The sequence below is a fragment of the Schistocerca nitens genome, chromosome 1, assembly GCF_023898315.1.
Source record: "Schistocerca nitens isolate TAMUIC-IGC-003100 chromosome 1, iqSchNite1.1, whole genome shotgun sequence".
Lineage (NCBI taxonomy): Eukaryota > Metazoa > Arthropoda > Insecta > Orthoptera > Acrididae > Schistocerca > Schistocerca nitens.
Genome location: NC_064614.1, coordinates 409,679,433 through 409,956,875, shown reverse-complemented (window position 1 = coordinate 409,956,875; position 277,443 = coordinate 409,679,433). Strand labels below are relative to the sequence as shown.

Here is a 277,443-nt window from a genome sequence, read left to right as displayed (position 1 = left end):
CATGTCGTCAGACCGGCTTGTGCGAACCCGAGGTTGTTTCGGTTTGTTGTCACACTTTGTTCTGCCTTCATTAAACTGTCGCACCCACGAACGCACTTTCGACACATCCACAACTCCGTCACCACATGTCTCCTTCAACTGTCGATGAATTTCAATTGGTTTCACACCACGCAAATTCAGAAAACGAATGATTGCACGCTGTTCAAGTAAGGAAAACGTCGCCATTTTGAGTATTTAAAACAGTTCTCATTCTCGCCGCTGGCGGTAAAATTCCATCTGCCGTATGGTGCTGCCTTCTCTGGGACGTATTGACAATGAACGCGGCCTCATTTTAAAACAATGTGCATGTTTCTATCTCTTTTCAGTCCGGAGAAAAAAAATCAGAGGCCTTAGAACTTGAATGCACCTCGTACTGTGTCCCAGTGCAAAGATCTTTAACAAGATGTCTGCAAACTTAAACCAAGAAATTGGAAATTTCTGTGAATTTGAAAGAAAATTACTAACATCTCTTACTATCAAATCGTCTTGCAGATTATTTGAATTGCTACATTTGACTAAAATTAATTACCCAGCTTACTAACTTAAACAGTTGTAAATAGGCCTCTAAGCTTACAGTATATGCAATAACAGCAGCAATGCTAAGCATGCAGAAGTAGATAAATAGCAGTTACTGAGCATAACTGTGAGAGCAGCTTTTGCTTTCAGAATTGCAATTTCTCTGGTAATTATCATGTTCATTTATACCTTTTATAAGCACAAATGGAATAATTTAATGATAGTTAATTGTTAATACAGTCTACAACGGTTATACCTGGCAGCTACTTCTCCCCCTGAATAGTAATAATAATTCCACGCCCGTCAAGGTCCTCTCTTCAGAAAACAATATTTAAATAAATGAATTCGTGTGCCACATGGTCATGAGATTAAACTACTATTTTAAACTAATCATAGGACATTGACATGCCAATACAGAATTCAGATATGGAAACAAAAATTACTATGCTAAGAGTATAATAACAATAATGCACACTACTTGATCAATAAGTATCTGGACACTCCACTATATTGTAGAACTGACCACTAGGTGTCATGAAAGGCAGACATGCCAGTATAAAAGAAGTTGGAAGTATTGTGTTGTTAGTAGAGAAGCAGTAACAACCAAAGAGTTGGTCAGGAGAGCTCAGTGACTTCAAACTGTATGAGTAACAAATCCATCAGGGACATTTCAACCCTTCTAAATTTCCCTGTGTTGACTGTTGGTGATGTGAATGTGAAGTGCAAATGAGAAGGAACAACCACAGTTAAACCAAGATCAGGCAGATCTCATGTAATTACAGACAGGGATTGTTGAACATTGCGGAGGGAGGCTGTAAAAAACCACATGAACTCAGCAGAAGGAAACACTTGTGAGTTCCAAATTGCTACCAGCAGTCCAGCTAGCATAATGGCTGTATGTAGGGAGTTAAAAAAGAGTGGGTACAATGGTCAAGAAGCTCCTTGTAAGCCACGAATTTCAGTACTCTGTGCTAAAAGATGCTTGAGGTGCTGTGGAGAGTGATGACATTGGATAGTAGAGGACTGGTGATTTGGAGTGATGAATCACACTGCACACTGTAACAATGTGATGGAAGGGTGTAGATTTGGTGAATGTGTGGAGAACATTACCTAACATCATGTATAGTGCTAACAGTGAAGTATGGAGGAGGTGGTGCTAAAGTGTGGGGGTATTTTTGTGTGAGTGTCGTTTCATAGTTAGGATGTGGTCCTCTTATCTCACTTATTGAAATGCTAAATGCAAAAGTGTATGAACACATTTTACAACATCGTGTGCTGTGTATAGTATAGGAACGGTTTGGAGATGATTGTATCAGCATGACATTGCAACCTGTCACAAAACATCACCTGTGAGGCAATGATATGTGGACAATAAGATTCCTGAAGGGGACTGGCCTGCCCCAAGTCCTGACTTGAACCCAATAGAACACCAACCTTTGGGGTGAGTTAGAACATCAACTTCACTCTAGAACCCAGCATCCGATATCAGTACCTTCCATGACGTTTGTCCACATATGTTCAGACACCTCACTGGAAGTGTTCCCAGTAGAGTTCTAGCTGTGATAAAGGTGAAGTGTGAATACACCCCATATTAATGCCCACTAATAAGTGTCTGGATACTTTTGATTAGATAGTGAACCTGTATAGATAGTAGTTTAGCTATTTTCATATTCCATGAACCTATGCTCCATATGTTTTCGCATTACTCGAACAAACCTGTGACCATTTGTGCTGCCCTTTGTATGCATTCAGTATCCCCTGTTTAATCATATTTATTGTAATATTGTTTGTTGTCTACAATCCCAGATCAAAAACGACAGTAAGATTCATAAATATAATAGGAGAATAAGAAATGGCTCTCACTGTCCATCATTCAGTCTATATGTTGCACAGAAAGGAGTACTGTATTCTGACAAAGTCTAGTGATATAAACAATGTAACAGATAATAATATTAACTTCACTTACTAACAGAAATCATATCTACTTGGCCATGCCTACTCCAGAAAAGAATTTCTGAACTGGTAATAATATGGCATTTGGCAGAGACACTGAACACAGTTAAGTACAAATCACTGTGTAGTGAGAGGCTGCAGTTATTGATCCATGGAACATGCAAATAACTAAATGAATCGAAAATGGAACTCTCAAAGTGATTTATAAACTGACTGCATTTTCCCAGCAAACTGCCAATGAACTGACATTTGCCACCTGCTTTAAATAAGCCTATGGAATATTTCATTTTGTACCATTTCATGTCCATACAAATTGTAACCCTTTGAGTTTTAGCTGTAGGATGTTACAGTTCTACATTTTGTGAAGTGTGCAGCTTTATATTTCTGAACATTTAAATCAAGTAGACAATTTTGGCACTGTGTTGAAATATTTTCAAGATATGAATGGATATTTGTGCAGTTTATTTCAGATAGTACTTCATTATAGATAACTACGTTATCTGCAAGAAGTCTGAGGTTACTATTAACACTCTATGAGGTTATTAATATCCAACATGAATAGTAGGGGTCCCAGTACACTTCGAGGGGGCATGCCTGAAGTTTCTTTTACTTCTGTCAATGACTCTATATCCAAAACAAAATAATGTATTCTCCATACCAAGATATCATTAATCCAGTCTCAAATTTTGTTTGATATTCCATGTGATCATTCTTTTAATAATAGATGTTGGTATGGTACTGAGTCAAATGCTATTTTAGAAGTCTGGAAGTACTGCATCCACCAGGTCGACTTGATCCAAGGTTTTCAGTGTACCATGTGAGAAAAGCATGAATTTGGTTTTCACATTAATGATGTTTGCAGAATCTATGCTGTTTGGTATGGAGGAGATCTCATTGTGTCGAGCTCAGAATATGTTTTAAGATTCTACAACACAATTACTTAAATTAGATTGGACAGTAGATGCAAATCACTTCTGGCACTCTCCTTGTAACCAGATGACACGTACTTTCGCCCAACCGCTAGACATTGTTCTTTGTTTAAGGGATATGCAGTATTTTGTGCTTTAAATGGGAGTTAGTTCAGCTGCAAGTTCTATATAGAATCTGACAGGGGTTCCTTTGAACCATGGAGCCTCATTCAATTTTTTGTAATTTCAGCAATTTCCCAATGCCACTGACACTGCTATCTTTATCATTTAAGTTAGTAGTGATGTAGGAATTAAACTGCGGACTACTCATGTCTCTTCTTTCGTAAAGGAGAATTTGAAACTGGAGCTAAATATGTCTGCTTCTGATCTGCTACCCTCTATCTAGTTCTTCTGTTATACATGAGAGCCTGGACACTTAACTTTATTGTGACCAGCAGCCGTTGTATATGACCAAAATTTCTTCGGATTTTGAGAGAGAACATTTGATAATATTCTGTTACAGTTGTTGCTGAAGGTGTCGTGCATTTTCTTTTGACAGCCAAACACTGTCAATACAGCATCTCTCTATCTGTAAACATATATTTTGCTTTTCACCTGTCATGCAGTAAGTTTCCGTAGAGATTCCTTTACAGTTACTGTATACCTAGGAGGGTGCCTAAAATCATGAAATGTTTTAATAAGCACATATCTATCCATTGCATGATCAACTATTCAGATTCCATTACACTTGATGCATAGTTTCTCCATATGCTCTGCACAGAGCTAAATGTTTTTGAGTTCCTCTTAGAGATGTGACATAACTGCCTTATCATCTCCCTTACTGAACATGTAAATATTTCTATTTTATTTTAGTGGTGGATTTGAATTTCTTGTCTAGTGTGACAAATCATCTTCATCCAATTCTCATTAGCCTATCCTTCTGATATACACTTAGATTTTTCCCATAACCCTCATTGCTGTCAGTTTTGGGGTTCAGCGAGCTTTCTGCAACTGACTGATATTATGTGAGCTCCACTGCTTTTTAACAGTACTTCAAATCTTGTTGGCACCTTATTGTGAATGTTTCAACAATTATCGCTAGAATTTTAATCATCTCATTTGTGTGTATTGTGGAAGGGGTTACGCGAATACTCTGAAGTCTTGTGCAGTACCATTATCTGAATTACATTGAGAGTCACCTAAACTAAAAAGAATCCATTTGTGAGGGTGCACTCCTCACACAGTTGGTCATCTAAGCCTCTAATGTGTTATGTGCCCCTGAACAATGACAGTGTTGGAAGACCCCCAGTTTTCAGCCAAATCCAAGAAGACGCAACCTAGCTTGTCAAAGAACCTTGTCCATCCAGTTGTCTCAGGACAGAGTGGCCACAATCAATTCTGCAGACATTACTATTCTCAGAGACTGCAGTCCTACAAATATTTCAGCACTTCTGAAATTCTGTATGCTGAGGCCCACAACAAAAGTCATCCTTGATGGATTTATTGAAGATCTGCCAGGTCCCTACAACAGGAACCCTGATGTTTCATGCAATTTCGTGTTATCTTGGATGGAGAGTCATCATCAGATGTAGAAGTAACTTCAGGTGTGCCCCAGGGAAGTGTACTGCGATCCTTGTTCATGTTATGTATTAATGATCTTGCAGACAATATTAATAGTAAAATGAGGCTTTTTTCAGATAATACAGTTATCTACAATGAAGTACTGTCTGAAAGAAGCTGCATAAATATTTAGTCAGATAATGATAAGATTTCGATGTGGTGCAGAGATTGGCAATTTTCTCTAAATGTTCATAAATGTAAAATTTTGCACTTCACAAAACAAAACAAAAAGTACTAAAAACATACTATGTCATAACTATATCAATAAGTCACTATTAGAACCAGCCAAAGCCAACTCATACAAATACCTGGGTGTATCACTTTATTGGGATATGAAATGGGATGATCACATAGGTACAGTTGTGTGTAAAGCAGGTGGTACATGCCGGTTTATTGGTAGAACACTGAGGAAGTCCAATCAGTCTCCAAAGGGGATTGCTCACAAATCACTCGTACGACTGGTTCTAGATTGTTGCTCAAGTGTATGGGACCAATATCAGGAGATATTGAACATATATAGAGAATGGGAGGACGAATGATTGCAGGTTTGTTTAATCCATGGGAAAGTGTCACAGAAATACTGAAGAAATTGAATTGGAAGACTCCTGAAGATAGATGTAAACTATACCGAGAAAGTGTATTAACAAAGTTTCAAGAACCAGCTTTACATGATGACTCTAGGAATATACCACAACCCCCTATGTATCATCACTCACACAGAGATTCTGAGGATAAGATTAGAATAATTACTGCACACACAGTGGCATTTAAACAGCCAATCTTCCTGCACTCTATATGTGAATGGAACAGGAAGAAGCTCTAATAACTGGTACAATGGGATGTACCCTCTACTATGCACCTCAGGGTGGCTTGCTGATTGCAGGTGTAGATTCATATTTTATTTTTTATTTCATTTAACAGTAAAGAACAAACATTGGAGAGGAACTGGTGTTAAGTTACGGCAAAGAATTCAATTGTCACAACCAGCAGGCAACATGTAATGGTTACCACAATCACAAAAAGCTAAGAAGCATTGGAACATCACTGGGAGTCAGCATGAGGACTTGTTGGGGCTTAGTGGGAACATGTATATTTACACAATTTTTCAGTTGTTAATCAAGAAGGAATCAAATGTATAAATGCAACGTAAAGGAAGTCAAGATTAAACAATATTGTGTATTAGGAATGGTTTCTTGAACTAAAGTAAGGTGCCACCACACCTTCAGTTCACAGCACATATAATGTTGTACCATGTTTGCCCTGAAATGAAATGTGCCAACAAGTATTTTGAGTGCTCAACTTGTCGTAACTGTGCTTCAAGGCGTCACCAAATTCGTCTGTGAGTGAAATCTGCCACAATCCATTCACCTAGTCCCATTCAATGGAAAATGTATGTAGTACATAGATTTGTTACATTATGCAAGAATCTTTTAAGGTGTATGTGGCTAGGATGAAAAGTAAACTGAGATTAGAGTTGGTTTGTGGGATTTTTTTGTAGAGTAGAGTAGAATTCTTGGTACAAACCGCTGAAGTACAAGTTTTCGTGTATGACTGGTACTCTTAGTAGTTAGCTAACTATGTAGGAACTATATCAGTATCTGTCAGCAGGGATGGGGTCTTGCAGCTTCTTTGGCACCTACTCAACTGACCAGAATTATCCCAAAGTGAACACTGAATCCTGCCTCAGTTTTTATCTCCAGCTACACACAATCCTTTTCCACTCACATCTAACTATCCACAAATGTCAATCCAGAAATTTCTGCCGCCACTTTATACTCATAAATTGCTATCTTTATGTTTAACAACTCCAAGTGACAAGCACTCTTGACAACCACTCTTTTGTTCCCAAGGCCATTACAGACTGACACTGTACTCTCCATATTATCCAGAAACAGATCTCTCTTACCATTACCTCTTGCACTGCGGTTGCCAGTTTACACCATTTAATCACACAATAACACAAAGGACTTGTAAAACTTAACCATGTTCTCTGCTGTGGCTTTGGTTATCCCTTGATATGCGCTTAAGTATGAAATATCCCTCCCACTATCCTTCTATCCCTCCAAAAGCAACATTTCATTGTCAGCATGACCTCTGTAACATGCTTAGCTGTCTTTGTGCCTTACTCCATAGTTCTTATTTCTATAGAAAACCCCAGTTACAAGGACTATTCCATATATCTGCACACCATTTCTTAATTGTCTCTGTCACTGGGATTTCTCAGACAACCAGAGGCCCCTGTGAAAGCAGCCTCTTCATTTTGATGAATGGCCACCACCAACTTGTGGTCAGTGGCCAACTACACAACCTATCTGTCTAGAATCCTGCTCAGCATACTGCTGTTGCTATGGTGACTGCTGTACAAAAAGGAAGAAAAGAAAGAAGATTATTGTTTAATGTTCCTTCACTGACAAGGTAATTAGAGATGGAATGCAAACTTAGTCTCTACAAGGATGGAGAAGGTAGTCTTAAGGGGAATAGGATGTCACATATTTACAAAAAAATTAAATTTTTCAAAAATATGCCTATTTTGTAGGGCACATCTTTCTGAATAGTTTGATGCATAAAACACATATATTTGAGAGATTATAAGACACATTATTTGGTCTTAAGTGTACCAAGATGCAGTGCCACATCCCTTTGCACAGAATTCTTCTCTCATACGCAAGAGAAGAATATCTTCACAGGAACTCCCTACCAACAGCTGTAATGCAAGCCATCAAACTTATATTCAAGGACCATGCAACTGAAAACATATTGAAGAAATGTCTCCATGGCAGTACCCAAAACCCAGATGAAAGTTTTAACCAATGTGTATGGGAAAGATTGCCAAAAGCCTTTTTTTGCGGAAAGAAATGCACTTGCTATTGGTGTTTTTGAGGCAGTTACATGTTTTAATGATGGTGTGCAAAGCAGGAAATTTGTTTTAGAGAAAATAGGAATTAAACCTGGAGTGAACTGCATCAAAGCTTTGTATGCGATAGACAAAGAACGTGTAGTGAAAGCAGACAAATTATTTTTGGAGGTGATAAAATCAAGAAGAGTGCATCATAGGAATGTGAAAAGGAAGAAAACTGATTTAGGAAATGAAAAAGAACCTGCTTATCGTGCTCGACAATTCTAAAAGAATGCCAAATACAAGCAGAAATTTTAACGGCCATTTTCTGCAAATCACAAATTTGTTACTTAGGTACATGTAACATCCAAAATAAATATCCTATTACTTTCAAACATGCTATGCTCATTAAACACAAACTCCTAAATGGAAAACTGTAGAATTTTCCAAATCTATTAAAAACTGTGGTAAAAACTGAGATAAATTAACTATAAAATTTGAGTTTTTTCTAAACATGAAGTTTAAAATGTAACAACTCATTCATTTTATCAAAAATAAAATAAATTCTAGGCTTCCATACAGCTGTAAGTATGGTTTGTGCACTGTGCAAAATTCATCGAAGAATCTCTCTTACTTACGAAGAAAAGTGTACTTATAGCAACAAAGGCCTCACCCCCCCCCTCCACCCTCCCACCCCCTCTCCCCATGAGCTGTGGTCCTTGCTGTTGGTGGGGAGGCTTGTGTGCCTCAGTGATACAGATAGCCGTGCCACAGGTGCAACCACAATGGTGGGGTATCTGTTGAGAGGACAGACAAACGTGTGGTTCCTGAAGAGGGGCAGCAGCCTTTTCAGTGGTTGCAGGGGCAACAGTCTGGACGATTGAAAGAAATTATTTAGATACTGAAGGGAGATGAAAATGTAATAGTCATGGGTGACTGGAATTTGATTGTAGGAAAAGGAAGAGAAGGAAAAGTAGTGGGTGAATATGAAATGGGGGTAAGGAATGAAAGAGGAAGCCGCCAGGTAGAATTTTGCACAGAGCATAACGTAATCATAGCTAACACTTGGTTTAAGAACCATAAAAGAAGGTTATATACATGGAAGAGGCCTGGGTACACTGGAAGGTTTCATATAGATTAAACAATAGTAAGACAGGGATTTAGGAACCAGGTTTGAAATTGTAAGACATTTCCAGGGGCAGATGTGGACTCTGACCACTACCTGTTGGTCATGAGCTGTAGATTAAAACTGAAGAAACTGCAAAAGGTGGGAATTTAAGGAGATGGGACCTGGATAAACCGAAAGAACCAGAGGTTGTAGAGAGTGTCAGAGAGAGTGTTACGAATAATTGACAAATATGGTGGGAAGAAAATACAGTAGAAGAAGAATGGGTAGCTCTGGGAGATGAAATAGTAAAGGCAGAAGAGGATCAAGTAGGTAAAAAGACGAAAGCTAGCAGAAATCCATGGGTAACAGAAGAGATATTGAATTTAATTGATGAAAGGAGAAAATGCAGTAAATGAAACAGGCAAAAGGAGAACAAACGTCTCAGAAATGAGATTGACAGGAAGTGCAAAATGGCTAAGCAGGCATGGCTAGAGGACAAATGTAAGGATGTAGAGGCGCATATCACTAGGGGTAAGATAGATACTGCCTACAGGAAAATTAAAGAGACCTTTGGAGATAAGAGAACCACTTGCATGAACATCAAGAGCTCAGATGGAAACCCAGTTTTAAGCAAAGAAGGGAAAGCAGAAAGGTGGAAGGAGTATATAGAAGGCCTATACAAGGGCGATGTACTTGAGGACAATATTATGGAAATGGAAGAGGATGTAGATGAAGATGAAATGGGACATACTATACTGCGTGAAGAGTTTGACAGAGCACTGAAAGACCTAAGTCGAAACAAGGCCCCTGGAGTAGACAACATTCCATTAGAGCTACTGATAGCCTTGGGAGAGCCAGCCATGACAAAACTCTTCCATCTGGTGAGGAAGATGTGTGAGACAGGTCAAATACCTTTAGACTTCAAGAAGAATATAATAATTCCAACCCCAAAGAAAGCAGGTGTTGACGGATGTGAAAATTACCGAACTATTAGTTTAATAAATTACGGCTGCAAAATACTAACACGAATTCTATACAGACAAATGGAAAACCAGGTAGAAGCCGATCTTGTGGAAGATCAGTTTTTTTTTTTTTTTCCGTAGAAATGTTGGAACATGTGAGGCATTACCGACCCTACAACTTATCTTAGAAGATAGATTAAGGGAAGGCAAACCTACGTTTCCAGCATTTGTAGACTTAGAGAAAACTTTTGACAATGTTGACTGGAATACTCTCTTTCAAATTCTGAAGGTGGCAGGGGTGAAATACAGGGAGCTAAAGGGTATTTACAATTTGTACAGAAACCAGATGCCGGTTATAAGAGTCGAGGGTCATGAAAGAGAAGCAGTGGTTGGGAAGGGAGTGAGACAGGGTTGTAGCCTATCCCCAATGTTACTCAATCTGTATATTGAGCAAACAGTAAAGGAAACAAAAGAAAAATTTGGAGTAGGAATTGAAATCCATGGTGAAGAAATGAAAACTTTGAGGAGTTGACTGGAATGGACAGTGTCTTGAAAGGAGGATATAAGATGAACATCAACAAAAGCAAAATGACGATAATGGAATGTAATCGAATTAAATTAGGCGATGCTGTGGGAATTAGATTAGGAAATGAAACACTTAAAGTAGTAGATGAGTTTTGCTATTTGGGGAGCAAAATAGCTGATTATGGTCAAAGTAGAGAGGATATAAAATGTAGACTGGCAATGGCAAGGAATGTGTTTCTGAAGAAGAGAAATTTGTTGACATCAAGTGTAGATTTAAGTGTCAGGAAGTCCTTTCTGAAAGTATTTGTATGGAGTGTAGCCCTGTATGGAAGTGAAACATGGACAGTAAATAGTTTAGACAAGTAGAGAATAGAAGCTTTCAAAATGTGGTGCTATAGAAGAATGCTGAAGATTAAATGGGTAGATCACATAACTAATGAGGAGGTATTGAATAGAATTGGGGAGAAGAGAAGTTTGTGGCACAACTCGACTAGAAGAAGGGATCGGTTGGTAGGACATGTTCTGAGACATCGAGGGATCACCAATTTAGTATTGGAGGGCAGCGTGGAAGGTAAAAATCGTAGAGGGAGACCAAGAGATGAATACACTAAGCAGATTCAAAAGGATGTAGGTTGCAGTAGGTACTGGGAGATGAAGAACCTTGCACAGGCTAGAGTAACACGGAGAGCTGCATCAAACCAGTCTCTGGACTGAAGACCACAACAACAATGGCATCAAATGCAACCAATAGTAAGTGAAAAAATTGATGAAATTTCACATGTAAAAAAAAAATTAGTTTGTTATGTATTTGAACTTCCATTGCTATGAGTGTGGATCCTGAATCCTTCCTGGTCATGCTGACAAAGTTTTATGAATTTATATGTAAAAGTATAGACAGTGGAAATCAAAATGTCCTGTGTTACCTGTCTCATTCCAAGTCAGCTCGTTTGACATCCTACCACCCTTTAACAATTTAGGGAAACCAAAAAAACCTAAAAATAGTTGGATGGGTGAGAGTTTGAACCCTCCTCCACATAGATGTGAGACTAGTGTCTCAATCACTGTGCCACCTCATTTTTTGACTTATGCACATCCATGGCTTTTGTGCCATAATGGGTTCCCCTTCAGTTAGCAGTTTTTGTGTATTACACAGGTTAGAACAATTCCTCACTCTCCAGTATTCTTCATCCTCCACATATCTCTTGTGCCTTTTGTTACTCTGGATCTCCTCCCTGTGGGTCCGGGGATTAGAATAGGCTCAAGGTATTCCTGCCTGTTGTAAGAGGCGACTAAAAGGAGTCTCTCACTTTTCAGTCCTATGAGTTCAGGTCCCATTCTATGGTTTGACCTGGCACTTTCAAAATTCTACAGAAGTGGAGGCCATATGGGGAATGACACCTTAAGTGGTGCACAAGTGCCCTTAGATTCATTCTCCTGAATTTCTTGTCATGGCTTTGCATCTCCACCTGCAATTAAACTATTTGGGCAATGACACTTTCTGGGGTATGTCATCTTCTTCCATTGTCTCCTGTCCTCTTTCACCCCCATGACAATATTGGATTTCTCTGCACCCAATATCCAGCACGGTAGCCAGTTCGTTGTGGTGTGGCCATCATGTACCCATTTGGTAGTAGCCCCCTGACAATACAGGGATCGCACTGCTGATGCCTGAGCTGTAAACTCCCCACGTATGCCAAGGAGTAGATGCCTGTCTTCTTGGGGCATCAGGACTCCCGGCAATGGCCATCATGCCAGTTGTCTTTTGCTGTGGCTGGGTGGCGCCCCTGGGGAGAGCCCCTGATCGGAGCAGGTGGCATCAGGGCAGATGACCCGCAATGAAGCGGACTAAGTCATCTTTTTGCTGGTGACTGTATGGCACCAATAGTCTCTAAGAAGGGCATGATACAATACAATGCTGACAGGTATGACCCTAAATCGTTTCCCTCCCTCGCTACACCATGGGAGGAACGTAGAGCTACAGAATGGAGAGAGCCATATTCACCTCAGTTTTTAGTCTGTAGCAGAACCGAAGGGGACTCTTTTCTACCTATGAAGCCTCAATTTTTCGTTGAGGATAAGTTTGAAGAGGTTAAGTTCGGAGAGTGACAGTGCTGTCCATGGTGCGAAGTGGCGTAGTGTTGATTCAGACAGCAGCCCCTTCCCAATCCCGAGCGTTACTCGCCTGTGACAAGCTGGGTGATATTCCTGTTTCCATCACTCCCCATAAAAGCCTCAACATGGTCCAGGGGATTATTTTCAATTGTGAACTCCTCTTACAGTCTGACAACGAGCTCTGCATCAATTTAAAATGGTGGGGTGTTCATTTCATCCAGCGCATTTACAGGGGACCCAAAGACAACAAGGTTGCTAGCAGTGCCTTCATCTTGGCCTTTGAGTGTGATTCATTGCCTGAAAAGGTTAACGTGATGGTTTACCACTGTGACGTTAAACCATATGTCCCTCCCCAGTGCTTTGAGTGCTCGAAGTTTGGACACAAGTCTTCCCGCTGCAGTTTCAGTGCCACGTGTTGAGACTGCAGACGTCCACTGCACTCAGATACTCCATGTGAACCACCTCCCACTTGAATCAACTCCCCTTGCTCGCCAGACTGCCCAGTACTCCAAAAGGAGTGGAAAATCATGGAGTACAAGACCCTGGACCGGTTGACTTACACAGAGGCTAAACGTAAATTCGAAAGATTGCACCCCATTCAGTTGACATCAACATACGCTGCAGCTACATCACCATCCCAAGTGCCAGTGGTTCCTCACTCTGTGCCACGAACTGTGGGCCCTCCGGGCCACCAGAATACATCCACCCCCTTGGTGGTAGGTGGCAAATCTTCGTCTGTTTCTCCCAAAGCACCTACTTTGGGAGCAAGCCCCCCACCCCCTCCAAATGCAGGGGACATTGGTCTCCTTCCAGAGAAGCAACAGCTTCCTCCGGCTCCTCTCATGCGGAAGGGATCCCTTGGGGCCCTCTCTCCCAAGGTCTCCACTAATGCCACGGCAGACACTCGCCAGTGGCTCAAGGAGCCAAAAGCTGCTGGACGAAGAGCTTCACAGTCTTTGGTCTTCCTCTGTGCCTGAAGCTGCTTCAATGAAATCTTCCCAGCAAGCCCCTAAAGAGAAGTGAGAGAGCAAGCAAACTAAGAAAAAGTCTGCTAAGAAACAGGACCCTCTCGTGATCCCAATGCCACCATTCCCTATCAATTCTGCATCTGAGGATGCAGTGGAGATCTTAGCATCCCCTGTGGACCTGGATCTCACTGATACCTCATTCACCATAGAAATGGCTACAAATACTGTCAGAGACAGCGGGTGACCCTGAGGCATAACCTGCCTCCTTGTGTGCTTCATGCCTTCCCAGCCTCACGATGTCACCCTCCAGTGGAATTGTGGCAGTTTTTCCACCACCAGGCTGAGCTACAGCAACTGTTAAGCTTTACACCTGCTTTCTGCGTTGTCCTCCAGGAAAACTGGTTCCCCTGCCCTCCTCGGCTATAAGGGATATTAAGGAACCATAGCAACTATAATAGATTGTCAGGTGGAGTTTGCGTCAATGTCCTGAACTCAATTTGCATTGAACCTGTGCCCCTCCAAACCCCTCTTGAAGCTGTGGCTGTCAGGATAAGGACAACACAGGAAATAACTGTCTGCAATGTATATCTTCCTCCAGATGGTGCAGTACCCCTGAACGCATTGGCGGCACTGATTGATCAACTCCCTAAACCTTTCCTACTTTTGGGAGATTTTAACACTCTTAACCTCTTGTGGGGTGGCACAGTTCTTACTGGCCGAGGCAGAGATGTCAAAAATTTACTGTCACAACTCGACCTCTGCCTCTTAAATACTGGGGCCGCCACATTTAAATGTGGCACATGGCACATATTCAGCCACTGATCTATCAGTTTGCAGTCCTGGCCTTCTCCCATCTATCCACTGGAGAGCACATGACGACCTGTGTTGTAGTGACCCCTTCCCCATCTTCCTGTCACTGCCCTGGCATCTGGCCCACGGACACCTACCCAGATGGGCTTTAAACAAGGCAGACTGGGAAGCCTTCACCTCTGCTGTCGCCATTGCATCTCCGCCACATGGTAACATCGATGTGGTGGTTGAGCAGGTAACAACAACAATCATTTTTGCGGTGGAAAACGAGATCCCTCGTTCTTTAGGGTGTCCTTGGTGAAAGACAGTTCCTTTGTGGTTGCAGGAAGTTGTTGAGGCAATTAAAGAGCATCGGCGAGATCTACAGTGGCATAAGCGGCACCCTTCCCTGGAGCACCTCATAGCCTTTAAATGGCTCCGTGCTCATGTTTGCCAGCTTATCAAAAGGTGGAAGCTGAAGTTGGGAGAGGTGTGTCGACCAGTGGGTGCCATACGTCATCTTCCCAAATCTGGGCAAAGATCAAATGAGTTTTTCGGTACCAGACGCCAACAGGTGTTCCCACAGTTAACATAAATGGTGTGTTATCTACCGACGCAAACACGATTGCCGGGCACTTTGCTGAGCTCTATGCTCGAGCCTCTGCATCGGAGAATTACCCCCCCCCCCCCCCCCCCAGCCTTTCGCACTCTCAAACGGCAGATGGAAGGCAAAGTCCTCTCATTCACTACACGCCACAGTGAACCCTATAACGCCACATTTACAGAGTGGGAGCTACTCAGTGCCCTTGCACATTGCCCTGACACAGCTCCTGGGCCCGATCGGATCCATAGTCAGATGCTTAAACATCTCTGGTCTGACTACAAGCGAGATCGCCTCATCACTTTCAACCGGATCTGGTGTGATGGCGTTTCTCTATCACACTGGTGGGAGAGCACCATCATACCAGTGCTCAAACCTGGCAAAATCCCACTTGATGTAGATAGCTATTGACCCATCAGGCTCACCAACGTTCTTTGTAAGCTGTTGTTGGGTTGTGACCTAGAGTCACGTGGCCTCTGACTCCATGTCAGGGCAGCTTCTGCCAGGGTCACTCTACCATTGATAATCTAGTGTCCCTAGAGTCTGCCGTCCAAACAGCCTTTTCCAACACCTGGTTTCCATCTTTTTTGATTTACGAAAAGCATATGACACGAGCTGGCAACGTCATATCCTTGCCACATTATACAAGTGGGATCTCCAAGGCCCACTCCCCATTTTTATCCAGAATTTTCTGTCACTTCATACTTTCCATGTCCAAGTTGGTGCCCCCATATCCAGGAGAATGGGGTCCCACAGGGCTCTGTATTGAGTGTATCTCTATTTTTAGCGGCCATTAACGATCTAGCAGCAGCTGTAGCACCATCCGTCTCACCCTCTCTGGATGCAGACGACTTCTGCATTTCATACTGCTCCACCAGTACTGGAGTTGCTGAGCGGCGCTTACAGGGAGCCATCCACAAGGCACAGTCATAGGCTCTAGCCCACGACTTTCAGTTTTCGGCCACAAAGTTGTGTGTTATGCACTTCTGTCAGCGTTGTACCATTCACCCGGAACCATAACTTCACCTTACTGGTGATTCCCTCACTGTATTAGAGACGTATAGATTTTTAGGACTGGTTTTTGACACCCGATTGACTTGGCTTACTCACCTTCGTCAGCTTAAGTGGAAGTGCTGGCAGCACCTCAATGTCCTCCATTGACCACACTTGGGCAACCCACAGCTACCTATATCTACATCTACATGGTTACTCGGCAATTCACACTTAAGTGCCTGGCAGAGGGTTCATCGAAAAACTCATACTACTTCTCTGCCGTTCCACTCTCAAATGGCACATGGGAAAAAGGAACACCTAAATCTTTCCATTCGAGCTCTGATTTCAATTATTTTGTTATGATGATCATTTCTCCATACATAGGTGGGTGTCAACAGAATATTTTCACATTCAGAAGAGAAAGTTGGCAACTGAAATTTCATAAATAGATCTCGCCACAAAGAAAACTGTCTTTGTTTCAGTGACTGCCACCCCAACTCGTGTATCATTCAGTGACACTCTCACCACTTTTGCATGATAACACAAAATGAGCTGCCCTTCATTGCACTTTTCTGATGTCTTCTGTCAATCCTATTTGGTAAGGATCTCACACCACACTGCAATATTCCAGCAGAGGACGGACAAGTGTAATGTAGGCTGTCTCTTTAGTGGGTTTGTCGCATCTTCTAAGTGTTCTGCCAACAAAGCACAGTCTTTATTTTGGCTTTCCCACTATATTATCTATGTGGTCTTTCCAATTTAAGTTGCTTGTAATTGTAATTCCTAGGTACTTAGTCAAATTGACATCCTTTAGATTTGTGCGATTTATCATATACCCAAAATTTATCAGATTTCTTGTAGTACCCATGTGTTTAGTGCCAATTGCCACTTTTTGCACCATACAGAAATTCTCTCTAGATCATTTTGTAATTGGAATTGATCATCTGATAATTTTACTAGATGGTAAATTACAGCATCATCTGCAAACAATCTAAGGGGGCTGCTCAGATTATCACCTAGGTCATTTATGTAAATCAGGAACAGCAGAGGGCCTATGACACTACCTTGCGGAATGCCAGATATCACTTCTGTTCTACTTGATGGTTTACCATCTATCACTACAAACTGTGACCTCCCTGAGAGGAAATCATGAATCCAGTTACACACATATGCACGCAATTTTATTAATAGTCGCTTGTGAGGAATGGTATCAAAAGCCTTCTGGAAATCTAGGAATATGGAATTGATCTGAGATCCATTGTTGACATCACTCATTACTTCGTGGGAATAAAGAGCTAGTTGTGTTGCACAAGAATGATATTTTCTGAATCCGTGTTGGTTATGTATCAATAAGTCATTTTCTTCAAGGTGATTCATAATGTTCGAGTACAGTATATGCTCCAAAATCCTACTGCAAATTGAGGTCAATGATATGGGTCTGCAATTCAGTGGGTTACTCGTATTTCCTTTCTTGAATATTGGTGTGACCTGAGCTACTTTCCAGACTTTAGGAACAGACCTCTCGTCAAGTGAGTGGTTGTATATGGTTGCTAAGAAAGGCGCTATTGTGTCTGCATACTATGAAAGGAACCTGACTGGTATACCATCTCAACTGGGAGACTTGCCTTTCTTAAGTGATTTGTTTCACAACACCTAAGATATCTACTTTTATGTCACTCATGCTAACAGCTGTTCTGGTTTCGAATTCTGGAATATTTACTTTGTCTTCTTTCATGAAGGAATTACGAAAAACTGTATTTAGTAACTCTGCTTTAGTAACACCATCATCAGTAACATTTCCATCACTATCACACAGTGACGGTATTTACTGCTTTTTGCCACTGGTGTACTTTACATACGACCAGAATCTCTTTGTGTTTTCTACCAGATTTTGAAACAATGTTTCATTGTGGAAACTATTAAAAGCTTCTCGCATTGACATCCGCACTAAATTTCGAGCTTCCGTGAAACTTAGCCAGTCTTGGGGATTTTGCATTCTTCTGAATTTGGCATGCTTTTTCTGTTGCTTCTGCAACAGTGTTCTGACATGTTTTGTGTACCAAGGTGGATCAGTTCCATCTCTTATTAACTTATGCAGTATGAATCTCTCTATTGCTGTCGATACTGTATCTTTGAATTTGAGCCATATCTGGTCTACACTTACATAATTAGCTTGGAAGGAATAGAGACTCTCTCTTAGGAAGGCATCAAGTGAATTTTTATCTGCTGTTTTAAATAGATGTTTTTGCGTTTATTTTTAGTGCTTTTGGTTGATATGGTTTTGAACCTTGCTACAATGACCTTATGTTCACTAATACCTGTATCCATCATGATGCTCTGTATTAGATCAGGATTATTTGTGGCTAAGAGGTCAAGTGTGTCTTTGCAACCATTTAAAATTAGTGTGGACTCATGAACTAATTGTTCAAATTAATTCTCAGAGAAAGCATTTAGTACAATTTTGAAAGATGTTTTCTGTCTACCACTGGCTTTGAACATGTATTTTTGCCAACAAGTTGAGGGTAGATTGAAGTCTCCACCAATTATAACTGTATGAGTGGGGTACTTATTTGTAATGCCATGAAGACCTGCCTCAGTATCAATGCGGTACCCAGTTAACAGTGGCCCATATTCTGGTGCACTGTCCCACTTTGACTGCCCTGTGACGAAATATTCAGTTACCGGACTTGTTGCCGCTAATTTTATCTGACAATGCCTCATCGGCTGATTTAGTTTTACATTTTATTTGTGAGGGTGGGTTTTATCATTTGATCTAAATTTTAGCGCATGTCCTTTGTCACTCTGTGTCCACTGCCCTAGTGCTTTTAGGGTGCAGGTTTTAATGTGTTGCAGAGTGGCTAGCTTCTCCTTTTTATTCTCATGGTCAACCAGCCACAGTAATCTGTTTTGTCATTTTAATCTATTCTACCTGTTTCTTGCGTTTCTATGGTTTTCTTCTCCCCTTTTTTCCATTTAAGTGTTTGTTGCCCTTTTGTCATTCTTGTGGTTTTTCCTTTCTCTCTATTTTGTGTTGACAGTCTTGCTTGTTTTATTCTCACCCTTTTGGCATTGTTTTATTCGGAACAAGAGACCGATGACCTAGCAGTTAGGTCCCTTCCCCCCTCTTTTAAACCAACCAACCAACTACTCTGGATCACTCAGCCTGCCCCTGCACTATTTTCTCATCGTTTGTCATAGTGACACAGCCTCCTTTGTATAAAAGTCAGCTACTTCTTCCATATGCATGCACATTTTCCATACAGTTACAATCTTTACAAGCATGGAGAGCTGCATCAAACCACTCTCAGGCCTGAAGACCACAACAACAACAACAATCTTTCCCAAACACCCTCTCCTGCTGTTCATTTCTTTCCCAAACCTATGCAGACAATCATTACTTTCATTGCTACAAAACAGTGATTTCAGCTGTCACCAGTCCATATCACCTAATTACAAGGACACTTTTAGACTCAGACATCAGCAACACTTGATGCAAGAGTGAACCCACTATCAAGTAACTTCAGTTGATGGTAGGGAGTGGTGTCTGTCACATGCTACTGTAGAAAAATCTGTAACTACTATCCAGACAGCCGATGCCAAAATAATTAGTGTATGAGCCAAGGCAAAATGGCTGCAGGAAAGATGTGAAGACATCGAAAAATATATGATTGTCGGAAGGACAGACACAGCATACAGGAAAGTCAAAACAACCTTTGGTGACATTAAAAGCAACGGTGGTAACATTAAGAGTGCAACGGGAATTCCACTGTTAAATGCAGAGGAGAGAGCAGATAGGTGGAAAGAATACATTGAAAGCCTCTATGAGGGTGAAGATTTGTCTGATGTGATAGAAGAAGAAACAGGGGTCAATTTAGAAGAGATAGGGGATCCAGTATTAGAATCGGAATTTAAAAGAGCTTTGGAGGACTTACGGTCAAATAAGGCAGAAGGGATAGATAACATTCCATCAGAATTTCTAAAATCATTGGGGGAAGTGGCAACAAAACGACTATTCACGTTGGTGTGTAGAATATATGAGTCTGGCGACATACCATCTGACTTTCGGAAAAGCATCATCCACACAATTCCGAAGACAGCAAGAGCTGACAAGTGCGAGAATTATCGCACAATCAGCTTAACAGCTCATGCATCGAAGCTGCTTGCAAGAATAATATACAGAAGAATGGAAAAGAAAATTGAGAATGCGCTAGGTGACGATCAGTTTGGATTTAGGAAAAGTAAAGGGACGAGAGAGGCAATTCTGACGTTACGGCTAATAATGGAAGCAAGGCTAAAGAAAAATCAAGACACTTTCATAGGATTTGTCGACCTGGAAAAAGCGTTCGACAATATAAAATGGTGCAAGCTGTTCGAGATTCTGAACAAAGTAGGGGTAAGCTATAGGGAGAGACGGGTCATATACAATATGTACAACAACCAAGAGGGAATAATAAGAGTGGACAATCAAGAACGAAGTGCTCGTATTAAGAAGGGTGTAAGACAAGGCTGTAGCCTTTCGCCCCTACTCTTCAATCTGTACATCGAGGAAGCAATGATGGAAATAAAAGAAAGGTTCAGGAGTGGAATTAAAATACAAGGTGAAAGGATATCAATGATACGATTCGCTGATGACATTGCTATAGTGAGTGAAAGTGAAGAAGAGGTAAATGATATGCTGAACGGAATGAACAGTCTAATGAGTACACAGTATGGTTTGAGAGTAAATCAGAGAAAGACGAAGGTAATGAGAAGTAGTAGAAATGAGAACAGCGAGAAACTTAACATCAGGATTGATGGTCACGAAGTCAATGAAGTTAAGGAATTCTGCTATCTAGGCAGTAAAATAACCAATGACGGGCAGAGCAAGGAGGACATCAAAAGCAGACTCGCTATGGCAAAAAAGGCATTTCTGGCCAAGAGAAGTCTACTAATATCAAATACCGGCCTTAATTTGAGGAAGAAATTTCTGAGGATGTACATCTGGAGTACAGCATTGTATGGTAGTGAAACATGGACTGTGGGAAAACCAGAACAGAAGAGAATCGAAACATTTGAGATGTGGTGCTATAGACGAATGTTGAAAATTAGGTGGACTGATAAGGTAAGGAATGAGGAGGTTCTACGCAGAATCAGAGAGGAAAGGAATATGTGGAAAACACTGATAAGGAGAAGGGACAGGATGATAGGATATCTGCTAAGACATGAGGGAATGACTTCCATGGTACTAGAGGGAGCTGTAGAGGGTAAAAACTGTAGAGGAAGACGGAGATTGGAATACGTCAAGCAAATAATTGAGGACGTAGGTTGCAAGTGCTACTCTGAGATGAAGAGGTTAGCACAGGAAAGGAATTTGTGGCAGGCCGCATCAAAACAGTCAGTACACTGATGACCAAAAAGAAAAATGAGCCAAGCATAATAACATTTCATGACACTGAACACTGTTTTGCATAATGTTATATCTTAGAAGAGGCTGCCTTATTTTCAATGAGATATTAAACACTGATCTCCTCGTCCTTATCCTCTCCCTCTTTGAAGATAGTGACATTTATGCACATTCTGATCTATCTGGCATCATAATCATAATCTTACTGACCTATTACAGTCTCCTTCCATCTCCAATATAGCTGACCAGCTGATCTCTTACCTCTGGGTGTACTTTAGAATTAAGTGTGACAGTATGAAAAACAATATTGTTCTAACATGCAGAAACTAATTTTGTAAGTATACATGGAGATAATCTGTTATCAATATCTTCAGCTATTATTTCATTGCATTTTTAGTCTAGAAGAATATGTTACATACTTTTCTTAGGAAATTTTATTGCAATGTTTGTTAGCAACTTCCCTTCTTGGTTTCGAATGATCCACAAAATCTCATCAGTTCTTTTCCTTCACCCTTCTTCCTTCACCATCTACCCCTCTGCCAGAAGAAGGAGCTACTGGCTCCAAAAGCTTGTGAACTGAAATACCTTTTATATGCATGTTCTCCTGCGGCCACTTGTTGAGTAGACCTCTTATCTATCCAATTACATTATATTCACACACACACACATATCCATCCACACATATACAGACACAAGCAGACATATTTAAATGTGTCTGTATATGTGTGGATGGATATGTGTGTGTGTGCGAGTGTATACCCGTCCTTTTTTCCCCCTAAGGTAAGTCTTTCTGCTCCCGCAATTACATTATATTTGTGAAAGAGAGTTGGTAATGCTAAAACTTTATAAGCTGTTAATATTTCTTGTTTAAGGAGTTTTGTGGTTTTAAAAGCTTGATTGACTGTCCTAAGTGGTCTATTCTACTGTTGTGTTTTGTACTGTATATCTGACTCACATGGTGTTAAGCCTAAGTATTTAAAAGAAGTGATTTGCTCTTTTATTAAATTATTCTTATAAATTCCCCTTGAAGGCAATGATTTTTTTTGTCATTGTTGAGACTCTCATATTATGTCTTTGCTACAACATTTGGATGGTGAATACAGTATCACAATTCATTTTCAGTATTGATGAACAAGTTAAATGGGAGTTATTATGTCTTTTTCACTGTCCAAAGTCTTATCTGGACCAGACAATTTAATTTTATTCAAAAAATGTTCAGTAGTCAGTTTTTTTGGCTCATACAGTGTTTCCATGTACACAGGTGTTCAGTTACAAGTGCACTGCACTGCACTGACACAGTGTTTGCTCATAGGTATTATTTTACATATCCTCATTCACCTCCTGTACTTTATTTTGATCATGCAGAAAAAAAAGTGTACTAGATGAGTGCACATATATAAAAAGATGCAAACAAGAAAATATTGTGTACAGCACCGTGTGCCAAATATCGAACACCTGTGGATAGATGAATGGATGGATTTAATGTAGGACCAAAAAGACTGACCACTGAAGACATTTTAAAGAAAACAAAATGTGTGTGGTCAAAAATGCTTCAAACAGTGGAAAATCCAGGATGGAATGTAACAATATTATGAAAAGGATAGTTGCTACTCACCATATAGTGGAGATGCTGAGTTGCATATAGGCATAACAAAAGCACTGTCAGAAAGTGAGCTTTCACTCAACTATTGTTCATTCCATCCTGGATTTTCCACTGTTTGAGTTTGCCTGGTGGTGTTCTTCCATCCTGTAACCCAGTGCTATTTTCCTTTGTTACTGTATTTCTTTAGTGTTCATCTTTCTTTCTCTTCTTTCCTGTGTTTCTCTTGAGACAAAGGCCTTGTTGGCAGGTCTTACTGACATTCCTCTTGTTATGCCTATCTGCGGTTCAGCATTTCCACTATATGGTGATTGGCAACTATCGTTTCCAAATAGTATTAAGTACGGTCACAAAAGGCACAGCAACTTCCATATTACTTGTGAAACTCTTGACTGCAGAGGAAGCCTCAAAAACTAAAACACAACATGTATAGAACCCAATCACCTGTATATATTGTGGTATTACCTTCAAGTTAAATGTTGCAGTGGATTACTTATCTCTATTGTCTTAAACTTTAAATTTAAATAGAAGTGGTGATGTAGGACACAAATGTGTACTCCACAGTTTATCCATTTCCCATCAGAAAATTTTTATCCTAATTTGACTGATATCAGTTTGCAAATTGACTGTGTAATTTGATTAGATGTTTCATTGGCTATTAAAATTTCAGTAACTCTTTTCTGGAGTGCACAGTGAACTGCTCTTTTACAAATAGTGACTGCAAAATGTTCCTTTATTAAGTTCTTTATGGTATTCACTCTATAGTTGAACAGCAAAATAGTCATAATCATACAACCTTGCTTTTTGAAAGCTGTTTTTATTCTTGAGATCACAGTTTTTCACGTTTAGTTGTAAGTTCCTTGTGTATTAGCATGGTAAAAATTTTGTATTGTCTGTTTTGAATACATACCTCTGTAATTTTCAGTATTTTGTAAGCTTTTTCATTTTAGAAAATTGGCAATTTGTATCATTTTGCCAGAATATTGGTGAATGTTTTTCCTGCCCTCATTTTATTTAGAAATTTTAATTTTAGGCTGTTGTCAGAATGTTTAAAGAATTCACCTTCATCTGTGTTTTATTATTTTGAAATGTGCTGTTTTAAACTCAGATATATTTTGGAGAGAATCTGATTTTGAATTTGGAATTTAATAGTGCTTTTGATATATTGTGCATAAATTTTGGAAATAATTTATACATATTTTTTATTAATACTGAGTAAAGTAATGCAAGCATAAGACATTGGATTTTTAGTTGGAAGAATGATAGTTCAGATTCCCCTCCAGCCATCCAGATATAAGTTTTCTGTGATTTTCCAAAATCACTTGCAATTGAATGGGAAAGACTAAGTTTCTTCTCTTCCCTTCCCAAATTGGTGCTTGTACTGTGCTTTTAATGATCTAGTCATTCATGGACTGTTAAACTCTAATTGTTCCCCTTCATTAGCCACATCAATCATTACATAACATTTAAAAGCTTGGCTTGAGTGTTTTGCTGTTTTACAAGTATTTGGGTTAGACATCATCAGATCTCTTTGTAAGCTATAAACAAAGTCATGCAAACTTTCTATATGTATTCTTCTAGCATCCATTTTCATTGTAGCTATCCATTGTTTGTAATTTATTTTGGCTTCAGGAGACCCTGTCCCTATGTAATTTTTAAAAGCTTTTTCTTCTTTGCATTTTATTACTGCTGCTTGTTTTAGAATTTTACAGGTGGTGTGCCATTCATCTTCTATGTGGCATAAAGTTTCAGAATTCTGGTTTAAAGATTTTATCCTGTCTTTATATAGTCATCTAAAGTTGTCTAGTCTTAACAGGTTAAATTTGAGCATTTATTCTTCTTTATCAGTTTTGGTTCTGAATTTCTGCAGTTTTAACCATCTTGGGAGGATGGTGTTCAATATTGTATGATGAAGTTCAATATTTCATGATTGTTGTTGTTTGTTGTTGTGGTTTTCAGTCCTGAGACTGGTTTGATACAGCTCTCCATGCTACTCTATCCTGTGCAAGGTTCATCATCTCCCAGTACCTACTGCAACCTACATCCTTTTGAATCTGCTTAGTGTATTCATCACTTGGTCTCCCTCTACGATTTTTACCTTCCACGCTGCCCTCCAATACTAAATTGGTGATCCCTTGATGCCTCAGAACATGTCCTACCAACCTATCCCTTCTTCTAGTCAAGTTGTGCCACAAACTTCTCTTCTCCCCAATCCTATTCAACACCTCCTCATTAGTTATGTGATCTACCCATCTAATCTTCGGCATTCTTCTGTAGCTCCACATTTCAAAAGCTTCTATTCTCTTCTTGTCCAAACTATTTATCGTCCATGTTTCACTTCCATACATGGCCACACTCCATACAAATACTTTCAAAAATGACTTCCTGACACTTAAATCTATATTCGATGTTAACAAATTTCTCTTCTTCAGAAACGCTTTCCTTGCCATTGCCAGTCTACATTTCATATCCTCTCTACTTCGACCATCATCATTTATTTTGTTCCCCAAATAGCAAAACTCCTTTACTACTTTAAGTGTGTCATTTCTTAATCTAATTCCCTCAGCATCACCCGACTTAATTCGACTACATTCCATTATCCTCGTTTTGCTTCTGTTGATGTTCATCTTATATCCTCCTTTCGAAACACTATCCATTCCGTTCAACTGTTCTTCCAAGTCCTTTGCTGTCTCTGACAGAATTACAATGTCATCGGCAAACCTCAAAGTTTTTATTACTTCTCCATGGATTTTAATACCTACTCCAAATTTTTCTTTTGTTTCTTTCACTGCTCACTCAATATAAAGATTGAATAACATCGGGGAGAGGCTACAACACTGTCTCACTCCATTCCCAACCACTACTTCCCTTTCATGTCCCTCGACTCTTATAACTGCCATCTGGTTTCTGTACAAATTGTAAATAGCCTTTCACTCCCTGTATTTTACCCCTGCCAACTTCAGAATTTGAAAGAGCATATTCTAGTCAACATTGTCAAACGCTTTCTCTAAGTCTACAAATGCTAGAAACGTAGGTTTGCCTTTCCTTAATCTAGCTTCTACAATAAGTCGTAGGGTCAGTATTGCCTCATGTGTTCCAATATTTCTACGGAATCCAAACTGATCTTCCCCGAGGTTGGCTTCTACTAGTTTTTCCATTCATCTGTAAAGAATTCGCATTAATATTTTGCAGCTGTGGCTTATTAAACTGATTGTTCGGTAATTTTCACATCTGTCAACACCTGCTTTCTTTGGGATTGGAATTATTATATTCTTCTTGACGTCTGAGGGTATTTTGCCTGTCTCATACATCTTGCTCACCAGATGGTAGAGTTTTGTCAGGACTGGCTCTCCCAAGGCCGTCAGTAGTTCCAATGGAATGTTATCTAGTCCCGAGCCCTTGTTTCGACTCAGATCTTTCAGTGCTCTGTCAAACTCTTCACGCAGTATGATATCTCCCATTTCATCTTCATCTACATCCTCTTCCATTTCCATAATAGTGTCCTCAAGTACATCACCCTTGTATAGACCCTCTATATACTCCTTCCACCTTTCTGCTTTCCCTTCTTTGCTTAAAACTGGGTTTCCATCTGAGCTGTTGATATTCATACAAGTGGTTCTCTTTTCTCCAAAGGTCTCTTTAATTTTCCTGTAGGCAGTACCCCTAGTGAGATAAGCCTCTACAATCTTACATTTGTCCTCCAGCCATCCCTGCTTAGCCATTTTGCACTTCCTGTCGATCTCATTTTTGAGACGTTTGTTTTCCTTTTTGCCTGCTTCATTTACTGCATTTTTATATTTTCTCCTTTCATCAATTAAATTCAATATTTCTTCTGTTACCCAAGGAGTTCTACTAGCCCTTGCTTTTTTACCTACTTGATCCTCTGCTGCCTTCACTGCTTCATCCCTCAAAGCTACCCATTCTTCTTCTACTGTATTTCTTTCCCCCATTCCTGTCAATTGTTCCATTATGCTCTCCCTGAAACTCTTTATAACCTCTGGTTTAGTCAGTTTATCCAGGTCCCATCTCCTTAAATTCCCACCTTTTTGCAGTTTCTTCAGTTTTAATCTACATTTCATAACCAATAGATTGTGGTCAGAGTCCACATCTGCCCCTGGAAATGTCTTACAATTTAAAACCTGGTTCCTAAATCTCTGTCTTACCATTATATAATCTATCTGATACCTTTTAGTATCTCCAGGGTTCTTCCATGTATGCAACCTTCTTTCATGATTCTTAAACCAAGTGTTAGCTATGATTAAGTTGTGCTCTGTGCAAAATTCTACCAAGTGGCTTCCTCTTTCATTTCTTAAGCCCCAATCCATATTCACCTACTACGTTTCCTTCTCTCCCTTTTTCTACTACCGAATTCCAGTCACCCATCACTATTAAATTTTCATCTCCCTTCACTATCTGAATAATTTCTTTGACTTCATCATACATTTCTTCAATTTCTTCGTCATCTGCAGAGCTAGTTGGCATATAAACTTGTACTACTGTAGCAGGTGTGGGCTTCGTGTCTATCATGGCCACAATAATGCATTCACTATGCTGTTTGTAGTAGCTTACCCGCACTCCTATTTTGCTATTCATTATTAAACCTACTCCTGCATTACCCCTATTTGATTTTGTATTTATGATCCTGTATTCGCCTGACCAAAAGTCTTGTTCCTCCTGCCACTGAACTTCACTAATTCTCACTATATCTAACTTTAACCTGTCCATTTCCCTTTTCAAATTTTCTAACCTACCTGCCCAATTAAGGGATCTGAGATTCCACGCTCCGATCCGTAGAACACCAGTTTTATTTCTCCTGATAACGACATCCTCTTGAGTAGTCCCTGCCCGGAGATCCAAATGGGGGACTATTTTATCTCCGGAATATTTTACCCAAGATGACACCACCATCATTTAACCATACAGTAAATCTGCATGCCCTTGGGAAAAATTACAGCTGTAGTTTCCCCTTGCTTTCAGTCGTTCGCAGTACCAGCACAGCAAGGCCATTTTGGTTAGTGTTACAAGGCCAGATCAGTCAATCATCCAGACTGTTGCCCCTGCAACTACAGAAAAGGCTGCTGCCCCTCTTCAGGAACTACGCGTTTGTCTGGCCTCTCAACAGATACCCCCCCCCCCCGCCACCCCTCCCCCGTTGTGGTTGCACCTACAGTACGGCTACATGTATCGCTGAGGCACGCAAGCCTCCCCACCAACTGCAAGGTCCATGGTTCACGGGGGGAGGATTTCGTGATTACTATTATATAATCTATTATTAAGTGAGAATTCTAACTGACTGAGAGTATTCATGGCATTCTTTGTGGCAATTAAATTATATGTGACTTTTAGATTATTATGAAGTACAAATCTGTTAATTCTTTCCATTTTATTCTAGCAGGAGGCTATGTAATTGTATTGCCATCACCAGGCTTAAGGTCATCTAATAAAAGTAAGTAATCTGTTTGACACTGTTTCTTAACAATTTCCTGTAGCATAAAGTACAAGCTTTCACTTTCTTCTTAACTTTTGTCAGTGAATGCACTTCCATGACTGTCAAATACACACTATCACTTTTTAATCTGATTTCAAACATTTTCATTCAAAAAGAGTAAAAATATACATTATATTCTAGTGGTTTATATATCATAAACAGTAGCCCATTTTTTGCTCTTCTATTATCCCATATTGTCACTAAAATGGTATCTCTTCTTTCCTTTTGTCACAGTTAAGGCATTATTTGTTGGTCACTCCTGAGTAAGAAGTTGCTCTAGATTTATGTCATTATGGTTTAAACCTTGAACATTTGATGTGTCAACATCAAAAATATTTTCCTTTTTCCATATTGTGCCTTCATGGACTGCTGATAAACTTTTTGGTCTGTTCATTTTTTTTCTGCCTGGAGACTTAGGAGGAGTAAAAATATCGTACTTATTGGCTGCTTGTTGAAGACCAGTAAGCTAACAATGCTATCCCTCTCAAACAATTACATGTGTAACAATCAGGTGTCTGATGTGTCTGGGAGTCTTTCACAGCATTGTATGTAATGATCAGTGTTAGGGCAATGACAAATTCTCATCTGTATGCCACCTCTCCAATACCAGCTTCTCTGAATTACATAGATGGAAAAGAAGGAATATTGCAGTCCAGTTGACAGCACTGTCATTAGAGATGAAGCACAAGCTTGGATTATGAATGAATGAGGAAGGAGCAGTTTAGGGAAATCACAGAAAGCCTAAATCTGGAGGCCAAATAGGGATTCAGACCATCACGCCCCAGGGTGCTAACCATTGTGCCACCTAACTCGGTACCAAATAGATGGAAATTGTCCTTACAAAACATGTTTTGATTCTATAATCTCCCCGGCATCAATCTTCACTAACCCCTGTACCACACTCACCTCCATCCCTGCGCCCATGTCTCCTAGTTACACTTACAACCTCATGTCTACAGTGTGTCTGTTGTGTGTTCTATTCCCAATAGACTCCTGTGTGCCAAATGCAGTTCCCGTGCCTGCACATGAGTGAGCTCACTGATGCCTCATTCCTATGTTGTGCACTTATTGCACCTCCCTCCAACCTGTCAGTCACCCTTCCCTCCAACACTCCCTCTATTTCCACATTCTTTGTGCATTTACATAACTGCTCTGCAGTTTACAGTTAAGTGCCTGGCAGACAGTTTATTGAACCACATTCAAGCTAACTCTTTACTGCTCCACTCTCAAACATTGCACTGAATGAATGAACACTTAAATATTTCTGTGCAAGCTCTCATTTTTCTTATTTTATTTTGACATCATTTCACCTTTTTGAGTAGTTGCCAACAAAATACTTTCACATTCAGAGGAGAAAGGTGGTGACTGAAATTTCAAGAAATGCTGCAACAAGAAATGCCTTTTTTTTAATGATTGCCACCCCAACTCGCATATCACATCCATAACAGTCCCTGCCCTATTTTGCAATAATAGAAAATGAGTTGCTCCTCTTTAAACTTTTTCAGTATCGTTCATGAATCTTATCTGATGTATATCCCATACCACATAGCAATACTCTAGAAGAGGATGGACAAGTGTAGTGTAGGCAGTCACTTTAATGCATTTGTTGTATCTTACATGTCTTCTGCTAATAAATGGTCTTTGGTTAGCTTTAATTTTCTGATGACTTTGCTGGAAATTAAATGACAGTATCATCTGCAAAGAAACTAAGAAAGAAGATTGTCTCCTAAATCATTTGTATAGATTAGGAACAGCAGAAAGCCTGTAACATTTCCTTGAGGAACACCAGATGTTACCTCTGTTATACTTGATGACTTTCCATCAGTTACTAATAATTGTGACCCTTTAGTGCCTCGAGAATTTCGGGGTAAATTCTAGAGATCCTCATATTTCCACTGTCTCAAACACGTGCTATTTTAGAGATGAGTGTGGTAAAGTAGAACTGTGTCTACTGCACCACAATTGTGTGTATGCAGGACAGATGTGTATCTGATGGATGATCGGCATGGGTAGGTAGTCGCTGAGCCTGCCTAAGATGTTACACGTCCAGCTCAAGGAATAAACACGCCGTACTCTATGTGACGTCAAACATTATTGTGTGAACATTTGAATCTTGTAGAAAGAAGAGAAGAGACAATTACTGATTCATTCATTCTCTTACTTTCGTAAGGTCTAGACAGTTGTCTTGTTAAACTGGAGATAATTTTGAAACTGTATTTATTGAAAGTGTTCATAATAGTTTCCATCGTTAAGAAGATGTATGGGAACTTACTAAATGTCAATATTCATGTGTCAAAGGCTCAAGAGAATCTCAGTGTGTATAGTTGCTTTGTCCACTTGATGTGTACAATAGGTGTTGCATAATTGATCGATTAACTGCTAAAGTAAATTGTCACGTTAAAACCACCAGAACATGGTGACCAAAGTGAGTAGGACACGAAAAGGAGGAATTTTTTGAAGAAGATTGAGATGAGAAAAAGTTGAGAGCTGCCATAGCAACATATAATAATGAGACAAAAAAATTGGTCTGCAAGATTCAATTAGGAAGATTTGGTTGTGGGGAGGAAGCAAGCCTCACACATGCAGTAACCAGCCAACACCAACGCAGTAACCGGCCAATGCTGCTGACGCAGTAACCAGCCAACACAGTTGTAGTAACCCACCATCTTTGCTGGTTGCTGCTTGGGTTGCTGACTTGGCACCCGCCGTCGCCGACGCCAACACCGCGACCAACATTTGACACTGCCAGTGCCCATGCGGTTCACCAGTGGCGTTTCAACACCTCACCAACGCAGCCTACAATCCTATGGTGGGTCATATCAAGATAATAACTATTTGATTGTAAACTAGGGTGGTCATTATCTACAGGGGTGATTTTTTTTAATGATCACAAGATCAATAAAAAATTAGGACTATGGAGAAGGAACAACAACCTCCTGAAACTGTAGGTTGTTGATTATTTGGTAAGTTTGAATTCTCATTTCCACTTGCATTGTTATGTTTGTGTGAAGTTACATGTGTTGGAAAGAATACCTTTATTTATCCAGAGTTCCTCCAGATTGTAAAAGGTATTGAATAAATCCATACTTAGAAAAAGTAGTACGCAAAGTAAGAGCAAACAACAGCATATGCTTGGGTAATGCACACTTGGAATTTATGATTGGAAAGGGAACAGAAAGATTCTTGTCCTTACAAAGTTTACATTGATCAAAAGGACCATGATTATAATGGTATTAACACAGAAAAGGAAAGAGAGCTATGTATGAAGTACCCAATGGCTAGAAAAATGTTATAAAAATGCATCTGCATTAAATTTTGCCTGAAACTCGAGAAAACCTTCACACAGACACATCAAATGATGCAGGAAGCCTATGGTGATGGGTTCTTAAGCCATAATCGGTGTTACAAATAGTTGACATGGTTTAGGAATTGCCAGATGAAAGTTAAAGATGACCCTCATTCAGGACGCCCTTTGATGTCTACCGACAATGCTCATGTGAGGAATGTCAGTGAAATTGTGTGTGCCAACTGAAGACTGACTTCTGAGAGACTGCGGAAGAATGTAACATTTCAGGTGGATCATGTGAGAAGGAAGCAGCTTGAAATGTGGCATGATAATTCATGGCTCTTGCATCATGACAACACACTCGCACATTCATCCCCGTTGGTGGGTGACTATTGCACAAAAAATGAAATCACTGTGCTATCTCATTCTCTCTACTCTCCAGACCTGGCCCCTGTGAACTTCTTTTTATTTCCAAAGTTAAAAACCCCATTGAAAGGATGAAGATTTGCAATGACAGACAAAATAAAATAAAATTCGCAAATAGTGCTTCACATAATCGAGCAAGATGCGTACCAAGACTGCTTCTGGAAGTGGAAATAGCTTTGGGAGTGACGAATCAGTTGTGGAGGAGAATATTTCAAAGGAGACAGTGCGTAATAAGTAAAAGGTAAGTTCAAAAAATTTTGTGGACAAGGTTCTGGAATTTTTTGAACAGACCACATATGTAGATGTTGATGTAGATGTAGATGTAGATGTAGATGTAGACATCTGTAATACTCATGTGTTGATCAAACCTACCAATAACAAATCTGGCAAGGTGCCTCTGAATTGTTCTGATGTCTTCCTTTAATCCAACTTTGCAGGGAATCCCAAACTCATTAGAGCTCAAGAATGGGTTGTGCCAGAATTGGATACCTAATCTCCTTTGTAGATAAGAATATTTTCCTAGAATTCTCCCAATAAACTGAAGTCAACCATTTGGCTTCCTTGCCACCGACCTCACATGCTCATTCTGTTTCATATTGCATTTCAGTGTTACACCTAGATATTTAATCAATGTGGCTGTGTCAAGAAGCACACCACTAATACTGTATTTGAACACTAAAGGATTGTTTTTCCCACTCATCCACATTAACTTTAATTTTTCTACATTTAGATCAAGCTGTCATTCCTCACACTAAAAAGGTATACTGTATAAGTCATCCTGTATCTTCCTGCAATCATTAAATGACAGAACTTTCCCACATACTAAGGCATAATCAGCAAACAGTTGCACATTGCTGCTCACATTATCTATCAGACTGTTTATGTATATAGAGACCAAGAGCAGTCTATCATACTTCCATGGGGCACTCTGACAATATCTTTGTCTTTCATGAACACTCACCATTCAGAACAACACACTGGATTCTATTACTTAAGAAATCTTCAAGCCACTAATGTCCTCAATTGCATAGAATTTACATGATAAATTAGTGATATTGTCACTGTGTGTCATGACTTGTTGAAAACTGCTTCATTATTAATTAGCTATTTCTGTAGGATATAAGCTGATCATTAACAAATTAATTCACCAAGAGAAATAGCTTTGTATGAACATTTGGAGCAGAGTTGCATGTGAGAGAAACTTGCTTATTCCAACACCCGAGTTTGCTGAGTCACAGAGAGGAAGAAACAACAATAGTGGACTGTTGATTATTCAAAATATGTTATCTGGTTAGATGAATCACAGTTCTGCGTGCTGCAAGCTGTAAAATGACCTTTAATGTTCTGGGATGTTTCAAGTACAAATGGATCCTCTAGTTGAGACAACAAGTACCTTGCAGAACTTAGGCAGTCACCTAGGCTACCAAAATTGGGGGGGGGGGGGGGGGGTGTCAGGTTTTGTCAAATTTCTGGACTTCCACAAAAATTTGGAACCTCCTCAATTTTAGATGCAAGTAAAGAAACAAAAAATTCAACAACTTAGGTTTCCTGTCTTTTTATGATTATAGCAGTTTTGATTTCTGGTTAGTATGCTATAAAAGTGTTACTTTTACAGACAAGCAAGCACCAGCCTATTCTTCAAAAATGCATATGATATAGCGTTTCCCTAATGGCGTCTGATACAGCTGTACTGGCTCACCATCCTGCAGCGGATAAACTTCTTTTCTATTCCTTACAAAGAATTATGCAAAATTTTGAGAAGAAGAAGAAGAAGAAGAAGAAGAAGAAAACAAAGGGACAACCCAAATGTGAGAAGAATCATTACTCTGATGTACTGCTTCCCATCCCATTCCTTCATGTCATATCTAACACACTATACATTGTTCTTCTTCTGACATATTTAAAATATGCCAATGATTTTTATGCAGTTTTGTTTGCATATATGAAGAAAGACATGTATGGTACTGATGTACATAAATTTTTGAGGTAGAAAGTATGTAATCATTTTGTCTCATTTATTTACTTAAAAATCTTAAATGTCATCACTTAAACATTTTCAGTATGTTATTGACTGCCTGCTTAGCCAAGTGGTAACATGCTTGCCTTCTATGTAAGTAGGCCCGGGTTCGATTCCTGGCCAGGTTGGAGATTTTCTCGTGGACTGGGTGTTGTGTTGTGCTCATCATCATTTCATCCTCATCACCAGTGCACAAGTCACCCAATGTGGCACTGAATGGAATAAGACTTGCACCTGGCGGCCAAACCTCCCCGAATGGGGATGCCATACGCTCATTTCATTTCATTTCCAGTACGTTATTAATAGGTAGTTGCGTAATTTTGTTCCCAGACTTTTGTGTAAGACTTTTACAGAGGTCTACCATGCACACTTCAGACATTTGCAAAAAAGTTCACAATTATTTGTGGAAAGGTAGGAAGGTTATTGTTTAACATTGTGTTAATAACAAGGTCATTAGAGGCAGCTTTTTGTGGATAAAGGCTCAATGGTACAGTGCAAGGCTATGGATACAAAGGTCTTGGGTTCAATCACTGGACTGAGTGAGGTGGCAGAATGGTTAGCACACTGGACTTGCATTCTGAAGGACAACAGTTCAAACCTGCATCTGGTCATCCTGATTTAGGTTTTCTGAGATTTCCCTAAATCAGTCTAGAGAAATGCTGGGATGATTCCTTTGCAAGGACATAGCTGAATTCAATACCTAATCTGATGGGACAGATGACCTTCTCCAAATCGACCGCCCGTCAATCCCTGGTCAATCCTAGAATTTTTATCTGTCACTTAACCACTTTTTTTGCCTTTGGCAACATTTGTTGATGTGAAAAATGCCTAGTTGCACTGTGGCTCAGAGTCCACGTTCAACTGTATATCACCCTATAACTTACTGGGTAAGTTAGTTCAAAGTTCAAGGAAACAGTGTACCATATCTACAGAACCATGCCTAGTAAAGCACTGTGATACTCGAACCAGTCTTCAAATTCATGACTGGTTTACTTTTTACTTCAAAGCTGAAGTAATTTTGGGAGTAAGGGGGATGCAAGACTGTAATCCAAATGTGCCAAAAAACTGCTTGTAAGATAAAAATTTGCCTTTGTTGTTTGTGTTACATAACATCATACATAGTACAATGAAAAATTCAAGTTGGGCAAATCCTAATAATGACGTCTTGAACTACATTTTATCAAAAATGCAATTGAATCATTTCTGGAGGTTCACATAACTTGTCAAAGAAAACAGCAATTTGGACCAAGCTTTCAAACAGCTTTTCACATTGTAACCTACCCAACTGACCTACATACATGTCCTCAGTAGCTGACACCTCCATTGAAAACTGGCTGCAAAGTTGGTGATGAAACTAGGCATTTGTTAGTGACGTAGTCCACTCTTAAACTTGAAGTTAAAACATTGTAATAGCACTTTGATGTTGTCTGAACTCTTGTTTATGGCCATTTCTGCTCTCACTTTAATTCAGCAGAGATAAGTAGGTAGCTGCATACTACACTTGATTGATGTCCTACAATATAGTTCAAGCGCATTGACATTATCATTCACAATTGTTCAGTTGTGGCAAATAAACAATCCGTATAGCCACTAGCAAAATCACTCAATAAACTGTCCTTCCAATTGTGTAGGACAATTAATATTAGTTAGTTGTACGCAACAATAATTTGTTCTTGTTTATCAACACTGTAATTATAAATCATTGTTAAAGATCAACATTTTCATTGGCAGCACATATGTGGTCATCTTAAAAGTAATTATCTACAACTGTCACTGAAGTATTAATCAGTAAGTGACAGGACATGAAACACATTGTGAACATGGTACACATGGTGGTGATGATACATTTTTGATTTAATGTATCCACCTGACAGACTGTATTACATTTTCCATATAGTCAGACAGGTGTTACTCCATTACAAACTCACTGCAGACTGACTCTTTTGCGGTAGGGGGTCTTACAAGGGTGGCACAAGACTAAACTATTATTTTGGAAGCTACATAATGCTTTAAAATTTGGCTGGGTTGCACTTACTTTTTGTGATGAACTACAAGAGCCAACTAAATTTTTGACTAAAAAAATCTTGCTGGGTACAATTTATAAATTTATTTATTTTTATTTATAATTTTTATCCAATTACAATTTATAAAAATACATGAAAACTATTTTTCTTGTGCAATGTGATTCCCCTGTCATATGAATAAACACCATATTGCTAATTAGAGCACATTAAATGAAGTTATTAATTAGTGAGTTACTCAATCAATTCTGTATGTCATTTTGTATAAAAAATTAAGGTAACAAAAGTATGTAGTTGAAGTCTGGAATCTAATAGCAGTTATGACAGATTTTACAATGAAAACTGGCAGCTTCTCTGAACTTCATATTCAGTTAACACAGAAAATAATTAATTTCAGGAAAAATGTGTTACTGTAAAGTTGGATTATTGCAATATTGGATATTGTTCCTAATATTGAAATATGTCTCACCGCAAATCTGCAGAGTCATATTATATGAATATTTTCAATTTGTGATACTTTCTAATTGACATGCTCTCTAACCAAACTAGTTTTACCAACGGATTCAGAATAATCATATGAATGATTTGAGTAGTAAATTGCATTGATCCAGGCTTGACTATGAAGTTGAAGTTTTCATATGTCTAGTATACATTACGAAAGTACCTACTTTAGAAATCTAACAAATTTTGTAAAAGATTTGCTAATCATTGGGGGAGAGAAACTAACAGTTTTTTTTTTTTTTGGGGGGGGGGGGGGGGGGGAGCTACTCAGCTTGCTGTGTCCAACATCAAAACTGCATGGAAGTACATGATCCTTTGTCTCTACTGAAAAGATGATTAGACCTGCACTCTTTCCATGCCTAAAAATCCACAGCATGACATATTACATGAAGACAGTCTGTGAAAGACTTGGAGAAGCTGCAGTGTACAGTCACCAGATTAAAACCTTCAGATTTAGTATTCATATTTTGATGTACAGTGACACAGAGATGAAAAATAATTATAGGACTTTCACATAGTAGGTGACAGTCAGGAACAGTTGTTACTTCTTCTACTACTACTACTACTACTACTAGTTGACCTGTGTGAATAATTCGCACTCGATCCTGATCAATCAATGATAGGTAATATAGTAATGGGGAAACAAGTAAATGCAAGTGTTTGTTAATAAAAGATATTATACTTTGAACAGTAGTAACAAATATTAGTCTCACTGTAAAAAAATTGATATCATTTATATAAAATGGATAACTGTAAAACATAAAAAGCAGATATTGTCTTTGTTAGATTAATTTTATTTCTTAAAACTTCTTTATTTTACCAAACTTCTTTAAAAACAATGTTAGTAGTTACAGTGTAATCATCATTTGCATTTTGGCTCTATGTGTCTTTAGCACAAACAAAAATATCACAGAATGTGCAAACTCAGGAAAAAGGCACATATAACTATCCACATGAAAAAATAGATTCTGTATTTTGAGGCATCTAGTCTTGTGCTTTATTCATGGTCATAGTGAAGACTACTTTTTTTGAGAATTGTTTCTTATCATTTGGAAATGCGTGGTTTGATCAGAAGGTGTGAAGCTAATGTAGGGTATGAGCATATTTTTATAGGAGTTAATGAATTTAAAAGTGATAATGTACTCATCTAAGTGAGTTAGCACACTAGAATTATTTTTTTAAAAGCAATTGATGAGGTGGTAAACCAGAGTGGCTTAAAGATTTAGCAGGGTGCACCTGAATATTATTTATTTCCTCAACTTAGACAGAATCAGAACTGAGATAAACCTTTCCTCTCCTGGAAACAAATCGTAAATGACATACCGATATTCATTAATTGTTATACAATCATCATGTTTTGGAATCAGAACTACCATTGAATAGAACTGCAAAACATTTTGTTCATTGATTCCTGTGGCATTGAGTGTGGTGTTATTAGAACTATTGTAATTAAAATAACAATGTTTAGGGATTTTGATTATTCAAGTCATCTGTTCGATTTTCTAAATCTCCATTACCCAATTTAAGGAAGATGGAATCACCATTTGCCCTCGTATTTTCAGTCAACTTATGTATTTTAACATGAGACCATGAGTCAGGGTGATCACTTAACTGTAGTTTCATCAATGGCTGTTCTGTTTTTATCTCTAACAATGGGTAACACTTGACAGAAATCTCCACAAACAGAATTATTTTGCCTCCATAAGGGAGATTACTGTTCATGATGTCCCTTAAAAGTCAAGTGACAGCACTTAGCACGCCTTTGGGAACACTGAAATCTTATCCCAAACTATGAAATCAAAGTCACAGAGAAGTTGTGCATCCTTGGTGTGAATGCGAATTGGTGAGACAGATATGTTCAAGATTGGTACAGGTAGTTTCAAAATCAAATGTGATATTTATCCTCCTGGTCAGAGATTGACATCAATACCTGTCCTTCTAACTGTTAAAACAACCTTGTTTTCACCTCAGAAAATGTGACACAAAGTTTTCAGGGAAAATGTTTTATTGGAGCCTCCCATTCTGTCAGTGAAGTAACAATTGGGAATCTTATTTCATATTGAACTTAAAACTTCATCAGCTATCACATTCTGATCATCGTTTAGCTTTTTGTAAGCTGTCTGACCGTTCATACATTCTTCTTCTGCATTGTAGGCTTCTGTTATGTGTTGTGTGACAATCACAACAGGGGCTGGTTGGTTGAATTTATGGCAAAATTTGCTGTGATATGTAAAAACATTTTCCAATTTTAGCAGTGTGTGCTGTCTCTGAAAATCTTCTGAAAGTGTATCCTGAAATGTTGTCCACAACTCAGGTATATTGGCAGGAGAACAGAATATGCAGGTGATGGTGAAAAGCCATCTGTTGCATTGACATTTGGTGTCTGGCAAACTTGTGCAAGCATTATTTCCATTTGGTATCATTAATGACTAAATGTAATTTTTCTGCAGCTTGGAGGAATGAGTTCCACACTATTCCATCAACGGTCCTTTGATGTACAGAAGTAGCATCCTGCAACAAAGTGCCATAGTTCAAAGTGGTCCTAAAACAACTGAAGCTCACATTATATTAAGCACAGAAAGATGTTTAAAACTTGATGCTGATAATATTGAGATATCTGGGGAAAAATTAAGCTTAAACCAAAAGGAGAGGGAAATGGCAAAGGGAGGTGATATATTTGTTGCTGTAGACAAGAAAATTAAACCCACCAAGATAGAAGTTGAAGTTGCATGTGATACTGTTCGGGATAGACACAGTATCAAGGATGGGCAAAAAATTATTATAGGGTCCTTCTATGAACCACTAAATTCTTCTCCTGATGTAACTGAAAACTTTAGAGGAAACCTCAGTTTGCTTGTACATAAGTTCCCTAATCATACTGCAATCATTGGAGGAGACTTTAACCATTCAACAGTCAATTGGGACAATTATAGTTTAGTTAGTGGTGGTGTGATGAGGCATCTTGTGAAACTGTACTGATTGCCTTCTCTGAAAACTACATAGAACAGATAGTTCAGAACCCCAACCATGATGAAAATATATTAGATCTAATGGTAATAAACAGACGTAACCTCTTCGGGGATGTCCACATTAAAACTGGTATCAGTAACTATGAGGCAGTTACAGCAACAATTAATACCAAAACACAAAGGGCAGCTAAAACAAGGAGAAAGATTTACATGTTCAATGAACTAGACAGAGGAACAATAGTTTCATATCACAATGAGGAACTTGAAACTTTTAGCTTGGGCAGGAGCATGTAGAGGAACTATGGTTCAAGTTTAAAGGAACAGTTGATCTGTCACTGGATAGTTATGTATCCAGTAGGACAGTTCATAATGGAAGAGATCCCCTATGGTATACTGTCACTGTAAACTTCTAATAAAACAGAGACTATTGCATAATAGGTATTGTATAAAACAAAGCACAGGGCTATAGATAGAGAGATTCTAAATGAACCATGTCTTTCAGCAAAAAAGAGCTATGTATGAAGCCTTTAGTCACTACCGTAGCAGAATATTGTCACAACAAAACTCAAAAAATTCTGGTCATATGTAAAGGCTGTTACTGGCATGAAAGTTAGTGTCCAGTCATTCATGGACTAACCTGGAACTGGAGTAGCGAAGAAAAATCAGAAATGGTTAACCCCATCTTCAAATGTTTCTTTATGAAGGAAAATGCTGAAGTATTACCCCAATTTAATTCACTTACCACTGAAAAGATGAGTGAAATAGATATTAGTGTCAGTGGCATTGAGAAACACCTGAAATAATTAAAACTGAATAAAGCTCCAGGGCCCAATGGAATTCATATCAGATTCTATGCCAAATATTGCAGCTGAGTTAGCCCCTCTGTTAACTATAATTTATCCTAGATCCTTGAACAAAAAGCTATGCCCAATTGTTTCAAGAAATCACAGGTCATTTAAAGACATCACAGGTCACACATGTCTACAAGAAGGGTAGCAGAAGTGATCCACAAAACTGTCATTCAGTATCCTTGATGTCCATTTGTTGTAGACTCTTACAACATTTTCTGAGCTGAAACATAATGAGGTTCCTCAACCAGAAAGGCTTCCATCATGTCCACCAACATGGATTTCAAAAACATATATCATGTGAAACCCAACTTGCACTTTTCTCACATAATGTCCTGAAAACCACGGATCAAGGCAGTCAGGTAGATGCAGTATTTCTCAGTTTCTGAAAGGCATTTGACTCAGTACCACACCTCTCCTTATTATCTAAAGTATGGCCTTATGGGGTACCAGACAAAATATGTGATTGGACTGAGGATTTCTTGATAGAGAGGACACAACATGTTATCTTGGGTGGAGTGTCATTGACAGATCTAGAAGTAAAGTGAACCCCAAGGAAGTGTATTGCATTCCTTGCTGTTCATATTGTATGTTAATGACCTTTCTTTCTGACATTTCACAGGTGATGCAGTTATCTACAACAAAACACTTTGTGAATGAAGCTGTACAAATATTCCGACCTTGGTAAAATTTCAGAGTGGTGCAATGATCAGCAGCTTGCTTTAAATGTTCAAAAATGTAATATTTTGCACTTCACAAAACAAAACAAAAGTTGTATCCTATGAATATAATATTAGTGAGTCACAGCTGGAACTGTAAACTTGTACAAATACTTGAGTGTAACACTTAGTAGACACATGAAGTGGACGATCACATAGGCTCAGTTGTGGTTAAAGCAGGCAGCAGACTTTGGTTTGTTGGTGCAATACTAGGGAAATGCAGTCAGTCTACAAAGGAGATTGCTTACAAATCACTCATATTACCCATCCTAGAATATGGCTCAAGTGGGTGGGACTCATACCACACAGGGCTAGCAGGGGATATTGAAGGTATACAAAGTACAAATGGTCACATGTTTGTTTGGCCCATGGCAGAGCATCATTGAGATGTTGAAAGAACTGAGCTGGCAGACTCTTGAAGATAGACAAAAACTACCTCGAGATTGTCTACTAACAAAAATTTCAAGAACCGGCTTTAACTGATGACTGGGAACACCTACATACCGCTTCCATAGGGGTCACGAGGATAAGATTAGATTAATTACAGGATGCACTGAGGCATTTAAATGATTATTTTTCTCAAGCTCCATAAGTCAATGGAACACAGAAAAGCCCTAATAAGCAGTGCAGTAGGCTGTACCCTCTGTCATGCACTTCACAGTGGTCTGCAGAGTATAGATGCAGATGTAGAAAGTACACTATGTGTTGTTCTAGCAAGTGGCCAGGCAGTTGCTAGTCACATAAGACTGGTGGCAATGTTGGCATTCATATAAGTACTCTATAGTCCCTGGTTGACTCAAATAACACATAATAGTAAAATTAGATTGTCTGTAGATCGTGCCTTATAAATTCTCTACATTTATGTGTTTGGCCGACATCATGTGATAGACTAGGCTTGTGGAAGGAACAACAGCTGTTGTGCATGTAGTTAAACAGATTGTCAATATATGGCATCTTCTTCATTGTTTTTTATAAATGTTTTCAAAAAACAATAACTCTAACTATTTGCGTATTTTTTGTCATTAGTGGTACGTGAAATCTTGAAACTGATGTCTCAGTCATTAATTTTGATTAAGTAATACAGGAGACGTGGTGTGTTGACAAAAAAATGCCCTTGGGAAATAACATCTACATCTACATCTATGCTCTGCAAACCACCATGAGGTGCATGGCAGAGGGTAAGTCCAATTGTACTAGTTATAGGATTTCTTCCTATTCCATTCACATATGGAGTGCAGGAAGAATGATTGTCTGAATGCCTCTGTGGGTTCAGTAATTATCCTAATCTTATGCTCACGATCCCTGTGATAGGAAAACATAGGGGGTTGTAGTATATCCCGAGAGTAATCGTTTAAAGCCGGTTCTTGAAACTTTGTTAATAGACTTCCTTGGGACAGTTTACATCTGTGTTCAAGAGCCTGCCATTTCATTTCCTTCAGTATCCCTCGCACACTCTCCTGTAGATTAAACAAACCTGGGACCATTCATGTTACCCTTCTCTGTATAAGTTCAACATCCCCTGTTACACCTATCTGGTACAGATCCCACACACTTGAGCAATATTCTAGGCTGGGTCGCATGAGTGATTTGTAAGCAATCTCTTGCAGACTGATTGAATTTTCCCAGTATTCTACCCATAAACTGAAGTCTACCACCTGCTTTACCAATGATTGAACCAATGTAATTATTCCATTTCATATCCCTAGAAATTGTTACATCCATGTGTTTGTATGAGCTGGCCAATTCCAATGGTGAGTCACATTTTTTGTTTTATAATTCAAAACTTTACATTTTTGAACATTTAGAGCAAGTTGTCAATCTCTGTACCACATTGAAATCTTATCAAGATCTTACTGAATATTTATGCAGCTTCTTTTAGATGGCAACGGCATGGCCACAGTGGATACACCGGTTCCCGTGAGATCACCGAAGTTAAATGCTGTCGGGCATGGCCGGCACTTGGATGGGTGACCATCCAGCCACCATGCGCTGTTGCCATTTTTCGGGGTGCACTCAGCCTCATGATGCCAATTGAGGAGCTACTCGACCTAATAGTAGCGGCTCCGGTCAAAGAAAACCATCATAACGACCGGGAGAGCGGTGTGCTGGCCACACGTCCCTCCTATCCGCATCCTCAGATGAGGATGATACGGCGGTCGGATGGTCCCGATGGGCCACTTGTGGCCTGAAGATGGAGTGCTTCTTTTTCCTTTCAGATAGTACTTCATTACAGATAACTGCATCATCTGCAAAAAGCCTGATTTTTTAATATTAATTTTGTCTAAGAGGTCATTAATATACAACATGAACAGCAAGGGTCCCAACACACTTCCCTGGGGCACACCCGAAGTTACTTCTACATCTCCATCCAAGATAACATGGTGTGTTCTCCCTGCCAAAAAGTCTGCAAACCAGTTACAAATTTCTCTTGATACTCCATATGATTGTATTTTTGACAATAAGCATAGGTGCAGTACTGAGTCAAATGCTTTTTTGGAAATAAAGAAACACTGCAGCTACCTGGTTGCCTTGATCCAAAGCTTTCTGTATGTCATGTCAGAAAAGTGCGAGTTGGGTTTCACATGATCAATGTTTGCGAAAACCATGCTGGTTGGCATTCAGGAGGTCATTCTGTTCAAGATATCTCATTAAATTTGAGAACAGAATATGTTCTAAGATTCTACAACAAATCAGTGTCAAGAATATTGAACTGTAGTTTTGAGGATCACTTCTACTACCCTTCTTGTAGACAGGTGTGACCTGCACCTTTTTTGAAGAACTGGGCATGGTTATTTGTTCTAGGGATCTATGATGGATTATAGTGAGAAGAGGAACTAACTCACCCACAAATCCAGTATAGGATCTGATAGGGATTCCATCAGGCCTGGAGCCTTGTTCAGTTTTAACAGCTTCAGCTGTTTCTCAACATCACTGACACTAATACTTGTTTCATTCATCTTTCAGTGGCATGAGGATTAAATTGGGGCAATTCTCCTGGGTTTTCCTTTATAAAGGAACATTTGAAAACAGAGTTAATCATTACGGGTTTTGCTTTGCTACCCTCAGTTTCAATTCCTGCCTCATTTGCTAGGGGCTGCACACTAACTTTCATGCCACTCACAATCTTTGCATACGACCAGAATTTCTTTGGATTTTGTGAAATCTCATTTGACAATATTCTGCTATGGTAGTCATAGAAGACATCATGCATTGCTCTCTTGACAGCCAAAACAGTTTCATTCAGCATCTCTCTATCTATAGCACTACTCTTTGTTTTACACCTGTTATGTAGTAATCTCTGTTTCTTTAGAAGTTTCTTTACAGTGAATATATACTAAGGAGGTTCCCTGTCATTATGAACTGTTCTACTGGGTACATATCTATCCACTGCATGGTGAAATATTCTTTTGAACTTGAGCCATAGTTCCTCTACATGCTCCTGACCTCTGCTGAAAGTTTCAAGTTCCTCATTGAGATTTGACTCTGCTGATTTTTGATCTAGTTCATTGAACATATATACCTCTCTGCTTGTTTTAGTTGTCCTTTGTACTTTGGTAATCACTGTTGCCACAACCATGTCATGGTTACAGATACTAGTTTTGATGCGAACATCCTCAAAGAGGTCAGGACTATTTGTTGCCATTAACCCAATATATTTCCATCATGAGTGAGGTTCCTAGCTATCTGTTGTAGGTAATTTTCAGAGAAGACATTTAATAAAGTTTCGCAGGATATCTTAACATGCACACCACTAGCAAAATTGTAATTTTCCCAATTATTTGTTGGGAGATTAAAGTCTCCACTGATGATTACATTGTGATTGGGAATACATGTACAACTGAACTGAGGTCTTCTCTGACATCAGAAGATGAGTCTGGTGGGCAATAGAAGTGTCCAATTATCATTTTATGCCCACCCCTGATACTGAGTCTTGCCCAAACAATCACACATGCAGCTTCTATTTCTATCTCGGTGGATTTGAGTTTTCTGTCTACTGCAACAAATACACCACCTCCATGTCCCATTTGACTATCCTTTCAATAAGCACTTAAATTTTCCCCAAAAATCTCACTACTATCAACTTTGGGTTTCATATATGATGATTGTTACTTCTTCATTTCCCATAATCATCACACTCTGTTAATTTACTGTTGTTCTGCTGTTCCCTTTTTTTATAATTAAATATGGTACAGTATCTCAAATTATTACTTAATTTCCTTTTAATCTATTGCAATTCTTGTATCATCATCTAAACAGCTTATTATTAAAGGAGTTATCCTCAATGTATGCATAGCATCTGATAAACAACATGTGAGCCCCCAGGAAGCTCAACCTCCATTGGCTGGATAGGGGTTTGGCAATTCCAGGATTGTTGAACTCCTCTGTATCTGTAAGCTCTGGGTGAATCCAGAGGCCAGACAAACCATTTCCACATCAACTGCAACGTTTGAACTACACTGTGCAGTTCACAATAGACATGAAACATAATAATTGCAAGTGGCATGTGCCAATGGATGCCGTCTGTTGCATCATTGAGATTATAACACAGTTCTTTAATGAAGCCTTCACACTAACACAGGAACAGGATAATTAGCTAAAGGCATAGATCACCAACCCAGCAGCTGCAATTTTCTGACGCTTTCAAATATTAAAGTCAGATATAAACCTGCCCTGTGAGTTTTCAATGCTGTAACTACGTACAACACTGTGTCACTCCACAATTTATCACATGCCATAGTCACTGGATTGCATTTTTAGTTAAAGAAACATATCTCTAAACAAATAAAAACATAGACTGTAAGAATTTTCTTCGTCATTGTATTGCCTACCAACATAGTAAAGCAGCATACTGTCTCCTTATGCAGTTGGAATGTTTGTTCCTCCAAACCAATTGTCTCAACATGTCCTTATCAATATAGGTGATCTGTTACTGCCATCAGAAGGACAGGTGTATTTCCAGACAATAACTGATCATTTCTCATGATAGTCTGACACTTTCCTCAAGGAAAATGTATCAGCCACCACTATTGCCAAGACCTTCTTCCATGGGTGAATTATTATTATTATTTTTTTAAACAACCAATTAAGGGAAGTAATTTTAACTGTGTATACTCAAAGTGCTTGTCAATGTACATGGCATAAGTTGAATATACACAGGTGACACCAAAGAAGAAGAAGAAGAAGAAGAAGAAGAATGCATTGTAACATACTGTTGATGATAATGGCATTAGAGGCAGCGCCCTTGCTCAGTTTGGGGAAGGAAATCAGCTGTGTCCTTTTAAAAGGAACCTTCTGGACATACACCTGGCCCAATTTAGTAAAATCATGCAAAAACTATATAATTCTATATTTCCAGATGAGAATTTGGACCACTGTTCTTCCCAATATGAGTTCAGTGTTTTACCACTGTGTTCATCTTGCATTTTGTTCCTACACCAACAACTGCAAGTTTCACTTTATACATTTCTGTATGCAGTCACACACAGAGTGCACACCAGCAGTCTGTGTTGCCAGCTTGTTAATGATCAATTGCTCATTTGTGCGCCAAGTGTCAGCAGGTGCCAAATCCTTCCCTACCCATAATATGAGTCATGTTCACTTTATCAATGCTGCTACATCTGAGTAAAGATGAGGAAGGATAGATTTGATCTGTCATGTACAGGATTGATATCTGTACCCTTACATCCTCCTTCTAAATGTTTCCAAAATCTGAGAGAATTAACAATTTTTGAAATAAAAAAGAAAAATCCCAATAATTAATTAATAATTCTGAATATATTGAAAATCAAGGTAAAAAGCCCCATAATAGTAAAAGAAATACCCCAAAAATATTGTTACATAGGAGGTGTAATTAGATGAATGATGAACACTAACTTCACTTAATGAAGATTTATTCAGCCCTTGCACATACAAGAGCCTGGACTGAACTGCCTCTGGTCAGAACACATACGGTACATGTATAGTTACAGAACATTCCAGTACAATGATTCTTGACCATTTGTGAATACTTCTAGAATGAACTCAAACTGAATATAGAAATTAAAATTTTACAGTCCAAGTGAGTTTTGAACTCACAACAGTGTAGTATCATAACCACTACACCATGGTGACTGTGCTACTCAGCTTCTTCTGCAACATCGCTCCCTCCTTAAGAGAACAACGTCTCGGTCTTGCATCCTCCAAGTCTAGAAATGAGTCATCGGTCCTGCATACTCCGACTCCCAATGACTGATGTTTGCCTTGGCAGTAATCTTCTTAGAACTTCCTTTTCCACCGAGCGAGGTGGCGCAGTGGTTAGCACACTGGACTCGCATTCGGGAGGACGACGGTTCAATCCCGTCTCCAGCCATCCTGATTTAGGTTTTCCGTGATTTCCCTAAATCATTTCAGGCAAATGCCGGGATGGTTCCTTTGAAAGGGCACGGCCGATTTCCTTCCCAATCCTTCCCTAACCCGAGCTTGCGCTCCATCTCTAATGACCTCGTTGTCGACGGGACGTTAAACACTAACCACCACCACCACCACCACCACTTCCTTTTCCGCTATGCCCTTCACCACCTTTCCGCTTGTTGCCTATTGCTGGAGTTTCAAATTTACCCTGAGTTGCAGGATTCTTATAGGGCTTCATTCAAAGGATGTGGACCGTATCTCTGATCTTTCATTGTCTTGTGTCGGGGTTGAAATCTTCAACTTCATAAGTAACATCAGACAACTGTTTTACAACCTTATAAGGTCCAAAGTAGCACCTGAGGAGCTTCTCAGAGAGACCAACCTTTCAAACAGGAGTGACAATCCAGACGAGGTCACCAGTCTGATAGACAACATGGCATTGGCTCACATCACACCTTTGGCAATTGTTTTCTTGAGCCTGCAGAGTGCAGAGTCGAGCTAACTGCCGAGCGTCCTCAGCTCTGGTTAACACCTGGCTGATGTAGTCATTGTCCACGTCATCAGGATGTAACAGAAACACAGTGTCCATCGTCATAGTTGCCTCACGCCCATGCACCAGGAAAAATGGCATAAATCCTGTAGTATCTTGTTTGGCGGTGTTGTAGGCAAATGTCACGAAAAGTAGCACCTTATTCCAGTTGCTCTGCTCAACATTGATGAATATTGATAGCATGTCAGCCAAGGTCTTATTAAAACGTTCAGTAAGCCATGGGGCACCGTGTTTTAATACAATGTCTTCTTCAATGAATTTGGCTACCTCAAATGCTTCGGCTGTTTTGACGGCTTTTGTAATGGCATAGCATGTCAGATAAACAGTGCAAACAATAATCCATCTATTGCCACTAGCAGACGTTGGAAATCGTCCGAGGAGATCAATCCCAACACACTGGAAAGGTGTTTTGACTGGTGGAATTGGTATGAGTTGGCCAGCTGGTTTCTGAGGAACTGCCTTTCTCCTCTGGCACTCTCGACAGTGCGACACATAGTGATGGACACTCCTAAATAAGCCTGGGCAGAAAAATCTCTTGTGGGTCCTATTGTGTCATGGAATTTCTGTAGAACATCTAAGCACATGTGTTTAGGAATCACTGGTAGCCACCCCTTTCCAAATGGATCAAAGTTTTTCTTGCAAAGTAATCCATTAAATACCTTAAATTGTCCTTTCACATCCTCTTACCGATTTAAGGCAAGCATAATTTGAGATATCTTGGCGTTCTTCTTCTGCTTAGCAGTTAGATCCTGGAGTGCAGCAAGACAGTCACTATCTTCATCAAAGTCTTGATGGTCTTGCACAGGGTTTCTTGAGAAACAGTCACCATCTTAGTGTTTTCTTCCACTTTTGTACACTATGGTAATGTCATACTCCTGAAGACATAGTGCCCACCTCACAAGTCATCCTGTTGGATCCTTAAGACCTGTCAACCAACAAAGTGAATGATGGTCAGAAACAACTGTGAATGGCCTTCCATAGAGATACTGTTGAAATTTGCACATGGCCCAGAGCACAGCAAGACATTCTCTTTCTGTAGTTGAGCAGTTTCTCTTGGCTTTTGTAAGTATCCTAGAAGCATAGGCTATGACCTTCTATTTTCCATCTGAAATTTGCACCAGAACAGCACCAATCCCATACCCACTGGCATTTGTGTGTAGTTCTGTATATGCTCTCTCATCATACAGACCAAGAACAAGGTCAGTCATCAGAGATTTTTGCATCACATCGAAAGAATCTTGTTGAGCACCACCCCAGATAAATTTAGCATCAGCTTTTAACAACTCTTGGAGTGGCCTGGCTTTGATACAAAAGTCTATGATAAAATGATGGTAATAAGAACATAATCCGAGGAAGCTTCTCACATCTCTAATACTTTTAAGAATAGGAAATTCTGTTATAGATCTCACCTTTTCTGGGTCTGGTTGCACACCTTTGTTTGACACAAGGTGTCCAAGTACTTTGATTTCTTTTGCTCCAAAGAGATACTTTCTTGGATTAAGTTTCAGCCCACTTTGTTGGAGACACTTAAGAATGGCCCTCAGTCTTTTTATGTGTTCATCAAATGTCTCTGAGAACACTATAATGTCATCTAAATAACAAAGACACATCATCCACTTCAGGTGCCTTAGAAGATTATCCATCATCAGTTCAAAAGTTGCTGGTGCATTACACAAACCAAACAGCATTACCTTAAACTCATACAGGCCTTCAGGGATAGCGATGCAGCTTTCTCACGATGAGCCTCATCTACTTCGATTTGCCAGTATCCTGAGTACATGTCCGTGGCTGAGAAAAATTTAGCCCCCTTCAGACAATCTAGTATATCTTCAATTCATGGAAGGGGGTAAACGTCCTTTTTAGTTATCTTCTTAAGCTTCCTGTACTCAATACACAAGCACCAACTGCCATCCTTCTTCCTGACGTGAACCACTGGTGATGACCACGGGCTCTGTGAAGGCTGAATGATGTTATTCTTCATCATTTTCTCTACCTCGTTGCAAATTATTCGACATTCCATGGTATGCTCTCTGGTGCAACAATTTCTACTACCTAGCAAAGAATTCATCTTGTCTGCATGACAAAGTAAGATATAAAGAATGCAAATATCAGTACAGAATGGGTATTAAGAAAGCTAAATTAGAATATAATTGCAAATTGTTTGCACAAGCTATTAATAAACCAAAAGAAGATATACTAGATTGTCTGAAGGGGGCTAAGTTTTTCTCAACCATGGACATGTACTCAGGATGCTGGCAAATCGAAGTAGATGAGGCTCACTGTGAGAAAGCTGCATCCCTACCCCTGAAGGCCTGTATGAGTTTAAGGTAATGCTGTTTGGTTTGTGTAATGCACCAGCAAAGAATTTGTATCTAGATCCAAATTAGTGCTGATAGTTTTAATAATTATTTTGTAAAAAGAGTAGATAGTGTAGTTGCTAAGATACCTGATAGTAAACATGAACCTAGCTACTATTTGGATTTTGCCTACAAAAACCAAAATGCTATGGAAAATGTGTTTTATTTTGAACACATTTGTGTAGAAGATGTACACTCTGTCATTCTTTCTCTTAGCAATAGTGATTCACTGGATATTTACGATATCAGCTCTAAAATACTGAAATTTAGTAGTCATAACATAGCAGAGGTTCTCTGTCACATCATAAACTACTGATTTGATGAAAGTTGTTTCCCTGAAAAATTAAAAGTATCTAAAGTAATCCCAATCCACAAAAAAAGTGACAATAATTTGCCTAGCAATTATAGGCCAGTTTCTCTTGTACCACTTTTATCCAAGGTCATTGAGAAACTAATGAGTATTCAAATAATCAATTTTCTAGATTCTCATCAATTACTTTCAAATAGCCATTTTGGGTTTAGGAAAATCTATCAACATGTGATGCTGTTATGAGCTACATATGTAACTGTCTTGAAGCAAAAGAACAAAAAATTATTGTAAGTACAAAGTTTTTTGATTTATCAAAAGTATTTGACGCTGTGTGCCACAACACTCTGCTGCTGAAATTAAAAACTGTAGATTTCTCAGTCTCTGCTGTTAAAATTATTCAGTCATACTTATCTAAAAGATCTCAAACTGTTTACTTCTATAACCAATATTCTAGTTTCTTACCCGTAAACCATGGTGTCCTCCAAGGGTCAATATTGGCCCCTCTTTTGTTCATATTACATATGAATGACCTACCTAGCAATGTAATAGATGATACTACAAACTGTTACTTGTATGCAGATGATATCAGTTTAAGTGTTACAGTGCCTATGAACAATAACATAAGTAACTCTACCTCACTCAAGGTAGATATACTTTCCAACTGGTGCAATGCCAATAGCCTGTCTATGAACATAAATAAAACACAGGAATTAAACATTTCTTATAACAATAGAATCACCTTAGAGACAGTTCCTGTAAAGTTTCTTGGCATTGTTTTGCAAAATAATTTAGGCTGGCAGGCACATGTGAATTATTTAACACCAAAAATTTCTAAAGGAATGTTTATGTTCAGAAAATTACAAGCAACAGTAGATGAGAAAATTTTGCTTTCTGTCTATTATAGTTATATTCACTCTCATTTGACGTATGGGACAAAATGCCCAGAAAAAAGCTGTCAGACTGATATGTAAAGTACCACCTAGAACTCACTGTAGAGAATTATTTATTAAACTTGGTATTATGACCTTGCCATGTATATACATATTTCAATGTCTCTTGTACATTAAAAAGAGCTTGTCTAGTTTTGATCTGAATTCTGATGTACATAGTTATAACACACGACACTGTAATGATGTAAGAAAAGACTACTACTCATTTACCAAAACTCTAAACAGCTTCAAACACACATCTGTAAAGCTATTTAATAAACTACCAGAGTCAGTTAAGAGTCTGGAGCTGAAAAAATTTAAGATATTTGTAAGAACTTTATTAATTCAAAATTGTTTTTATACAATGGAAGATTTCTGTGAGCATAATTTCTAACATAGATAAATTATTTGTGTATTTATTGTCATTGTTTTTTGTACATTTATTGACATTGCTTATATAAGCTTTACATCCCTGTAAATGTTTTGTTTTTGGGCAATAAAAATCAATCTGTCAATCAATCAATCTTGTCTTGTAGTGGTAGCGCTAATTTCACCCACAGACTCGGCATGGGAAGTTTCTATGATGCTCAGCTGTTCGGCAATTAACAGCTCAGCTTTGCTATGCACATGCATCTTGGAAGGATGTGCGGTTCTCGGTGACAGTTAACTATCCACAATTCACTGAATCCGTTCTTAAAGGAGGTGACAGAGATTGGGATGACCAAGTTATTCTTCTTACATTCCACTACAAGATCCATGGGTTGATGCATGGCATGACACATGACAGTTACCTTTCTAGCGCTGGCTGCAGAAATGATCACTTCATCCAGCACACAGTCTCCACACACTCAGATGTGCATCTTCCTGTCCACAGTATCTCATCTTGTCTGGCATAATCTTCGAGCGTCCACAATATATAATTGCCCGAGAAGCTATCAAAAAGTCCCATCCGAGAATGACATCATGACTACGCTCTTGTAAGGCAATGAACTCTAAGAGCTGTGTATGGCCACTTCTAACCACACCCAATGACACATCTTCCTGTAGGTTTTACGTATTTCCCCTTAGCCACCTTCAGCAGAGATATTTTGTTGCTGACGAATACGGTTTTCTGCAACTGGTGACAGTACTCCTCCAAAATGACTGAATATGATGCTCCAGAGTCCACAAGAGCTTGGGCTGGTGAGCTGTCCATGAGGATATGGACATAGTTTCCCATCATTTTTGTAGTGTTTGACAATGGAGGATTTTTCTCTTCGGTGGCCTCATCTCCAAGGAAGGTTGCACCCTTTATTTTTTCAGGTTGCAGTGGCTAGGTGATTGGCTGGAGCTTCTAAACAGCGATGGAGACCTTGATTGGCGTGTTGGGGAGCGTCCTCTCCAGCAGCTAGCTTGCAGCAATGGTGACCTACGTTGTCCTGCACCCATGTCTTCTTGTTCACCTTTGTCGTCCCAGGGTTGGCATCGGCTAAGATCAGTCTGCTGTTTTCTGGCATGGGCATCATCAAATCTACATCTACATCTACATGATTACTCTGCAATTCACATTTAAGTGCCTGACAGAGGGTTCATCGAACCACAATCATACTTTCTCCCTACCATTCCACTCCCGAACAGCGCGTGGGAAAAACGAACACCTAAACCTTTCTGTTCGAGCTCTGATTTCTCTTATTTTATTTTGATGATCATTCCTACCTATGTAGGTTGGGCTCAACAAAATACTTTCACATTCGGAAGAGAAAGTTGGTGACTGAAATTTCGTAAATAGATCTCACCACGACGAAAAACGTCTTTGCTTTAATTACTTCCATCCCAACTCGCGTATCATATCTGCCACACTCTCTCCCCTATTATGTGATAATACAAAATGAGCTGCCCTTTTTTGCACCCTTTTGATGTCCGCCGTCGATCCCACCTGGTAAGGACCCCACACCGCGCAGCAATATTCTAACAGAGGACGAACGAGTGTAGTGTAAGCTGTCTCTTTAGTGGACTTGTTGCATCTTCTAAGTGTCCTGCCAATGAAACGCAACCTTTGGCTCTCCTTCCCCACAATATTATCTACGTGGTCTTTCCAACTGAAGTTGTTCGTAATTTTAACACCCAGATACTTAGTTGAATTGACAGCCTTGAGAATTGTACTATTTATCGAGTAATCGAATTCCAACGGATTTCTTTTGGAACTCATGTGGATTACCTCACACTTTTCATTATTTAGCGTCAACTGCCACCTGCCACACCATACAGCAATCTTTTCTAAATCGCTTTGCAACTGATACTGGTCTTCGGATGACCTTAGTAGATGGTAAATTACAGCATCATCTGTGAACAACCTAAGAGAACTGCTCAGATTGTCACCCAGGTCATTTACATAGATCAGGAACAGCAGAGGTCCCAGGACGCTTCCCTGTGGAACACCTGATATTCAGTTTTACTCGATGATTTGCCGTCTATTACTACGAACTGCGGCCTTCCTGACAGGAAATCACAAATCCAGTCACACAACTGAGACGATACCCCATAGGCCTGCAGCTTGATTAGAAGTCACTTGTGAGGAACGGTGTCAAAAGCTTTCCGGAAATCTAGAATTACGGAATCAACTTGAGATCACCTGTCGATAGCGGCCATTACTTCATGCGAATAAAGAGCTAGCTGCGTTGCACAAGAACGATGTTTTCTGAAACCATGCTGATTATGTATCAATAGATTGTTCCCTTCAAGGTGATTCATAATGTTTGAATACAGTATATGCTCCAAAACCCTACTGCAAACCGACGTCAATGATATAGGTCTGTAGTTCGATGGATTACTCCTACTACCCTTCCTAAGCACTGGTGCGACCTGTGCAATTTTCCAATCTGTAGGTACGGATCTATCGGTGAGCGAGCAATTGTATATGATTGCTAAGTAGGGAGCTATTGTATCAGCGTAATATGAAAGGAACCTAATCGGTATACAATCTGCACCTGAAAACTTGCCCGTATCAAGCGATTTGAGTTGCTTCGCAACCCCTAAGGTATCTACTTCTAAGAAACTCATGCTAGCAGCTGTTTGTGTTTCAAATTCTGGAATATTCCATTCGTCTTCCCTGGTGAAGGAATTTCGGAAAACTGTGTTCAATAACTCTGCTTTAGTGGCACAGTCGTCGGTAACAGTACCATCGGCACTGCGCAGTGAAGTTATTGACTGTGTCTTGCCGCTTGTGCACTTTACATACAACAGAATTTCTTCGGATTTTCTACCAAATTTCAAGACAATGTTTCGTTGTGGAACCTTTTAAAGGCATCTCACACTGAAGTCCGTGTCACATTTCGTGCGTCTGTAAATTTTAGCCAATATTTGGGATTTCACATTTTTCTGAACTTCGCATGCTTTTTCTGTTGCCTCTGCAACAGTGTTCGGACCTGTTTTGTGTACCATGGGGGATCAGTTCCATCTCTTTCCAATTTATGAGGTATGAATCTCTCAATTGCTGTTGCTACTATATCTTTGAATTTGAGCCACATCTCGTCTACATTTGCATAGTCAGTTCGGAAGGAATGGAGGAATGGAGACGTGGGTGCAGGACAACGTAGGTCACCATTGCTGCAAGCTAGCTGCTGGAGAGGACACTCCCCAACATGCCAATCAAGGTCTCCATCGCTGTTTAGAGAGATATCTGCCACCTTTTTCGACAATAGCGCACCACATGTCCCGTTCGTCTGCAGTGGAAACATACTGCTTGGTTATCCTGGATCCTCCAGATGTCTGTCTTCCTTGGTGCCCAAACAGGTTCCTCATGCGTCATTGTAAAAATGTAACTTCGCCTGGGTCTTGTCTTTTTCAACGTTTTAAAGGGAAATGAAGGATAAGAGATTGGGTTCAATGTCTGTTCCATTTCCTCCCTTATGACCTCTTGAAGCGTCTTGGTTTCTTGCTCATCGTGCAATCCATGTGCCTTCTGAGCTTCCTCTCTCACTATCTGATTAAGAACACTTGTGAAATCAGTTCCTTCCTCCATCACAGACATAGATACAATGTTTGGAAGCCGTTCAAACTTCTTGCATGTAATTCATTTTTGATGCATTGTCTTGATATGTTGTTGTTGTTGTGGTCTTCAGTCCTGAGACTGGTTTGATGCAGCTCTCCATGCTACTCTATCCTGCGCAAGCTTCTTCATCTCCCAGTACCTACTGCAACCTACATCCTTCTGAATCTGCTTAGTGTATTCATCTCTTGGTCTCCCCCTACGATTTTTACCCTCCACGATGCCTTCCAATACTAAATTGGTGATCCCTTGATGCCTCAGAACATATCCTACCAACCGATCCCTTCTTCTGGTCAAGTTGTGCCACAAACTTCTCTTCTCCCCAATCCTATTCAACACCTCCTCATTAGTTATGTGATCTACTCATCTAATCTTCAGCATTCTTCTGTAGCACCACATTTTGAAAGCTTCTATTCTCTTCTTGTCTAAACTATTTATCGTCCATGCTTCACTTCCATACATTTCTACACTCCATACAAATACTTTCAGAAACCACTTCTTGACACTTAAATCTATACTCGATGTTAACAAATTTCTCTTCTTCAGAAACTATTTCCTTCCCATTGCCAGTCTACATTTTATATCCTCTCTACTTCGACCATCATCAGTTATTTTGCTCCCCAAATAGCAAAACTCCTTTACTACTTTAAGTGTCTTATTTCCTAACCTAATACCCTAAACATCACCTGACTTAATTTGACTACATTCCATTATCCTCATTTTGCTTTTGTTGATGTTCATCTTATATCCTCCCTTCAAGACACTATCCATTCCATTCAACTGCTCTTCCAAGTCCTTTGGTGTCTCTGACAGAATTACAATGTCATCGGCAAACCTCAAAGTTTTTATTTCTTCTCCATGGATTTTAATACCTACTCCGAATTTTTCTTTTGTTTCCTTCACTGCTTGCTCAATATACAGATTGAATAACATCGGGGAGAGGCTACATCCCTGTCTCACTCCCTTCCCAACCACTGCTTCCCTTTCATGCCCCTCAACTCTTATAACTGCCATTTGGTTTCTATACAAATTGTGAATAGCCTTTCGCTCCCTGTATTTTACCCCTGCCACCTTCAGAATTTGAAAGAGAGTATTCCAGTCAACATTGTCCAAAGCTTTCTCTAAGTCTACAAATGCTACAAACTTAGGTTTGCCTTTCCTTAATCTAGCTTCTAAGATAAGCCGTAGGGTCAGTATTGCCTCACATGTTCCAATTTTCTACAGAATCCAAACTGATCGTCTCCAAGGTCAGCTTCTACTAGTTTTTCCATTCGTCTGTAAAGAATTCGCGTTAGTATTTTGCTGCCGTGACTTATTAAACTGATAGTTCGGTAATTTTCACATCTGTCAACACCTGCTTTCTTTGGGATTGGAATTATTATATTCTTCCTGAAGTCTGAGGGTATTTCGCCTGTCTCATACATCTTGCTCACCAGATGGTAGAGTTTTGTCAGGACTGGCTCTCCCAAGGCCGCGAGTAGTTCTAATGGAATGTTGTCTACTCCCGTGGCCTTGTTTCGACTCAGGTCTTTCAGTGCTCTGTCAAACTCTTCACGCAGTATCGTACCTCCCATTTCATCTTCATCTACATCCTCTTCCATTTCCATAATATTGTCCTCAAGTACATTGCCCTTGTATAGACCCCTCTGTATACTCCTTCCACCTTCTGCTTTCCCTTCTTTGCTTAGAACTGGGTTTCCATCTGAGCTCTTGATATTTATATAAGTGGTTCTCTTTTCTCCAAAGGTCTCTTTAATTTTCCTGTAGGCAGTATCTATCTTACCCCTAGTGAGATAAGCCTCTACATTCTTACATTTATCCTCTAGGCATTTTGCACTTCCTGTCGATCTCATTTTTGAGACGTTTGTATTCCTTTTTGCCTGCTTCATTTACTGCATTTTTATATTTTCTCCTTTCATCAATTAAATTCAATATTTCTTCTGTTACCCAAGGATTTCTACTAGCCCTCGTCTTTTTACCTACTTGATCCTCTGCTGCCTTCACTACTTCATCCCTCAAAGCTACCCATTCTTCTTCTACTGCATTTCTTTCCCCCATTCATATCAATTGTTCCCTTATGCTCCCCCTGAAACTCTGTACAACCTCTGGTTTAGTCAGTTTATCCAGGTCCCATCTCCTTAAATTCCCACCTTTTTTGCAATTTCTTGATATACTGGCACCATTTTATGAAGTCGTCTGCTGTCGAAACCTCCTTCAGGAGTAGGGCTTGATACATGTCCTCAGCAATACCCTTCATGAGATGTGCAACCTTATCTTCCTCCTTCATTCTAGGATCCACTATTTTACACAGCTCCAAGACATCTTGAATGTATGATGCTGTAGTTTCTCCTGGATGCTGTGCCCTGCACTTTAATTTATCTTCAGCCTTGCTCTTCTGTTGTTGTGTGTCACCGAAATACTTGTGCAGTTCCACCTGCAGTATTTCCCAGCTTGTGAACTTCTCCTCGTTCTTTCATACCATTGCTTGGCAGTGCCCTCCAAGTAGAAAAATACGTTAGCCAAACACATGGTGTCATCCCATTTGTTAAATTTGCTATGTGCTCATATACCTTCAGCCACTTGTTTGAATCTTGGCCGTCATCACCAGAGAACCTGGAAGGATGTCTCATGTGGTGGCACACAGTTGCTGTCATTTTACTGTCCTCTACTTCTTCTGTCTTCAATAGATTGCAATTGTTGAATATGGCCCAAACTTGGGTTTCTCGCCATGTAAACGACGGCTCTGCCATGGCCTGATAGGAGCCACTGTGTCGTCGATAATGTGCGCTATCACAAGATCCAATGCCCAGCGTCTCCACCAGAATAATGTCATGTAGAAGAAGGTGTAATTAGATGCATTACAAACACTAACTTCTCTTAACAAAGGTTTATTCAGCACTTGCATATACAAGATCACAGAGCAAAATGCCTCAGGCCAGAACACGAATGGTATATATACAGTTACAGAACATTCCAGTACAATGATTCTTGACATTTGTGGATACTTCTAGAATGTACTTGAACTGAATAAAGAAATTAAAATTTTACAGTTCAGGTGAGTTCTTAAGCCATGACCCTCCATGCAACAGTGTAGTATCGTAACCACTACACCACGGTGACTGTGCTACTCAACTTCTTCTGCGACAATATTTAATAATCAGTAAGCTGAAACTGCAGTGGCATGGTCATATTTTGGATTAATATTCATAATTAAGTTGGAAGAATATGGACATTCCAAAGCATACTAATGTCCACTCATCCATCCCTAATGATAAAAAAATTTTGTTACAAAGATGTTATTACTGCAGCTGTGGCATTATGTAATATGAATTGTTTAAGAAAGATAATGAATTTTTGAAATTTCCCAATAGTATTTCATTTCAGCCCAATTAAGCAAGCCTTGTAACATTTAGTACAGAACTGAAAGCAAAGGTAAACATTAAAACCATGGATCAAAAGCTCACAAAATTTTAACATTAATATAATTTTATATGATGTTAACTTTAGTTACACAGTGTTGCATGGAACTGAATATTTATTGTATGCTAAGACATTAGTCTGTTGCTTCAAAGGTAGCCTTATGTAATGTTACAGGCTGTAAATTGATTAAACATGTGTGAGATAAACAAAGATCTAAATATCAGACAATCAGTCTGCTGAAAATGAAAAAGGGAAAAGAAAAAAACACAATAATATTGTGCATTCTATAGATCACGTTCCCTGCACTGGGAAGATTTATTGCGACAAGGATATAGCACTGTTTAGTATAGGGGTCCATGTACACATAACATTTAACAGATGTGAGACACCACTAGTTCACTCTCCTTGCACTTTGCATTGGAACAGCATTGTATTACTTAGAAAAAAAATGTAATGACTGAACAGCTGTCAGTGTCTGGCCTGCACCTGCTGATGGACGTTGTTTACCATGCTTCCGAAGATGTCAGGATGCTTGCTGAACTCTGTCCTTTCATCGGTTGCCTTCAGCCATTATGTGAATTCTCAATTGTTGGACAGCAGCCTGTTCTGCTGCACACTGCTCGGCTGTCCTGCTGCATCAGTCAAATGCCACTATCTTCTCTTGTCTGTTCGTACATGAAACAGAAGCAACATGTTGCGGATGCTATCAGTTCTTGCTGGCAGTTCCATTAAATCTGCTAACACCTGCCGCATGACCTATATATGTATCACAAATGCTGATGAATGTCCTCATTCCCACTAAATCTTTGTGCTGTGATGCAATGGTTCATACAGCTCACTGCACAATAATATACATCTGTAGCAAAATGTTTTCAAGCACAACCACTTACACGTATATCTTGCACTCTCTAATGCTGTTAATAGTGATGATAGTCAACAATAAACTCAAAACATATTTTATTCCCATCTACTGATCCTAAATTCACTGTGCTTTTACTTGACAGTTCACATACAATAGACTGCTGCCTAATACTGTGTCTTCCCATGAAAATGTCTGTAACATAAATGTATATAACCAAGCACATGTTACACTAATTGTTCCTAACAGTCACATACAATATTTTACAAATAAGCATAACATTTTATTCAGAATCATTATTTTTCTGTTGTCCTATCTGGGTGTATCTTCTTTTGCTATAAATTTTACAATGTATTCCACATCTTGTTATTCCCCTCCTGCACCTAGTGCTCATCATTGTTTCTTCTTGTTTTCATCTTTAATTGCTTTTGATACATATCTGCAAGATAAGCTTTTGATATGTAGCTGCAAAATGAGCTTACAATGTTTTATTCTTCTTTCTTTATGGCAGCTCTTTTATAACTTCTGGTTCAGCAAGCGTTTTCCATATTTCTTCACATAATTACGCCCGTCTTCTCCCTTCCCTCCGTTACACTATCCTGATAGAATTTATTTCACTGCAAGTATCATCTCAGAGAAGTTCAGGTTCTAATTCTGCATTCATCTGAATTTCATTGATTCATTTAGTGTTTATAAATGACTATACAGCTAATGGTTATCTATGAGAAAAACATGGTACTCCTTCTCCAGGGTTATCTTCAATAAAATTTATTTGCTTTTTATCTCCTTTTATTCACCTCATTTCTTCATAATTTGTCTTAAAAGTAATTTCATTTTATATCTCCACAATATTTTCTCATGATTCATCTTAACATTACTTCAATACATCCATTATTTCTTTATAAAGATACAGCATGATGGTTCGTCCATGCAGTACATTTATCCATTCACAACTGCAAACATGGTAAGTGGCCATGTGCCACATTTTGCATTTAAATCCCTGTGACATGAAATGCATATCTACTCTCCCACATCTCTCTCTCTCTCATCTTTTTTTTTAACTGATAAACTAGATTTTTTTTTTCTGTTCCCTCCTATAGCACTTCACCGTAAACATTATTTCCAATTGCACACTGCTGACTTCCAAATCAATTAATGATTTTGTTACTGTTTGCCCATATAGTTTTAAACTTAACAGCTGAGTTAATTATTGCTTTCTTCTTTTGTACATTTAATTCCATTAATAAACTTTCTTCGATTCATTTAAAATCCTGTTCTTATAACTTCCACACACCCAGATAGCCGTGCACACTCAAGTGCCTGCTTCTCAGATGAGGAGGCATGCTGGTCCCAGTTTAAATTTGCTCAGGGTATTAATGACAATGGCCAGTGTGTTGGCCAGACTGGATGTGGTTTTAAGTGATTTCCCACATCCACTTGATGAATACTCGGCTGGCATCCACATCCTGCTTTGGGTATGCTCTATGCAAACATTTAGAAAACTTTCTCACACTTGCACATAGAATTTACTCTAGATGTATACATGTGGGGTACATAGATTCTGTCTGGGGGGAGGGGGGTAATGATTACCTTAGGTGTTTAGTCTTCTTAAACCAATAATCAGCAGCAGCAGCAGCTTATGACTTGCATGTTTTTGTGCTACTAGCTATGTGTGTCCTATAGATTTTGCATCTCTGAACTAGCAGGAGTTTCGTGTGCTCTTATTGGCTGAATGATTCATGCCAATTTGTGGTAACTCCACTTCATATTCTTTTTTGCTTGTACTGCACCCTTCTTTTTGTCTGTCTGTCATCTTTGTTTCACTGCATGTGAACTGATATCCATCCCATTTATGGTTCTTTCTACTTTGCAGCAGATTCTTTTCTTCTATCCACCTTTAACAAATACCTTGTTTTGTGTGTTCAGCATTCCTTATTATGGACCAGTACTATGTTACCATTAGCCTCATATGTTCCACTGTTCTTACATCCTTGGCTATTAAGTGGCTGTATATTTCAGGTTCGATCATTGCGCATATTACACATTCCTTTTTCACTGTTTACTGTTCCTGTTTAACAACTGCATACTTTGCATGAGTGTCCTTGCACTGTCCAGTGCAATGTGTTTCATTCATTATCCTGCATGTCAACACACTGGTTTCTTTTGATTTCTCTTTCCAGTAGCAAGCTCTCTTTCAGTTGGAACTTTTTAATTATGCAGATATGAACAAATTCTACAGGTGGGTCATCTCTAGCAATTGATGCCATTCATCACCCAGCAAAAGCTGGTTTCAGACTAATTTATGATTTACTTTCTCTACGTTTTCTTGCATTGTCTTTCACACTTCCTACATTACTTGGTTCCTGGTGCCCAATTTTTGTTCTTCAAGGGCTACTTCCTCCACTACCAATTTGGGCTGTTGTTCTTGGTTTTCTTTAACTTCTTTTCCCCTCCGTAAATATTTTCTCCATTCTTATTGTTTGTGCTTCAGTATCATTCTGCTCTTAGTTTTGATACCAAATACATGTATCAATTTTCTTTTCTAACCTGTTGAATATTTTTACCATTTGCTTCTCATACCTAGCAATAGCAAATCATTTTCCACATTTTGTATGACAATTTTAACTCTTCCATTGGCAGATTAAGTTCTATTGTCATTTTTATAATTTAATTTATTTCATCTCCTTTAATTCAGCATCCTTAACCTTGCTGTCATTATTTTCTTTCCTCTGTGTTTTCCTGCCTTAGCATTTAGCGTGTGGTTATATTTCCCACACTTTTCTCCATTGTGCTATCAGCTACAAATATCTCTCGCTTGAATTTCTTATTCATTAATTTATCCAAAATATAACACAATTTTGAACAGCATTGTGGTAGGTATTATTGAGTACCATTGTAGAGACAGTGAAATACAGCATACAGTGCTATCATCATATGGATGTGCAAGTCACTACTGCAGAACTACCTTAAAGGGTGATGAATCATGTGTTTATATCAGAGGTGGCACACATTTTAAACCTAGAGAAGATTTAATCACAATTAGTGTAATTAAAATTTTTGAATTTGCAGCTGTTGAAATTACAGAGCTAGACATCCATAAGAAGTTAATAATTCTATGCATGTTCACTCACCTAGTGGTAATATGGTCACTTTCTTCAACAAATTAACTAAATCCCTGAAAAAGAGTCTCAGTCCCCCCCACCCCCAAATAATGTAATAATATATGTAGACATGAATATTTAACACAAAGGTTGAGGATGAAATATGTGATTACTTCCTAACAATGGGAAGTCCAGGCTGGAATATCAACAACATTATGAAAAGGATAGTCACTACTCACCATAGAGATGACACACTGAGTTGCAGACAGGCACAATGAAAGGACTGTTACATATTAGCGTACAGCCACAGCATTTATAAGAAATGAGAAACACACACATTCACACAAGCAAGCATACCTCATACACATATGATTGCTGCCTCTGGCTACTCCAGCAAGGCTGCAACAGAAACACATAGAACACGGGCAACTGTCTGGAGGGGGAGGGATAGCAGGGAGCCGGTGGGAGAAGAGGAACTGACACTGCCTCATGAAGCATGCAGGGACTAGAGGTGGCAGGAAAGGACTGACAGTTGCAGCATCAGGAGGCTGTGGGTGGGGGCGAAGAGGGGGGAAACAGGGTGTAGAAAGGAGAGGAGCAGAGAAGGGGAAAATACTGGTGGATGCACCAGCAGAGAGCAGCACACAATGACGGCAAGGCATATGAATTGTGAGGAGGTGACAGGATGGGGAAGGGGGCCGGAAGCAGTTTGGTATAGGGTGTGGGACCTAGGTTATGGAGGATCCAAGAGCCTGGGTTGTGCAGCAGCCATTAAAATCAAGTATATTATGTACAGATGCCTGTTGTGGCACAGGATGGTCTACTTTGATCTTGACCACAGTTTGGTAGTGGCCATTCCTTCTCATGGGTGGCTGGTTGGTAGTCATACCAATATGAAAAGCTGAACAATGATTGCAGCAGAGCTGACAAATAACATGACTGCTTTCACAGATGGCCCCGCCTGTGATGTGATAGGGTAAGACAGTGACAGTACTGGAATAGGAAGTGCAGGGTTGGTGGATTTGGCAGGTCTTGCACCTGAGTCTTCCACACGGCAAGGGGCTAGAATTGAGAGTGCATAGGGACAAATTAGGATGTTGTGGAGGTTGGGTGGGTGACACGTCACCAGTTTAGAAGGGGTGGGAAGGATCTTGGGTAGGATGTCCTAATTTCTGTGCATGATGTCTGATAATCAAAGTGCTGACAGAGGATGTGGTTCAGTGATTCAAGTCTGGGGTGATACTGAGTGATGAAGCAGGCACTCCTTTGCAGCTGGTTCTTGAGGGTGGTGGGAGGGTGGGAGGATTGGGGGTGTGTGGAGATACGGCTTGGGCAATCTGTTTGCAGACTTGGTCTAGGGAATAGCATTTGTATGTGCCTGCTTGTGTGAATGTGCATGCATTTCTCTTTTCTAAAGAAGGAATTGGCCGAAAGTTAATATGTAACAGTCTTTTTATTGTGCCTGTCTGTAACTCAATGTGTCATCTTTATGGTGAGTAGGAGTCTGTCCCTTTCATAATATTGGTAATGACTACCTAGCCATTTTGAGCACCTCTATCAGTGCACAAATGTAAACATTGATCCTAGAGTATCAAAAAGTTCATTATCAGCTTTTGATGAAATTATTTAATTGGATAGATAAAAAAATCTCACCAAGTGTGTGTTCTTCTGTTGCTTGATGAGTAGAATTTTTTGTCTATCCAGTTAAATAATTTTACCATTACCAGTTTGGATCATGTATTACAGATTTTGACAGGGAAAGTTATAAAACATATATAAGAGATTGAGGCCTTTGTAATCTTTACTGTCAGATAATAAACCTAAAGACAGGCTTGCTGAAACCCCCAAAACGGCTGGCCTACAAAGTTATCTAGTCAGAACATAACAGTACATGCTTTTTTTAGGGCACTGCCAAATCAAACCTGGGCTGAAATATATGTGGAAAACAATGTAGACACTTTCTCTAAATTCTGTACATTATTTAAATTAATTTTTGAGGAGACATTTCCAGAAGTAGGTACTTTAACAGCAGTAGCCAAGGAAGAAATATGGATAATTGCAGGTATCAAACAGCCCTTCCAGACGCTAAAATTTATGATCTTTACTAAAGCAATGCACTAATCCACAGTTCCTGGATTCATGGGCACCAACAGAAATATTTCCAAGTGGTGTAAGATTCTAAAATTGCCATCTTTCTACGTAACTGATTTGAATAGGTTGGGAAGCATGTCCGGCCCTAAAAACTACTATAGAGAGAATGTGTACAAAACTTATTTCATCTGTAATGTTTGGTTGTTACCCAGTTAGTAGCTTTAAGGCAGATTACACTGATGCCCAAATGATCAGCATATTTCAGCAGCATATGCAAAACAGACCTTTTATATTATTAATATGAATGTGAATGCCACAGTTTTGATTCGACTCATGTTGAACCCACAATGACACACAACAAGCACAGTGATGATGTTTCCCATAAAACTACCAGAAGCCAGAAAGGCAACACAGAAATGAAAAAATAAGTAGTCAGCAGACATAGGGGAGGTTCAATTCTCTGTCCCATAGGCACACAAGACAGCAAACAACTCTCATTAACATACTTTATAAATGACTCATTTAGTTAAGGTACATATTTTTCCAGAGTACCCAAAGCATGCACAAGTTGTGCTCTTACTGAAGAAAAGTAATGCAATGAGTTTTGAACACTACAAGCCAGTTTTGCTGCTGTCTGCATTCTCAAGAATAACTGAATCAATCAAGAAAAGCAGACTAATGAGTTACATGAATAAATACACCCCTCTTAATGAAACACAGTTTGGTTTCTGAAGTGGGAGAAGTAAAATATTGGCTGTTACAGATTTCACGAAAGTGGTACTTGAAGCTCTTGACAAGGCTGATTGGGTTACAGGCATATTCGGCATATTGTGCAAGGCTTTTGATGCTGTTGACTATAAAATACTACTGTACTAAACAAGCTACAAGCACCAAGTCTAAGAGGAATAGTAAACAAGTGGTTCCAATCATACCTGAAAAACAGGATGCAAAAGGTAGAGATAGTTCACACATCTACTGATGATAAATTTTTGGTAAAGCAACTGTCAGCCAAAAAACATATAAACATAAGAGTTCCTCGGGGTAGTGTCTTGGGTACAATTCTGTTCCTAATATGTATCAGTGATGTTCCATACAGTACATGGAGAAAAAGTTCTCTTCACTGATGACATCAACATCATAGTCACTGATAAAAGACGGGAACTCCTTTTGGAGGAAGTAAATGAAATGCTAAGAGATGTTTACTATTGGACAGTATGTAATAACTGAACACTGATATAAAGAAAACAAACAGTATGCTCTTCAGCATAAAGATGGAAAACAACTCTGTCACATTAAGCACATATGATGTATTGATTGTGTAACAAACACAAAGTTTTTTGGTATGAATATTGTTTGTCAATTAACATGAAATGAACACGAAAAGAATGTTATCAGCAAGCTTGCTCTTTGGCTTTTATCATCAGTTTGTAACAGTCAATACCTCGTAGTGACATACTGTTCCCAAATACACTCAATTCATGACTATAGGACTCTTTTTCTGGAGATTGAAGGCATAAAACATGGACTCAGTTTTTAAACTGCAGAAAAAGCATCATAAGAATAATAACTAGAAGTAGGAGTCAGGCTCATTGTAAAGAACTGTTTAAAAAAGTGAGGACATCTATCAATCTGTTGTGCGTATCACGGAAAAAATTACTTAGTTTGGACTTACATTTACGAAGGAAAAACCAACAAGAAACTTAAGACAGAATTTTCTACCACAGAATAAAAGTGTATAGTATGCCATGCAATGAAATGAAAAAGATTAAGAAATACATCTGTTTAAATTGACAGCTACAACATTCTTCACGTGTAATGCATACTAGACAATTAAAGATTAGAGGACTAAGAATAATGGTTAATACTGAAAGGGGATAGCTACAGCACCCCATTAAATTACAATATATGATCACAATCTAATGCTTTTACGAGTAAAGCTTGTGCTAAAATCTAAAGTGCATAATAATAATATCTTGTCATCTCCTGAGTTCGACACCTCACTCATGGGAAGATGCTGACGCAGTTTTTCAGGCGGACTGAGGGGAGAACTTGATGATGTGCATGGGTCACAGTTGCATGTTTATGAACCTGGAGTCAGTTTTCCGAAAGGACTGGAGTTAATGCAAGGGGAATCATAGTATTTTCACAGATCAGTAGCCACCAGTAGATAGACATCTTTAATGTTTGCAGTGATGAAGAGCAAAACTCTGCTTTATATTTTAAGTTATGTGGAGCAAATTGTGTGTAAATCAAAGAAAATTGAACAATAGGGACCAGTCAAATGAGGCAATGCAGTTGTTAACACATTGACTTCATATTCAGGAAGAAGTAGTTTGCTCTGTCCAGCCATCCTGATTTAGGTTTTCCTAAATCATTTCAGGCAAATGCCGGGATGGTTCGTTCATCAAAGCCACAGCCGGTCACCTGCCCTATACTTATAAAAGTTTACTGCTGACTTGTACATTCTTTCTGTCTCTCTCTCTGTGTTTTCATTGTATTACCATGACAAATCCTATATCATGTATGCCTCACTGTTTTGCATAAATAATCTCACACCAAAACTGTGCACTGTGGACTAAACGAAGCTTGCAGGCTAGTTGCAGAGTATTTAAAACCTAACTGTAGTATATGCAGGGCTGGGTCCCTGCATATTAAGCCACCACAATCACAGATATACTTTTCTGGCCAGGTATGGCCCCTGCCTTACCTCAGAAGAGTCAGAACTGTTTACTGCCAAGCCTCCTGTAGCAGCCACATCGCTTGGGGATACAAGCCACACTAATACATGATGTGCAGGCCATGGTAAACAGTGTTGCAGTCACAGCTACCTATTTGTGTCTGCACGGTCACATGTCTACTTGACACTGCCCCTGTATTCCTCCACTGACGTGTACTTACATTGCTGCTTAGCCTCTCAATGGCCAGTTCAGCTCTGGGCTCCAGACTGATCCCAAGCTGCCCTCAATGTTACGCTTCAGACCACAATGCCTGCACTGCTGCTGCCCATCAAACAGAGCCTCCTTACACCTATCAGAGCTGCCGGATGCCTGTCATCTGCTCAAGAAGATACTGTTTTGCCTCACCAGGACTATCTATCCATCAGCCACTCCGGAATTCCCCACTTCACTGTACCTGTTCCTTGACTGCCCATCAGCTCACAGCCTTGTGGGACCATGTTGCAACATACCCACAGTATCTCACTGGTTATTGCCACTACTGATTGTGGATTTTGTTGTAGTGGGTAATTGCTAAGCATAATCACAAAGGGACATTTTAGTTGCACTCATATGTAGATGTTCATCCTCTAAAACTGTACACATTTATTTCATGGCTAATAAACAAACATGCATTATTCCAGCATGTGCATATCAAGCACTACCTTGGTGCACCACTTTGCCAAGGATATGTCAACTGGCCATGAGGGTATTGGTTTTGTGCTACAGTGCTCATCCCTTGTCCACCATAGACTTCAGTGCCAATGAGGATATTGGTTTTATGATGTGTATGACACTCACAGTTTGTGTGGATTCTCAGATTTGCCCACTCCAGTGCCTGCTCATGGTTTACTGTCTGCTGCACCAGCTCCTGGTCTCATCCATCACCATGCCAACTCTTCTCCACCACACCAAGCCAGGTGCTGACATGCCATGTCACATTCCAACCAGGCAATGCAACCGTGGCCAGCCTCCTTCCCGAGGGTGGCAGCACCTGACAGGACAAGAAGGATGAGGCTGCTTCTTTGTGTGTGTTTCAGTGCTTCCTGATGTGTCTTTGTTCATTTTTTCTGGAGCAAGAATTTTTTCTTTTTCCACTGTTTGATTTGGCTTGTGTGTTCATTTGTCCTAAAGGGGCAGCATATTCGTGTTACTGAACTGAATCAGTCTGTCTTCCAGTCCTGCTACAGAGTGAATGTCTCCAACAGGACTGTTCATGTTTTACGACAGTACAAGTGTCCACATGTGTAGTGGACATGGATTGTCCAGCTCTTGGATTGAGTACCCGTGTTCAGTTGTTTGGCTGTCTTGATTCTGGTAGATAGTCCTTTGCAATTCATGCTCACATTTATCAGCAGACCTAAGTTCTTGGCAATGCTATCTCTACTGTGGAGTTCACGGGGGAGGAGGGGGGGGGGGCGGGGGCAGGTCCATTAATGTGTTGTTCCAATGTGCATTCTCTTGCTTGCTGTTGCTGGTCTGAAAATTCCTCAAGCTCATGTATTTGTTCAGTCTGTAGTTCCCTTATAGTGTATTCTGTCACTGGAGCTATCGTTGCCTCCAGCCCTCCAATTCAGGCCTTCAGTAATTTATCTTTACCTCCAGCCCTTCCAGTCAGGCGTCGGGCAATTTAGGACCTACTGCAGAGCATCATTCGGCTCCCTCACGTTCTCTAGTTTTTCTCCCTTCCAGTTAGGTGTTGGGCAATTCAGGACCTGGTGCAGAGCACCATTCGGCTCCCTCACGTTCTCTAGTTTTTCTCCCTTCCAGTTAGGTGTTGGCCAATTCAGGACCTGTTGCAGAGCACCATTCGGCTCACTCACATTCTCCAGTTTTTCTTTTGCAGCATTAGGAGGTGGTATGCAGCAGTTTTATGTGTGGAAAGCTGAGCCTCCTGCCATCAAGCTTGTTTAACATGTTGTCATGCCACGTGGCACTCCACTCTTGTTCACAAAATTCAACGCCAGACATCCCTCTGGCATTGATCCAGACCCTGCCCAAGACATCATTGCACTCCATCTCATTCATTGTCGGCCACTCGGCCACACAGGCATCTGTCTGGCCATCGCCAGCAGTCACAGCCCATCTACTATCTGCTCTCTTGCGCCAGCCCTTCAGTCATTGTTGGCCCTGTTGCAGCTAGCTCTCTTGATGCTGTTCCTGGCCATTGCCACTTCTGTCACCAAAGTCACAGCTGCCTTTGTGGCCATCCGTGCAGTCTCCTGCACAGTCATCACCAGCCACTATTACAGTCGGACCTCTTCATGCCATTTCTGGCAGTCACCACCACTGCTACCTCCTCCCTGGCCATCCCAGTGTCATGTCAGCCGTCCCCACTGGCGCCTCGGATCCCGTCATTTATTCTTCTGAGGCTGGATTGTGCCTTCTTTGACACTTCACCACCAATCCTGCATACACCATGCCTTCTTGCCACCTACAGTGGCTAGTTGCCTTCTGCTGCATGGACATGTTGTATTTCTTTCGTTGGGATCATTTTTTTTTTGTATTAATTGACTGTCATGTTGTTTTGTTCCAGTCAGTTCTGGTGGGTGCTCAGGACTTTCTCCCCTGGGTGCTATGTTTCTCTGAGATGGTTGTGCACTCTCCATTAAGAGGGCAGGAGTGTAGTACACACCGAGCTGGGCCCCTGCCTATTCGGCCACCATACTCACTGTTATGCTTCACGGGCCATATATGGCCGCTGTTTTGCCTTGGGAGGTCGTTTGTCAACAAAAGAGTTGCTGAGCTATTTACCACCTAGTATCCTGCATCTGGGGACACAAGCAGTGCCAATATATGACGTGCAGTCTGTGGTACACAGTGCTGTAGTGGCAGGCACCTATTTTCATCTGTACGAATATTTGTCCACATAAAATTGCAACTGTATTCCTCCACTGATGGGTACTTACGTCGCTGCTCAGCTCCTCAATAGCCAGTTCAGCTGCAGACCGATTGCCAGCTGCCCTTTAGCCTTTGCTTTAATCACAATGCATGCCACTGCTGCTACTTATCAGAGAGCACTTCCTCATGCCTTTGCCGGAATCACAGTCGCTGGACGCCTACAGAGGCTCCTGAAGGCCCTGCTTTGCCTTTGCCTGGATCACTACCACCGTCCATCTGTCAGCCACTCTGGAAGGTCCCACTTCACGGAACTTGCACCTTGAGTGCCCACGAGCTCACAGCCTTATTGTAGGACCTTGTTGCTACACACCCACAGCATCTCCCTGCTCATCGCCAGAACCAACGATCGTGGACTTCATCATAGTGGGCACTAACTATGCATCGTCACAAACGACCATTTTGGAAAAATGTTGTCTATTTTTGTTTGATGATATTTTGGAGTTTTTCCATTAAATATGTATACACTGTTTACTCTTAAGTCAGGCTTCTGAAACAGGCAAATAAAAATAGTGAGAGGATCTCTGGACAAATAAATAGATGGACTATCTATAACTATACAATAGCCAACGAAAATACAACATGTTACCTGTAAATTGCTTTGGCACATCAACTTGACCTAATCAGTAGTTCTGTGTTAGCTTGCACTTAAAAAGTTCACATCCTATCAGGGAATGGGTGAACGACTATCCAGTAAACTTTTGTCGATTGTAGTTGGCAACTACCTCAAGCTACAAAACAGCGCAAGAATACTCAGCTCAATTTGTCACTTATCACAAGCTATATTGCATCTAATGCTGTATGAATGACACTTCCAGATCTATCTGTGCATTATGACCTTAAGCTACAAGCAAGCACAAGCACAAGCTACAAGCAAGTATCTATGTTTTAATGGTGTATTGTACTATACTCTTAACCACAGTCCATAATGTTGTCTTTTTTCGCCTTTGAATAAGCCAATGAAGTTCCTTGGCCTGTGTATCATCCACTCGCGAAGCTTAATACCCTCTCCGCCATATCATTTTCCAATTACGTCTTCCGTTTTAGTTTGTTCCTTATCTATTTGTTTGTTTTCCTGTTTCTCCTAGTCATTTTGTGTAGCCTGTACATATCTAATTTTTCATGAGCGAGCTAGATGGCGCAGTGGTCAGCATACTGGACAGTGGACTCGCGTTCGGTGGGACGACGGTTCAAATCCCTGTCTGAATATAAAAATTTCTGTTCCCGTCATTTTCCTAACTCGGTCAAAGCAAATTACATGATGGTTCATTGAAAGGACACGGACGATTTTCCTCCCCTTCTTTCCTAATCTGAACTTTTGCTCTGTCTCTGATGACCTCGTTCTCGACAATATGTTAAAACTGAAGTCGTCCATCCTCATTGCTCGCTGATTCACCCATCAACTTTGAATGGTTTTGTGTTGGATGTCCACGTCTCCCTGCCACAAGTCAAAACTGTAATATACACTGGCGGTAAACTTTCCATTTCCGAAACATTCGGAAAGTTAAGTTTGAAAACCCGATGCACCACAGTCATTTTTATTCTTATTTTTTCTTTCCTTGTCGTTCATCCAGCGTGCTATTCATCTCCCTTAGATGAAAAACCCTCATCTCATTATGTTACTTCATTGTTTACGCTGCTCATCTGGGGGGTAATGTATAACTTGTGTACTCTTCGCATTTATGGAAACTCCTTCACCCTCATTTATAATCAGTCTTTTGATAAGAAAAACTTCGCCTCGTAGTACTAGACCATTATTTTGTACATATTTGCACGTGCTGCTGTAATGTTCCTCCTGTGAACATTAGCAGTCGTAAAAGCAGGAAACAAATTGTTAATATTTCTACGAAACAACAAAAGGCACTAGGCGTACGTGAACGTCAAATTACTACACGTTTGTCTGTTAACTCTCGATGTAACTCCACATTGACCACAGAGTTAACTTTGACAAATCACAGTGGATCATCTTTCATTTCAAGTCCTTAGAGTTGTGGGCGTGTTGCGGATTATCTTTGCAAACTTTTATTTGCTCATGTTTATAAATAGCAAGAGAAAGTTTACATTGATGTAGAGGCGTCAGCAAAGAGCGTCGCGTCTGTTGAAAGTTACGCACAGTGAGATGGTACGATCGGTTGAAATAATTTTTATAATGGAATTAATTATTTGTTAATGACATCACGACATCGTCACGCATTGAAAGTGAGCAGCTATATTACCGTGAGGGCGCACTATTTATTTCCGAAAGAGACATGGGCTCGACGTTTGCAAAATTGTTGAGAGACAATTGCCGCCCCGACATTTTAGCAGATAATGTACGGCAGCTTGTTGGAAAGAAAAGAAAACGAAGCGAAGAACCCGAACCTGAACTGAACGACCGAATGCGGGCGCCCAAAAAGTAAGTTTCAATAACTCTTTCAGCACGAATCGTATATGCGACGGAGTTTATTTCGTAATTCTTCCCATCTACTTAAAATTCAACTTTCTTCTTACCAGTATAATACCGTTGTGTGAGTTGTAAATACTTATATATGTATATTAATTTTTCCGTGATTTTTCTTTTGCATCTGGAACCAGAAGCCAATCGGTAATGGCAACTGTCATCTCTTACACCCCCCCCCCCCCCATTTCCTGAATGTGAATCTTTTTTTATTTCATGACAAAATTACGGCCACGACGTGGAAAATTATTGTGTAGTTTTCCGATAAATGCTCGCAGCAGTGCGTCACCGGGGGCATGTTATGAGACAATACAAAGTAACATAGCAAAAACAGAGCAGTTATATTAATGATGAATTTAGAAAACTTAATGATTAGGAACGTACTTGGAGGTGATTCAACAGTTTTATGAGTGTAATAGCAGACTTTTCAATATTGGACGGTAACTTTAACTATGTTTAAACTTTAAATCGGCTGCAACTGAGTTAACACGATTTCTCTATATTCTGTAATTTTTCTGTGTATATTAGCACTGTTCCTTTCAGAAAGGCGGCCAATTTAAATGTAAGAGAAGAAATCCACCAGATCCACGATGTATCTTGTGTTCCTACTTTAGTTATGAACAGGGTGCAGTTTCTCGATTAACTTTGCAACATAATGCCGAAAAATGCCACCTACCCAATATTTTTGAGAATAGACTGTTGGAATATTGCGAAGTTTGTCAGATTGGAACCACTATCCCTGTTTCATTGAATGTTTATTTAGTATAGTTTATTTTTGTACGTAGATTATATTTCACTGTGTTATATGGAATAAACCAAAATTGCTTACAAATTTATGTTTGATGCAAAAAATTAAGTAACAATAGGTCAAGGGAAGTGACTGATTCCAGAGGATAAGCCCAACAGCAACTGTCGATACCACATTATAAAACCCCAAAACATTCACCACAATTATTCCCATTAAAAAAAAAAAAAAAAAAAAAAAAAAAAAAAAAAAAAAAAAAAAAAAACAACCACCACCAAGAGAAACCAAACTGGAATCTTGACCTATATAGGTCAGCAGCAGCTCGCGATACCAAACCACCCGTAGCTACAACCACACATTGGAATCAAACACTTCCCTTGACCTATATAGGTCAACAGCAACTCACAATACCAAATCACCAATAACAACAACCAAACAACTCACTCTAGGTGAGACACCACAATCTCTCTCTCTCTCTCTCCCCCCCTCCCCTCACACACACACACACACACACACACACACACACACACACACACACACACACACACACACACATAGAAAAACCACAACCCACCCTGCCCTCCCCTCAAAATCAAAGACCCATAAACAAATAAAAACCAAAAAAATCTCAATCACACACTACAAATCAACAAAAACTGCAACAAATGATATCCTCCACAACAAAATCATAAAACAAACACCACCACCCACCCACCTCCAAAAAACCTTCCCAACAACTAACCCCCCCCCCCCCCCCACCAGCTGCAGCCACACATCCCCCCTCCACCCCACATGACACCTCCCTAGCCAACAACCTTCGGCCTATACATTGTACTAACTGCCCTTAAAAAACCCTAAAAATACCATAGCCCTCAGGGACACTCTTCCGCCAACAGTACTCATCTAAATGAGACTGAAGTTTAGAGGAGCACCTCATCCCCCTCCCAATAACTTACTTAACGGCCCCCCAAAATCCCTCTTATGGTATGCGTACCGGCCCCGGTCTCATAATTTTTAAACTCTAACACTATGATTAACTACTAAATCATTGTACTCCCGCACACCCAACCCCCTATAAGATGAAAATGCATCTGAAACTATGGTACTCCCCTCTTCTATGAAATCCTCAATTAATCCCACTAATTCCCTTTTCGTCTGCCCTTCCAAAACCATAATTACACATTCTGAACCCCCCCTCCGACACAACACCCACCCACACCCATACACCAACCAAAGACTTACCCCTCCCATACTTCTTCCTCCCAAACTGCAACTCGTCAACCTCCACCACTACCCCAGGCCCACCCAACTTACCCCTGTACTTAATATACTCTGGACACACTTCACGACAAAATGAAAACCAATCCAGCACAGTCCTCTCACTCACACCAGTCTCGTGCACAGAAACTGTGAGAAGATCTATAACAAAAATGATAAGTCATTAACACAATTTCTCGCATGCCAACTTAGACTTCTCGAACCAGGAACCTTGCCTTATGGAGTGCCATAGGTTATCCCTACGGCAGCTCCACATATAGCCGTCCCTGGTCCGAGACGCCAGAACTTTCGTCAATCGCATTTCCTCCCAACAGACAGCACTTCACCCCTTCGGGCAACAGCCCAAAAAGCTGAAGAAACTTGATGAAGGACAATGCACTGTCCCCCATCTGCGCACACAAATGCATACTGTTCAATGTGTCATTCATATCCATACCTAACAAAGGCATAAACAAAGTAATTTAAAAAAAAATTCACACACAACGAACAGCAAACAACACTACAATAACTTGAGACACAACAAAAATCTAAATCATTAACTCACTGAAAACTATTCCTGTAAATGCACAGTCAACAGCGAAACCAAATGTGTTGAGGGCTGGTACGCAACTGAACCCAATACACCACATAACACGCAACCCATAAACACACCACCAGAGAGCACCAATGACCACATCGAAATGACACCTATAAACATGCCACACTCACAAACTAAACTCCGCGTTGTCGTGACCTCACACACTACAACAGGATTACGTCACTTTCTGAATCTGTGTATTGCATTTGTCTCTTGTCTCCATCTACAATTCCCACCCCCACCCCACCCCATTTCCCTCTGATACCAAATTAGCGATTCCTTGATGTCTGAGAATGTGTCCTATCAACTGATCCCTTCTTTTAGACAGATTGTGCCATAACTTTGATTTCTCCCCAATTATGATGATGTATGGTTTGTGGGGCGCTCAACTGCACAGTTATCAGTGCTCATACAGATTCATAATCTTTGCACAGTCCAGTCTTGTGACTTTCTCGAATGATGAAGTGATGAGGACAACATAAAGACCCAGTCCCCAGAAATCGAACCTGGGAACCCATGATCCAGAGGCAGTAATGCGAGCACTAGACCCCAAGCTGTGGACTCCCCAATTCTATTCAGTACCTCCACATTAGTTACAAGATCTACCCATCCAATCTGCAGCATTCTTCTCTAGCACCACATTTCAAGAGCTCCTAGTCTCTTCTTGTCTAAATTGTTTGTTGCCCATGCTCCACTTCCATACATATACTCCATGCAAATACTTTCAGAAAAGACTTCCTAACACTTAAATCTGCATTTGATCTTAACAATTTTTTTTTCTTCAGAAATGCTTTTCTTGCCATTGCCATTCTACATTTTATATCCTCTCTACTTTGGCCATCATCAGTTATTTTGCTTCCCAAGTAACAAAACTCTTCTTCTACTTTGTGTCTCATTTCTTAATCTGATTCCATCAGCATCATCCGATTTAATTCGCCAACATTCTGTTAGTCTTGTTTTGCTGATGTTGATGTTAATCTTATATCCTCCTTTCAAGACACAGTCCATTCCGGTCAACTGCTCTTCCAAGTCCATTATTGTCTCTGACAGAATTACAATTTCATTGGCAAACCTCAGAGTTTTTATTTCTTCTCCCTGAACTTTAATTTCTGCTCCTAATGTTTCTTTTATTTCGTTTATTGCTTCCGCAAGGTACAGATTGAATATTAGCAATAGGCTACAGTCCTGTCTCTCTCCCTTCTCAGCCAATTCTTCCCTTTCATGCCCCTCAACTCTTATAACAGCCATCTGGTTTCTGTACAAATTGTAAATAGCCCTTTGCTTCCTATATATTACCCCTGCTGCCTTCAGAATTTCAAAGAGAGTATTACAGTCAGCAATGTCTAAAGCTTTCTCTAAGTGTAAATGCTATATGTTTACATTTCTTTAACCTATCTGCTAATTTTAGTCATGCCATTAGTATTGCTTCATGTGTTCCTACATTTCTCTTAAATCCAAACTGATCTTCCTCAAGGTCAGATTCTACCAGTTTTTCTGTTGTTCTGTAAAGAATTTGTCTCAGTACTTCGCAGCCATGACTTATTAAGCTGATAGATCAGTATTATTAACACCTGTCAGCATCTGCTATCTTTTGAATTGGAATTATTATATTGTTCTTGAAGTCTGAGGGTATATCATCTGTCTCCTACATCTTGCACACCAGAGAGGAGAGTTTTGTCATGGCTGGCTCTCCCAAGGCTATCAGTAGGTCTGATGGAATGCCATCTGCTCCTGAGGCCTTGTTTTGACTTAGGGCTTTTACTGGTGTGTCAAATTCTGCTCCCAGTATCATGTTTCCCATCTTATCTTCAACTAAGTCCTATTCCATTTCTACAATGTTGCATGCAAGTTCGTCTCCCTTGTATAGACCCTCTATATACCATTCAGCTCATACACAACCTCAGGCTCCTTCAATTTATCCAGGCCCCATACCGTAAATTTCCAACCTTTTTTGCAATTTCTTCAGTATTATTCGGCAGGTCATAACCAATAAACTATGGTCAGAGTCCACAGGCTCCTAGAAACATCTTAAAGTTTAAAGTCTGGTTCTGAAATCTCTGTCTTAAAAATATATAATAAATTACCTCTATTTGAATTTGTATTTTTAACCCTGTATTCACCTCATCAGAAGTCCTATTTCTCCTGAACCAAACTTCATTAATTCCCAGTATATCTAACTTCAACTTATCTATTTCCCTTTTCAAATTTTCTAACCTACCTCCCCGATTAAGGGATATAAGATTCTGCTCTGATCCCTAGGATGGCGGTTCTGGTTCTTCTGATGATGACATCCTCTTTTATTTTTATATTTATATAAACTAAAAAACATTTTTTAAACTGGATTTGCACTAATACACAGAATTAGAAACACGATTTTCCACTTCTTCTGTATTTTCGGCACTATGCCGGACTTTTCTTTTCTCTGTCTTCAGGAAGTTGGTTTCCACTTGATGAAGAAGTGTTTTGCACTGTTTCCAGCTTTGAATTTACTTTTTTTCTTAGAATTTGCCTTTGCTTTATACCAACATCCACAGATAAGATGTTCCTTCAGTTTTCGTTTGGAAGTGCGCAGTCCATTTATGCCAATTGGCAGTCAGTTATAAATCAAGCTTCCTGCATTTCCGGGGTTCCTATCTGTTACTTTCAGCCCTCTGCTGCAGATATGATAAGTTTCTCTAGCTCTTGTGTTGTCAAGAAAACCTCTGTTTAGAGGTGGTGTTCCGTTTACCATTAGAAGAAGTATTTACAGGTGTTTGTACCATTTATGGTTAAAAGAAGTACTGTCTCATATATGCTCATAATTGGTACAGTTTGTTTTTCAGATTCCGTATATTGATTTTGCATGATTCCCATGGTGTTAGTTTTGCTATGAATCTGTGGTTTTCTTTTCAAGTACTAAAGTTCTCTGAATATATGTACATATCTGTTGCTACTCTCCATATTAGTCTAGCCTCATTCCCAAAACCCACTTCTTCTAGGTCTTTGTCTGCATTGCTCAGCATAAAATCATCTTAAGCTGAAATTTCTGTTTGTTTGAAATTTTGTGTGTAGGGCCTATATATTTTGGAATAGATTATTTGCTCGAAAGTACCTGACTCACTACACACTAGTAAAACTGCGTTGTTGGCGTACATAACTAGTTTCTCATTTATATACAAAATAAAGAGTAGAAGTCTTATTACTTAACCCTGTGCTACTTTGTATTTCACTTCCAGAAAATCAAAGTAAACATTTTTCTCTGTGTTTCTGGATTTATGTTTTATTGTAGTGCACTCTGTTTTCAGTGAAGGTTTCTATAATATCTGCAGCTTTTCAGCTAATGCCATAGCAGTGTAGTTTCTCTAAAAGGATTCTGTGACAGACACAGTCAGAAGAGGTGGAAACTTCTAAGCACACAGAGATACTGTCTTCATATCATCCAGCACCTCAACTGTGCATGTTACGAACTTTGCCACTGCATTTTTTGTAGATCTTTCCTTTGTGGACCCATCTTGTGCTTCAAGGAAGATATGTTGCTTCTATATGAAGTTTACCATTCTATCTTTAATCACTGTTCGTACTATTTTAGATAGAATAGTTGTTATAGTTACGGCTCTATAATTTCCTGTATCTCCTTTACACCTGCTTCAAACACTGGCACTACCTTATGGCTCTCCTTTATCAGTGACTTTAATTAGTGGCACTACCTTCCTAATTTTTATGCTTTTTGGAAAAACTACTTTGATATTTAGCACAACATTTTCCCATATTTGCTGATATGCCATCCAGACCCTTTGTATTTTTATGTTTTAGTGCTCTAATTGTTTTTGAAACTTCCAATTAATCTGTAAGGAATAGGTATATACTCTTCAGTAACCTCTTTGCTGCTTTCTATGCTTTTTATTACTGCTATGTTTTGTTTTAAAAGTTGTTGATTGAAACTATTGCACACTTGTTGTGGATCTGTCAATTCTTTCCACCCCCATGTCAATGTTGTATTTGTATCTTTTCTGTTCTCCTTAAATAGGTCCAAAATGTTTTACAGGTGTTAGAGGAAGTTTGTATTTTTAGTTTTTGATGACTAACTTATACATCTGTTGTCATTCTACGGTGTGCTTTCTTCTTGTTCCTGTAAACTTTCAGGTCACTTCTTGTTTTTTTAACTTCTATGATGATGATCCATTTCTTGTTTGGTTTGCCGCTAATGGTTCTGCATACTTTAGTACAAGCTACATTTATGTGACATCCTTAATATATCACAGAAGATTTCCCAGCTATTTTCTACACTGCCTTCTTTATAAACATGATCTGTTATAAGATTACCAATTTTAGTTTATTTAAATTCAGCCGCTATGCTATCCTAGTCTTTTATACTGTCTTGCAGTTGAGTTGTTTGTCCAAAATGGTCTGCAACAACAGTATATACAACCTGAATTGTATGTCTGTCAGAAGGTATATTTGAAAGATATGCTCTCATAATGTGCAAGATGTTTCTATCCATTGTGTCTGATTTTTTACATGACACTGGAGATACAGTATATAACCTATTTTCCCATCATCCAAGAAAGTGAAAAGATGCTGTGTCAAATTAATGACAGTCTTGGCATCTGGATCCATATAATTTATAAAATACCTTTTCAGTGGAAGATCACCTATACCAGTCAATCCATATAGTTTCTGACCACTTAACAGAATACAAATGGCATGTTAAAAATCAAGCTTTGGAAAAATCCAGCTCAAAAAGTTATGTTAAATGAAGTAGACATCTTGTCTCATGCATCGACTTACTGAGACCCTGTCATCAAAGAGACTGTAGAAATTAGAATTTGCAGTAGCAATGTTAACTGGAACAGTGGCTATAATCTTAGTCATCCATGGAAGAGGGCTCGTGATGTCGAGAGACTATAGAGAAGTTCGCTGAGTTTATGTTCCAAAGGAAGTGGTGGTACTGCTAGTGTCCCCCAATCGCCAACATTGGCATAATTTATGGCAGTGTGATGTCACAAAGATGTGGGTCAACCAATCACATTCTGTTTACTCATTACTAAAAGGCCATCACAGAAGCAATTAAAACCATTAGTTGTCCTACTGAAGGTAATAAAGGTAATCGTTGGAACCAATAGTTTTTATTTTAGTTTGACATAGAAAGAGAAATGGAATGGCACATTTCATACATATTAGTTACATTCCATTAATGACATTCGCTTATGATCGCAACCTACTCCCCATGTGATAAAATCTTGCTTCACAGTGTCACTAATTCAGTCATGAGACTCTTGTAACTGGCTTTTAATTTAAGCCGTTTTTTATAAAAAGACTCAAGTTTTAATAAAGTTGACTGCCAGGTAGAGCACTAGGACGTTTGAGGAACCAAAATGTGCGTTTTTGTTGTTAGTTCAAAGACACTGAGGTAAAACAAAAGAGGAAGTGTAGTTCCTGATAACTGTGACAGTACTCCCATTTATTACATCATGGAAATTTTTCTTTTTTGTCTCCTGCTCCATGACCCGTCGAGAGCTGCTCAGACTTTCATTACCAACTATAGCAGCTGTGACTATCATTTGAATTAACGGTAACATCTTTTACATTTCCAGGAAAAAGCTGATGTGTACCCCAAAATACATTCACAAGGCCTTGTTCACTGAGGGAAAGGGGAGTGATGTGACTGTGAATGCATTGGACAAACAGTGGAAACTGCACAAAATATATCTTTCTCAAGTAAGTATATCGTGACATGTTGTTTATAGTTTTTCGACACCTGCCAAAAATTAAATCAAAGAGTACCTTGAACCAAGGTTTAAATTCAAGTATGCTTTTAGGTAATTACTTACTCTATTAAAAACTGTTGTGTGCAGAAGAATACATTTCTTACACTCTAATGGGCTAAAGACAATAGCAACACAGAAACGGAAAATTCATATCAGGTGCTATAACTGTACAGCATAGCCACAGCTTTTGGTCAGGATCCATGCAAACAGTACTGAGCTCACAAATCAGATGCTAAGTCTGAAATCCATGAAAACTTCCTGGGAAACTTAAAACTCTTGTGAATGCAATTAAAAAAGAAATGTTTGTCATCAAATGTGGTTTTCCTTAAAAAGATAGTAGAACACCTACTCATCAGTATCCATTACGTGTATAAGTGGACATGTAAAAGGCCAAAATTGTGTAAGCTTGAATTTTTTACTTGATGAAGAGCATGCGAAGTAAACCATGGACAAGCGAGACAAATGGGGGGGGGGGGGAGAGAGTAGGGATTTATACTTAGTCTTAGGAAGGACTAGTAAGGTTCATGTTGCTTGAGGCAGATTGTCAACATGGGGGCTGGCCGCCTAGCCTTGCCTATTCACCCTGTGAATGGGCAAGTGGCCACTCCTTCAGCAGGATCTGAGCAGGCTCATTGGGGCAAGGGATTTACTAGTTATCAGGAGCTCCAGTATTAGGTGTGTTATGAAGTCCCTTAGGAAAATGGCATCTAGTGCTGGAAAGAACGCCAGTGTTTGCTTGATACATATAACAGGGGCCTCAACCAAGATGTAGAGGAGGTCTCGCATGTGGCTATCGAGGGTGCAGGATGCAGTCATTTGCAAATTGTGTCTCTTGTCTGCAACAAGATGCCTGTCTCTTGGGTTGTGAGACCATTGTCCATTCATACGAGTGGCTGGTGGAAGTGGTGAAGACTGCTGGCCCTGCCTATGTGGTGCAAGCAGAGCTTGCAAATTATTTGCAGAATCCAGTTCTGAGTGGAGCAGGAAAGGGAATATTTAGTAGTGGTATGAGGTATCCTCCATCATACACCATCCTATGTCTTGCATAGCATATTTAGCAGAATTTAATTGGATAGATAAGAATTCTATTCACCATGTGGCGGGAGAACACATGCATAAAAGAAGGTTGTAATTAGGCAAGCTTTTGGAGCCAGTGGCTCCTTCTGGCAGAAGGGTTGAAGGGGAAGGAAGAAGGGTGAAGAAAGAGGACTGGAGAGGTCTAGGAAAAGGGGTAGATTTTGGGAAAGTCACCCAGAATGGCGAGTCAGGGGAGGCTTACTGCACGGGACAAGAAGGAAAGACTGATTGTTGGGGACTGCATCAGATGGGATTTGAAGACCTGAGAGGTTATAGGTGGAAGACAGTGTAATATGCAAGACAGAGATTACTGCTTCAACATCATGCATGAGTTAATAAGAGTGAAAAGCTACGTGCATGATATGTAACAGAGGTGGGAGGTGCTGGTTAAAATTAAACGCATAAGACAATGAAAGATGTAGAAAATGAAAACGGAATGAAGGAAAGAGTAGTTACTGTGAAGAAATGCTGAGATGCAAGAAATAACATAAATTAAGACCAGGTGGGTGGCAAGAACCAAGCACATGTTGTAGCGCTAGTTCCATCTGCAGAGTTGTGAGAAACTGGTGACTGGGGGAACAATCCAGATGGCGTGTGTGGTGAACCTGGCGCCGAGGTCACGAATGTCATGTTGTGGAGCATGTTCTGCAGCGGGATATTGCATGTTGCCAGTATACACCCTCTGCCTTTACCTATTCACCCTAATTGATAATTTGACAGTAGTCATGCCAATGTAAAAGGCTGAACAGTGTTTACATGACAGTTGGTACATGACATGTTTCACAGGTGGCTCTTCCTTTGATAGTATATGTTTTGCCAGCTACAGGGCTGCTATAGGTAGTGGTAGGAGGGTGCATATGACAGGTCTTGCAGTGGGGCAGTTACAGGGGTTCTCATTTCAGGGCATGATTTTAGGAAGTCATGGCCATGTCGAATTAGCTGATTAATACATTCCAGACCAGGTTAATACTGAGTGACTAGTGGTGTGCTCCAAAGTTGTTTTTTGGAGGAATCAGCAGTACCAGGATTGGATGTGATGGTCCGGGAAATCTGCTTTTGAATGAGGTTGGTGGGGTAAGTCTTACCAACAACTTCACCTTGAGGGGCAGACATACCCTTATATCAGGGGTATGACTCTGGGAGCCAGGATGGTTCCTTCCTATGCCAACTTTTTCATGGGTCGCTTGGAGGGTCTTTTGTGGGATCCATAAGTCTTCAGCCCCTGGTTCGGTTTAGGTACATTGATGACCCATGGTGAGGCCAACCTTTTAAAATTCCTGTCATCTCTGAATACCTTCTCCCAATTAAGTTTCACATGGTCCTATTCTGAATCCCATGCCACTTTCCTCGGATGTTGATCTCATCCTCACTAAAGGCCAGCTACACACTTCTGTCCACATTAAACCTACCAACAAACAACAGTAATTACATTTTGACAGTTGCCTTGGCATTTGAGACAAACATATTTGTTTGGTTGCAGACTCTTTACAGTATTACACCACCTTCTCAACTCAGCCTTCACTGTGCATACTTACCCCACCAGGTTACTTCAAAAGCAGATTTCCTGGGCCATCACATCCAATCCTGGTACTGTTGATCCCTCCAAAAACCAACTTCAGAGCACACCACTAGTCACTCAGTATTATCCTGGTCTGGAATGTATTAATCAGCTACTTCGACATGGCCATGACTTCCTAAAATCGTGCTCTGGTGAGATTTTGCCACACTACCCCAAGAATAGCTTTTCATTGCCCTCCCAATCTCCATAATATTCTTGTCAGACCCTATGTGCTTTCTGCACCCATCTCCCTGCCTTATGGCTCCTACCCCTGTAACCATCCCCACTGCAAGTCTTGCCCTACCACCACATATAACAGACATGTAAATGGCAAAATGTATAGTATCAAAGGGAGAGCCACCTGTGAAATGACACGACATGTACCAGCCTTTTACATTGACATGACTACCACCAAATTATCAATTGGGGTGAATAGGTAAAGGCAGGGGGTGTACACTGGCAACATGCAATATCCTGTTGCAGAGCATGCTCTACAACATGACATTCGTGGCCTTGGCTCCATGTTCACCATACACGCCATCTGGATTCGTCCCCCAGACCCCAGTTTCTCACAACTCTGCAAGTGGTAACTAGTGCTACAACGTGTGCTTGGTTCTTGCCATCTGCATGGCCTGCGTCTCAGCATTTCTTCATAGTAACTACTCTTTTCTTCACTCTGTTTTCATTTTCTACATCTTTCATTGTCTTACCCATCTGTTTTTAACTGCCCCTCCCATCTCTGCTACATATAATGCACATAGCTTTTCACTCTTATTAACTCATGGCAGTAATCTCTGTCTTCATATTACACTGTATACCACCTATAAGCTCTCAGGTCTTCAAATTCCATCTATGCCGTCCCCAACAATCAGTCTTTCCTTTTCATCCCGTGCATTAAGTCTCCTCTGACCAACAGTTCAAGATGAGTTTCCTGAAATCTACCCTTTTTCCTAGACCTCTCCAGCCCTTTTACTTCACCCCCCTTCCTTCCCCATCAACCCTTCTGCCTGAAGAAGGAGCCACTGGCTTTGAAAGCTTGCCCAATTCCAACCTTCTTTTATGTGTGTGTTCTGCTGCAGCTTGGAGAGTAGATTTGTTATCTATCCAATTAAATTATTTTGTTAAAAACAGAGAGTATAAATGTAGGTGTAATACACCTTGTGGACATAGAGATTACTAGAATTACAGCTCACTCTGAGTGGACAACTAAAGTGCAGAAAGTTGGATTTGTCAGTTTCAAAGTAACCAACCTATTATTCACCTTAAGTGATTAAGGGAAACCATTAGAGAGTCCTGATAGGGATTTAATCTTCCTCCTCCTCCTCCTCCTCCTCCTCTTCCTCTTCTTGCTCCCCCGGCTGCCCCCATTCACATTTGCCTCCCAACTATGAGTTCTGTGTTTTAACCATTGTACATCCTTTTTTGGCAATTGCCTTTTGTAACAGCTTTCAGTGAAGAAAAATACAGAGCACAATTATTTTACTACCCATTCAGTAAGTCAGCCAAAAGAGCCAAGCAACTTGTCTTAGGAATATAGGCAGGGAAAGTAGAAACTAAACAGAAGCATAAAATGAAAGGAAAGGAGGAAGGGGTTAATTCTAGCTAAATAATGTCATTTGATAGGGGACAGATGGTAGCAGCAGATTTGATGCCTCAATTTGAATTCCAACGTGCATTACTTCACTGAAGTGGGCTTGTAATCTGGGGACTTCGCAGTTTTTTTAGGTTTGATGGTCTAGGGAAACTACAGAAGGGTGCAAGGCTAACACAGAACAAGGGTAGACCTAACAACAATCAGTGTTGTAGTTGTATATTGTTGTAACTGTATAACTGTCTCGGGGAAGAACCAGAGTTCCAAGTGTTAAAAGAAAGCACTGAAGCTCAAATTGTTATAGGTGCTGTAAGGTGGCTAAAGCCAGAGATAAGTTCATCTGAAATTTTTACAAAAGGCCTTACAGTGTTCAGAAAGCACACATTCTATACAGTTGGTAGTGGGAGTTTTTATTGCTGTTGGAATTAGTTTACTTAAATGTAGTGAAACTGAAGTAGATGGTTCCTATGAGTTAGTATGAGTAGAGGTTATAATTCATAACTGGAATAAATTATTAGTTGGTTCATTTTACCCTCACCCTTCCCCCACTCATACGATACAGTTGCTGAACACTAAACGGTTCAAAGAAAATTTGAGTCTCATCACAAATAGGTACCCCACTAATACAATTATAGTTGGTGGTGACTTCAGTCTATCCTCGATATGTTGACAAAAATACATGTTTTAAGTCCATGGTAGGCATAGCAACGAACGATCCCGAGCAGATGGGAGCATCATGACGGATATAGGGATTAGTGACCACAAGGCTGTTGTAGCAAAACTGAATACCATAATATCCAAATCCACCAAAAATTACACAAAACAGATCTACTAAAAAAAAGAAAGACCCTTATAAGAGATGTCTCCACGCCTTCAAATCTGTGTAAGCATAGACCAGTTGTGGTTTAAATTCAAAGAAATAGTATTAATGACAATTGAGAGAGATATATGGAATACATTAATAAAATGTGCTAATGGTCTCTTATGGCACACAAAACAGGTCAGAACACTGTTGCAGAAGCAATGAAAGAAGTATGCCAAATTTTAAAGAATGAAAAATCCCAAGATTGGTGAAGTTTTACTGAAGCTTGAAACTTAGCATGAACTTCAATGTGAGTAGCTTTTAACAGTTTCCATAATGAAACTCTTTCTCAGACACTGGCAGAAAATCTGACGGGGTTCTGGTAGTATGGAGAGTACACCAGTGCCAACACGTAATCAATACCATCACTGTAGGATAGCAATTGTAATGTCACTGATGACAGTGTCACTAAGCAGAGTTACTAAACAAGGTTTTCCAAAATTCCTTCACTAAAGAAGGCAAAGCAATATTCCAAAATTCGGATCAAGAACAACTGCTAACATGAGCAACTTGGAAGTAGATATCATTGGTGTAGCGCAGCAGGCTAAATCATTTAATGAAGGCAAGCCCTCCAGTCCAGAAAGTACACCAGTCAGGGTCTTTTCATAACATGCTGAAACAGTAGTTCCATAGCTATCAATATTTACAAACTGCTCTTCCTTCCCCTTCAACCCTTCTGCCTGAAGGAGGAGCCACTGGCTCGGAAAGCTTGCCCAATTGCAAGGCTGGAAAGTTGCACAGATCACACCAGTACCGTAGAAAGGAAACAGGAGTAATCCACTGAGTTACAGAGCCATATCACTAATGTCTGTGTGCAATAGGATTTTGGAACATATAATGTTTTTGAACCTTATGAATTACCTCAAAGATAATGATTTATTGACAGATATCCAATGCAGGTTCAGAAAATATCATTCTTGCCAAACACAACTACTCTTTATTTACTTGAAGTAATGAGTGCCATCAACAGGGGATTTCAGATTGATTCCATACTACTAAATTTCCAGTTGTGCAACTGGATTCATAATTGTGTGTCAGAAAGGTCACAGTTTGTAGTAACTGACAGAAAGTCATTGAGTAAAATAAAATTGATATCCGGTGTTCCTCAAGGAAGTGTTATAGGGCCTCTGCTGTTCCTGATCTACATAAATGATCTAAGAGATAGTCTGAGCAGCCCTCTTAGATTGTTTGCAGATGATACTGTCATTTACTGTCACATAAAGTCTCAAATGTTCAAAACCAGTGGCAAAATCATTTATACAAGATATCTGTGTGGTGTGAAAGGTGGCAATTGACTCTAAATAATGAAAAGTGTTAAGTTAGCCATATAAGTACTAAAAGGAATCTGCTAAATTTCGGTTACACGATAAATCACGCATATCTGAAGGCCTTGAATTCAACTAAATTCTTAGGGATTACAATTATGAATAACTTAAATTAGAATGATCACATAGATAATGTGAGAAAGGTGGGCCAAAGACTACATTTTATTGGCAGAACACTTAGAAGGTGTGACAGGTCTATTAAAGAGACTTCTTTCTCTATGCTTGACCATCCTTTTCTAGAGTATTACTATATAGTGTGGGAGTCACATCAGATAAGGAGGACATAGAAAAAGTTCAGAGACGGGCTGCTCATTGTGTATTGTCATGAAACAGGGAAGAGGGTGCTATGGATATGATAGTTGAATTGGGGTGGCAGCCATTGAAGCAGAGGCAGGCAGGATCTTGTCATGCAAGTCCAGTCACAAATTTTCTGCTCTGAGTGTGAAAATATTTTGTTGTCACCCATCTACATAGGGAGAGATGATCATTGTAATAAAATAAGGGAAATTGGAGCTCACACAGAAAGATTTAAGTGTTTGTTTTTTCTGCACACTTTTTGAGAGTGGAACTGTACAGTAATAGTGTGAAGGTAGTTTGAAGAGCCCCTGGCAGGCATGGAATTGTGAATTGCAGAGTAGTGATGCAGATGATGGTGAATGCCTACTCCTTATATGGATATATACCTGCAAAGTGCTCTTCAGGAAGTGAGTTTGATCAGATGGTAATTTCATTGTATCCATGGTGGGCCGTGTGAACTCCACGGCCATTAATGATAGTTGGTGAATAAAGTAACCGGCCACAAATATTTTTAACACGTTTTATTTCATTGGCATAATTAGTTTTGTGCTACCGTGCTCATCTTCAGATGGCTAATATTTCCATTTACATTGATGTTTTGGTCAGCAGCACTTCGTCTGCTCATACAGTATGTTCCAGTGTTCATAATATTCTTAATGTTTGTGTGAGCTTTGCAGATGTGATTTCCAATTAAAACTGGTTATGGCTTTGAAATGAGGCATTTTAAAAGTCTTTGTGACTAGTTGCATTATTCACCAACAAATGGTAATTATTGAATGTCTGATTACATTTACCAGTTTAGCCTCTGGGTATAATTTACAGGTGTCCATGGCTATTGTCAGCTTGAATAAAGTCTTTTAGGGCCAGAAGCCATATCATAATGTAAAATGAAATAAATTAAGAATTGGCATCATGATAGTCATTCAGAGATTCTTTATAGCACTGAAATTGCTTGTTAAGGAAGTTGGGATCATCTTTTTTCTATAATTCTCCAATTTTATTGTCATATGGCAGCCAAAGTCACAGTTTTAAATGGAGAGGTTTGTTATATAAAGAATGCTTATACTGGAAGTCTTTTCATGATAATAAGCCACTGACTTATTGTTGCCTGCTGAACTTCTGCATGCATAGTACAGCTAGTAAATTTCCATATAGCTGTTCCTTCCTCCTCCAGGCTGGTGATATTTTAGAATTAATTTGAAAAGCCTCTTCTTTACTTTTTTATGGTATAATGCTGTCATACCAAAACTCCGATAAAGTCCAAACCCTAAAGCAGAGTCAAAAAGCATGTTTATTGTGGACATCAGCCTACTGTCAGATCAGAATTGAACTTATGGATGGAACGTGCAGTTATTTACACAGAGATTGAATATTTCAGAATATAGAACAGTAGCAAAACTGACAATGCTTCCCAACTACTAAATATGTATGGGAATTGTATGTTCATCCTAACCTCCTGCATCCTAAAAGCATCCAAAAATTTATGCAGAATGGTTCTTGATCACTGTTATTGTTCCTTGGTCAGGTGAGATCCTGTTGGCAGTTCCATAGTAGCTCCTTCCCCAGTGTTGGCTTAGTGGTGGTAGAGAATGATTTTTCATTGATGTCACTAAACTGCGTTTTCCGGACAGGTTCTGCTCTCGCATACCTTTAGGACCAGTCATGTCTGCTCGTTACAGTTAGTGAACCAAAACTCTCCTTGACCACTTAACAATGCTGATGGTCACCTCTGGTATGTAGATTTCTTTTGTGAACCTGAGTAGCTTTCATTTGATGAAAGCTTCACAGTGTAACATTGCTTCTCGGATGTCAACTGGAGCATGTCTTGTTGATGAAGACGCGATAACAGTTTCTTCAATGGCAAACAACTGCCTAGAGCAGTCTCTGTTAAGCAAGCTTGTTGAAATAGCTTCATTAGCCTGGAGCACTGATCTTCCACAGTCTATGACTGCTTGTGACTTCTTTCACCCAACAGTTTTCTGTTGTATTTCTTCCATGCGCTGGCAGCTCTTCATAATTTCCTTGGTTGTTGTGAGAGTCTTGGCCAGTCTTACATACTCAAATGGAGAATATTCAGAATTACAGACATTAGAAGCATAAGAAATTTAGAGAACCTTCACTTCACATGTAATGCAGAGAGAAAGAGAAGAGTTAAAAAAATCATTTGACGATGCTGTAGTAAAAGACTCAAAACTACCACGAGTAGTTCCAAAATTTTGAGGACTGGTGCTGCCATCTGGAAAGTAGTAGTAGTAGATCTTTGCACAGCTAGGTGGCGAGAGCTGCATATCTGCTGAGTCAGTGTGCGGAGTGGCATTCAGTTGGGAGGACATGTTGCGTGTCCACAGTGATTCCCGTCATACTATGTGTTAGGTGTATGGCGATTTTACAATGGCTCCACGAACAGATCGGTGCGTGTGTATCAAATTCGTCAGACCGCATCTGATGATCGAACCTTCATGTCACGGGTTATCACCGGTGACAAGAGCTGGATATATGGTTTTGACCCATAGACAAAGCAACAATTGTCCCAGTGGAAGAGCCCGGGCTCTCAAAGACCCAAAAAAGCGAGACGGATGAAGAGCAAAGTGTAGAGCATGTTCATCGTTTTCTTTGATACCAGGGAATTGTGCACAAAGAATTCGTCCCACCCAACCAAACAAACAGTGAATTCCGCGTACTACTGTGATGTTTTGCGATGGCTCCGTGAAAACGTGCGGTGACAATGGCCCGAACCTTGGCATCAAGGGAACTGGCTGCTGCATTGTGACAATGCGCCCTGTCACACGTCCTTGATCACCAGGACCTTTTTGGCAAAAAACAACACGGCAGCTGTACCCCATCTGCCGTACTTGCCAGATTTGGCACCTTGTGACTTCGCACTGTTCCCAAAACTGAAACTCAAGTTGGAAGGCCGTTGGTTCAACACTCTAGAGAGGGTTCAAGAAGCATCGCTGGTGGTGATAAACACCCTCAAAGAACAGGACTTGTTGGAAGGCCGTTGGTTCAACACTCTAGAGAGGGTTCAAGAAGCATCGCTGGTGGTGATAAACACCCTCAAAGAACAGGACTTCCAGAAAACGTGTGACCAGTGGCAGAAGCGCTGGGACCGGTGTGTACAGGCGGATGGTAACTACTTCGAGGGTGATGGTGACCATTAGTCCAAAGGTAAGGTTTTCAACAGATGGCAGCACCAGTCCTGAAAATTTTGGATAGCGCCTCGTAGGATTCTTAACCACTCCTTATGTTCAAAATTAAAGATTTGTTATGTGGATACATTTTCATGTCCAAGATGACATTGCTACCACCTTGTAGCTGAAGGGCTGGGATTTGTTTGTGATGAAGCAGGTTGATCCATTTTATTCATTTCAACTGAATGTATGTGATAGCTACTTTAGAGCAATAATAATGTGACTGAGGATATGTTTTCAAGTATCCAGCCAAGTCGATGATTCCATTTGTACACAAAAAATGGAATGATCCAACTAGGTTCGAAATCCAAAATTATACTGTTTGTTGGCTTTGCTGAGGAAAATTAAAAGTTAAAACAGTCTTGATCACAATCTTGTTAAAATATTTTTTTATTGGAGTGAGTGACCGGTTTCGACTCTATGAAAGAGTCATCTTCAGACTCTGTAAAGATATATTGCCAGGCACCAAAGATTGTCGTTGCCTCAGCATTTATGTGGATAATTAAGGGTTACCGTGGAATTGGCATCCTGTTCTGCTGTGGATGTTAGTGGTGCTGAAAAAGATTGTACTAGGTGGAGATACGTCGTATGTTACGGTTATGTGATGCCATAGAAATACGGTTAATTTTACTCTCTTATGATGTCAGTGCCATGGAAAATAACTGTCCTATGGCGGAATCACACCAACATTTTTGTAATAACAGTGTTACTAAAGTGCATCGATAGTTGCTGTGGAAACAGCGTCCTAGCCCGGTTAGGCAGGCATCAGATGATCAGAGATTATTGTGTAGTGCGAAAGATATCTCGAGGGTTGACAATTCGAACATGAAAACAGTGTTTGTGTAGATATGTCGGCGGTTGCAAGGGAAAAGCGTCTCGGTAACTATGTTGAAGTGTACCATTCTTTTTTATTGAGGAATAAACTGGAACAAAAGTAAATGTGATTTATGGTTTGCTACTATAATTAACGATTCGTGTTATGAATGCTTAACTTGTCACACATTATTTCTCTTGGTTTGTTAAATTTTAATGCTTGTTACTGTGTGATGTATTTTCCCTGAAAAATTAGGTTTTTGTTATCTTAGCAAACATTTAATCATTTCTTCTTCAATGCAAAACTTATTTATGAGAATCAGATATATAATAAGGCTAAATAAAATGTGCTATAATTACAGCTTGGTGTTAATGAAGCAATAGTTATCTGTCCTGTAGATAATACATTAATGTCATGTTATTCTGGATTGATTATCATTAATGAAATGCAACAGCCATCAGTGGCATCTTGACTGAGTTGTTTTTCCAAATGTACACCAAATAGAATGTAATGCCACACTCTGCATGGTACAGTGCGTTCATGCCTACACCTGCATATTGTGTGCGTGCGGGTGGGTGCGCGCAAGCGCAAGAGAAATAAAAATGATCTTGAGGAGTATATAGTAACAGAAATAATTAGTGTAATATTGGGATGAGGTAGAAACACAGTGCATAGTGGAGAGAGAGAGAGAGAGAGAGAGAGTCAAGATCACCTCCCTGGTGCAGAAATAGTTGTTGTGTTCCAGAACTTGTTCCATAATAGTGTCTTGTGTGCCCTTAATATAGTATCTCGTGTGTCCTTAAAATAGCCTCTATTAGTTTTCATTGCTGTGTGGAGTGGTCATGCAGTTAGAGGTGCCATGTCATTAATTGCGCGGCCCATCCCTCCATAGGTTCGAGTCCTCCCTTGGGCATGGGTGTGTGTGCTGTCTTTAGCATAAGTTAGTTTAAGTTGTGTGTAAGTCTAGGAACTGATGACCTTTCCAGTTTGGTCCCTTACAAATTCACAAACATTTGAACATTTGATTTAGTTTTCATTCATCCCCACCGCCAACTTGATGGGTGCCATGCTGATGCGGAAAGGACAGGGGCTGCATTAGCCAATATGTCATCACTCATGTCTCATATGACTCTTTCGTGGGATAGTTGGTTAGTATTGATAGTAGGACGGTGGGTACCTGCATGACTTCTCTATTTAGTCTTTGAGTAATCTGATTTACTTCATCACTTCTTTCTTAGATCCAAGAGCTAGCTTGTTAGATGTCTTTCATATATGCCTCTGTCTGATTGTTGTTTTCCTTTTGCAAACCATTTTTTGTATAGAAATAAGTGCTTTACAGAACTCAGTGTTTGCCTCATTCTTAAGTTCATAAATGGCTATCAAATCAGGATTAAAAGCCTCTTTTTAAATTAATGATGTTTGTGGACTTTCTGTTTTCATCAATTTTTATTAAAGTCTTCGTTGGACTAACTGCTTGGGGTTAGCATTATTTGCTTTCCAGCATTTTGGGATTGTGTGTTTTCAAACTGTGATAAACAGAATGAGATTAAAAGAAACATAACTAAAAGCCCTGTCACATTACCCACAATCAATCAGTAAGAAAACTGAGACCAGTTTGAGATAGCTTAGTAGAAGTAACACCATGTTGCAGCTTATCTCCTCTTGCTAATTGTCTTTTCTGTAAATTTGAAACCTTCTACGTGTACTTTTTTAAACTAAATTTTAGAAGTCAGTTAAATTAACACAAGGAAAAACTTTCAGGAATTTCTATGTTGGTGTCATTAATTTGAGGGGTTTGCACTCCTCAGAACGAGCTTCAATCTTAACACACATAGTTGTGCATGTATGACTGCAGATTCTATAGATTTTCACCTACTGATGGCGGCATTTGATTAGATCATATCAAATCTTGCCTTTTTGTGTAGGAGCTGTGGCTGGTCTGTAGGAATCAGTGGTGGTGCAGGTAAGTCCGCACCTTTTTAAGGCTGTAGTCAGTTAAAATAAAATATCTTTGGACAGTCTGGTAATTGAGTGTATACATTTGCTTCTAAACTGAGCCATAAATTAGAGAAGACTTATCTGAGCATGGAGTGCTAGTTTTTAGTTTTTCTGTACTTTTCTTGACATTTCTGAAGTAAAAGGCCATGTGTACTGGCTTACAAGTAATTACTGTGGTCTCATTCCTTCACTACTTTCACTGTATTAGTTGTGGAACAAATCTCCAACCATTTTATGGCATTAATCTGGTTGTTCCATTGCCTAGAAATCAATATTGTTTGGCTGCTGACTTTACTCAAACTGTAACTATTTCCTAAATGTATGTTGGCTGTGAATTGTCATAAAATGAAGCTAGGCATAGAAAAAAAATTATCCTGAGCTAATGTTATATATGTTGTACCCAATGAGTTTATGAACAAGAAGGAAATATTGTATATACTACAAACTTTATGTAGGTGTTAAGATAAAATCGCATTTGTAGAATCCATTCTGAGAAACAATGATGCAATTCTACTGTGTATGCATGAATATTAATGTGTTCAAAATCATTGCAGGGTGATATTTGGATATTGAAAGCAGGTCAAAGATCATTTGAAATAAAATGGTCCATTTTTAATCTTTCAGTGTTCGTTGTGCTGTACCAATGGTCTTGTTCATTGCAAAAATCCTTTTGGAATTTCATTGGGGCTTAAGAGACCATTGAAGCCTCATACATTCACTTGAATCTTCGCAGACTAGTAGTAGGCCATACCAGACCAGTTTCATTTGGAAACCTTTATCTTAATGTTTCATTCACATAAATATTTGAAGAGGCATGGGTGCATGAAGTATAGACAACTGAACATTTATTTAAGTAATACATGTTCAGAACATTTATGTAAGTAATACGTGTTCAGTGGTCTATACTTCATGCATCATGGAGGTAGGTTTACAGTGAGCTAGAAAACACCTGAGCAGTAAAATTGATTGTGTTTGCAAATGAGTCTCCATTTTCTCTAGAAAATGCTTCTTGATGTGTACCAATTGTGTGAAAATTAAAGACATATTATTATCTATCTAATGTTGTTTGTAAGGATGGAAGAGGTGCCAATGTGATCATTGGGATGCATTCTGTTTTGAAGAAAGCACAGAGATCTGTGTGCTCCCGGATGAAGTCATGATCGTTTGGAAATATAGGGGTGATATTTAAGATCATTGTCGTAAGAGATTCTTGTATGACTAATGAGTATAACTCATTCTCAGTCAGAGAAAGGGGAGTGCATATAGTAGCATAGTACACGAATACTAGTGAAAGAACGGAATCAGTGCTCCCACCTGACTGCCATGGTCCACATCTACATAAAAATATAAAAAGTTCTGGGAAAATAAGTATCAAATTAATTGTTTAAATCCTCTAAAACAGATAACTGTATTATTGTGGCACCTGTATTAGTGTTTGGAGTAATAATCTTCAATATTAAACCTGCAATAAGTAATTTTACTGTCTGTCTTTGTATGTGTTTTGTTCAATGTTATTTATTGAAGAGCTCATCAAAGGATCATGTACCCGTAACATTCTTTACATTGTAGGTACACAGTATCCTGTAGACACTTATTACATGGTTCCCCATGGTTTGTTTTTAAATTCATAATGTGTTCCTTTTTGTTGTGTGCAAATTGTTTTTATTAAGTAATATTTAAAAGCCTACAGCATGGTTTCATAACACCAGATAAAATTATTTTGTATTAGACTTAAATTGCTTCCGATTGTCTAGAGGTCAAAATCCAGCATCCGATGAAAGCTTAGAAACATCACTACCACATGTCTGGTAAATAATTTATGAGTAAAGGAGACCACACGGGAATCATAGTTCGGCAGGTGGATTGGGGTGAGCGGTTGTACTGAATAGAGTGGGCAGAGGGAAAAAGGAGCAGGGAGTGGGAGGAGGGGTTGGGTAGAGGTAGCTAGTGGCTCCGAAGAAGGTAGCTGGTTTGCAGGATAGGAATGCGGCAGTGAGAGGCTGCAGATGTATGGAATAGAAGTGCAGTCAGTGCAGGGGCACTGGATGAGGTGAGTTGCGTGGTGCACGGTGATGGTGACATAAAGGCGTTGGTAGGAAAGGGGTGAAAGGACAGAAGAGGGGAAGGCTATTTGATAGAATGTGTGGGTGCAGTGGCTTACTGGAGATTGAGGCCAGGAGGATTATAGGAGCGAAGGATGTGTTACAATGATAACTCCCATCTGTGTAGTTCAGAAAACCGGTTATACAAAGACCAAATTTTTCCATTTAGAGGAAATGATCAGTAATGTCCAGCTGAAAGACTGGATAAGTACTGTGGCTTTCCATAAACCTAACTTGGCGATATACAGTATGTGCCCAATTGGATATATTATGCATTTGTTGCACTTATAGACCTTATTTCCAAACCACTTTGGTTGTGGTCCAATAGAACTCTTCTATGGGACAGTACTTAAGGGACTATAAAATACTGATTCCGATATTTAATGGCTCCCTCATTTTTTGTTATTTTTATTAGTTTTTACGAGCATGTACAAACTGTATTATTGATTTGAAACATTTATTCATGTAATTTCTAGTGTTACAATTTATTCCTTCACTGTGGCTGTTTCTTTCCAAGCTAGTGAAATACTGACGTTTTGTTTTGTTGTATCTGTCAAGATATCAGACACATCGAACTTCCTTAATCTGGAACCAGTTATTTGAAATGTGGTATAAAGGGTTGTTGCTTCATGAAAATGTGGGCAAACGGTTCTCTGCTGGAGATAGGTGGAGGAGCTGACGATGTAACCAGACAATTTGTTGTTGAAACTCTTTATTTACTATCATAATTGAATGTAGATCTGGAGTAGGCAGACAGTAGACAGCAGACAGCAATGAGCCAGGTAGTAGCCGTGTCTCGGCAGGTGAGCGTAGCAGGATTATCTGCATGATGAATGCATAACTGCAGGCTGGAGAGTGGTGACAGGCAGCAGGCAGCACTTTTGACTGTGTGGAACTTACAGCTCAGCCTATACCATTAGGTGGTAGCAGGTGCTGGTGGCCCCAGGCTCAGGCAGCCAGACAGCAGTCACTGTTTCATGGCCTGGAGTTGGCAAACGTTGCTGCGTCATAAATATGGCGATGACTGCCACAGGCTGTACAGCGTAGCAGGACCCACCTGTGCTGATGACGACATGCTGGATCTGGGGTTTAAATACCGCAGCCGTACTGAGTTTGCAGAAGAGTCATGTTTCTGTATCATCTGGAAACTTGTGGAACAGTGGACTGTGACCATAGTCTTTACTATTGTTGATGGGGGAGCCAGTCAAACTGCTGGAGCTTTCTGAAAGCTGTTCCACTCCCACATCATTGGCACGCTCGTGCAGCTCTGTGGAAGTGTCGGCGTCTGCCGGATTGCAGTATAGGCAGGGTTCTGAGCTGCTTGAGCTTTAGGCCATTACATTTGCTCCCTCCAGAGGTTAATCCGGTCCACAAGATTATTGCTTAAGACTCTGTCTGTGACAGAGACCCTGATTTTTCACTGTTTCTATACTTCACGTTCAGCTGCAGGAAGTCAGAGTGAAACACTTTTCTACAAATTTTCTCCTTTGCATTTCCTCCTTACCTTTTCATATTACATAATGTACACTGTCTCACTCCTAAATAGAGTGTAGATACTGAGATGAGATGTTGCATTGTGTACTATTTAACAACAACCCTTCCCCTTCCAGTTCTGTTCGCTACGCACCGCTGAAATTACCGTGTTCGTAGCAGGTGTAAATGATGACAACCACTTGTGGTACTGAGAATAGCCAGTGTGGCCCTATCTTTTGGAAGAATGTGGTATCTGTTGTAATACACTCCCTAGTGCACTTGGTTGTAGGCTTCTCAGAGTGAAACTCTGTGTCCTCACATGACTCGGGAACTGTGTGTATTTGATTTTTGGAACAGACAGTGATTTGCCCATTTATGTATTGCAGTAATTCTGTGTTGGAGAGTAGGACTTCCTCAAATCCCTCATCTTAAATTACTGAATTGACCTAGAAAACATATGTTTTTAAATAAACTTCAACCTTAAAGTTTAATGTCAAAGTGTGTCTCACATACTCACACACGATCATTCCCATTTACTGTCAACATACTTCATGAGAAAAGTCCGCACAAGTACTACCACACAGACCACATTCTTAAAAAGCAATAAATGTACTGTGTCCTGCAGCATCTCTGTTTTCCTTCTAGACTAAATCAGGTATGCTAATGTTTCACTAACACTGCAAATAAAATTTCACCTTGACATTCTTTTAACTTGTTATCTAAACAAGACTGCTTCACTTGATTATCTCTCATAAAAGCAACACAAACATGGATATAACCATACTATATGCTCAAAGATATCCTTAATAGCTAATAAGAAAACCCAAAAATTAGCTTGCAAAGCCATCTCATGGTCTTAAGGCATATGGACGCATTGGAACAATAGTAGATATATCCTACTTTGCTCGCCTAGCTGTACCTTTCTTCTTCAGTTTTCTCTAATCACCTCCCTTCCCTTTTTAGAAGGGGCTGCTAGTAATGTAGGTAGTGCTTCACGTTCACTCTGAAATGGACAAATTCTTCCTACATTCACAACTGTGCTTTGGATTGGAAATTATCTTGAAAACCTGGTATGTTGTTGTTGTTGTTGTTGTTGTCTTCAGTCCTGAGACTGGTTTGATGCAGCTCTCCATGCTACTCTATCCTGTGCAAGCTTCTTCATCTCCCAGTACCTACTGCAGCTTACATCCTTCTGAATCTGCTTAGTGTATTCATCTCTTGGTCTCCCTCTACGATTTTTACCCTCCACGCTGCCCTCCAATACTAAATTGGTGATCCCTCGATGTCTCAGAACATGTCCTACCAACCGATCCCTTCTTCTAGTCAAGTTGTGCCACAAACTCCTCTTCTCCCCAATTCTATTCAATACATCCTCATTAGTTATGTGATCTACCCATCTAATCTTCAGCATTCTTCTGTAGCACCACATTTCGAAAGCTTCTATTCTCTTCCTGTCCAAACTAGTTATCCTTTATGTTTCACTTCCATACATGGGTACACTCCATACAAATACTTTCAGAAATGACTTCCTGACACTTAAATCTATACTCGATGTTAACAAATTTCTCTTCTTCAGAAACGCTTTCCTTGCCATTGCGAGTCTACATTTTATATCCCCTCTGCTTCGACCATCATCAGTTATTTTGCTCCCCAAATAGCAAAACTCCTTTACTACTTTAAGTGTCTCATTTCCTAATCTAATTCCCTCAGCATCACCCGACTTAATTAGACTACATTCCATTATCCTAGTTTTGCTTTTGTTGATGTTCATCTTAATACCCTCCTTTCAAGACACTGTCCATTCCGTTCAACTGCTCCTCCAAGTCATTTGCTGTCTCTGACAGAATTACAATGTCATCGGCGAACCTCAAAGTTTTTATTTCTTCTCCATGGATTTTAATTCCTACTCCGAACTTTTCATTTGTTTCCTTTATTGCTTGCTCAATATACAGATTGAATAACATCGGGGATAGGCTACAACCCTGTCTCACTCCCTTCCCAACCACTGCTTCCCTTTCATACCCCTCGACTCTTATAACTGCCATCTGGTTTCTGTACTAATTGTAAATAGCCTTTCGCTCTCTGTATTTTACCCCTGCCACCTTTAGAATTTGAAAGAGAGTATTCCAATCAGCATTGTCAAAAGCTTTCTCTAAGTCTACAAATGCTACAAACATAGGTTTGCCTTTCCTTAATCTAGCTTCTAAGATAAGTCGTAGGGTCAGTATTGCCTCACGAGTTCCAACATTTCTACGGAATCCAAACTGATCTTCCCCGAGGTCGGCTTCTTTCAGTTTTTCCATTCGTCTGTAAAGAATTCGCGTTAGTATTTTGCAGCTGTGACTTATTAAACTGATAGTTTGGTAATTTTCACATCTGTCAACACCTGCTTTCTTTGGGATTGGAATTATTATATTCATCTTGAAGTCTGAAGGTATTTCGCCTATCTTGCTCACCAGATGGTAGAGTTTTGTCAGGACTGGCTCTCCCAAGGCTGTCAATAGTTCTAATGGAATGTTGTCTACTCTGGGGGCCTTGTTTCGACTTGGGTCTTTGAGTGCTCTGTCAAACTCTTCATGCTGTATTGTATCTCCCATTTCATCTTCATCTACATCCTCTTCCATTTCCATAACATTGTCCTCAAGTACATCGCCCTTGTATAGGCCCTCTATATACTCCTTCCACCTTTCTGCTTTCCCTTCTTTGCTTAGAACTGGGTTTCCATCTGAGCTCTTGATATTCATACAAGACGTTCTCTTTTCTCCAAAGGTCTCTTTAATTTTCCTATACGCAGTATCTATCTTACCCCTAGTGAGATAAGCCTCTACATCCTTACATTTGTCCTCCAGCCATGCCTGCTTAGCCATTTTGCACTTCCTGTCGATCTCATTTTTGAGACGTTTGTATTCCTGTTTGCCTGCTTCATTTACTGCATTTTTATATTTTCTCCTTTCATCAGTTAAATTCAATATTTCTTCTGTTACCCAAGGAGTTCTACTAGCCCTTGCCTTTTTACCTACTTGATCCTCTGCTGCCTTCACTGCTTCATCCCTCAAAGCTACCCATTCTTCTTCTACTGTATTTCTTTCCCCCATTCCTGTCAATTGTTCCATTATGCTCTCCCTGAAACTCTGTGTAACCTCTGGTTTAGTCAGTTTATCCAGGTCCCATCTCCTTAAATTCCCACCTTTTTGCAGTTTCTTCAGTTTTAATGTACATTTCATAACCAATAGATTGTGGTCAGAGTCCACATCTGCCCCTGGAAATGTCTTACAATTTAAAACCTGGTTCCTAAATCTCTGTCTTACCATTATATAATCGATCTGATACCTTTTAGTATCTCCAGGGTTCTTCCATGTATACAACCTTCTTTCATGATTCTTAAACCAAGTGTTAGCTATGATTAAGTTATGCTCTGCACAAAATTCTACCAGACGGCTTCCTCTTTCATTTCTTAGCCCCAATCCATTGTTGTTGTTGTTGTGGTCTTCAGTCCTGAGACTGGTTTGATGCAGCTCTCCATGCTGCTCTATCCTGTGCAAGCTTCTTCATCTCCCAGTACCTACTGCAACCTACATCCTTCTGAATCTGCTTAGTGTATTCATCTCTTGGTCTCCCCTACGATTATTACCCTCCACGCTGCCCTCCAATACTAAATTGGTGATCCCTTGATGCCTCAGAACATGTCCTACCAACCGATCCCTTCTTCTGGTCAAGTTGTGCCACAAACTCCTCTTCTCCCCAATCCTATTCAGTACCGCCTCATTAGTTATGTGATCTACCCATGTAATCTTCAGCATTCTTCTGTAGCACCACATTTCGAAAGCTTCTATTCTCTTCCTGTCCAAACTAGTTATCCTTTATGTTTCACTTCCATACATGGGTACACTCCATACAAATACTTTCAGAAATGACTTCCTGACACTTAAATCTATACTCGATGTTAACAAATTTCTCTTCTTCAGAAACGCTTTCCTTGCCATTGCGAGTCTACATTTTATATCCCCTCTGCTTCAACCATCATCAGTTATTTTGCTCCCCAAATAGCAAAACTCCTTTACTACTTTAAGTGTCTCATTTCCTAATCTAATACCCTCAACATCACCCGACTTAATTCGACCACATTCCATTATCCTCGTTTTGCTTTTGTTGATGTTCATCTTATATCCTCCTTTCAAGACACTGTCCATTCCGTTCAACAGCTCTTCCAAGTCCTTTGCTGTCTCTGACAGAATTACAATGTCATCGGCGAACCTCAAAGTTTTTATTTCTTCTCCATGGATTTTAATACCTACTCCGAATTTTTCTTTTGTTTCCTTTACTGCTTGCTCAATATACAGATTGAATAACATCGGGGAGAGGCTACAACCCTGTCTTACTCCCTTCCCAACCACTGCTTCCCTTTCATGCCCCTCAACTCTTATAACTGCCATTTGGTTTCTATACAAATTGTGAATAGCCTTTCGCTCCCTGTATTTTACCCCTGCCACCTTCAGAATTTGAAAGAGAGTATTCCAGTCAACATTGTCAAAAGCTTTCTCTACGTCTACAAATGCTAGAAACATAGGTTTGCCTTTCCTTAATCTTTCTTCTAAGATAAGTCGTAAGGTCGGTATTGCCTCACGTGTTCCAGTATTTCTACGGAATCCAAACTGATCTTCCCCGAGGTCAGCTTCTACTAGTTTTTCCATTCGTCTGTAAAGAATTCGCGTTAGTATTTTGCAGCTGTGGCTTATTAAACTGATTGTTCGGTAATTCTCACATCTGTCAACACCTGCTTTCTTTGGGATTGGAATTATTATATTCTTCCTGAAGTCTGAGGGTATTTCGCCTGTTTCGTACATCTTGCTCACCAGATGGTAGAGTTTTGTCAGGACTGGCTCTCCCAAGGCCGTCAGTAGTTCCAATGGAATGTTGTCTACTCTGGGGGCCTTGTTTCGACTCAGGTCTTTCAGTGCTCTGTCAAACTCTTCACGCAGTATCGTATCTCCCATTTCATCTTCATCTACATCCTCTTCCATTTCCATAATATTGTCCTCAAGTACATCGCCCTTGTATAGGCCCTCTATATACTCCATCCACCTTTCTGCTTTCCCTTCTTTGCTTAGAATTGGGTTTCCATCTGAGCTCTTGATGTTCATACAAGTGGTTCTCTTATCTCCAAAGGTCTCTTTAATTTTCCTGTAGGCAGTATCTATCTTACCCCTAGTGAGATAAGCCTCTACATCCTTACATTTGTCCTCTAGCCATCCCTGCTTAGCCATTTTGCACTTCCTGTCGATCTCATTTTTGAGACGTTTGTATTCCTTTTTGCTTGCTTCATTTACTGCATTTTTATATTTTCTCCTTTCATCAATTAAATTCAATATTTCTTCTGTTACCCAAGGATTTCTACTAGCCCTCGTCTTTTTACCTACTTGATCCTATGCTGCCTTCACTACTTCATCCCTCAAAGCTACCCATTCTTCTTCTACTGTATTTCTTTCCCCCATTCCTGTCAATTGTTCCCTTATGCTCTCCCTGAAACTCTGTACAACCTCTGGTTCTTTCAGTTTATCCAGGTCCCATCTCCTTAAATTCCCACCTTTTCACAGTTTCTTCACTTTTAATCTACAGGTCATAACCAACAGATTGTGGTCAGAGTCCACATCTGCCCCTGGAAATGTCTTACAATTTAAAACCTGGTTCCTAAATCTCTGTCTTACCATTATATAATCGATCTGATACCTTTTAGTATCTCCAGGGTTCTTCCATGTATACAACCTTCTATCATGATTCTTAATCCATATTCACCTACTATGTTTCCTTCTCTTCCTTTTCCTACGCTTGAATTCCAGTCACCCATGACTATTAAATTTTCGTCTCCCTTCACTACCTGAATAATTTCTTTAATCTCGTCATACATTTCTTCAATTTCTTCATCATCTGCAGAGCTAGTTGGCATATAAACTTGTACTACTGTAGTAGGCATGGGCTTTGTGTCTATCTTGGCCACAATAATGCGTTCACTATGCTGTTTGTAGTAGCTAACCCGCACTCCTATATTTTTTATTCATTATTAATCCTACTCCTGCATTACCCCTATTTGATTTTGTATTTATAACCCTGTATTCACCTGACCAAAAGTCTTATTCCTCCTGCCACCGAACTTCACTAATTCCCACTATATCTAACTTTAACCTATCCATTTCCGTTTTTAAATTTTCTAACCTACCTGCCTGATTAAGGGATCTGAGATTCCACGCTCCAGTCCGTAGAACACCAGTTTTCTTTCTCCTGATAACAACGTCCTCCTGAGTAGTCCCCACCCAGAGATCCGAATGGGGGACTATTTTACCTCCGGAATATTTTACCCAAGAGGACGCCATCATCAGTTAATCATACAGTAAAGCTGCATGCCCTCGGGAAAAATTACGGCTGTAGTTTCCCTTTGCTTTCAGCTGTTCGCAGTACCAGAACAGCAAGGCCGTTTTGGTTAGTTTTAAAAGGCGAGATCAGTCAATCATCCAGACTGTTGCCCCTGCAACTACTGAAAAGGCTGCTGCCCCTCTTCAGGAGCCACACATTTGTCTGGCCTCTCAACAGATACCCCTCCATTGTGGTTGTACCTACGGTACGGCTATCTGCATCGATGAGGCGCGCAAGCCTCCCCACCAACGCTAAGGTCCGTGGTTCATGGTTCCTGGTAAGGTCCTTGATAATGAGAAAACCTGGTAAGGTCCTTGATAATGCATGTAAGGGTTAGATAACATTACCCACTGCCCGACGTGATACTGAGACAGTGTTGCCTTTTTGTAGTGGGTGCCTTCTTGTCTTTCTAGAGCCTTTGTATTCATCTTTGTAACCTGGCACCAGATATGTTTTAACTTTTAGCAAAGCCTCAAATGGAAGGTCTATCTCCTCCTGGGGTAGGCGACATAATGTGAAAGGGACGGTATTTTTTTTTTTTTTTAAGGCAACCTCGTAGGAAGATAGATCCATGTTTTCGTGGATTTTTGTGTCGTTCAAGGCCATAACGAATGCTAGGAGGCTGTCCCAATTATGATGGCTACGATTTATACTATTTACATAATGACTTATCTTTTCTGTACTGTCTTGTTAACTGTTTCAGTTCACTTGTGGATGTAGTGCACTAATTCGTACCCTCTTTATGTGTAATTGTCAGAATAATTGTATCAATAACTCAGACATAAAGTTATTGGCTTGGTCAATTTTCGTTGTCTCTGGTGTGCTGAATTTTGACAACCATTGATTAACTATAGTTCATGCCACCATCTCTGCTGTTGATTTGGCCAGCAAATAGGAAACACCATGACAGATATTGGTATTAATGAGCACAAGATTGATGTAGTGAGATAAAGTACCATAACACCCAAACCAGAAGGCTTTTGATGCTATTCCTCACAAGCGACTTCTAAGCAAATTGCATGTTTGTGGAGTGCCATCTCAATTGGGCGATTGGATATGTGGTTTCTGGTCAGACAGGTCACAGTTTGAGGTAATTGATGGAAACTCATTGAGTAAAACAGAAGTGAAATCAGATGTTCCCCAAGGAAGTGTTACAGGCCCGCTGCTGTTCCTTATCTACATAATGGTTTAAATGACAATTTGAGCAGCCCTCTTAGATTTTATGCAGATGGTGTTGTTATTTATATCTTGTAAAGTCATGAGATGATCAAAACCAGTTGCAAAATGATTTAGACATGATATCTATATTGTGTGAAAAGTGGCAGTTGTGGCTCAAAATAATGAAAAGTGTGAAATTATCCATATGAATACTAAAAGGAATCTGCTAAATTTTGGTTACACAATAAATCACACAAATCTAGAAGCTATGAACTCAACTAAATACCCAGGGATTACAATTAAAAATAAATTAAATTTGAATGCTGACAAAGATAATGTTGTTGGGAAAGCAGAATGCTTAGAAAATCCAACAGGTGTACTAAAGAGATTGTTTACACTACACTTGCCTGCCCTGTTCTGGAGTATTGCTGTGTGGTGTGGGATCCACATCAGAAAGGCTTGACAGAGGATATAGAAAAACTATAAAAAGGGGCAGCTCATTTTGTATTATCACAAAATGGGGAGAATGTGCCAGGGAAATGACATGCAAATTCGGGTGGCAATCATTAAAACAAAGGCATTTTTCGTTGTGGAAGAATCTTCTCATCAAATTTTAATCGCCGGCTTTCTCGTCAGTGTGAAAATATGTTGTTGGTGCCCACCAACATAGGGAGAAATGATCATCATAAAAAAAGAGAAATCAGAGCTTGTGCAGAAAGATTTGAGTGTTAATTTTTTTCTGTGCACTGTTTGAGAGTGGAACACTAGAGAAATAACTTGAAGCTGATTAGATGAACTCTCGCTGGGCACTTAACCGTGAATTGCAGAGTAATCATGTAGATGTAGATGTATAGCTTTCATGCACAAATAATGTGAGAAATGATCAATTATAGTTAAGACATGCTGGTGTTTGTGCAAAGGGGCCGTAGACGTCCAGTCCCCGAGCATCTTTGATGCAAGAAATGTAGTTCTTTATGTAACACTCTACATCTTGTTTCCTTTTTGACTACCAGAAATTTTCCACAATTCAGCACTCTGTGGGCTGTTTCCAATATGTCGTGCTAATATGGAATGGTGAGCCTGCCTCAATACATCACTTTGCCAGCTTGCAGACATGACTGTGTTGACCTTAGTGAGTCTGCTTGTAAAGAACACTGTCATCAGAGCTGAATTGTGTTTGCCTCACAAACTGCTGTCAAGACTGGATCAGTGGCCTCCCTGTACTACTCATCCAAATTTACTCCAACACATTCTATGACTCGTACTTTGCAACTCAGTCCATGTACAATCCCTTGAGATTTTCCTGGTTGACGTACAACCTCAGCATCAAATTTGATCAGCCATAAAGCCCAGCGGGTCAAGCAGATAGTTGGATCTCTTAGGCCCAAAAGCCATTTTAGCACTGGTGTTCTGTTATGACCCTATACCACCACTCATCCAGATAAGTATAGAAATAAGTGTTGGTAAAGATTAGCGTGATCATTTCTTTTCAGTAGTTTAATAGTTCTCTGCTATATTGTGCTTTATAGAAGTGTATGTTATTTGGTATTCTTCGCAATCCATCTTTTGACTTGAAACACAGCCTAGAGCACGGCTGCTTGAGTCATACAACAATATACACTGTTTTTTGATAGTCAGGAAAAGCAAATTTTGGAATGCATCTTCTATAAAAATTAGCAACCCTGAGATGTAACTGTAACTTTTTTACTGTGCTTGGTGTCGGGAAATCCTTTATGGCTTGTACCTGTCTTGGCTCGGTTTGTAAACCATCTTGCTCCTTAATATGGCCTAAAGAGTTGATGTCCCATAATAGAAAGTGGCACTTTTCTAAACTTTGGGTCAGTCGTTCCGCATATCACTTGTACCTTGATGTCTTTGGAGAAAACAGTGATATCGTCCAGGTAGACTATGCATTGGTTTGGTTTCAGCCCCCACAGCAGCCCATCTAACAAGTGTTGGAAAGCCACCAGTGCGTTTTTCAAACCATATGGCATTCGGCGATACTGCTACTAACTAAATGGAACTGAAAGCACTGTTTGAGGTTGATCTTTTGGTGCTACTTCTAATAGTTCCCGCTTCATAAATCAGTGGTGGTAAAATAACGGCAATGCCCCAGAGTGTCTAAGGTCTCCGTAATGTTCAGCACGCTATATGCATCAGTTGTGTCTGCTAGTTCAAATACCTACAATCGTAGCAGAATAAGCCATCTTACCATCTGAAGTGACCAGGTATTGGTGCTTTCTTCACAATTCCATCCTGGAGCTCCTCCATCGTTTGTAGACGATGGGAAACTGATACTTATTTTTACAGATAACTTGTTCTAGTGAGAAATGTGTGCTGCAGTAGGTGGCAATGATCAAGATGGATTAAATAATTCCATGTATTCCTCCAATAATCTCTCCCTGTCCAATTCATCATGTCCATATGGAAGCGACACCTTTCTCGTTAGTATGGTTAAATCGTCAGGCTGTCCTGGAGTGTTGTGTATTATACACTGAAATCCCTATTCAGTTCATCTTCCTCCAACATATTTCAGGTGAGACGGCTGATGATCTCTTCAGTGAAGATACACACAAGGCTCGAACTCTTACAAGGATCAGAGAAATATCATGAGTCACGAGGATAATGGGCAAGGGGCACTAAAGAGAAAGTATTAATCAGATCAGCTCCTATGCTCATCCATAACAGTCTTCCTGCACCTTTTGGTATTGTATCCCGTGAGTCAAATCTAAGAGACTGTATGCAGTTTAGTTGGCTTACCTGACACATCAGGTGTTTCTTGTGACAGTTCAGTTCTTTCAGCAGTAACATCCAGCTCCACTATGCACTGTTGGATATAGACTTTGGAATGATGTTTAACTATGAAAAGTAGCCAAAGAATGACACCTAGCTTATGCCTGTGCTAGGAAGAACTTCCACACACACCTGGAAGTCTGTCCTCCCAACTCAGAAACCCATCAAGCCAAACCAGGTGAGTGAACACTTATTACCATCGACACCACTTTGTCTGCAGTGTAGTAGGTTCAGATTCATGGCACCAAATACAACTGGATATCCATGGATAACTGTGATCCTGTATCCAACAACAAATGATACAGTCAGTTCTTTACATTGCCAGATAGACAAACATCTGATTTTGCACAGAGATGTCCTGTGGTCACACTTACTGGAAGTGCTGTGCGCTGGTCACACTGCCCTGTCCTTTTTAACAGAGGTGTGAGAGTGTTACCTTGATTCCATTTTCCAAGTGACTGTGGACATTTTTGAATGGAGTGTCCCACCTGTTTGCACCTTTGACATTGTGGCTTCTACAAAACATCTGAATTCGGCCCAGAGAGCCACGTCTATAACATATGACCTCTGTATTAAAAAACTACTCACTGCTCCCTCGACCTAGATGCTCAGTTAATTTTAGACAAAGTTGCTGCACCTGCTGATGCTTTGTACAAGGTTTTTGAAAGTTGCGTGCACAGTTTTCACAACATCTCAGACAGTAGATGGCATAGAAATGTATGAAGCACCTGTTGTTCTGCTTTCTGTAAAATAGCCTTATTGGTATGATCGTCATCTGTCGATTCGTATGTTTTAATGTTGACTTTTTCTGATATAGTCTCCAAAGCTCTCTGTCAATTCTCCTTGTTTTTGCACTGTACCATTAAATTCTTCACAATAATGAATGGAAATACACTCCTGGAAATGGAAAAAAGAACACATTGACACCGGTGTGTCAGACCCACCATACTTGCTCCGGACACTGCGAGAGGGCTGTACAAGCAATGATCACACGCACGGCACAGCGGACACACCAGGAACCGCGGTGTTGGCCGTCGAATGGCGCTAGCTGCGCAGCATTTGTGCACTGCCGCCGTCAGTGTAGCCAGTTTGCCGTGGCATACGGAGCTCCATCGCAGTCTTTAACACTGGTAGCATGCCGCGACAGCATGGACGTGAACCGTATGTGCAGTTGACGGACTTTGAGCGAGGGCGTATAGTGGGCATGCGGGAGGCCGGGTGGACGTACCGCCGAATTGCTCAACACGTGGGGCGTGAGGTCTCCACAGTACATCGATGTTGTCGCCAGTGGTCGGCGGAAGGTGCACGTGCCCGTCGACCTGGGACCGGACCGCAGCGACGCACGGATGCACGCCAAGACCGTAGGATCCTACGCAGTGCCGTAGGGGACCGCACCGCCACTTCCCAGCAACTTAGGGACACTGTTGCTCCTGGGGTATCGGCGAGGACCATTCGCAACCGTCTCCATGAAGCTGGGCTACGGTCCCGCACACCGTTAGGCCGTCTTCCGCTCACGCCCCAACATCGTGCAGCCCGCCTCCAGTGGTGTCGCGACAGGCGTGAATGGAGGGACGAATGGAGACGTGTCGTCTTCAGCGATGAGAGTCGCTTCTGCCTTGGTGCCAATGATGGTCGTATGCGTGTTTGGCGCCGTGCAGGTGAGCGCCACAATCAGGATTGCATACGACAGAGGCACACAGGGCCAACACCCGGCATCATGGTGTGGGGAGCGATCTCCTACACTGGCCGTACACCACTGGTGATCGTCGAGGGGACACTGAATAGTGCACGGTACATCCAAACCGTCATCGAACCCATCGTTCTACCATTCCTAGACCGGCAAGGGAACTTGCTGTTCCAACAGGACAATGCACGTCCGCATGTATCCCGTGCCACCCAACGTGCTCTAGAAGGTGTAAGTCAACTACCCTGGCCAGCAAGATCTCCGGATCTGTCCCCCATTGAGCATGTTTGGGACTGGATGAAGCGTCGTCTCACGCGGTCTGCACGTCCAGCACGAACGCTGGTCCAACTGAGGCGCCAGGTGGAAATGGCATGGCAAGCCGTTCCACAGGACTACATCCAGCATCTCTACGATCGTCTCCATGGGAGAATAGCAGCCTGCATTGCTGCGAAAGGTGGATATACACTGTACTAGTGCTGAAATTGTGTATGCTCTGTTGCCTGTGTCTATGTGCCTGTGGTTCTGTCAGTGTGATCATGTGATGTATCTGACCCCAGGAATGTGTCAATAAAGTTTCCCCTTCCTGGGACAATGAATTCACGGTGTTCTTATTTCAATTTCCAGGAGTGTATTTTTTCTTCTGTGACACTCTTTGAACCCTTCCTGAAAGTTCGCAAAAGACTGAACATCCCTCAACTTCTCATTGGACATTACATTTGTTGTAGTATCTCCTACAAATTTTAAATCAACCAAACTTAACCAACTACTCCTCCAATGCCCTCACCTCTTGGCTGTATATAAACTGTCAAAAAATACAAAAACATCTTCTCCAGACTTAACCAAAAATGGAGCTACCAATGAAGCAGTATGTGCATCAAGAATTGGTGAAGACATGCTAGAAGTTGACCATTCCCTTCTTTCACCCTTTAAATGATCTTTTTCCTTAAGCAAAGTCTTATTATTAGCTCAAACTTTAGGTACCTCAACAAGCAAATAATGAGTCACCTCTTGGGCTGCTACTTTCTCACCAATAGACATTTTTGCTTACCACTACTACCATTACAGTTGTACAACAAACCCAGACTGAAAAGGAATGAAAGGAAAGGAAAAAAAAATACAACCTGACATGAGGAAAAAAAAACCTTAGCCAGCTCTTGTTGTTACCACTGCTGGCTGCATCCTCTTCGATTCTGCCCTCCGTTGGTCTATCATTACACCTTCCGACAGTTGTTCTGACACAAAGTTAATGGGGTGTTGTTTTGGGAAGGTGTGGGCAAGCATTTCTCTGCTGGAGGTGTGGATAAATAGGCTGCCAAACTGTTGTCAAAACTCTTTATTAACGGTTATACACGGTTGTAGATCAGTACATCTGCAATAGGCAGTCAGTAGATGGTGGGGAGTGACTAGCCAAGTGGTAGCCAGGGCTAAGCAGGTGAGTCTAATGGAACTACCAACATGATGGAACTCAGAACTGCCAGCTGGAGAGCAGCAGTGAGCAGTGGCCAGCACTGGGCTGTCCAGAATGCACAGTTCAGTCAGGATCATGGAGACAACTGCAGCAGGTAGTGGCAACCCTGGGCCCAGTCAGTCAGGTGGCGGTCACTGCGTCATGGCCTGGAGATGGCAAACATAGTTGTGTCATAATTATGGCAAAGACTGGCATAGGCTGCACATTGTAGTAGGACCCAGATGTGTTGATGACAATGGGCTGGCTATAGGGTTTTTAATTCTGTAGCCCAGAGCTGTGTTTGCAGACGTGACATGTTCCTGTCTCACCTGGAAACCGCTGAAGCAGGGGACAATGGCCAGAACCCGGATGCTCTTAATGTGCCACTCAGTTAAACTGCTGAAGTTTGCTGAAGACTGTTTTGCTTCCAGATCATTGGCACACAGGTATGACAGTACGGAAGTTTCAGTGTCTGTTGAATTGCAGTATTGGCATGGCCGTTGTCCTTGGTAGACAGTCTGTGTCTGCGACCTGATTATGGTTCTGGGCTGCTTTCCATGCTGCTAGAGCTTTAGGCCACTACAGTAGTATCTTAGTATCTCATCTCTGGAAAATATTATGTATAGAGTTTTCTCCAAACACAAAATCTCTCTTTGAAGTTGCAACTTTGTCCTGATTTGAAACAAATTATGTATATATTAAACTAAATGTCTGTGGTGATGTAAACTTTGTCTGACTCAGCTATGCAAAACAGCGCTCTTGCTTTTTGTCTGAGTTTTAAAACCTTCTCAGGTTTTCGCTTCTGAGGAACTACATTGGAATACTTTAATGTAAAATGTTGATGTTTACCATTTTTCACTCTGTGATGTGTGGATGTGATTATCTGAGGAATTTGAAAGCATAAAATATTCGACAAAATTGTAAATTGTTTGTGTTTGATGAATTATTCCATGCTTTTGACTTTTAATAGACAGACTGCATAGAATATTTCCTTTTCTATAACATCCCAACGTAAATATCGGTGCTTGCTAACAGAAATGAAAGTCGCTACATACTTAAATTTGTACGTTGAGTGCAAAAATCCACAATTTGAATGATAACTGCTTTAACATATGAAGCACATGTAATGTTGTCATAGACAGAGAGAAATTGATGCAAAGAGTAACTAATTGTCTTCATTGTAGTTTTTAAATTGTTATTTTTTTAGGAAGAACATTATTATTTTATTATTGTTGTTGTTGTTATTAAGTAATATTAATCTGTATGTATTGTTGTGGCAAAGGAATTTATGTGTCATTATGCCCTCTGCGTGTAATAAAAAAATTGGACTACAGTCAGCAAAACTTGGAGTGCCACTAATGTGAAGGTACTGTCACCACATGGGCACATCAATCATGCACTGAACATGAGAGACAGCAATCCCAATTGGAACAGTTATATTAAATATAATAGCGTTGATGGTCTGTTCCATTGGCTCTTGGTAGAATATTTTATACACTATAAATGAAACATACAAAACACTTGTGTAATATTCTACACTGTCATGAAGAGAAGTATCTTTGTACCTGATGATGGTGTAGCAGCTGAAAACTGGTTCATGTAACATATAATAAATATTATAAAATATTATGCCACTGTTGTGTTCGTTTCATTCATAATTAAGTATAAAACATCATTAATAAAATTTATTTGTGTGCTTTGTAGTTAATTTCTAGTAACATCTGATTAACATTTTACCTGTTGTTGCTCAGGTGGAAGCCTGGTGCAGTTATTTGTCTCGCTACAAAAGCTCTTGTTATGTCAGTGACTTTTGTGTATACTTTCATTATTTTTAAAACAGTTTTCCAGACAACATAACAAATTTCCAAATTTTGTTTGATTTTTATATGCACTCTTTCAGTTGCCAAGGCTCATTATGTGAGAGGATTCCTGGAATCTTGAACCCCCCCTAAACATTTAAAGCATAGTCTTATGAAAATGGAAGTTTTTTCATATAGATAATTCTAGAAATAGGGTCTCTTTTTACTGCAGATTTTGACTCAGTTGCTTATGGTCTGAGAAACTACAACAAATCAGAATGAGATTTTCACTCTGCAGCGAAAGGCAAAGGTACCGAGTTCAAGTCTCGGTCCGGCACACAGTTTTAATCTGCCAGGAAGTTTTACAACAAATCAGTTTGCTCAGCGCACATTACATCTTGAATCACCACATGTATTGGTTATAACAATAAAAGATGTAATTGAAGGTTATTGGAAATCTGAACAGCTCCAAAATTGTTAAGCTTACATCAGTTTTAGAGGTTTAGTTTATATTCTGGCATCATAAGTTGCTTCATAATGCAAGGATTATTTCTACAAACTCAAAGTAGAAATTTTCTAATTCTCTGTAATTGTTCAGCCCAAAATACTGTTAAGATTCGAACTATTTCACAGGTCCTATAAGTCGAGAAACAGATCAGAGATAATTGGAAGTATTATACTAAGTTCAGTGTAAAATTCACAGTATAAACTGTAGATCTGCATTTGCTTCTAGCCTTATAATGAAATTCACACTTTTCATACACGGTGTTTTATAGTCGTTTTTACGGGCTTTTAGCTGTTGTGGGGCAGAGTTGATAGATAAACTTTTGATAAGTAAGCCATTTCCAGAAATGTACTGTTTGGATGTAAAGTAAGTTTGAAAAATGGGTTCACTTCCAATTCTCCTGCTTCAGGGTACACACATAAACCGAGAAGAGGGCACCATCATCAGTCTGTTGTGTAATCGTGACATAACATGCCATTTTCATCCAACCACTACAACAGCTGCAAGAAACTGCTACATTTACAGTTACAAGGGTTGACTGTGGTGCTCCACAGACACCTCTCACTCTCAAACTTTGAAAGGGATGTCTTTCATCACGTAGAAGAGAGCCTGATGAAGAGTACTTGTGTAGAGCACACGGGTCAGAACTCATTGTCTCCACTTTGTGTGTACTGTGAGCTGAGAGATTTGCAAGACATCTGATCTTGAAACCTATTTTACATCCAAACGGTACTTTCTGGGCATGGGACCATTGTGAAAACTTATGGTGGGAGTCATGTTACAGGTAACTTTCTTGTCCTCAGCAGATATTAAGTATCTTCTTTCATGAGCAATACGGAGGCCGTAAGTAGTTCAAATGATAGAGTTTCATATTTATAGTAACCATTAGCATGAGTTAATGTGGGAAAGATTTGAGGTCCATTGTTATGTGTAGATACAGTGTTATTGTTATGTGGCTGCTGGATGAGTAGTCAGCCTTAGTTACTGGTTCTGGCTGTGACAAACAGCAGTCCTGTGGTCTGACTCACGGCAACTGTAATGTACTGCATTATAGTAATTCCAGTAATTGTGATAATGGGTCATGAAACACTGTGCGCATGATGCATACTGTTGGTATTGTCGGATGCTGTATTTCTGTGTTTAGATTGTGGGGATGCTGTTGATAAGACATATGTTCAGTCTACTGATGCTAGCGTTTTGCTACTTGAGTACATGCTATAAAGTCAATCTAAGGACTGAAATGATAAAGGTGTTAACATACTATTACTTGATTTGTTCTTGCGCGTCTGTGCAGCGTAGTGGTTCATGCATTTTAGCCACATCCATTTCTCTGATAATTTTACTCTGTTCTGTTGTAGAAGTTCTATATACTTGATCCATTGAAAGGATTTCATCTATTACGAGATAAAGAAGTTTTTATACCTGGGTAATAACCATTGCTCAGGCTTTTTTAAGATAACAGTTCAAATGACATAGGATTAGGAATCTTTTATTATAACATTACATAAATTTCTTACAAGTGGCTACTACAAGCAAGTGTATATTAAATGATTCTACTTTATTTGAAATTAAGACTTAGTTAATACTGGTATGTTTCATAGTTATTTTTAGCTTCCTTGAAAATCAGAAATAGTGCCAACACTGGGTTGTGATTAGCTAGCTGTAGTTGTTGTCATTGCTGCTGTTGTAACTGTATTGTGGCCTGCTGTTGCTCTTGACTCTACTGAGGCTGTTGCAAAACAGTCACATGTTCATTTTGGTATTGTTGCTGATGATGGGGACATTTTTGTTCTGAAACCATGCTACTTGCTTCTGTTGGTTATTGATTGATTCCAGGGATGCTTACTTTATTTTCCTAACAATTTTGAGGTAATCATAATTGTTTTCAGATGGTCACTACACACATGCAGAACACCTCATCACAATAATTTGTGTCAAATGTGACATAAACTTTATTCTTGAGCTATCAAAAACAGGCTTTAGACATCTATTGACTAAACCTGAATGGAAACATGAATTCTGAATGCATCATATATTGATATGCTGTTTTTCTGTCATGAGATCTAGTCTAATCTGTATCTATAACCAATTATGGTGTGTATAAGGCACTCAACAGCAAGGGTACCAGTGCCCATGTAACCAAATGTCACTGCCAAGCTAACCACAAACACTGGAAACTCCAGGCTGGAGTATCAACAATATTATGAAAAGGATAGATTGCTGTTCACAATAAAGATGATGCCTTGAGTTGCAGAGAGCCACAGCAAAAAGACTATTACACATAAAAAAAATGTTGTTTCATATGTGCATGTATTGTGCACTTGACATGTTCCACATCATAATGGCTACCATACCGTGTGATTGATCAATGGAACATGCCACTAACTAACTAACTAACTAACTAACTGAGCTATCAGCCAAAGCAATTTTCAGGAAGGAAAAAAAGTCCATACACACTCATTCACACAAACAGGCACACCTCAGGCACACATGACCACTCCAGCTGATCCGGGTAGAATGCGAACAGCTCTGGCCATTCTGACCAGAATGCAACTCTCTTATTGAATGAAATCAAGGATTCCTGCTTTCGTTCAACACGAAAGCTGCATTCTGGTCACAGCAGCCAGAGATAGTGGTTGTGTATGTGTGAGGGGTGCCTGGTTATGTGAATGTGTGTGTTTTCTTTTGTGAAGAAGGCTTTAGCCAAAAATTCAATGCGTAACAATCTTTCTATTGTGACTGCCTGCAACTTTGTCTGCAACTCATCATGTCATCCTTATGATGCGTAATAATCCATCCTGTTCATAATTTTGTTATCCATTAACACTGGTAGACAAGTATTAAATTCATAGCTGCAGTCAAACTGAGTGCCCAGAATTGGATTTTCTGTGATTATTTCTTTGAAAAAGGAAACTGCCAGTTTCCTTCCTCATTCTTGTCCTTGACCTTATGCTCCTTGTTCGAATGATGCCACACTGATAGGACATTAAACCATAATTTCTCTTTCTTTCTTTTCCAACAGTGAACCAAAATTTGTCCCTGTTTCCGTTCCTGTCAGTTACCAATACAACATATCTGTTTCGTAAAAAAACTGTAACTGCTCTAATAATTATTGATTCTTCATGCTTTCATTGCCTTTTGGGTAAAGTTAAAGCTGTTATCAATTTGAAGGATGGTTTGAACTATACAGTGCTTTCCTGGGCATGGTGTCATTGGAGTTAGCTCTTGCCTTCTTCTGACCTTCGAACAGACTTACCCAGCCAGTTTTAGGGCAATGTGTCATTTGCTAGAAGTAAGTGACAGAAAATTTCTAGAACTGACTGAGAATCATACTGGAAGTTTGGACTAATAGTTAGACATTTACCCACTTCACCAACAAATATGTAATACTGTATACAAAACAGTATATGCATTGACTGGATTACCTTGGAGCAAACTACTGTATGTTTATTTTGTATTCAAACATGATTTGACATAATTTACAAACAATTGTTGAGGGAGAACAAGGCTTGGCTACAGTAAGTGGGTTCAAGTGTCTGGAAGCTGCAGTAGTTACACAGAGATGAAAAGACCTGCACAAGATAGGCAAGAGTGGAGAGCTGCATGGAACCAGTCTGTGGACTGAGGACGTCTACTACAATGATGATGATGACAACAATGCAGTGGTATAGGTGTCATCAACAGGAGTGATTTTGTTCTGTTTAATGGTTTTCCAACATAGGTTGCTAGGCATTGCGTCGGATGGTACCACTTTTTAAGTTGACATCTTGGGTTGTCGGGTGTTCTGCCGGATATCAGCGTTGTACTTGCACGATATTTCGGTCACGTGGCTCGTAACCTTCATCAGGTGAGACCTGAGACTGCTCCTCGGATGCACCTGGTCCAGTATTTATGCCTATGGCCTTCCCCCTCCACCAATGGCTGCAGGCGCTTCCTCTGTGGTCCGCGCCCATTCCCTGCGACCTGCTGGAGCGTTGCTGCTCCGTTTTCCGTCCGCTGCGGTTCTAGGTGTTCCCTCTGCGGTCTGCACCCACCAAACCCGCTCCTGGGGGTTTCACCTACGGTCTGGGGTACCAAGCGTTCCCCCTGCGGTCCGCACCCGCTCACCACGACCTGTTGGAGCGTTGCCGCTCCGTTTTTAGTCCACTGCGGCTCTGGATGTTCCCTCTGCGGTCCGCGCCCACCAGTCCCACTTCTGGTTGTTCCATCTTCGGTCTGGTGCGCCTGGCAGTCTGTCAAGGGCTCGTTTTCCATCTCCATGTCTGTGGTTCTTCTGTTTGTGTTGTGTTGCAGCTGGCCCCGTTGCTCCTTTAACAATTCCAGAGCCGGATCCCAGGCTCTGCTTAGCTGGTACCCTGTGTCACGGTTCATAAGATCGTCAGCCATTTTAATTTCTATCGATAGATGCTGATATCCGGCAGAACACCCGACAACCCAAGATGTCATTAGATCGCCGGGAAAGCCTGAAGAGTTACACTTTTTAAGTTAGTGATATTTCAATGAAGCAGCTGCTTGTAACCTTAGGTTAAGATGTTTACTTTAAATTACTACTGATTAGAGATTTTCTACAGGATGCTTTTTTTAAACACAAAATATTGCTTTTGTTTTAAGGTGCTAAGTAGATGAATACCAACAATTAATCCATAGAGAACATCTGTTTCCAAAATAGGTCACACAACCAGTCACATTCAAATAACAATAGTTGAAAACTTTTTTCCATTTATGAAAAAAACATGGAGAAAGAATTCATGAACTTTACATTGTGTAATATTTTGGGGCGTGGTGATAGGTTGTCGAAACCCTGGTGGAGAAGGTGAGCCATTTACTCCAATTGAGGGTAATGCTGAGTCACGACGAGGGTGCTCCTTTGTGCCCAGACAGTGGGTATCTAGGGCAATCCCTAAATGACAGGGGTGGCAAGGTGTGAGAAATCAGTTTCTGGATAACGTGCTATCTCTCCCCCTCCACATCCTTCATCACTTCTGTACTTCCACTGCCCGCGTCAACAAAGATTGCTACTTACTTTAAACACAGTTGCAGTCAGGCCTTAGCACCCAGAGATGGCAGTGGCCATGTATGTGTAGGTTGTGCTGGGGTGTATGTTTTTGAGTGTTATCTTTTGTCTGATAAGGGCTTTGTCCAGTAGCCAATTATATCTAGCTTTCTTATTCATTATGCCTGTAAGCAACTCGATATCTCCTCTGTGTTGTGAATGGTTATCTATCCTTTGCATATTGTTGTAATTCCATCTTTTACTTTCCACTGTTTAAAACAATACATTTGTCTGTAGTCACCTTGGTTCTCCATGCATTTCTTGAGCAGAAGGGTGACCTCTGTCAAAAAAAAGTCTACTTTCACCTGTTTGGCACATTGTTTGACAATCCTCTTAATCTTATCATCAGCAGTAAACCTTCTTACATCTATAAACAATGACAGAGGGGTGAAAAGATGAAAATCTGTAGGTGCCACATGAGGACTGTGAGCTTGATGGTTGAAGATGGACCAACCTAATGAATCCAGGAGTTTCCTTTTGCTATCGGCTGTGCAATGACTCGGATTATCCTGCGACAAGCACACTCCTTTGATTAACATTCCCATTTTTTTGTTCTGTACCACCCTCTGTAGTCTTTGTTAGTTTCACAGTACCATGCAGGATTACTTCTAAAAAGTCAACGAGGAGAATTTCTTTAGTGTCCCGAAAGAAAGAGGCCACAATTTTTCAGGTCGAAAGAACAGTTTTGAAGTTTTTCGCTGATGGTGAGGATGGTGTCACGACTGCATTGGTTGTTTTTTCCTCTCAAGGATGTAATGGGTCCCACATGTTTTGTTACAAATCACAGTACAGTCAAATAATTGTTCATTTTCCAGTTTGAAGTGCTTGAGAAATTCTCATTAAGATACAATACCATTGACTGTATTGAAATATGAGCTGTTTTGGTATCCACATCAAACACAGTTTTTGAAAACAGTGTTTCAGCAATGATTTCATGCAGAAGAGATTTGGAGGTGTATGGAAACATTTTATTCATCTCGTCCAAAGTCAATTGATGGGCACAACAAATCATTCTTCAGTCTTGTTCACCATCTCATCAGTCATGATTGAGGGATGCCCACTCCTTTGTTCATCGTGAACATTCATTCTGTCAGCTTTAACCTCATAAAAGCACTTGTACACATTATCTGTGTGGTGTCACCGCCAGACACCACACTTGCTAGGTGGTAGCTTAAATCGGCCGCGGTCCATTAGTACATGTCGGACCCGCGTGTCGCCACTGTCAGGATCGCAGACCGAGCGCCACCACAAGGCAGGTCTCGAGAGACTGACTAGCACTCGCCCCAGTTGTACGGATGACATTGCTAGCGACTACACGTACGAAGCCTTTCTCTCAATTGCCGAGAGACAGTTAGAATAGCCTTCAGCTAAGTCCATGGCTACGACCTAGCAGGGCGCCATTTGTACCATTGCATGTATCTCAAGATAGTCTCACTTGTATCATCAAGAATGCTGTATACCAAAGGACGATATAAAAGTTAAGTGTTCTAGTAGCTACGTTCTTTTCTTTATCACATTCATTACGAATCCTGTTTCAGACCTCACTCCATCCTTCGTGAGTTAGCGCGTGCATCTTGGCCGCCTCTTTCAATTAGTGTGCGTAGTGTTGGCAAGTCTGCCGACACTACAATCTGATTCATTACAGTTTTGATTTCACTAAAAATCTAAAACCGCACATTTTACTTTGCAAGAAGATGGTGATGCTGATGATGATTGGTTTGTGGGACACTCAACTGTGCGGTTATCCACACTCGTACAAATTCCCAACCTTTGCTCAGTCCAATCTTGCCACTTACATGAATGATGATGAAATGGTGAGCACAACGCAAACACCCAGTCATCTCAGGGCAGGTGAAAATCCCTGACCCTGCCGGTAATCGAACCCAGGACCCCGTGCTCGGGAAGCGAGAATGCGGCCATGATACCACAAGCTGTGAACTTTGCAAGAAGAAACCAAATTACACTCCACACCTCACAGCTCAGAATAGAGGCACTTATTTCAGCATGATACTGCAAGGGTTTTCAGCTAATTAAGGCAAACAAGAATCCATTCTACTGCCAATACTTTGCCCTTGAATGCAGTGCTGTGAACTTTGTTGAAAAATGATCCTTTTGAGTACCAGAGACTCAATACTCTTTACATTCTATACATCATATTAATGAGATTAAAGAGCTTTTACTAGGTGATGTATACAGTATAAACAAATATTTTCTAGTTAATGATATGGTTATGATAGAGGGAAACATTCCACGTAGGAAAAATATATCTAAAAACCAAGATGATGTGACTTACCAAATGAAAGTGCTGGCAGGTCGACAGACACACAAACAAACACAAACATACACACAAAATTCAAGCTTTCGCAACAAACTGTTGCCTCATCAGGAAAGAAGGAAGGAGAGGGAAAGACGAAAGGATGTGAGTTTTAAGGGAGAGGGTAAGGAGTCATTCCAATCCCGGGAGCGGAAAGACTTACCTTAGGGGGGAAAAAAGGACGGGTATACACTCGCGCACACACACACATATCCATCCACACATATGCAGACACAAGCAGACTTTAATGTCTGCTTGTGTCTGTATATGTGTGGATGGATATGTGTGTGTGTGCGCGAGTGTATACCCGTCCTTTTTTCCCCCTAAGGTAAGTCTTTCCGCTCCCGGGATTGGAATGACTCCTTACCCTCTCCCTTAAAACCCACATCCTTTCGTCTTTCCCTCTCCTTCCTTCTTTCCTGATGAGGCAACGGTTTGTTGCGAAAGCTTGAATTTTGTGTGTATGTTTGTGTTTGTTTGTGTGTCTGTCGACCTGCCAGCACTTTCATTTGGTAAGTCACGTCATCTTTGTTTTTAGATATACAAATATTTTCTAGCATTTATATATTTACTTATTTATTGTAATATGTATCCCGTAGATCCATTTTTGCATGGATATGGAACGAGTCAAAACATTTAAGTCATTATTACACTTGTTTCCATCAGGACAATAAACAAAGATAGTACACAAATTGAAAATAATAATAATAATAAAGTAACACAATCTGTAAGTTCTAATTACACTCACAAACAGAGGTTAAAATACAGTTTTCACATTTTATCTAAACAATTATTTTACAGGGTAAATGTGACCAACTTGTTGACTTACAGATTACCAATTAATCTAATTAAAGCAACAAGATATATTGAATCAGGAATACACTATAATACATGATAAATAACCTTAGCTATCTCTGCTGTAGAATACTTCTAGAGAATAGAAACTTTTTTCAAGCAAGAACTCCTGTCTCTTACTTTTAAATAGTACATTATTACCTCATAGACACTTAATATTATTTGAAAGTGCATTGAAGATTTTTGTACTTGTGTATGTCACATTTCCTTCTTGTGTTCCAATGATGGTATTTTCATTCTTTCCATACTGAGAAGGATTGTGAAGCATGAATGCCATGATTGAAAAGTGATATTGTGAAGTAGTGGTTAGTATTCCTATTTGCTTAAAAAGGTTAAGACATGAGGTTGATGGAGGCACTCCACACAAAACTTGGACAACATTTTTCAGACTGGTAAAGACTTTTTTTGACAATGGTGAATTGCCCCAGAAGGTAATTCCACAACACGCAAGTGAATGGAAGTAACCAGAGTAAGCAGATTTTAAGACATTGATGTCTCCAATTTTGGCGATTGTCCGGATATCAAATGTTGCTGAACTAAGCCTTTGTAGGGTTTGGTGGATGTTTTCCCAGTTTAGCCTGTTATCTATATTTTAGTGTTGTTCATGCCTGAGGTACCAAATGTGTAACATAGCATGTATAGCCATTTTTGCTAATACTACCAGGTATGCTTTCCACTAAGTGTCACTACAAGTGACTTCATGTCTTCACTCTTCTTGTCACAAAATTCTGAGCAGCAGCACAACCATGAAAACGGAGTCCTTTCACTTCTTGATGGATCATACTGTCCTGACCAGGTTTCTGGTCTATGACAGAAGTAGTCTACAGAAGCTGACAAAAATGTGTGGTGCTTGTTTCAGATAGAAGGCTTTACTTTTCAGCAGTCCCTATCAGTTCATTTTTAGGGCATATTGATACAGTGATTGGTGTTTGTGCCATTTAACCTTTCAGTTTCACGATAACATCACCGTAATGTAGTGGACTTGAGTATATGTAACTCGTAAGGTACTCAAACTTTTGGGCTGCTACAGTCATGCACTTTCTGGTCATAATTCTCGTGCCTGTAATGGCACAGGGTCCCTGCATTTGTGTATCCACAGATACATGGCGTAGTATTGGCATGACATTGCATACATTCAGTGGAGGGGAGACATTTGGTCCCATAGTGTTTGGCAGCACTATTAATTTGGTCATAATTATGAAAAAGCAGCAATGTTACCTCCACATACACACACTGTAACATTCAGTTCTGACTTTTCTGCATAAGCTTCTGTATAATATTCTTATCTTAAGATACTATGTATTAACTATAATCCAAACATTGGAATCAAATTCATACTGGGTGCAGCAGGCTTGCTTATAGTTATTATTTTGTTAATAGTTACTCATTGATGAAAACTTGTGTGAGATTGTACATATCTAGTAAAAGAAAAATGTGGGATACGGGTGCAGCAAAATAAGCACTCTCACATAAAGCTGGAATAGTAATCCATGTTGGATAATTATGTGACTTTTTGCTAATGAAGTACCTCAGACAAGGCCCCCATGTAATTTACTAAATTATATTTTTTTGCAGTAACTGTTATTACAGTGTTGTGAAATAGTTATTGGGAGAACAGTAGGTAGAACCCTCACTTGTGCTGCCATTTTCTCCATGTACTTCTGTAAAAGTTTGACATGCTAAGTGAATTACCTACATTACGCATGATCAGATAATCCAAACGCCATTTTGAGGATAGACTTCAAGCTGATGTGATATAAGCTCACCAAACAAAATATTAGTCACCCCATTAAAAGGGTAGTTTAGGGACCTAACAATTTTATGGCCATGAAAATAAAAGAAATTTATATTACCCTTTTTTTCTGTGTTTTCATGATGAATACGCTGTGGTTATTCCCATTTTCCAAAATGACAACATCCACATTCATAGGGCTGCACACACATTGTCCTGGTTTGAAGAACACTCGGGCACCCTGTCACAACTCTACTATCCCTCTAAATAATCCAATCTTAATCCCATAGGAAATGTCGGAGACCATTTGGGACAGCAGGTAAAACATAGCAGTCAAGATTCCCTCAGTTTGGTATTTCTATGCAATGTAATCATCAACGAGTGGCTTCAGGTGGATACAACACAGCTGAAGGAACTTGTGGACTCTTACTTGCTGAACAGATTCCATTATAAAGATCAGAGGCAGTGTTACACAGTATTAATTGATGTCCTCTGGCTGTCGCTAATTTTTTATCTAGTGTGTGTATATTGTCTGCTGCTAAAGAAAATTAGAAAATAGCTATTTCTTTCAAGAAGTCTCAAATTTCTCATTTTTCTTTGGGGTTTTTCTATTTATTGTTGAAGGGTGAGTGCCAATTTGTCTCAAAATATACTCCAATTTTCAGTGACATTTATAGAGTTACCGCCTCAGCACATATTTAACCTGATAGGCAACAGTGTTCGTTACTGGTTCTCTATATTTCCTTAATAGGCATAATAGTGGTATTGTTACTCAGTATTACTGTAGACTTTTGTTTCATAGTAATTTTCATTTCAACAAGTGGTCTCATAGCTGCTGCTGCATATATACAGCAGAAAGTATGTGGAGAATTTTTTTTACACATCTATATATACTCCAATATTTGCAAATTTTGTATGAAATTTTGCCTCATCCATTTCTCACTATTAATGTTACCATTCTCAAAGCTGAGCTTATCTTCACCGGAGACTTCAAAATCACCATCATTTAAATTGGTCACAAAATTTTTTTATGTAGTTTCTGATTAAAAATATATATATATATATATTTTTTTTTTCAGAGTCCGTACTTTGCAAGTATGTTTTCGGGTGCATGGAGAGAAGCTGATGAAGATACTGTGAACATAAAAATTGTTGATCCAAAAATAACAGTCAGTGGTTTGTATTATCTCCTTTTTCCATGAAAAATGAGATCTTCTAACCTTATGTGTCATCCAAATAGAACACAGTTCTACTACTCTTGATCTTCAGCTTTACAGACAGTATTTGGATCTTTGTATATGGATGAAACTACTTTGGAGCCTTCTGACATTGTTTCCGTAGTAGCGGCAGCAACACTTTTCCAGTTAGAGGGCATTATTGAGAAGTGTGGTGAAGTTATGCTGGAAACCATGTGTGCTCAGGTAAGATAATGAGGTTTTTTCTTAGTTCATTTGTTTCACATGACAAAGTACATTATGTTGCAGTATTATTTGTAGAGAAATTTAATTTAAATGTGATATAACTAGTTCTTTGATTTTTATACCGTTTTGTTTAAGGGCACACTATGTTTTGATTGTGATTATAAAACCTTTTCATCTCTGTCTATACTAAAGCTGGCATTGAAATAGTTTATTAAAGGAGGAATCATACTTTTTATTCACTTCTTATTTAACATATCTGTTCTGTATGTATCTTTCCTTCTTGGAAATTCTGTCAACAACAGTCAATTTTTGACTGAATAATTTAATTGGATAGATAAAAAAGTCTACTTATCAAGCAGCGGCAGAACACATACATAAAAGTAGGTTGTAATTAGGCAAGCTTTCCAAGTCATTGGCTCTTCCTTCAGGCAGAAGGGTTGAAGGGGAAAGAAGAGGGATGAAGGAAAAGGACTGGAGAGATATAGGAATAGGTGTACATTTTGGGAAAGTCGCGCAGAACCATGGGTCAGAGGAGACTTACAACATGGGATGAGAAGGAAACACTGATTGTTGGGGACTACATCAGACAAGATTTGAAAACCTGAGTGCATAAAGGTGGAAGACAGTGTAATATGTGGGACAGAGATTACTGCTTAAACATCATGCATGAGTTAGTAGGACTCAAAAGCTATGTGCATTGTACATAACAGAGGTGGGAGGGGGCGGTGAAAAATTGACAGGTAAAAACAATGAAAAATGTAGAAAACTAAAACGGACTGAAGAAAGGAGTAGTTACTGTGAAGAAATGCTGAGATGCAAGAAATTAACATAAATTAATACCAGGTGGGTGGTGAGAACCAAGGACATGTTGTAGTGCTAGTTCTAACCTATGGAGTCCTGAGAAACTGGTGTCTAGGGGAAGAATCTAGATGGCGCATGTGGTGAAACAGGCACTGAGATCATGATTGTCATGTTGTAGAGCATGCTTTGCAACAAGATATATGTGTTGTCAGTATACACCTGCCTATGCCCATTCACCCTAATTGATAATTTGGTGGCAGTCATGCCAATGTAAAAGGCTGAACAGTGTGTAAGTAACATCCGGTACATGACATGGGTCATTTCAGAGTTGTTGCTTTGATAGTATATGTTTTGCCAGATACAGGGTTGGTATAGTTGGTAGTAGGAGGGCAAGTCTTACAGTGGAGTTGGTGATAGGGGTAGAAGCCATAGGGTAGAGAAGTGGGTGCAGAAGGAGTATAGGATCTGACAAGGATGTTGCAGAGATTGGGAGGGCAATAAAAAACTATTCTAGATATGCTGGGCAAAATGCCAGACAGAATAGGCCTCAAAGGGTATGATTTTAGGAGGTCATAGCCTTGTCAAAGTAGCTGATTAATACATTCAAGACCAGAATAATATCGAGTGACAAGAGTTGAACACCTAAGCTGTTTTTTGGAGGGATCAGCAGTACAATGATTGGATGGGATGTGTTGGGAAATCTGCTTTTGAACTAGACTGGTGGAGTAATTACATCCAGTGAAGGCTGGGGTGAGAATGGTGGTGTATTACTGTAAAGAATGTACATCTGAACAAATACATTTGTGTTGAATGTATGGGAGGGAACATCTGAATGGAAAGGATAGCATATGTTGAATGTAGGTACTGTTGTTTGTTAGTAGGTATAAAGTGAATGGAAGTATATAGCTGACCCATGGTGAGGATGAGGTCAACAGCAAGGAAAGTGGTATGGGTTTCAGAATAGAACCATGTGAAATTTAATTGGGAGAATGTATTTAGAGAATCTAAAAACTGCCATTACGACATGTCTTTAGTCCTCACCATCACCTGGCCTTATTTTACATTAACTTCTTCAGACTCAGTATTTCTTCTCAGTAACTACTCCTTCCTTCACCTTGTTTAAATTTTCTACAGCTTTCATTTTCTGACCTGTCTATTTTTCACCACCCCCCTCCCACCTGTATTACATACTATGCATTTAGCTTTTAACTTTTAGTAGCACATGCTAGCTGTTTCAGCAGTAATCTCTGTCTTGTATATTACCCTGGCCCCGAACTTTTAGCTCTGAAATTTTCAAATCTCGTCTGGTGCAGACCCCAACAATAAGTCTTTCCTTCTCGTACTGTCTGGTAAGTCTCCCCTGGCCTGGGGTTCTGGGCATCTTTTCCAAACTCTTCCCATTTCTTAAACCTTATCAGTTCTTTTCCTTCACTCCTCTTCTTTCCCCTTCAATGCTTCTGACAAAGGAGGGGCCAGTGGCTCCTAAAGCTTGCAAGTTTACATATCTTTTATGTGTGTTGCTCTCTCACCACTTTGTGAGTAGATTTCATTTCTGTCCAATGACATTATATGTAAATGTTCTGGATGAAGTCACAATTTATGATTCTTTCATACAACATTTCTTCCTTGTTGGATAAGCTTTTTGGTATCGCTGAACAATCATATCAAACAATCTGCTTCTTATAGATTCAGTACCTGAATCAATGAAGACGATTTGACTTAGTAGTAATTAAATTAGTGTTATTGTCAGAGCTTCCTCTTTTGGTCAACTATTGAACAGAACACACAGAAAGAATATAGTAGAAAATCATGTTTATAGAGTTGAAATTATATTTGCTTTTGATAATTTTGAGAATGAAGATCTTTGATACCTTAAGTTACACTTACACTCCTTCCCACAGCTCATTTGTATTAAATGTCTATTCAGTTTGCAAAGTTATGTTTGTATAGCTGAAAGGGCTAATTCATTTCTCATCACATAGGTGACTCTCTCAAAAATATTTTATAAGACGTTTTGCTTCTTTTTATTTAGCAGTCATCTATAGAGTTTTAAAGCCATATGAAGCTCAGCATTGTGTATTTACTCAATAAACTCTCTTTCAGGTGTCTTTTGTCCTCCCTCTCCTTTCTGCCTATTCCTTTTATCATTTATTTCCCCACACCCATGGTCTTTCACCACTTTCTCCATCTCTCTCAGTTCAGTTCTCCTTCCCAAACCATCTTCGTACAGTATCTCTCTCACTGTTACATATCACTTCTTCTGTAGCATCTTTCCACTCTGTTTTGACTTCCTTGTCATCCATGGCCCCCTTCCTTTTTCCCCTCTCCTCTCCTCTCCTCTCCTCTCCTCTTCTCTCCTGTCCTTTCTTCTCCTCTCTGTCACTAATCTCCTCCATCACCTATATCTCTCCTGTTACTTTCTCTGCCTCTCCTTGATCACTCTATTCTCCCTGCCACTTAAGAAAATGAGCTTACAAGGTAAGGGTAAAATGTTCTGATTGACTTGTATAGCAGAGAGAAATGATGAAAGAGGGAGGAAATGGTGTTAAGAGACAGAGAAAATGAATTTGATAGAGCCTAGAGAAAGTAGAAAAACAGGCAATAAGGTATAAATAATAGTTAATTTGACTTTGTATTAGCAGTTTTTAAATTTAGAATTTCATCTATGTGTGCTCAATATTTCAGTAGTTAATGTGTTCATTTATCTTGTATATTGTCAGACTTATAGTTTTGTTATCTTTTAGACGGCTGTTGTTTACTATGAGGCTGCTTGTGAGTATGGCCTCAATGTAGTGAAGGAGAATGCATTTAAATTCATTCTAATTAGCCTCCTGTCACGTCTCAATGAGTTCCCTGTTCAGATAAAGGCAATCAGGTAATACTCTCTTCATCAAACATTTTGTTATTCCTTAGTTTAGGATGCCATGTAAATGAAAGTGCTATGTGACACTCATTATCCAGCTGTTACCTGCAACTGGTGCAGAAACACTTTATTTCGTCTTACTCAAAAGCCTTGAAAAGTATTAAGTGTTGAGTCAAACCAACATAACTAATATCTTTAAAGTTCAATGCTGCATGTCAGAAATAAAACTATATTATTTTGACACATTCTAGCTCCATACAATCTCATGCAAAACGCTTCAAAAGAATTTTTTAAATATTATCCAGCTGTTACCTGCAACTGGTGCAGAAACACAGATGGACTGTTTATGTAACTCTTTGAATGTCCAATGTAAACCAAAACAAAAACAAAATAACTTTCTTTGCTTAAAATATATAAAAACATCTCTGCCCAAACTCTTAGTCTTTAAAAATGTCTGCTTGTGTCTGTATGTGTGTGGATGTGTGTGTGTGTGTGTGTGTGTGTGTGTGTGTGTGTGTGTGTGTGTGTGTGTGTGTGTGCGTGCGCGCGAGCGCGCGCGCGCGAGTGTATACCCGTCCTTTTTTCCCCCTAAGGTAAGTCTTTCCGCTCCCGGGATTGGAATGACTCCTTACCCTCTCCCTTAAAACCCACATCCTTTCGTCTTTCCCTCTCCTTCCCTCTTTCCTGATGAGGCAACGGTTTGTTGCGAAAGCTTGAATTTTGTGTGTATGTTTGTGTTTGTGTGTCTATCGACCTGCCAGCGCTTTCATTTGGTAAGTCACACCATCTTTGTTTTTAGATATATTTTTCCCACGTGGAATGTTTCCCTCTATATATACAGGGTGTTTCAAAAATGACCGGTATATTTGAAACGGCAATAAAAACTAAACGAGCAGCGATAGAAATACGCCGTTTGTTGCAATATGCTTGGGACAACAGTACAGTTTCAGGCAGACAAACTTTCGAAATTACAGTAGTTACAATTTTCAACAACAGATGGCGCTGCGGTCTGGGAAGCTCTATAGTACGATATTTTCCACATATCCACCATGTGTAGCAATAATATAGTGTAGTCTCTGAATGAAATTACCCGAAACCTTTGACAACGTGTCTGGCGGAATGGCTTCACATGCAGATGAGATGTACTGCTTCAGCTGTTCAATTGTTTCTGGATTCTGGCGGTACATCTGGTCTTTCAAGTGTCCCCACAGAAAGAAGTCACAGGGGTTCATGTCTGGCGAATAGGGAGGCCAATCCACGCCGCCTCCTGTATGTTTCGGATAGCCCAAAGCAATCACACGATCATCGAAATATTCATTCAGGAAATTAAAGACGTCGGCCGTGCGATGTGGCCGGGCATCATCTTACATAAACCACGAGGTGTTCGCAGTGTCGTCTAAGGCAGTTTGTACCGCCACAAATTCACGAAGAATGTCCAGATAGCGTGATGTAGTAATCGTTTCAGATCTGAAAAATGGGCCAATGATTCCTTTGGAAGAAATGGCGGCCCAGACCAGTACTTTTTGAGGATGCAGGGACGATGGGACTGCAACATGGGGCTTTTCGGTTCCCCATATGCGCCAGTTCTGTTTATTGACGAAGCCATCCAGGTAAAAATAAGCTTCGTCAGTAAACCAAATGCTGTCCACATGCATATCGCCGTCATCAATCCTGTGCACTATATCGTTAGTGAATGTCTCTCATGCAGCAATGGTAGCGACGCTGAGGGGTTGCCGCGTTTGAATTTTGTATGGATAGAGGTGTAAACTCTGGCGCATGAGACGATACGTGGACGTTGGCGTCATTTGGACTGCAGCTGCAACACGGCGAACGGAAACCCGAGGCCGCTGTTGGATCACCTGCTGCACTAGCTGCGCGTTGCCCTCTGTGGTTGCCGTACGCGGTCGCCCTACCTTTCCAGCACGTTCATCCGTCACGTTCCCAGTCCGTTGAAATTTTTCAAACAGATCCTTTATTGTATCGCTTTTCGGTCCTTTGGTTACATTAAACCTCCGTTGAAAACTTCGTCTTGTTGCAACAACACTGTGTTCTAGGCGGTGGAATTCCAACACCAGAAAAATCCTCTGTTCTAAGGAATAAACCATGTTGTCTACAGCACACTTGCACGTTGTGAACAGCACACGCTTACAGCAGAAAGACGACGTACAGAATGGCGCACCCACAGACTGCGTTGTCTTCTATATCTTTCACATCACTTGCAGCGCCATCTGTTGTTGAAAATTGTAACTACTGTAATTTCGAAAGTTTGGCCGCCTGAAAATGTACTGTTGTCCCAAGCATATTGCAACAAACGGTGTATTTCTATCGCTGCTCGTTTAGTTTTTATTGCCGTTTCCAATATACCGATCATTTTTGAAACACCATATATATATATATATATATATATATATATATATATATATATATATATATATATATATATGATTGAATATAATAGAGGGAAACATTCCACGTGGGAAAAATATATCTAAAAACACAGATGGTGTGACTTACCGAACGAAAGTGCTGGCAGGTCGATAGACACACAAACAAACACAAACATACACACAAAATTCAAGCTTTCGCAACAAACTGTTGCCTCATCAGGAAAGAGGGAAGGAGAGGGAAAGACGAAAGGATGTGGGTTTTAAGGGAGAGGGTAAGGAGTCATTCCAATCCCAGGAGCGGAAAGACTTACCTTAGGGAGAAAAAAGGAAAAAAAGGACAGGTATACACTCGCGCGTGCACACACACACACACACACACACACACACACACACACACACACACACACACACATATATCCATCTGCACATACACAGACACAAGCAGACATTTGTAAAGGCAAAATGTCTGCTTGTGTCTGTGTATGTGCGGATGGATATGTGTGTGTGTGTATGTGTGTGTGTGTGTGCGCGCGAGTGTATACCTGTCCTTTTTTTCTCCCTAAGGTAAGTCTTTCCGCTCCTGGGATTGGAATGACTCCTTACCCTCTCCCTTAAAACCCACATCCTTTCGTCTTTCCCTCTCCTTCCCTCTTTCCTGATGGGGCGGCAGTTTGTTGCGAGGACTTGAATTTTGTGTGTGTGTTTGTGTTTGTTTGTGTGTCTGTCGACCTGCCAGCACTTTCGTTCGGTAAGTCACATCATCTGTGTTTTTATATATACCGAACAAGGGGGCTGGCACGTCAATGGACACACAGACGGGCACAGGCATGCTCACGGGATTCTGGCTTTCGCGGCCAACGGTTGCCTCGTCGGGGGGGGACGGGGGGATTTGGGTTTTGGGGGAGAGGGTGGGGAGTCGTTCCGGTCCCGGGAGCGGGGGGACTTGCCTTGGGGGGAGAGGAGGATGGGTGTGCACTCGCGCACACGCACACATATCCATCCGCACGTGTACAGACACAAGCGTATATGTCTGCTTGTGTCTGTATATGTGTGGATGGATATATGTGTGTGTGTGTGTGCGTGTGCGTGCGTGTGTGCGCGCGAGTGTATACCTGTCCTTTTTTCCCCCTAAGGTAAGTCTTTCCACTCCCGGGATTGGAATGACTCCTTACCCTCTCCCTTAAAACCCAAATCCTTTCATCTTTCCCTCTCCTTCCCTCTTTCCTGACGAGGCAACCGTTGGTTGCGAAAGCTAGAATTTTGTGTGTGTGTTTGTGTTTGTTTGTGTGTCTATCGACCTGCCAGCGCTTTCGTTCGGTAAGTCACATCATCTTTGTGAAACATTCCACGTGGGAAAAATATATCTAAAAACAAAGATGATGTGACTTACCAAACGAAGCGCTGGCACGTCGATAGACACACAAACTAACACAAACAAACACACAAAATTTAAGCTTTCGCAACAAACTGTTGCCTCATCATGAAAGAGGAAAGAGAGAAGGAGAGGGAAAGACGAAAGGATGTGGGTTTTAAAAAATGTCAAATGTCTGCTTGTGTCTGTGTATGTGCGGATGGATGTGTGTGTGTGTGTGTGTGTGTGTGTGTGTGTGTGTGTGTGTTTTTCATGAAGTTCAGAACACTTCAGTTAAACCAGAAGTACTTCGAAATAAACAATGTTATGGCATCATTACCAGAATAGTAGACAAGCAAAATGAAGGGGTACAAATAAAGAGAGAAGCAGCTCTCTGCATGATTCATTATGCTGAGGAGCAGGTGATGGAGATGCTGAGTTTTGTTATTGAGATTTTTTTCCCCAAGAAAACTAGATAAACCATCAGCATTCTTAAGAAGAAATCATGTAAATGTATATTTTTGTTAACATATCTGTGGTGCTTTACTTGGGAATCACTTGAAATCAGTTTTATTAACCGTGACACATCCAGCAGTCATAGGGTATATCACAAAACAAAGTAAATATTTTATAAATTTTCACTATGCAGCAGAGCATATAATGTTGTTGCAGTTCTTTAAGACTGTTTGCCGTACTGTGTCTTGAATTGTGTCCCTTGCCTTTGAAAAACTCTGCATTTGAGTACCAATATATCACACAGTTTTAATATATCAGGGACTTTGAAGGGAAATATTCTAATTCAGTGGTAAAAAATAGAGTTTGAGCAGAAAGAAAGAATGAAAAGAACACCCTAACGTTCACTTTAGAATCTGTTGATATAATGAATGGCAGTATGGAAAGTATATCATGAATGCAAACGAAGCTCAAGTTATAGGATTGTAATGATTTCTTCTAGATAAGCAAAAAGAAAGCAGGGGGAGGAGGGATGGGCAAAAATACAGGGTTTAATGTCCTGTTGATGATGAAGTTGGTAGAGATGAAGCATATGCACAGGTAGGTCAAAGATGAGGAAGGAAATTGACCAGTTGCTTTCCAGAGGCATCATCTTGGCATTCACAATAATCATTGTGGGGAAACCATGCAAAATCTAGATCAAGCTGCTTTGAGGGATGCGAACCACTCCTGAATATCAATCTCTTGCATTAAACACTGTGACACAGCACTTGGTAGGATCAAAGAAAGGTAATGTGAAAGATATGGATGAAAATAGTATTTAGTTTGGAAAAAAGGAGGAAATCATCAAGAGATGATGGGTAAACTGGCAGTTACAAGAAGAAAGAGGTTATGATGGAAGATGGAATAATTTGTACAAGTTTGATATGGTCAGGTACAGTATTTACTAGAGAATGAGTACTCATGTACAGGTGATGGAACACTCATCTTGGAAGATGGAATTCAAGTAACTTGAAAACATGCGACATGTTTTTATTTGGCTCACATGATGCAGGTTATCTTAAATAATTAAGTGACATTGTGCTGTGTGTTACAGGTAATATTTCTCTCTCTTCTGTCACTGATGTTTGCTGAAAATTTTATGGTGACAGTTCCAGTGCAAAGTGTTTGCAAATGAGCAAGTAATGTATGATTTCGGTATCAGTTCTGTATAACATAACACTGAGTAACTCTTATTATATGGGTAGATGTATCATTAAAAAAACACACAAATTTTCTGGACATTCCAGATGGAGCCACGATTGTGTGTCTCTATAGAGATGGTATTCTTTGGACTTATGTATGCCTATATACCAATGCAACAAGTGATGTGACTATTCTACAAGGTGACAATGCTTAACAGTACCAAGTCTCCCTCATGGATGAATATTTCGGCAGGAAACAATTTGGTGCATGGAGTAACCTACTCAAATATCCTGATGTGAATCCTATGTAGAGTATATAATATCGGGGGTCTCTCAGCTGTGCTGCTACATGCAATCCTTTTCTGCAGATCCTTACCTCAGATAGAATGACTTAATTAAGAATGGTATTAATCTCTTATGGGACATCATTAATGGCATCATATGTCACTATTTGTGTCTTATTGCTTTTCTGGATAGTTATACTTTATATTGGAATCACTTTTGTCACTGCCAAATTGACGCTTCAGATTTGTACATTTTTAATGTGTTCTAAGGCCAAACATAATCTCTAGTTCTGTAATTAATTTCTGATTGTAATCTGTGTCATATCTAGTCTCAGCTTATTACAAAAATCTGTAACCAAATACTAAAGTGCCGCTCTGTTTGGCAAGAATATACAGGGTGTCCCAAAATAATGTATACACTCTTTGAAACTGAACATCTCTGTAGTGAATGGGGGTTATAAATAAAATTTTAGTGGTGTTGGGTGCCTCATGATCTAAATTTAGGTGGTGATTGTTCCAACTGGTGTCCGTCCATCGCAATACACAATCGTCATGACTTATGACTGAGTGACATGACAACTTTATTGTTTCCAACAGAACAGCATCACGGGCTTGCTCAATTTGCTTTCTAAGATCATCCAGTGTGTGTGGTCTCGCAACATAAACTGTGTTCTTGAGAGTACCCCACAGAAAGAAGAGTTAAATCTGGAGATTGAGTAGGATACTCCACACTCCCTCTTCATCCTAGCCATCTTGCAGGGAATGTACAATTGAGAAATGCACTCACATCCAGGTGAAAGTGAGGTGGTGCCCCATCCTGTTGAAAGTAATAATCTTCATTTCTAAACACAACACTAAGACCAGGAGTTATTTCCAACATTTCGAAGTACGAGTCTCCTTTAATTAAAGAGAAATTCTGTTTCAAAGAGTGTATACATTATTTTGGGACAGCCTGTGTATGACTTAGTTGTGGTTGTCCAGCTGGAAAAAAAACCAAAAAAACTTAAATTTCAAAACTGGCCAAGACCAGCGATCTTGAAAATATCGTTTACCGCCTGTGACATAATGAATACCCTTTCAGTGGCTGGTGCCTTACCAGGCTGTCCAATAGATACATGATTATGGACGTAAAATTATAATGTATATGATATCACAATTCTCAGCCACACATTGATCTCACAATTTAATTTCAATAAATTATAGTATTTGGGAAATGTTGAGAGAAGAAGGAAATAGAAGTTTTGTTCAGAATTAGGAAGAAGGCTTCTCTGTGGTTTACCGTGTACAAGTATGAAATGCGGATTTCAGACACCGGATGTCGCATCAATGCAGTTTGTGCTCTAAAGATTTGATGCTGTGCTATTTTGTTGTGTCATCAACAAGTGACAGATGTGCACGAGTGATAAATAAGTGTAATAAATAAGAATGATAAATAAATGTGTGCTTATTGTTGTGTTGTTGTTGTTGTTGTTGTTCAGCATGTCAAAATTTATACCAAACAAAGAGCATTTATGGACAGCATTAATTTTTTGTTTTCATTTGAGGAAAACTGCTGCTGGATAATACCGATGACTTCACCAAGCTTTATGGTGAACATTCTCAGGCATTTCAAAAATGGTGACTTTGATGTTGCAAACTAGGAACCACCAAAAACTGAAGATGTGGAATCGGAAGCACCGTTGAATGAAGATGATTTGAAAACATAAAAACAACTCACCGAGCAATTGGGCGTTAATCAACAAGCTCGTTTGCAATCAGCTATGAGAGATGGGAAAGATCCAGAAGACTGGTAGCTGGTTATCATACGAGTTGAATGACAGGCAAATGGAAAAGCTCATAAGAGGTTTTGCTCTCTCAGTACAAAAGGAAGTCATTTTTGCATCATATAGCTATAGGGGGGTGAAAAGTGGATTTATTTTGAGAATCCCAAGTGCAAAAAATCATGGATAGACCCAGGCATACCATCCAATCGACCGCAAGACCAAATCGCTTTGGCAGAAAGACGATGCTTCTTTATTTGGTGGGACCAGAGGGGTGTGGTCTATTATGAGCTGCTAATACCTAGGGAAATGGTTAATACTAAAGGTTACCAACAACAATTGACCGACTTAAACCATTCACTGCTTGGAAAAAGGCCACAATACTGAAAGAGGCAACACAAAGTTAATTTTCTTCATGACAGTGCTCCTTCACGTACGGCAAGACCAGTGTGCGACACATTGGAAGCACTCGGTTGGGAACTTCTACTCCATGTGGCTTACTCACCAGATTTGGAACCTTCTGATTACCAAGTGTTTGCGTCGATGGGTCAAGCACTTGCTGACCAGCACTTTGATTCGTACAGAGATGTGAAAAAATGGTCCAATGAATGGTTCGCAACAAAAGAGGAAAATTTTTACTGCCATGGTATTCACAAATTGCCTGAAAGATGGGAAAAACGTATAACAAATGCTGGAGCACTCTGTGAATAAAGCAGTATTTATCATTCTTCTGAATTTAACATGGAGTTGGTTTTTTTTTTTTTTTTTAAGACAAAAAAATCCCCAATTTATATTGGACACCTGGTAGTGACACAAGAGTGCAAGAACTATGTGCTTTGTCATAATTGCTTTCAACAGAATCCCACCACTGCCCCTATTCCCTCCCTGTACAGCTGTTTGTTCAGGTAATGGCCAAGTTACATTGTGTGCATTCTGCAACATGTACCTCGGTATTCCATGTTTAGAGCAACCAACAGCATTGTTCCTGCTAGCTATGTATTTCTCTGCCAACTGAAACATGTGTCACTAGAATCATAGTTGTAACCATCTAACAATAATAGCTATGTAGGATAAGATAGATTACTATTTACTATAAGGAAGGTACATTAAGTTGCAGACAGGCGCAGTTAAGAGACACTTACATAAAGCTTTCAGCCACAGCCTTCATCAGTAAAAGAGAAACACACACCAGTAAAAGGGAAACACATACCATTCATACACACAAGCAAGCACAACTCGTGCACACATAACCGCCAACTCAGGCAGCTCAGGCCGGAATGTCCAAGTTGCCGGAGCTGGTGGTCATGCTTACTTGTGTGTATGAATGGCGTGTGTTTCTCTTTTGCTGATGAAGACTGTGGCTGAAAGCTTTGTGTAAGTGACTTTTAATTGTGACTGTCTGCAACTTAACGTTCCTTCTTTATGGTAAGTAGCAACCTATCTTTTCCTACATTGTTGATATTCCTACCTGGAGTTTCCATTGTTTAACAGTAACAACTTGCAGATAAAAACTATGTAGTGGACCAGGACTTGAACCTGAAACTTTTTCCCTTTCATGGGCAAGTGCTATACTGATTGAGCTATCCAAGCATGACTCTCAACCCATCCAGAAAGCTTTCGTTTCGCTATTACTTCTCGTCTGCATTTCAGACTTTACAGTTCTCTCGCATGCATTGCTGGACTAGTACTCCTGGAAGGAATGATATTGTGGATGGTGTGTAACTGCAACATTGAGGATAAAGGAATGTTGTCCCAAAAACAAAATAAACAGAAGATTAATTGTCTATTGGTAGCATTAGTGGTAGCTGTAAATAAAGTTTTTGTAATTTGGTGGGTGTAACTCAGCATCTTTAGAATAATGATTAATGTCATCAACTTACCTTGCACTTGAGGCTTTGCTGCAGATCATGTTTCCTGGAAATTTCTTAAGTGAAAATGTGCCGGAGAAGTGCGTGGTTCTCAATAATCATGTAAAGACATTTGTTTCAGCTGTACTACTTATTATGTCACAGAATCTTACCTCATACTGCTCACCTCTACTCCTCCTCTTACACTCTTTGTATACCTTTTACAACAATCAATGCATCGTTACATACAGCAAACTCGCCAATAACAAGTACAAAAGTTATCAGCGGTTACAAAAAGTAACATCATTCAATAATTACAAACAAAATGCATAGACTGTGATACAAAGTCAACCACACTTCTTCTGTTTTTGAGGAAATATTGTGGAAATGCTTTAAATAAGCAATGCTGACTATATTTTTGTTAATTACATAGAAGCTTCTCCATCTCAAATCTTCCTAACATGTTTCTGGTTTCTTATACAGTACATTACTTTCTGATGTGAATAGAATTTCAATACATATTACAGTAATCCAAGTGGTCACTTTGTTTACATGGTCAGTAAAATTTTGTTTTATGAGTTTCAGTAGTAACTAAGTGATTAAGTGTTGTTATGATTACCAACTGCATAACAAGCTGATGGTATGTTAATCCGAGCTGTTACAGGTTTCAGACGTTATAAAAACAGTATTTTTGGTGTCCCTTTAATTATTTGATTGTTCGTAACTGAATGGTTCTAATTGTAACAAAACAAATTGTTACACATTTTCCTAGCCATGAATGGATGTAATATTGATGAATACCTTGACATGACTGTATTCAAAATTACATTTCAGTGTTCAGAAGGTAAAATTACCTACATGGATCCTACCTAATGATAAAGGGTGGGGCAAATAATAGTGGCCCAGACAACAGAATTCCTTGGTACAAAGAAACACAGCAGAGGAAAGGGAATACAGTGCTAACCTTACTATAGCAGCTGTTGAAAGTGACCTCCATTCATCTTCTGACACTTTTGGGCCCTGGTCAGCAAGTTGCTGAAGGGGGATTGAAGCTGGACTGTTGGATCTGATGCAATCTCACCCGAAATGTTCTGCTGCAGTTCTTGGAGACTATGAGGATTGTTGTGATACATTTTAGATTTGAGGGTTCCCCATATGAAATAACTGCATACTGACTGACCTGGGTAGTCAGCTAGGGTTGTCACCAGACTGACCTCTGCACTTCTCCTCTCACACTGACACAGCCCTCGCTACACTCAGTACTGGTGTGGATCACGTGGCAAATGTACACATGGTGTGCAAGTCATGGGGCATGGTTATAAGCATACATTCACACCAAATCATATCCACTCATCTGGGCCGCTTTCATTTGATCCACCCTGTATAACAGATAATTAAGCAACCTGAATTGGCTTTAGTGTCAGGTGAAAGATAAGCTAAAGTAATTCTTGTAAATGGATAGATATCTATATGTTACAGTCAAAACCTGTTTTTAGTTAGAACACGTACTTACTAGTTAAAACTAGTTTTTACTGAGCCACTTCATCAAAACGCATTTTGCCCAGTTAAAACTAGTTTTAACTGACTTTCGCTTTTGACCAGCAGTAAATTGTAGTTGTAACTAAGGCTATCAGTATCAACTAGTTTCAACTAGTAGGAACATGTTCTAACTAAGCTAGACAGAACTAGTTTTCACTAAATTTATTTAGGGGCAAATATTAAAATTAAGAGTAACACTACATCTAAGTCATTAATATTAACTACAGCAATACAAAAATAACTATACACTGAAAAAACATTTTAAGGAACATTACAGAGTCATATTAGCAGTATTAGTTACGAAAGCAGAAACAAAATAATCATACAGTAAAAAGTATATTAATTACTCATACATTTGACAAAAGTTGCTACAGTCTTAATAAAAGAGAAATGTACCAAAAAAATTTATCAATTAAATTTTGATTATTTGTTATTGCAAGGCAAACTGTCATGACATTTTGAGTTACAAAGGTTTCCTTTTTTCCTACAAAAGCACCTTTTTGAAGTACCTGCCTTCTTACAAACACAGCGAACAAATCCTTATCCTGATCCTAAGGCTGCCACCTTGGGAGCAGTTCTTAATGATACCTTTGTCTCTGACACGTCGTCCAGCAGCATGAAGTTCTCTTTGGACACACCGAATTTGGATCTGGACGAGAACTTTTAATTAGCTTGTTTGAAAGGTGATTAGGTACTTAATACATATTATAAAATATATTACAATGGAAGTATTAAGACTTAAAATATTAATTAATTACTTGAATAGTTAGCAACATTTTCAGAGCATTAAATGAATGAAGTAATGAATATGTCTGAAATTTGCCCTTAATTATTGAAATCAATTCAGGAACACACAGCTGCAATACAATTTGTCAAGTATCCCAATAATATTGGGGAGATCTGCTTTTGCTCTGTCAATAACAGGAGTCCGTATAATTATATTGTCACTGATTTCTACAGTGGCTTGTATTGAATCTGAAGCCATCTTCATTCTTTTGGCCTGTTTCGTCAGGTTTTCATGAGCGTTTTCTTTAGCTGTTCGTATTTGAGATTGTCGTTTCGTAATAGCTTCAGCTTCTGGATCCTCGTGACAAGCTGGAGTTATTTGAGGCTTTACACTCTTACTAGCTACAGCTTCTGGATCCTCTTGATTGGCTGCTGCTGTTGTTGGAAACTGTATACTTGTACTGGGCAAAGCTTCTGCATCTTCTTGTCTGGCTGCAGCTGTAATCTGTTCATTGCTACTAGTCTTAACTGCTATCTCCTCTGAGTCGTGTGATATTTCCAGTTCTCATTTACTGTGTCTACCACATTAATTTTATTTAAAGCCTCTTTAAGATCATTGTCATCTTGTATCTCCTTAATAACATCAAGAGGCAAACTCGAAGTCATAAGCCCTACTCATGGTTCTGTGCCAAACATAGCTTTGTAAGGTGTTTGCTTGATACCAGAATGATATGCCCAATTTTTCATAAACTGTACAAAGCGAAGACCGTTTGACTAGTTGGTGGTAATGTTGTCTTGCATCCATGAAGCCAATATTTTTTCAGCGTCTTGGTTGGCGCATTCAACAGAACCTTGGCTTTGGCTGTGCCTCGGTTTTCCGTGAACCAGTTTACACTCAGGCCAAAAAACAGCCAGCTCATTTATGACAGAATTAACAAATTCTCTGCCGTTGTCAGAGTGTAAAACACAAGGAGCACCAAATGTCAAAAATATATCTGCTAAATGATGTGCCAATTGCTCTGCCCTCTTGCTTTGCAGTTCACGTAACAAAACAAATTTTGTCAAGTGGTCCTGATACACTATTATATACTTAAATCCACGATCTTCTTGAGTTTGCATGTCGATCAGATCAACTTGGCAATGACTGTTCGTTTCTGAATGAAGTATAGGTTTCGAAACATGCTCCCTTTTCTTAATGCTCCTTTTGCCCTGACAAGTTTCACATATAGACAGATAAATGTTTATTGTCTCACTGTTATGTTTGCACATTTTCTTGAAGTTTCAACCTTTAATCTGTCTCGACCTCCTTGACCGATGGCCTGATGAGCTGCTTCAATAATGTCGAAAATTTCTTTGACACATAAGTAGTACTTCACAGGCTCTTTTCTTGTCACTAACTTCCTGGTCCCACAAATATTAATAACCTTGAATCTATTTAACCTTTTGTACTGCTTCTGTATCTTTTTCTCAGCTGATTGTACTTCTTCAATTTCGTCCACTAATTTATCATAAGATTATTTTGTCATAACATTGTAGTGGTTTTCTCGTTTGTCGTGCTCTTCAATCTGTAACATCCTTCTCACAAATTCTTCTTTCCATCGCCTTCCTTGATTTAGACCTGCCATAATAAATACGTACAAGCTGATCTGCACATGCTTAATGCCTCTACCATGTTGTTTGTTGTGGCGAAAAGTGCCCAGTGGCGGGCTATTGTCAACCGCTGCAGCGCTGCTCAGGCGGGGGATTTTGGCACCTAGAACTCTTCCCGCGTGTGTACGAGTGGTGTTTGAAAAGCCCATGCAAAGTTTGAGAGATGGCACCATAGGTGATTATCAAGGTTATGTTTAGTTAGTAGCATCTTTGGAAAGAACTCACACCAAGTTTCAGCCATATTGGTGTATTTCTTTGTGTTTGTCATTCGTGTGAATCAAAGAAGTCGAGTGATTGTCAAAAAAAGGACGAAAAAGAGATTTGAGTGGTGATTAAGCATTACTTTATGAAAGGCAAAATGCCTCAGGAGACTAAAGAGAAGCTTGAAAAACATTACGGTGACTCTGCATCTTCGCTTAGAACAGTTTATAAGTGGTTTCAAAATTTTCGGAGAGGCCATATGGGTAAAAGTGATGCTGAACATTCTGGGCGCCCTGTGGAGGTTAACACTCCAGAAATTATTGATAAAATCCGTGATATGGTGATGGATGACAGAAGATATAAGGTGCGTGAGATTGCTAGTGCTGTGGGCATCTCGAATGAACAGGTACATAATATTTTGCATAAACATTTGTACATGAGAAAGCTATCCGCAAGATGGGTTCCGCGATTGCTCATGCTTGACCAAAAACGGAATCGTGTGAAATGTTGCAAGGATGGTTTGCAGATGTTCAGGAAGAATCCGCAGGACTTTGAGCGTTGTTCTGTCACTGTGGATGGAACATGGATACACTACTATACTCTTGACACCAAACAATATTCTAAACAATGGGTTGCCAAGGGAGAATCTGCACCAAAAAAGGCGAAGACCATTCCTACTGCTGGAAAGGTTATGGCGACTGTCTTTTGGGATGCACAAGGGATAATCCTCATCAGCTATCTGAAAAGGGTAAAACTATTACAGGTGCATATTATTAATCATTATTGAACTGTTTGTAAACTGAGCTGCAAGAAAAACGCTGGCGATAGGACCACAAAAAAGTCCTTTTCCATCACGACAATGCACCATCACACACCTCAGCAGTTGGGGTCACAAAATTAATGGAAATAGGATTCCAACTCATTTCACATCCCCTCCTCCTCCCCCCCCCCCTCCCCCACCTATTCTCCATACTTGGCTCCCTCTGACTACTATTTGTTCCCCAATTTGAAGAAGTGGCTGCCGGGACAAAGATTTTATTCAAATGAGTAGGTGATTGCAGCATCTAATAGCTATTTTGCAGATTTGGACAATTCCTATTATTCAGAAGGGATCAACAAATTAGAACAGTGTTGGACAAAGTGTATAAGTCTAAGAGGAGACTATGTTGAAAAATAAAAAAGGTTTACCCAACACACGTAAGTAGTTTTTATTTTTGCACGAATTTCCAATGCCCCTCGTAATTCTTTCCGCGCCTCTAGCGCTTATTGTAGCGGCGCGTATTTGACATGCGTATGTGCAATTGTTGTGGGGGCAAGTGATTATCTAAAAACTGAATACCTAACATTTCAAAGTTTTTCACAGTAGTAAAACTGTTGCAGAATTAAAAATTAATTATTATTAATTTTTATATAATGAGGAACACAGTTTCTTGAAGAATATTTATTAGAAATGACTCTTTGTATTGTATAGCTCAAAGCATGGTATTGCATACAATTCAACATCCCACTCTTTACAATACATACGCATTTCTCTTCTTACATTTTTCCCATTGTAATCCAGTTTGCAGCACTCGTCATTTTCGCATCGGCGCCTTCTTATTTTCACTATCTGGAATGTGTTTGGATCTATGATCAGTATTCCAATAAATATTGAATCACACAATACAAAAATGCTGTTTTTTATTTCAATCAACACGTAGTTGCTCTTAATTTTAATATTTGCCCCTAAATAAATTTAGTGAAAACTAGTTCTGTCTAGTTTAGTTAGAATGTGTTCTTACTAGTTGATACTGATAGCCTTAGTTACAACTAGAATTTACTGCTGGTCAAAAGCGAAAGTCAGTTAAAACTAGTTTTAACTAGGCAAAACGCGTTTTGACCAAGTGTCTCAGTAAAAACTAGTTTTAACTAGCAAGAACATGTTCTAACTAAAAATGGGTTTTGACTGTAACATATACATTTACATTATATTATCAGTATTTGATTATTTTCATTGTTAAAGTAATTCTTAGAATCATAGGAAGAATAAGCTGTTAAGTTTCATGGAAAAATGCTCCAGGCTTATCGACAGCCTGGTACATTGTTCCCAGAATGCATTTTCACTCTGCAGTGTAGTGTGAACCAGTTTGAAACTTCCTGGCAGATTAAAACTGTTTACCGGACCAGGACCCAAACCTGGGAAGTTTGCTGTAAGGGTCTGTCACCAATCATGTTAGGATAGCTCAGTTGGTAGTGCACTAGCTTGTGAAAGGCAGAGGCTCCAGGTTTGAATATGGGTGCAGCACACAGTTTTAATCTTTTTAGGAAGAAAAAATTGTGATTTCTCAACTGGTCACCTCCTGCACCAGACTTCAACCCCATTGAAAAAATTCGGGCAAAGAAGAAATGTACCATATGAGAAAACTGGCCTGACCCTGTGCCAAGAAGCTATAATGACCTTTGTAATGTGGTTCTTGCTGCCTGGGAGGAGGTGGCAAAAAATGAAATATTTATTTTTCACCTTGTAGAATGGTTCCCTTGCAGAGTGCAGAAAGTCACTGAAGTGGAGGGTTAGGTTAGGTTAGGTTAGGTTAGGTTAGGTTAGGTTAGGTTGGCCTTTGGTCTGGGCATTAAGTAGTGAAGAAACTATATGCTGCGCCCTTTTGAGGGTCAAAAAATTGTTATTAAGAACCATGAAACCATGAACTATTCATTGTGTTAATTTCATGTTTCTGTAGGGGTCAAGCCAGCCAGGCCATGTCACCGACCATCTCAAGTTTGGATGAAACTTGGCTCATTTGACTTCCCTGTGGAGTTAAGTAACAGTGCCAAATTTTAGCATTTTGTCTCTCACTTTCATTTTATGACACTTTGGCATTTGGAAGTTTTGTTGTATTTATCATTGTAATGACACAAGATAGTTCCTAACATTTTGAAAATAAATTAACAATTTTTTGTTTATCTTACAATCTGTGTGGAATTGAATAGTTAAATACTCGTTGTGGTGCCAAGGGTGGTGGCTTGCGTTGCCTGGGGCTTAAGTTGGCCTTTAGTATAAGGATTGTAAAAGTAATTATCTCATACTTTTAAGTAAAACCATAAAGACAGGAAAAATGTATACTTAAATTTTTGTATTTTTATTTTGTAAAAACAAGGTCCACCATAATGTCAAATATTAAGAATTTTTGCAAAATAATCATCAAGGCATGAATTATTAATTAAGAAATTAAAATTAATCAGTTTTTATTTTTTGTTCCATTTTCTTTTTTTTGTAACAGACTCATCAAATACAGTGGAATGTCAGGTCTTAAATGGCTACACAGGATAATTGAATTGGCCTGGGAGTCGGGACAGGTTCCCTCAGAATGGACAAAAGCAGTAATCACACCAATCTTTAAACATGGAAACAGAAAAGATTGTAACAACTACAGAGGTATCTCTTTAATCAGCGGTGTGGGTAAAATCTTCTCAGGTATTGTTGAAAGGAAAGTGCGAGTATTAGTTGAGGACCAATTGGATGAAAATCAGTGTGGGTTTAGGCCTCTTAGAGGTTGTCAGGACCAGATCTTTAGCTTACGGCAAATAATGGAGAAGTGTTATGAGTGGAACAGTGAATTGTATCTATGCTTTATAGATCTAGAAAAGGCATATGACCGGGTTCCTAGGAGGAAGTTATTGTCTGTTCTACGAGATTATGGAATAGGAGGCAAACTTTTGCAAGCAATTAAAGGTCTTTACATGGATAGTCAGGCAGCAGTTACAGTTGACGGTAAATTGAGTTCATGGTTCAGAGTAGTTTCAGGGGTAAGACAAGGCTGCAGCCTGTCTCCACTGTTGTTCATATTATTTATGGATCATATGTTGAAAACAATAGACTGTCTGGGTGAGATTAATATATGTGAACACAAAATAAGCAGTCTTGCATATGCGGATGACTTAGTTGTGATGGCAGATTCGATTGAAAGTTTGCAAAGTAATATTTCAGAGCTAGATCAGAAATGTAAGGACTATGGTATGAAGATTAGCATATCCAAAACGAAAGTAATGTCAGTGGGAAATAAATATAAACGGATTGAGTGCCAAATAGGAGGAATAAAGTTAGAACAGGTGGATGGTTTCAAGTACTTACAAGGGAACCTCCCCATCGCACCTCCCTCAGATTTAGTTATAAGTTGGCACAGGGATAGGCCTTGAAAAACTGAACACAGATCAATCGAGAAAAGAGGAAGAAGTTGTGTGGAACTATGAAAAAATAAACAAAATATACAAACTGAGTAGTCCATGCGCAAGATAGGCAACATCAAGGAGAGTGTGAGCTAACGAGCTCCGTGGTCCCGTGGTTAGCGTGAGCATCTGCGGAATGAGGGGTCCTTGGTTCAAGTCTTCTCTCGAGTGAAAAGTTTAATTTTTTTTATTTTCAGACAATTATCAAAGTTCAGGCACTCACACATAATCAACTTCGCTCTCCAAAATTCCTGGACATGTTCAGATTTGCTTGGACATATGCAGGATTTGACGGTCTACACATGGAAATATTTGAAAACGTAAAAAACATATGTTTTGACAGAGCACAGGGAAAACTGTGCGACTGTGAAACTGTTGCATTCATTTGTTGCAGTTTATGTGACAAACTCTTATGTTTTCATCACTTTTTTGGGAGTGATTATCACATCCACAAGAAAACCTAAATCGGACATGGTAGAAGAATCTTTTTACGCATTCGCCAAGTGTGCAATTGAGGTGGGTCGACAACATATTCCTGTCATGTGACGCACATGCCGTCACCAGTGTCGTATAGAATATATCAGACGGGTTTTCCTGTGGAGGAATCGGTTGACCTATGACCTTGCGATCAAATGTTTTCGGTTCCTATTGGAGAGGCACGTCCTTTCGTCTACTAATCGCACGGTTTTGCGGTGCGGTCGCAAAACACAGACACTAAACTTATTACAGTGAACAGAGACGTCAATGAAAGAACGACAGATCATAACTTTGCGAAAAGAAAGAAAGTAAAATTTACACTCAAGGGAAGACTCGAACCAAGGACCTCTCGTCCCGCAGCTGCTCACGCTAACCATGGGACCACGGCGCTCCTCGGCTCACAGTGTCCTTGATGTTGTCTATCTTCCTCATGGACTACTCAGTTTGTATATTTTGCTCATTTTTTCATAGTTCCACACAACTTCTTCCTGTTTTCTCGATTGATATGTGTTCAGCTTTTCAAGGCCTATCCACTGTGTCAATTTATAACTAAATCTGAGGGGGGTGCGTTGGGGAGGTTCCCTTGTTAGTATGCATATTCTCACAGGATGGCAACATAGTGAAAGAACTGGAAGCGAGGTGTAGCAAAGCTAATGCAGTGAGCGCTCAGCTACGATCTACTCTCTTCTGCAAGAAGGAAGTCAGTACCAAGACTAAGTTATCTGTGCACCGTTCAGTCTTTCAACCGACTTTGTTGTATGGGAGCGAAAGCTGGATGGATTCAGGTTACCTTATCAACAAGGTTGAGGTTACGGATATGAAAGTAGCTAGGATGATTGCAGGTACTAGTAGATGGAAACAATGGCAGGAGGGTGTCCACAATGAGGAAATCAAAGAAAAACTGGGAATGAACTCTATAGATGTAGCAGTCAGGGCGAACAGGCTAAGATGGTGGGGTCATGTTACACGCATGGGAGAAGCAAGGTTACCCAAGAGACTCATGGGTTCAGCAGTAGAGGGTAGGAGGAGTCGGGACAGACCAAGGAGAAGGTACCTGGATTCGGTTAAGAATGATTTTGAAGTAGTAGGTTTTTTAACATCAGAAGAGGCACCAATGTTAGCACATGAATAGGGGATCATCGAGGAATTTTATAAGGGGGGCTATGCTCCAGACTGAATGCTGAAAGGCATAATCAGTCTTAAATGATGATGATGATGATGATGATGATGATGATGATGATGATGATGGTTGTAACAGACATTATTATTTTTATATTTCTTGACATCTTAAAATAAACCACTGAAATTTCAAAGGCTCTGGATAAAATGCTTTTGACTTAACTGAAATTTTAAGTGACTAAACTTGCAGAAGAAGAATGAAAAGTTAATTAAACATTTTTAAGCACGACTACTACATACAGCAGACATGATTTACAACAGTAACTTTTTTTTTTTAATAGAATGCAAACACTCCTCTGAAAAGTGGCAAGCTTTGTCAGTTGATGTTTTATGTTATGAAGAACATGAGTAATGAGAACTGGAAAAATATCATTTGGATTGGGCCAATGGAGTGATGGTGAAGCTCTTGAAGGATGCATAAATTGTACAATAACACCATGCTCTTTTCTATTATATTCAATGAGTATTCCACAGGATCACGTATGGTAATATTTACAAGCTGCAAATCTTGATGGGATATGGACTTGCTGGTTGGTAAGATAAGGAACAGTTTACGCCGAGGTACAATGTTCAGTTGCTGACTATCGCAGCATTGTAGAACTGGTCTTGGGAAAAAATTCAAAATAGTTTCTAAGATATGGCAAGCACAAAATCATTTTCAGTGAAAGGGTTTCTCAGTGGAATCGAGCATGAAAAGAGGACCAAAACCAAAATCTGAAGTAACTGATTTAGTTATAATTTTTAGCAAAGTGATGAACTGTCTAGAGATTTACCAGCAATAAAAGATGTTGGAAGTACAGAGAAAAGGCAGTGTAAAAGAAAATGATTGATATTGGGCAGTATACTCTAAATTTATTCAAATTTTTAATGCAAAAATCTAGCAATTGCTGTAGGCTTTTTCTACACTGAGTTCTCTTTACCCCAAATTGTGTGTTTTAGAAGGTAATAATGGTACCCTCTCACTCTGCACCATTCACCAGACCATAATTTTACTAATGACCACAATGCCATTTGAAAAATGCTATAAACATCCCACAAAAATTGTAGAATATGAAATCCTGATCTCTACGTGTATGGTATAGTACTGTAACAAATGTGCATCGAAAGAAACACTGCCTTGTTCCCTTGGAGAAAGGGAGGGGACACCACACAAATGGTCACATGTACTGCAAACATTGTTGATTTTGTTGAGGATATTTCATCTGAATTTGTAAAACTTGCTCAGTTTTCTTACATTGCCCAGTTTCAATCAAAATATTGCAATTAAAGAATCATCTGAAGTAAATGCTGCCACAGTATCAATGAACATTAGTGAAAATTACTCTGTTTACTATCTAGGATGACACCCATTGATACTTTTGGATGTCTGGATTTTTCACTAAACGTCCTATGACTCTTGCACTATACATCCTGTTATAGCTACTATAAAAAATTACAAAGATGAAAGGTTAGTGTCTTTATGTTATATCAGATAACATGGAACTTGATGTCTGTATTGTCTGCAAAACTCAAGAAACTGTGACTGAATTCGTCAAAGAAAGACATTAAAGTGCTAAAAACAATCCACTATCCTAGTGATGGCTTTGCAGGTCAATAAAAAATAAATTTGATTTTATAAACCTATGTCTTCAACAAAGTGCCAATGGCCTTGCCACAGTGGCAACACCGGTTCCTGTCAAATCAATGAAGTTAAGTACTGTCAGGTTGAGCTAGCACTTGGATGGGTGACGATCTGGTCTGCCAAGTACTGTTGGCAAGCGGAGTGCACTCAGCCTTTGTGAGGCAAACTGAAGAGCTACTTGATTGAGAAGTACCAGCTCTGGTGTCATAAACTGACATACACCCGGGAGAGCGGTGTGTGACCACATGTCTGACACAGTGGCCAGTTGGTACCATTGGGCTTTCCAAGGCCTGTTTGGATGGAGTTTAGTTCATCAAAGGGATTTGAATATTAGTGCTGAGTGGTCTTTCTTCACAGTTATTTGCTGAAAAACTGACTGTGTAGACTGTTTGTGTTAAAATTTCAGTTATATCAAAAGCATATTATTCAGGGCCCATGAAATTTAAATGTTTTTTTTTAGATACTCAATTAAAAAATTAAAAAATATCATTTGTAAAAAAATAATAAACAAAAAAACCATTAATTTGATTTTTTCAAGTGATTGCCCATTCCTTTAGGATTTATTTGGAAAAACGTATTACGGATTATCCCTTTTCCTTTATGTGATGTTCGATGTAATAGTGAACCATGTTTTTTCATAAAATAAAATTCAGAAATGTAGGTATAAATTTATTTCTTCTTTTGATGGTTTTACTTAAAGGTTCTGTGACATGTTGAAGACATTCCATCTACAAGTAAATGATGTATTGCGCACATCCTTGGTGCTAGATGTAGCCTTGTACGGAATGTCAAACGGCGGAGAATCCAGGATGGAATGTAACAATATTATGAAAAGGAGAGTTGCCACTCACCATATTGCGGAGGTGGAGAGTTGCAGATAGGCACAACAAAAAGACTTGTCACAAATAAAGCTTTTGACCCGTAAGGCCTTCATCAAAAATAGACTACACAACCTCCCTCCCCCCCCCCCCCACCCACACACACACACACACACAACACAACACAACACACGCGTGTGCGCGCACGCGCGCGCTCATGTTTTTTTTTTTATGAAGGCCTTACAGGCCTAAAGTTTTATTTAATGACAAGTCTTTTTGTTGTGCCTATGCATGACTCAGCTGTATGAGGAGTGTCAACATTCCTTGCGTGGAATGTGTTACATGACCGGCAGCTTTGTCCTTTCTGTCCACATGGTGTCACTAGCGCCTTAAGGTTTTTCCAAGTGCACGGAGTTCGCACAGTGGTTTTTACAACAGACTGCCCTGCACCCTTTATTTCTGCCCGAGGTCTTGTACACCATTGAGGCTCTGTTTATTTGTGAATACTGCTTCAACATCCATAGTTCGCTTGTTTGGGCACATTTGGGTTGACGAGGTACATTACCTCGTGCTCATTAACAGCAATTCGGTGTTAATGTGTGGGCTGGCATTCTTGGTGATAACTTGATTGGACCATATATTCTTCCATTCTGCCTCAACAGATGGAAATATCGCATCTTTGTGGAATACATTTTGCCAGAACTGATGAAGGATGTACCTTTGAATGTTAGAGAAGGGATGTACCTCCAGCATTATGGGGCGCCAGCCTGTTCTCGTTTTGCTGTAAGGAATCATCTGAGAGCCACCTTTGGGAATAGATGGATTGGCCAAGGTGGCCTGTGGCGTGGCCACCCAAGTCACCTAACCTCATGTGTCAGGGTTTCTTTCCCTGGGGGCATATGAAGCTGCTGGTGTATGAAACAGTTGTGGAAACAGGAGAATACCTCATCACTACAATTACAATCACTACTGGTACCATTGCAGACATGCCAGGAATCTTTGAATTGACAGTCAATGGTCTGACGATGCACTGCATGCATAAATGTCAGTGGCCACGCATTCGAGCACTTACTGTGAATGTCACTGCTGTAATTAGCACAGTAAACAGTCTTCTGGGTAAATCATCGCTAGCATCAGAAATTGCCATAAGGGCCCATACATACCATAACTAAATATGGGACAAGTCAAAAACGATTTTACAACTTTGGAATGATGTAGAAATTTATTGAGATAATTTACAGAATCAGTAAATGTTCATTTTGTAGAAACTACCTCAAGTTTGCTTGACGTAGTACATCAGCACCCCATTCCACCACCAGGAATGCCATAGTAGAGCAAGTTAAAATGTCTACATTCGTTGGTACAGAGCGTGCTCGCTATGTCTCTTGGTTTCGTGAAACAAACTCTGCAACGACTGTTCGGCATAAATTTCGCACTGAATACACTAGAGAATCTCCAAGCAGGCCTACAATTTACTCTTGCCACAAGAATTTTGTTGAAATGGGATGTTCACTGCAACAGGAATAAATGACCAGGTCGCCACGTATTGATGTTTGGCAAACAGGTCAGGGTGAGCTTTGCCCACAGTTCACAAAAATCAATGCAACGTGTGTCTTGTGAAACTGACATTTCACAAAAGACCATTTGGTGAGTGCTGCATAGTTGTTTACACTTGAAAGCATGCAATTTACTATAGCACAGTACATTAGTGAAGCAGATACGGTTGCTCTTGGGAAATTGTGTGTGCAAATGTTGCATTGGTAGAGGACAATGAGACAATTCCTGAACATAATGATCTTCAGTGACAAATCAACGTTTCTTATCAGTAGCATCGTGAACACCCACAACTGCAGAATATAGGGCAGCGAAAATCCTCATGCGATGCTGGAACATCTTCATGACAGGCGCAAAGTTAAAGTGTTTTGTGCTTGTAGCAAATTGAAAGTGTATGGCTCTTTCCCCTTCATGGAGAAAACTGTCACTGGTATTATGTATCTGCATACACTTGAAAACAGTTTAATCCCAGAGATCGATGAAGATGACAGTGGTGGGATGGTTTACTAACGGTAAGATGGCGCACCACCTCATTTCCACATGGAAGTTTGAAGTTTCCTTGATAATTGCTTCCCAAGTCAGTGGATTGGCCATGAAGGACCAGTCGCATAGCCACCTTGCTCCCTCAATTTGACACCAGTGGATTTCCTTCTCTGGGGTTTCATTAAAGACTCTGTGTATGTTTCTTCCCAACCAAATAATTTAACCAAACTGAAAAATCAAATATGTGCTGCTGTTGCACTAGTTACACCTGATTTGCTGCAATAATCGTGGGAAGAAATTTATTACCAGTAGGATGTTCGCCACATCACAAATGGTATTCGCATTGAACTAAAATGACACTTGATATTTTTATGTGAAATGTGAGGTTACTTGCTACAAAATGACACATCTGCTGATTTTGTAAGTTATCTCAATAAATTTTGATATCTTTCCAAAGTTGTAAAGTCCTTTTTGACTCACCCTGTATAGTTGTTTTGATGTTCTCTACCTCATGTATTAATTTGAATGAATAGTTTTGGAACACCCTGTGTAACTTCCACTGATGGTAGGACTCATAACTGGCCACAGGAAATTTAAGAAACAACTACACACTATGGGTACAAAGGAAGAAGGCCCTAAGTGTAGACGTGTGTTGGGGAGGATGAAACCACACAACATTTAGTCTCCCAATGGAAAGCCTTGGGGGGGGGGCAAAAGATACAGAATATTTTGGTTGTTAAAGCCTGAAGAAATTATTTCGTAATAAGTAATGAATAAATGGTTCCTTCTATTCTTCAAAGATATTGTTGGCTTTACTAGAATAACAGAAAATGAAACCGCACAATAACTCAGTTTCAGTGTGGGCAACACTGTGTTAAGAACTCTGTTGTTTTTGTCTTCCTGCATAAATCAAATAAAATAAAATCATATCGATCAATGTAACTTCCATATTTCACATTGTTTAGATCAGAGATAAATTATCATTTTTTTTATTTTACAAATATTAGCAAGTGCCATAAAATGGAAGCGGAGAGGGATAAGATGCTAAAATTTGATCTCTCCCTAGGAAGAACAAAAATGTAGAGCTTCATTCAAATCTGAGATGGTAGGTGAGAAAATGCTTTTTTACTGGTTGGACTGACTGAGAATAATCTATGTATTGAACAAATTAATGCAGCAAAACAAAAAAAATTACTGTTGGAAGTAGGATTCAGTCTGAATATTGCTGTCATGCAGTTGCTTATCAGCTTGTTGACTGTGCCACCAAACTATGAAGTCGCTGTACTAAGTCCCTCAATATTCAGGTATTTCTTAGTTTTGTTCCTCCTTCACTTCACCTCATGTTTTCAAATATTATTTTGTTGCATGAAATCATCGGACTGACACAGAGCAGATTTTTTTGTGCAGTTTTAGACAGTGCAGTACAGTATTTTTATGAGGAATGACTCCCTTAATTACACTCACAGTTACAAGCATTCATTACTTTTATGAACAGTTCTGTGTAGTCTGTAACGTGCTTGACTCTTTTATAATGTTACGAGCTATTCAAATTTTAGCCATCGTCATGTTCTTTGCATCAACTGTACATTTTCTGGGTGGTTGCAGACATGAACAGAAGTTGACATAAACAGTTGTTCTGGAACCAGGTGTTGTGAACAGTGAAAGTAAATAACTGTGAAACGCATCTGTGCAACTGTCGGCTACATCATTTAAAGTTGTCATTGTTATACTTACACACACACACACACACACACACACACACACACACACACACACACACACACCCTTTTTCAGCCATTATAGCAATGCAGTACGTTGGCACCGAGGACAATCAACGAGATAATAAAGCAGGCGAACGTCACAGGTTTCCAGTAAAACTGGCCACCCTCCAGAATTCTAAGTCTGGCTATATGCATGACTTGGCAACATTGTAGAATGCAGAAATGTCTGGTGGAAGCGTTGCCTTGTACTTTTAGAGTGCGGACTTTTGATCAGTGGTAAACATCAGGGAATGTCGACACTGAGTCATGAGTTCAAGACCACAAACTCCCCAGTTTTTTAAAACTGCATTTCAGGTGTGTGCAAAGGTTCCATGTCTGATGGAACCTCAGAGATAATTCATTTCAGTTTCTAACCCACCAGTAATAGCAAAAACTTCTGGGTCAGTTCCACAAAACAGCTACTGGCTGTGTCAAGGACAGAACAGTACATGTTTGAGTATTTTCTCACCCTGCCATGGTCACCAGTTGCAGGCAACGAGCCACACACTACCCGTTGCTTCATGTCAAGTACCATCCAACCAGTTGACATGGTATAGCACTATGACTGTATTTATCAGTTGTCATTTTCTTGTTTGAAGTTCTAATATTTGTCTTGCATGCTTGAAACGTATGAACTTTGTGTAAATGTTGTAAAATAGAGTTGCAAGTGGAAAAAAGCATAGGATTTGTATCATATTGTTCACTATGGGTGTAACAGAGAGGTGAAGGAAGTGGTGCCAGCTCGAATCATCTGTATTGTGTGTGAGGCAAGTGCTTTCGGGCAAAACCCGTCAGAAAAGGATTTCCTTGTTTCAAGAAAGATTGTTCTGGCATTAATGATTTTTAGCATTCAGAAAGCTTTGATAACTAATGTATGTGATGAACTGGGACCATTTAACAATCACATGACATTTGCATTCAAAAAGACAAGGTTCAGAAGTCAGGTTTAGGAGTACTGCATGTTCTAATTCAAATCAAAAAATACTAAACACATGTATATTTCTGCATACTTTCTTGAATGTCATCAATTCTCTCATTGAGCATTCCATACAATAATATTACTGATGACAAATTATAATGTGTTTATGTTAAATTCTTAAGAGAAAATTAATGGCAGAGTCCTAAGATATGTACTTGAACAAAGGATCGTGTCAACATCTTATTTTTCGTCTGATGGCTTAAAAAGTGTGTTGTGCTGTACATACTTCTCCATAGGGGTGTGTGCATCATAGCTGGTATTAGTTGCCAACAACTGAGATACCTTTCAGTCACAGTGTCAAAAAAGTAACTGACAAAACTGCATCACATTTTGCCACTACAAGATAACGCACTCTGCTGATGCTGCCAACGAAAATATCCACAAATAGTTAACTGTTTGGGAAGTCATCCCTCATGCACTTATTCTTCTGATCGTATGCCTTGAATCACATTGAGAAAAAATTGCGAGAATGAATTTCTGAGCAATTTTGAAAAGAAGAATCCAAAGGCAAACTCAGCTTCATCTGCTGGAAAGATACAGCTGTTGTTTTCTTGGTTGTACTTATCTTCTTTGTCATTGATTGGTTGATGATTTTTAACTTTTACAATTGCTGTTAAAAGTTTGTTTTTTCCTTGTTTCAGCGAAGAACTGATGACAAAACTTGTAAGAAGTATAGATCTTTTTGTGATATCATCAGAACTTTCTCTGTATCTCTTCCTGAGGAAGTGGTTGTACCTGCGGTTGAACATTCCACCTGATCCAAATGTGCCAGAAGGAGTATCTCAGCCTTGCCATTATTTTCAAAATATAAGAAAAGGTGAGAAATTCTTATATTTTTAATGCTTTCATACAAAGGGTTAGTTGTGGTTGCATATTTTGCTTTAGGCATCTTATAAGTTACAAATAGAATAGGAAATTTTATTTTGTTTTTAACTCAAGATTTGGTGAAAATTACCACAGAAGTCAAACTTTTCATCAGACTTGTAGGAAATGAGATCTTACTTAGGTAACGCAACAGTAAAATATTCAACACCTATCCACATGTGTCCAGAGTGAAAGCATCTCCATCCATACTGACTTAGGTTTTGCATTTCAGATGATTGCCAGACAAAGTTGTAACTTTGCCTTATTTTGTTGTAAATTTTCTGTTGGTCCACCAAAAAGGTAAAATGTGCTAAAGGTGGTTATGAAGAAAATATTAGCTTTTCATTATTGTTCTATGATTTCATAGATATAGTTGCATTTTGAAATCAGTCCCAACTGCACACAAAAAATGTAAGGTATGAAAACTTGATGTAATTCTATAACATTTGCAGCTTGCTGGCAATACTACAGTTGCATTGCATTTGTTAATTTGATGTAATGAGTCACAAACTTTAATGTAATGAGTTCACAAGCTTTAATGTAGAAGGAATTTAGAAGTAATTGTTACTGGTATTTTCAGTAAGTGTATTATATTAATGATGTCCATAACAGGAATTGGGGATATTGTAAGTCGTCAGGAACTGTGAAAGTAAGGATGTCAGGTTGCACAGTTATGGTCAGTGGAACCACAGTAGTTTTGTACCTTGTTACAGTTACTTTTTTGTTCTTGTAAGTTCCTTTAATAAGTTTTATGAATTTCTCTATACTTCTTGTCCCCTTTTTTATTGCTGAAATATTTTGCCACATTGTAAGTCATGTATCCTTGACTCCTATTTATAGATTTTCATTCCTTGGCCCTGTTCTTATATTATACCCTCATCCCTTGTCTTCTAACACTTGCCATATCATCTGGAGGAGACATCTGATACACAGAACTCCATGTCTTGTGGCTTTATTTCTATAACATGTGGTGACCATTCCTTGGAAAAGTTATGTGTGATACACACTGTATTTGACATTGTTATCACTGAGATGTCAAAAATGTTACAAAATTTTAAAATTGTCTTACAGATCACTTTTCTTAACAGACTGTAGAAGTCTGGAAAAATGCAGAAGTTTGGGGTTGCAAGTTATGTATTGATCAAATCAAACAGTTTTGTATTGAAGGACCTTGTGAGATATTTTCAGCTGGCCTGTATTTTGAATTCTGACTGTGTCAATGACATTTAGAAACTTCAGGAAAAAACATAAATTGAATGCCAAATTTAACAGCAGAATGAGTAACAAAATGTAATTTCTCAATGAAGCACAGTATCTGTGCATTTGAATAATTATGAAGAAAAGAAGATAATAGTAACAAATCATACACAAATTTATAGCATATTATATTGTCACAGTAAATGAATAATAAACATTTGACAAGAAATTTTGACTTGCCAACAAATGTATTTTACTACATGAAAGCAGCCGTCTGAAATGAGAATTTAGAATAATACTGATGAAAATGCAGATACTTGAGTAACGTATGCAGCAGCAGGAATTTCTGTGAGTGAAAGGTAGTCTGTCCATATAATCATTGTATGTATTCCATTCAGGAAATACTGTTATTGTGATTAGCTTTTTGTTTACTAAATGGGAAAGCCCTATTACCTTACCTGATGAAATTGAATATTTAAAAGATAAATGATGTACATTGTCATCCAGTACATACAACATAGAAAAATAATATTTATGCATACCCTTAACAGCAGTATAGTTTGTGGTATCCCATATTATGCAAACAGCCTTTCACAAGAGTAATAGCCACTGGTGATCGACAAGTCTTCCATGCTCAAACTTAAAGCTTTTTAATTGGCAAATTTGTATAGTCTGCAGAAAGTGTGATGACTGTATAGTTGAGCTTGCTGTGATTGCAACCCACTGAAATGAATGGCAAAATAGGAAAATTATTTTCTTATTTGCTCCAGCCTTTTTGGTTTTAAATGGTTCTTACCAGTCATGTTCAACACTTCCCTCTTTTCTATCCATTTTTTAAAACTTTATTTGTGTACAGTACAGTGTTAATATGAGATTATCTCATGACAAGTTGCTATTGTTACTGTGTTTGCTTTCACTTTGCATCTAATACTTCAATGAAAGTTAGTACTTTTTTTAAAAAAAATCTTTTTGTATGGTCACATATTTTGTGATAATGTGCCAGTGATGCAGAATACAAAATAAATTAAGTTTGACTCATTTTTGGGTGATAAAGGACATACGAAACAGCTCCCATAACAAAACCACTGTAGTAATCTTTACCTAGTGCTATTGTAGCTGATTGTAAGTAAAACAGAATTGTGTTAATTGCAAAATTTATTAGAAACATAATAATAATTCCATGTGGTTGAACAGGCTGGTGCAAGTCTTGCAATTGGATGCCACTTTGGTGATTTGCGGGTTCATAACCTGTCCCAGTAACCCTACCAGAGAAAGGGGATCTGCAGTTTAATGTGAACCATGTGTTGTTCCTGGCAAATTTTCACTTAATTGAAATGTAAAGACTAGGCTAAAGGCAGATTGAAATATTTGATTCCACAGCTTTTTCGTTTCCAGCAGCACATTTTCACCAATGTACCACTGGGTCAGACAGAAAGATAATTAAAGATGAAACTAAATCTTTAAAAAATACCTGTATCTCGGACTGTAGGGTACACAGTTGTGTTCTATCAAGCTATGTTAGAATTTTCTGTATCTGTCTGTGGACAGTCTCCCATAGATTGTTGCCCAGTCTGATCAAAAAAAGAATTTTTTTTAAAAAAATGCAGGTGAGGTAAACTTAAAACAGAAAGGAGGCACTGGAACTGGAAGCAAGATCTTGTAGAAGTATTTTAGTCCATTTTCGTGCATTACTATAGGCATAAATAAATGTCTGCTCCACAGTGGGCTGGACCTCAAAAACAGAAACATAAGTGAACACATAGCTAAGCTCTCATACAACAGATGAAGTCAGTTTTGTGTGTGTGTGTGTGTGTGTGTGTGTGTGTGTGTGTGTGTGTGTGTGTGTGTGTATCAGTATTTGTTACTCTCTCAGCTCCATTGCACAAATGCTTAGCTACAATTTCATCTTGTTTATCTCTCTCTCTCTCTCTCTCTCTCTCACTCACTTAGTGCCTTTTAGTGTATGGTGAATGGTTAGCTTTACTCCTTCCTTTGATAGACTAAAAATGATAAATGGCTAAAGTAAATCTGAAAGAAACACTGTATTCAGAGGAAAAAGGTGGAGAAAAATCAGGGAACTAAAAATTTAGAAGAAAAGCTTGTTCTGGGAAAGAAGATTCATTTAACATCACTGCAATAAAAACAAATATAAATTATCAGAAGAAACATTGGAGGAGGGGCTGCTAAATGAAAAGCATTCAAGATCCTGTCGTTTGGGGTGGGGGAGATGAGGCAAACAGAAGAAAAAAATTAATGTATTTCACAGCGTATTTCAAAATTTACAGGGAGTTTCAATAGTTCAGTCTGTGAAATGGGCTAGAAATAGCCTTGGTGTCTTGTAACCAGAAAATGAAATTTCACATTATTTACTCAATTAGCCATGTATGTGATACATATGAAATTATACAGGGTGATTCAAAAAGAATACCACAACTTTAAAAATGTGTATTTAATGAAATAAACATAATATAACCTTCTGTTATACATCATTACAAAGAGTATTTAAAAAGGTTTTTTTTCACTCAAAAACAAGATCAGAGATGTTCAATATGGTCCCCTCCAGACACACGAGCAACATCAACCCGATACTCCAACTCGTTCCACACTCTCTGTAGCATATCAGGCGTAACAGTTTGGATAGCTGCTGTTATTTCTCGTTTCAAATCATCAATGGTGGCTGGGAGAGGTGGCCGAAACACCATATCCTTAACATACCCCCATAAGAAAAAATCGCAGGGGGTAAGATCAGGGCTTCTTGGAGGCCAGTGATGAAGTGCTCTGTCACGGGCTGCCTGGAGGCCGATCCATCGCCTCGGGTAGTTGACGTTCAGGTTTCATAACTAACCTTTTTCGTAGGACTCTCCATACAGTTGATTGTGGAATTTGCAGCTCTCTGCTATCTCTGCGAGTCGATTTTCCTGGGCTGCGAACAAATGCTTGCTGGATGCGTGCTACATTTTCATCACTCATTCTCGGCCGTCCAGAACTTTTCCCTTTGCACAAACACCCATTCTCTGTAAACTGTTTATACCAACGTTTAATACACCACCTATCAGGAGGTTTAACACCATACTTCGTTGGAAATGCACGCTGAACAACTGTCGTCGATTCACTTCTGCCGTACTCAATAACACAAAAAGCTTTCTGTTGAGCGGTCGCCATCTTAGCATCAACTGACGCTGACGCCTAGTCAACAGCACCTCAAGCAAACAAATGTACAACTAAATGAAACTTTATAGCTCCCTTAATTCGCCGACAGATAGTGCTTAGCTCTGCCTTTTGTCGTTGCAGAGTTTTAAATTCCTAAAGTTGTGGTATTCTTTTTGAATCACCCTGTATATACACTTTGATTTCTCTACAATAAATGTGTTTTAATGTTTTCTTTAGTTATGAAAAATATCTTCCTTACTAGGTTTGTTACCCTTTCTGTTGACTGAGGAGGGGAAGAAATATGTGGAAACATTCCAATCATTGAGGTTGCAACATATTATTACTCATTATGCAGATCTTGGAATACTTGCAAATGATAATATAATTCCACAAAACTGGTTAACACCATTTTACCGCATTCAGTGGAGTAATGTCTTGCGCATCAACCAAGGACTGGATAAAGGGTGAGGCAACATTATTGCTATTGTGAAATATCTGTATTCTCTAGTATCTCATGCCATATCAGGCATTATTACAAAATAGAAATAATGGTTGTGTTTTGCTCATTTAAACTCTGTGGAAAAATAACAGTATGCTTCTCACATGAAAGTAATGACTTTTTCTCATAACTTCTATGAAGTAGCATAACCGGAAATGTCCAGTATTAATTAGACCATGCAAGTTGCTTATAAACCATTGCCCTATGAAGTAAAGTTCAGGAAACAAGGAAATAGAACTATAAAGCAAAGCAGTGTTCATGTGATTATTGATTTCAAATTTCCCATCAAAATATAAATTGCCATTGCAGTCTGTCAAGATGATTATGATAATAATAACTATTATCATCATCCTCATCCTCATCATCATCATAATCATCATCTCGAAAGATAGAAATGGCAATTTATATTTTGCATTCCCTTTGCTTCAAGGTGTTCAGAGTTTTTATGCTGATTATTGTTGCATGTGGTGAAGTCCTGGAAAAATACTTGGCTGTGTTGTTACTTATATACATGAATACTGATTCTCTTATCCTGCAGGGAACAAGTGTTAATGAATAAAATTGTGAGATATTTCTTCCCGTAGCTTCCCTATATCACTGTACTCTTTCCCTGGCCAAGTAATTTTGCGCAAAGAGGGCACTGAATCTCACATATCTGTAGGTGTTTTTAGCAATATTTATCATTTTTAATGAGTTCTTATCTCATTTCACATAGTGACGCCATCTCTTGTCAACAGCGCTACCTGTGACAGACAAGACATGTAGTTTTGTACTCTAGTAAACATAATTTCTTAACTATATGAGAGAAGGAAAGTTGCTACTCACCATATAGCGATGCTGAGTCATGATAGGCACAATAAAAAGATTCACACAATCATAGCTTTTGGCCATTAAGGCCTTTGTCAGCAGTACACACACACACACACACACACACACACACACACACACACACACACACACACACACATGCGCGCACACACACACACACACACACACACACACACACACACACACACACAAGTGCAACTTGCACACATGTCTGCAGTCTCAGAGAGCTGAAACTACACTGTGAGCAGCAGCACCAGTGCATGATGGGAGTGGCAACTGGGTTGGGGGTAAGGAGGAGGCTGGGGCGGGGAGGAGGGGGGATAGTATGGTGGGAGTGGCGGACAGTGAAGTGTTGCAGTTTAGATGGAGGGTAGGAGAGAAGGTGCGGAGGGGGCAGGGGGTAAGTAGCGGAAAGGAGAGAAATAAAAATAATAGAAATTAAAAGACTGGGTGTGGTGGTGAAATGATGGCTGTGTAGTGCTGGAATGGGAACAGGGAGGGGGCGGGATGGGTGAGGACAGTGACTAACGAAGGTTGAGGCCAGGGGGGTTACGGGAATGTTGGATGTATTCCCTGCAATACCCTGGATATCCATGTAAAAGTTTCACAAAAGAAGACTGCAATGATATAGGTTTTCCCGGCAATAGTATTGACAGAGATCCTTAATATTATATAAAGTATTATCTGGTAAAGATAGTGTCAGCATCAAACCATACCAAAACTGAGTTTGTATCTATTCTTGGTCAGGTTAGACCAAAAAATTATAAAATAAAAATAAAAAGCCACGACTCACTCAAGAAATAAAGGTATCTATAGGACAAAAAAGAAACTATCTTTCAGTCAAGAATAGCTCTAATGTCAGTACTGTAGCTCTACTCAAGAAATGCTGAAGAATATTGAACAAATTGACCCACACATCATAGCATACACTTTATGATAGGATGAGCGCCACATCAGCCAAGAAAATTAAGATCATAAGTAATACATACATTCCTGGAAATGGAAAAAAGAACACATTGACACCGGTGTGTCAGACCCACCATACTTGCTCTGGACACTGCGAGAGGGCTGTACAAGCAATGATCACACGCACGGCACAGCGGACACACCAGGAACCGCGGTGTTGGCCGTCGAATGGCGCTAGCTGCGCAGCATTTGTGCACCGCCGCCGTCAGTGTCAGCCAGTTTGCCGTGGCATACGGCTCCATCGCAGTCTTTAACACTGGTAGCATGCCGCGACAGCGTGGACGTGAACCGTATGTGCAGTTGACGGACTTTGAGCGAGGGCGTATAGTGGGCATGCGGGAGGCCGGGTGGACGTACCGCCGAATTGCTCAACACGTGGGGCGTGAGGTCTCCACAGTACATCGATGTTGTCGCCAGTGGTCGGCGGAAGGTGCACGTGCCCGTCGACCTGGGACCGGACCGCAGCGACGCACGGATGCACGCCAAGACCGTAGGATCCTACGCAGTGCTGTAGGGGACCGCACCGCCAGTTCCCAGCAAATTAGGGACACTGTTGCTCCTGGGGTAGCGGCGAGTACCATTCGCAACCGTCTCCATGAAGCTGGGCTACGGTCCCGCACACCGTTAGGCCGTCTTCCGCTCACGCCCCAACATCGTGCAGCCCGCCTCCAGTGGTGTCGCGACAGGCGTGAATGGAGGGACGAATGGAGACGTGTCGTCTTCAGCGATGAGAGTCGCTTCTGCCTTGGTGCCAATGATGGTCGTATGCGTGTTTGGCGCCGTGCAGGTGAGCGCCACAATCAGGACTGCATACGACCGAGGCACACAGGGCCAACACCCGGCATCATGGTGTGGGGAGCGATCTCCTACACTGGCCGTACACCACTGGTGATCGTCGAGGGGACACTGAATGGTGCACGGTACATCCAAACCGTCATCGAACCCATCGTTCTACCATTCCTAGACCAGCAAGGGAACTTGCTGTTCCAACAGGACAATGCACGTCCGCATGTATCCTGTGCCACCCAACATGCTCTAGAAGGTGTAAGTCAACTACCCTGGTCAGCAAGATCTCCGGATCTGTCCCCCATTGAGCATGTTTGGGACTGGATGAAGCGTCGTCTCACGCGGTCTGCATGTCCGGCACGAACGCTGGTCCAACTGAGGCGCCAGGTGGAAATGGCATGGCAAGCCGTTCCACAGGACTACATCCAGCATCTCTACGATCGTCTCCATGGGAGAATAGCAGCCTGCATTGCTGCAAAAGGTGGATATACACTGTACTAGTGCCGACATTGTGCATGCTCTGTTGCCTGTGTCTATGTGCCTGTGGTTCTGTCAGTGTGATCATGTGATGTATCTGACCCCAGGAATGTGTCAATAAAGTTTCCCCTTCCTGGGACAATGAATTCACGGTGTTCTTATTTCAATTTCCAGGAGTGTATAATGAAGGGGGAGATTGGTAAAATTTAAGATGAAGAGGAGCAGACAACTTTAACAGTAGATGATACTTTATTAACAGATATGTGTAGTGTTGCAAAACTCTTCAACAAGCACTTTACTTTGGTAACTGATAAAATGTAGTTGTCAGGTTCAGGAATACCTGAGACCAGACTTTACAAATAACTTCAGTAAAATGAAAATCCCTTTCAACACTGGAAGAATTAATGACTATCATAAAAAATATTGTGTTCATTATTATAGAGTGTTGTTCTGAATTTATTAACATTCTATATTATCTGCATGACTAATAATTTATCATTGGAACCCATTGCCTGTTTGCCTGAAGTATACTGTAGTTAAGCCACTGTATATCAGGGACAAAGAAATACTATCAAACTGCTGTCATGCTTCACTTGTATGAGCATCTTCCAACATGTTATAAAAATTAAGTATTAACTTTGACTACTAATTAAATATTTGACCATAAATAAATATTGTTGAAATCACAGTTTGGCTTTCTAAAGAGTTATGTTATTGAGAAGGCTATTTACGTATGTAGTGATAATGCATTTTATTAGGCAATAAATTAGAGGTTACTGGTATATTATATGATGTGTCAAAGACTGTGCAAGTTGCAACAGCCTTGTTATGGCATCATGGGGAGTGTGCAGATGGCTCAAGTCATATCTGCCAGGGTGGGTGGGGGGGGCAATAACCAAGATTTCTGTCCTAAGCTATCAGTTTGCATCCCAGTGGGAACTAATTGTATGAGATAATACACAAGATTCCGTTTTAAGGCCTTTGTTTTTTCTCAAATATAACAATAATCTTTCAACAGTGTCAGTAACAGATGCTAAGTTTGTTTTCTCTACAAATTAAAAAAAAAAAGTGATAAACAACAAATCAAATGTGGCTTTAGAAAGAGCTATTGATGAAATGTTTGCTTGACAGTTGACTGTCAGTAAAATAAAAATAAAGTGACCCTCAAAATATGTGTACTCCTACTCCCAATGTGGTGTAATATGTGGTAATGGTTAGGGCATAAATTTGTGCCATCACCAGACCGATTTCAGAGTTAATTATTAGTGTTAATAAATGTGCAAATTGATCATTTTATCTGCACCCACAGTTTGAGGACATCAGTTTCACTCAAAGTTGTAGGAGTGTTTTATTCAAGTTTAAGACTGTATTCATGTGTCACACAAAACTTGAAATGTGTACTGCACTCAAGGTAAGTTACATTTATATGCACTGTGAATCAGTATGAAGTGTGTAACAGGAGATTACTTTTTATTGTACTGTACATTAAGGTTTCTTCTCACGCAATACTCAGATGGTTCCGTCCTGGAAGCTGGTTCTTGGAATTTTGCAAGTAGATTTTATGTGGCATACTGCATGTTTCTTATTGTGTGTCTTGTCCATAGCAGCTTGACTGTCACGTCATCAGCAAGGACAGTGTCTAGTATCTCAGTCATGTAGCAGGTTGAACAGTTCCATTTGCCATGGGAATGGAAACACATTCTCTTTAGCACAGCAGCCAACTGTTTAAGATTTTCCTACATTTCTGGTATATACTTCCCATTAGTCAAACATACTTGTTTGATCCACTGCCCATGACACACGTAACACTGAATAAAGAAAATTTTGCCCATTGTAATTTGCCAGTTTGAAAGTGAGGTATTAGACTGCCAGACCAGAGCTAATATATGGTATTTTTAAAATGATCAGATAACCTTCTTTTATGACAGTGAATCCACATCCCCAGTAGGACACTTGTTCAGACTGCAAAAAACATAATACACCCATTAACAAGTGGTATTAGTGATTAGCGATTGTTGTTGTGCTGGAGCAAAGGTGCTTATGTTCCCATGACTAGTGGAATTTTTTTGACCTGCCATATGACTCTGATACTAGACATTGTACTTGGTGATATGTGACAGCTGAGCGACAATAGACAAGACATACAATATCAGTACATTTTATCATGACCAAACTGTGGGTGCCTAATGTAGGAGACATTCTATGCTTAAGATTAGGCAGGGACTACTCTACCCATGTGCCCTAGTGCCAAGGCTGTACTGCGAATATCTCAATTAGGGTACAACTACGACCACTAGAGCCTTAACAGTCTGTTAACAATGTGGCGTTGTTGCAGTCTATCGTGAGTTGTAATAGTATATAGATGGTCAATCTATAACAAATCGCACATCAGTTTTATGTTGGACAACTACAGTGAATAGTGTGCAGGAATAACACCGTCAGTAAGTCTCTGCATGATCTTTAATTCCCCTGATTTTACTAACGTAGATCATGAAATGTATCTATGAAACAGTAATAAGTTGTCTGAACTGTTTAAAAATGTATGTTCATGAAATTTTAACAGTAAATCTTTACATGATACACAGTATTTAGTGCAGTTTCTTTCACTGCACATGGATGACTGTCTGAATTATGATCCCATTGCTTACAAAATAAGCCAGTGATGAGATGCTATTGTTCTTCTCTCCAATCTGGTAGCAGTCAAAGGTAGATGAGCATTGAGAACTGGTTGAATAAGGCGTTTGTAAATCCTGTTTGTTGTCTTCAGATATTATTTGCAGCATTCCTTTTGTGAAAGAACATTCATTCTTATGTCAACAACTTGTGCAATAAAGTTTTGCATGGAAGTAGCTACAAGAATTCCCTCAGTGTATTATTTGTTACTGTTTGTTCACTTCAGTTCATTTGCAGTCTTTCTGATTTCAGTCAGCATTGAAAACATTTTCTTCTTCTTTTTTTCCAGTGGCTGACAATTATAAGTCCATTGTTTCTTATCAAGCCATTTTCATTTCTTGAGTTTTATGTTGTTTTCTTATCAACTCCTCCAGTGATAATAAATGTATGTTTCATCAATATCTTCCCTCTCTGAAATGTGGTTAAACTGATAAATATTAAAAATAAAAATTTAGGAAACTGTTGCTTATTCCAAAGGTTCTATACTGAAATTGTGTTTGGAGGCCTTATACATCTTAATATACTTTGAAAATAACATTTTTGTCCACAGACCAGAGGAGATGAACAACCAAGAATTTTGGGGAAGCTGCATGCGTCTTGGACGCGTTGTGCCAGAGCCTAACAGTATGTGGCGGTGGATGGACTTCAACAATGGACTAGATCTTGTGTGGTCGTGTGATGCCTTGTCTGTTAAAGTTAAAAGGTCACATGAGACAGACAGTACATTTCTGTTGAGCCAGGCACCGAGGCGGCACTTCATGGTTAGGTTAGTACACAGGCTATGAATGTATGAGTATACTTCTAGATTTTACTCATATAATGTTGATTTGGAAACAATTTGCAGATATTGTGCTAATATCAGTTGTCACATGATAGACACACACATTCCCAGAAGATTGTCATTCTTGTGCACTGTGAAGCAAATTAAGACTTCAGAGTACAGTTTTGGGATAATTCACCTTCATATATAAATTTCCGTCCGCAGCTGGAGGTTTTGCAGTCGCGTTCTCGCTTCCTGAGCACGGGGTCCCGGATTCGATTCACGGCGGGGTCAGGGATTTTCACCTGCCTCGAGAAGACTGGGTGTTTGTGTTGTCCTCATCATTTCATAATCATTCTTGAAAGTGGCGAGATTGGACTGGGCAAAGGTTGGGAATTTGTACGGGTGCTGATAACCGCACAGTTGAGTGCCCCACAAACCAATCATCATCATCATCATCATATATATAAATTTCCTTCCTCTTTTTTGTAACAATATTGCATAAAATAAATACGTAGTCATGATAGAACAGATTTATTGTTTTTGTACATGGCTTTTGCAAGTGACTTCATGTTATTTAACCAACTATCTTTTACCTAACTGTTTTACACATCTTTGGAGGTCTCAAAAAGAATAATTGTGTTACTCATATATTATTTTAGCAATTGCATCATGTCATAACATGTAGATATGTAGTGGCCATTTCCTTGTTATTAAATTGTGTGTAACTGTTTTCTTCAGTTGAAGGTTTGGTTAGATTTTACTATCTCGTATAAAGAATTGGGCTGGTGACACATTTTTACCAGGCTACTATGGTTCATGATGATCCACTCTTTCTTAAGCATGGAAAGGAAGGGTAACAAGGTCATATTCATATGGAATAGGCAAAAATTGGTTGATACTTGCTTCTAGGAAACCGTATATAAAGTATATAGCTTTAATGATATGATAACTGTCTGGGAATATATTTTGTGCACTGTGAATTAAAATCCGACATGATAACTGTCTGGGAATATATTTTGTGCACTGTGAATTAAAATCCGACATGTAATATGTAGCGCCGGCCGGTGTGGCCATGCGGTTCTAGGCGCTTCAGTCTGGAACCGCGTGACCGCTACGGTCGCAGGTTCGAATCCTGCCTCGGGCATGGATGTGTGTGATGTCGTTAGGTTAGTTAGATTTAAGTAGTTCTAAGTTCTAGGGGACTGATGACCACAGATGTTAAGTCCCATAGTGCTCAGAGCCATTTGAACAATTTTTTTGTAATATGTAGCCATTTTCCCACAGAATTCTTGGCCACACCTGGGTATTATTTAACAACAGAACATTAAATAATGAAACTAAATAATTAATTATACAATGTGTAATACAGAAAACCCCCCCATGAACCATGGACCTTGCCGTTGGTGGGGAGGCTTGCGTGCCTCAGCGATACAGATGGCCGTACCGTAGGTGCAACCACAACGGAGGGGTATCTGTTGAGAGGCCAGACAAACATGTGGTTCCTGAAGAGGGGCAGCAGCCTTTTCAGTAGTTGCAGGGGCAACAGTCTGGATGATTGACTGATCTGGCCTTGTAACATTAACCAAAACGGCCTTGCTGTGCTGGTACTGCGAACGGCTGAAAGCAAGGGGAAACTACAGCCGTAATTTTTCCCGAGGACATGCAGCTTTACTGTGTGATTAAATGATGATGGCGTCCTCTTGGGTAAAATATTCCGGAGGTAAAATAGTCCCCCATTCGGATCTCCGGGCGGGGACTACTCAAGAGGACGTCGTTATCAGGAGAAAGAAAACTGGCGTTCTACGGATCGGAGCGTGGAATGTCAGATCACTTAATCGGGCAGGTAGGTTAGAAAATTTAAAAAGGGAAATGGATAGGTTAAAGTTAGATATAGTGGGAATTAGTGAAGTTCGGTGGCAGGAGGAACAAGACTTTTGGTCAGGTGATTACAGGGTTATAAATACAAAATCAAATAGGGGTAATGCAGGAGTAGGTTTAATAATGAATAAAAAAATAGGAGTGCGGGTTAGCTACTACAAACAGCATAGTGAACGCATTATTGTGGCCAAGATAGACACAAAGCCCATGCCTACTACAGTAGTACAAGTTTATATGCCAACTAGCTCTGCAGATGATGAAGAAATAGATGAAATGTATGACGAGATAAAAGAAATTATTCAGGTAGTGAAGGGAGACGAAAATTTAATAGTCATGGGTGACTGGAATTCGTCAGTAGGAAAAGGGAGAGAAGGAAACATAGTAGGTGAATATGGATTGGGGGGAAGGAATGAAAGAGGAAGCCGCCTTGTAGAATTTTGCACAGAGCATAACTTAATCATAGCTAACACTTGGTTCAAGAATCATGAAAGGAGGCTGTATACATGGAAGAAGCCAGGAGATACTGACAGGTTTCAGATAGATTATATAATGGTAAGACAGAGATTTAGGAACCAGGTTTTAAATTGTAAGACATTTCCTGGGGCAGATGTGGATTCTGACCACAATCTATTGGTTATGAACTGCAGATTGAAACTGAAGAAACTGCAAAAAGGTGGGAATTTAAGGAGATGGGACCTGGATAAACTGAAAGAACCAGAGGTTGTAGAGAGTTTCAGGGAGAGCATAAGGGAACAATTGACAGGAATGGGGGAAAGAAATACAGTAGAAGAAGAATGGGTAGCTCTGAGGGATGAAGTGGTGAAGGCAGCAGACGATCAAGTAGGTAAAAAGACGAGGGCTAATAGAAATCCTTGGGTAACAGAAGAAATATTGAATTTAATTGATGAAAGGAGAAAATATAAAAATGCAGTAAATGAAGCAGGCAAAAAGGAATACAAACGTCTCAAAAATGAGATCGACAGGAAGTGCAAAATGGCTAAGCAGGGATGGCTAGAGGACAAATGTCACGATGTAGAGGCTTGTCTCACTAGGGGTAAGATAGATACTGCCTACAGGAAAATTAAAGAGACCTTTGGAGAGAAGAGAACCACTTGTATGAATATCAAGAGCTCAGATGGAAACCCAGTTCTAAGCAAAGAAGGGAAGGTAGAAAGGTGGAAGGAGTATATAGAGGGTTTATACAAGGGTGATGTACTTGAGGACAATATTATGGAAATGGAAGAGGATGTAGATGAAGACGAAATGGGAGATAAGATACTGCGTGAAGAGTTTGACAGAGCACTGAAAGACCTGAGTCGAAACAAGGCCCCAGGAGTAGACAACATTCCATTAGAACTACTGATGGCCTTGGGAGAGCCAGTCATGACAAAACTCTACCATCTGGTGAGCAAGATGTATGAGACAGGCGAAATACCCACAGACTTCAAGAAGAATATAATAATTCCAATCCCAAAGAAAGCAGGTGTTGACAGATGTGAAAATTACCGAACTATCAGTTTAATAAGTCACAGCTGCAAAATACACTCCTGGAAATTGAAATAAGAACACCGTGAATTCATTGTCCCAGGAAGGGGAAACTTTATTGACACATTCCTGGGGTCAGATACATCACATGATCACACTGACAGAACCACAGGCACATAGACACAGGCAACAGAGCATGCACAATGTCGGCACTAGTACAGTGTATATCCACCTTTCGCAGCAATGCAGGCTGCTATTCTCCCATGGAGACGATCGTAGAGATGCTGGATGTAGTCCTGTGGAACAGCTTGCCATGCCATTTCCACCTGGCGCCTCAGTTGGACCAGCGTTCGTGCTGGACGTGCAGACCGCGTGAGACGACGCTTCATCCAGTCCCAAACATGCTCAATGGGGGACAGATCCGGAGATCTTGCTGGCCAGGGTAGTTGACTTACACCTTCTAGAGCACGTTGGGTGGCACGGGATACATGCGGACGTGCATTGTCCTGTTGGAACAGCAAGTTCCCTTGCCGGTCTAGGAATGGTAGAACGATGGGTTCGATGACGGTTTGGATGTACCGTGCACTATTCAGTGTCCCTTCGACGATCACCAGTGGTGTACGGCCAGTGTAGGAGATCGCTCCCCACACCATGATGCCGGGTGTTGGCCCTGTGTGCCTCGGTCGTATGCAGTCCTGATTGTGGCGCTCACCTGCACGGCGCCAAACACGCATACGACCATCATTGGCACCAAGGCAGAAGCGACTCTCATCGCTGAAGACGACACGTCTCCATTCGTCCCTCCATTCACGCCTGTTGCGACACCACTGGAGGCGGGCTGCACGATGTTGGGGCGTGAGCGGAAGACGGCCTAACGGTGTGCGGGACCGTAGCCCAGCTTCATGGAGACGGTTGCGAATGGTCCTCGCCGATACCCCAGGAGCAACAGTGTCCCTAATTTGCTGGGAAGTGGCGGTGCGGTCCCCTACGGCACTGCATAGGATCCTACGGTCTTGGCGTGCATCCGTGCGTCGCTGCGGTCCGGTCCCAGGTCGACGGGCACGTGCACCTTCCGCCGACCACTGGCGACAACATCGATGTACTGTGGAGACCTCACGCCCCACGTGTTGAGCAATTCGGCGGTACGTCCACCTGGCCTCCCGCATGCCCACTATACGGCCTCGCTCAAAGTCCGTCAACTGCACATACGGTTCACGTCCACGCTGTCGCGGCATGCTACCAGTGTTAAAGACTGCGATGGAGCTCCGTATGCCACGGCAAACTGGCTGACACTGACGGCGGCGGTGCACAAATGCTGCGCAGCTAGCGCCATTCGACGGCCAACACCGCGGTTCCTGGTGTGTCCGCTGTGCCGTGGGTGTGATCATTGCTTGTACAGCCCTCTCGCAGTGTCCGGAGCAAGTATGGTGGGTCTGACACACCGGTGTCAATGTGTTCTTTTTTCCATTTCCAGGAGTGTACTAACGCGAATTCTTTACAGACGAATGGAAAAACTGGTAGAAGCTGACCTCGGGGAAGATCAGTTTGGATTCCGTAGGAATGTTGGAACACGTGAGGCAATACTGACCTTACGACTTATCTTGGAAGAAAGATTAAGAAAAGGCAAACCTACATTTCTAGCATTTGTAGACTTAGAGAAAGCTTTTGACAATGTTGACTGGAATACTCTCTTTCAAATTCTGAAGGTGGCAGGGGTAAAATACAGGGAGCGAAAGGCTATTTACAATTTGTACAGAAACCAGATGGCAGTTATAAGAGTCGAGGGGCATGAAAGGGAAGCAGTGGTTGGGAAAGGAGTGAGACAGGGTTGTAGCCTCTCCCCGATGTTATTCAATCTGTATATTGAGCAAGCAGTAAAGGAAACAAAAGAAAAATTCGGAGTAGGTATTAAAATTCATGGAGAAGAAGTAAAAACTTTGAGGTTCGCCGATGACATTGTAATTCTGTCAGAGACAGCAAAGGACTTGGAAGAGCTGTTGAACGGAATGGACAGTGTCTTGAAAGGAGGATATAAGATGAACATCAACAAAAGCAAAACGAGGATAATGGAATGTGGTCAAATTAAGTCGGGTGATGCTGAGGGAATTAGACTAGGAAATGAGACACTTAAAGTAGTAAAGGAGTTTTGCTATTTAGGGAGTAAAATAACCGATGATGGTCGAAGTAGAGAGGATATAAAATGTAGACTGGCAATGGCAAGGAAAGCGTTTCTCAAGAAGAGAAATTTGTTAACATCGAGTATAGATTTAAGTGTCAGGAAGTCGTTTCTGAAAGTATTTGTATGGAGTGTAGCCATGTATGGAAGTGAGACATGGACGATAACTAGTTTGGACAAGAAGAGAATAGAAGCTTTCGAAATGTGGTGCTACAGAAGAATGCTGAAGATAAGGTGGGTAGATCACGTAACTAATGAGGAGGTATTGAATAGGATTGGAGAGAAGAGAAGTTTGTGGCACAACTTGACTAGAAGAAGGGATCGGTTGGTAGGACATGTTTTGAGGCATCAAGGGAACACAAATTTAGCATTGGAGGGTAGCGTGGAGGGTAAAAATCGTAGAGGGAGACCAAGAGATGAATACACTAAGCAGATTCAGAAGGATGTAGGTTGCAGTAGGTACTGGGAGATGAAGAAGCTTGCACAGGATAGAGTAGCATGGAGAGCTGCATCAAACCAGTCTCAGGACTGAAGACCGCAACAACAACAATACAGAAAAACAAGATTTACTGTACTGGGCACCAAATTGGAAACATTTGGAGCAGGAATGATAACATTATGGAATGCTAATTATGAGCTGCAACCAACAGTGCACGAAATATAGAAATAAAAAAAAGGCACAAAATTTGGGGAGCGGGGGTGTCTCTTTGCTTAGTAAGTATTTATTTATCGGATATGGTAAGAGTGCAATCAGAATGTTAAAGTAGTATTTATAAAGAGCACCCTTCTTTTAAATCATGAGAATGGGAGTAGGCATACAAATGTAAAATACATTTTCAACGTTTGTAGAATTATCTTGACTTTTCAAGAACAGCTAAAAGAGCAGTGAAGCTCTTTGTTAGAGTTTTGACCACCTGACATAATATGATGCAAATTGTTTCCATTTAGATATCAATGAGAGCAATACATAAAAATCTGATTAATGAATATGAAATTAAAGTGTGCATGTGACAATGAGTTGAAGGGCTCTTAGATTCTGGTGTTCCTTTATCCATGGCGATAGGAGATACAACAAGAAAAAAGAGACAAGAGATTTTTACTGTCTTCATTTTCCCATCTCTTTCATCTAGACCACTCCTGTCAAAGTCTATGTTTCTTTCTGTATAATGATCCCAAAACATCACTATATGCTACCACATATGCACCAACTGCACATTTACTAACCAGAGATGCTTCATAGCTTGCTTGCTGTCATCAAGTTTCATCCCTTTTATATTTCTTGTTCTCTCCTCCAAGCCTGTTAGTTTATTTAAACATTTTTCTTTTATAAGAAAAAAACAATAAGAATTAGTTTCCTTTTTATTGTTGAAATGTATTATTAGTCTTTAAATTATTTGCACTAGTTTTCTTCTTATACTTAATCTTATTTTCACGTCTATTGCTCCCTCCACCTTTCACACACTCAGGTCACAAACTGCTGCTTCCTATCAGACATCTTTTAGCAAGTAGTACACGGTTTACATCACCACCTAAAAACAGATATCCTTCTGCCTCAGAATACTACGGTTCACAAAGACCATTGCTGCAGCCAGAAACGCCTCAGACCTAGTCTTGCCAATGTATTTTACTTGCCACATACCCAGAAATGACCAAACACTAAATTTTTCATGAACAAAGACAGTGGTTTGTACCCAGACAGTTATTTAGGGATCTATATTGTAATGTGGATTCTGAACTAAGGTGTAAACTGCCATTTTTCTTGCATACAAAGAATTCACAGAGTTTAAAGCAGAAAAAAATGATATGTAAATAAAACCATCCATTTGACAGTCAACCTGTGGATATGTACAAATAGTCTGATAATTTTCCACTTAGCCACAGAGTCGACAGAACTCAAACAGATATTCAACAATGCATGTAACCCATCGACTCCATGAATAATTGGAAATTTTTGTTCCATCCTTAGTGACCTACTGTTAAGCAGCCGCCAAAATTCAAGAAAGTTACATTTGTCAGATGCCTAGGTTTCTTTACCCATCTTTTGCTGTGTATACATTCACTCCAGAAACTAAAACCATTTCAAAATCTACATGGAATATTCTTTCACTCATATTGTGCACTACCCAACTCCGGAAGTCAGCATAAATAATGGCACTGGAATAAAATGAGGCAGAAGATGTTGAGATTCTAGGAATGAGGATAGTATGTATTTGCCTTTAATCTGTATCATAAAAAGGTCATCAGTGAAGTGTAAATATGTAAAACTGCAACCAGTCACTTTTTTGAAATAGTTGTTTATTCATTCCATGAATCAGTTTTCGAACATTTTCAGACTCGTCTTCAGATGGTTTTCCAGAAGTTACATAGCTGTTTAGCTGTTTCAGTCATAATGCTGACTGCTGGCTCTGTAACAAAAAGATGGAACATGCTTTAATGCATCACCATGAGCATTGTTTATCTGTTGATTTGGATCCAGAATTTAGTTTTGTACTTACTGTGCCTGCGTGTGTGGCTTTTGTTGTTCATATACAAATGTCTGCTTCCATTGTGATGGCTGGTTGGTAACACATCACTCACTTTTAAACAATTTGTGTGCATACACACAGTGATAATGAAACTTTGCCAACATCCAGCATGTGCTAGGACAACTGTTTACTGGTTACAAAGATCTTGACACAAAGATTTGGCGTAGGTCTACTTTGCTCAGAGATATTATTTGTTTTTGTTAGCATGAAGATAAGTTTGGGTTCTGGAGAAATGCAGTAACATGTGAAGCAGTACTGAACCTACAAGTTGTATTAGATGACAGGATGAATAAAGAACAAACCTACATTTATAGCTTTTGTAGATTTAGAGAAAGCTTTTGATAACGTTGTCTGAAACTTGTGAAGGCAGCAGGGATAAAATACAGAAAGTAAAAGTTTATTTACATACTTGTATGGAAACCAAATGGAAGTTATAAGAATTGAGGGACATGAAAGGCAAACAGTAGTTGAGAAGGGGGCAAGGAGTGTTTGAGAAGGGAGTGAGACAGGGTTGTAGCCTATCCCCAATGTTATTCAATCTGTACATTGAGAAAGTCTCAAAGGAAACTGAGCAAACATTTGGAAAGGAAATTAAAGTCAAGGGAGAAGGCCAAGGTTTGATGACTATATTGTAGTTCAGTCAGAGAACAGCCAAGAACTTGGAAGAGTAGTGGAATGCAATGGATCGCATCGTAAAAAGAGATTTTAAGAGGAACATCAACAAAAGTAAAACAGAAGTGTGATATTGTGTAGTCAGATTAAATCAGGTGGATCTGAGGGAATTTGATTATGAAATGACACACTAAAAGCCTTCAGTGAGTACAGTAAAACTTTGTTTATATGTTTTTCAATGGACTATGGAAAAAGTATGAGTGTGAAAAATGTATACTATCAAATTAATTGGTAAATACATATGAAAAATCCAGTAAATAAAAAGTTAAATTTGAAAAAAATGTTATATAGGCTTACTAGGTACCATACTCAAAGATATAATGAAAAATGTTAACCTTGAAAATGACACCAGAAATGTTTAAAGCTATTTATAATGCACTGAAGGAGGAATATGTGAAGGAAAATAAATTTAATACATACTGGAGTCATGAAACATTTTTATTTCCACAGAAGTTGTAGATTTTCTCCATTATATTCTCGGTGGTAAATCCTGGCTGTACTTCATGGCTAATAGCATCTGCAATTTTTTTATAGCTCTCACTTTTATTCTATTTTGGTATTCGGGATGTTGGAAGCTACACAGTGCTTCATCTGCCTTGAATATTTCTATCAATTTCGATATATATGCGACGCACCATGTAAATTTGGGAGTCAATATTGATAAACATTGTGTGTCAGACAGCTGCAGCAATGCTAGCACTCCAAGCGGTTGATTTCTCCATGTGAGTAAACATAAGATGAACGCTTCCTTTGATCAAATCTAAGACAAGGCGCTAGATTTGATAAAAGAAAATTTGACCAATGCCTAACTTTGACAAAGTTCCTTATTACACTATCAAATTTTACTATAGTCTAATATCGGACTTACCAATCGACTTCCCAGCGACCCACTCTGAAACACTGCATCATATCCTGTGCGCAATGAGGATATTTCACAAAAAAAAAAAGTGTAAGTGAGGAAAACATATAGTGAAAAATGTATAAATGGAGTTTTACTGTATTGCTGCTTTGGTGGAAGCAAAGAGGATGTAACATGCAGAATGCAGACCATCAATATCAAGAAAAGCATTTCTGAAAAAGAGGAATTTGTTAACATCTAATATAAATTTAAGCATTAGTGTCTTTTCTTAAGATATTAGTCTGGAGTGTAGCCCTTGTACAGAATTGAAATGTGGATGATAAGCAGTTCAGACAAGAAGAGAATATAAGCCTTAGAAATTTAGTGCTATAGAAGAATGCTGAAGATTAGATTTGTTGATGGAGTAACTAATGAGGAGGTACTAAATCAAATTGGAGAAAACAGTGGCAAAACTTAACTAAAAGAAGGGATTGGGAAACACTCTGAGACGTCAAAAAAATTGCTAATAGTGGGATGAGTGGGGGGGGGGGGGGGGGGATTGTAGGGGAAGATGTAGGAGTGAGTGCAGTAAGCATGTTCAGATTTATGTAGATTGCAGTAGTTATTCAGAGATGAAGAGGTTTGCACAGGATAGAACAGCGTGAAGAATGGCATGAAATGTCTTCAGGCTGAAGAAGAAGAAGACAACAACAACAACAACCACCAACAACAAACATGAATAATTCTTCTACATGGTTCGTAAACACATTAACACAACATGGTGCTTCGTGAATGTTCAGATACGTGTTCTGAAGATGTCCAAAGATCTAGTCTTAGGACGACAGTAGTTTGTCATATTTATGAGTCAAGAGGAAGTAAATTCTGGATCAGAAGAGCACTAATAAAAATATTGTTTCTTGGCAGCAAGGCCTTGGGACTGGGAATTTGATGACATGATCTGAGAGAAGTAGAGAGTGTGGAGGTTATGGATCAGGAGCAATTGAAAGTTTGTGAAGTTGGCCCCAGCTGTGTGTCAGAGAACTAGACAGAACAAATTGGCTGGAAAATAATGACAAGCACTACCAGTTCCAACTGGTGATGAGTCTTGAGCTCTCCTTTATTCAGTCAAAACAAAACAGTTTTCTGTTGAATGGGAACATATTAATTACAAAGCAAAGAGGAAATTAAAGTTGATGAAATCTCAGAAGAGAAAAAGAGAACACTAATTCTGGTGAATGATTTATTACACAAGAGACCACTATGAATTCTACAATCTACATATCATTAGCAAAATTGTGGCATGCTGTTCATAGTAAATGTCATAATATTGATTGGCAACACCATGGTGTGTTGTGTGCACCACGACCAAATAGTGGATAGAATTGGAAGGAAAATCAGCATTGGCTGTATTTTGTTGTTTTATTGTCAGCAAAATCGATTTTCGGTCACTTAGTGATCATCCTCAGTGCTAGAAGTTAAAAATATCACATAACGATCAGAGAGTATAAAACAGAAAATCACAACTACACCTGCATATGAACATAACAGTTGGTAGGGACATATCTGTCATACACAATTAAAATTGGTAGGCACTGGTATGAAGCTATAACCACAAGCTTAGAGTGATCACATAAACTGAGGCCGCTGTTTACATGCATCTGTACAGCAGACCTTGGTGTGACAGGGCTTGGAATGTCCTCTATGTGACATGTGTCACGTGAAGACTTAATATTACTGGTTTTGCAAGATATTAACACAAAATACCTCTTGTGCATTTGTGACTCATGAAGTAATTTAAATTTAAAATGTATGTAAAAAAACATAGCAGACGAAGGGGGAAGGAAACATCTAAAATACACTGGTGTATTGTTTTTTAAAAAACCAACTTACAAAACATAAGACCGGTCAATAATAAGTTGTCAGAGTGCAAGATAAGTAAAAGAGAAAAAGAAAAGGAAAAAGAATAATATATGAATAACAACCAACTTGGTTTTTTAAAAAACAATACGCCAGTGTATTTTAGATGTTTCCTTCCCCCTTCGTCTGCTATGTTTTTTACGTACATTTTAAATTTGAATTATTTCGTAAGTCACAAATGCACAAGAGGTATTTTGTGTTAATATCTTGAAAAACCAGTAATATTAAGACTTCACGTGACTCATGTCACATAGGGGGCGTTACAAACCCTGTCACACCAAGGTCTGCTGTACAGATGCATGTAAACAGCGGCCTCAGTTTATGTAATCGCTCTAAGCTTGTGGTTATAGCTTCATACCAGTGCCTACCAATTTTAATTGTATACGAGAGGTATGTTCCTACCAACTGTTATGTTCATACGCAGGTTTAGTTTTGATTTTCGGTTTTATACTCTCTGATCGTTATGTGAAATTTTTAACTTCAAGCACTGAGGATGGTCACTAAGTGACCGAAAATCGATTTTGCTGACAATAAAACAACAAAATACGGCCAATGCTGATTTTCCTTCCAATTCTGTCATAATATTAGTGCAACAACTATCAGATTGCTCCATGAAAATGTCATACTGCAACTTCTGTTAGTGAAAAACTGTGAAATTTGAATTGAATTTATTCCAGCATTCCTCACGCCATGTAGACTATGAATCCTTAAATTTTCAGTTCATTTTCTTCTTCTTCTTCTTCTTCTTCTGTTTTTGTAGTGTACCATATCTGTTTTTCTACCTCATACATATCTTACTATTCTTCTCTAACAAGTAAAGAAATTACAGACCTCTTGAAATATATTTGGAGAAGGTATGAGTGCATGGACAAGGACTTTCTAAGGAAAAAAGTATTCAGCAGTATATTGCAGAGTGAGCCTTGTTTCATTTCACTAAAAAAATTTTTCTACACATACTGTGCAAGCCACCACATCGTGCATTGCGGAGGGTACCTTGTACCACTGATAGTGGTTTCCTTTCCTATTCCACTTGCAAATGGAGTGAGGAGAAGTTCATTGATGGCAGTAAAATTGTTCTGCAGTCAGCTTCGAATGCAGGTTCTGTAAATTTTCTCAATAATGTTCCACGAAAAGAACATAGTCTTCCCTCCGGGGTTTCCCATTTGAGTTCATAAAGCATCACAGTAATACTTGCCTGTTAGCAAACCTAACGAATCGGGCAGCATGCCTCTGAAGTGCTTTGCTGTCTTCCTTCAAACCAAGCTTGTGGGGATCCCAAACACTCAAGCAGTACTCAAGATTGGGTCACACCAGTGTTCTATGGGCAGTCACTTTTATAGATGAGCTACACTTCCTAAAATTCTTCCAATAAATCAGAGTCCACCATTTACCTTCCCTATTACCATCCTTATGTGTTAGTTCTATTTCACATAACTTTGCAGCATTAGACCTAGGTACTTAACTGAAATGACTGTGTCAAACAGCACACTACTAACACTGTATGTAACCATTACATGATTGTTTTTCCTACTCATCTGCATTAACTTACATTTTTCTGTATTTAGAGCAAGCCGCCAGCTATAAATTCTGTCTAAGTCATCTTGTATCCTTCTACAGTCACTCAACGATGACACCATCTTGTACACCACAGCAAAATCAGCAAACAACCTGTCCATCAGGTCATTTCTGTATATAGAGAACAAGAGTGGTCCTGTCATACTTCCTTGTGGCAGTCCTAACAACACCTTCATCTCTGATGAACACTTGCTGTCAAGGGCAACATGCTAGGTTCTACTACTTAAGAAACCGAGCGAGGTGGCGCAGTGGTTAGCACACTGGACTCGCATTCGGGAGGATGACGGTTCAATCCTGCGTCCGGCCATCCTGATTTAGGTTTTCCGTGATTTCCCTAGATCACTTCAGGCAAATTCCGGGATGGTTCCTTTGAAAGGGCACGGCCGATTTCCTTCCCCATCCTTCCCTAATCCGAGCTTGTGCTCCATCTCTAATGACCTCGTTGTCGACGGGACGTTAAACACTAATTTCCTCCTACTACTTAAGAAGCCACTTGAATATCTGGGAACCAAATCTATGTGCTTGGACCTTCACTAACAGGCTGGAGAGGTGCACTATGTTAAGCACTTTCTGGAATTCTAGGAATATGGACTCCGTCTGTTACCCATCATCCATGATTCACAGGATATAACGTAAGGAAAGGGAAACCTGAGTTTCGCACAAGTGATGGTTCAAATGGCTCTGAGCACTATGGGACTCAACTGCTGAGGTCATTAGTCCCCTAGAACTTAGAACTAGTTAAACCTAACTAACCTAAGGACATCACAAACATCCATGCCCGAGGCAGGATTCGAACCTGCGACCGTAGCGGTCTTGCGGTTCCAGACTGCAGCGCCTTTAACCGCACGGCCACTTCGGCCGGCGCACAAGTGATGCTTTCTAAATCCATGCTTATTTGTGAACAGAAGCTTTTCTGTCTCAAGAAAATTTATTATGTTTGAATTCAGAATATGTTTAAGGATTGTGCAACTAATGGATGTTTAGGACATTCGTCTGTAATTTTGCAGGTCCATTCTTTTGCTCTTCTTATATACAGGAGTCACCCGCCTTTTCTTCCAGTCACTTAAGACTTTGCTCTGGATGAGAAATTCATGATAAATACAAGCTAGGTTATGGGCCAATGCCGTAGAGTAAAACCAAATTGGGATTCCATATGGACCTGGAAACATATTTGTTCTCAACTCTTTCAGTTGCTTTTCTGCGCCAGGGATGTCTCCTTAATGGGGCCTTTGTGAGAGTCAAACAATGGTATGTTTGTATTATCCTACTGTGTGAATGAGTTCTTAAACATGAAATTTAAAACTTCGTCTTTCATTTTGCCACACCACTGTGATCAACGAGCAACTGTATAGAAGCCTCTGACCTCTCAGTGATTTTACGTAGGACCAGAATTTTCTTGGGTTTTCAGCTAGATCTTTTGCTAAGGTACGATGCTGGCAGTTGTTGTGTGCTTCAATATTTTTACAAACACAAATTTCTACCAGTTTTTGCTTGTCTACATTTGCTTGTTCTTTTTGAATGAGCAGTGCAACAGTCTCTGCTTCCTCAGCATTTTTTGAATTTTGTTATTAAGCCACAGTGTGTCTTTTCCATCCTTAATTCATTTACTTGGCACATACCTCTTCAGAGCGTTATTTACATTGTGTGTGTGCTTTGCCCATAATTCCTCTGTGTTCATCATACTGGAACTAAATGATGTCATGTAATGTAAACAAATGCTTATCCGCTCTTTCTAGCAAAACTACTTTCATAGCCTTCTTGATGGATTCATTAACTTTAGTAACCATCTCACTATGATGACACCATGATCACTAATCCCTCTCTCTGTCAATAAGGTCAGGCCTGTTTGTTGCTACAAGGTCTAAAATATTTTCATTGCGTGTGAGCTGTCAAATTAGCTGCTCAAGACAGTTTTAGGAAAACAAAACTACTTCATGAGAGCGTCCATAGGTACCACCCACAATTACGTATGCAAACTGATGTGAACAGCTGGCTTTGGCATTTACCATTTATCACAGTGACCAGTGTACCACAGATTCATAATTTTGTGTTATTGTGTAACAGCTTAATCTTAAAAACTTTAAAAAAGTCAAGTCAAATTTTACTATTTTATGATAAATTTAGTTTGCAAATACATGCTTTAGTTTATCTTTTAATGCAACCTTGCCTTTTCAGGGTAAGAGTTGCCCATTACGGTAACAATGGGCAGCACCCAACAATTGTCACCCAGTCATCAGGAATTAAAAATATTGCACTGTTTAAGAATGAAGAGGTAAGGTATCATTTAATACATTTACATCTTGTAGTGCACTAACGATGGAAACTCCAGGTAGGAATGTAAACAATGTAGAAAAAGATACATTGCTACTTACTGTAAAGGTAACACACTTAGTTGTAGACAGGCACAATTGAAAAGACACACAAGCTTTCGGCCACAACCATCATTGGAAAAAGAGAGACACGCACCATTCATTCACACGAGCAACCACACTTCATGCACACGTGATTGCCAACTCTGGCCTCTTGGGCCAGAATGGAGTTATCACATGGGGTGGTAGCAGCAATCTGGAGGGGGTGGGGAATGGGAAGGGATAGCAGCTTACTGGTAGGGGAAGGGGGGAGTGCTGTGTGGCAGTGTGTGCAGAGACTAGAATGCCAACAGGCACAGTGCCAGGACATTGTGGGGCAGGGACGTGGGGGAAACAGAGCGAAAAAGGAGAGGAGCAGGGAAATATGGGTAGATGCATTGGTAGAGCGCTGCAAGCAAGGAGTGTAGGAGATGAGAATGGGAGGGAGGTGATAGGGCAGAGGGGGTGGAAACTGTTGGGTGGCAGATTTGGGGCCAGTATGTTACCGTGAGTAGAGACCGGGATAGTTACGGAGTCAGAGAATGTTAGTTCAGAAAAGCTGGTGGTAGAGGGCAGGATCCAGATGGTTTGCGTAGTGAAGCAGCCATTGAAATCAGGGATGTTATGTTTAGCTGCATGTTGTGCCACAGGATGGTCTACTTTGCTCGTAGCCACAGTTTGATGGTGGCTGTTCGTTCCGGTGGACAGCTGGTTGGTAGTCATAGCAGTATACAAAGCTGTGCAATGTTTGCAGCAGAGCTGGTAAATGACATGGCTGCTTTCACAGGTGGCCTGTGACAAGACTGGAATAGAAAGTGCTGTGTTCATGTATTGGGCAGGTATTGCACCTGGGTCTTCCACAAGGAGTTTGTATTGGGAATGGCATAGGGATGAACTAGGATGTTATGGAGATTGGGTGGGCAACAGAACACCCTGTTAGGTGGTGTGGGAAGGATCTCAGGTATGATGTCCCTCATTTCAGATCATGATGATAAGTAATCAAAGCCCTGGCACTGGATGTGGTTCAGTTATTCCAGTCAAAGGTGGTATTGGGTAATGAAGGGGGCACTCCTTTGTGACTAGTTCTTGGGGGTTGTGGGAGGATTGGGGGTGTGAGGGAAAATGGCACGGGAAATTTGTTTGTGGACTAGGTCTGTAGGATAGTGCCTGTCTGTGAAAATCTTGGTGAGACCCTCGGCATACTGAGCAAGGAAGTTCTTGTCACTACAAATACACTGTCCCCACATAGCCAGGCTATATGGAGGGCCTTTTTGGTGCGAAAGGGGTGACAGCTGTCAAAATGCAGGTACTGTTGATGGTTGGTGGGTTTAATATGGACAGAGGTGCAGATGCAGCCACCAGAGAGGATGTGGTCAATGTTTAGGATGGTGGCACGCTGGAGAAGGACCAGGTGAAGAGGGTGGGAGAGAAGGTGTTGAAGTAGTGGAGGAATCAGGATAGAGTATCTTGGCTGAGAGTCCACATCATGATGATGTCATCAGTTAACGTGAGCTAGACTAGAGGTTTGACGTTTTTGGGAGGCTGGGAAGGTCTCCTCTAGGTGGCCCTAAACTGGTTGGAATAAGAAAGTGCCATGTAGGTGCCCACAGCTGTAACGTGGATTTGTTTGTATACCTTCCCTTCGAAGGAAGAGTAGTTGTGGGTTAGGATAAAGTTCGTAAAGTGTATGAGGAATGAGGTGTGGAGTCTGAAGGATATTGGGAAAGTTAGTGTTCAATAGTGGCAAGACCATGGACGTGAAGGATGTTGGCATACAGGGAGGTGGTGTCAACAGTGATGAGTAGGAATCCAGGAGGTAAAGGGGTGAGGATGGTGGAGAGTCCATGAAGGAAGTGCTTGGGATCTTTGACGTGAGAGGCTAAATTATGGGCAGGCAGTTGGTTGTAGGTGTTGGTCAAATAGGGCCAAAAATCCTTCAGTTGGGCACAATAACCAGCCATAATGGAGTGTTGGTGTTGGGTTTGTGGGTTTTGGGGAGCAGGTAGAAGGTGGGTGTGCGGGGTTCATAGGGGTGTAGAGGGAAATAGATTCAGGGGAGAGGTTCTGGGAAGGACCCATGGCTTTATCACTATTGGACACTACCTTTCCCAATGTCCTTCAGCCTCGAAACCCACTACCTCATTCCTCACACACCTTTCTGACTTTATCCTAACCCACAAATACTTCTCTTTTGAAGTGAGGGTATACAAACAAATCAGTGAGATAGTCATGGGCACCCACATGGCACCCTCCTTCATCAAACTATTTATGGGCCATCCAGAGGAGACCTTCCTAGCCTCCCAAAACATCAAATCCCCAGCCTGATTCAGACTCATTGATGATATCTTCATGATCTGGACTCAGGGCCAAGACACCATACCCTCATTCTTTCACAACCTCAACACCTTCTCTCCCATCCACTTCAATTGGCACTCCTCAACCCTGTGTGCCTTGCTTCCTATACATTGACCTCCTCCTCTCTGATGGCTCCAATCCACACCTCTGTCTACATCAGGGCTTCACAACATACGAGCTCGCGGAGCAAGCTGTGAGCAGCAAGGCGCGATCACGGAGCAGCGCGAGCACGCTACCCCCACTACCGGACTAGAGCGGAGAGTGGGGAGAGTCACGTGGGGCACTAAACAGCTGCCGCCAGTCAATGTAAATCCGCGGCCACCTGCAGGGATATCACTCACGAATTATTACTGCGACAAATGAAACAAATAAAGGAGAATGTACACGTGCCACATAATTTTACTTAGTGTATGCATCTACATTCGTATTAATTTGTGAACTGTTACACAATAAAAGGTGTCACTGAAGTGTGGGATTCTCGGTTATCTTGTACTTTTTGCCCTTTACAATTGCGTCTATGTTCGAAGTAATGTTCTTGCGCATTGTAGGCGCAGCGAGCAGTTTAAATTTCGATCAGACAATGCGTTTCTCAGGCGCGTCTTGTTACTTTTCATTGCAGAGAACAGTTGTTCACAAACATACGTGGAACCGAACATTAATATTATTGTAGCCGCCAGTTTGTGCAAACGAGGAAATCTATCCTGAGGGAAGTGTCTGTAGAATTCCAAAATGTTTTTCTTCTTCTGAAATTTCTGTCACACTGCAGGTCAATAATTTCTAGTTGCAGCTCAGGACGAATCTCTTCAATATTTGCTGAATATGGAGAGGAGATCAGATCAAAATCACTGTCTAGTGCTGTCAGATCTTGAAAGCGTTGATCAAATTCTTCCTTATAGGCAACTAAACTATGTGAATAACATTCACAGTCTTTGTGAACATCTTGCATGGATGATAATTTAGGAAAATGAGCTAGATTTCCTGTTTCCAGCTGACTCACCCAAAGTGTAAATTTCATTTTAAAAGCTCGTATTCGATCTATGAAATGAGTAATTAGCAGATCTTTACCTTGTAGTGAAATGTTCAAAGCATTCAGATGGCTAGTTAAATCTGCTAAGGACGCGAGATCACAGTTCCATGAAGGCTCTTTCAATTCAGGAACACACACGTTATTTATTTCCATGAACATATCTATCTCATCTAATAGGCAAAAAAATCGATTTAATAATTCGCCATGACTAAGCCAGCGGACCTCGCTGTAATAAGGCAGGCTACCATACTGGCTTTCTACATCCTCAAGAAAGCTTTTAAATTGCCTGTGTTGTAGTCCATGCTTCCTTATATAATTGGTTGTATGAACAACAACACTCATCACATTTTTTAGAGTGATACTCTTTGCACATAAGTTTTCCTGGTGGATCACACACTGAACGCCCCTTATTTTATTCGGCACGGTCAGTTTTTGCATTTTCTCCTTCAACAGCGCAACGAAACCTGATTTGTTCCCTGTCATCGCTGGTGCACCGTCTGTAGACACTGAAACTAAAGAATTCCACGACAATCCTATATTTTCAACACTTTCTTCAACACTACATAAAATATCACCTCCGGTTGTAGTGTTCTTCATGGCTACTACATCGAGGAGCTCCTCCCTCACCTGAAGATCTCTATTAACACCTCTAATAAATATGGCAAGCTGCACTGTTCCAGTGATATCAACACTTTCATCCAGAGCTAGAGAATACGCCATAAAATCTTTACAGATATTTACAAGATGGCTATGGACGTCGTCTGCCATGTCCTGTATGTGACGCATAATGGTCATGTTAGATAATGGCACAATCCGAAACTGTTCAACTTGAGATGGACACAAATGTTCCGCTGCAACTACCAAACATTCTTTTATTAAATCACCATCAGTGAAGGGGCGCAGGGATTTTGCTAAAAGCAAAGCAATTTTGTAGCTCACTCTGAGAGCTGCCTCAGTTGATTTTTCTTCGTCGTCCAGATCTTCTTCGGATAGCTTCTTTTTAAGTTTAATAACTTCCCGTGCATGATCTGGTCCATCACATTTTCCTCTTCCGTAGTCTTTCGCGTGGTACGACATATAATGTCGCTGCAAATTAAATTTCCTAAAAGAATTCAGCGTTTTGTGACATGCTAAACATTTTGCAACACCATCTTTTTCTGTAAACAGATACAATTCCTCCCAGTGGGGGTTCAACTGCGAAAGCATGGTTGGGGTTACACAACGGCGACTTGACATGATTCTTAACCAGCGAAGTGACTGTTAGAGCTGATCGTAGTACTTTAAACATTACACAGTCGGCGCGAAATTCAATAGGCACGCTGCAGCCCTATTCAAACGTGCGCGCGCATTTCCCCTCCCTCCCCTCCCTCCCTACTCCGTGACCTTGCACCTGCTCGCGAGCACGGGCCTGAGCAGATGCGAGTACTCGCGCTCAAAACCGGCCAGTTGTTAAGCCCTGGTCTACATTAAACCCACCAACCATCTGCATTTTGACAGCTGTCATCCCTTTCACACCGAAAAATTCCTCCCACACAGCCTGGCTACCCGGGAATGGCTCATCTGGACTGACAATTACTCCCTTGCCCAAAATGCTGAGAGTCTCTCCAAGACCTTCACAGACAGGCACCATCTCCCAGACCCAGTCCAGAAACAGATTACCCACACTATTTCCCGTCACACCCTCAATCCTCCCACCACCCCCGAGAACCAGCTGCAAAGGAGTGCCCCCTTTGTTAACCAACACCACCTCCACCTGGAACAACTCAACCACATACTTTGCCAGAGCTTTGATTACCTAGCATCATGCCCTAAAATGAGGGACATCCTATCTGAGATTTTTCCCACCCCACTTAAAATGGTGTCCTGTCACTCATACAACCTCCATAACATCCTAGTCCATCCCTATGCCAATCCCAACCACAACCACTTGCCACAAGGATCATATCCCTGTGGAAGTTCCACGTGCAAGACCTGCCCAACCCATTCACTCAGCACTTCCTATTCCAGTCCTGTCACAGGTTTATCGTACATCATCAGGGGCCAGGCCTCCTGTGAAAGCAGCCATGTCATTTACCAGCTCTGCCACAAACATTGCACAGCTTTGTATATTGCTATGACTACCAACCAACTGTCCGCCAGGATGAACAGCCACCACCTAACTGTGGCTAAGGCAAAGTAGACCATCCTGTGGCACAACATGCATATAACATGACATCCCTGATTTCACTGGGTGCTTCACTAGTCAAGCCATCTGGACCCTTCCCTCTACCACCAGCTTTTCTGAACTGCACAGATGGATATTATCCTTGCAACACATTCTCTGCCTCCTCAATCATCCCGGTCTCAACCCATGGTAGCATACTGTCCCCACACCCACCACCCACCACTAAGTTTTAATAAAGAAATACATATCATGACATATACTATAGGAATTCTAAATGCCCATGTAAGTTAACTGCACTCCCCCCTCCCCCATCAATGGTGATGCCTCATGCCTCTAGCCTTCTTGCTGTGACAATCTGAGGACTTGGTAGGAGGAGAAGATGGTGGCTGTGGTGCCACAGGAGAAGCCATGACTGGCCAAATGGTGCCTACAATGTAGAGGTTGGGTGGCAGGGCCCCTGATTTAGGTGTAGGGCAGTCATCGATTGTCGTAGTATCAGATGACGAGTCCCTTTTCATATTAGCCCAAATAGTCAATGGGGAAAAGAATTAGAATAGTCTCCCAGGGAGACTGTAGTTTGCCACTACACTTTCCTTTGGGCAGGTACCACAGCCGTACAAAATTTCTGAAACTACAACATGCTTGCCTGTGACTGTAATTATTGTTTATTTACCACTGCTGGCCAATTTCTTCTTCTTCTTCTTCTTCTTCTTCTTCTTCTTACCCCCCTCCCCCTAATCATATTGTGGTGACCGGATAGCTTGGTAGCTTATCTTCTTCCGTATCTAATACCATGACCGATAGTGGAAGATGAACAATTATTACAGCTGAAGTTTTATATGTCACTTCATAATAATGTCATGGAAAGTTCAAATGTACAATGCCCACAACTTACAGCCAACATGACTGGTGACACTTAAACTGCATACAGAAAAATAAATAAGAACAAGAGTGTAATATTTATTCTGAGGTACTTTCTTTGCACTCTATGAGAAAAAAAATTGGAATAAGAGTGTAAAATTTCCATAAGCACAAAGCCACAAAAGATTCAAAATGCTTGTGACAAGAGAAGGAAAACAATGAAATACAGCCAGAAAAACATAACAAAAGTGAAACAATCTTTATTGTCTGGTTTCCAGCACGTGAGAAAACTGATGTACATTTACATATATTTTTACTATGTTTCAAGTGATGGAATGTTACATATTTGAGTGGAAAATAATTACCAAATGAAAGTACAATCAAATAAAGATAGAAAATTTTGAAATTCATTGTGCTGCATAAAAATCTGCTGTGACTGCATAATTGAAATTTGTCAATATCAAACTAGTATTGAGGTGCACACACATCTTCAGTGGCATCTCGATACTAGTTGGGTACTGACAAATAAAGTTCAGTTATAGGAGTGTTTATGCCTCACAATGAAATTCAAAGAATGTGTTGCGGAGGGATTACTTCCACACAAACAAAGAAAAAATTATGGGTTAGCAAGTGAGAGAAAACAAAGGCATCACATGAATAGCTGATGCACATACTAACTTTTGAAATCTGAAATTTCGTCATATGGCAATAGAAAAGAAAAATTATATAAAACAATTTTCCACCTACAATTTTGTAATGTAGTATTGTTGAGAGAGCAGAAAACCATTTTGTACAAAAGTGAATCAGGTGTCAAGGGTACAGTCATCACTTTGCACTGTATATTCTGTGAAAGGTACCCTGTGATAACTGTTTACATTCATCCTCACCAACAGCTTTCATCAGGCAATAATAGGACACATGTTCATGGCAACATACCTTGTTTCTCAGCTAAGAGAAAATTCAATAAAATTAGCACCTTCCATACAGTTTTCACCACCATCATCAGGATTGAAATTATTGACTGATGTGATCATCACAGTATTTCTTTTTATGTATGAAGCAGCAGCTTTCTGGGTGGGAGCCTAAATTATACATGGGTGGGAACGTAGATAGGTCTGTCCAGCTATAAGGCACACAGGGTCATCTTTTTACATTTTATTTTGTGCTCATCCTCTGGACAGTGTTTCACGACGGTGAAACTGCAAAGATGGCCATGGTGGTACATAGTCTGGAGATTGGACACTAAATAAAATTTGGAAAGGCATGAATGTTGGCTCACACATCAGCTTATCAGGGTTGATACTATAAAAGAGGCACTGGAGATTCAGAGTAGTGGTAAAGAGGGTAGTGGTAACCTCACACTCCATGATGATAACTGGATCTATGACAGGGGACACTGCTGCACACAGCCTGACTCACATTTCTGTGCATGCATAATCCTTTGCCTATAAAAAGACGACATGGTGCTAATCCCAATAATCAGTGAGTCATTTTAATGACAGTTGTTGAAAGCTAGATTATTTTATTTGATATGAAGTGACTTGCACATCAAGAGGATATTTTCTATTTTTGGAATGTTACAGGGATATGAACCATATGGCAAGCAGGTGGAATGAGGTGGTTTTGCAGTGTGAGATATCATAAGAGTGTGAACCATGTGGCAAGGAGTTGGGATGGGGATGGTCTAGGTTCTGGTCAAGATGTTGAATTGCTATTTGGGGTGCTAATAGAAGAGTTCTATGTGGGATGAGTCTTTCTTGGGAAAATAACTCCAGAAAATCATAGTCTTTGCAGATTATTTTGTTGTTGTGCATTCTGTAATAATTGTAGATATAGTGGAAACAACCGCAATGCAGCAAAGTGTATTTTATTGATGGTACATACTGCATTCTGTGCCAGCACGGCATGGCATGTTGATTGTCAGAATGCCTGTCAACAGCTCTAACCCTTTCCTCACGACATTGTGAATTTTATTTTCCACTCTGATGGCAAGCCTCATTTGACAAGAAGTTTTGTATTGTGTTGCTTATGTACATATATTTAAATGAAAGTGCACTTTTTGTTATAATATGTATCCTAATTGTTGGTCAGTGGCCTCACTGTCGGAGATTTGACATTTTACCTGATTCCTGATATTCATGGTACACTCGTGAAATGGTCGTAGGGGAAAATTCCCACTTTATCGCTACCTCGGTGATGCTGTGTCCTATCACTCATGCGCCGATTATAACACCACATTCCAACTCATTTAAATATTGATAACCTGCCATTCTAGGTGCAGTAAGCGATCTAACAACTGCGCCAGACACTTTGCATCCTGCCTGTTTACATATCTCTGTATTTGAATATGCATGCCTATAGCAGTTTCTTTGGCACTTCAGTGTATTTTCCATACAATTTGACATCATTTTGCATGTATGATTGGCTGATTTGTCTTCATTTGTCGCCGGCAGTGGTTGGTGTGGTGTGCTGTGCTGTGCCTGTGCCTGTACCTGCTCTGTGCTGTGCTGTGTGCTTTCTGCCTGAATTCCAACAAAGCCTGGTATTGTTGCCCCTGTCCTGTGTTGTGTGCCAATGTGGCATGTATGACAGACCATTAGAACAGTCACCGAGAGCCATAAGGACCATTGACAAGGCACCTAAGTGAAACAGCTAAGTGTATTAGATGCTTTAAGGTACAGCTGTGAATGTCAAAGGAGGTGAACTTGGTTTTGGACAGGAGTGTGTCACGAACACCACCTTTGTTTGGTTGGAATCCAGGCAGAGAGCACACATGTGAGCACCCACAGCACCTACAGAGATGACCTGGCCAACTGATAAAATATTGTAAGCAAAAAATAGAATCATTAACCCTTCTGGAAATCCAAAAACATTCTATAAATCAGTCTTGCTGAGAAATTTTCTAAAATCACAGATCTCACATAGAATCAGTCAAATGAAAGGGAGCTCATTTATCACTGACAATTTTTACAGGTTATAACTATGTTCCATATATAGACTCAGGTTCAGATAGTTGGCTTTTGTGATACTGCTCTGTCAATTAAGCTATTAGTACATACTTCATTTGCTGGCTTAAAGTTTCAGTCTGCCGTTAAGGCTGTTACAGTTACAGTCAGTGCAGAGTACTCTTCATCAGTCTGCATGGCTAACACATTTGGGAGAAAGGACTCTTGTGAGATAAGTGCGTCCAAAAGCTATTCATAAGATTTTAAAAATCACCTCAAAAAATAGTTATGTAATTAATTTTTTATTTGCAGTCATGGTACACACTGAAATCATCACAACACAGTACTTTCCTAAATAAAATGGCGCAACCCATAAGCAAAGATGAGTGTCGTGCAGTAATATATATATATTTTTTTTCTTTCCTGGTAGCAGTGAAAATGTTGCAGCTTTGTCAGACCAATCCAAATGACTTCCTTAGAGGTTTGTATTGGCCTGACACATCTGCAACATTTCTGCTGCTACCAAAAATGAATTACTGCATGATACTTCACTTTTCAGTGGGCTGTGCTATTTTGTTTTGGCTCCTCTACTGGCATGCTACTGTGCTGTGGTGCAGGGATATAACAGCAAACAAACCAAACATACAAAAAATTAATTACATAACCCTAGTTTTTGGGTTTGGTAATTAGAACTTAATGAGTGAACACTGTGCTGAAGAGTGAAAGTTTCAATGCAGAAATCAAATGTAGGCTTTTTATAAAAACTGTTCTCTCTCCCGTCGAACTTTGATGGTACTTGAAAGGATAAATCTGGATTCAGATACCAGTCTGGAGAACAGAGTAATCTCTTAGGCAAGTCGGTTTCAATGAACTCTTTGCTGGAAAGTCAAAATTAAAATTTCGGTGCAGAAGTCTTTTAGAAATTCCATTAAAAAATAAGAAAGCCCATAAAATAAAATAAAAAAGTATTGGAGACTTCTTATGTTAACAAAACGAAGTGAAGCCATCAGTGCCCCAAGGCTGTTTTCATCATTGTAGTACTGTATTAAACAATGTTCTATGAGAACAGTGCATGACAAAAAATTAATATACTTCATTGGCACAAATCTGTTGTGCAACACTCTTATTTGAGAAACCGTCATTGAATTGCCCATATTAATTTCGGAAGCAAATTATGTTATTCTTACTGGAATAATAGTTGAGGAAGGCATTATGACAAGTTGTAATTTTGTGTCGGAATGGGCCTCAATTTTGGAACACTGCATTCCATTCACTGTAGCTCTTCAGAGAGTGTCACGTGGATCAGCTCAAATCGTCGCCCTGTCAGAGTGCCTCTCTTGCTCTATTTATGCTAACCCTGTAGGTTGCCATGCCATCGTTAGGAGAAAGAAGACAACAGAGAATTAGTTAAAGGTTGTTTCACAGAATTTGTGTATTGTTATACCAAATGGCTGAACTAGTTGTTGTACATGATGACTCTTGAACACAAGTTAGTATGAGGGTCGTTCAGTAAATAATGCCCTACAATTTTTCTCTCATAACACATTTATTATTAAGAGTTAGAATTTGTGACAGTATCAGTTAACATTTCATTCACATGTTTTACTTTTCTACATCTTATCCATCATGTTTTATGGCCTTGTGCCAGTATTGTGTGAGAGCATGTATTCCCTCTCTTCATTGGCCTCAAGCTGCTGCAACAGTTAAATTTAAATAGCTCTCTCCCTCTCCCTTCCCCACTCCCTCCCTCCCTCTCCCTCCCTCTCCCTCCCTCCCTCCGTCCCCCTCCCTCTCCCTCCCTCCGTCCACCTCCCTCTCCCCCTCCCCCCTCCTCCCCTCCACCTTTCTTGCACATGTACTTCCAATGCTCATTGATAGCTGTAGAGAGTTGTAAGCACGCACCAGTCTGCACTAATAATGGCATCTTCACCATGTCAGGGGCAGTGGCTCTAACACTATGTCCTGAGTGTGGCTGTTTATGAAGTTTAGTTTCTGCAGTTCCCTTGTGCCTTATCTCTCTTCATTCATTGTTCAATAGCACTCCTATCGGCTGCATTATTACCATAAACTGCGCACAAACATTTATGGATGTTCACCAAGGTTTCTTTTTCCACAACTAGTAATTCAATTACAGCACAGTGCTTGTAACAAGTGTCTTGATTAGATGCCATTTTTGAGGTTCACTACAGCTTTGGCAACTGTAGGAATTGTTAGAAACTCTGCACACATGCAGAAGAAACATCAGATTTAAAGCCCCTAAAATGGTTTTCCTGTATACATTAATAGCTGGAAAAGGGCAGATAGGGCATTATTTATTGAATGACCCTAGCATTCTGCCACTGTGTCATACTCATTAGAATTTATAGTCATAGCACTTCACATTATATGTTATTCATCAGTTGTTCATAATCAACAACAATAAGAGTTTTCATTTCTCCTTTCTGTTATAGGTTGTAATAATGTGCCTTAGCAAGAAACTGAACTTCCCTCTAATGGTATCAGTGAACATGATTTCTGTGAAGCCTTCACATGTCATTCTGCCTAATACTATGGAGAACAAAAGTATACAGTGTCCAGACATGATCTCTGATGATGCAGCACTAGACCAGGATGTAGTGGAGAATTTGATGTCAGAGAGCTTAGAACATATTTATACATCTTCCTGTATTACAAGCCGGGGAGATGGGATGTAATGGTACGCATATCTTTGACAAATATATAAAAGTATTTACATACAATTTAAGCTCTCAGTGCTGCAATTGATTGCATGAAGACAGAAAAAAATGTTGTACAAGTACTGTGTTCCAGCTGTGAAACAGTTGCAGCATTTTTCTATTATTACTATTATTGTTGTTGCTTGTAAGAAAATTGTAAAATAACACAAAAGCGTACTAAAATATATTTATTTATTGTAGTTTGTGTGACTAAACTTCATGTACCCATTCTATTTATTTAACTCTTTATTTTGTATTTCATATTTATTTGGGAACTATATAATTGTGAAGAATTGTGCTGTGTTACTATTACTGTTTCACAACTGAAGTTACCTTTTTATTATTTATTCCAATGGATAATATGGTGCTAGGTTCAAAAAATGTTGTCACATTTATTTCTTTTTTCCATTCATAGAATTGGCATTTTGGCTGTATTTATCTGTTCATATGAGAATTCCTTTGAAGGTTAAGATTATGGAATCACTATACATGTCATGTGTCTTATGCTTAGAGAGATAGGTATTGTTTGACAAATTTAGTTCCTTAATATATCAATGCAATTACAATGTTAATTAGATTGTGTACTTATATCCCCACTGAAAGTGTTACAGAGTCTTAGAAACACACTTATCATTTGCTGTCAAATGTATATGTACATATTTACATAGTCATGGGATCATATTCATGTATTTACTCATGGAGCTTATTGGTTTTAAAACTGTTTAACATCTAGATTAAGACTGTTTAACTTAAGACATGGCATAGCATTCATATCTGGTGCTGTATAGTAGACTATGCTTTTTAATTAAATGTGCTGTTTGTTCATAGTGAAATGAATGCTATGTTAAAGGGACAATTCCAAAAATCAGATTTTGGAGAGAGTGTCTGATACAAAGAGTTTTACATCAACTTTACAGAGACTGAGTGTATATTGTCATCATTCCATGTACGTGACATCACATTGAAATTGTATATCTCTATGCTTAGTGCATGCATGCTAAAATAGTGGAATAGCCATTTGAACATATTATATGCATGAAATGCACACAAAAAAACTGGGCAAGAAACTTTCATGTTATTTATTTACTGATATTTATTTGATATTTATAGAACAAAGTGACATACCTCATTTTTTGGCAAATGTAATTATTGAATTAAATAATGTTGAGAGATTTATCATACCATAAGAACTGCCTGTGATTATTCATCTCACTGTCTTGTGATCCTCTCCTCTCTGCCCCTTTCTAATTTATGACTGTTGGCAATTATGCTTAATCAGTGAGCACTTCATTATGCCCTTTACATTTTGAGCAAATCTATGGCAGGGCAAAGCACATATTGTTAATTACATCCAGTTGTTAAAAGGAACGTATCATACATCTCTTTCTTACAGGTGTTCACATTAAATGAAGCTGCAATGGAAACTTCACAATGAATAACATATATTTCACATCTGTGAAACTTCTAAGCATCACTTGATAGCCAAATGATTGCATGATATGTTATTTAAACTTTGTTTGCTTTAGTATGAGCCACTGGACAATTTATTTTCTGCTTTTTTGCTAGAATTTGAATTACTTTTAGAGTGACGGGCATATTTTTGTTCTTTAATATTGCAGATATTCTCTGTGGTGCAAGCTGTTTCCATAATAATCAAGTGATTGCTGATCTGTGATTTTTTACAAGTTGTTATTTTCTGAGGTTGTGGTCATATTTATGTTCTATATTTCTTAGACAGCTGTATATTGCATTGTAGCAAAATGCACAATACAATGTATATTTGTATAAATATTCGTATGAACATGTGCAAAAATACAAAAATCCACTTCTGTGGAATGATGAATTTTCTGTTAAGTGCAAAGCTTGAGAATAACAGACCAAAGAAAATATGTGGCAGTCATATTTTATTTGTGGTAACTATGCTTTTACTGTAGTATATGTAATCTGTTTGAAGTCAAATTAACTATGTATTGCTTCAAAAAGATGAAAAAAGAAAAGTCTCACAACTCATTTATGTTTTTGTCAGATGAGGGTAACTTATCTGCTTATGTTCGGTTGTACTATATATGAACACTTTCATACAAAAAATAGGAAAAAAACTGTTACATATTGCAAACTATTATGAGACAATGTTAAATATGTAAATCGACCTTAACTTTACACACAAGGCAGCTGAAACAAGTTACCTGACTATTACTCTTGTTTCAATATACAGAAGTCTGATGCACAGATTGACACTTATATTTACTTGTAACTTGCTCAGATGGAATCAAATTCAGAAATTTGCATCTTTAGTGATTTTGTTTGACTGGCATATTTCTATGATGCCAAAAAAACAAAATTTACCAAGGATACAAGTACAGTAACTTGAGAAACCTTTTCTTACTACATTTGTGCATCTGTTAGCCCTGGTGCATTTGCCCTGGTGCATTTGCTTCTGTCTTAGCAATTTACTAAAAAGTTTTCTTCTTTTATCTAGACATTTTAATGATTTTCTATATATGTGTGTTCCAAAAAAAGTAGTTATAACATCTAGTTTTAAGGAAGCTGCTGCTCATAATTGTACTGAAGTATAACTAAAGTCATGATTTTCTGCTAAGTATAGAACAGAGATTCCTTCATCCATCTCAGGAGAGGACAGGCTAAAGGAAATGACAGTAATCAGAAATTAATGAGATAATCTGAATAAAGGGGATCAACAAATGTGGGGGAAATCACAAATGAAAGTCTACCAACAGATGAGACCTAGAAGTTGAAGTGACGGCTGACAACTCCAAGAAGAGAAAAGTAGACTGAAATTAGAAGCATTGGTGAGCCAAAAATGGACAGCGTAGGAAACAAATGGAAACCGTGAACCTTCACCCCATTTCACCATTCTGACTCAGTAATATTGAAGTTTCATTTTGGTGGTTATTTTACTGATAGACAGTGGTTTTCTTAAGTTAGAATCTCTATTGCGTGGCTGACAGGGAAAAGAAAGAAGTGGGAACAGTTGAGGCAGTAATTTCTTTTTAGTAATCATGTTCCCTTAAGTTATTCTTAAATAACTGAAAACAGGTCAACTAAGGTCCACATCAAAAGAACTATTTATTTCCCATTTCCTGCACCCGTCTCTAAAACTCTTTTCTTCTCATAATAAGCTTGTTTTGTCTTACTCAGATCATTTGACTCCAGTTGTTTTTCTGTTTGTTTTGTGTTTCTGAAACTTTTGAATTTAATGGCTTCTAGTCTGAAGTAGTCTATGTTGAGTAAGGCCTTCTCTGCAATCTGAATTTCTTCTGATTCCCTTTTTGTTTTGCCTTTCCATCCTTTTCTTTCATCCTCTGTAGAGTGTAACCGTCTTTTCCCTGATCTCATCTGTTGTTTTAGGGCACAATGAGTATATTTCCTTATTTGTTCTCAAAACTCAATTTCCATGTTTGTTCTTGATTGCACCTAATATTTTTTGCAAGATTCCCCTTTCTTTTCTATATCTTCTAGTGGCGTATTTCATCCAAACAATAGTGATGTTTTCAAGCTGTAGACAACTTTCGTTTTACTACTGTATTATAATGTCTTAATTTAACCTCTTTAGAAAAACATTTTTTTATCCTACAGGTTTCTTGCTTTCATGTATGCCCTTTTATTTTTTTTTCAATTCCAATTTTAATTGCTTCTTTTCATTTCTTCTGTTTATATTATCACCCAGATATTTAAAGTTATCTGTTTTCTTGATATTGCTGTACTTGGTTTTTAAAATTCTTGATGAGTTACTTTCATTGGTCATGTATTCTGTCTTTTCAAAAGGTATTTGCAGACTTCCCTTTTCAGCTGTCACCTTATGAGCTCTAATCGTCCTTTTTTTCGTGTATTATCATCATTATGAGAGTGTGTGCAGTGGCCAACCAATTTATTGCTTCTCTCGGTCTACCCAGCTTTATGTAATTATTAACTTTTTGTTTTTATTCCTTTATTTTCCACTCCCTTATTAACTTTTACCATCAAAAAGTTGGATAATCATGGTGACAAACTGTGTGCTTGCCTCACTACTGATACAATTTGAAAGGTACTAGAAGTTGTTCCAAGAAATTTAACTTGTTTAAGTTTGCTTATATACTTCTGTAGTTTTCTTATCTACTGCAAATTCCTTCAGGGTTTTGAGTAGTAGTTGCTGTTTATCGAATCGTCAATCTTTTTAAAATCAACAAATATTAGCATTATCTTTTTATTTTGTATTTGCATGTACCTAATTATTTGTTTAAGGTTTAGAATTTTCCCTGGACAGGATCTGCTACTTCTAAATCCAGTTGGATACCCTCCAATTTGTTTGTCTAATTGAGGATTTAATATGTTCAGAAGAGCTGCCAATAAGATTTTGTTTTCTAAGGGCAGAAATAAAATTTGTGTCTGTAAATATTGATATTTTTGGTCCCCCTTTTTATGAAATGGGTGCAGGGCCAGTTAGAGAACGTTTTTCCACACAAGCGACTTCCCTTTTGGCACCTTCCCCCTTTTTCCTTGAACATTTTAGTCCAAGTCATCTTATGCTACTAATTGTGGTGTGCACCGTGTACAGCATGGCACCACCACTACTAATTGTAATATACCCTATATATAAATCTTACAGTTAGGGAACCCCTCTCAGCTTGGTGCCCCCCAAGCAGTAGTTTGTGTCAATTGGGCCTTTAACCAGTCCTGAGTGGATGAATTAACAAAACTGTACAGTTTCCTAGAGCTGGTGTACCAGATCTTATATGGTTTTCCTTTTGTAATTGTGAGACTTAGATCTCCATTCACTTTTGGAATTTTTGCTGTGAGGTCCTCTTCATCTGGGATTTTGTTGTGTTGTAATTGTTTGCTGTAATTTTAATCATATCAGTGTTTGATAGTTTTGAATTTTCATTTGCAATATTGTCATGAAATTCCAGTTGCTTGGTGTCTCCCCCCCCCCCCCCCCCCCCCCACCTAGGTTTATAGCTTTTCAAATATGCTGCCAGTAGATTGCAGCTTTCTTCTTCATTGCTTTGCAGTAGTTTTCTATTTTATTTCCTGAAGCATAGTGATTGCGTATTGTACTCGGAGATACAGTTTCCTTATTTTGTAACAGTCTCTCCTATTATACTTTTTAATGTGCTGTTCTGGAGTTTAAAGCTTCTCCTTTTCAAAGCCCCTCTTTTGCACCCTAATAATTTTATCTCATTGCTTCTAATCCAACTGATATATTCTCCAATTACTGCCTGTTTTCATGCTATACAGTTAATTCCGAACTATATTTTTTTGTCCAAGTGCTTCTTCACATTTGTTATTCCACCAGCTGTGCTTTCATTGCTTGTTCTCTGGAGCAAATGTAATATGTTAATTTATTCTTCAGTTGCATTTGCACATTTTTAATTAAATGACATGTTTTGATTTCTCTGGATCATCTCCAGATCTAATTTCATCAGCAAACTGCCTTGCCTATGTCAGAACCTCATATAGCACAGTATTCTGTGACTTTCTGACACAGACCAAGGTTGCTGATGCAACTACTTAGATCTGAAGATGAGCCAGAGAGATTGAAACATGTCAGGTATTAAAAATGTGCAGCTGAGACTGAAGAATAAATTATTGTTTTAATTATCAATACAGTTGCGGATTCTGCTGGGACAAATATGTCGGCTGTAATAATTAATTATTTCTGTAAAGTTGTTGACATTAATACTCACTTCCTTCAGCATCCATTGAAAATCACATTCCTTTTTCCTCAAAGTTTCATTATTAGTTACCTTAGTTATACTGGTGTGTTTCATTATTTTGTGTTTTGGGATAAATTTCATGTGGATTGCAGTTGGGTAGGATCTGACTTGCCTTCCATTTCCTTTTTTCATTGCTTTCTAGTAGCAATTAAAAAGTAATCTTTCTGCTCTGCACATGTTACTGTTTCTTCACTTCCAAGTGTTAAACTTATAGATAATTTTATCTTTGCTCTGTTTCTAATTTTTCCCATGTATAAGATACACTCTATAGTTTGCTTTTACAAACAAGATTATATTAAGAAAATAGGGATTTTTTTTCCCCCACTAAAAGCTATGGTAGCTCTTTTGTGACACCAAGTACACCAAGTAGCTCTTGCAGAGAGAGTCTTCTTCCCCCACAATATCTACCCATAAATTTCCCATTAATGTGATACATCTTAAATTGCACTGTTTGAATTTGTGCAAAAAAAGGACGTGTTATGTAAGTAATATAGTACATATTTTTCATAATGATCCTTTTAGTTGGGCCCAAGTTATTCTGTGACTCAATGTCACAAAGGTTTCTTATGCTCAGAACTGCAAGTATAGGACTCAATACATTACTGTGACATTGCTACTTCCCCCACCCCCTTCTAGGCAATTGAACACTGCAGAATGTAAATGCAACGACATTAAGTGCTACAAATAATGGGACAAGTGTGTATAAGAGATCATATTTTCTTCATTCTTTGACTTAAAGAAAAAGGAGGCAACCAAAAATTCTCTCATATTTACATTTGCAGAAGGGGGGGGGGGGGGGGAGAGAAATACCATGCTATTATAAAATTTTCTTCCAAATCTATCAGTACATTCATTTCTTCATCCTTCAGCATTTTATGACAAGTTTATGTGATGTTTAATTTTGTTAATATGATATAAAGTGATTAACTATTAACATTACAGAGAGGAGGGCAAGGGGGGGGGGGGGCGTGAGTGTGTAAAGGGGGCAGAAAAGTAGTTTGATAAGGTAAACATAGTGCGATAAGAGAAGGGATGTATTGTTGCACAACTTATTATTTGTAAAAATTACAAGTTCATTAAAGTGATTTCACAGTATGTAAAACTAAATTGGTTAATGTAATTTACCTAACATTTGTTGCAAATCCTGGTATAAACAATATGTAATGTAATGGGAAGAAATGAGTCTCACAAGACTGAATGTCCGCTACTTTTCAGAAGTATAATCAAGTGTATGGTCATGATTATTGTTTTTAACTTTCTTAAATTATGTTACTCGGTTAAGGTGACTGCTGGGCATTTAATACAGCAATTGCTATTTCACAAACTGATGTTTCTCTCATGCTGCAGGAGAAAATCAGTTTATATTTCAATGTATTTAAGTACTAAGAAGCCCTGGATTTTACAGTTTGCATTGATACTGGTTGTATTTTAGTCAATATCAAATGAGAGGTGAAGCCTCACAAATACTTAACCTTATAAGTTTATTTTAGTACCTGCAGTCAATGCACAAATTGTATAAACTTATGTAAGGATCTGTACCTGTGAAACTCAATGGTTACTATTTAAAACTAATTACCTTATTTTTTCAGTTTCTGGGAAGGAATAAATAAATTTTTGTGAAAGTTTGTCTGAAATACATCTTTTCTATTTATTGTAGATACCAGCAACTTGTAAATCAATCTGTCAGAGGTGGCTGTAGAGTTATCTAATAATTAATACTGAAATTTGTAATCCTCTGGGCAGCTGTCTAATAAATGTCTTTCAAGGACATAATATATTTATGTAACCAGCTTCGCTGCAATGAATATTTTAACTGTAGACCTATTCAGCTGTACAGCCATCATCAGGTTGTCAGTAGTAGGAAATCTTATAAATTTTTGTACATTTGTGGTATTACATGTAAGTTATTTATGAATAATGTAATTTTACATATTTTATCAAGTCCATGAAATATCATTGTTCCTGCTGCTATTTGTTACTGATTATTACTGCCACATTACTGTAAAATATAATCAGCAACAAATAGACAGCAACAGAAACAATGATACTTCATGGAAGTGAGGACTTGAAAACGTATGTAAAGTAATAATATTCATAAGTAACTTACACATAATACAACAAATGTATCAAAATTTATGAGATGCTCTATTACCGATAACCTGACTGTATAGCTGAAATGGCCTATAGTTCAAATAAAAATAATCTTCATTGGAGTGTAACTGATTATGTAAATATATCTAAAAACAAAGATGATGTGACTTACCAAACAAAAGCGCTGGCAGGTTGATAGACACACAAACATACACACAAAATTCAAGCTTTCGCAACCAACGGTTGCTTCATCAGGAAAGAGGGAAGGAGAGGGAAAGACGAAAGGATGTGGGTTTTAGGGGAGAGAGTAAGGAGTCATTCCAATCCCGGGAGCGGAAAGACTTACCTTAGGGGGGAAAAAAGGACAGGTATACACTCGCATGCACACACGCGCGCGTACACACACACACACACACACACACACACACACACACACATCCCATATAAGGTAAGTCTTTCCGCTCCCGGGATTGGAATGACTCCTTACCCTCTCCCTTAAAACCCACATCCTTTCGTCTTTCCCTCTCCTTCCCTCTTTCCTGATGAAGCAACCGTTGGTTGCGAAAGCTTGAATTTTGTGTGTATGTTTGTGTTTGTTTGTGTGTCTATCAACCTGCCAGCGCTTTCGTTTGGTAAGTCACATCTTCTTTGTTTTTAGATATATTTTTCCCACGTGGAATGTTTCCCTCTATTATATTCATATGATTATGTAAATATATTAAATTAATACTGAAGCACAATATGTTTTCTAACGTATATGAGATACTATAGCTTTATACGTCGTGAAGCACAACTTTCATTTTAAAAACTGCTGTTTCCAAATGGTAATTTTGTTTTCACTAGAATGAAGTAACATTCTCTTCACAACATTCTAAAAATGTACAGTTTTTAAATTCTGCAAGTGATTTTCAGCTGCTACTACTACCAGTAGATGTATGTTTCAGGTACTGCTGCCCATATCAATGGGGGGGGGGGGGGGGGAAGGGCAATTTCTGTCATGCTGCTATAACTGTGTGGTGGAATAATCTTGAAACTTTTGTCAGTACTGTCTTTCTCATCTTTGTTTCTAATATCTTGAAACAGAACACTGGTACCACTTGCACAATACATAAGTGAATCAAAGGTAATACCTTGACATTAATAAGACTCAAAATATGTACTTTTTTTTTTTTTCGAAACTATTGCTTATGCATGTTTGGGGCTGTCTCTGCATAAACATGAAGTAATAAATATGTAATGGCCATTTTGTAAGAGAGTCCATCACCACAGTTATTGAGTGTAATTTTGTCAAAATGAAAAACAATCTATTTTTATTACTATATAGAATATATTTTATTTTTGTTCAAATTCAAGCCTGACTATTAAGTCTAACATAACGACCAAATACATTGAGCTCTTAAATTAAAAAGGGCTCCTTTAGAAATTATGAGAGTGTGAATTAATTTCTGATAAATTTTAGTAAACTACCATATACCTGAGCTTTTGATTTAATATTGGTTCATGATTTGTGCAGTCAATTTCCACATATTGGCTTCCTGTTTCTTACATATTATTTTTGATTATTTCCTTATTTTCTGTACATGCCACTCAAACAATCTCTTTCATATCAAACACCTTATTTTAAAGTTGAATACCTGATGTGTCTGGTGTGTGTGCTCTTTTAGAGCTGAGATTTCGGTGCCATGGCAGAATATAATATAGGTTTGGCTTAGAAAAATTGCTGCAAATTAGAGCAGAAAATATATGTTCATAGGGACAATAGGAGTCAAAGAGGAAAGTTACTGAGAAGAAAAACAAAAGTAATACAAGAGTGAAGGAATGGTAGACGCTAGATGGGAGCATAAAGAGAGAGATTACAACTTTTTGAACATCACACATGTTCGGAGGGTGCCTTACAAGATGAACAGGCATACCATGCAGGAATAGCTATAAAACATGCAAAGAATAGGTCTTCACCATTTGCTGCAATATAAATTAGAGCATTGTTATGTTTAAAAACAGATCTTAGGAATGCACTAAAGGAAAGTTACCACACTGAACAGGTCCCTATGTTGAAGTTTCTGTGGAAACAAGTGTAATCTGGCACTGACATTTCCGCATTCGGACTGTGCTTGTAAGAGATATGAAAAAGAATTTGGAACATTTACTTTTCTTGTCTTATACATCTATCAATGTCTATAGCATCTTACAGCTTCACTTCGAAAGTAGAGGTGTAGAGAGAGAGAGAGAGAGAGAGAGAGAGAGAGAGAGAGACCATCTTGGGATTGCATGTTTATTATTAATTGCATACTGGCATCACTGCTACAGCATTCTATTTTTACATAAAACTGATCCAATACTTTGGACCTTCTTTTGGAAATAGGGCAGTGGGTCATGGCACATCAGGCACCAGAATATTACTGGAACATCAAATTTTTTAGGGCATCTTATGATGTGCTGACTCATGGTATCAATCTTCCATTGACTGATATGCAGCTTGCCAGGTGGTTGGTAGATATGGTTATAGTGTTTGTTATTGTGAGGGAGAACTGGAAAGTAATGCATAATTTTTTCCCCCTGGTACTGCAAAGGAAAGTTGAAATTTCATGACAAAATAATTTGAAGTTTGATACAGCGTATTTTGTTTTTGTGTGCAGCTCTAATGGGAGAAACCTGAACTATGAAACAAACATGGTGTGCATGATATTGCCATCAACTTGTAAAGAGCAGCAAAATGTAGTTAGATATTTGTGGGCTAAAAGGCATAAACTGAGTGAAATTCACAGGGACATGTGTGGCATGCATGGGGATGACTATATGGACCATAGGAATGTCTCCAAGCGGTGTGCATTCTTCCAAAAGGGCCTTGTGAACCATAATGATTCACCATGCTCTAGGTGGCCAGTAACAGTTGCAACCCCGCAGAATATCAGAGCCATTGAGGCAGCAATTTTGAATGATGAGTCTGTGCAAGTGCGAACCTTATGGCAGTAGTCCAACATTTCCTGTGATGCAGTGTGTGATATTGTTCATGACATGTTGAAATTTCATAAAATTAGTGCTCGATGGGTGCCTAAGAACGTGACAGACAACCACAAGAGCCAGCAAATGATGACAAGCTTGGATCACTTAATTCATTACGCTGCAGAAGGGCATGACTTTCTGAAAGGAATCATCGCTGGTGATGAGTTGTGGGTGTACCACTCATCATCATCATCTTGGACAGTTTCCAGCCACTGGCTGGGTCTGTCGGGAACACAAGCCTCTCCATTGTGTTCTGTCTTTCCACCATTCCCCCTCTTCCACCTTCGTCCAGTTCTCTCCTCTTCTCGTCACACATTCCTTCACTCCCTTCACCCATCTATCTCTTGGTCTTCTTCTGGGCCTCTTCCCCTCCAGTTGCAGATCAAACATCCTCTTTGGAATTCTTCCCTCATCCATTCTCTTCATGTGTCCATACCACTGCAGTCTTCTATCCTGTCCTGTACTGGTTCCTCCTTTAGTCTTTCCCTCACATACACATTTCGCAATCTGTCTCGTCTTGTTACACTCAACCTGCTCCTCTGGAACTTCATTTCACTAGCCTGTATTCTACTTTTGTCGCTTTTGTGCATTACCCATGTCTCACTTCCGTATGCCAATATGGGGACAAAGTAGGTTCGGTATATAATTCCCTTGGATTTCTGTGGCACCACCTTGCTCCAAATAAGCCCCCTAATGCATTTGTAGAACTGCCCTGCTTTTCTGCACCTTTCATTTATTTCCATTGCGTTTCCCCCCTTCCCAGGTATTTGAAGTTCTCTACCACTTGTAGTTTTTCCCCTCCACAAGTTATATCCACATTTGGCCTATTCTTCTTCCTTGTTGTGACAATTATTTCACTTTTCTTTGCAGAGAAATGCATTCCATATTGTGCTGCCGTTGCCTCCCATGCATCTAACTGCTCATGCACCTCCTTCTCGCAATTTCCCCATAACATCAGGTCATCGGCAAAAAGCACTGCTTTCATTTTATGATCTCCAATTGCATCTGATACTTGCTGTAGGATTTCATCCATAACAATAATAAACAATAAAGGCGAAAGTGCACTTCCCTGTCGCAGCCCATTTTCCAGCTTGAACCATGCAGTACGTTCCCTCCCCACTTTCACACAACTCTCACTTCCCTCATACATTTTTCTGACTTTTCGTGTTATCTCTTCATCTATCCCTTTTGCGTTCAGCACATCCCAGAGCTTGTCCCTACAGATACTGTCATACGCCTTCTCGATATCTAAAAAGGCCATGATTAAGTCCTTCCCGTACTCATAGTGCCTTTCCTGCAGTTGCCTTACCGCAAATATGAGGTCCGTTGTTGATCTTCCCGGTCTGAAACCGTACTGCTCCTCTTGCAGTCTACTTTCAATACTGCTTCTTATTCTCTTCTCCAGGATCTTTTCATAGATTTTTCCACAGTGGCATAGCAGGGTGATTCCTCTGTAATTCTCACATCTCCTTTTATCCCCTTTCTTGAAGATCGGGACTATAATTCCTTTCTTCCAATCCTCAGGAATTCTGGTCTCCTTCCACACCACCCTCAGCACTCTGTTTAGCCACTGGGTTCCTACTTCTCCTGCTGCTCGTATCATATCCACTGTTACTTCGTCCCAACCTGGTGCCTTGCCCCCTTTCATCCTCTTTATGGCTTCTTCCACTTCATTCCAAGTTAGATCATCAATTTCCCCACTATTATAATCGTCTGCTGCCTTAGGCTCTCCATCGCTGTTAGTTACCCGCTTGGCGGCATTCAACATATCTTCAAAGTACTCCTTCCAAATCTTTTTGAGCTCATGCATTTCCTCCACAACTCTTCCATTATTATCCATGATCCTCAGGCACTCGCTTCTGTCGTTCCTCTTATTTCTTACCATGGTGTAAAGTACTTTTTTGTTCCCTTCACTGTCCTCTTCTAACATTCTTGTCCATTTTTCCATCCACTTCTTCTTCTCCGCCCTTACTATGGTCTGTGCCGCTTTCTTGCTTTCCTTATATTTTACTCTAGCTTCCTCTGTTCGGGTCTGGAACCATTCTCTGAAGGCTTTGTTCTTTCGAAGTACTGCCTCCTTACATATGTTGTTCCACCATGGGGTTTCCTTACTTCTCCTCTTTGTGCTAGTTCTTCCGCACACAGTCTCAGCTGCCTCAACCACTACCATGTACCGCTACATGCCCAAAAACAAGCTTGCCTCTAAGGAGTGGAAACTTGCTGGTTCCCCAGTACAAAAAGATTCAAAGTGACTCAATCTGCTAGGAAAGTGCTTATCCAGGTTCTGGGATATGCAGCCTACATTAAAACTTTGATTAATTTGCATCAAGTCTTTCATGATAAATGCCACAACATTAATGTTGACGATGTCATGACAATGCTCACCCCCAAGTTGCTGCTCCTGTTAATGAAAAAATTAGTAAATTTGGGTGAGAGATGCTCCAGCATCCACCATACAGTCCAGACCTTGCATTGTTTGTTTGGTCCCATGAAGAAGTTCGTGGTGGCAACCACTTTGCGACAGATGCAGAAGGGAAATCAGCAGTCCGTAGATGGCTATACTCCAACCAAACAGATTTCTATGGACAGGGTATACTGAAACTGGTACCACGATGGGAGAAATGTGATGTAAATTCATTTGTGATTTTTGTTAATCCTTTTGGTGGTAAAATTGATGAGCACTACTTTCTAGCTTTCCTTGTAGCTATGGCTCACGGACTGTCAATGGGTAACCACAAAATGTTATAGGTTATTTGCAGCTACCAAAGGCAAAATTTAAAATTATACGAATATAGGATTGTGTAAACTCAAACCAAATTAATCCCCGGTATGGCAGTTTATTCACTCAACACAAAACAAAACCAAACTGCTGGTGAGTCCATCATTGCGGGCATAGAAACCAATAATTATGAAAGCAGTTGTGTGTGAGCACATCCCCAATGGCTGACTACTGAAACTGAATGTCTTTTGCTGGTTAATTAGAATAATGAGAAATGTTCAACACTTGAGATCAGCAAGTATACTATGTATAAAACAAAACAAAATATACCATAGTTGGCAATATAACACAGAAGATGGAGCTGATGTTTACTGCCATACACTGATGTACAAAATTAAAGCAACAAAAGGAAATTTTGCAAAGTTGCATTTATTTTTCCCCAAACGGTGTAAACAGGTGATACTACAGTATAAGCAATGTAAAGAATACAGAACACAAACGACTGCAACATGCATGACAGAAGACAAAAAGTTCTTCATTTTTTCCAATTTCACGGTTTTGCACACACATTCTGAAACTGTTTAATGTGCTCAGTATCAGACGTGATCACCTCTGGCAGCAATACAGGGATGGCAATGACAGGGCATTCTGGGGATGATGTCATCATTCTCCGTTGAAACTGGTACCACAATGGGAGAAATGTGTTGAGAAAGTTGGTGACTATGTAGAAAAGTAGATGAAAGATGTAAATTCTTTGTGATTTTTGTTAAACTTTTTGGTAGTAAAATTGTTGAGCGCTACTTTCCATCTTCCCTCGTAGCTACGGCTGTTGCAGTCTTAGAGTGGCTGGTGGATGCTGACATGATGCAACACATCTCCCAAGTGCATCCCAGATAGGCTCTATGAAATTCAAATTGGGAAAGCAAGCAAGCAATGCCAGGCATGCAATATCTTCCATTTCTAAGGAAACATCAACCACCCATGCTCTTTGAGGTTATCTCGTCACTATACCAGACAGCAGTTAAACCTTGCGAATTCACCACTACTATTACATGAAGAGAGGTAGAGTGGTAAACATAATGCCTGCACACAATGCTAGGAATCCTCCTCAATCTCAGTCTCTTTCCACGATGTTTGGGCCTCAAAAATTGTGCTTACGTTCCCTCCAGATGTGAATCCATCGAGAATCACTCTCCAGACTGGGGCTCATCTGTGGAAACAACATTGGCCCACCCCAGCACATCTCTGATAATAAAGGCCACTCTGCTGAAGCCTTCTGCATAGTGTTTGCCTCTATACAACACGCCCAATGGATGCTGCAAGCACACATGCCAATTGCCATGTAGTACTAAGGCAGTAACATCATGCCCTTACAGCCAAATAATGGTCTTCTCTTCTGAAGTCACATGTTGTCAAGCCTGTCCTGGACTTCGGGATAAAGTTTTGATCTATATAAACCATCACCACATCCAAGAGACACAGAACAATTCACATTAACCATCGGGCCAAATCAGTTTGTGACTGCCCTGCTTCCCTTCTTTCTATGGGTCTCTGTCACAGAGAATCTGTTGGGCATCTTCTCTATGCCATACTGCACCGTCTGTGACTGTACACAACAACTGGGGACGTGTGCCTAACCAGCAAAAACTACCTCATTTCATAGGTGCCCTGACGTCATCGTTCCCATCATTGTCCATTGACTGGAATGTCATCTTCTGTGCAGAACACAGTCGTACGGACAGCTGATTGACAGTTTGTATGATTTTATTGTGAATTAGACACAGGAAGGGAAAATAGCGGTTTGTTAGTTCAATTTTGAACACCTGTGTGTTGACATTAAACGGTTTCAAAATGTTAAGAAAAATGTAATGATCATGATTTTCTTTAGTCTGATGTTCGTGCAGGTCGAGAGATGAATGGGGATTACATTGTTGCCATTTCCAAGTAACAGTTTCAGTATGCACATACAAGCGTTGCACTTGATGTAGGTGTGTATTCTGTGGGCACTTTTTGTGTACATTTTGTCACTTACCACCAACGTCAGCCATGACAACACACAACAAACGGAATAAAAATTCCCTATATAACTTGCTAGGATTCTGTTTAATGCTCACATTGGGTTCAACATTCACAGCAGAGTGCTCAGAACACTACTGAATGCTCGTTGGCTGATGGAGAATGTGTGGTGTAGGTGCACAGAGTGAGCCTAAACTCGACTGTCATTGTTTGTGACTCCAAATATAGTTAGAATTACATAGCATACTAAGTTTTTAAAAACCTATCTCCGTAGGATAGGTGCACAGCCCCGTAGTGATGCAACTTGGACGAAATGTTCAGGAATGTATTTCTAAGATGAGACATAACTTTTAGAGCAATACTGAGATAGCTTTTTTGTTTCTTTTCTCAGAAGGATGTACGTTGTAAAAAGAACTAGAGGCAGCATTAGTGTCTATGTTGTCATGATTTCCACATGCTACTGATCACAGAAGACATTGGTTTACAATATCTTGTGTTGTCTTGTTGGATCCACATTATCCACTTCTAGACTGAAAAAAGAGGCTGGAATTTGTGCATGCATCTTTAACAGCCTGTACACATTTTGTGTAACTGTGAAGCTTTTATGGTTATAACTGCTTATTGCATTAACTGAAATGTGTGCCTGAAAGCTGCAATTCATGAGATGCGATGTTTTCCAGAAAAACATATGACACTGAAAACTGTTGTAACTTTACGCAGTGCAGTTCAGAAATGGACTATTGAAAACAAAGTTTCAAGTATCACAACCATCAATATACAAGGTGTTACAAAAAGGTACGGCCAAACTTTCAGGAATCATTCCTCACACACAGAGAAAGAAAATATGTTGTGTGGACATGTGTCTGGAAACGCTTACTTTCCATGTTAGAGCTCATTTTATTACTTCTCTTCAAATCGCATTAATCATGGAATGGAAACACACAGCAACATAACGTACCAGCGTGGCTTCAATCACTTTGTTACAGGAAATGTTCGAAATGTCCTCTGTTAGCGAGGATACATGCATCAACCCTCCATCGCATGGAATCCCTGATGCACTGATGCAGCCCTGGAGAATGGCGTATTGTATCACAGCCGTCCACAATACGAGCACGAAGAGTCTCTACAATTTGGTACCAGGGTTGTGTAGACAAGAGCTTTCAAATGCCCCCATAAATGAAAGTCAAGAGGGTTGAGGTCAGAGAGCGTGGAGGCCATGGAATTGGTCCACCTCTACCAATCCATCGGTCACCGAATCTGTTGTTGAGAAGCGTACGAACACTTCGACTGAAATGTGCACGAGCTCCATCGTGCATGAACCACATGTTGTGTCGTACTTGTAAAGGCACATGTTCTAGCAGCACAGGCAGAGTACCCTTTATGAAATCATGATAACATGCTCCATTGAGCGTAGGTGGAAGAAACTAAAATGAGCTCTAACATGGAAATTAAGTGTTTCCAGACTCATGTCCACATAACATCTTTTCTTTATTTGTGTGTGAGGAATGTTTCCTGAAAGTTTGGCCGTACCTTTTTGTAAAACCCTGTATAGTGACACCTGTAAAGCTGATCCCTAATGGTAACTTGGAAATGCAGTGTATTATTTGTTCAGCGCACATCGTAAAATTGATTTCAAAAGGTTGGTTAGAGGGCAAGTTAAATCTATGTATACTCAAGAGCCCCTGGGAGCATGTAGAAGTTCCGCAACATGGCATGGCATGGCATGGACTCGACTAATGTCTGAAGTAGTGCTGGAGGGAACTGGCGCAGTGAATCCTGCAAGGCTGTCCATAAATCCATAAGAGTATGAGGGGGGTGGAGATCTCTTCTGAACTGCACATTGCAAGGCATCCCAGATATGCTCAATAATGTTCATGTCTGGGGAGTCTGGTGGCTAGCAGAAGTGTTTAAACTCAGAAGTGTGTTCCTAGAGCCTCTCTGTCACAATTCTGAATGTTTGGGGTGTTGCACTGTCCAACAGGAATTGCACAAGTCCATTGGAATGCACAATGGACACGAATGGATGCAGATGATTAGACAGATGCTTATGTAAGTGTCACCTGTCAGAGTTGTATCTAGATGTATCAGGGGTCCCATATCGCTCCAACTGCACACACCCCACAGCATTACAGAGCCTCCACCAGCTTGAACAGTCCCCTGCTGACATGCAGGGTCCATGGATTCATGAGGTTGTCTCCATACCTGTACACATCCATCTCCTCAATACAATTTGAAATGAGACTCGTCTGACCACACAACATGTTTCCAGTCATCAACAGTTCAGTGTCAGTGTTGACAGGCCCAAGCAAGGCACAAAGCTTTGTGCTGGGCAGTCATCAAGGAGACGCGAGTGGGCCTTCAGTTCAAAAAGCCCATGTCAATGATGTTTCGCTGAATGGTTCACACACTGACACTTGTTGATGGCTCAGCCTTGAAATCTGCAGCAATTTGCAGAAGGATTGCACTTTTGTCACGTTGAATGATTCTCTTCAGTTGTCATTCTACATCTACAGCTACATCTACATTTATACTCCGCAAGCCACCCAACGGTGTGTGGCGGAGGGCACTTTACGTGCCACTGTCATTACCTCCCTTTCCTGTTCCAGTCGCGTATGGTTCGCGGGAAGAACGACTGTCTGAAAGCCTCCGTGCGCGCTCTAATCTCTCTAATTTTACATTCGTCCTGTTCTTGCAGGGTCTTTTTCTGACCACAGCGATGTCGGAGATTTTATGTTTTACCTGATTCGTGATCTTCACAGTACACTTGTGATATGGTGGCATGGGAAAATCCCCACTTCATCGCAACATCAGAGATGCTGTGTCCCATCGCTCATGCACTGACTATAACACCACATTCAAACTCACTTAAATCTTGATAACTTGCTGTTGTAGAAGGAGTAACCGATCTAACAACTGCACCAGACACTTGTTGTCTTATATAGGCATTGCTGGCCGCAGCACTGTATTCTGCCTGTTTATATATAATCTCTGTATTTGAGTATGCATGCCAATACCCGTTTCTTTGGTGCCAAGTTGCATGGTCAACTAATGGAAAAACTATGCAAGATTGAAAGTATTATGCAAACGAAAAACAGTATAAATTAGTTCAGAAAAATGAAGCCTAGTAGAACAGTGATTTTTTTCATAATTTCGCAGCTCACTAATGATGAATTTGCAATAAAGCCTTGAGTGTATCCAGCTGTTTGAATCAAGAACTCATCTCAAAAATATATTCATCTACATCTATGTGATCACTCTGCTATTCACAATAAAGTGCCTGGCAGAGGGTTCAATGAACCACCTTCAAGCTGTCTGTCTACCGTTCCCCTCTCGAACTACACGTGGGAAAAACAAGCACTAAAATTTTTCTGAGAGAGCCCTGATTTCTCTTATTTTATCGTGATGATAATTTCTCCCTATGTAGGTGGGCGCCAACGGAATGATTTCGCAATTGGAGGAGAAAACTGGTGATTGAAATTTCATGAGAAGATCCTGTCATAACAAAAAGTGCCTTTGTTTTAATGATTGCCACTCCAATTCAGGTATCATGTCTGTGACACTATCTCCCCTGTTTCACAATAATACAAAACAAGCTGCCCTACTTTGCACTTTTTCAATGTCATCCATCAGTCCCACCTGATGCGGATCCCACGCCACACAGCAATAATCCAGAATAGGACGGACAAGCGTGGTGTAAGCAGTCTCTTTAGTAGACCTGTTGCACCTTCTAAGTGTTCTGCCAATGAATCACAGTCTTTGGTTTGCTCTACCCACAATATTATCTGTGTGATCATTCCAATTTAGGTTATTTGAAATTGTAATCCCTAAGTATTTAGCTGAATTTACAGCCTTCAGATATGTGTGACTTATCGCGTAATTGAAATTTAGTGGATTTCTTTTAGTACTCATGTGTATAACTTCACACTTTACTTTATTCAGGGTCAACTGCCACTTTTCGCACCATACAGATATCTTATCTAAATCATTTTGCAAGTCGTTTTGATCATCTGATAATTTTACAAGACGGTAAATGACAGCATCATCTGCAAACAATCTAAGATGGCTACTCAGATTGTCTTGTATGTCGTTAATACAGATCAGGAACAATAGATAGCCTATAACACTTCCTTGGGGAACACCGGATATTATTTCTGTTTTACTCGATGACTTTCCATCTTTTACTATGAACTGTGACCTTTCTGACAGGAAATCATGAATCCAGTTACACAACTGAGGTGATACTCTGTAGGCATTCAGTTTGGTTAGAAGCAGCTTGTGAGGAACAGTGTCGAAAGCCTTCTGGAAATCTAAAAATATGGAATCAATTTGACATCCCCTGTCGATAGCACTTATTACTTCATGAGTATAAAGAGCTAGTTGTATTTCACAAGAACAATATTTTCTGAATCTGTGCTGACATGTGTCAGGGTACTTCATAATGTTCGAATACAGTATATGTTCCAAAACCCTATTGCAAATCGCCTGTAATTCAGCGGATTACTCCTACTTCCCTTTTTGAGTATTGGTGTGACTTGAGCAATTTTCCAGTCTTTAGGTACGGATCTTTCTGTGAGCGAGTGGTTGTATATAATTGCTAAATATGGAGCTGTTTTATCAGCACACTCTGAGATGAACCTGACTGGTATACAATCTGGACCAGAGGCCTTGCCTTTATTATGTGATTTAAGTTGCTTTTTTACACCGAGGATATCTACTTCTATGTTTCTCATCTTGGCAGTTGTTCTTGATTGGAATTCAGGAATATTTACTTTGTCTTATTTGGTGAAGGAGTTTCAGAAAACTGTGTTTAATAACTCTGCTTTTGTGGCACTGTCATCAGTGACTTCACCATTGTTATCGCACAGTGAAGGTATTGATTGCGTCTTGCCACTGGTGTGCTTTATGTATTACCAGAATCTCTCTGTGTTTTCTACCAGATTTCGAGACTGAATTTCGTTGTGGAAATTATTAAAAGCATCTCGCATTAAAGTATGGGCTATATTTCGAACTTCTGTAAAACTTTGCCAATCTTGGCGATTTTGCATTCTTTTAAATTTGGCATACTTTTTTCGTTGCTTCTGCAACAACAATCTGACCTTTTTTGTGTACCATGGGGATCAGTACCATCACTTATTAATTAACGTGGTAGATATATCTCAACTGCTGTCGATACTATCTCTTTGAAAACATTCCACAACTTGTCTACAGTTACGTGATCAGATCGGAAGGAATGAAGACTGTCTCTTAAAAAGGCATTAAGAGCATTTTTATCAGCTTTTTTAAGTAGATATACTTTGTGTTCCTTTTTGATGGTTGTAAGTGTTACGATATTCAGCCTAGCAGCAACTGCCTTGTGATCACTAATCCCTGTATGCGTCACAATACTCAGTATTTGTCCAGGATTATTTGTTGCTAAAAGATCAAGTATGCTTTCCAACCATTTACGCTTCGAGTGGGCTCGTGAACTAATTGGTCAAAATAATTTTCTGAGAAAGCATTCAGTACAATTTCGGATGACGTTTTATGCCTGCTGTCGGCTTTTAAACGTATAATTTTTCCAGCATATTGAGGGTATATTGAAGTCACCACCGGCTATAATTGTATGAGCAGGGTACTTATTTGAAATGAGACTCAAGTTTTCTTTGAACTATTCAGCAACTATATCTTCTGAGTCGGGGGTCGGTTAAATGATCCAATTAATAGTTTAGCCCGATTGTCAGGTATAACCTCTACCCATAATATTTCACACAAACTATCTACTTTAATTTTACTACAAGGCAAACTACCTCTGACAGCAATAAATACTCCACCACCAACTGCATTTAATCAATCCTTTCTGAACACTGTCAGATTGTTTGAAAAAATTTTGGTTGAACTTATTTCCGTCTTTAGCCAGCTCTCTGTACTTACAACTATTTGAGCTTCAGTGCTTTCTATTAGGGCTTGGAGCTCTGGTTCTTTCCTAACACAGCTACGACAATTTACAACTACAATATCAATCGCTTCTACAACTACCTTACTGTGATTTACCTGCCCACTTTTAGATGGACGCCCCTTCTGTGATTCCCTGAGACCCTCTAACCGAAAAAAACTACCCAGTCCCTTCCACACAGCCCCCGCTACCCGTGTAGCCGCCTCCTGTGTGTAGTGGACTCCTGACCTATTAAGCAGAACCTGGAAACCCACCACCCAATGGTGCAAGTCAAGGAATCTGAGGAATCTGCAGATTACACGGTCACAGAATTGCCTGAGCCTCTGATTCAGTCCCTCCATTCGGCTCTGCACCAAAGGACCACAGTTGGTTCTATTGACAATGCTGCAGATGGTGAGCTCTGCCTTAATCTCGGAAGCAAGACTGGCAGTCTTTACCATTTCTGCTAACTGCCACCACCTGCAGTTGGCTACACCCTGTACTCTTCGTGGCATCTGGAAGCACCCTTTCCACATCCGAAATGCACATCGAGTGCACACTGGCTTCCTTCCCCTCGTTGTTAGCCATGTCCCTAAGGGGCCCCATTACGCACTTAATGTTGGAGGTTGGAGCTCCCAATTACCAGCAAACCCACCCTCTGTGAATGCCCAGACCTTGCGGGCCTAGAAGCTTCCTCTTGAACAGGGTGGACGGCTGCATCCGGCTCAGAAATAACAGATAACACCTGAAACTTGTTCATCAAACAAACAGGGGAAGCCCTACGATCGGCCCCTCGGATATTTTTCGCTGCCTGCCAGACTTTGCAATGATCTCCCACTCGACCACGGGTGAGGGGCAACCGTGCAGGCAGTACTCGGGGCGGTCACTGCAGTGGACCTATCAGAGGACACGTGGGATGTGCTCAACTTCCCTCACATCCCCGTGTTCGATCCCCCACAGTGACGCCCTTTGGCTGCAGCCTCAAACTGTGTGACAGAAGTCAACGCAGCCTGGAGCTGTGAGTGAAGGGTCACCAATTCAGCCTGCATCTGTACACAACAATCACAGTTCCTATCCATTACTGCAGTCGCTCCTGTTTGAAGCTCGTAAAAATATGCAACAAACGAACAGTGTACTCGCCTTATTAGCAGCGGGAAATCGAAGTGCTCTCTCACTGACAGTCTAACCGACACTGAGCTGTTCTAACCAAACAAACAAAAGCCTGTATGATACAAGGGTCAATACAATGGTCGATAGCAATGGCGGTACAGTACACTTCACTGTAATTGAAATAAAAGGTTGTGCCTAGTAAGCACTCGAACACGCAAGAAATTACAAAAATAAACTAGTAACTACACAGATAACTGAAAATAAGGCGCTCCTGTTTGAAGCTCATAAAAATGTGTAACAAGCGAACGGTGTACTCGCCTTATTAGTAGCATGAACTTATGGTACGCTCTCGCTGACGGTCTAATCGACACTCCCCCCCCCCCCCCCCCCCAATCTCTCTCTCTCTCTCTCTCTCTCTCTCTCTATTCCAGTAAGCATACGACTGAGTGTGACTGTATGCAAAGAAAACTGTGATGCTTCAGGCACAAGGATTACAGGAGCACTTGCACAACTCCCTAATCACCAGGGTTACTAGAAACTAACAAAGTATATATCACTTGTAATGTTTACCAAAGTTGACAAATATTTGAGTGGAAATTGAGCTTTTCTCTTGTGTTGTAATTTCCCTTCAGATTCAGCGTTAAATGCTAGAAGCTAAGAATTTAGCACAATACAGAATTGTGTAAATAAATGTGACTCTCAAATCTGTGTGTCATATATTCTTAAATACAGTAACTCTTCAGATTATACATTTCTTTACATTAAGGTGCACCAACCGCATTCGACCAGAAATGTGCAAAATAGTAAGTAGATTGCAGTAGCACCAACCGCAGGCAAGCACACATGTTATGCCTTACAAAATATAATACAGATTTCGTAATGCTGTGGCGTGAACCATCCTGGCGAGGTGTGGAAACAGTTGACACAGTAGTGCAAAAGCAGGAGAATGTAGAAGCCTTCCACACTGGCTGCCATGGAAGTTCTTAGTATACATGCTGCAAGGCACAGCTGAGACCAAACAAGCACAGCCCAAAAGTGTTTAAATACCTGCCCACTTGTGTTAGTATCACAGCTCAGCACTTGGGGTGCTGTCCAGAATGCTGTTCCAGGACCACAGTTTGACTCTGCATTAGAGCCATGACCGCATTGGGCCTGCCCTACCATGAGAAGCAGCTTGCTGGTCATCAATGCGAGTCAGTCGGTCAAGACTGTTATGTCACTTGTCGCCACCTGCTGGCCAGCATGAGGCATGAAAGATGCACTGCCACACATATGGGCACAGCCAGTTGTAGCTGTCAGAGCCTGGAGTCATCACTAGCAGAAGCAGTGCCACTGCTCAGCCTATGCCATGCTCTGTCAGCTTTGCTGGATGACATGAACACACAGGAAGCTATTTTGGAATTCCTCACTATTTGACTGGTGCTGCACACAGTGTCCCCCTTCACTAGCGTCAGAATACTGATTCCACCTTTTCAGCGCAATATCCGAACATATTGCATATGATCTGGTGATTGAAAAAATTTAATTGTTGATGTCAGAATGCCTGGTCATGAAAAAGATGCTCGACTGCCATACACTTTGTAAGGTAAAATTTTTTAAAAGTCAAGAGTCAGTGGATTTGTCGCTTTAGAGGAAATGGAGGTCATGATTGGCTAGCACCAGTCAGATGTATGCAACATTATTTAGGTCATTCACCATCACACAGAGAATCAATGCTGATTGTGTCTTTCATATGTAATTTTCATGGGCATTTGGTTAGACAGTGCCAAGAATGGAAATGGTTGATGATTAGATATAAGAGTTAGTTTACTGTATTTTGTTTGGTGTGTAATTGTTGGTGTTCCAAAATGAGTGCCGAGAAGAGATCTGGCAGATCAGAGACGCAAGGTGTATTGCAACCAGAGGCAGTTTGCTTATTATTGGAAGAGGTATGTGGTCTAGTGGAGTCGCAGTCGCTACAGCAAATTATAGATTTATCAGCAGCAAGTTTAGTTGCTGCTTTCTCTGGTAAATCAACTGAGGATGTGCAAACAGATGTGGAGGACCTTAGGAATCTGGCAGAGTTGGGAGGGTGGCCTGTTGCCAAACTTCAGACAGTAGCAAAAGTAAGATTAATGGGTGAAGCAAAAGCTTATTTGAATTATGCAGAGGCTCTCAGTGTGGCTGGAACATTTGAAGAATTTAGAAAGGGGTTAGCTCAATGATATACAAAGCAGAGCAGTGCCAGGCATTTCAGGGAACTGTTGGTCATGGTAACAAAGAAGCGTGCAGAACTAGTAAAAGAATTTGTGGATTGGATAAAGAAGATCAATGGTTGTACATACAAGGTAGGAAAGAATGCTATGGTGAATGACGTAATCTTGTGGGAAGCTGTGGGGTGGATACTTGCTGCGTATTTAAGGGGTTGCCTTCAGACATGTTAAGCAGAGTACAAACAGGGGTTCTGATTGATCTGCGTACAGCTGTCAGATTAGCAGAAGAGTAAGAGGAAAATGGTATGTCAAGTGGATTGTAAGTTATATGGGCTGTTTTTGAACAATATAAGTTGTTATAGGTGTTGGTGTGGACAGATAGAACACATGTGGAAGCAATGACACCAGTCGCAGGACAATGGAAACAGGGACAGATGTCAGCGCAGTGGTAACCGTAGTTTCAGGGGTAGGAGACTGGGAAAAAGCAGATGTCAAATGCCAAAGGGGACCTGAGGTCCATCTATGCTCATTTCCAGTAAGATTAGATGCTGTAAGTTGCATGCAGAGTTGGACTGAAAGTCATGGGAATAGATGGGAAAAATAATTGATTAATACTGTTGGAGACAGGGGTTCAAATGTCAGTTGCCAGTTGCGATGTGGTGGAACATAAGCAGTGGAACCCACCATGGCATTGATGCGTAGAGTGGGGTACAGAGATGTTACACCATTGGAATCAGTAGATACAGACTTTTGCTTTGGTACAGTTTAAGTTCCAACATTTTGACACGATGGGCAGTGCGACTGAGTGAGCTTGATTTTGAGGTTGTACATAAACCTGGAAAGAAACTTGGGAATACAAACCGTTTCAGTAGGAAAGTAGCAGCATCCCAAATGGGTGGTAATGAGTAATGAGCTTAAGGAATAGCAGACAGCACAGAAGACAGATGATGAACGCAAGCAGTTGAGTAAACGATCACAGTTTTGTATACTGGATGGGTTGTTGTGCAGATAAACCAAGTGAGGACCACAAGTGGTAGTGCCAGCAAAGCTGACGGATAGAGTATTACAGGAGACACATCACCTCTTGTTAGCAGGTCATGGGGGATGTATGTCTACCAATGAGGAGTAGCGGAGGGATACTGGTGGTAGAATCGAAGGACAGACGTGGAACAGTAAGTGCAGAGTTACAGACAGTGTGCACAAAGGATGTATTTGTGACAGATGAGAGTATTGTTTCAAAGGTTACCCGAAGGATTAGCGGCAATTCTATTGCTAGTGATTGATTGACAAAACACCAGCTGGGAATAAATATGTACTCATGATTATAGACAATTTTCTAAGATATGTGTAAATGGTCACAATGCCAACCAACAGGCAGCAACAGAGGTGCAAGTGCTATAAGCAATGGATACTGAAGTTTGGAGTACCTGAAATGATAGTGGTGGGTTAGGAAATCAACTTTATGTCAGATTTGTGTAAGCTGTTATGTTTGAGAAAATTGAGAAACGAGTCCTCTACACCCTTGTGCTAATGAAAGAACAGAATGGATGCATAGAACTATAGGAATATGCTAGAACACTATGTGGATGCACATTGTACCGATTGGGACATTTGTTTAAGGAGTGTGGCCTCTGTATTCAGCTCAAAGCAGCACACAAATACAGGATTGTTATCACGCGAGTTAGTATATGATTGTAAGATGCCATCACTGTTCCACATATTAAAAGCCAAGCAGGGTAAGACAGGAGATTGAATTAAGAGTTTGCAAGGGCGTAAAGGAAATATGGAACAGGACTAATACTGGAAAAGCAAGAGGAAGCAGTAAGCCATACAGCAAGGATCCCACAATATGAGGTTGGTCTATGAGTAATGTTATCAATTTCTTGTACTCCAAAGGAGAAGATGAAGAAGTGTTTTGCAAGGTATCAAGGGCCACACCAAGTTGAGGAAACTACGTGACCAGTGAACGTCAAGGTTCAGTTGCTGACATGGATGAGAATTGTACATGTGGGACACTTGAAACTGTTTCAGGGGAGTGAGGAAGTTGTCCCAAGAATTTTTTTATTTTAACCTAGCCAAGGTAGAAACAAGTACTGATGGAGCAAATGTGTGCATTTCAGTTTCCTTTCCAGTTGCAAGGAAGCAGGCACAGTACCAATGTTACGTAGTCATTGCATATCCCATTAAGTGTGAGATGCTGAAAAATTTGTTGGGGTAAAGGTATAGTGGTTGCTATTGATTGCAAAAGACAAGAGCAGGCATGTGGAAATAGAACCGGAGTTGCAAAAGTGTTACAAGGGTGAGGTTACAGTTTGCCTGAATAGTGTTGTTAGAGTAGATCAGAACTCCTGTGCAGTGAAGTTACTGCTGGGTTATAAAATGGAAAACGATTCAAAGAGAGAGGTGATTATGCTGATTTATACTTGTAAGAGGTTGAGGCACATGTACTTCACCTTTGATAAAGTGATAAATGTAGTCAGTTGTTTTGAGAAGGGGAAACTCACAGCAACTAAAAGATCAGAGCTGAGTGGGAGTGGACTGATAATAAATGGGACATCTTGTGAAATAGCGGGACCTACTTTCCATCTACTTACCACAATTTCAGGAATAACCCATCTAAGGCATTTTGCTGTCTTGACTGTACTGGCCAGAGAAACCCACGGAAGTGGTACCATCTGCAAAACTGACTGTAGAACCAGATTTTAATACCTGAGGTATTTCAGTCCATAGACGAATTCATAAACGAAGAGGAGGAACAAACCTCTGTGGAGATGTTAACGCATCATTTGAGTCAATACAGGGAAACTCAGTATCAGAGGGAAACAACACTGACCACTGCTATACCAAGTGCTGCAGCAACACTTGCTCTGCTAAGTGTAGTCCTTGTTTGCACGTACAAGAAGCAAAACACAAGATGAATTTCAGACCCACCTTGTTCAAATCCTAGTGGACTGTATTCCCAGACCCTAGGGACAGAATGGGGTACTATAATTATAAGTTATATTAAGCTAAAAGAAACTGGTGGAACCTAGGATAAGAAGTGATTAAGAGAATGTGATGGTAAAAGTAATCTTGAATAGAGAGCGGACCAGAGTCCATTGGGTCAGTCACCAGGGAACTTGTCACTTTAGTTGCATAAGGATAATTCAGTTTAAGGCGATCCGAGGGACTGGGTCTGATTAAGGATGGGTGGCAATGTAGTGCACAGACAATATTCAGTTGGAAACATGCAAAGTAGGAAGCAGACTGCAGCATCACCAGCCACAGGCGAGTACAGATGCTACGCCTTACATAATATAATACAGCCATCACAATGGTGCAAGACAAGCTGTCCTGGTGAGGTGTGAAAACAGTTGACACAGCAGTGACTAAGTGGAAGGAGGCAGAAACCTTTCCACACTGGCAGCCATGGAAGTGTTTAGTATACATGCAGCAAGGTACAGGTAAGCCCAAACAAGTTCAGCCTAAAGGCATATAAATACCTAGCGACTTTGTAATAAAGTCACTTGTGTTAGCATTACAGCTCAGCCACCATGGGGCTGTGACACCTGAAGCACCATCCAGAATGCTGTTACAGGACCACAGTTTGAATCTGTGTCAGGGCAGCATGAATCAGTGGGTCACAGCCATTATGCCAGCTGCCACTGCCTGCTGGCCACCACAAGGGATGTAAGACATGCTGCCACACAAGTGGCCACAGCCAGCTGTAACTGCAAGCAAGAACCCAGAGATGTCACTGGCAGAAGCAGTTGCATCATGCACAACAACTCGAGCTATGCCACACACTATCAGCAACGCCCCCCCCCCCCCCCCCCCCTACACACACACAAGTGGGAAACAGCAATAAAATAATTGGGAATTCCTGGCTGTTAGACTGGTGCTGCACAGCACCCCCCATACTACCTGATTTCAGACCTTGTCAACATGAAACATTAAAATAACTGCTTAACTCTCAATCTCAATGTAAATTTCAAGTTGCCAGATCAGAACACATCAGAATGAATATATATTTCAAATTCTTTTGTCTGCTTTCCCCATTGTCATCTGTGACTTATGGCAGTTCTGCCTGCTTTTAATTCTTCGTTTGATGATTGTTTGTTGTCCTCGAAGTCGTCGTACTGTGTTGCTACACTGGCTGAAAAATGGGTTGTGGATTCCGACACAGACTACTGTAAATCATGTAGTTGACAGGTGCACAGTTACGTTTTACAGTACTTTAATTTTAACTTTGCACACCCCCTAATAATACACAGTTATATGGCCAGTACACTAATGTTTCATTTCCGATAAGCTTCATTAACAGTTAGCAGGCGAACTGTCCGCATTCTGCTATGATAGTTTTCTGTTGAACATCTACGAGCAGTAAAATCTAACCACAAAGTTCACAGTTCTTGAAGAATAATCAGGTATGTATGGAGCAGACACTGTCACTGTTTTTACACATGGCCTAATTGTTAACTCTTATTTCACAGTTTAAGTGAAGCATTGTTGTTGTTCTAACTAGCACAGGTTTTTCATCAGAAACTCGGCCGTAGACTGACTGTCTCGTGACCAAAAATTGCCATTATATATCATCACAATAATAGGTGCTGAAACTACACAGTGTTTAAAGTTAAATTTACAGAAATTACAATTAAAACTTAACTCATTCGATTAACTGAATACAATGAAACATTAGTTCTTCTTAACAGTTTCTTCCCACCCCATGAACCATGGACCTTGCTGTTGGTGGGGAGGCTTGCGTGCCTCAGCGATACAGATAGCCGTACCGTAGGTGCAACCACAACGGAGGGGTATCTGTTGAGAGGCCAGACAAACGTGTGGTTCCTGAAGAGGGGCAGCAGCCTTTTCAGTAGTTGCAAGGGCAACAGTCTGGATGATTGACTGATCTGGCCTTGTAACAATAACCAAAACGGCCTTGCTGTGCTGGTACTGCGAACGGCTGAAAGCAAGGGGAAACTACAGCCGTAATTTTTCCCGAGGACATGCAGCTTTACTGTATGATTAAATGATGATGGCGTCCTCTTGGGTAAAATATTCAGGAGGTAAAATAGTCCCCCATTCGGATCTCCGGGCGGGGACTACTCAAGAGGATGTCGTTATCAGGAGAATGAAAACTGGCGTTCTACGGGTCGGAGCGTGGAATGTCAGATCCCTTAATTGGGCAGGTAGGTTAGAAAATTTAAAAAGGGAAATGGATAGGTTAAAGTTAGATATAGTGGGAATTAGTGAAGTTCGGTGGCAGGAGGAACAAGACTTCTGGTCAGGTGACTACAGGGTTATAAACACAAAATCAAATAGGGGTAATGCAGGAGTAGGTTTAATAATGAATAGGAAAATAGGAATGCGGGTAAGCTACTACAAACAGCATAGTGAACGCATTATTGTGGCCAAGATAGATACAAAGCCCACACCTACTACAGTAGTACAAGTTTATATGCCAACTAGCTCTGCAGATGACGAAGAAATTGAAGAAATGTATGATGAAATAAAAGAAATTATTCAGATAGTGAAGGGAGACGAAAATTTAATAGTCATGGGTGACTGGAATTCGAGTGTAGGAAAAGGGAGAGAAGGAAACATAGTAGGTGAATATGGATTGGGGCTAAGAAATGAAAGAGGAAGCCGCCTGGTAGAATTTTGCACAGAGCATAACTTAATCATAGCTAACACTTGGTTTAAGAATCATGAAAGAAGGTTGTATACATGGAAGAACCCTGGAGATACTAAAAGGTATCAGATAGATTATATAATGGTAAGACAGAGATTTAGGAACCAGGTTTTAAATTGTAAGACATTTCCAGGGGCAGATGTGGACTCTGACCACAATCTATTGGTTATGACCTGTAGATTAAAACTGAAGAAACTGCAAAAAGGTGGGAATTTAATGAGATGGGACCTGGATAAACTGAAAGAACCAGAGGTTGTACAGAGTTTCAGGGAGAGCATAAGGGAACAATTGACAGGAATGGGGGAAAGAAATACAGTAGAAGAAGAATGGGTAGCTTTGAGGGATGAAGTAGTGAAGGCAGCAGAGGATCAAGTAGGTAAAAAGACGAGGGCTAGTAGAAATACTTGGGTAACAGAAGAAATATTGAATTTAATTGATGAAAGGAGAAAATATAAAAATGGAGTAAATGAAGCAGGCAAAAAGGAATACAAACGTCTCAAAAATGAGATCGACAGGAAGTGCAAAATGGCTAAGCAGGGATGGCTAGAGGACAAATGTAAGGATGTAGAGGCTTATCTCACTAGTGGTAAGATAGATACTGCCTACAGGAAAATTAAAGAGACCTTTGGAGATAAGAGAACGACTTGTATGAATATCAAGAGCTCAGATGGAAACCCAGTTCTAAGCAAGGAAGGGAAAGCAGAAAGGTGGAAGGAGTATATAAGGGTCTATACAAGGGCGATGTACTTGAGGACAATATTATGGAAATGGAAGAGGATGTAGATGAAGATGAAATGGGAGATACGATACTGCGTGAAGAGTTTGACAGAGCACTGAAAGACCTGAGTCGAAACAAGGCCCCCGGAGTAGACAACATTCCATTGGAACTACTGACGGCCTTGGGAGAGCCAGTCCTGACAAAACTCTACCATCTGGTGAGCAAGATGTATGAAACAGGCGAAATACCCTCAGACTTCAAGAAGAATATAATAATTCCAATCCCAAAGAAAGCAGGTGTTGACAGATGTGAAAATTACCGAACCATCAGTTTAATAAGTCACAGCTGCAAAATACTAACACGAATTCTTTATAGACGAATGGAAAAACTAATAGAAGCCGACCTCGGGGAAGATCAGTTTGGATTCCGTAGAAACACTGGAACACGTGAGGCAATACTGATTTACGACTTATCTTAGAAGAAAGATTAAGGAAAGGCAAACCTACGTTTCTAGCATTTGTGGATTTAGAGAAAGCTTTTGACAATGTTGACTGGAATACTCTCTTTCAAATTCTAAAGGTGGCAGGGGTAAAATACAGGGAACGAAAGGCTATTTACAATTTGTACAGAAACCAGATGGCGGTTATAAGAGTCGAGGGACATGAAAGGGAAGCAGTGGTTGGGAAGGGAGTAAGACAGGGTTGTAGCCTCTCACCGATGTTATTCAATCTGTATATTGAGCAAGCAGTAAAGGAAACAAAAGAAAAATTCGGAGTAGGTATTAAAATCCATGGAGAAGAAATAAAAAGTTTGAGGTTCGCCGATGACATTGTAATCCTGTCAGAGACAGCAAAGGACTTGGAAGAGCAGTTGAATGGAATGGACAGTGTCTTGAAAGGAGGATATAAGATGAACATCAACAAAAGCAAAACGAGGATAATGGAATGTAGTCGAATTAAGTCGGGTGATGCTGAGGGAATTAGATTAGGAAATGAGACACTTAAAGTAGTAAAGGAGTTTTGCTATTTGGGGAGCAAAATAACTGATGAGGGTCGAAGTAAGTAGAGAGGATATAAAATGTAGACTGGCAATGGCAAGGAAAGCGTTTCTGAAGAAGAGAAATTTGTTAACATCGAGTATTGATTTAAGTGTCAGGAAGTCATTTCTGAAAGTATTTGTATGGAGTGTAGCCATGTATGGAAGTGAAACATGGACGATAAATAGTTTGGACAAGAAGAGAATAGAAGCTTTCGAAATGTGGTGCTACAGAAGAATGCTGAAGATTAGATGGGTAGATCACATAACTAATGAGGAAATACTGAATAGGATTGGGGAGAAGAGAAGTTTGTGGCACAACTTGACCAGAAGACGGGATCGGTTGGTAGGACATGTTCTGAGGCATCAAGGGATCACCAATTTAGTATTGAAGGGCAGCGTGGAGGGTAAAAATCGTAGAGGGAGACCAAGAGATGAATACACTAAGCAGATTCAGAAGGATGTAGGTTGCAGTAGGTACTGGGAGATGAAGAAGCTTGCACAGGATAGAGTAGCATGGAGAGCTGCATCAAACCAGTCTCAGGACTGAAGACCACAACAACAACAACAACAGTTTCTTCTACTACAAGGGTTAGGCCGAATTATTTAAATCATGAAATTAACAAATATAAGTATGCAAACAATACTTTTGACAAAACTGTTAATTACTTTGGAAATAATTAATGGCTGGTTTTGATAACATGTTTTTGAATAGAGCCAAATAGGTACTTTAAGATTACTAGCATTTTGTCTTCCAAACATTTGTAATTAGTGCAGAATTTATATTTGTTAGTATGTCAACAATAGAATTTAAGTTATGAAACAATTACTGATTTCACCCCATAATGAAACATACTTACTAGGAATAGTCAAAATAAATTATAAAGTCAATTACATACATAAAACTAAACACAAAATTAGATCTGGTGTTATTTACTTTAAAACTGAGGGCCAATCTTTCTCTTTTATGGTAATGCAGATTATATTCACGTATGTTAATGGTAAATAGTTCAAAGTAACAAAACTAATTTAAGGAGTCAGATGGTAAAATAAGAGGGGAATTAAAATTATTCCAGCTTGCTTTGTCACACACTCTTGCTCCAGTACAGTGCAGTGCCATTTATTTATCTGACCTGGTACAATGACTCATGGAGTGTGCACAAACACTCTTGCAGGTACTGCCACTTGCATAGCTAATATGAGCAATGTCCTTCCAGACTGCTCATCACATAAAAATACATACCACATAATGCACAAGAGTTGTGCTCTCCTCTGTATAGAATTATTATGTTGTTTTATAGTTCACGGGCATCAGTCATCAGCAAGGTAGACTTATGGGTAAAAATCACTCTTCGTGAATGATATGTAACACCACACACTGCCCTTGATCAAAGAGTGAAAACCTTACTATTTACATATCCTGTTAATTCAAAAAATACTGTTAGAAAGCTGATGGAGGAAGGTACACAAAACTTAATTAACACATTCTTCCTTTGAACCCTTAGGAACCAATTCCAAAATGCTAGTGGTTCCTTATAGGTGTCTTTCTCTGAGGGAGTTACTAATAAAATCTGCACAAGAAGTGGTTGTGCCAGCATAGACCTAAAAATCCATGGACACTTAGAAGACCCATAACTAGTATCCACTGAAAATCCCTAACATTACTGAAATTCAAATTAGAATAGATACCCAGTACATGTTGTCATGGCAAGAAAATGTCTGTTGATACATGGAATATCTGTTCCTAGACATTGTGTTTTCCAAAACAACACTGCTTATAAACAAAGATGCTGATCATAAGGACAATTAGTTGCTGAAATCATACCTTTATAACTAAAATTGATGGAGCATAAAAATAATTTAGAAAAACACAACATACAGCAGAACTTTGATTTTACGTTCTCTGATTTTAAGTTGTAGCCCCTGTGAGAAATACGTACAACAAATCACAAAAATTCTCCAATTTTATGGTTCTTCCTGGTAAGGTTTACTTTGATTCTATGTTCTTATTCAACATCTCGCTTGACTTCGTCAACCTTTTAAATTCAAACTCTGAATCTCAAAAAATATGCTCAGTCAGAATCATGGAAACATCAGCCATTTCTGGCTAGTGAGCCCTTATTGGCTGGCGGCGTGCTACGTCACCCAACAGCCAGCGCACCCACCACACCACAGTAACAAACATAAAATGAGATTGTCTGCTGGATGTGGTGAGAGGGGGAGTGGCCATTCAACAAGACATTTGAAATTTCTAAAGTACTGAATTATAGGCACAGAAGCTCTAAATCAAAGTTGATGTGAGAATATGAAGTGTGGAGGGCATATGAAGAGTGGTGCATAAGAAAAGCATCAAACAATAATAACAATGGTGACAAAGTTTATCATTAAGCAGATCTCCCCAACAATGCTTATGGTTTAGCCACTTAGCTGCTGTGATATTTTATATTTTTCCATGCTACTTTATGTGTCGTATACAATACAGTCTCAGAACCTGTTGACAGAATCCAGAGGTAAAAATCTAGAATAGGGCCAGCGGCGTACTTCGTGTTTCATGCAGGAATGTTGTCAGCACATGCTGTGAGGTATGATGGGAACAAAAGAAAGTGTGATAGCTGTTTGTGTTACACAGCCAATGAGACAGCAACAGGCAGATGACTTGTTTTGAAGTAATACATTCAGAAGAAAGGCTGAAACATTGCTGTAAATGAAGGTTGTAAATTTAATTGCTCCTTGTTTTAGTGGCAGCTGTTTAAACTGTGCTATATCTGCAAACCAAGGAGTGAATTGCAAACCATGATATATTCAAAAAAGCAGCGAAATATTTCTCTGCTCTGTGTTGTTACACAATTGATCTCTGCGAGCTCACTAAGAAATCATCGAAGGAGGTAGGTGGATCATTGTTTTTAATTAAATCATGGAAGAAGATAGGTGGATCATTATTTATTAACATATCGAATGTGCGACTCTATCATGAATAAACATTGATCCACTTACCTTCTCCCACAATTTCATTAAAAAAAATATTGCCCCACTTACTCCGTGTGCTCATGCATATCAATTGCATGTTCATTTCTCCAGAGCATTTGATACATTTTCCTGTCTGCAATTCATCCACGAGATATGCACGACCATCAGTTCACTTTATAGCAACCACTGCTACAATCACAAAATATATTTCTCACATTGCTTCTCTTCTTGCCTCTCACTGGTTAAGTCAAAGAGTTAAGTCAAAGAATCATCCCATTGGCTATGCCAAACTGACGAACAGCAGATAAGCCTAGCCATGACTGCTGCTGGCCCTGATCTAGACTTTAAACGAATCTGGAACATACTATGCCTCCACCAACTCCATTTGCTAAGTGCAGCACCACAGTTAACAGGACGTGTTCAGTGAACAGTTGTGCTATGGCTCGTTCATCGTTTTTGAAGTCCTCAATGGTGATCAAGGCTTTGGGATGGCAGACAGATTGAAAATCACAGACTGAAATCACAGCAGGTTTAACTGTATTTCATATTCAGTGGTATAAATAAATACCACATGTCAAGGAAACCTTATGTGTATATATGAGGAGCATTCAAATGAAACATGGTCACTAGTGTAAAGTAACGTTAATGACTTTATTAACTCAAAAATGTAGTTATACACAGTACATATACTCAAAAATAGTCACCAAAACTGTTGGCACATTTATCCCAGTGCGACACTAGCTGGTCGATTCCGTCCTTGAAGAAGCTAGTAGTCTGCGGTCGGATCCAGGTCTGGACACAGTCACACTCTTCAATTTCCTTCACTTATACAGATTTTATACAATGTATTGGAAAGGATTACGACCTTTAATCATATATGCCAATTACATATGTTTTTGCGCATATTTGGGGGTTTTTAACATTTTCCTCGATTCTGCATTTTTTAAATCTGAACTGCATGAAAGCATAAAGTTGTTTTCTTCTTTCAATAATTAACACTATATTAAGATGTTTAACATTATTTTTACCTTCTCTTGAGTGATTGAAGCTATGTGAAAAATTACAAATTATTTTATTATTTATTTCAATAGCACTACTTGCAGAATATATGCAGTGCTTTTGTGTAAGAATTAACTCTGTATTTGACAGTGAGAAGCATATTTTCACAAAAATCAAACAATGGAAAATCCAGGATGGAATGTAACAATACCAGAGAAGGAAAGTTGCTACTCACCATATATCGGAGATGCTGAGTCGCGATAGGCTCAACAAAAAGATTCACACAATTAAAGCTTTCGGCCATTAAGGCCTTTGTCAGCAACACACACACACACACACTGAAACCACATTGCGAACAGCAGCACCAGTGCGTGATGGGAGTGGGGACTGGGTGGGGGTAAGGAGGAGGCTGTGGCGGGGAGGGGGAGGGATAGTATGGTGGGAGTGGCGGGCAGTGAAGTGTTGCAGTTTAGATGGAAGGCAGGAGAGAAGGTGCGGAGGGGGGAGGGGATAAGTAGCAGAAAGGAGAGAAATAAAAGAAATAAAAAGAAAGTAAAAGACTGGGTGTGGCGGTGAAATGACGGCTGTGTAGTGCTGGAATGGGAACAGGGAGGAGGCTGGATGGGTGAGGACAGTGACTAACAAAGGTTGAGGCCAGGACGGTTACGGGAACATAGGATGTATTGCAGGGAAAGTTCCCACCTCCACAATTCAGAAAAGCTGGTGTTGGTGGGTAGGATCCATATGGCACAGGTTGTGAACCAGTCATTGAGATGAGGGATATCGTTTGGCAGCGTGTTCAGCAACAGGGTGGTCCACTTGTTTTTTGGCCACAGTTTGTCGGTGGCCATTCATGCGGACAGACAGCTTGTTGGTTGTCATGCCTACATAGAATGCAGCACAGAGGTTGCAGCTTAGCTTGTAAATCACATGGCGGTTTCACAGGTGGCCCTGCCTTTGACGGGATAGGTGATGTTAGTGACTGGACTGGAGTAGGTGGTGATAGGAGGATGTATGGGACAGGTCTTGTATCTAGGTCTATTGCAGGGATATGAGCCATGAGGTAAGGGATTGGGAGCAGGGGTTGTGTAAGGATAGACGAGTATATTGTGTAGATTCGGTGGACGGTGTAATACCACGGTAGAAGGGGTGAGAAGGATAGTGGGCAGTTCATTTCTCATTTTAGGGCACGATGAGAGGTAATCGAAACCTGGCTGAGAATGTAATTCAGTTGCTCCAGTCCCATATGGTACTGAGTTACAAGGGGAATGCTCCTTTGTGGCCGGACTGTGGGATTTTGGGAGGTGGTGGGAGACTGGTAGAATAAGGCACAGGAGACCTGTTTTTGTACAAGGATGGGAGGATAATTACGGTCAGTGAAGGCTTCAGTGAGACCCTCGGTATATTTTGAGAGGGACTGCTCGTCACTGCAGATGCGACGACCATGGGTGGCTAGGTTGTACGGAAGGGACTTCTTGGTATGGAATGGGTGGCAGCTGTCGAAGTGGAGGTATTGCTGGTGGTTAGTAGGTCTGACATGGACAGAGGTACTGATGTAGCCATGTCTGAGGTGAAGGTCGACATCTAGGAAGGTGGCTTGTTGGGTTGAGTAGGACCAGGAGAAGCAAATGGGGGAGAAGTTGTTGAGGTTCTGGAGGAATGTGAATAAGGTGTCCTCGCCTTCAATCCAGATAGCAAAGATGTCATCAATGAATCTGAACAAGGTGAGGGTTTTAGGATTCTGGGTTTTTAGGAAGGATTCCTCTAGATGGCCCATGAATAGGTTAGCATAGGATGGTGCCATGTGGGTGCCCATAGCCATACCGTGGATTTGTTTGTAGGTAATGCCTTCAAAGGAGAAGTAATTGTGGGTGAGGGTATAGTTGGTCACGGAGACTAAGAAGGTGGTTGTTGGTTTGGAATCCATAGGGCGTCTGGAAAGGTAGTGTTCAATAGCAGTGCGGCAATGGGCATTAGGAATGTTAGTGTACAGGGAGGTGGCATCAATAGTGACGAGCAGGGCACCGTGTGGTAAAGGGACAGGAACTGTGGAGAGTCGGTCGAGGAAATGGTTGGTATCTTTTATATAGGAGGATAGGTTCCGAGTAATAGGTTGAAGGTGTTGGTCTACGAAAGCAGATATTGTCTCAGTGGGGGCACAGTAACTGGCCACAATGGGTCGTCCTGGGTGGCTGGGTTTATAGACTTTAGGAAGGATTTAGAAGGTGGGAGTGCGGGGAGCGGTAGGGGTAAGTAGAGAGATGGACTCTGGGGAGAGGTTCTGGGATGGGCCTAAGGATTTGAGTAGTGACTGGAGATCCTGCTGGATTACTGGAATGGGATCACTGTGGCATGGTTTGTAGGTGGAAGTATCTGACATCTGACGGAGTCCTTCTGCCACGTAATCCTTGTGGTTCAAAACAATGGTGGTGGAGCCTTTGTCAGCAGGTACAATTATAAGGTCGGGACCTGTGTTTAAATGGTGGACTGTAAGGACTGGGAGAAGGAGAGAAGGTCTTTAACTAGTCCTGCATGGTTGAATTTTGGAATGGGACAAAAGATGAGGCCTTTGGAAAGGACTGATATTTCTGTGGGACTAAGGCTTCTGGAGGAAAGGTTCATAACTGTGTTGTGGGTCTGTTTAGGTTTTGGGTTCTGTGTGATGGTGGGAGGGAGTTTTGGATCGTGGGGTAAGTGTAGTAGGTCAGTGAGACAGGGTTTATCAGCTATGAGGCGGCATGGAGGTGGTTTGGAGATTGTTGTAGAAGTGGTGGACAGTGGTACTCCGAGGCGGGAGTAGGAAGTGAGTAGGATGGAGAGCTTTTTGAGGTGGCATTGTGCATGTTGCTCAAGTTATGCAGGGCAAGAGTTTCAATGTGAGTTATGGGTTCCAGGAATTTGGGGCTACATAGCAGGAGAATTTTGCGGATGGAGAGAAGGTACTGCAAGGAGGATTGGCCTTGGTTGATATGGTTTCATAGGACTATGTTGGTGAGGGCTAAGGATTGGTGGAATCTGAACAGGTGGAGGTCATTGTGAAAGGAGGGTTGGCAACCAGTTGCCACTCCCATCATGCACTGGTGCTGCTGTTTGCAGTGTGGTTTCAGCTCTTTGAGACTGCAGATGTGTGTGCAAGTTGCGTTTATATATATATATATATATATATATATATATATATATATATATATATATATATATATATATATATATATATATATATATGTGTGTGTGTGTGTGTGTGTGTGTGTGTGTGTTTTCTACTGCTGACAAAGGCCTTAATGGCCGAAAGCTTTAATTGTGTGAATCTTTTTGTGTGCCTATCACAACTCAGCGTCTCTGCCATATGGTGAGTAGCAACTTTCCTTCTCTGATATTTTCACAATCATTTGACAATCATTTGCTATCTAAAAAAAACAATTACGCTTTCAATGTGTATATAAAACATTAGCACATCTGATAGCAAACACAATCATCATAGTTTTAGTTTCTTGCGTGCATGTTGAGTTTTTCATTGCATCAATGTGTGTGTGAAACTACAATTGGCAAGAGTTCAGAACAGGTATATATTTCTAATCCATGCTGATTATCTTTGGTAAAAGGAGGAAAAACTTGGTATTTTCACAATAATTTGACAATCATTTAAACTCAGGTTGTAGTGTTTATAACTGTAAAGAGCAGTTAGTGACTGTATCACCTCTGTAACAGAGGTTGAATAAAACTGTTAAGTGAGTTCTGAGCGTGTACAAAACAGTGATACAATGTTAGAAAACACACAGAGCCACTGTTGTTACTGAGCACTATGGCCTGGCTGCACGTAAGAAGATAACCCACAAGATAACACCAAAAAATTAGGGTGATTCATTGACAAATCAAATATCCGTATATTGTTTTTCACAGCATAGGAGAAACGTGATCACTGCAAAATAGGTAATGAATTTTACATAAAATGTTGAACTTTCAACTCCATTTTATCAGGATGAGACTGGATTGGAAAAAAATGCATTCATTTGTTCTCATAAAAATTACTAATTTTTATGGTAATCAGTCAAATATGCTACATATCACTGATATGCACACCAAACTCATTTATCCCAGACCATGTTAGCTTTCCCAATAAAATGAACCGAACAGTAAGATTCTTCTTCTAGTTGTTCAGAATTACGTGTATGCACAGTATATGAGCTGTCATTAAATCCTGTTTGGAAAGTAAAATTATATTTTCTACTCCATAAGTAAGTATGCAGTGAAATTAAGTTTCAGCTCAGAATAAATTTATTTCTGTTGTAGTATGTACAAAAACTTACATGACTTGACTAGCAGATGTCAACAGACGAACTAACTTGCTACTTGACTACACTTCCATTATAGACATACAGATTTTCATTTGATTACATTTGTATCAATTAGTGTTCAATAAATTCAAGAGGTTAGCAACAGTTACCAGTAGGATCTTCTTGCTATCACTGACCATTGCTTAAGGTGAAGATGCATCATCGCTGGCCGCTGCAACAAAGATTCTACTGTTGGCGTATTGTGTCGCTGTTTGTCTTCACATTCTACAAAGAAATATCCACACTAAACTGCCATATCTCAAACACTGAACACCAGCAGGGTCAGAGAGCTATCCACTAGCAGCTCCTGATACAAAAGTACCTTAGTAGCATTCAAGCATGAACATGCTTCTTTGCTCAGCATAAAAATGGTTAACACTAACTCCATATGGCCACTCCACCCTGGATACCCATGGTCCCCAAAACAATTATTGTGTATGCATCCACATAAGCATTCAGTGGTACATCCCATGTAGGATGTTCTAAAAATATTATCAGTTTAGCTCCTCTTCTGGCTTAAAATCTTGCAGATGACTTTGTATATGACTACTGTTGGCTAAGCTAAACCCTTCTCACCACCCACGTGGTGAATGCAGGTTATTCTAACTATTATGGCAGAAACACTGTGTGAACTGTTTTTATTTGTTTCATGTTCCAGGGCCTCTCCCCGACTCCCCCCCCCCCCTCCCCCCAACTGGAAATTAAGTCCCATGCTTCTTGACAGGGCGTAGGGGAATGATGTGGGAAACCCGCAACGCCATACTAGGCAAGGTCTTAATGGAGGTGGTTTGCCATTGCCTTCCTCCTACCATAATGGGGATGAATGCTGATGATGATGATGATGAAGATGACACATCTTGGGGCAGGTGAAAATCCCCAACCCTGCCTGGTATCGAACCAGGAACCCGGAACCCTGTACTACCATGGGACCACGAGCTGCGGACACCCCCCCCTCCCCCCCAAAAAAAACTGCCATTTGAAAAATGTAATCCTTGTTTCCTCTCTCCTCGTTCTCCCTACTTTGGTCTGTAACAGGTGGACTCTTCTGCATAGAAAACTCATGCAATCAGTTTGCATACAGTCCTCTACATATTCTACACAAACAGACAGATCTTCCCACCAGTATGAACACATTACTAGCACAGGTCTGCGAGATACTCTATGTGTTGCTGTTTTATTGTACCTTGGATTTAAAATTCCTTGAGTCCCTCTTCAATATGATTAAAAGTAGTTTCAAATTTCATATTCTCTTTTACTTGTTTCCCTCGAACATCTGACAATACTTTCTTGATGGACTCTTAAAAACTTTTTACAAACTAAATCAGTTTGATCAATAATCTCTTTTCTCATTGTACCATTCTTTTGTCAATTTCATCTTTCACTTGTATTTCTACATTCCTTATCTGTTTGTTTAACATCAATATGTACCGTTTCATATGAGCCTTTTCCTCCCTTGATTCGCAAATATGCATTTCTAATTGCGAATGCATATGCGCAACCTGTGCACTTAGAATATTTAACTGTTATGTTGACTTGAGTACTTAGATTATTCAACTGTGAATTCAAATTGTATATTGACACACAGCCAACACAGAGTTAGGAAACATCATTCTTGTGAAACAAAACTAGCTTTTTACTCACATGAAGGGCTGAGTGCTATTGACAAAGGATTTTAACTTGATACCATATTTCTAGTTTTCGAGAAGGCTTTTAATACTGTACCACACAAGTGGCTTGCAGTGAAATTGTGTACTTATGGAATATTGTCTCAGTTATGTCACTGGATTCATGATTTTCTGTCAGAGGGGTCACTGTTCACAGTAATGGACAGAAAGTCATTGAGTAAAATAAACGTGATTTCTGGCGTTCCACAAGGTAGTGTTATACGACTTCTGCTGTTCCTTATCTATATAAACTATTTAGGAGACAATACGAGCAGCCATCTTAGATTGTTTGCAGATGATGCTGTTGTTTATCATCGAGTAAAGTCAACAAAAGATGAAAATACATTGGAAAATGATTTAGAAAAGATATCTGTATGGTGCAAAAATTGGCAGTTGACCTTAAATAATGAAAAGTGTGAGGTCATCCACATGAGTGTTGAAAAGAATCCATTAAACTTTGATTACACGATAAATCAGTCAAATCTAAAGGCCATAAATTCAACTAAAAATACTTACGAACTACAATTATGAACAACTGAAATTGGAAAGAGTACATAGAAAAATTTGTGGCGAAGGTAAACCAAAGACTGCAATTTACTGGCAGAATACTATGAAAATGTAGATCTACTAAAGAGACTGTCTACACTACACTTGTCTGTCCTCTTCTGGAGTACTTCTGTGTGGTCTGGGATCCTCATCAGATAGAATTAACGGAGGACATTGATAAAGTTCAAAGAAGAGCAGTACGTTTTGTATTATCCTGAAATAGGGGAGAGATAGTCATGGACATGATTTGGGGTGGACATCATTAAAACAAAGACATTTTCCACTGCGACAGAATCCTCTCACGAAATTTCAACCATCAACTTTCTTCTCCAAATGCAAAAACATTTTGTTGACACCAACCTACACAGGGAGAAATGATCATCATAATAAAATAAAGGAAATCAGAGCTCGCACAGAAAAATATAGGAGTTCGTTTTTACCACTCTGTTCAAGATTGGAATAACAAAGAATTATTGTGAAGGTGGTTTGATGAACCCTCTGCCAAGCAGTTGAGTGTGAATTTCAGAGTATCCATGTAGATGTAGATTTACTATTCGAACCCACAAAGGCGGTCCCCCTCATCAAAACTTTCCTCAGACATTATAACTAATTACAGTTTAGACACTTTACAATATGAACATATGATCACTTAACTAGCTTGTCAAGCACCCACAATACCTCGCCTTATTGTTTTACGCAGCACTGCACGACTCTTTCCCTGCCAACATGATAAAATTAATGGTAGATTGTTAGCTGGAGTGCAGTGGAGCCCATCATCGCCAGACACCAAATGCACCTGGCTGCCACAGCTAGGTTGTGATGTCTCGTCATCACCAACGCCTGGCTGCCATCACCAGATTGTGGTGTCTCATTCCAATTGCCTGTGTCTGGCTGCCACCACCAGCTTGCAAAACTTCATTGTCATTATTTGCGGCCTGCGTTTTCACCTCGCTAGTCCTACATCTCTTCTGAAAGCTGTTGATGGCTACAAATTACTCTTCTGCCCTTACATCCAATCAGTTCAGTTGAACCCTCTTCAGAGGATTCTCCAATCTTAGTCTCTCCGATGTCAAGTCATGTCACGGTCGCCAGCATAATGCTTCTGTTCCAAAGTATTGAGTTTACAGTAACTTGCCTTTTTAATTAAATAAGTTCAGCTGTGCTCAGATTTCAATTACCAGTGTACTAGCCACAAATAGTTTATGAAGTGAATTATTGCAATGTTTCCTTGCTAAACTTGCCACTCTGAATGGATGGGAAAAAAATTGCATTCAGCTGTTCCTGTAAAAACTGCTGATTATCTGTCAAAGATACTATATATATCACTGAAATACGCACCACACTCATTTATCTCAGACAGCATTAGCTTCCTCAATAAAATGGACCAAACAGCACAATTGTGCTAGTTGTTTGGAATTGCATATATGCACAGCATATGAAATGTAAAATATTTCTTTGAAAATAAAATTACATTTTCCACTATGTAAGTATGCATGCAGCAAAATTAATTTTCAATTTAGAACACATTTATTTCTATCGTAGTATATAAGGCAATAGGCATGACTTCATTAGCAGACATCAACAGATGGACTGGGTCACTACTTGATCACGTTTCTATTAGAGACATACAGATTTTCATTTTTTTCATTTATTTACAATTGTCTCAATCAGTGTTAAACTAAAATCAGAGGTTAGCAACAGTTGCTGACAGGACCTTCTTGCTGTTGTTGGTTGTCACTTCAAGTGAGGCAATAGGCGGCTCTGGCCGCCCCAAAGAAAATTCTTCCATTGGCATATTGCGTCGCTATTGGTCTCAACATTCAACAAAAAAACAAACATTCATGTATTAAACAATTCAAATAATACAAAAAAAGAGGGTATAAAACCTTAATCAACCAACTTAACATGCCTTAATTGTAATTACTTCAGCTTCTCATCTGTACTCACTAGGGGTGATGAGAAAATTGGTGTAACAGTCAGCATTCTGCTACACCACAATGGGAAACAATTCTAGCATGCTACTTTCATCAAGAGCCTAGGTTTCTTTCCCATTCTCTGATGTGTACACATAGGCCTGCCATAATCCAAGAACCAGAATCAAGGACATAGTCCCAGCCATAGATGTGTACCGAGTCAGCGCAAACCGCTTGAGTCAGGAGCCTTGACTGCTGGGCAAGCCTCGACTCGCGCTGCCTGGTCAGCTGGTCAAGCCACAGTGGGGCCTGCCAGGCCCTGCGGTGCCCCATCAGAACCTGAGCCTGCCCGTGCACCCATGCAGCTCGGCTGCTCAAACCGCGTGTCCACCAAGCATCACACTGGTGTGGGCATGAAGCTAAATCTCTGTGGCTTGTTTGAAACCAGTTTTCTACTTCACACAGTATTTACTGACACAGTACTTTACCTCCAGTCTTATATGAAATAACTGATGGCTGTAACACCAGGAAATGGAAATGCCGTGTGGCTAGGGCCTCCCGTCGGGTAGACCGTTCGCCTGGTGCAAGTCTTTCGAGTTGACGCCACTTTGGCGAATTGCGTGTCGATGCGGATGAAATGATGATGAAAGACACACAACACCCAGTCATCACGAGGCAGAGAAAATCACTGGCCCCGCCGGGAATCGAACCCGGGACCCCATGCGCGGGAAGCAAGAACGCTACCGCAAGACCACGGGCTGCGGACGTAACACCAGGAAGAAGATGGTTACTCAAATCTCAACCATAGCTAGCTAATATTGTTATAAAATCAAATAACTGTTAGGTGCATGTGAAAAATGTCTGTACCTTACAATGCAGTGAAACTAGTTAATTTTATTAATGGTCATCCCACTAACTAGCAATTTTTCTTTGTAATACTAACGTAAGTATTTAGAAGTTTTTATTTACTAACACGATTGTAATATGGTTATATCACAGCAGAAATTTTCTCATACTGTGTGACTTATCTTTACCTCACCAGGTACACTTTTCCCTCGGCAAAGTCTGGATTCTGACTGTGGCTTATTTCACAGAAATTCTGTTAACATATCAACAGATGAAATTTATTACTTCATGCACTAAACACAAAGCTTTGAAATGTGCAAGATCACATGAACCATTCACTAGAAGCCCTGCAGTTTGGGAAACCTGTCCAAATTTCAGACAAATTGAGTGCTTCAATGCCCTTCACAATTTCCTAATAGAAACTCATCTTACTTCGTACGAAAATGTCAAGACTAAAATTAAGGAACATTTGAAGGGATTTGAAAAAAATTTCAATTATTATTTCCCTTTTCTGTCTAGTAATAACAACTGGATTCTCGATTGCTTGGAAAAGCCAATAATTTTGGAATCCACATGAAGTGTGAATTGAAATGAGCAGCTACTGGAAAATTCCAATGACTAAGTTACAGAAAAGCAATCTTCAGCACAGATAAGTTTCTGGTTAAACTTAAAGGCAATTTCAAATGCTATCAAGTAAAGTGCTAACAAGTTTATTACCTATCTTGTCTGCATATCAGTGCAAAAAGGCTTTTCCTTCTTACATGTACACAAAATATAAATCCAGAAACAAACTCCACAGTGAAAGTAATTTGAAACTAAAGCTTCATCATCCCTTTCGATGTGATACAGGTGAAATACAGTGTTACAAAAGCATTAGGGCTATTAAACCATCTGCTTTAAATTCAATTACTTCCATTTTACAGTAAGTACTTTCTTTGTATTACATCCATCATTTTGCATTGAGTTATTTTTCTTTGTAAAGGATCAAGAATGCCCTCTTCCTAGCACATCAAACCTTCGCGATTCTCATAGGAGTGCAGAAAGCAATTCTACATTCTGCACATCTGTGGCCAGTCAATCCCGCCTTCCCAGCACTGCCTGTTTTCTGGTTGCACTGAGCGTTGCTGACACCAGGGCTCGGCCGTGTACCTGTCAAGCCACAGGCCTCGACAGCGCATCGCAGCTCACGCACTCTGTTGCTGGTACAATTGGGCTCAACTTCCCACGGTGCGGCCAAGAGGACGGAGCGGTCGGCTGCAGTTGGGATCAGCTGGGTAAATGTAGTACAATGCACAGCCCTGGTCCCAGCAATAATGTTGTCAGCAAAGAAATTGTCATTAATGAAGAAACTTAATTATAGTTTTCATAACTAACTTATTAATTAATACATGATGCACAAATTACTAAAATATACATAACTGTGTTGGTACAGCTGTGATATGTTTTGCATCAAGCTTTTTATCAGTCATATTTCTCTGGGTGTGGAGCAAAAGAAAGAAACTTGCACTGATTCCGGATGAGTCTGTGAAAACCGATGCAACTTATATTTTTTATGTTATACTGAATCTGGAGTATTGCACTGACTGAAGTTAATGACAGCCTGTTCCTTTCTTCCATCCATTGTGCGTTCACCAGAGAAAATACTCTATCCACATTAGCATTATGCCCTGAAATAAAGAAACAGTATTGCACAATTATGGGCAGTTTTGAATATTGCTCTTCAGAAACATAATCTTCCCAAAGATATGAAGCATAACCCCCAAATTCTGATACTTTGCCTCGGCTAGAAAACATTTCAATTTTACTACTTGGTCAAACAGCAAACTTTCGGCCACTTTGCAAGTTGTACTTTCTTGCGTCCATTTCACTGATAATTCTATATTTTCCCAATCAGATACAGACTTCAACAGTATCCAGTCAAAATGCTCTAGTTGGGACAAAGGCTTGCTCCTTTTCATTATGTAAACCATAACTGTCAACAGTAGAGACGTACTGATCCATGTGGTATTCTCATAATTTTGAATAAACTAAGGAAACACATTTGTGTTCGTTTTAAGGAAATGGGTAATTTTTATGGTTTAAACTTTAATGATATGTTGACTAATATGTTGGAATAAATATATGAAAATGTTTTATTGAAATATTTTTATTGGAAGATACAAAAAGTTTGGTTTCTGCATTAAACAGATCACTTGAATCACTGTGGAACAAACAAGTAATGAAATTAAAGTTGTGTCACATCGAAACACTGAATATCTAAGGAGGTAATCAAACTTAATCTTCTCTAGATCCAGAGGGAAGCTTGTTTGCTCTCATCCTGGGCCTCAACACCCCTTCCTCTTCTGGGTACATGCAGAACTGATAGGTAGAATGTAGAATGGATGATGAATTGGTGAAACACTTTAAGAATGTCTTGCGTCTTTTTGTATGGTATTGGTTTTGCTGCCCTAGGCTGTGAGGTATGCTTGTAATTTTGCAGGCTTTGCAGAAATGCCAACAAATCTGTTTCATTTGGTTTTAAGTCAATCGTTTTATATTTTTCTGTACAGTCATCATTATAATACATAAGTTTTGAGCCCTTGAAGAATTTTATTTTTTCATATTTCTAAATTCTTTGCACCCTCTCCAAAAACAGTTTGGTGTCTTTGTAGTGATCTGATAGGCTTTCAAAATCCAGAAACTTGTCAGTCATGTCTCGAGCTATGAAAGGTTTGTGCTTCCAACAGCCATGCACGAGGTCCAACCATGCCTAAAGCATGAATATTTCTGTCCTCCTCTTTTGCTTTTTGCCTTATGAAAGAATAATCCATCTCAAAGCTCAAGCAAAATTGAACTACACAAAAGCCAGTCTTTCAAAATTCCATTACACGATAATGACTCTTCGTAGATATGCTTACCTCCATCATCTGTTTTGCTGAGAGATTCATTCACCTGGTCTACAGGGTGGTAGAATGAATGATCGCTGGAAAAATCCTTATCACTTTACATATCACTTTATGCACTTTGTAGTGCTAAATATTTTGCTCTCTAGAATATGTGTTTCTGTTGTGCATTTCACTGATACACTGTTCTAATGTGAGAAATATACACAGAAACAACAACATTACATTTTTGCACAGCAAAGAGTATATAGCACACAGGAAGAATTGTTGACACCAAAAAGAATATGAACACTGTCAAAACTGAAAAAATAATGTACATGAGACAGCTGACTTTGACATAAACAACAACTTATTTTGTTATCAGTTAAAAAATTACTACTCTATAGCTAGTTGTATGAAGTATGTATACAATCACTGTTGTTAAAAATAAGCACCTATTTTTTACTTTATTTTTGATTTTAATGTAACAAGTTACACAAACTCCAAACTATAAGTCACAATCATAATAATATTTTGCACTTGGATCAATTCAGCTTTCACACTGAATCAGTGTTATAATAATCCAAGTTTTCACTTGAATCAATATGTCAGGTAATACTATTCAAAGGAAAATCAATTCTACAATGGGAGATTGAGGCGCTCTTACAGAAGACGGTGGTTTTTGCACGTGGATCGATGTCACATGAAAATTTATATTTTCTCCTATGCATCCATGCTAAAAGCTCTAAAAAAGAATAAAACATCAGTTGGATCAGTATGGTTCTACTGGACCCAACTTCTTCTTCTTCTTTCGATTTCGGCCATCTTTGGACCACGTTCAACAATTCACTTGCCCGGCTTTTTGATCTTTTTTCTCTCTTCCCAATATTTCCTCATCATTTTCGAATGGTTCCTCCTCCGCTCTTCCGACCATTTCCTGTTATTATTCTTTAGTTTCGTTTCTTCTGGAAAACACTTAATTTCGTTCACTATTTGTCTAAACTTTTTCCTGTCCCTGATTGACTCACGGGTGACATTAAAATAGGCCAAATCCTTTTTCACCATCTGTATCCATTTATTGTTGGTTTTTTCGTTCCTGTTACTATGTTCAAACACTTTTCTTGTTAGTCTGTTTCCATCCATCCTCGACAGGTGACCATAAAACGTTAGTCTGCGTTTACGCATTGCATCACTCACTTTCTCAATAGTTTTGTATATTTCCTTATTACTCTTTAGCTTGTACTCTTCTCCAATCTTTCTCGGTCCTAATATTTTTCTCAAAATTTTCCTTTCTTTCCTTTCCATGTTTTCTATTTCCCCCTTTTTGTTAAGAGTTAGGCACTCCGATGCATACAGGCATTCTGGTCTAATGACAGTTTTATAATGTCTTAATTTAGCTTGAATCGAAATGTTTTTTTTGTTATATATGTCTTTGGTTTTTTGAAAAGCAAATTCCATTTTCCTTGCTCTCGCCTGGTTTGCACTCTTGTCTAAACCATTCACTTGGATTATTTCACCTAAATACTTAAATTTTTCTACTCTCTTAATATTGCCGTATTTAGTAATAAGATTTTTCTTGTTATTTCTATGATTAGACATATACACGGTTTTTTCAAATGAAATCTGCAGTCCAGCTCTGGCCGAAACTTCTTGTAGTTTCTCCAAGTAATTCTGAGCTATTTCTTCGTTTTCTGTAATTATTGCCAGATCGTCTGCAAAAGCTAAACAGTCCACTTCTATTTTTTCTTTTTTTGTTCCAATTCTGATGTCATTCTTGGTGCCTTTGAGTTCTTCTTTCCATATTCTCAATATCTTTTCCAGTACGCAGTTGAAGAGGATTGGGGATAAACCATCACCTTGTCTAACACCTGTTTTAATTTCGAACTTCCTTGAAATTTCACCCATAAATTTAACTTTGGCCTTACTGTTTGTTAGCGTCTGTTTGATAATTTGAATTGTTTTCTTATCGACCCCAAATTCTTCCAATACTTTCAGTAGTGTTTCTCTATCTACCGAGTCGTATGCTTTTTTGAAATCTACAAATACTATTGCAAATCTCTGGCCTCTTGAGATTCTGTAACGAATTAGTGTTTTCAGGTTAAATATTTGTTCAACACAGGATCTACCTTGTCTAAAACCTGCTTGATATTCACCTATTTTTTTATCCAGAACTGGCTCCACGATTTGAAGTAATTTCCTTGACAAAATTTTGTATCCTACTGGTAGTAGCGAGATCCCTCTATAATTATTAACATTCATCTTATCCCCCTTTTTGTGTAGTGGGTGTATCAGGGCACACTGCCAGTCTTCAGGAATTCTTTCTTCGTCCCAGATCTTCTTAAACATATGTTCCAAAACTTGTGGCAGGTTGGTATCCATTATTTTTAGGATTTCTGGTACTATGGAGTCTTCACCTGGGGCTTTATTGTTTTTTAGACTGTGTATTATGTGTTTTATTTCTTCAGCGTCTGGAGGTTTTGACTCGGTATTAGTATTTCGGTGGTTTTCAAAACTCATTTTATCTTTGGGGGGTTCACAATTTAGTAGATTCTCGAAATATTTTGCTAATATTTCACAATTAGTCTTGTTTGTCAAACCTAGCTTGTTCTCTTCATCTTTAAAACATAAATTTGGGGATTAGTATTTGGTTAGCTGTTTTCTAAAAGTTTTGTAGAAATCTCTAGAATTATTTCTTTTAAAGTCTTCCTCAATCTGTTCTAGGTTATCCTGAAATTGTCTTCTTTTTTATTACGGAAAAGCTTAGCTGTTTCTCTTCTCTGGATTTTAAAATTGTCAAGATCTTGAGGATCTTTTGTGGAGTTCCATTTCTGCCACAATTTCTGTCTCTTCTCCAGGTTCTCATCACATTCATTGTCCCACCATGGATGTCTTCTTACTCTTTTCACGAGACAATTTTCTTTTGCTATTTCAACTATTTCGTTTTTGATCTCCTCCCATCCCGCTTCCTTATTTATTGTGGATATGCCATCGCTATCTTTGTGCAATGCTCTTTGAAACCGTTGTTTAATTTCTTCATTTTTTAAAGTTTCTGTGTTATATTTTGGAATTTTGTAAAAGGTTTTCTTCTCTTTTCGAAATGGGAGTGGTCTGAATTTAATCGTAGTCAAATAGTGGTCTGAATCAACATCAAGGCTTTTCAGCACTTTAGTGTTTTGAATTTCTTCTTGACAATGAAGTGAGATAGCCACATGGTCAATTTGGAATTCTCCGAGAAGTGGATTTGGTGATCTCCATGTTTTAGTTTTTCGGCTCAGCTTTTTGAAATGTGTTGTCATTATTTTCAAGTTGAAATGCCTACATACCTCTATAAGCCTTTCTCCATTTTTTGAAGTTCTTTTGTGACCTGGGAAGAGGCCTACTGTTTCATGGTATTTTTTCTCCCTTCCTATTTGTGCGTTAAAATCGCCTACTAACATTTTGATGTTCTTCTTTGAGCACCTATCCAGTTCCATTTCAAGTATCTCCCAAAATTCTTCAACTTTCTCCGGGTTATTTTTGTTGTCCTGGTTTATGGGTGCATGGCAGTTGATTATAGAGTATCCTTTGTTTTTACATTTAATCTCAAGAATGGATAGTCTCTCAGAACTCGAGTAGAAGTTAGTAACTGAATCTAAAATTGAGTGATGTACCAGAAATGCTGTTCCCAGGTATGGCATTTGTTTCATTAAGATTTTACCTGGTTTTCCTTTAAATAAACGATAGTTTTCAAAATCTAAAGCAGTTTCATCTAAAAACCTTGTTTCTTGCAATGCACATATTAAAATTTCTTTCTGGTTCAGCTTTTCAATCAATAATTTCAATTTTCCTACTTTAATTAGAGAGTTTACATTTAGGGTTGCAAACATAGTTGCTTTCTTCAATTTCAGTGTTGAGGGCTGCATACATGTTGGTCGGGGTCCTCCAAAATCCTTTGACCCCTTTGCATTGTTTCTACGAACAACAGAGGATTTGCCATTCGGTCTACCTCTTGGAGTAGTGTCTATCTTTGAGGACGTTCCCATCATGCTTTGCAGTAATTGTTGGATAATAAATTAGGGGATCGGGTTGCCCCGAATCCGAAATTAAAACCAAGGTAGTAAGCCCTGGAGTTAGCTCTTCCGCTCTCTCTGCCGTTGGGAAAATGTTCCTCTTCCGCCATTGAGACCGTTGGCTGGGTTTCACCTAGTAACCCTAGGCAGGGGCCCTATGACAGGGTGCTACCATCTGGAGCCGGACGGACCCTGGTTTTTTTACGAGGTTGTTACTCCTCCCCCTCCACACTTCCCCATCCTCTTGTTTTCAGATGGGCCCGGGCTTGGGACCCAACTATCTAATAAAATGCCAAGATTTTCTCTTGAAATTTTGACCACTGATACTTCTTTTCCTTTCGAAGTCATGAAGTTACTTTTTTTTATATTATTTCCTCTAAAACATGCACAATGTTCTTAATCTCCAACCTAACCTCATTCACAGATACATCCTCTTTCTTAATGATGGCAATTGCCTTTTGAAATGGACTCATCTGAGCATGCAGAATATGTAAACTAATTTCTCCAGAAGAATCAAAAACAGAAGAGTTGAGAAGATTGGGACGCTTATCAAGGGATAAGTAGTAGATTTAAGAGCCTTAAACATGTATGTGAACCTTTCAACTGCAGGAAATAAGCTCGGCCACCTAGTTTTACATGCTGCGTGTTATATGCAGAAAATCATAAAAATTCTTTAAATATCTTATGAAAGTATGTCTGTTCCACTTTGCCTTGCATTATGTAATACGTGAACTGAGCAACCTACTCCATATTTTCAGTCTTTCTGAGTACATTGTTTTCCCCTTTCTTCCAACACCTCCCATGTCACTGTTAATATTACGAATGTCAAAAGCACAAACTCTGTCACTAAGGCTGAATTCAGAAATTACTTTATATACATATTCAGACACTGTACTGGAGATTTCATTGTTACAATCATTTAAATGTAATAAATTACTCTGAATATTTCTGTACTATCAAAATATTGTGACAGAACAGGAAATATTTTTACATGTTTGCGATTACAGAAATCTGTACTAATACCCATATAAGTTACTTTTCATAGACTATTTCTTACGTTGTCATTTATAAAAGGTGATATAACATTGTTAACAATTGCCTCAATTTTAGTTTTTCCACTTGAAATCTGAACAGCTCCTTTGAATCAAAAAAGATCTCAAAATGATTTTTTATGTGCATAAGGAAGAACTGTCAGAATGGTAGTGTTTCACACAAATGTGGCTTCTGCTGCAGCAACCTTATTCAATTCTGTCAGATTACCACCAAAGAAACTGGTCAGTTGGTTGGAAGATGGAGCAAATTCACAGCTCTTGTGTGTTTCGTGCTTTTATTTATTTATTTATAATCTTTTTTTGCATATGTCATAGCATTTTTATACGATTTTTGTACAAACAGTAGGAATTTGCAATTCACATGTACAAGAAGCCACTTACGGGTGATGCACTTGGCAATATATGGTACAGTACTTCATAATGCAAAATACAGTTGTTACATAGTACAGATATTTGAATTCATAGCATGTTGTTACAAAAATAATATTGTGGTATAGTCAATGCCCGCATCGTGGCGCCTGCAGCTGCGTGGCCGCGGTCTTTACGTCATACAGCTAACGGCCGGCACGCCCCGCTTAAGCCGTCGGCACACAGACCGTGCTGTCGAACGTTAACGTTGAGCGTGCCAAGTTCAATGTGCTGCTGAACGCTTAGGAACGATGCGACTTGTGCATACGGTAGGTGGGTCCCAACGTGGTATACGCGATCGCAACGCACTCCAGCGGCAGTTTGAGGGATGTTTCTAGTTCGTAAATCACACTGTTTACTCAACGGGCGCGCGTAAAATTCCCACGTTAGCTCTATTAAAACGCACATTTCCTCTATCGTCCACGAAAAGGAAAGTGCCATGTCCAATCAATCAGGACACAGGCTTATAAAAGTTCCATTACAAACAGTGCGGTACAAATTTAGAATACTTCTCCGAATAAGATAAACATTATTTCATCATTCCCACATTTTAGTAAAACCCCAAGGTCAGTCTTACTTGATCACTGTTCCTACCCAGCAGCAGAATCTCTGCAACGTGTGAATTACGAAGCATAAAAGAAAAAGGAGCAAAATATCTTTATACAAGTAGCGCAAGCTGTCCTGTAGATTAAGCCAATCCAACAAAGTCACCCCTCATAAAAAGGTGAACTTATATTTACATAACATCAAATATTGTAGCATATTCTTATATTAAAAACGCGAATGTTAGGAAACAAAATTTGGAACTGTTCAGACGCTAACCACCGCCCCAACAAAAGTTCATTACTGGATACAGACGCTACTCATTACGCTAAACATACAACACAATCCTCTTTCTTCGTCATATTGGATTACCCCTTCCCAGAAACGTTAATAGTAGATAATTATGTTACTAATTGAAATTTAATTATAACAAATTGTACGAAGAACAATGCGTTTTTGGATGGATCTTCAGTGTGTCGCTGCCTTCAAATAGCCTACTCTCATAATACGCTCGTTACAATAATTCTTTTACCACGACTATGATGTTTCTCATTATTTTATTGGAACGAATCACACAGTTAACAACGGGGTTCCCAGTGATTCTCACTTCGCTGGTGCTCCGAAACGGCATATACATGTATAGACTCAAAATGAATGCCAATATGGCGCCTCACAACTCTGTGCTGAAGGGAGACGGCGTGCGTGTGACGTAGGTGGCGTTGTGCCATCTCATTGGTCAACGCTCAGACGCACGCTCAGAATATCTGAAATGCTAGATATTGCTCTGCACGTTCGGAAAGACTCCCGAGCATGCTATTCCACGCTATGACGTCAGAAACTGGGCACGCTCAACGTTCGGATGCACGGTCCGTGTGCTGACGGCTTTATGCGCAGTTCTGCACAGCTGTACAGCGCAGGTGTGGGCCTCACACACTGAGTGCCTCCATGCTGTCACGGCAACCTCGACCGGCGTCCTCCCGAGAGATAGTTACGTGAGGCCGTGCCGCCAATCATAACAAGACACGACAAGCGGACTCGGGTACGGCGGACATATTCCTCCTCCATTCGCCATATATAGCCGCCACGCCTGGCAGTCTCGTGTTGGGCTACCTACGTGCTACTTCGACGTCGCACCCCGGAACAACTCTACACTACGACTGTTTACCATACCGCACTTGGGACTCTGCAGTCCAGATGCTGCTCTTCATCAAGCACCAGGTTGTGTTGTTATTGTGGAACTGTTGGCAATAAACAGAATTTTGGAACTCACGCCAATCATTATTTGTTGTTTCTCCAATTACAGATACAACAAATATATATTACTATCACCTCAGAATAGTACATTGTATAGATAAAGAGTTAGGTCTACATTTGAGAATAGCTAGATTTTAATATCAGTATTCATTCAGTGAGTACAGTCCACCCCCGTAGCTGAGTGGTCAGCGTGACAGACTGTCAATCCAAAGGGCCCGGGTTCGATTCCCGGCTGGGTCGGAGATTTTCTCCGCTCAGGGACTGGGTGTTGTGTTGTCCTAATCATTATCATTTCATCCCCATCGACGTGCAGGACGCCGAAGTGGCGTCAAATAGAAAGACCTGCACCAGGCGACCGGTCTACCCGACGGGAGGCCCTAGCCACACGACATTTCATTTCAGTGAGTACAAACATTTGAGAGTTAAGAATGATTTTAATTTCCTTTTGAATACTTTACATCTGTGGCATCTTACAGCACTTGGCAGTTTGTTAAACTATATCATATCCAAGGACTATGATCTGTTGTCATTAGTTTAGTTCTGTTTCTGAAGAAGCAATCTCTTTCTCTTGTGTTATGGGTATGTACATCAGAGCACTTAGTTTCATTATTTTTATGGTCCACAAAGAATGTTATTAATTTGTACAGATGCAAGCAATATACTGTTAGATATTTATGTTGTACAGAGGTTTCCCTACATAATTCTCTGTATCCTAGTTGGTGCTAGGGATGGGCTATGATCGTGCTCGAGAAACGCGCGACGAGAGGGCAAATTCTTGAAAATGTCTCGGGTACGCTCGAGAAGTTGACAGTGCTGCACTCTAAGATATTGCGCAAACCTCCAGTACACGAAGCACTGAGCCGCAGTGGTCGTACTCGTCGTACGTATGTGCACAGAAAACTTTGAAATTCTATGATTGACATCAACTGTACTACCGTTATTAATGTGTACTGAAGTATTAGTGCCAGCCGGAGTGGCCAAGCGGTTCTAGGCGCTACAGTCTGGAACCGCACGACCGCTACGGTCGCAGGTTCGAATCCTGCCTCGGGCATGGATGTGTGTGATGTCCTTAGGTTAGTTAGGTTTAAGTAGTTGTAAGTTCTAGGGGACTGATGACCTCAGAAGTTAAGTCCCATAGTGCTCAGAGCCATTTGAAGTATTAGTATATGTCTCATAAGACAGAAATCATAGAACTGTTGTTCAAAACAAAGCACAGAATTAGCATGAAACAGAAGCTTTATTCTTACAAAACAAATTACCTTGTACATTCTGCATGTATGCATGCATGCTTAAACGTAAAAGAGAAGTGCTATAGCCTTTTATATACAGAAACTGTGTACATGCGTTTACTTACTGAAGAAAGGAAACAAAAGTTGTTCAGCAGACGGCATTTTTAAATCCCATTGCTGCACTGCCATCGATTTTTGTTTAGAAATATGATTTTATTAACCAGTTGGCCTTTTAGTCTGCTTCTTTGTTTGTTTATAAGTAGCCTGTTTTTGAAAATATTCTTTCACTGGGAACAGAAGTTACAGGTATTGCAAGATACTTTTTTGCCACAACGGCTAGACCTGGGTAACAGTTTACATTTTCTTTTCCAGTCGTGTAAAGGATTATCCGTGCGTTGTAGGTACTTTTCTTCCAAATATCGTTGTACCTCCAGGTCTATGATATCATAACCGCTTTTCATCAGATTTTTATTGGAAACCAGTTCATCGAAAGAAGCCCATAACGAACTACTGGCGTGTTGTACGAAATGGTACTCGTTGCTAGTGTCGTCAGCAGCCGAATAAATAGATCGTACGGTCTCTACCACATTTGTGCACTCTGCAATTAGGCTTGCAACGGCATGTTTTGAATGAATGGGATTTGTAAATGGTAATGTTTTCAATCTTGGGTCGAGAACTGTGGCAACGGCATGTACTCATTTTGTTTCTATTAATCCTAGCCGGGCTATTAGTGAGTTGTCGTGGTAGCCCACTTCCCATTGCATACGGTTAGGATTAGCTGTCTGATCATTGGAATAGCTTTCGAAAGAGAGGTATAGTTTTCAGTTGAGATTTCACTTGTTACCACTTCAAATGGCTCCAGTACACATAAAAATTCGCCACTCGTCAGCTGTGAGGTTTTCTACACGTGAATACAAAGATGATAAACAGGCTGCACTGTATTCCTTTTGCTCCACTAGACGTTGTAGCATATAAAATGTACAGTTCCATCGGGTTTTGGTTTCCTGAATCAATATATGGACAGGTTTTTTCATTAGATCCTGGATCTGATGGAGTTTTTCATTAGCACTGCAACGTGCTTTAAAATAGCTAACAATTTTTCTGGCCTTTTCCTGCATTATTCAGAGCTCACTGTTGCTGTTCAAACATCTTTTCACAACTAAATTGGTGGTGTGTGCTAAACAAGGCACATGTTGCATATCTATGTTGCCACTGTGAATAAGTTGTACGGCTGCCGTCATGTTACTGGCGTTGTCAGTTGTGATGCTTACAACTTTGTTTTCAATGTTCCATTTTGAAATCACTAACATTTAGCGCTGTATGCTTTTCCGGGAAACTGAATGTCTCGAGAGATAAGGCTTTCAGGCACCAATTAGTGTTAATGAAATGACCAGTTACAGCAATATATGCCTCACTATTGAGTGAGGTCCAAATATCAGTCGTTAAAGAAACACAAGTAGAGTCTTCCACGGCCAAGTTTACAGCTTGAGGCGCAACTTTTTTCGATTTGGTATCGAGTATTGTGGTTGCAAAAGTGTAACAAAACGTCGAAAACCAGTGTCCTCGACAATTGAAAGCAGTTGAAAATCGTCTGTTATAATGGCCACTAGTGCTTCAAAAATGGCTCTGAGCACTATGGGACTTAACATCTCAGGTCATCAGTTCCCTAGAAATTAGAACTACTTAAACCTAACTAACCTAAGGACACCACAAACATCCATGCCCGAGGCAAGAGTCGAACCTGCGACCGTAGCAGTTGCACGGTTCCAGACTGTCGTGCCTAGAACCGCTCGGCCATACTGGCTGGCACTAGTGCTTCATCTAGCTGTTGTTGCCGTTTACTTCCATCTATGAAGAGAAATGTAAGATTTATAACAGTGCTCCTGCAAGGGGATACGTTATGCTCGACGACTAGTCCAATATAATTACGTATCGTATCGTGCAAAAGCTAGGATAGTATAGGTTTGATTTTGAGATATGTTGTATGTTATTCGAGTACGATTAAAAAATAAATGTTTAAGCGTGCGGACCGCTTCGGACACTATCCGAACTTTTGCACAGAATTCACCTTTTGTACCATACGTACCTGGATATTTTGTCTGCCTCGCACTATTGGAAGAATGAGCCTCTGTATCCATGGACGTCGCTGTTTTATTGTTCGATAAATTGTGCAGTTTAAGAGGTCTAATCATGACCGTTGTATTTTTTGATACATTACGGAGATTTTTACGACAAATGTTGCAAGTAACGCTATCTCCATCCTCCGTAAAGTATTGCCAGGACCATGATGGTTCAAATGGCTCTGAGCCCTATGGGACTTAACTTCTAAGGTCATCAGTCCCCTAGAACTTAGAACTACTTAAACCTAACTAACCTAAGGACATCACACACATCCATGTCCGAAGCCGGATTCGAATCTATGACTGTAGCGGTCTCGTGGTTCCAGACTGTAGTGCCTAGAACCGCTCAGCCACCTCGGCTGGCAGCACCATGATGTTCGTTTTTGAGTGTCCATATTGATTTTAACAACAACTTTACTCGAATGAAACCTGAGACATACTAGTTACAAGCACAGCGAGCAGCAAGCATGTTTGTCTAGCGGCGGCATTCAATTAATTAAACAACAGCGGCATGGCGTATGTTGCCGCAGCCAACTGGCGCGCAGCGGCACATGCCACCGAGCTGTTTCTCATGAGCTTCTCGAGAACTATAGGCTTGAGGAATTCTCGGTCCGATCGAGTCGCCGCGCCTCGCCATCCCATCACTGGTTGATGCATGGTCCTGATTACTCTTTTCTGCAGTGTTAGGATTCTGGTTATGTGTCTATCAGCAGCACATCCCCATACCTCTATTCCATAATTAATATATGCAAATATTGTCCCATAATAAGCAGTTTTTAATGTTTGTTCAGAGACTAATTTTGGTAGTTTGCTAATTAAGTGCCGTGAACTGCCAATTTTATTGCATACAAAATTGATATGATCTACCCATTTAAGACTTTCGTCTAGGTATATCCCCAAAAATTTACATTTGTCAGTGTCTACTTTTTTGGTGCCACTTATATTATCAGTACAGGTTTGGTATGAATTACCAAGTTTAAATGGTAATAGCTGGGATTTGCTAACATTGACTTTTAGACCTTGATCATGGAAGTAAGTAGTTGTTTGACTTAAGCCATCAGTTGCAGCCAATGTCAAGTCATTAGTTTGTTTGCAAAAGAACAAAAGTGAGGTATCATCTGCATAACTTGCTAATTGGGAGTACAGAGGTGCCTCTTAACTCATTAATTTATACCAGGAAAAGGAAAGGGACCAATACGGAGCCCTGAGGTACACCTTATTTTACTGTTTCATAGCTGGATTGGAAATATTTGATCTGACTATTAATTTCATAACTCAGCTTTGTACACTGCTTGCAATTGGTTAGATAAGTGATCAGTAGTTGTATGGATGTGGCATTTATATTGTAAGTTTTCAGTTTGCTTAGTAGTAGCTCATGGTTCACTGAGTCAAATGCTTTAGTAAGGTGTAGAAATATCCCTGCTGTCTGCATTCCCTCATCCAGGGCATCATACACATTGTGGAGATATTCGGTAATTGCTGTAATGGTAATGTGATGCCTTCTGAAGCCATGCTGTGTTTTTGCTAGTAAATTATTCTTTGTGAAATAATCAATAAGTTGTATCAACAAAACAATTTCAAATTTTACCAAAAATTGGTATTAGTGATATGGGCCTGAAGTTTGATAGCTCTTCTTTCGATCCTTTTTTACGCACAGGTTTAACTGCACTTTTCTTCAATATATTTGGAAATGTGTGCTCCCTGATACAACTGTTGATCATATGGGTAATTATTCCTACTAATTCCTTATTGCATTTTTTAATTATAATACTACTCAGTCCATCCCAGCCAGCTGAGTTCTTATTCTTTAAGTTATTTATTATTTTTCCTATTTCCTCCACACTCACTTCCTTAAATGCGAAAGCAGTTTCCAGCCTAGGGTAAGGCTTTACCATCCCAGTCAGACCTGTGTAATTAACTGGATTCACAGCTGAAGATATAAAATATTCATTAAATATATTGCAGATGTTATCGGGATCATTAATATGGTTTCCTTCGTGTTGGATTCTGTTAATTTGAGCATGTAACTTAGGGGTGACTTTGCGATATCTATTATATTCCATGAAGTTTTCCCTATATCTGTTGACTGGGCTATTTCCTTATCTAAGATCTGTTTTCTTAAATTTGAGAGCTGTTCCTGAAATTGTTTTTTTTTGCTTGATTGTACTTATCCTTAAATATTTGCAGTTTAGTTGACTTATGGAGCACACTAAGATCCTCTAAATTTTGCCTGAGTTTAATCATGTAAGCTGGAAGAGTCAGTCTGGTGTTTTTTACATTTTGGTTGTGAGTTACTACTTTCTTAATTTCTTTTAACTGGGCAGCAAAAATTAAGATATTGTAAAATATCATAAAATTTGGCCCATTTGTATTCGGATCCTTTCAGCTGAAGAAGTAGTTGCCATTCCTCAGGTGCTGGTTTACCTTTAAAAGCATTAATGTTTTTCTCTTTAAGCATTCTTTTATGTCCTACGACCTGAGTCGTTTCTTGGATGCTTGTGTGTTCATAGTCTACAAATTGACATTTGTGCTCTGAGTAGTGGAAGTCCACATTCCAGCATCTAATACTATCTTTTACCTCTTTACCTAGTATTATGTAGTCTATTCTACTAGAAGTAGACTCAGTTACTCTTGTATCTGAATTTACTGCATTCATAAGATTATGGGAGTTAAGGGTATCTATTAGCCTGCTGTTATAGTTATTGCAAGATGTTGCCTCTATATTCAAGTCACCAAGTACTGTTACCTCATTTGGGTCACAGTGTCCAACTATTCTGTTAAAAATATCTATGAAATGCCCTACCTCTGATTTTGGTGGACGATAAAGCCCAATAATTTTCTGTTTCACCATGTCCTTTCTGCAACCTTTGATATGGAGGTCAACTCCTGTCACTTCAATCAAGCCTTCATTATTATACAGATCTAGATGGTTTAATTTATTTACTTTGAGCTGCTCTCCAACAAATACTGCTACACCTCCACCTTTATGATGCTGTCTACAGTAGCTATTTCCTAGGAAATAGCCATTTAGTTTAAAGTAAATAATTTCCTCAGATTTCAGTCCATGCTCAGTTAATACAACTACATGAGGTGAATGATCATTTACAAAAGTCTGCAAAACATTGAGCTTATTTCTAAGATATTGTATATTTATATCTAAAAACAAAGATGATGTGACTTAAGGAACGAAAGCGCTGGCAGGTCGATAGACACACACACACACACACAAAATTCAAGCTTTCGCAACAAACTGTTGCCTCATCAGGAAAGAGGGAAGGAGAGGGAAAGACGAAAGGATGTGGGTTTTAGGGGAGAGGGTAAGGAGTCATTCCAATCCCGGGAGCGGAAAGACTTACCTTAGGGGGAAAAAAGGACAGGTACACACTCGCGCGCACACACACACACACACACACACACACACACACACACACACACACACACACACACACACACACACACACACACACACACACACACACACACACACACACATATCCATCCACACATATACAGACACAAGCAGACATCTCACAAGCAGACATATTTGTCTTCAAATATGTCTACTTGTGAGATGTCTGCTTGTGTCTGTATATGTGTGGATGGATGTGTGTGTGTGTGTGTGTGTGTGTGTGTGTGTGTGTGTGCGTGTGCGCGAGTGTATACCCGTCCTTTTTTCCCCCCTAAGATAAGTCTTTCCGCTCCCGGGATTGGAATGACTCCTTACCCTCTCCCCTAAAACCCACATCCTTTCGTCTTTCCCTCTCCTTCCCTCTTTCCTGATGAGGCAACAAGCTTGAATTTTGTGTGTGTGTTTGTTTGTGTGTCTATCGACCTGCCAGCGCTTTCGTTCGGTAAGTCACATCATCTTTGTTTTTAGATATATTTTTCCCACGTGGAATGTTTCCCTCTATTATATTGATATTGTATATTTAACTGCATGAACCTTAATGGTACTTTTAGTTTGTCACTTTGAATTTCCTCCTGTTCTGAATTGTCCATATTGGGCCAAATCCGGTTGGAGTTGGCCCTTTCCACTAGTTTTCCTGCATGTTGGGATTTAGGGCGATAGCCTGTCTGTTTTCACGAATTATTATGTCAACAGCCTTGTTTATGTCTGATGCAAGTCTCTTTTTACCAGATAGGTTTAAATGTTGACCATGCATTGTGAAACTAGTGCTTTCGTAGCTGTTGACATTAAGAAGTCTTACATTTTTAAACTTGGAGCAGAAATGTAATTTTTGGTTTGTTCATCGAATTTCACTATTTACACAAGAACAGTCCGCCAGATCAAATATCAGAGGTAAATTCGCTACTATCACATTTGTAGTCAATAGCAACTGCAAGATAATGATCAGATTTCTTATAAATGCACAGGCCTCATTGCAGTAAACATCATTTGATCCCGGTATGAGAACAGTAGTCACTTTTAGTAGTACTGACACATTCTTTTTGTATATTGCTGGTTACATTTCCGAATTTCGCTCCAGGCTTAACAACAGCTGACACACTCACGTTCTCCTTATTAGAGTTTGATGCAAAGTTTGAAACATTGCGTGCATGGCTGTCTCCGAATATTTTTAATTTGAATCCATGATGTATTTGTTTTTGCATGGCTGAAGAATTGTTCTTTGGAGATTTCATGTTTGTTTTTGTGATTTTTAACACTGCAGAGCTCTCATCAACATTGTCAGACACAAGCTTTTTTTTTAGTTCAGGTTTTGAATATTTATGAAACGTTGGTGCTCGTCTGCTATTCTTACACTATTTTTACCTGAATTGTCGTGTTCTATTTTTTCAGCTGCAGCACATTTCTTGAGTTCACATGATTTAACAATTACAGTACATTTGTTTTCATTCACTTTTATATTATTGTTGCTCCCCAGGATTTTGCATTTGTGTTTTAAAGCAGCACACTTTATATGTAGCGCTTCAATATCACTTTGCAACATTTCAATATCGTGTTTGTAAAATGGTTGTTCAGAGCTCATTTCCCTCCATTCGCAATTGAAAAATAATAGCTATTATAATTCAGGATTAGTTGTGTTTAACCTCAAGCATGCTACTTGACATTTTAGGCCACATTGAGCCAATGTTAGGTTATTAGGCTGCACCTGGATTGGTCTACAGGGCAGGTCATTGTCAATAAAACAGTAACTTTAGGTGAGCCTTTGGGCAATTTAAATTTGCCTATTTATTTAATAATAATGCAAATAGTAGTCCATACATCATTTGTTAAAGTGTGCAAGAATGGGAAAGTACAAGCAGCACAGGGCCCAAACAGTTCGCCTTAGTTGTTAGCCTCATTGCTGGATTTCCATTATTGTAAAATTGTTTCTGTGCAGATTACAATAGAACACTCTTGTAATTATGTTACTTGTTAATTTCAATGGATATGAAATTAACTTGTGATTTCTAGTGTATGTATTGTACTTAACCACACAATTTATAAAAAGCCTTATGATCATTTCTTGCACATTTTCATCCTTGGAAGTTGAGCCAAGTATGCTTTGCAGTGAACTTCTTGTTTCAGCAACTTTCTGTTTTTAAAATTCCATGTAATGATGTAACCAGTAACTGTGGATTGGGTTCAGATTCAGAATCACTCTCCACCCAGCAGAATATTAACCTCATACAAACCACAGAACAAGAGATACAAACACAAGGCAGGCACCAGAAATATACGAACCAGAAATTGCAAAATTCACAGAGAATGAGCTTATTACACTGCTTTTGCTGTCAATGTCAGTGTGAGATTGGTGACATATTGGTGGTCTTCATCTCGGAGTAAAGTAATATGGACTTTCTTGTCAGCGGCAGTGTTGCCATCTGCAAACTTCTCTTGCAAGGAGTGGTGAAATATTTGGACAGCAGATTTAAATACTCACTACTTTTGTGGATTTTATCTCTTCGTTCAAGACATTCATCTACTAGAATAAAATTGCAGACTGTCTGTGGGATCTGCAATGTATGGCAAACCTATGTACACATATACTCCATAAATCAAAATTATTTCAAAATATTCTTTTACTGATGGCATACACCGCCAAACTTTGGAGGTAACCATAAATAATAGTGCTGGTGAGAAATGGGGCTGGAGATGTTGAGGTTCTAGGAATGAGGATAGTGTGTCTTAGCTGTTATTTACAAAAATATCATCAATAAATCTGAATGTTATGTATGATTAAGGACTGGATAAACAGGAAGGCCTCCCATGAACTACGGATCTTGTGGAGCTGGGATAGCAAAGTGGAGCATCCTGCAAAACATGGAGATAAACATAACATGCCCAGTTTCAATGGCTGCTTCACAACCCAGGCCATCTGCATTGTCTCAACACCACCAGCTTTTCTGAAATGTGAAGATTAGAGTTATCCTTAAAACACATTCTCTGCTCCCAAAATAAAATTGTGCCTGACTCAACCATAATGGAGAGGTACCTGTGGAGAGCCCAGACGAACATATAGTTCCTGAAGAGCAGCAGCAACTTACTCAGTAGATGCAGTGGCAGCAGCCTGGAAGGCTGACTGATCTGGTCTTCTGAAGTTATCCAACACAGACTTGCTATACTGTTTAGTATCACTCCATAACATGAATTATCGCTTTCGCCTGCAAAAGCACAGCATTGTAAATAATATTGTTGGCTTGTTGCGTTCCGTTATTTTTAACACACTTGTGTATTCTGTGACTTTACTATTGTTTTTATTCTGGTAGTAGACTTGACTTCAGAAGGACATATTTTGAAACGAGGTGTACTTCTGTTGTTAACCCTTTAACTGCTCTGGACGTGTTAATGTGCGCACCTTTGTACCTGTCCCAGTGTGGTCTGAGCATGTTTACACACGCCGCCATTCCTTCTACCTAGTACTCTGAACGTGTCTATGAGTAGACACATTCAGAGTACCAGGTAGAAGGACTGGTGGCATGTGTAACATTAAGCATATCAGCAAATTGTGTTACCATCCTCAGGCCAGCCCTATAGAAAGAGTGTTTCGCGAACTGAACAGATTCATGCGGACATATTGTCCACAAACAAACTGGGTGGATAGACTTCTAAGAGGATTTTGAAGAAATCATGAACAACTTGCAGCACACAACCACAGGTTACATGCTACAGGAGCTAATGTTTAAAGAAACGAAAGATAATGTATGGATCAAGACTTTACCAAGATTACTTCGAAAGGACGTTTCATGGGAAGAAAAGATTAGGTTGGCCTAACTGAATATAAGCAGAAAGCCATAAGAAGTAAGACTGATCATGATTGAAATCTGAAGAGGATACAAACATATGCTGAAGGTGACTTCGTATTGCTGAAATCACATGTTCAACCTTCAGTCTTGGCAAAGAAGATTAGCATGTCCTACTATGATGAAGAGAAAAGGTGTTTACCCACATCAAGATGTGAAACCATTTTACAAATGACTGTTAAAGACAGTAAAATTTTTGTGTTTCTTATGTAGTTATAGTGCATATGATTTTGGTTGGACATATGAAATGTTTTATTATGTGTGTTATTTGTGATTAGATAATCCATAAGTCAGCTGTCATGATGATGATTTTGAATTCTGATTATTTTGACATTAGTATAAGTCGAATTAGGTCGGGTGATGCTGAGGGAATTAGATTAGGAAATGAGACACTTAAAGTAGTAAAGGAGTTTTGCTATTTGGGGAGCAAAATAACAGATGATGGTCGAAGTAGAGAGGATATAACATGTAGACTGGCAATGGCAAGGAAAGTGTTTCTGAAGAAGAGAAATTTGTTAACACCGAGTATAGATTTAAGTGTCAGGAAGTCATTTCTGAAAGTATTTGTATGGAGTGTAGCCATGTATGGAAGTGAAACATAAACGATAACTAGTTTGGACAGGAAGAGAATAGAAGCTTTCGAAATGTGGTGCTACAGAAGAATGCTCAAGATTAGATGGGTAGATCATGTAACTAATGAGGAGGTATTGAATAGAATAGGGGAGAAGAGGACTTTGTGGCACAACTTGACAAGAAGAAGGGACCAGTTGGTAGGGCACATTCTGAGGCATCAAGGGATTACAAATTTAGCATTGGAAGGCAGCGTGGAGGGTAAAAATCATATAGGGAGACCAAGAGATGAATACATTAAGCAGATTCAGAAGGATGTAGGTTGCAGTAAGTACTGGGAGATGAAGAAGCTTGCACAGGATAGAGTAGCATGGAGAGCTGCATCGAACGAGTCTCAATAACAACAAAAGTTCATGTAAATATGTAAGTCATGTTTTCCAGCAAGCAATGCTAGTATTCAAATCAGATTATCTGAAGTTATTTTTCTCTTCTGAATATGATAGAGTATATGTGTGATGTGTTTATGAGTTTATTCTTTGTCAATTGGCTGATTAGCATAAGAGTCTATTAGATTAGTTATTTTCTTGTTTCGTTTTTGTCTTCTCAGTGTTCTGTCTTTGTTTTCTTTCATGGATAGCCCTTTCCCTGTCTAGGCTCTGCATTTGACCCCCCCCCCCCCCCCCCCCCCACGCCCAGGTAAATAGGGAACTGTTGCTCACATTCAGAGCATACCTGAGGTCACAGACAGAATATTGCTTTTGTTTTCCTGAAAAATTCAAGAGGTAACAGGTTTTTGTAAATGTAATTGTGCATTTGTAATGTGTAAAATGAATCCTGACTAGTGTCTGTTACGGATAGTATCTTTTGAAAATGTGTTGTTCGCCTTCTGTGATACCAAGGAACAGTGAATGCTCATTCGTCGGCCAGTGTGGCCGTGCGGTTAAAGGCGCTTCAGTCTGGAACCGCGTGACCGCTACGGTCGCAGGTTCGAATCCTGCCTCGGGCATGGATGTGTGTGATGTCATTAGGTTAGTTAGGTTTAATTAGTTCTAAGTTCTAGGCGACTGATGACCTCAGAAGTTAAGTCGCATAGTGCTCAGAGCCATTTGAACCATTTTTGAATGCTCATTCCCGTGATGTTGAATTATCCTGTCATGCAACAACCTTCAACTGGAGTGATGTGCCGTGGACAGTGATTTTGTTGTGGTGACTTTTTTTTTCCCACCTCTCCAGATGTGTCTAAGCATAGTCATGCACTACTGCTCAATTGCTAGGAACTTTACTGTGAATGCACCAATTCTTCTTTGAAGACTTTTCTATCAGATTATATGTATCTGTGGATATTGTAGACAAAGGTGCTGTTAAAGTGATATCTTCAGATTACATGGCTTGTTCACTTTCTTTTCTTTTTTTTTTATGTATTTGTGGACACCAGAAGGTGCAACTAAACACAAACCGAAAACTATTGATTCCTACAGTGACCAGTTAGAAATTGAATGCTAATCCATTTCATTTCAGTTAAGCGCTGTCAGATTATTACTATCTGGCTTTGCTTATCCTTATTGTATTCTGTTTCATCCGGCGAGAATGTCGATATTGGTGCTGTGAGGCCTGCCTCTGGAGGATCATTCCCACCTCCGGTTCCACTGTTCCACCATCACAATCATCACAACCAATCACCTCATCCCAATGTCCATCTCTGCAACCATCGGCATTCGTTGACAGCATCTTGCTGTCGTGGTTGTCCTGGAATTGTTTAATCAAAAAGACTGATAACCAAGGAACTAATAACCACTATTGCAATGTATTTGTTCTGTGATATGTGTATCTGATGATCTGAGACAGTTAATTTTTCATAATTTTATTATGTAACCTAAATCTCATATCCACCAGTTGGCAGACTCATTGGCATGTTTTACCCGCTAGTTTTCCTTGCCAACAGCTCCAAAATGGGTGAGTCTGAATCACTGTAAATGATTAATCCAGCAGATTGAATATTTTTCAACCAACCAGAAACCAATAATAACAATGGGCAACAAAATGTGTTATCACAAAATTTTGTGCCTGAGAGGGACTCATAACTTGAATTATCGCTTTCGCCTGCAAGAGCGCAGCACTGTAAATAATATCATTGGCTCGTTAGTGTTCCGTGATTTTTAACACACTTGTGTATTCCGTGATTTTAGTAATGTTTTTTTTCCTGATAGGAGACTTGACTACAGAAGGACATATTTTAAAAGGAGGTGTACTTTTATTGTTAAACAGGAAACGACAGCCGCCATTGCTGTGAGATATAAGAAAATATTAATTTTTGTCGGTGTACGCTATTTTAAGAAGATAAATGTCATAATAGTTGGCACTGAGAAGAACATTTTAGGAAATAATCACTGTTATCTTAAAAGGTAAAATTTTTCTACTCACGTATATGGCGATTTATACTGGGTGGTTATATTTAAACTGACCATACTGCAATTACTACAGAGCAGACTGTATACATCGCAGGATGCTGAAACTTGATAGGTATGCTCAATAATTATTGCACTTACAAAGTATGCTGACAAAATCAGCAGCTCCCTTCCTGTCACCAGGCGAAAATATGGTGCTGTAAGCAGTTAGAATGTGAAACTTTTCCTGTTTTGATGTCAGTATGCTGTCTATCACTTGGTGACACTTGTTGATTTCTTTTATGAAGCGACTGTTGGTGTGAAGAGTTAAAAATGTTGAAGTTTCCACACGAAACACAATGACGGTTAAAGAAAGACCGTGCACTGCCGGTAAAGTTGTTTTATCAGAACAGCAGCAAAAGCAGCACTGCATTGTCAGAATACTGATGACAGAAGCAGCTGCAAAGAGGCCCCTTGTCAATAAATCAGCTAGAAAATACAATCAAGGAATCTGGAGGGGGAAAAAAAGTGAACTAGATGGTGCAGCAGGGAAAGGGAGGCAGCCCATTCCAGTAGTAGCTGATGATGGCAGTGCAGCACATATCTCAAGTTCTGTTGCCAGTGCTAGAGCCATGACAAGGGAATTGTCTTTCACCTGGTCAACAACTCAAACGATTTTGCAGCACATTTTACATTGGTATCCCTACAAGCAGCACATTGCTGAGTCAGGAGACCATATTGAACACACGTGACCCTATCATAACCAACATTCCAGAACCAGAGTTATTGCATGTTTGATTGTTCCTCCACTTTTCCCATATCCACACCTCTGACTGCTTACAGTGCCATATTTTCACTTGGTGGCAGAAAGTGGAAGTATTATTTTTTCAGCATACTCCACAAGCACAATGATTAATGAACATACTCCAATGCTTCAATATCCCATAATGTATACAGCCCTCCCTGCACCACTTGGAACATTGTCAGTTTAACTATATCTCCCTTTCCCTCTCTTATATCACATACTTACATGCTGTTATACCAAATTCTTTTATGGAGTAGGAGCTGTCTAGTAGATACAATTTCAGTTTCTGTTTTAAGTTAGTTTTACTTTCTATTAAATTCTTTATATCACTTTGCAAGTGATTAAAGATTTCCATATCACACTTAGGCCAAGTGATGGATTGTATAAATCCTTTCTCCTTCTGGTATTACATTTATGAATTTTACTGTCATTTTCAAACTGTGATTGGTTGGTGACAACAAATTTTATAAGGTAGTAACGTACTGTGAGGCTGTTATCAGTACGTCTAACTCCGGAATGCTCTGACGGAGACATGAACGGTACACCTCCTTCCCCCTCCGCCCCGCCTGCCAGCTGCTCTGGAGTCGGCCTCCTGCAGCCAGGTGGTGGGGGGCATGCCGCAGGTATAAAGGGACTGGCATCTGCAAAGTCTCGGCACTTTGCCAGAAGATGACGAATATGTCACGCGTCGAAACGTCGCATTTTGAAGATACCACCACCCGGCTGGAAGCCCGAGAACTCTTCGCCATACGTTATCCTTATTACATACTTCTGTGCAACAAACACTTTTTTCCCTCAATGACAAGTTATCCCCAGAATATGATGCCATAATACATTAGTGAAGAATAAGGGGAAAAGTCAGTCAACAATTTGAAATTTTATCTTCAAAATTTGATGTTATCCATAATGTAAAAGTTGCAGATCTTAGTCATTTCAGAAAATCTGTAACAATTCATGAAGTATTTACTAACAAATTTCACACATGTGCATTGTTAGTTGCAACTGGCAGAAGATGTGCTTTGTTCATACTGCACATTGTCACAATTTTGACTGAGATAGATTTATGCTGCAGTGTTTGTCTTCGGCACACCAGCGTAGAAGCTGGCACAGAAACAGGTAAATAAAAGAATTCACACAATTTGCACATTTATTTATATGTAATAGCCGACCTTAAAATTCTTTTGAGAGAGACCACATGCACCAGATTTGTGTGCTGATTTGAAATTCTAGATTCACATATTTCACTGTTTGTTTCACTGATTGTATCAATACCCACATGTATTGTGGTATACTGTGAAAGTTTGAACAGTCACGAGTGCTGTGACAAACTCTCATTGTATTCATCAATTAGAGGCTTTAACTTATTAGTGTTCTACTAAAATTTTTGAGAACAGTAGACCTATCCTCATTCAAGAAATTTGTTCTCTAATTTCATTGTCTAATTATATGAGAAATAGGTTATTTTTTAGAATTTTTGCTTACATAACTATATGTTTGTAAGTTCTCAGTGTGAGTGTTTTCGATAATACATTTAATGGCAAATCAGCATTTGTGATCCACAGCTACTGCCAAAGAATTGATCACTCTGAATTTCATTGTATATCAACCAAATAAATGTGCATTTTTGAAAGTTACCATTGCCGTATGCATAATCTAGTTTGTAGTAAATTAGCATCTCTGATTTAATTACTGTATCAGAAATTGTAATTAATATATTGTGTTACATCTAGTTTTCCCTTACAGAGGAATATTTATTATCTACATTTATCACAAATTAACTGTAGTTTAGTTTTTGCTAACAACTATAACTAACCTCAAAAAGTTTTAGTAAACTAGTAATTTTTACCACAGATTGTCCTGCTACATTAACAGAAATTCTGTTTTGTATATTTGTTTCAATTCTTATAGGGAATTAATAATTTTTTAACTCAACAGATATAAACGATAATCAGCAGGCTTAGTTTAAAATTAATTTTTCACTGTCCTGTAGTACACTGCACCAGCCAAAATGCAGCCCCACTATGGATGCTGCTCTTAAACATGGAACGAGTTTCATTTTGCAATTTGCTGAGCAAGAGTTGCCGTGTACTAGAGCTGTAGCAGCTGTTTGTTCTGTATGTAGGCGTACTGGTCATCTGTCTAGTAGTTTGAGCGTACGTAGGAATTAATTTGTGTGTACATTTTTTTGTGTAGAAATGAATGGGAGTTTGTGTTTTGTCTTGTTAAAAAAGAAAATTGGTAGCATTAAGGTGGAAGCAAAGTACACAAAATGATGGAAACATTTGCTGGTAGCACAGATGCAGTTACTGTTTCAGCTTGGCAAGTGTTAAGAGAGCAGTTTGAGAGAACGAAGGAGAGGCATTTTGAACTTAATTGTGAGATAGAGGCTCGTAAAGAGAGTCATGATCAGTTCCAATCAGAGTCTGAGGAAAGTAAGTCTGGACTGAGTGTGTTTTCTGTTCCATATGACCCGACAGTGGTTGCACTGATTAATCCCTTCTTAGGCAAGGCAACAGTATGACAATTATCGTTATGGATGTTAGGGATGCTGCGGAAGCACATGGGTGGTCAGATGAAGTAACCCGGTATGTTGCTAATACACATTTGGTGGGGGACACCATAGCATATGTTGTCTACCATGCGACATTGAGTAAAGCACATATGTTCCAAGAGTGGACTGATTTTGCTGTGACTACAGATATCTAGATGCGTGAACCATTTCAGATGCTTATGGAATTCCAAACATCACGGAAACTTTGAATAATCTGGGTCAGTGTCGGTTCTTTACAACTATGGACCTCAGAAGTGGATATCATCAATTTTAGGTGGCACCTGAAGACAGACCAAAACAGCGTTTACCATCCCAGCAAGGCATTTTCATCACAAATGCTTGCCACTTGGACTAAAGAACGCACCGGCAACTTTCCAGCAATTGTTAGATGGGGTACTGAGAGGATTAAGGCCAAAACTTGTTTAGTCTATCTCAATGACATAATTGTCTATTCAAAGGATTTACCGGAGCATGTGAAATGTTTGGAGGTTGTCTTTAATAGATTACGATCAGCATGTTTGATGTTAAGAGTGGGCAGCAAGTGCCATTATGCGCAAACTCAAGTTAACTATCTGGGGCTCATTATCAGTGAGTGTGCCATACAGACCAATCCTCATCTTACAGACACACTTTAAATTTATCCAATACCACAAACAATTAAGCAGATAGTCATTCATTGGCCTCTGTAATTATTATAGATGATTTGTGAAACACTTTGCAAAAATAGCTGGACCCTTGAACATGCTACTGAAGAAGGGGACGAAATTCTATTGTCACAAAAATGTCAGGAAGTGTTTGAAAAACTGAACGAAGTATTAGTTTCAGATCCAGTATTGGTTTATCTGGATTTCGAGACAGTTTGTCCTTTTTTCTGATGCTTCAAATGTGTCAGTAGTTGAGTTTTGGGACAAATGGTCAGGAACATCCGAAGCTTACGCTTCAAGGCAGTCAAACAAGGCAAAGCATAACTATTCAACATGTAGAAAGAGATGTTGGCAGTCATATATGGTATTACACTCTGTCAGTGTTATGTATTTGGTAGGAAGTTTAAGGTAGTGACAGACCATGCTCTATTGAAATGGTTGCTTGGTTTGAAAGATCCATCTAGTAGATTAATTCGGTGTGCATTTAAGCTTAGTGACTTTGACTATGAGGTAATCCATAAGCCACGGTGATGACACACAAATGCGGATTCGGTAATCCGTGGGGTAGCAATGTTAAGTATGCTAGAGAAGATTTAATGAAACAGCTATGCCACGTGTTGCATATAAGGAAGTTATGTAAGAGTACGTTTCATCTGCAGGCCAACACAATTGCAAAGATGTGGACCTTTTTGGTAGGTTCCAAACACTACGATTGGGACACCTATTTACCATATGTACTGTGCACCTATAATTTGAAGGTTCATACCGCAATGGACTTGTCGCCATTTGAAATGGTGTACGGGAGGAAAATGCCCTCTCCCTTTGATGTTTCGATTCCTAAATTAGGATCAGACGATGAGGCAGTATGGAAGTTTGCCAGAAGAATTAGGGAAGCTTGGAGGAACAGAAGAATGAGGAAAATTCGAAGGAATGTGCAAAAGGCAAACACAAAGGCACTAGAATTCCAGGAACAATAAAACAGACGCATGGGTAAATTGCCACAATATCCTTGGGGGCTATTTGTAATGGTTATGGGTCCCTGTATGTCAAAGGGGAAAATGAAGAAATTTTTAACAAAATACCAAGGACCATACCAGGTTGTGAAAATGATCTCACCGGTCAATGTGAAGATACAGTTCCCTGCAAAAACGTCTTTATACACATCAACAATCGGTTTTGACAAAATAATTTAATTGGTTAGATAATAAATATACTCACCAAGAGATGGCAGAACACGCACATAACAGAAGGTTATAGTTAGGTCTACCTATGTGTGTGTTCTGCCGCCGCTTGGTGAGTAGCTTTTTTATCTATCCAATTATGTTATACATGTCAGTCACATAAAACCATTTAAAGAAATGGTAGAGGTGGTACTACAGCTGCCAATCAGGAGGTGAAAGTTATAAAGGGTACAAAAAAAAGGAACCTGGAACTGGTGAGCAATGTAAGGAGCATGATATCCATGTAGATTAAGGTTGTGTAAGTAAGCTGTATAATTGTAATTTGTTGGTTTTTTATTTTTATTTTTTGGTTTAACATATCAAGGAGCATGTATTTTATTGCCATAGGGATATTTGTTGTTTTCCTTTATTTGCAGAGTTGTTAGTTCTTCATGTCATTATTACTGATACTGTTTTTGTGTGGACTGTGCATTCTCAGAAAGAGGGAGGGTGTGATAGGAGTAATTTGTGATCTGTCCAGGTGGCCAAGTATGGACTCATGTGCGGACATGTGAACAGAGTTTGTTTCTGGGGTAGTAAATGGGATGAGTTATGGGAAGAAGCTTCTGCCAGCTCGAACATACTTCCAGAGGGTGGGTGCTCATTGGTTAAACTCCGTTTTCACACCAGAAAATGTATGGCTGAATTGTTATGAAGGAGACGTACTGGTAGGGGCGAAAAAACTCTAGTTTCCCCAAAAAGAGGAACGATCATTAATGGCATGACTTGTGAGGTAGTTGGGATGGATTTTTGTCTTCCGGCTATGCTCACAGGCTCATTTGTTATGACACTGTCACAGAATACATAGTGTTCTTCGGGATGATCTCTGAGAGTATTAGACATTCAAAATTTAATGTATTTAAATGACACACTCAACCAAGAGCTTTTGCAGTCCTTCAACAGATTAACAGAGTCCCAGCAAGGGGGAATTTTGATGGAACAAACGTGGCAGCTTGTACACCATTTCTGGGAAGAACAGGGGCACGAAGTATTTGTAGTAAGCATATCGACCACCAGTTGTGGCGTGTTTCTATGAGGCTTTTGCATACTCTATTTCTGGATACGACATAAGAGCATACAGGTTGTAGGTGTGCCAACACACCAATTACCAGTAGAATAACTGACAGGCATTGGTTGGGGAAGCTATTTGTTTTAAGGTGTTAATTAGTGTATAAGGGTGTGATAAGGGATACATGGTAGTAGTAAAATGTGAGTGGAAGTCTTTTATGGTGACTTCGGGAGGTTGTCCTCAATGTGTAGAGTTAAGGTAGTTGAGTAGGAGCACGATGTTAAAGATTGAGGACGAATCTTCTTGGAAAGGAGGAGGTATGCTGCACCACAAATAGGTACAGGCATGGATTTGGGGAATTATTGTAAATCTCACGCAGTCGTGGCTGGAAGGCAGTAGTTAAGGGACCAATTGGCACACCAGATGGCAGGCGTGGGCAATGTTGATATTTTGCAACTGATTCTGAGAGGTAGGTTTGCGACACCCCTCGCAGGCTAGAAGGCACGGCCCAGTGAGCACTGTGTAAAAATGTGAAGTAATCAAGGTGGCACAGGGCACCAATGTGCTGTTGGTTGGTTGCTTTAAAGGTAGGAGAAGGGACCAAATGATGGGTCATCGGTCCCTTGTTCCTAATAAAACAATGCCACAAGTATGAGAATAAAACGGACGAAACATATAACACAAAATGGAAAGAAAGGAAAAGTCACAAGAACGAAGGGAAGGCAACGAACACTAAAAGAACAGATATGCTAGAAACAGAAGCGAGTAAAACATGAAAGCAGATTAGTGGCTGGCCAACCATGAGAATAAAAAGGGAAAGCCAGCCCCTCTGCAACACATTAAAACCTCCATCCTAAAAGCACTAGGGTGGAGGACACAGAGGGACAGAGGACATGCGCTAAAACCTACATAGAAGTATAAAACACACTCTCACAGATAAAACATAAAACTAAAGATGCTGTGGAAGCACTGTCGCCCCAACACCAAAGGCAGGGTGCTAGGAAAGTGGGCAGTCCAGTAAGAGGTGGATGACTGTCATTTGGGAGCCACAGCGAGACTGACGTGGGTCCTAGCGATGGAGTAGGTAACCGTGTGTTAGCCATTAACCATGTATGGTCAATGTGGAGCCGGCAGAGGACAACTGATTCCCTGCGAGAAGCCTGCATGGAAGACTTCCACACATTCATAGTCTCCTTAATGACACACAGTTTGTTGTGTGTGCTGTTATGCCATTCCGTCTCCCAAAGCCGGAAAACCCTGCGGTGTAAGACAGAACGCAGGTCAGCTTCGGAGATGCCTATCTCCAGAAGCAGTTTCCGCGTTGCCTATTTGGCCAGCCTGTCAGCAAGTTTGTTGCCGGGAATTCTGACGTGTCCTGGGGTCCACACAAACACCACGGAATAACTGGACTGTTCCAGGGCATAGATGGAATCCTGGATGGTCGCTACCAAAGGATGGCAGCAGTAGCACTGGTGGATAGGTTGTAGGCTGCTCAAGGAGTCAGTACACAGGAGAAATGACTCACCAGGGTATAAGCGGATGTACTCAAGAGTACGAGATATGGCCTCCAGCTCTGCAGTGAAAACACTGTAGCCAACTGGCAAGGAGAGCTGCTCAATATGTCCTCCATGAACATATGCGAAGCCTAAGTGACCGTCAGCCATTGAGCCGTCGGTGTAAACCACTTCAGAGCCCCAGAACATGTCACAAATTGAGAGGAAGTGACAGCGGAGAGCGGTGGGGTTAACGGAGTTCTTAGGGCCATACAAAAGGTCCAGACGAAGCTGCAGCTGAGGCATATATCATGGAGGCGTACGTGAACAGACCGCAAGTAGAGGTGGTAAAGGGAAGCACTCCAGTTCGCAGAGAAGGGACCACTTGTGAACCGCAATCATTAGCCCCGATCCGGGCCGCCGATACGGGAAATGGACTGCCGCGAGCGAGAAAAGGAGATGGTAATTCGGATGCTCAGGGGAACTATGACTGTGTACCACATAACTGGTGAGCAGTTGTGCACGTCTGATCTGCAATGGAGGGACACCAGCCTCCACCAGTACGCTGGTCACCGGACTCATTCTAAAAGCTCCTGTCGCTAATTGAACCCCACAGTGGTGCACAGCATCGAGTAAATGCAATGCTGAAGGTGCTGCCGATCCATAAACCACACTCCCACAGTCAATTTGGGATTGGACAAGGGCTCTGTAGAGCTGCTGCAGCGTAGAGCGATCTGCATCCCAATTGGTGTTTCTCAGGCAACGGAGAGCATTGAGGTGCTGCCAGCACTTCTGTTTAAGCTGACGAAGATGAGGGAGCCAAGTCAATCGAGCGTCAAAAACCAGTCCTAGGAACTGATACATCTCCATTACAATGAGTGGATCGTCATTAAGGTAAAGTGCGGGTTTTGGGTGAACGGTACGACGCCGACATAAGAGCATGACACACGACTTTGTGGCTGAAAACTGGAAGGCGTGGGCTAGAGCCCATGACTGCACCTTGTGGATGGCTCCTTAGAGGCGCTGCTCAGCAACAACAGTACTGGAACAGCAGTAAGAAATGCAGAAGTCGTCTGCATACAGAGAAGGTGAGACGGAGGGCCCGACAGCTGCTGCTAGGCCATTAATGGTCACCAAAAATAGAGACACACTCAATACAGAGCCCTGCGAGACTCCATTCTCCTGGATATGGAAAGAACTATGGGAGTTACCAACTTGGACACAGGAAGTACGGGGCGTCAGGAAGTCTTGGATAAAAATCGTGAGTGGTCCCCGGAGACCCAACTCCTACAATTTGGCAAGGATATGACGTCGCCAAGTCATGTCGTATGCTATATGTAAGTCAAAAAAGATGGCAATCAGGTGTTGCCGTCTGGAAGAGGCTGTTTGGATGGCAGACTCGAGGGACACAAGACTATCAGTAGTAGAGTGACCTGGGCGGAAGCTGCCCTGAAATGGAGCCAGCAAGCCACGTGACTCTACAACCCAACCCAACCGCTGACTTACCATACGTTCCAGCAGCTTACAAAGAATGTTGGTGAGGCTGATGGGTCGATAGCTATCCACATCAAGCGGGTTTTTACCGGGTTTGAGCACCGGAATGATGGTACTCTACCGCCATTGCGGTGGAAAGACGTCATCACACCAGATCCAGTTGAAGATGATGAGAAGATGTCGCTTGTAGTCAGATGAGAGATGTTTAATCATCTGGCTGTGGATGCGATCAGGCTCAGGAGCTTTGTCGGGGCAATGTGTAATGGTACTGAGGAGCTCTCACTCTGTAAATGGGGCGTTACAGGATTCACTGCAGCATGTAGTGAATGAGAGGATGTTCCCTTCCAGCTTCCGTGGCTGTTTGAGTGTGCGAAAGGCTGGGGGGTAATTCTCCGACACAGAGGCTCAAGCAAAGAGTGCTCGGCAAAGTGCTCGGCAATTGTGTTTGCATCGTCCAGCTTGTCACAAGAGAGTAATTCCCGTGACTGGGCAGAGGATGCTGTTTTGATCACGACTGACCCAGATCTCAATTTGGACAAGCCCTCTACCTCCCCAAACTTGTCCTCTAAATGCTCAACAAAAAACTGAGACTTTATCGACATGAAAGATTCCCATCAGCTCTCGATCATACAAGGTACTGGGGTGAATATGATCCGCTGCCATCCTTAACCAGACATTCCTCCCATGGTGTGGCCAGGGAGGAGAACGATTTGGGGTTGTACTTTTGTGCATTGAATTGAGCTCATGATCACTTAGAGGCTGCTGGTGTTTCACCACCAGCAAGAGATGATGGACTATGCTTAATCACGTGTTGTCCACTCTGATGCCACCCACTCCAACCAGGGGCCCTCCCCACGGGCGCCACCCAGCTGCAGCAAAGGCCACCTGGCAGGATGGCCCTTGCCGGGAGTCCTGATGCCCCAGGGAGACGGGCATCTACCCCTTGGCATACGTGGGGAGTTAACAGTGCAGGCACCGGCAGAGCGATCCCTGTATGGTCAGGGGGCTACAACCAACAGGGTACATGGCGTCCCTACCACAACGGGCTGGCTACCGTGCTGGATATCAGGTGCAAAGAAGTCCAAGGTCACTGTTGACGCAGAAATCAACACTGCATAGTGCATGGTGGAAAACGCACCAAAGAAGGTGACCTCACCCAAGAGATGGAAAATGTGACACACGTTGGAACAAATGATACCCATTGTCTGGGCTTTGAGGTCATACTTTGCAAGCTGCAAGGTGTCCTGGGAGCAAAACTGCCTGCAGGCACTGAATGAGCTGCCCTGGGCAGATGGCCAGATCTGCTAAGGCTCACTACGATGACATTGGTCAGCTGCTTCCCTTCGGTGCTCTACACGAGCTCCATGAGTAGTGCTTGAGGGAACAGTCAGCCACGTTCAAGGCTACCGGGCACAGCTAAAGCATGAGGCGCCACATCTGCAAGGCAGGGCAACCAGATGCCGATGCTGCAGATTCCAGCATTTGCACCTGGCACAGACCCACGCTTATTACATGGTGCCATCACTCGAGTTTAGCAGAAGGACCACTGTGTATCTTTGATGTAATAAGTCTGTGTTTCTCTGCATACTCTGGTGCGAGTCATCCTCTCTCCCACATCATACCTCTCGGTCATTCTGACGTATTACAACCCATGAGCTTGGGGGTTTGTAACAGTAAGCAGCTGGATACTGCCCTCACCAATGCAAAAGACTGGCAGTTGCTGCAAACCAGTGTGTTGAAAGAGCTCCCAAGAGTAATGTACTTCTTGTACTGGTACCAAAGATACAACCTACCTCAAGGACTATCCTCTCCTCTGGATCCTATCTCCTCTGCAGAAAGTACAGGATCTGACATTACTCATCCACTTGACTGCGAGTGGCATTTCAATGGTAGAGCTAGGTATTCTGTACAGAGTGGATGGGGAGCAGGTAGGGCTTAGGGTATTATGCCAACCCCCTAACCAAAACGTTCAAGGGGCTGACGTTCAAGGTGCTGTCTTTCATTGAAACTGAGCCCATGGGACTCATTCATCTGTTTTGTCTGGTGTCAAGAGGAAGCAAACGGAAGAGGGTAGGGGTCTATTAATCGTCAGCAGTTCAAACGTATGGAGTATGATGGTACCCTTTAGGGAAATGGCAGCAAGGGACAGGAATGGGCACCAGGCACACTCTATGTGTATGCCTGGGGGCCTAATTCAATATGCTGAAGAGGCTATTCTGGTAGCCATTGACAGAACAGGGTGCGACCACCTGCAGACTGTGACACACGTTGGAACAAATGATACCCATTGTCTGGGCTTTGAGGCCATACTTTGATCATTCCAGTGTCTGGCGGAGAAGATTGAGAAGACTAGCCTTGCAGAGACAGTTCCAATGAAGCTCACAATTTGCAGCATTGTCCCCAGAACTGATTGTGGCCCCTTGGTTCTGAGTCGAGCAGAAAAACTGAACTACAGACTTCAAAGGTTCTCTGATAAACTAAGTTGCAACTTCCTTGACTTGTGCCATAGGATTGAGGACTGTTAGTGGGGTGCACACCATGGTCTTTTAGGTTAGATGACTCTCCATCCAATCCAGATAACACCAGCTGTAGGAAACCCAGAATTATTAGTGTAAGATGGAAATAAATGTTTTTCACAGGTGAGAGTATTAAAATCCTAGTGCTTAACTGCCAAAGCATTCACAACAAAGTTTGAAGTGCTCCTGAAAAGTAGTGATGCTCACATAATACTATGTACGGAAAGCTGATTGAAACCTGAAATTAATAGCAGTGAATTTTTTTTTTTTTTTTGGGGGGGGGGGGGAAATTTAGCGTATAACAAAAGGACAGGCTAATGGAAAATGAAGATGGTGTGTTTGTTGCAGTAAAAAAGAAACTCATATCCACCAACATAGAAAGTGAAGCCACACGTGAGATTGTTTGGGCAAGACTCAGCATTGGGAGTGAGCGTAAGCTGGTAATTGGACCCTTGTATCACCCATCAGATTTATCTCCTGATGTAATACAAATCTTAAGAGAAAACTTCAGTTTACTTTTAGGTAAGTCCTCCAATTACACTCAATCATTGGTGGAGACTTTAATTATCCAACAACCCACTGGGAAAATTACAGTTTTGTTAGTGGTGGATGTGATAAGACATCCTGTGAAACGTCACTAAATGCTTTCTCTGAAAACTACCTAGAACAGTTTTTTCAGAACTCCACTCATGGTGGAAATATACTGGATCTAATGGCAACAAACAGATCTGATCTCTTTGAGGATGTCCACATCAAAACTGGTATCAGTGAGCATGATGTGGTTGTGGCAACAATGATTACCAAAGTATGAAGCACAATTAAACCAAGCAGAAAGGTATAAAAGTTCATTAAACGAGATAAAAAAATGAGAAGTGTTATATCTCAATGAGGAACCTGAAACTTTCAGCACAGGCAGGAGCATGTGGAGGAACTACGGCTCAAGTTTAAAAGAACAGTTCACCATGCACTGCATAAATATTTACCCAGAAGAACAGTTCAAAATTGGAAGGACCCTCTATGGTATACAGCCATTATAAAGAGACTCCTGCACAACAGGAGTAAAACAAAGCATGGGACTAAGAAAGAGAGACGCCGAATAAAACAGGCTTCGCTATCATGAGAGCAATGCATGATGCCTTCAATAACTACCGTAGCAGAATACTGTGAAATGTTCTTTCACAAAACCGAACAAAAGTCTCATCATGTATAAAGGCTGATAGCGACACCAAAGTTAGCGTCCAGTCCCTAGCGAATGAGATGTAAATTAAAATTGCAGGTAGCAAAGCAGAAGCTGAAACGCTTAACTCCTTTACAAAGGAAAATCCAATCACAATGCCAAAACTGAATCCTCATACCACTGAAACATGAGTAAAATAAGTGTTAGTGATGTTGGGAAACAGGTGAAATCATTAAATAAAACTCCAGGGCCCAATGGAATCCCTATCAAATTCTACACCGAATTCGTGGCTGAGTTAGCCCCTCTTCTAACTATAATCTATAGTAGATCACTCAAACAAAAAGGTGTGCCCAGTAGTTGGTAGAAACCAAAAGTTACAACAGTCTAGAAGAAGGGTAGCAGAAGTGATCCACAAAACTAGTGTCCCATATCCTTCACAATGATTTGTTGTAGAGTCTTGGGCTCAAACACAGTTAGGTATTTCAAACAGACTGT

At 39.9% G+C, this 277,443-nt stretch overlaps 1 protein-coding gene across 3 annotated transcripts; it reads left to right on the top strand.

Moving 5' to 3' along the window:
- The first annotated feature begins 72,885 nt into the window (after positions 1–72,885).
- Positions 72,886–196,609, top strand: LOC126249698 (protein germ cell-less). 3 transcript variants are annotated; one of them, XM_049951386.1, is made up of 11 exons: positions 72,886–73,229; positions 81,445–81,568; positions 124,734–124,830; positions 124,924–125,075; positions 128,621–128,751; positions 155,837–156,012; positions 160,669–160,870; positions 167,186–167,401; positions 182,640–182,736; positions 194,615–194,859; positions 196,498–196,609. In XM_049951386.1, the coding sequence occupies exons 1-10, from the start codon at positions 73,084–73,086 to the stop codon at positions 194,855–194,857; spliced, it is 1,584 nt and encodes a 527-aa protein (XP_049807343.1). In that variant the 5' UTR covers positions 72,886–73,083; the 3' UTR covers positions 194,858–194,859; positions 196,498–196,609. The 3 variants fall into 3 exon arrangements, with proteins under 3 accessions (XP_049807343.1, XP_049807351.1, XP_049807336.1); XM_049951394.1 differs by lacking the exon at positions 196,498–196,609 and adding an exon at positions 196,272–196,382; XM_049951379.1 differs by lacking the exon at positions 196,498–196,609 and having other exon boundaries at positions 194,615–196,263.
- The last annotated feature ends 80,834 nt before the right edge of the window (positions 196,610–277,443 follow it).

Coding starts and splice junctions, on each gene's coding strand:
- LOC126249698 (XM_049951386.1), top strand. CDS start 73,084: ATGGGCTCGACGTTTGCAAAATTGTTGAGAGACAATTGCCGCCCCGAC. Junction 73,230..81,444: donor CGAATGCGGGCGCCCAAAAA/GTAAGTTTCAAT, acceptor TTACATTTCCAG/GAAAAAGCTGATGTGTACCC. Junction 125,076..128,620: donor TGGAAACCATGTGTGCTCAG/GTAAGATAATGA, acceptor GTTATCTTTTAG/ACGGCTGTTGTTTACTATGA.